The 252571-nt window shown below is 41.9% G+C and overlaps 2 protein-coding genes across 6 annotated transcripts; both read left to right on the top strand.

Moving 5' to 3' along the window:
• Positions 1-754: 754 nt before the first annotated feature.
• On the top strand, positions 755-140657 carry KIF5A (kinesin family member 5A). 5 transcript variants are annotated; one of them, XM_063427494.1, is made up of 30 exons: positions 755-1375; positions 63578-63665; positions 66508-66581; positions 67092-67196; positions 77899-77947; positions 78457-78512; positions 82775-82862; positions 83708-83832; positions 89844-89948; positions 90534-90682; positions 90980-91149; positions 91357-91532; positions 91621-91689; positions 93193-93399; positions 94590-94736; positions 95669-95857; positions 98609-98726; positions 99855-99919; positions 100365-100474; positions 103266-103367; positions 104847-104907; positions 104989-105060; positions 106590-106694; positions 111114-111134; positions 117714-117930; positions 118010-118160; positions 118356-118438; positions 121358-121385; positions 125219-125336; positions 140085-140657. In XM_063427494.1, the coding sequence occupies exons 1-29, from the start codon at positions 1250-1252 to the stop codon at positions 125295-125297; spliced, it is 3135 nt and encodes a 1044-aa protein (XP_063283564.1). In that variant the 5' UTR covers positions 755-1249; the 3' UTR covers positions 125298-125336; positions 140085-140657. The 5 variants fall into 5 exon arrangements, with proteins under 5 accessions (XP_063283564.1, XP_063283572.1, XP_063283580.1 ...); XM_063427502.1 differs by having other exon boundaries at positions 100368-100474; XM_063427510.1 differs by having other exon boundaries at positions 90980-91128.
• Positions 140658-165950: 25293 nt separating this feature from the next.
• Positions 165951-225051, top strand: PIP4K2C (phosphatidylinositol-5-phosphate 4-kinase type 2 gamma). The gene is made up of 10 exons (XM_063427555.1): positions 165951-166304; positions 173391-173488; positions 175930-176026; positions 194393-194539; positions 195394-195540; positions 196502-196540; positions 201135-201248; positions 220697-220949; positions 223222-223325; positions 224880-225051. The coding sequence occupies exons 1-10, from the start codon at positions 165951-165953 to the stop codon at positions 224958-224960; spliced, it is 1434 nt and encodes a 477-aa protein (XP_063283625.1). The 3' UTR covers positions 224961-225051.
• Positions 225052-252571: the final 27520 nt, after the last annotated feature.

Below are 252571 nucleotides of genomic sequence, written 5' to 3' on the forward strand. Positions count from 1 at the left end.
ATGTTACTTAGATAGGCCCTTTAAAGGGATTTTATAGTGTTACGAATACAAATTTTTATTCCCAACACAATAGAGTCCTCTGCAACTCCCCCCCAACCTTCGCATCCCCAGCCAATAAATGGTTAATAAAAACATTATTTACTCACCCAGCTTGGGGGTTACAGTCATTTGTGTAATAGTTATGTGTATCACCCTTGTTATTAATTATATTATTACATTATTTTCTGTTCTAAAAACAATATAAATGCTGACAACTTTCTTGCAAGTAGTAAACATAGTCAGGCAAAGAAACAAACCTCTTACAAACATACTTCATCCTTGTGATATAATCTAAATAATTTAATGTTCCTGCATATTAGCCATAAGGTCATTTTTCACTAGGGATGATTATGAGAAATGTGTACTGCAGGGCAGAATCTTTTTAAACACAATCATAATTAAAGGGACAGGACGGTCACTATTGTTGAATGTAGAAAATAGTCTGTTCAGATGTATATATACAAAAATAGACTTTTTCAATTGTGCTTTGATTTTAGCATAGCTAAACGAAAATGCCATATTCCTTCATCTTTATTATTTACATGACATCTATCGACATACGTTTATAGTGTTATTTATTACCATGACTCCAATGCACTATGCATTTGAGTGGTCTAAGGGTGTACAAAGGCTATGAAGGCTTTAATAGTTGCCATGAGCCTCAAAAGATCCCTCCCCCTCAAAAGAACAGTTCCACCTTAAGAGTCTGCGCGACCTTAAAGAGATACCCAGACGTGCTGTAGCACTAGTGGAGGAGCAGAGCCTGCAGGACACACTGCAAGAGAAGCTGCTGCCCCCATCTCTGCAGCACCGAGCATTTCACAAGACACCCTGACAGCAGCACCCAATACGTGGTTATTGCACAGCACCAGGGACAGAGGCATCGCCCATAGACACATCCTCCTCCTCCCTAAGGCTGACAGCATCCAGATGAATCCATCTACCCGGCAGGACCAGGCAGCCAGCCCCTTCACACCTGCATCGTATCTCATCTTATCTCCTCATCTCTAAGGAGACCGTCATCCCATCTGCCAACGTTCCATGCTAGAATCCTGTGATTAAACAAACCCACTAAGCCCTCTCCCAGGAGCCCTCAGCTGCCTACACCCCATCTGATTAGGGGATCACTTGTATTTACAGGGCACTAACAGAAAAAAAGCCTCTCTAAAGCTCATTGCTTCTTGTGGCATCCATCACCAATTCCCCCATCATGGCTGAAAACAATGAATGCAGCATCAAGGTCCTGTGTCGCTTTCGCCCATTGAATTCAGCAGAGGTGACCAGAGGGGACAAATTCATCCCTGTGTTCCAAGGAGATGACTCTGTGATTGTTGGGGTAAGTGCATTGAACTGGAATTTATGGAATATATTTTTCTACAGAAGGGAAAAATGTGTAAACTGGGTATTGGAGTTAGGAATAGGGGGCAATCATTGGCATGTGCCCATCTCCCCTTGAAGTGGAATTCCATTTTGTATCATCACTATGAAGAATTGAATATTTCCTTCAGAGATAACACAATACTACCCCTGGCCCCTCCCTGTACAGGATAATAGATGTCCATTCTGGATAGGGTGTGGCAGTGTTTCTCCACACATCACCATTGCTATCCAGCTGTACACACACTGGGTTTGTGGCTATTAGTGCCAGTGTTGGCCTTCCATATCGTTTCACCCACTCCCTTTAGGGGGGCTGCAATGCGCTATCCAGAAGTTGCTTTCATTGGTGCGTTTAAATACAACCCCTGGATTGGCATTAGACGGCAGTCCCATTATTTGTTGTTATAATAGTGTGCTACTTAGTGTTGATGCTGATTTTTTTCATACATTGTAGCTGTACGGAAATTGATACGTGATGAAGTTTTTTTTTTTTAATATGCTTTATTTACATTGCTCTTATAAGAAGATGCTGCCTCTCCTGTTATGTGTGCTGCAGTGCTGTGTTTTTGCCTGTCTCTGGATTATTATGGAAATGATGAAACATCTATTTATTGTTTACAATGAAGAGACTATCTGTCTGTCTGTCTGTCTTTCTATCTATCTCCTATCTCTCTCATCAAAATAAATATCTATCTATCTATCTGTCTGCCTTTCTGTCTGCCTGTCTGTCTGTCTGTCTATCTATCTATCCGTCTTTCTATCTAGCATCAGTTTGCTCTTTAAAGTATTATTTTAATGTGTTTACTAACATTCCATTCTTCTATCTATAACATAATATCTGACAATTAGCTAATTTATGGAATATATTTTCCTGTTGTTTGATTTATACCTGCTCTCTATAGGTTGTGTCCTTCATGGACCAATTGAGAACAGTTAAAAGCACATCAAATTCTACCAATAAGAGACCATCATCCATATTCTATTTACACAGGAGTAAAACACCCACTCACACACCCTTATTAGTGAAAAGAATGCCTTGCTTCCAAAAACCATCATACTAAATGTATTCTGTAATTTACCAGAAATGTATAGGCATCCTTTATATACTGACATCCCCTAATGATACTTGCTGTGATGTCATAATGACTAAGCAAAGTACCACAACATACTACCATGGGAAATAACTATAACTATATATATATATATATATATATATATATATATATATATAAAGATATATACACACAGTTATTTCCTAATAATGGATGCCTTTGTAAATTGTAAAATAATACAAAGAATTAGTGACGAATTATGACTATTATATTATAGTCATGTAAAGTATTAGTGATGAGTAATGACTAATATATAATAAACTCTCCCTCCATAAATCGTTATCTCAATGTCTCTGCTGTATAAATGATTTTCACACATTATGATATGTGAACATTTGAAGGCCCCACCCATTACCTAGAACATGATGGAGTATACAAAGATGACATGAGTTGCTTGAGGTTATAGGGTTTGACAATACATAAAATACAATATATATACAATATTAGATCAATCTCTTATAAAGATCGCTACTAGTATATTATAAAATTACACAGTTCCTCCAATAATCAGTTTCTGAAAGAAAGGCATGGAAATCACACATTTTACACATAGAAATCATGTCAAATTTGTCAAGGTTGCTTTTCAAATCTTGGCTCTTAACACTTTTTTTCTGAACAAGCACGGTGCATGGCATTTGAATGGCTTGAGAAATACTTTACAGTTAATGTAAATTTAATCTGGAATATTGGATATTGCTGCCAGGCTTGCATAATCCAGTGTAAGATCTCTTATAATTTTATATGAAGTTGAAACTGGTTCTTTTTCTGTAATATAGTTGTGAAGTAGTCACAACTCTGGACATATTCGATGAACTCAGCAGATTTGAATTGCTTCATTCGTTTAAGCAAAAGTGCTTAATATAATTTTTCAGTTGTAGGCCTTTTCAGAGTTTGCTGTAAACCCGTTGTCTTCTTAATATAGAGTGAAATGTGACGAGTTGACATCTGACTTGTAAAATCAAGGCCAATGTAGATACTTGGAAAAAAAATTCTACCCTGCACTATAGGTGATGTCACCACAATTTGGTTCTAAAATGACTACATGATCTTTAAAAATCACCTTGGTGCGATGGCATGGACTGTGATTGGTTGTTATTAGGTTAAAGCAGGGTTGGCCTAGTGTTCCACAACAACCAGTAGGCCAGGTTGCCTAGCCCTGCTTTAATTCCCAGTTGTCAGAATCCATTCTAATGACCTTGATCTAGATTTCCTTTACTGTTCAATCAGTTAGCAGAATGTATACATCATACGTTTATCTTTAATTTAAAGCGCTGAATACAGTTTATTTTTTAAATGAAATGTTTAAAAATACTATTTGCATTATTTTTTGCCTCAGTATAGCTTGAGACGCTTATGTATGCGTCTTATTATATTTAATCTTATAGTATTATTGATTTGTAATTAATCCCTAGTTAGAAACACTGTACCTTGTGAAACTTTAATGAACCCATTTTCATTAGCATTATTATTTTATCATTTTGACTGCAATGCTAATTGCTATCCAGTTCAATAAAGTAATTCATAAAGTGTCCTTTTCAAGGTTAAATGAATAAACTCAGTGGCTTCCATACAGTCCATTAGTACAACATTTGTGAAAATGTTTGAAATCCCTTCAAAAACAGATCCAGTTAAGCTTGTTTTATAGATAATAATGGACAGACTTTTTAAATTCCAGAAGTGGCACGAAATATTTCAGCAATTTAAATGTCACAAAATGTATCTCTATTGAAAATGTTGTTCATACATATAACGACGTCATGATGCAATTTTGAAGATTAAACCTTGTTGATCTTACTTGCATTAAAGAATGTGCAGGACAAGCTGAAATAGATATTGGTATAGTTTTATACCTGAGAGTATATGGGGATACCTGGGCTTAGGTAATTTGGCCAACCATTCAAAGGTTTAAGTTTTGGTTACATAGTTACATAGCTGAAAAGAGACTTGCGTCCATCAAGTTCAGCCTTCCTCGCATATGTTTTTGCTGTTGATCCAAAAGAAGGCAAAAACCCAGTCTGAAGCGCTTCCAGTTTTGCAACAAACCAGGAAAAAAAATCCTTTTTGACCCCAAAATAGCAGTCAGATATCTCCTTGGATCAAGCAGCTATTACCCCACTAATTAGATATTATATCCCTGTATGTTATGTTTTTGCAAGTATTTATCCAATTGCTGTTTAAACATCTGTATAGACTGTATTAGGCTAAATCTCCTTTCTTCCAGCCTAAATGTGTGACCTCGTGTCCTATTTATAGCCCTGTTTATGAATAGATTTTCAGATAATGGTTTGTACTGGCCCTGAATATATTTGTATAATGTTATCATATCCCTTGTGAGGCTCCGTTTTTTTTCTCCAAACTAAACAGATTTACATTTTTTAACCTTTCTTCATAACTAAAATGCTCCATTCCTTTACACGCATGTCTCCTAGAGTTGTTGGCTCACCTCAGGACATGAGGATCTTTTTGTTGCCTCTGGAAATTGTGTGAGCATTTTGCACTTGATGGCAGGAGCTTTGAATGAACAAAAAGTTCTATTTATAATCAAGCATCATTGCAATGCCTCAGGCAGCAGGTGACAATAGCAGAAGTGGTGCTGATGTTAGATATTGGTGATGTGGTAAAGCATAGTGTAATCTCGTAAAGCATAGTGTAATCCAGGGCTTGACTAATTTGCTTGGAATCTAGGAGCTAGCTAATAAAGTTAGAGGCCAGTTTCTTTTAACCCCTTAAGGACACATGACATGTCTGACACGTCATAATTCCCTTTTATTCCAGAAGTTTGGTCCTTAAGGGGTTAAACTAACAAAGTTTCATTTTCAGTGATAAAAATAAAATTCTTAAAGGGACACTATAGTCACCAGAACCGCTACAGCTTAATTTAGTGGTTCTGTTGTCTGTAGACTGTCCCTGCATGCTTTTTAAGGGGTTAATGTAAACACTGCCTTTTCAGATGACCATGATCACTCAGACCACCACTAGATGTGCTTTCTAGTCCAATACTGCACAATGTGCAGCACCCATGTTCAGCATGTACACACTCTGCGTGGAGGTGCTGAATGTTCCCCATAGAGATGCACTGATTCAATGCATCTCTATGAGGAAATACTAATTGTGCAATAGCTTCACGAGAAAGCATTGGCTTGGCTGAGATCATCAAGAGTGATTATCTCAGCCATGGAGGTGGGGACAGCCGCAGCGAGACCGGCAGAGCATGGGAAAGAGGTGAGTAAAAACACTTTTCCTATGCGATCGGAGGTGGGGATCACCTAAACAGACACACACACTCTGTGACTAACAGACACATACACACACTACCTGATTTGACGCACACAGACACACATACACTGATAGAAACACACTCACCGACAGACACACACAATCACTGATACTGACACACACAAATGCACATTATCACTCACAGATTTCTTTTAAAACATTTTTTATTTAAAGGGACACTGTAGTCACCAGAACAACTACAGCTTAATGTAGTTGTACTGGTGAGTATAAGCATTGCCTTCAGGCATTTCCATGTAAACACTGCCTTTTCAGAGTTTCAATGCATCTCTATGAGGAGGTGCTGATTGGCTAAAATTGCTTATGGCCCCGCCCCTATCCGGCCTCCTTGCGATTTTCAAAATCGACAAAAATGGACAATTCTGATGATGTCACCAAGGATGTCATCGGGGCGGGGCCAACATCAGCGGACCCATGCGGTGCTGGAAATAAGGCGAAATAAGGTGATTTTTCATCCTTTCTAAGGGGGCTGGGAGGTGGATTAGACACTATTGGGTCAGGAATACATGATTGTGTTCCTGACCCTATAGTGTTTCATTAAGTCCACCCGCTGCTTCCTCGCGTGCTGTTTAGTGATCCCAAGGCTGGAGTGATGTCCCGGCTCCCGGCTTCATAGCAAGGTGCGCGAGGGAGCAGAGCAAGAAGAGCTCAAAGATTACAGTCCCCTCCCTCACCACCTGGCTCAATTTTCTCTGAGCCCGCCATCCGCCTTCATAGACCCTCAACCAGCCGGCTAGCCGCCTGCATTCTCCTTTGGCTGGCCGATCGCCTTGGCTGAATGGGCTGACAAACACCCAAACACTAGGACAAAATTCCTAGTCTCCATGGCAACCTTGCACCTAGGATTTGTAGAGCCCTGGTGTAATGTATCATACACTTTTGTATGTGGCAGATGAAATTGCAATTTCTAATATATCTTTAAACTACAACAAATTCATTTTTTAAAATCAGTCTGTGTAAATAGCCTTGTTCTAAATTACAGTTTAGTTGTATAAATTATTAGTAACCCACCTAAAATGTCTCAGAGTAGTCCCATCCTTGGCCACACCCACCACATGCCCCTAAAAGGAAAGTGTCCCTCTATGTCCATTTGACATGTTGGGGTGTATCAGGGAGGCAAAAAAGCTAAATATATTAATCCAGGAATAGTGATGGTGGGGAACCAAACGATACACTGCCACGAATAGGCAAGCTGGTTCAAGGATTATAGTGGTCAAGAACAATGAATAACAAGCCTGGCTAGGGTTACAATGTACCAGGAGCAGCATAGAATTGACCCAGATTGAAACCAAATTGCAGAATAAGTTCAAGGAATGCACTTACTGGCTTTCCAGTGGAGTACACTGACAATGCACCATGGGAAATGTAGTCCACAACATCTGGAGTGCCAGAGATTGCCTACAATATGGCCTCAGAAAACACTGTTGGGCAATTGGCAAAAATGTGAGGTTAAAATAGGCTTGTATAACTATCAAAGGCATTCTGAAGTAAAGCAAGGAATTATGGGAGCAGGCAACATCTGGATTACTGCCAGAGGTAAGTAAACCAGAATTCTTGACATAATGGCTCTGCTGTGGTTTTCTGCATTTGTTGATGAAGCGTTGGAAGAGATAAGCCATGTCTATAAAAGATGTCCAGATAATGGGGATCACTGACTAAGATAAACCCTAGGTTTCAACTGGAGCAACTGACAACTAACGTGATTAAAAATGTCAGAGCTTCACAAATGCCAGAGTAGAAGCTCTGCTGGATAGAAAAATAGAAGTATCCCAAATAAAAAAATGAAAAAGATGAAGCTTGGATATATTCCAAGTTCCAATTGTACAAACGAGAAGAGACAATGCGGCAGGCTGGCTGGAAAGAAGATATTCCAAACTCAAAATTAAATTTCCTCCTTTTAGAAAGAATTTAGCGAAAGACAATACCATTTCATCGTTTATTCATGCTAGATTTATTTCTACAGAATCAGTTACTTTTAGGTAATCTGATTATGGTCTACCTATTAGTCACACAAACACACACAACAATCCATGATTAATCAAATATGAATCAATTGAATCCCTGTAGCAATCATGTATGTCATTTGTTTCCAGTATATAAATTAAACTGATGAAGAATCCAGGGGGAAAAAAAACAGACTTGTGTGATTATTTCAGTCACTGTGTTGTCTGAATTCCGAAATAATGTTATGTATGGTTTGAATTTCTGCCAATCATCCTAACGCCGAGTCCCTTCCTACATCTTAAAACCTGACAGCAGATTTTGAAATGTGGGACAGATTTACAGGACCTATTTTTGCTGGGGCATTTCTCCACAACGTGGGACTGTCCTGGCAAATTCAGGCCTTTTGGCACCTATGGATATTATTGGAAATGTATTTAAAAAAGGCTGCCTTTAAATAAAAAAAAAACACTGTATGCACCATAATTATAAAGAACAAACATAGACACATATCTGTCTGTCTATATATCTATCTTTTTAGGTACACCACATCCTACAATATGACAAGGAAGGAAAGAATGTGCCATCTGTACAACCAATGGTTGCTTGTATATGTAGGTGCCATTATCAATCACATGACAATGTTGTGCAGTGTGTACAAACAGCAAAAATTGCATTAGTTATGCAACTTAAAGAGACAAACCAGCACAGCCTGGATATAAATTTGATCTCTTTTTAATTATTTTTTAAAAATGTATGCGTTGTTGGTTTTAGAGTGTTCCTTTAATACCTGCAGGCCATCTGTCAACCTTACATTAATGTTTAAATTTACACAGAGATTGCATTTAAAGGACCACTAAAGTCACCCAGACCACTTCATCTCAAAGAAATGGCCTAGGTGCAGTGGTCCTGTCCTTCTAGCCCAGGAATGTCAAACTTTGCCGTTTCTTAGAAATAGCAGTATTTACATTGCAGGGTTAAATCCACCTTTAGCAGCTGTCTTCCTGACAGCCACTAGAGGTGCTTCCATGACACAAACAGAGTAAAACTTAGTAGTGTGATCCCGAAGACTCCATAGGAATGCATCAGCTGGAAGCCTCCGCGCTGGAAAAAGGTAAATAAGAACCCTTTTTTAATAATTATTAACAGCACACACTGGGGTAGGGGGAGCAGTTCTAAAACCAGGGATAGGTACACTACAGCGTTAGGGATACTGGTTTGTATTCATAACACTTTAGTGTTCCTTTAAATATATAATTTCAAAAGATGCACTGGTACTGGCTCTTAGAATGTCTTTTTAGTTTATTAAAGGTGGAGGTCTAAGTGTCAATCCTGACAGTAATGGTTGCATGGAATTTGCTCTTCCTATGAAATCCTCCTATGGAACCACGAGAGTACAGCATTGATGTCTGAGCAGACCAAATAAGATGGCTGTGCCCAGTGGTGTGTTTTGGGTTTGTGCTGCACTAGGCATGATGGAACTCGGGCACCCCTAATTTAAATTAGCCCCACCCCTTCCTGTCAAGGCAACACCTCTTCCTGTTAAAGACTAACACATACTTTGACTGACAGACACACACTCTCAGATACACTGGCATACACACACTCACTGATTTGACACAATCTGAAAGACACACACAATCACTGACTCACTCACACACACACACACAATCACTGACAGATATTCACACTGACATACACACCCGATGACGCAGACACACACACACACACACTGACAGACATAAACAATCACTCACACACACACACACTGACAGACATAAACAATCACCCACACACAGACACTCACTCACTCAGACACAAACTGACAGACATACACACACACACACACACACACTCACAGACACACACTGACAGACATACACAGACAGATATACACACAGACTCATTAACAGACAGATACACACACTCACACACACACACTGACAGACATAAACAATCACTCACACACACACTGAGAGACATAAACAATCACTCAGACACTCACTCACAGACACACACTGACCGACACACACAATCACTCAGCCGGCCAGCTCTTGGGTGCCGTTAAAGCGAAGTTAACAAGACATTAGCCTGGGAATTTGGGGGCAGTGTTTTTTGCCACCCCCTGGAAAGTGCTGCACACAAATGCCTTGTTTGCCTCGCAGTATGTACATCACTGGCTGCGCCGTTGTGGAATAGGTTCTAGTAAATTTCACCCTTACCTGCCCCCCACAGGACCCACAGCGACAGTGTCACAGTTGGAGGCCTTTGCGAATTCTACAAAGTCTACAGACGGTGACAGTACTGCTTTAACTTAGAAGTTCCCTTTTTCTTTTTTTTTTGCCCAGACCAGCAATATTCATCTGATGTCTGTTTAGTATTCAGCTGGATCTATTTTCAGATGAATCTCACTGTTTTCTTTCTGGCAGAGATGCTGATCTGCTGATTATCCCACCATCATTCTGTACTCCATTTCCTACTACAGCATCAGTTGTTATCCCAACCTATACAACGGGTAGGAAACCTTTGGCACTCCAGATGTTGTGGACTACATCTCTAATAATGCTCTTACAGCTATAATACTGACAAAGTGTCATCGGAGGTCTATTCTAAAACATCTGAAGTGCCTACGTTTGCCTGCCCCTGCTATAGAACTTTAAGCTGTCCAGTAATTTAGAAGATCTTGAATTAAATCATCCAGGAAGCACCTCTAGCAGCCATCTGAGGAGTGGCCAGTGAAGTTATCACTAGGCTGTAATGTAAACACTGCATTTTCTCTGAAAGGACTGTGTTTACAGCAAAAAGCCTGAAGGTAATGATTCTACTCACCAGAACAAATTCAATAAGCTGTAGTTGTTCTGGTGACTCTAGTGTCCCTTTAAATTATTTCTGTTAAAAATAATTACAATTTTATCTCCTTTCGGGGCATAGGATAAACAGGTTGGTCTACTGATAAATGCATTTATCCATACATGGGAGCAGAAGTAAAGTCCAAAATTTTACACACATGCAAAAAAATGATTTTGAGCATTTTAGCATCACATTAAATGGAACTACTTTTGTGTTAGAAATGTTTTATACATTTTTTTTTATCAGAAATTAACAAAATAAACCTATAGCAATTCTACATTTATTTTCTTGTTTCTGTTACCCTACTCATTCTTCAAGCTATGAGTCACTATTGATTTGTTTATATTCCCACATCTATACCTTCCTTTACAGTTAAGTCAGTACCGGATACTGGTATTTTGATTCTAGACCATCGATGCTGGTTGGAGCATCTAATGTGGTAATCATTATGTGCTCCAAAGGATACCTGTCTGTTGTAGATACCGGCATAGTGCTTTGAAAGGATTAAGCTTGCAATCTCAGCAAGAATACAGACAGTTTAAACTGTGTACCTGGAACTGGTTATGGAACCAGGGGGGAGAGAGAGAGTGTATGCGCTTGTGCATGTGCGCATTGGGGCAGGGCGGGTGGTGGAAGGGAATGTGATTTTGGAACAAAAGAATATTGTGGGGTTTTTTTTCTTATTGTTTTAAGTCAATACTGTCAGACATAGAATAAAACACATTATGCAGTGGAAACAAACACCCATAATGCTGCTTAGAAAAGCACCACTCAACTAGTGTTGTTTGCCTTATACACAGCTTGGTTGAATAGGATCGCAGGAGGCAATGTCACAAATATGAAATCATCAGTGAATCTTCTTTATTGTGTTGTATAACGTCTACAGGGATTAGAATCTCCAGAAATGCCAGAAAACATTTCTCATCCGGAATAAAAATGTAGTTAAAATTTGTAATATTGATTACGTGTGAATGTGCTGTGCTAATGTGTTTCTTTTACGCAGTCCTTCAATTTTCTATAAATCTGCTCCACATATTGAAGTTTACATTTGTACACGCAGAAGATAGATCACAGTATGGGAATTGAAATGAATATGTTCTTTATTATAAATGAGGTGCTGGTGAAGAAATCATTAAATCACTGAGAACAGCTTCCATATACTTTTACAAGTGAATATCATATCTTTATTTATTTTTCCAAGTGATTGATATGCTTTTTGGGGCTCTGGCGCACTTGTACAATCTCCATTTAATTTGTCCCTGTATGAAATGACACATGGAAGCGTGTTAAGTCATACACACAAGGGCCTGTTCGCTAATTCTCTCAGAGAAAGATATGGGAGATTACAGAGTATTTCCACATAATCCTTGATTTCTGCGGTTCAGTAGATGTCTTATTATTTAACAGGAACAAGTGGAATAAGGCATTCAGGGATTTAAATATATATATATATTTAATTCATATGTTTTTAAATAAAATCTCAGTTTTAGAAAATACAGAATACCTTGTTTGTCATCTTTTTCCCTAAACCCGACTTTGAGATAAAAAGAGCGGATTTTGAAAATATTTGGAGACAAAAAAGTTGCTTGATAGTCAGACATATTTTGGGACTTTCTTCCCAATGAAAGATTTGTTAACTTGTCAAACATCTCTTACAAACACATTAGAATGATATGTTGGGAAGACTGCAGTCTGATTTCTCATAATAAAGGTTACTCCAAGCAGTGATTTGAAGTGGTCATGGTACCTGGTGTCTGTATGTGCAGTGTTTTGTTTTAAAAGGCTGCACATACAGAGATTAACCCCTTTTCTGCCAGACGTGCAACTCCAGCTCCGGTAACATCGCTGGGGTGTCACTAGCCACACCCTGAGTGTTTTTGCCCAGAATGTTTTTAATTTGGCTGAGAGTGGCCAGCTGGCATTCTCAGCCAATGAATGGCAGAGAGAAGACAAGGAGCCTGGCAGGTTACACTGTTATGGGGGCAAATCTTGCTAAACGGTTTGCCCCAATACCTAGGGTACTCCTGGCATCATGTAGTGGTTATGAGCTCGGAGTAACCTTTTAACTTTAGACAGAAATGGGATATAAATCTTCGTTCTTAGTCTGTAAAAATAACATTGAAGGGTAATTTCCATAGAAAAATTAATCATTTAGAGAGCTAATTAATAGAAACTTCAATTAATTAGTTATTTGCCTGTATTTTATTTTGCTTTGCTATCCACTCACTGAATGTCCTAGAAAAGAGTGTAGTAGCAAATAGTGCATCGTGTTTCAGTTTCCAATGTTAACACGATGAATGCAAGTGAAAGATGTGCCAATTATTATTATAAAATTTTCCCTACTTCCAACCTATTGCAGATAATTGAGCAATTCCTCATTCATTCCTTAGGCCTGACAGGTTCAAAGGCCAGTGGAGCGCATGGAACTGTGGCTGAACGCATTGAATGTGTACATTTCGTTATTGTATTTCATGACAAAAACATAAAATCTAAGGAGAGTTATATTTAAAGGGACATTCACTACTTATTGTAGTGTTTACAGGTGTAGACACTACTATTTTATAATATGATTTCCAAGTGATCAATAAAAATAAATGATAATTCACCAAAACTCCACCCCTCGGTTTTACATCCTCATTAGGGAGGTTGTAAGCATGGGGTACGAGGTTAATTCACCACAGCCCTTTTGGTACAGCCACATTTCTATTGACCCTTTTGTGATTTGTTGGCTTGCTGATATCTATTTAAAAGGCAAATATATTTGTGTTACTGTGCCAGCATTTTTTTATGCAGAAAAATCTAATTGTATGAGGAGGACAGTAGCATTAGGTGGGGGGATTGGACATTTATTAATATAAACAGAGCTTAATCTTCTAATTTAACACAATGAGATTGTAAAACTTAAAGGGAGACTCCACTGAAACATTTTTTTTCAAAAATCCCTGTTTAGTAAATATACCCCCAATAAAAACATGTATTTAATTATGATTGTTTTCATTGAGAGTCTATTTAAACACAGCTTGCAAATGCTACAGATCTTATGTCTGCAGCCTTTACAAGCCCTCCCCTTCTAATCCAGAGCAGTCTATCTGTGGCTGTCCAATCAGAGACTTCCCAATGCAGCTCAATAAGAAGTATTTGCAAGGCAGCTGCTCTGAGCAATTGCTGCCTCTTTAGCTCCACTGAGATTAGATTAGCTCCACTGAGCTAAACAAACCAGGAAGTAACATGACCTGTTGTCTGATTGATAGCAAGATGGATGCAACAAGGTTTCTATATAAAAGAGCAAATTTCGAATGAAATTTGAAATTTTGTAAAAGGGAAAAAAAAGAGGACACACTCTTCACACATAAGCAACTTCATCAAGCTAATATACATTAGATTGTAGGAGTATTTGGTTTACCTAGAGTAGTGATTGTTTTTAAAGCTATGTTACAGACAGACAGTTAAAGCTATGTACCCCCGTTCCAGTGATGTAAAACAAAACAAACTCTAAATCCTGCCACTGTTTATTTACTGCTACCCTAAGTTTAGGCCTAACCTCCCTAGACCCAAATATGTTCCTTACCAAAAGTACTAGCTATTGTTATTGTGTGAAATTGCTTGCCTTAAGTTTGGTATTTTTTTGTTGAGTCTGGCGTATGTGTGACACTGCTGTGGTGGACCAGCAAGAAAGATACATAAGAGAGATCTGGGTAACTAGAAGCACATATATATATATATTTATATATATATATATATATATATATATATATATATATATATATATATATATATATATATATAAAAAGACATTGAGCAGAGTGACCCAATGTGCATACACTATCAGACTTTTAGATCTGTTTTTGCACACATATAGTGAATCAGAGTTGAGAACTTTGTACTAGTATTATGTATCAGATAAATAACAAATTCAAGTTTCCATAATACCAATTGCAATACAAATAAAAAATAAACAAACATAAAAATTTCATTGCATAATATGTCAATATAAAAAGACAATTAAGCACATTAATTATTTTAAATGAGAATGAAACAAGTATTCACAACATAGTGCCCCATCATCAGTTGCACCAAGGATGTCAAAACCACCACATCGGGTATCATCAGATGTCAGCAGATACGGGAGAGCCACATGAATGGTGCCAGGCAAAAGCAGAGCCACCATATGTAATGTCCTCTCAAGTGAAAGCAAAATGGTAAAAAAACGAGATCATGATTATTGTATGTGTAATGCACACACTGTTACAGGCAGACAGATACACATACACAGTTGCAGGCAGTCACACACACAGTTAGAGGCAGACAGTCACACACACAGACAGTCGCATACAGAACGTTACAGGCAGACAGTCACACACACACATACACACCGTTAGTCACACACACACCATTACAAGCAAACAGTCACACATACATACACACAGTTAGACAGTCATGCACACAGTTACAGGCAGACCGACACACAGTTACAGGCACAAAGATACACATACACACAGCTGCATTCACACACACGCACACACTGTTACAGGTAGACAGATACACATGCACAGTTGCAGGCAGTCCCACACACATTCACACAGACAGTCACACACACATACACACACACAATTAGACAGTCACACACACCATAACAGGCAGACAGTCACACCCACATACATACATACAGTTAGACAGTCACACACAGACCGTTACAGGAAGACAGTCACACACACACATACACACAGTTAGACATTCACCCCCCCCACCATTACAGGCAGTCACACACACATACACACAGATAAACAGTCACACACAAATTGTTACAGGCAGACAAACACACGGTTACAGGCACACAGATACAAACACACAGCTGCAGGCAGTGACACACACAGTTACATGCAGACAGTGACACACTATTACAGGTAGTCACCCACAATGTTACATCCAGTCACATACACTTACAGGCAGTTACACACACAGTTACATGCACTTACACACACACACACACACACACACACCCACACAGTTACAGACAGTCTTACAGACAGTATAACACTGTTACAGACATTCACATACACACACACACATACTCACTTTCCTCTTGCCATTATGGGCTGTAGTGAGGAGGGAAGGCACTACAGTTCCTGGTACCTGGTAGTTGGGGAACCTTCCTGCTTTCCACTTAGTATGCAGAGATTAAGGGCAGCGGGTACTTTTAGCTGCACCCCTCTGCCCTTTTAGTTCCACCTCTGTACCGCATTAAGCTCCACCCCCGCGGCCTCCTTAGGTTTTTATTTTTTTAATAGTCCCAGGTGGAGAATAATGAAGTTCTCCACCCAGGTGGGCCTGCAGCATAGGGGTCCTCTATGCACCCCCTCACTCCTGTCACCTGGGGCACGTACGAGCTATGTCGGCAGCATGGCACCCCGTGCAGGCATGGCGCCCTGTGAAACCTGGGTGTATAGATCAAGCCCCTGCAGTCTTACTATTCAATTCTCTGCCGTTTAGGAGTTATATCAATTTTGTTTCTGTCCATGGAGCCCTAGCCACATCTCCCCTGGCTTTGAATGACACCGCCTACATTAAAGAAAATGATTTATTTTTCAATCAGATGTTAACTTGCTTTATAAGTTTTTATCTCCTGCTCTGTAAATTTAACTTTAATCACACACAGGGGGTTCCTGCATGGTAGAGACTCTATTAACAGAGCACTAGATGAAAAATTCTTAAAATAAACATAATTTGCAATAAAGGAAGTTTAAACATGGGATCTCTCTTTACAGGAAGTGTTTAAGAAGGCTGTGCCAGTCACATGCAGGGAGGTGTAGCTAGGGCTGTATAAGCAAAGTAATTGAACTGATTTAACTCCTAAAGAATTGATCAGTGAGACATGATCTATACACCAAAATGATTGATTAGTGTAAAGCTGTTTTGCCTAATATGTAATGAACCTTTGAACCTGTCAGGCCTAAGGAATGAATGTGGAATTGCTCAATTATCTGCAATAGGTTGGAAGTAGGGAAAATTTTATAATAATAATAATTGGCACATCTTTCACTTGCATTCATCGTGTTAACATTGGAAACTGAAACACGATGCACTATTTGCTACAACACTCTTTCCTAGGACATTCAGTGAGTGGATAGCAAGGCAAAAGCTTTCATTACCACACACACATACATACATACCCATGCCCATACACACAACATTCCCACACCCACAACTCTCATCACACAATCCCACCACACATGCTAGTGGTAATTAACAAGACTTGTGGCGATACAAAGGAAAATGTTACTGGATGGAAATAAAAAATGGTGAAGATGGGGAAGTGGGGTGGGATTAGATTAACATTTTGCAGGGGGGAGGGAAAGAGTGAGAGGCTGTGTGAGAATAGCCTGAAAGACAAACTGAGTAGAATGGGCAACATAGACATGTACAGGATGGAATTGATAAAACATCTACTGGGAGAAAGAGGAACAGAAAAATAGAAAAAAGGAAAAAACTATGAGTTAAATAAGAGTTGAGAAAAAAGAGAGACAGAAATGAGCTGTGAGATACACAAGGGAACGGAACACTGAATTTTCTGAAGGCAGTGAAAATCCTTGCACTGACCTCAAAACGAAAACAGTGTGTTACTGGAGAATTGCAAGTTCTTGGTACTCAACCATCCCTAAAAAGGTCAGCTAAAGCTCATGGAAAATGTAGTTTACAAACTTCTGCCGTGCCAAGGTTATCCATCGATGGACTCCATTAATATTTATTTGACAAAAATGTTATAGATGAAAATATATATTCCTGCCAGGTCTTTGAGTTTATAAATGAGTTACAGGAAGCACTCAGACGGGCACTTAGGGCTTGTAAACAAGGTAGATGCTACAATTTCCATGCGCACATCTTAAAGTCAAATGCACTCCTTTGATGGACTTTTTTTGGAGTACACTTTGATATTACTTGCCAGGAATAAATCCATCTAATGTATTTGTGAGCTAGAGAACAGGGTGGATGAGAATAATCCATTTCATTTGACACATTGATTTTCCTTCACTAGAGATAGAAAGAGTCTTGGGATCCGTATAAAGTAGGTGTTTACGTGGGTTGTAACAATACTAATTTTATGTCTCCTTGATTCTGCATACTCTATAAATCAGATAAGAAACAAATGAAGCTGGCACAGTGAAACAATATCAATCGAAATAATGGTCTATTAAATCATAAATAAAAATCAGTGTTTTAACTCTCTTTATTAGACAAATATAATGAAATAGATCTTTCAAGGAAACATGCACCACATCTTCCTGTATTCTCAATCCTTTTTTCGGTGTTCAGGATTTAATTAGTCAGGTGGTGAGCCCTCCCACCCTTTCCAAAGTTTTAAAATGCTTCTTTTGCAGCTAAGCCCATTCCATACGATTGGAAGTAGAGAGACAATGACCCTAGTGGTCTAGAAGGGATAATGAGACTGAGGCTAGGTGTTCCAACTCCCACCTTTCTCAAATGGAACATATGCTGGAAATATTCAGGTGCATAACATCATGAGGTGCCACGGGGGTGCTGCATCCCAACCACACTGCGAGACATTGGACATAATCCACACACAAGGAAAAGTTTGCAGTGCATTTGTTTGCAGTGTTAATAAAGGAGCCTAATATAGTACTGACTATGGACTTAATCATAGACAAGGTATTGTCATGGGGCCCGCTGTGTGTTCTCCTATGGGCACTGTTTAGTGTGACATTCCCAGAATAGGCTGTGTCATATTGTGGATCCAAGGCACAATCTGGAAACATTATTAGCGCTCATTTTGGTGTTACATTCCAAATGCTGGCCTATAACATCTCGCTTGGGGTTCAATATATTTCAGACTTCAATCAGTTCTATTAGTAAAGTAATAGAGGTCCAGGCTCTCCTTGGTTCAAGACAGACACTTTATTAGGAACCACAACAGCAAAGTTTCGAGCCCAAAAGGTCTTTGTCAAGCTGATACATACATGATACATACATCTATGTATGTATCAGCTTGACAAAGACCTTTTGGAGTCGAAACGTTGCTGTTGTGGTTCCTAATAAAGTGTCTGTCTTGAACCAAGGAGTACCTGGACCTCTATTACTTTACTAAAGTTTGGAAATCTGGTGTTTGATTCTGGCTCAGCAAGCACCCTGGCTCAGATTTGTGGGAGTGAGTGCAGTTCCACATATACTATTCAATCAGTTCTATGGCCGGTTGTGGCTTTTACATAGCTAAGTGAACAAGGACTAGGCTCTGTGTCTTGAGTACTCTTATCTCTGCAATCCTCAACCTCAGCTTGACTCTAATTTTGTGCTCTTTTGTCATTTGTGAGCCTTAGCTATTTCTCCTTTACTCTTTGTCTGTTTGCAGATTGTCCCACCTTTCTGTTTTGATAAGCTCAGCTACTCTCAAGGACAGATATAAACAACTGTCCTTTGTCTCGTTGCTTGGCCTCCCCCATAGGTTTGCATGCTTATACTAGGCTTTACTAGGGCTGTATATACCATGAGGCTGTATATATCTATCAGGCAGGAATCAGGGCATCAGTATCAGTGGGACAGCAGAGCTGCATGCCTAAATGAGTGTAGGTATTGTTCACCAGTTGCATATTTGTAAAGTTTTGAAAAATTAGATGATCCATACAACCAATATAATACTAACCACTTAAGAGTCCACCATGAAGATGACATATAGCCTACTGCCAGTTCTGTTATTTAAATGATGGCACTTGGCAGGCCTTACACATTTGCCTTGGGCGGCACTTTCCAGGGGGCGGCAAAAAAAGCCACCCCAAATGCCCAGGCCAATGCACTTTCCCCTGAGCTCTTCCTGCTCAGCTCCCTCGCGCAACCCGCAGTGATGCCAGGAGCTGGAATATGACGTCAGTCCTGCTCTCGGCATCACTTAGCGGCACACAAGGGAGCTCGCCAATAACTTTGGCCGTCTGCCTGCCTGCTTACCCACAAGCATGCCAGCTCCCATGCTCCACTGGACCCCAGGTAAATAAGCCACCCAGTTCTCCCAAAAGTAGGGAGCCTGGGTGGATTTAAATATAAAAAAAATAATAATTGTGAGTGTTGGGGAAAATGTGTGTGTGTGTTTGTCAGTGAGTGTGTGTGTGTGTTTGTCAGTGAATGTATGTGTGTGTGTGTGTGTGTGTGTCAGTGAATGTGAGTGAGTGAGTGAGTGTGTGTCTGTCAGTAAATATGTGTGTGTTTGTTTGTCAATGAGTGAGTGTGTGTGTCTGTCAGTGAATGTGTGTGTGTGTTTTTATCTGTCAGTGTGTCTGTCAGTGAATGTGTGTGTGTCCGTCATTGTGTGAGTGTGTGTGTCTGTCAGTAAATGTGTATATATTTGTCAGTGTGTCTGTGAGTTAATGTGTGTGTATGTCTGTCAGTGAGTGTCTGTGAGTGTGTGTCGTTCAGTGATTGTGCGTGTCTGTCAGTGAGTGTGCGCATCTGTCAGTGCGTGTGAGCGTCTGTCAGTGCTTGTGTGTGTCTGTCAGTGCGTGTATGCGTCTGTCAGTGTGTGTCTGAATGATTGGATGTGTCTGTCAGATTGTGTCAAATCGGTGAGTGTGTGTGTGTGTAAGTCAGTGTATCTGAGAGTGTGTGCTGATCCGTGAGTGTGTGTGTGTCAGTGTGTGTCTGTCAGTGAAAATATGTGTTAGTTAACAGGAAGAAGTGTGGCCTTGGTAGGAAGGGGCGGTGCCCGAGTTCCGTCATGCCTAGGGCAGCACCAATCCAAAATACACCACTGGTCTTGACAGGAACTTACAGAAACAATCTTTATTTAACCATCTGTCCCAATAAGCAACCGAGCAGATTATGGAATCTTTATTGGTAGAGTACCCTATTACAAGCAAGGCTCAGATTATGAGAGCTGATATAAAAGCCTCTTGGACATTTACTTTTTGGGCAAATTCTCCCCACTGAGAAGGACACGTTATGTCAGACTGGCAGCAGGGGCCCAACTAACTGAAGAGTCAGCTACACACTGTCCCAAAATGCCTGCATCCAAGAGGGCATGTAATTGATCTATCAGGCAGGAATCAGGGCATCAGTACCAGTGGGACAGCAGAGCTGCATGCCTAAATGAGTGTAGGTATTGTTCACCAGTTGCATAATTGTAAAGTTTTGAAAAATGAGATGATCCATACAACCAATATAATACTAACCACTTAAGAGTCCACCATGAAGATGACATATAGCCTACTGCCAGTTCTGTTATTTAAATGATGGCACTTGGCAGGCCTTACACATACTTTTAATTGAGTTACTATATTTCTATCAATGACTTCAGCTGTTTATGCTAGCAATTCAACGGCCGGTTTAAAGCCTCAAATGAATTTAAATCACTTTAGAATACATAAGAGTACTAATTCTGTCTCGGGGCGACCTATGAAGCCACAATCTATTTATAGTTTTATTTATAAAGCTTTCTCCAAGTTACTATTACTGTTTAGTACATGACACCGCCATACGGTTTGTAGACTCATAAAAAAAAATCAATAACAGATTTAATTTAAAGCAGGATTTAAATGTAAATAGTGTTACATTTTTAGCAATTGATTTTCTTTGAGTAGTGAGTGTATGTTGATTTTTGCTTTGGGGTACATTGGTATTGATCTCTGGCCTACTTATTTGAATTCATGGAACTTTAAAAAGCTTTATTACATTTCCACACTGTGTTAGCCTTAATGGTTTGCAATGTACATATATAAAGCATACACAAGGGCAAGCAGTGTACCTTGGAAAAAGTGCATCAAGGAAATCTGGAGATTTCACAAGGTCAAGTAGTCAATAAATGTCCCAAGAACATTATGTAGCATTGCAGCTATATTAAAATACCCATTAATCGTAATGGCACACTATAGGCACCAAAACAACTTAAGCTTAACGAAGCAGATCATACCTCTGAAGTTCACTGCTCAATTATCTGCCATTTAGAAGTCAAATTACTGTTGTTTCTGTCTCTGCGGCCCTAGCCACACCTCCCTTGGCTGTGAGTCACACAGCCTGCAGGAAAACAAAATGGTTTTACTTTCAATCAGATGTAGCTTACTTTAAAAGTTTTTATCTCCTGCTTTGTAAATTTAACTTTAATCACATACAGTAGGCTCCTGTAAGGTCTGGCAAGCTATTTACAGAGCAGGAGATAAGACATTTTAAATTAAACAGAATTTGTAATAAAGGAAGTGTAAACATTAGCTGACTCTTTACAGGAAGTGTTTAGGAAGGCTGTGTAAGTCACATGAAGGGAGGTGTGACTAGGGTTGCATAAACAAAGCAATTTAACTCAATATGGCAGAGAATTGAGCAGTGAGACGGCAGGGGCATGATCTATATACAAAACTGCTTTATTAAGATAATTTTTTTTGGTGACTATAGTGTTTACTTAAATTTGGTCTGCAGAAAGGTGAATTGTACATTATTCACCACTTATTATAGGAGCAGTTGCACAGTTGATGTTACCATCCATGCTGTACAGGACTATAAAACAACTACATTTTTCCAATATGGTTCATACCATATAGTTTATAGGCATTCAATTAAAATTTATTGGCTTTTTGTAAATACAATTTTTCTTATTTTTATATTGCACTCTTATCTATCTATCTTCGCTAGAAGCAAAACTGCTCTAGCCAAGACACTTGTTCACTAGTGAGGGTGGAAGTGCCATAGTGTTTATGGTGCAAGGAGTACCCTGCCGTCGCACTGTGTTAAGATGTCTGTAACGGATCACCTGGCACCCCGACTTGGTACCTCCGTTAATGGATGCTCCTAGCGCTTCCTGAGGACTCCAAGCACTCTGGCAGACACCACAATCACCGAATCCGAGAAACCTTTAAATTCTCTCAAGCATATGAATGCTGTAGACCATTGAATAGGAACCATACGAATAGGCTTGTACTCCTAGCAGTCAACTGGAACAGCATGCAATAAATCCTTCCCCCAATAATGAGACGACACATCACTTTGAGGGTAAAACAGGAACTCTGGACTGGCTCATCCAGCCCGGCTTTTATTCACAAACAGGTACATACAGGACACTCCCAGGGGGAGGATGAAATTGACCAATCACATGGATGTACCTCCCACACCTTTCCTCCCCTTAGATTAACACTTAACCCAATTATACAGTACACACTTTTCCCCAATTCCTGGATGTACCCCAAATACATATGATACATCCCTAAAACAGATATCCCCTGATAGCCCTGATCTGGGTGAGCAACATACTCAAAAATCACCCAGATCGGACCAGGGGTTCGGGAGTTATGAGCAGGCAAAGTTTTGACCGACCGCATGGGTAAAGTATCCGAAAACAGTTCCATGCATTTTGGCCCTGCGGTCGGTCACAAACAAGGGAATGAAAACAGGCTAATTGCCTGTGTTATAGAGCCTGGAGAGGGTTTGAATGAATTCCCTTGTTTGAGGGGTTCTTTCTACCGAACGGCGGGCCATTCGGTAGTTTCTATACGAAATCCTGGAAGTCTGGAGGTCTCAGCGGTGTTTGCCTAGTCGAGTGTCCGATTTTAGTTCCAGACGCTCGACGGCAAAACACCGCTGTTCGGTAGTTTAAGATGGCCGCCGCCACGTGTTCGGCTCCCGAATGGCGGCCACCCAGAGGACACAGACCACACTGCACTGATTGCCAATTACCCGTTTGCAACATTGTTGCAAACGGTAATTGGAGGCACACTCATTCCTGGGTGGTCTGGTTGTTCTGTAGTTTCACTCAATATACTGAATGGAGTGATTCTACCGAACAATCAGATGAATGCTGCATACAAATCACCCAGGATAAACTTAACACACAAATACACATATAATATTACAGGCAGTACACTCGAATATGCTTCACAGTCTTAAAGGGACAGTAGTCCCAAAAGTCCCAATGTGTCCATAGATGCTGTTAAAAGGGCCAGTAGCAGCAATATACAGTATAACAAGCCCAAATATAAATCTTTAAATGTACCAGTTTTCCAGGGGCCATAGTCAGCGGGTAAGAGGCAGGCAGCCAGGCCCCTCCAATGTCCAGTGGCGAGGTGGGTTCCGCCACATTTCTCCCCTTTCCCATTTAGACTATCCAGACTCCAGACCTCCAGTCGGTCTGGGGCTCTGATAGTCCGCTGGCTGTCCTCACATGGGGTAGTTGTCCAGATGGCCCCCTGCCACTTGTGTCCAGTTATAGGTCCAAGGCTTGAGGAAAAAGTAACCAGGGTGTCCTCTCCCCTGGTTGAACACAGCTGTTGTTGGGGAAAAACGACTTTCTCCCCTTCCGATATTGTGTCTGGCTGTTGTGGACTAGGACCGACTGTCCCTATCCCCAGGGGTGTAGGTGCAGAGACTACGGTCCCATCTGCACGGTTGTGGGGTTTATTGTCTCCCCTTGGTGTGCTAAGCTGCCGCTGGGGAGAGGGAATGACAAACTCCTCTCCCTGAACCATAGACTGCCGCTGGGGAGCAAGGACGGCTCCTTCAGCTCCCTGTAACTTGGGCACAGAGACCACGGTCCCATCTGTGCTGTTGTGGGGCTTACTGTCTCCCCTTGGTGAGCTGTGCTGCCGCTGGGGAGAGGGAATGACCAATTTCTCTCCCTGAACCGTAGACTGCCGCTGGGGAGCAAGGACGGCTCCTTCAGCTCCCTGTAACTTGGGCACAGAGACCACGGTCCCATCTGTGCTGTTGTGGGGCTTACTGTCTTCCCTTGGTGAGCTGTGCTGCCGCTGGGGAGAGTGTCACGGTAATATACCCCAACACGCAGGAATAGTACAGATAGTCAGGAGACAAGAAACCAGGGGTCGTCTTACCGGACCTTAGAATGGCCGGACTTGACGAGAATAAGCAAGACAGAGTCTAGAACAAGCCGAGGTCAAGGAAACAGAGAGACAGCGTAACGTAGAACAAGCCGAGGACTGGTACACAGAGGACAAAACAGCGGATAAGCAAGCAAGGATAAAGAGAGAGCGGAGTCAGGAACAAAGCCAAGGTCAAGCACCAAAAAACCAACTGAACGATACAAGCACTAAAGGGAAACTGGACAGAAACCACGATAGGGCAAGGAGCAAGGGAAACAGGTGAGTATAAATACCCTAAGGTTCACTTTGATTGGCCCCTGTCATATCCACGCCCCCAAAACGTGAGTGTATGGGGAATGTGGCCTGACAGGGGCCAATGGGAGACTGATTCTAATTTAGTCTCCCACTGTCCCTTTAAGAGCGCGCCCGAGACGCGCGGCGCGCTCTTAGTGTCGGGCGGGACACGTGACCGCTTCTCGCGGTCACTGCCCGCCTGACTGGTCATATCGTAGGCTGAGCCGCGCGCGGCTCGTGCAGGAGCAGGACCGCGCGCGGCGAGAAGAGAGGACCCCGGCCGGCCCCTGGAGAGGGTAAGTACCGCTACAGAGAGGGAATGACCAACTCCTCTCCCTGAACCGTAGACTGCCGCTGGGGAGCAAGGACGGCTCCTTCAGCTCCCTGTAACTTGGGCACAGAGACCACGGTCTCCTCTGTGCTGTTGTGGGGCTCACTGTCTCCCCTTGGTGTGTTAGGCTGCCGCTGGGGGGCAAGGACGGCACCTTCAGCCCCCTGTAACACGCCCTGCCGCTGGGGATCTGGGCCAACTGCCCAGCCTCCCTGTAGGGCCGGCAGAGAGACCACGGTCCCATCTCCACCTGCCATCTGTGGGTCTTCCCAGGACCAGTCGATAAGGTCCCCCATTTCTGGGGCTGGTTGGGCAGTAGGAGGTACTAAATGCAGGTCTCCTACTGGCGGGCTTAGTTGTTGGGGAGGGGGAACAAAACTCACCGCTCCCAATGGTGTACAGTCCAGAAGCCCCATCAGGTTAGAGACAGGCGGTGTCACTGGATCATATGAGTCCGCATAATTCTGTTCGATCTCCCACTGCTCTGGTGGTACTTGTGGGGTATATGGTAACTGACTGGCGCTGAACAGGTGTTGGTAATCCTGCTCCAGCTCCCATTCCTGGACAGCCAGTTCAGTCAAGTCTGGCCTTAGGTCCTCGGCCATAGGGAGATCCAGCACGGCTTCTCTGTAGTCAAATATGTCCCAAAGCCGTGACTCTGCCGCACTCCCAAATTCTGGTTCTGCAAATGTCCCCCATAATAAGCCAGGGCCATTATAATCCTCGCCCTCGGGTTTGCCAAATTTGGCCATTCCAGGCACCCGCTGAACCGCGTACCAACGTAGCGCTTGGTATGCGTCCTCGAGACCCAGTTCTCTCCATGCCAGTGAATCAAGTTGCATCACCCATTCCTCCTGAGCCTGTTCTCCCAGCATAAGTATCCGTAGGGCCACTCTGGCTTGTAATCGCTGCTCCTTGCTGGGGAGACGCTCACCTCACCAACGCTGGACACCCTCTAGGGTTTCTTCCCACATCTCTTGTCGGGCGCTCTCACTGCAGTCCAACCTGGTTGCCTCTACTATTGGCTTTACCAGTGGCGCCAAGAGGTTCTGTAACCTCCGGTTAAACTCCTCTTCCACCTGGAGCACTGTCCAGGGACTCGCTGGTTCTATGCCACTCCATAATAATTCCTGTGTCTCCAGGGTGTTGTTCCTCTCACACCAGGACGCCATCCCACCGCTGCCACCAATGTAACGGATCACCTGGCACCCCGACTTGGTACCTCTGTTAATGGATGCTCCTAGCGCTTCCTGAGGACTCCAAGCACTCTGGCAGACACCACAATCACCGAATCCGAGAAACCTTTAAATTCTCTCAAGCATATGAATGCTGTAGACCATTGAATAGGAACCATACGAATAGGCTTGTACTCCTAGCAGTCAACTGGAACAGCATGCAATAAATCCTTCCCCCAATAATGAGACGACACATCACTTTGAGGGTAAAACAGGAACTCTGGACTGGCTCATCCAGCCCGGCTTTTATTCACAAACAGGTACATACAGGACACTCCCAGGGGGAGGATGAAATTGACCAATCACATGGATGTACCTCCCACACCTTTCCTCCCCTTAGATTAACACTTAACCCAATTATACAGTACACACTTTTCCCCAATTCCTGGATGTACCCCAAATACATATGATACATCCCTAAAACAGATATCCCCTGATAGCCCTGATCTGGGTGAGCAACATACTCAAAAATCACCCAGATCGGACCAGGGGTTCGGGAGTTATGAGCAGGCAAAGTTTTGACCGACCGCATGGGTAAAGTATCCGAAAACAGTTCCATGCATTTTGGCCCTGCGGTCGGTCACAAACAAGGGAATGAAAACAGGCTAATTGCCTGTGTTATAGAGCCTGGAGAGGGTTTGAATGAATTCCCTAGTTTGAGGGGTTCTTTCTACCGAACGGCGGGCCATTCGGTAGTTTCTATACGAAATCCTGGAAGTCTGGAGGTCTCAGCGGTGTTTGCCTAGTCGGGTGTCCGATTTTAGTTCCAGACGCTCGACGGCAAAACACCGCTGTTCGGTAGTTTAAGATGGCCGCCGCCACGTGTTCGGCTCCCGAATGGCGGCCACCCAGAGGACACAGACCACACTGCACTGATTGCCAATTACCCGTTTGCAACATTGTTGCAAACGGTAATTGGAGGCACACTCATTCCTGGGTGGTCTGGTTGTTCTGTAGTTTCACTCAATATACTGAATGGAGTGATTCTACCGAACAATCAGATGAATGCTGCATACAAATCACCCAGGATAAACTTAACACACAAATACACATATAATATTACAGGCAGTACACTCGAATATGCTTCACAGTCTTAAAGGGACAGTAGTCCCAAAAGTCCCAATGTGTCCATAGATGCTGTTAAAAGGGCCAGTAGCAGCAATATACAGTATAACAAGCCCAAATATAAATCTTTAAATGTACCAGTTTTCCAGGGGCCATAGTCAGCGGGTAAGAGGCAGGCAGCCAGGCCCCTCCAATGTCCAGTGGCGAGGTGGGTTCCGCCACAATGTCAAATTGTTTTAGTGCAATTTAACCACTTTTAACCACCTGTATTTAGTCTTCGCCAGCAGGACAATCTGTAGAGCAAAGTATGGCTATGCAGGACTGTACTCATTGGCTGAGATCATCAGCTGAGGACTCTCAAGACTGTGCTTTATTCCATAGAGAAGACTGGATGCTGAGTATGTGTTGGGGACCCAGCAGGACTAACATAATTAATTCAACTATACTAAAATGGTTTGACATCTTACCGTGGGAGCACAGCAGCACAGACAGCACAGACAAGCATTTAGTGCTTTAGCTGCAATTCATCAGAGCCAACTGTCATAATTGTACTTCTGCATGTATTGGGCAACATAATTAGAGTTAATTAGAACTGTTTCAGTATTATTTATTATTATTAATGTACCAATACTGATTGGGCCGAAATGCTTAAGTGTATTAAAATATTTTAGTCTGATGTTTCATCTGGCATTTGCCCTCAGCCAAGATGGAGAACAAACATTTGCTATGATATACCTGTTATCTTTTAACATGTCTAGTTGTTTCTTAAATTAGGTAATTACTCAATATATGCGGAAGTACTATTAGGCCACACACACACACACTGACAGGCTCACACACACACACACAGGCTCGCACACACACTCTGACAGGCTCAAACACACACACACTCACAGGCTCACACACACTCTCTTGACAGGCTCACATACACTCTTACGCTGACAGCAGGCTTGCACGCACACACTCTGACAGACTCGCACACACAAACTCAGACAGGCACTCACACAGACACTCTGACAGGCTCACACACACACACACACTGACAGGCTCTCTCACAAACACACACACACACTCTGACAGGCTCACACACACATACACATACACTGACAGACTTTCTAACAAACACACACACTCTGACAGGCTCTCTCACAAACAGACACACACACTCTGACAGGCTCTCACTCACACTCCTGTGTGTGAAGGAGCAGTACTCTCCATGTACCCGCGGGCGGGTGGCCGCCTCCAATATTCCCCATGACATTTGCACAGACGTTATTCGGCATGTGCTAAAACTTTATATAAACCTTTGCACGGACGTTATTCGTCATGCACTATAACCTTATACTAAATAAGACACGGACACAGTTAATTCTGTTGGAGTACAAAGTCCACAGCTTTTATTAATTAAATTATTAATTAAATTATCATAAATTAGCATAATTAACATAATTTAGGGTCATTGTCCAACTATACATTAAATTACTATACCCCCCACACAGTACCCCTGACAATGACCCTACCAATTGAACAATATATAACCAAATAACAATTAACTTGAAACACGGCCTACCAAAGAGGCCCCACATCATATTGATAACTGTATGGGTGTACCTCAGACACCCCTACACCCCCAGGTTCGTCGCCACCGAAGAGCTAGAACCAACCAGTCCTTAATTCCATCAGGCCTACACCTCGGCCTGTCCAGTTCAAACTCCACGCCAAATTCCAATTTTTACTATGCCCTGTTCCGCCGCTGTGACTTAAACGGAACTGCTAAACCTAGGGAGGGTGGGTGGGACAATTTACAGGTAAGAGAGGCTCTGGTTAAAATGGCCCCTATTCTAAAATGGCTGCTCTTTATACTCCCTGTCTCCGCCCCCAAGCACCATTAAACTAATCCAACCCCCAAACACTAGCACCTGCCCACTCCCTGGCTCTGTCAAGGCCCACTCCTCCTACTGCGTTGTTCCATGGGCTTCATGACATTTGCACAGACGTTATTCGGCATGTGCTAAAACTTTATATAAACCTTTGCACGGACGTTATTCGTCATGCACTATAACCTTATACTAAATAAGACACGGACACAGTTAATTCTGTTGGAGTACAAAGTCCACAGCTTTTATTAATTAAATTATTAATTAAATTATCATAAATTAGCATAATTAACATAATTTAGGGTCATTGTCCAACTATACATTAAATTACTATACCCCCCACACAGTACCCCTGACAATGACCCTACCAATGGAACAATATATAACCAAATAACAATTAACTTGAAACACGGCCTACCAAAGAGGCCCCACATCATATTGATAACTGTAGGGGTGTACCTCAGACACCCCTACACCCCCAGGTTCGTCGCCACCGAAGAGCTAGAACCAACCAGTCCTTAATTCCATCAGGCCTACACCTCGGCCTGTCCAGTTCAAACTCCACGCCAAATTCCAATTTTTACTATGCCCTGTTCCGCCACAGCACATGGCTTGACCTCCTTAAGCGCATGTGCGACCCCCACCACACCTAAACAGGGCCTGCTCAATACCTTCGTGGAAGCCAAGGTTCAACAAATCATTCCCCACGTCTGACAGGTGTACCCCGTCCCTCCTAAAATACCCAGGCAACATGCCCTCCAACTCCCTGTGCCGCACCACTATGCCCCCAGAACGTCTGATAAAAACTGCCATCATCTTATTAATTTTACCCCGTGATCGAGCTATTGCAGCCGGATCCCTGGCGTGTCTCCACGCAAAGCGCGGAACCATCTCGGACCACACCACCACCACGCCAGGAACCAGCTCCCTCAGCCGATCCACATCCCTTTTCATCCTCCTCACCAACTCCCTTTGGGGAATCCCACCTAAGTCGTTCCCCCCTCCGTGAACCAACACTACATCCGGGACCGACCCACCAACCACTTTTCGAAACAAGAAACTACATAAACTCTGCCAACTAGCGCCCCGAAAACCAAACCAATATAGAGTCACTCGTTCCAATGGAAAGCCCAGCTGTGATCCGCTTCTGCGAACTGCGGCTCTCTTCTCCGCCCAGTACACATACGAGTGGCCCAGCAACCAAACTTCCAAACCTGAAAAGAGACAAAATTAGTGGCAGAAAAAAGGCAACGTCCCCATCCCAAATTCTTGCACCCAAGCAATTACACCAGCTTATCCGGCCTTACATACGAGCGGAATCGCACGGATTCCCACCTCCCTATTTGTTTGATCCTCTCGTCCCCCAAACCTAAACGCGCAGCCTCCGTCGCTGCCCCAATGCGAAAAGAGTGCGTCCCAAATTGACTCGGATCCAGGCCCATCTTCTGCAATCCCATCCTAAAGACCCGCAGAAACTGAAATCGTGACAACGCCGAGCCATCGGCGTGTAAAAAGAAACAACCCTTCCCTTCCGGCCGAACCTCACAGTACCTTGTGCCGCAAGCCACCGGGCAAGCCCCTGATCCTGGCAACTCATATAGCACCACCGCACAACCCTTGCCGTAAACGTCCGTTTTAGACCGGCGCAGCCATTTCTGCACCCGATCACTACCTATGACCACGTCCTCGAACATCAAACCGCCGTTCCCCAACTTGTTGGCACTCACCAGCTCACTAATGCGAAAAGCACCAAAAAAAGCCCAGACAAACGCCCCAGAAAATAGTGCTACTTCGGAAGGGGAATTACACAGATCGATCAACACCCCTAACAGGTTTTGCAAGACCGAAAACGACACTGGCCGCCTCGGGTCCGCGAGCTTCTTACCCCTTTTAAAGCCCTTCAAAGCCTGGCGTATTAGAAAATTCTTAGTAATGTCCTCCCACCCGTTGAACTTGAACAAAAACGCCATGGCAGACATGCACCTATCTATCACGGCCGGTGACGCCTGTTTAGCAAACAAGCGACACAGTACCCACAACAGCACGTCCACCCTCTGCCCCTGCGAACTGTCACCCCCTACCTGCTGTACCGCCACGTCCCATTCTTTCCAAACCTTGACGTAGCCCGACCAAGTGCTCGGCGCCAGAGAATTCTTTATACACTCCCCAAGCATGCGGTCCCGAGCTGCCACATCTCGCCAGGGCAAGCCTGCCCCTGCGCCATAGCTTCCGGCGCTGCTTCCCGAAATCGTTCCCACTGAAAACGAGAAAGCGCATCAGCTACCACATTCAATATACCAGGGATGTGCCTAGCCCTAAACACCAAATTGAAAGACATACAGAGAAGGACAAAACGCCGCAGCAAACACAAAACAGGGGGAGACGACGCCGACAAACTATTGATCACCTGTACTACCGCCATGTTATCTGAGTGAAATACAATATGCTTGTTGGACAACACCTGTCCCCACAAACTCACCGCTACCACCACCGGGAATAGCTCCAGAAACGCCAGGTTTTTAATCAGCGAGCTCTGCCTCCAGGCCTCAGGCCATGGCTCGGCGCACCAGTGACCCCCCAGGTAAGCCCCAAAGCCTATGCTACCAGAAGCGTCGGTGTATAGACCAACAACCTCCCCAGATGCCGCCGGCTCTCGAAAAATCACCGTCCCATTAAAAGCCTGCAAGAACCGGTCCCACACTATTAAATCCGCCTTCATATCCGCCGAAACCCTGATGTAATGCGACGGCAGTCGCACCTTGCTCGTAGCTTGCGCAAGGCGCCTACAGAAAACCCTCCCCATGGGTATGACCCAGCACGCGAAATTAAGGCTCCCCACCAGCGATTGGAGCCCACGCAGTGTCACCTTCTTGGCCCTCCATACCGTTGCCACCAGCTCGCGTAGCCGTGATAATTTGTCCCCCGGTAACCTGCATTCCCATTTACCGGAGTCAATTTCTAAACCCAAAAAACTAAGGCACGTCGTAGGCCCTACCGTCTTGTCCTCCGCCAGGGGAACCCCTACTTTGTGCGCCACCCATTGAAACACGTCCAATATCTGTTTACAACGGTCCGAGTCCCGCGGGCCCACGCAAAGAAAGTCGTTGAGGTAATGCACCACCGCGCCCCCTGCCGACTCCGTCCGCACAACCCACTCCAAGAAGGTACTAAACCTCTCGAAATAGGCGCATGAGATCGAACACCCCATAGGCAGGCACAGGTCAACGAAAAATTCCCCCTCAAAACAGCAACCGAGCAGATGATGGCAGTCCGGGTGTATCGGGAGCAGTCGAAATGCTGCTTCCACATCTACCTTTGCCATCAGCGCACCATGCCCCAGCCTCCGAACCAACTCGACTGCCTTGTCATATGACGTATAAGAGACGGAGCTAAGGGCCGTGTCAATGTCATCATTCACCGAAGCTCCTTTCGGGTACGATAAATGATGAATCAACCTGAATTTGCCTGCCTCTTTCTTGGGGACCACGCCCAGAGGGGATATTCGCAAATCGGGCAATGGCGGTGACGAGAACGGTCCCGCCATCCTCCCCAGTTGTACTTCCTTACCTAGCTTTTCCCGCACTACCTCCGGGTGCTCCCGAACTGACTTGAGATTCCCACATAACGTACCAGGTCCCCTAACTACGTAGGGAATAAAGAACCCCTACCGAAAACCCCGCCACAAGAAAACAGCATCTTCCCTGTTAACGTATCGCCTTAGCCAAGGCAACATCACGTCTATTTTCAACGGAGACACTCCCAACGGAAGCTGCGGTAGCCGCCGCCCCTGCGGGCCCACCTCCCCCGCCAGACTTACCCTTTTTAAAGCAACGGTTGACACCGTGGGTTCCCCCGCAGCCTGAACATTCGTGCCGGAACCTGCAAGTATTACCCCATTTGCAATGTCCCTCGTTGAACATCCAACAGAAACCTTTCTTTTGCCCAGCCGACCCGGCCCCTGAGGCCGCGCCGGCTGCCCCGGGAAAGGGCGCCGTCTTCTGGGCCATCATAAGGCGCATCCATAACGGTAGGTCCATTTGGTCCCACCGCATGCTCGCATTCGCTGCCAGCCGTTGACGAAATTGTTCGTCGTACCTCCACCAAGCCAAACCTCCGTAGGTTCGGTACGCATCTCCTATCCTATCCAAATAACAAAATAGTTCTGAGCAACGCCCTGGAGCCTTCTCCCCGATTACACTAGCTAGAATGCAGAAGGCCCTCAACCAATTCCCAAAGGTCTTAGGTATCTTGCGATACCTCCGCCTTTTTTCTTCCTCCTCCTGTTTGGCATCCTTCTTATCCTCCTCCTTCAAGTCTAAGAACTCCTCTAGGGGAAGGAGGGAAAATATCTCCACAAACTCACCTTTCCATATCTTCTCTTTCACTTCCACTTTTAAATGACATCCGAGGGGGCCCGCGAAGGACACGTGCACATTCTGCCGCGCCGCATCCGGGACATCACCCACCTCACGCTCCTCGCCCCCTCCTTCCAACCCAGACAACTCAGCCCCCGCTCCTGACTCACCTCCGCCGGGCGCGGACAACCGTGTCCCCCCGAGCCCCGCCGCCGTGTCCCGACTACTCTCTCGCGCCCACACCTTCCCGAATTGCGCAGGCGACCCCTCCGTCCCAGACCAAGAATCTAAAATTGTTCTTAAATCATTTAACAACTGTCCCGGGTGTCGTGTGTGTGGGAACTCACCACTCGAACCTCTGGCCGCAGCTGGCTGCAGAGGCGCCGTCCTTCCGTCCACCTTTTCAGGCACCGGAGAATCCCGTTGTCGCCGACTCCAATCCGCCTGGACTCGCCTCGAGACCGTAGGGGTATTGCTCCGAGACCTGTAGGGAGAAGGAAATCTGGGTAGTCTGTCCTGAACCGTCCTCACCCGCCTTTCCTCCCTACTTCCTCCCAATCCTCCTTAGCAACGCTTCGTCTCGCAGGGCGACTGCCCTCACGAGGTGGTCCCCTCCACCGATCACTGAGCCTCCCTCCAGGTGAACCTGATCTTCTCCGCTGACTCCTCCTCCCGCTATCCCTGGAATCATGCCTCCTGCAACAGGAGCCTGCTACGCTGCACCTGCTCCGCGCAGGTGATCTTTCCCTGCTCCCTGAACTCCTTGTTCTGCTCCTCGAGACGCTGCGCCTGACGCCAGAGAAGCGTCGTTCTGCTCTCCACCCGCTCCCTGCGGCCTCCATGTCATGAAGCTGACCCTGAGAGCGGCCAGATGGGCCCTCTCGCCTACCGCTGACATCCTGAACTAACATAACAGGAGGAGCACCCTGCCCCCCAACTGTCAGTGCCGAGCCTGGCCTCTCCTCGGCCGTCTGCCCCAAGCCAGATTCAGCATCACTATCCTGGCAGACTGCCGTGCGCCCAGACCCACTCGCTTCCTGTGAGGTCCCCTTGTCCCTGCATCTGTCTCCCTGCCCTGCCTCAGCCTGAGACGTCCCTGCCATGACTCCGCTGTCCTGGCTTCCCCCCAAGGCCTGAGGGGCCGTCATATATCCGCCATCACCATCACTCCCCTGCCCTCCAGCACTCGCACTAGTGGCTGACTCACCGGGACGTGTCTGCTTCGTGCCGCCGCTCACATGACCCCCAGCCAGCCTGGCCTCCGTCCCGGCCGTCTTCAGAGATCCGCCCGGACCGTTCCTCCTGCCAGCCGCGGAACCGCGTGGCTTGGATCCTTCCGCCACCGTGCGCTGTACAGCCGTCCTCGCCAGGCCGCTGCCGCGCCCACCGGAGCGAGCCGTGCGCCTGCCTGGCTCTGTTGACCGGGCCTCACCCGGACCGTCGGTCACACCACATCCTGCCGAAGGGCTCCTCCTCCGCCGCGCTGCGGGCCCAGCGCCCGGGCTCAAACGCTGAGGTGGTCTCGTCCTCCTCGCCGGTCGACGGGCCGGTACCGCAGGAGCAGGCCCGGCAGTCCCCAACTGCTGATGAAGCCAATCCAGTCCTCTGTCCTTCACAGCTGCCCGAACACCGTCCAGGATCTCATCGAGCGACGCCATAATCCTGCAGAAACGACAAAGAAAAAGAACCTCGCCGACCTGACACAATTTACAGGTAAGAGAGGCTCTGGTTAAAATGGCCCCTATTCTAAAATGGCTGCTCTTTATACTCCCTGTCTCCGCCCCCAAGCACCATTAAACTAATCCAACCCCCAAACACTAGCACCTGCCCAATCCCTGGCTCTGTCAAGGCCCACTCCTCCTACTGCGTTGTTCCATGGGCTTCATGATGGCCGCCGTCAAAGCTCCTTTCCACACTAACTAGAGACCTGGCAAATCCCAGACGCCAGAGCAAAATTTCTAGTCGCTGTGAGATTTGTCGAGCCCTGGTTTAAGGTAAGTTTAACACAGACTAAGAATATTCAGGGATACAAATGTTAAAATTCTCTCGGTCTTGCTTATTTCGTGCATCTAGAGAGTGTGTAAGGATTCTGCTTACACCAAGAATATGAAACCATCTATTTTAGTCTGTATGGAGAGAGACTTTTGGTGTTGCGTGTCATTAGCGATTTATTCAGCACTGGGAGTTCAGCTATATTACTTACAACTGCACATTTGCTGTATTAAGTGTAATGCATCTTTTAATTTAATTAAATTGATCAAATTTTTTTCTACTCTGCTTGAATTCACTTTACGTGCTTCCTGCTGGATACTTGGATATTGTGACAGTATATCATGGAGTAGGTTTTAGATTGAAGCAGAATGAGCAGAAACGTTTTCCTAATATTATTCACTTTCTACCGAGCTACAAAAGGAACTATAATCACTTTAAAATGTAACATCGGAACAGCATAAATCCAGCATCCTGTCTCTTCTTTTCTGTATACGCTTAAAAAGGCTGGGAGATGAAATCTCAATCTGGGGATTTTTCTATCTGTAAACTACATATATAGCCAGTTACTGACATTATTTTTTTAATGCACACTTCCTTATCCATGCTTTATGTTCCTTTTTTATTTAAAGGTCCCACTCACCCTCCACCCCTTCACCCCCCAAAGGTAGCTTCAAAGTGAGATCTACTTGTCAAATGTGACTTGCAAGTCATTTTACAAACTTGGTGCTTGCTTCATGACCAAAATACCTTGCATTTCTTCATCATTGTTGTTTTTTTTTTTTATAATAAGCACACAGGTTGCATTGCCGTTTTATTAAAAGGACACTATAGTCACCAAAACAAGTTTAGCTTAATAAAGTGTTTTTTGTGTATAGGTCATACCTCTGAAGTCTCACTGCTCAATTCTATGACTTTTAGGAGTTAAATCACTGCTGTTTCTCTTTATGCAACCCTAGCCACACCTCCAATGAATGTGACTGACACAGCCTGCATGAAAAGATTGTTTCATTTTCAATCAGATGTAATGTCATTTAAAAGTTTTAATTTCCTGCTCTGTAAATTGAACTTTAATTACATACACGCTATAGCAAGCTATTAACAGAGTAGGTGATAAGAAATTCTGAATTAAACAGTGTGGCGGAACCCGCCTCACCACTGGACATTGGAGGGGCCTGGCTGCCTGCCTCCTACCTGCTGACTATGGCCCCTGGAAAATTGGTACGTTTAAAGAACTATATTTCTGCATATTGTATTTTATATTGCTGCTGCTGGCCCTTTTAAAATCATCCGTGGACATATTGGGACTTTTGGGAATAATGTCCCTTTGAGACTTTGTAGCATATTGCAGGAAGACTGTCTTAAATATTATGTATGTATTTATGTGTTCGGTTAAACTGGGTTATATGTATGCAGCATTCTACTGATTGTTCGGTAGAATCACTCCATTCATTATATTGAGTGAAACTACCGAACAGCCAGACCACCCAGGAATAAGTGTGCCTCCAATTACCGTTTGCAACAATGTTGCAAACGGGTAATTGGCAATCAGTGCAGTGTGGTCTTTGTCCTCTGGGTGGCCGCCATTCGGGAAACAAACACGTGGCGGCGGCCATCTTAAACTCCCGAACAGCGGTGCTTTGCCGTCGAGTGTCTGGAACTAAAATCGGACACTCGACTAGGCAAACACCGCTGAGACCTCCAGACTTCCAGTAATTAGTGTAGAAACTACCGAACGGCCCGCCGTTCGGTAGAAAGAACCCCACGAACTAGGGGATTCATTCAAATCCTCCCCAGGCTCCATAACCCAGGCAATTTGTATGTTTTTATTCCCTTTTCTGTGACCGACCGCAGGGCCAAAATGCATGGAACTATTTTCGGATACTTTACCCATGCGGTCGGTCAAATCTTTGCCTACTCATAACTCCCGAACCCCTGGTTCGATCTGGGTCATTTTTGAGTATGTTGCTCACCCAGATCAGGGCTATCAGGGGATTTTTAGAGGTGTATCACATATATTTGGGGTACATCCAAGAATTGGGGAAAAGTGTGTACTGTATAATTATGTTAAGTGTTAATCTAAGGAGAGGAGATGTGTGGGAGGTAACCTCTATGGGATTGGCTATTATAATAATTATTGTAAATCCCTCCCTTGCATGGGAGAATGTCTTAAAAGGAGGTGATGTGAATAAATCTTGAGTTCCTGTTTTAACCCTCAAAGTGAAGTGTCGTCTCATTCTTGGGGGAGGATTTATTGCATGCTGTTTCAGTTTGACTGCTAGGAGTGCAAACCTATTCGTATGGTTCCTATTCAACTGTCTACAGCATTCAGAGGCTTGAGCGGATTTATCTGCTTCTCAGATTCGGTGATTGTGGTGTCTGCCAGAGTGCTTGGAGTCCTCAGGAAACGCTAGGAGCATCCTTTAACGGAGGTACCCAGTCAGGGTGCCAGGCGATCCGTTACATTGGTGGCAAGTGGTGGGATGGCGTCCTAGTCCGAGGTAAAGCAGCTCGGAGACACAGTTCATTTGGATTTACAAATTGAGGGCGACGCTAGGGTTCATACAGCGTCCCTATCTACAGAAAGATATGGGAAAATGGGGTTTGCGGACCCCTGGGCAGCACACACACCTGAGAAAGAGAGCGAATTGGAATGGAGAGATTATGCCCGGAAAGAATTGTGGTACAATGCCCTGGAGGAAGTCCAGTTTCAACGGCAGCAGCGCCTTCCTGGTGTCGCATACTGGTTGGAGGAACAAATGGCCTGGCGGATGTCGCTTCTGGGAGACCAACCTGGAGGGCAGCGGGTAAGACAACTCGAGTACCTCGTGGAAAGGGAATTGAGCCTGGACGCCTCATACCGGGCACTGTGGTGGTGCACTGTTCAGCCAGAGACAAAGAGGGCATCCAGCCAGAGGGGGAGAACTACACGAGCCCTGGCCTGTTGTGGAAAGCCTTAGCGGAGGACGTCGACTTTGGCAGTCCAGCAGAGTCACGCTACTGGGCTATCTTTCATTACCGAGGTGAGATGTTACAAGGCCCGGGATCTATTGGACTGGGAGAAGACCTCCGCCGTTTCGCTGCCATGGAACGAGAGCTGGAGATGGACTATGTAGAATTATTAAATTCCTGCCAGCCGCAGAGCAGGGACGCAGACCAGGAAAACTGGGTGGCAGACCCAGACCTGCTAGCCTACAGCTGGGAAAACGTGGCCGAGGTATCCCCTGCTTCACTACCAGCTGCAGAAGTGGGGGACTCATAGACTGGTCCTGGAGAGACCCACAAATGGCAGGTGGAGATGGGACCAAGATCTCTCTACCGGCCCTACAGGGATGCTGGGCAGTCGGCCCAGATCCCCAGCGGCAGTGTGTGTTACAGGGGGCTGAAGGTGCCATCCTTGCTCCCCAGCGGCAGCCTAGCACACCAAGGGGAGACAGTAAGCCCCACAACAGTGCAGATGGGACCGTGGTCTCTGCACCTACACCACTGGGGATAGGGACAGTCTGTCCTGGTCCCCAACAGCAAGGCAAAGTATTGGAAGGGGAGACAGTCGTTTTCCCCCTACAACAAGAGAGGGTGTCGCAGGGAGAGGAGCCTGCTACCCCCTCTCCCCAGCGGGCCGTTCGGTAGAAAGAACCCCACGAACTAGGGGATTCATTCGAATCCTCCCCAGGCTCCATAACCCAGGCAATTTGTATGTTTTTATTCCCTTTTCTGTGACCGACCGCAAGGCCAAAATGCATGGAACTATTTTCGGATACTTTACCCATGCGGTCGGTCAAATCTTTGCCTACTCATAACTCCCAAACCCCTGGTTCGATCTGGGTCATTTTTGAGTATGTTGCTCACCCAGATCAGGGCTATCAGGGGATTTTTAGAGGTGTATCACATATATTTGGGGTACATCCAAGAATTGGGGAAAAGTGTGTACTGTATAATTATGTTAAGTGTTAATCTAAGGGGAGGAGATGTGTGGGAGGTAACCTCTATGGGATTGGCTATTATAATAATTATTGTAAATCCCTCCCTTGCATGGGAGAATGTCTTAAAAGGAGGTGATGTGAATAAATCTTGAGTTCCTGTTTTAACCCTCAAAGTGAAGTGTCGTCTCATTCTTGGGGGAGGATTTATTGCATGCTGTTTCAGTTTGACTGCTAGGAGTGCAAACCTATTCGTATGGTTCCTATTCAACTGTCTACAGCATTCAGAGGCTAGAGAGGATTTATCTGCTTCTCAGATTCGGTGATTGTGGTGTCTGCCAGAGTGCTTGGAGTCCTCAGGAAACGCTAGGAGCATCCTTTAACGGAGGTACCCAGTCGGGGTGCCAGGCGATCCGTTACAAACATAATTTGTAATAAAGGAAGTTTAAACATTAAATGATTCTTTACAGGAAGTGTTTAGGAAGGCTGTGTAAGTCACATGCAGGGAGGTGTGACTAGGGCTGCATAAACAAAGTGACTTAACTCCTAAATGGTAGAGAATTGAACAGTGAGACTGCAGGGGCATAATCTATACACCAAAACTGCTTCATTGAGCTTAGTTTTTTTTGTGTGACTATAATCCCTTTGAGGCAGGGGTTCTCAACCCAGTCCTCAGGACCCCCTACCAGTCCAGGATTTGGGGATTACCTGGGTGTGTCTAAGGTGTTTAGAAAAATGGGAAAAAACACCTTAGACTCTAGGAGGTCCTTGAGGACAAGGTTGAGAACCCCTGCTTTGATCATTATACATTACGAGTGTCTTTTTTTTGTGGGAGAGAATTTTGAATAAGACTGACAGAGACAAATTGATGGGATAATTAGGCCACACTAAAGAACTACCATGCCGAATGGAAACAGCTTCTCGCAGTATTCCCATTGGTTAATTCTAAACGTTCAGCCCTCTCCATATTGAGACAGATATATGTAAATTGCCCCATGAATCTCTCCTGCATGGTATAATTTATCAAGTGGCACGGTTACTTACTGTTCTCTGCATTTCATTATATCTGCACTGGATATCTGTTCATTTATCATTTATTTCAAATTTGCTCTTCTGTGAAAATTCGTTCTTGCTATTTAATTGCACTCACATCACATCAATATCAATACAAACCATCTAATTTATCACTTGAGTAACTTCGGTGGATAGAAATACAATGGAAAGGGAAAAACCGCAAGGGATTTTTTTCCTTTGCTGACATGCTGTATAGGATGTTGGCAGTTCTTTAACAATAATTGAACTGAAATAGCTGGAAACAAAGCTAAATGTAATATCGCATTGAAACAGCAAACCTTGACCTCAGAGCATGCTTAAAAGGAACCTAGATACTAATAATCTTTATAGACACAGCATACTTGGCACGTGCCACACACGGATTCAGTGTGATCGCTGGTAGCTGTGTTTACAACCCAAAACAATAATGTATTTGTTGGGGGTGGGACCTGACTGCCATTGTCAGATATTTTCACTGGCAAATACGATTGAAATGAAACATGTATATGGTAAAGTCACCACTTAGCAGATTGGTTTTAATGTCACTTTGTGCGATATAAATAATTGCACAAACGTTTCCTTCAAACTGTGTTTTATTATATATTGCACCTTTTGGCAGCTTTTTCAGTGTCCTAGGTGTTGGTTCCAGTGCAGTCAAAGAAAATTGTTTCTCTTTTAAAAAACTCAAAATGCGAGATGACTTTCTGCTGGTTGGATTACATGAGCAAGGCTTGTTTATTCACATTCCTGGTGACTTTTCATAAACCAATTTGCAGGATGGTCACTTGTTTTCACTGTCCTCTGTCCTAGATATTGCACAATTATTATCATAAGCTACCTTCCTAGTTCACACCAGTGTGATTAAACACGTTTTACATACACATTGTCAAAAGGGACTATGTAAGTTGGACTTGCAGGGACTGGAGCCCCAAGTGGGGTCCTGGAAAGCAAGTGGGGTCCCCGTTTAGGTATTAGACCCATATAATACTGAGAGAGAAATAAAAACGCCAATTATATAATTTGTGACAGATCCTTAATGCATCATATTTGAAGTTAATTATGCAGCACAGGGTAGGGGTAATGCTAAAGGTGCAGTTTGTTTTAATGCAGTGGAGTGCAGGGTTAGTTAACACAGCATGGCTTGGGCTTAATACAGTATTTGTAGGGTTTATGAAAATATGGATTTAAATAATACTCTGAATGCATTCAAAGATTTGGTGTCGCAATGTGATTTATAGAACATTACATAATGAAGCCACTGTAGTCTTAATTCTCAATACCTATGTGGAGATCATCATAAAGCAATCTATAGCATTTACTAAATAGAATAGTCTTACCACCTAGCAGTCTGCACTAATTTGAGACCAAATCCTTCAATGCTGACTCAGCAAGGCAGGTTTTAACCTTATGCATGTGCAAACTAGGCTTGCATGTTAATATTGTAATATTCATTGCTCACCGTCAAATTAAACATTTGTTGAAATGAGATGCATGCTATTAAATGGAATGGGGATTCATCATTCACCTGATTATGTAGTCTAATAGCCCTACATAATGGCTATGCCACTCCTAATGTAATCTGCACAGCAGATACTAAACCTCTTTGGCACTAGAATATGTGCTAATTGGCAGTTCAGCAATGCTTAAATATATTATTTATTATGCTTCAGGATTAGGGTTTCTGCCCATGGCACCCCCCCCAAAAAAGAGATGATTGACGGGGAAAAAAGGTGATTGATATTAATTTTATTCACAGATGAAGTGAGAAATTACTAATAGAGGGAAAAAACAGGGGAGCACTAAAACAAAAGCTATATTTATATATTATCATAGTTTTATTTTTACTATTCCCCTTTTTCCATTTATTAGTTTAGTTTATTGATCTGTGAACCAGAAGACGGCAAAGTGCACCTATCAGTGTACTGCAAAAAATATTATGTATATATTTAGCAGTGTACCGATTGGCCCATTTTCATGCCCTTTTTGGTTTGTCCGAATGTTTTCCCAAATAGTTTTTAATGAATGACATTCGCCCAAAACGAATGGTCACATGAACGAATGTCAGATACCTCAAGCAAAAAAATCCCACTAGGCACAAGTCTACTTGGCACTAATAATGTCAATACCTTTACAGTGTCCATGCCCCCAATGTCATATCATAAAGAATATTGAAGTTCAATATTTTACTGATGTATATATTTTATGTTAACATTCACACATAACCTTCTTTCTGTTAAAGACATGAAAGTTAAATGTTATTTTTATCCTGTCTGTGGATTATTATTATTTTATTATTAATATTGCGCCAGAAAATTCCATAGCTCAGTACAATGGGTGGACTAACAGACACTTCTTAATAAGATTGAACATGACGCTACCCCTGGGGTGAATGGTTAGTGGTTTTCTCTACTAGAGTGCTATTGTTTCACAGCAGGACATAGTGTTTGAAGGTAATCACAAAGTACTTGGGAGGAAAACATTTTGTGTGTTATTTTGCCCTTGAACATTCCGTTACCTACATAGCAAACAGTTTGCCATCATGCACTGCACATCTTGATCCTAAATGTGTATATTCTCACAGTTCCAGGTTGGCATACACCAATATCTATTGATTATTTCTGATTATCTGAAAAGCAAAGTTTGCAACTTGTTCTCAGTTTATACCTCTGTGAAAACAGGGCCAGATTGACATCATGAGCGCCTGCCTGTACGCACAGAAGTCTCAATTGCCACTCACCCTACTCCTTCCAAACTAATGAAAAATAGATCATATCTGGCAGCCTCACAGCTTAATTGCCAACAGTATCCCTTTCATAGTCTGACAAAAAATAAACAAAAAGGAAAATAAAGAGAATGGGATCACCACTTAGACAGTATACTCTATTTATATTGAGTCTTTAATCTATTAATTAGGACAAGTCATTGAATGTACTGAAATATATTGTATCTGCCATAGGGATAAATCCCAATAACGTTTTCCTAGTTATCTGCTCTATTCTTGTCTTTATAAACTGTTTACATATGTCAGTAGAAGATGTAATTAATAGACTAAGCAGTTAATATCTGTGTAATGGGGGATATTATCTCATGATATTAAGTGGTGATCCTATTCCCCTCCTCATTCTCCTTTTTGTTTAATTTTTGGTTGGCTAGTTGCAGTATGTGTGACAGTGTGTATGGGCAGCTGGGTAGATAATATTGTGTGTGGACAGTTCTATGTGTAACAGTGTGTGTGGGCAGCAGTGTGGGTCAGTATGTGCAGCACTGTGGGTCACAGTGTGTGAACTTTCGATTTCTGAATTGTCCCAGTTCTCTCCCTTCTTCTGGCCAGTCATCTCCCTTGTCTGTCCTGCGGATCGCCGTGGTTAGTCTGAGGGGCCGAGCCATGCACCGATCAGGCTCTTCAGCCTGAATGCAGTGATCCCAGAATGCTACAGGACAGGTGGCAGGGAGGGGGATTTTAACAGGCAGAGCACGTACCCCCTAAAGGACATGCGCCTGTAGGCAGGTGCCTACTCTGCCTAATGGGAAAACCATCCCTCTGTGGAGCAACATATGTGTAATTAATGACTAAATTCTGACTGTTGTTCTGAATTGCAACATTTTGAGGTAAATCTAAAAATGTGGCCCTAAATTGCCATTCACGTGTTTCTTAAAATGGCGTTCAGAAAAAAATTCTGAGATTTATTCCAAATTCACAGATTCAACATAGTGTCTGCTAGAAATAGTCTGCCTGAAAATAACTAGGTTCCTGATTGCTTAAAATGTCCCTTTCATTTATAACAAATAAAGGAATGTTAGCCAAGTGCATTGATTGTTTATAGTAGCTGTGTACATTAGTCTAATGCCACTAAAACTAGCCATAGACAGCCACTTCCAGCCTTTTAACCCATCAATGCAAATTTATCCTACTGACAGGAGAGATGAAAGACGACGTTTGCGCTGCCTGATAGATCAGCGATATTAGAGACGTCCGTGAATCCTCCATTATTTACTCCATATAATTTCTGATTGGGACCTGTTAATATTGCCTTTCAAATGAAAATATTAAAGACAATATTGATCAGGAATTATAAACACTTTACGAAAAATTATTTTTCCACTTATATAAATAAGCTGTACAAGGCCAACATGTTCTGTTTAGATTGATTTATCAAGGACACAGAGTGGATGCTTTTTATAGCCAGTAAACGGTCCCTCTTGTAAAATCTGGCTTTCATGATATTTTTACTGCTGGTAAATACAGCTGCTTGATGAAATGGTTCACATGATATAATCTAATGTGCAAATTAAATCAACATTGCCGCAAGTGGCTTTTTTGTAATGATTATATATATATATTATACATAGTAATAGGTCTAATGCAGAGTCTGTAACTTTTTATTTAACATTTAATAGATATGTTTTACAATTTAGGCACAGCAGCATGAAATTGAATCTAAAAATAACATTTCACTTAAAAGGTTTCATTCACTGAAGTGGACATTGTGGAGAATTGAAAATGACAAAAAGACCAAAGTGGAATTAGAGCTTTGATTGAGTTTGATTGTTTTTTTTTTGCCTGTTTTTGTTTTTCTATTTTGCCCTAAAATTTCTAGTTTCATTGTCAGTGCTCTGTGGTTTAGTGAATAAGCCAATAACTGTTCAATGTCATGGGAGATCGTTTTGATAATTTACAGTAAAAGCTATTTGATGACTCTACTATGCTGTGCGGTTAGTAACTCATCTAAAATTTCTCAGAGGTAGGAAATGGTTTTCCAGATCCCCTATTCACAAACCTAAAATTAAAGTGTCCCTTTTTGTCTATTTACAAATGGAGGGACATGTAAAACCACATACAATGATAAGCCACAACATTAAAACCAGCGGTTTTAATGTGCTGCCAAAACAGCACTGATCTGTCGAGGCATGGACTCCAAAAGACCTCTGAATGTGTCCTGTGGTATCTGGCACCAGGACATTAGCAGCAGATCCTATAAGTCCTGCAAGTTGCAAGGTGGGGCAATCATGGATAAGATTGTTTTCAGCAATTTGAGCTACAGTTGCGTTTATGATTAGACCAGACGGGGTAGCATTCTCTCCACATGTGCATCAATGAGCCTTTGGCGCCCATGACCATGAAGCCAATTCACTGGTTGTCTTTCCTTGCACCACTTTTGGTAGGTATTAACCACTGCATACTAGGAACACCCCTGAAGACTTGCTGTTTTGGAGATGTTCTGACAGATTCGTCTAGCGATCACTAGTTGGCCCTTATCAAAGTCAGTCAGATCTTTTCTCTCTGTTTGTTAAAGCAAATATGTGTCCTTTTAGCTTGTCTTTAGAAAGTTATGGAAGAAATATGATTGGTTGGTTGAGTGATCTTAGACATTTCTTATATGAACAGGATTAACAATGCAGATTTACAAGGCCACAGAATATATTCTGGAAAGGAAAGACATTCAAATGCAAAAATCATTATTAAAATGAAAATTAAAATTTGTATTGCATTTTTGATGTGTTAAATACATACAATTACAATGCACAAAAGTTGGGGTAAATCCCTTTAATTATAATTAAGCTTAATACATATACTTAGTGTTTTAACTGTAGAGATACATTATTAATTACAATTGCTCAAAGGTAACATGTAGTTAGAGGAAAATTTGTCAGTGTATTTTACCTTACTATATTTAATGAACTGTGTAGGTAATAGAAATTGAAAGTTAAAAAGTGCAAAATAATATAAAAAATTAAAAGAAACAACCAATCTGTATGTATAAAACCAAGTTACGTAGAAAAGCAATTACATTTGAAAAAATATAAACACTTCTCAGTAATAGTTGATTTTAAATAGTATGGCAAGAATAGACACACATTGAACAATACTCATTATTCTGTTCAGTGATACGTATTCTAATGCGGGGAACCAATTTTGCAGAATATGAATCCAAATATCACCAGATGAAAACCTAAACAAATGCTAAGCTCTGTTAATGTTCACTAAAAGGAAACCCAATGGCAAGATAAGAGCTCAGAGACAATTTCTCAATTTCAACACCACAGAGAAAGATTTGCTTTATCTTAGTCAAATTATTTATTTTGTTTATCTCAATGTACATAACGAACAGTACCCACCCTGGATGAAGCAGGTACAGGAGCTGTGTGACTCTAAATATTTGGAGGTAACAAGAGCACCCACAGAAGTGATGTAAGAACCTCTTGTCATTGTGTATGCATATGTAGTGTTCATAATTGTTCTGCCCTGGCAGTAAGAGGGCATACAAATATTAGTGGGGAAATACTTCCAAAAAAATCATGATTTTTAAATGAACAGTCAATTAGTATTTTCAAAACAGTTCTACTTTCAGGCTGTTTCACTGGATTAACAGATGTCTACACATTCACAAAAATAGAACTGAATACAAACTGACACCAACAGATATCCTTCTTAAAGGGCCAATGTTGGGGCGTGGCCTGACCAGGGATCGAGCTGGACGTGGCTGTGTAGAGCTCCTGCCCCAACGCACAATTTACAGCATACTTTAGCGGTATTCTAGACCCAAATTGACACCTTTTGCCAAGCATGGACAAAAAGAACTCTAAAAAACAGCCCAGGAGGGGGACCGAGGGAGGTACGACGGTCCTGGACCTGATGACGGCTCATAAGACCGGGCCTCCTGATCCCCAAGATGGCGCCGGACGGAGCCCTTCGCCCCGACCATCCTCACCACACGAGGCGCTGGGAGATAGCAGGAAAAAGAGCGAAACATCACAAATCCTGGAGCGCCTCGACGGAGTCCAGACTTACCTGGCTGGTGAAATAGTGAACGCCACAGAGGTGCTCCGTGGCGAGATCGCGGCCCTGGGCACACGCACTGCCCGACTCGAGGAGCGGATGGAGGCCACAACCAAGGCCCATAATGCGGCGGTAACCCATCTTAATGACCTGGCGGCCCGAGTGACTGACACAGAGCTGGCTATCGAAGATATGTCCAATAGGTCAAGGAGAAATAATCTCCGTGTACGTGGCCTGCCGGAGGGCGAAAAGGAGGGCATGCTACCAGTGATACTCATGGCGCTATTTAGGCCTCTTTTGCCGGATCTCCCTGAAGATAGGTGGCATATGGAGAGGGCCCATCTAGCCCTCTGAACGAGAAGGGTTGACACCAACTCCCCTCGGGATGTCATCGTCCGGTTCCTTTTCTTCCAGACGAAGGAAGCATTGATGCGCAAAAGCAGAGAGGCCAAGATTATGCACGACGGAAAGGAAATCCAGGTGTACCAAGATCTAGCCCCCAGCACGCTGCAGAGGAGACGGGAGTGGAGGCCCGTTACGGAAGCCCTGCGGGGAGCAAACGTACAGTATGCATGGGGGTTCCCATTTCGCCTTATGGCCTTTAGAGGGGGGAAGACCCTTACCCTGACCCCTACCGGAGACCCGAGAGCTTTCCTGGATGCCCTGGGTGTAGCTGCACGAGGAGACCTGCCTGATATGAGGCCTGCGCACCGGGATCTGGACTTTCTTCCGATCGAATGGCAGGAGGTGGGAGCATGTCGGCGCTGACTTCGGAGGCCGGTATAGTATGTTGGCCCAGAGTTGACTTTCTTTCTGCGAGGCAGAGGCTCAGTGGGGGGGGACCGGGACTGTGTTTGGGTGGGTTTTTTAGGGCCTGTTGAGCCCGAGCATCCCTGACCCCTGGTCTCTGGGGCCTAGAGTTGAGAGCGCGGGGCTCCAAGTGATTTTGGGGAGGGGGCTCTGGGCATGATGCCACGGCCTTCCAGGCAAATGGCGCTGGGACTGGGGTCTGTTTCCCATATTTGTCCGGCTGCTCTGCTAAGGTGTGTGAGAGGAGGCTTGGAACATCGCAGCAAGGAGCCACGGCCTATAACTTACAGGCCAAGGGGGGGCTTGAAAGTTGCAGGACTGCTACGAACACTATGGGCTGGTGGAGGCTATGGTCGCCCATGCGGCCCTCGGGCCTGATTCACCTTGTTTAGAATTTTATAGTTTTCTATCTCTGTGGTTTGTCTTATGCACAGGGGCTGGGGCACGGGAGTCTCCTACTGCCTTATGGGGACCGACATACTTCTACTCAATGAAAAGACACACAGGAATGCTCGGATGTTCTCCCATAAAAAGGAGGGAAGAACTACCAAGCCGGCTGGTACAGATATGTGTGCACATAGATGTTATGCCAAAAGAACCTTGGAATCTGGAGTCCCGTGGATAGGTAGAAAAAATGGGGATGGGTAGCAGAGAGATACTGAATATGATAGGTACCTGACGAAGGAGTTGCTTACTCCGAAACGCGCGTCGGATCTCATCTGGGGGGATTCCTGAGTCACAGCACTTGGTCACTGCACTATGCACCACTCACGACGCACTGAGGGAATCCTCCCCTCTTCTGTTCACCTTTGGTTATGATTTATCATTTTTTCTAATTTTCGTTTTCTCATTATTACTCCCTCTGGAGTCTAATCTTGCAGGATAGGTACTACAGCATTTAGTGTAACGACCTAGTTCAGAACACCCACGAAGGTGTTTATTAGCAGAAGCAAGGGAATAGAAACAGCATAGGAGACCTATTAATGTCATTTCTGTGATATTCGGACCTTATGTCAGTTTTCTACTTTGACTCTGTTATCTCCCTCTGTCTATCCGGACACTTGCTACCTCTGTCTATCCCTCTGCTATATTTAAACTTGTGGTCCAACACCCTTCATAACTCTATACCGTGTATATATCGAGTTAATTATCTCGTAATTGATTTAATACACTAAAGAGAATTGTTTGAAGGTATTACGCTGTTTAGGGGCTTATTTCCCATAACCCCCTTGGTAATAGCACTCCGATAAATGGATTTGCTTTTCGCATCAAGGGTAAACTTTATGGGCAATTAGAGGAATCAGAGAGCTTCTCTTGATACACAGTTGCTATAGTATCTCTTTCTCTTTAATAGATTATTAAAGTCTGTACATATATTTTTTTGTGGATTTAGAGATACTTTTCACGCACTGTACCTATCATATTCAGTATCTCTCTGCTACCCATCCCCATTTTTTCTACCTATCCACGGGACTCCAGATTCCAAGGTTCTTTTGGCATAACATCTATGTGCACACATATCTGTACCAGCCGGCTTGGTAGTTCTTCCCTCCTTTTTATGGGAGAACATCCGAGCATTCCTGTGTGTCTTTTCATTGATATAACTAAAGGGTTCATGCCCATTTGGGTGTAGCTGGTATCACCCACCCTGACCAATTTTCTCCTAGTCGGAGATTTGACCTTGTGTGAATCTTTAGACTAAGGAGAAAATACCTCCTCCTTTCATATTCTATACTTCTACTCAACCCTGTGCAGATTAATCTTTCTCCGATCTCGGATTACAATCCGGGGTATATGCTATGTTGCGATAGGGGTGCATGTGGAGCAATCATACTGCCGGTAATAATGAGATAAAGGGACGGGTAATGGAACACAACCATAGTCACCTCCTGATGACGTTCATAAGCACATGCAGGAGTTTTTCACATTACTACAAACATGTAATTTACAAAGCGCACATCACAACATAGGGGACACAGGTAAAATCACCTGTAATGGGGGGAACAAAAACAGATAAACATTTTTCCATTGTTTTTTTAGAATTAATTACACATAAAGTTTTGCCTCACGTAACATAAAATAAAAAAGACGGGGAACAACAAAATGTAAACCTTCTTCCATTGTGTGTTTAGACCTAGCGACAAATAAAGTTTTGTCTCACGTTAAAAAAACCGCGGAACCCGAGTTGACAAACGGCTGCTGGCATCACCAACCAGTTCTTGGGAGATCACTACAACGGCCTCAGATACGAGAGTGGGTTGTCATTGACCACCTTTATAGCTCATGTTTACAGATCTAGTTATGTTAATGCTACCTGTGTATGCTAGGGGAGTCGCCCTTGGTCTGCCGATACGAAACACTAACTGCATAAATAAATAAAGGGGCAGGTCGGCCAGGAAGACTCAATTACAGAAGGTCATACTTACCCGTTGTCTATGCTTTTTCCTTTCACCAAAATATAAAATTGTGCAATATGTTTTCTATGCCATGTATACATTGTTTTGACTGTTGCCGCCTACGTCAGCTGTCATGGCTGCGTAGGCTCGTTGTTATGTCATGCACAACTAAAAAGAAAGAATTAAAAAAAAAAAAAAAAGGGCCAATGTTAGTTTATGTCATCTCGACAATGTGGCTTTTAAGGATCCTGCTCCTAAATGGAGCATTTCACTCATGTAGCAATGGCATGATTTTATAAATCTGTGCATGCTGAATAAGCTGAACATTCCATGCTGTCATACGATATTTAGGAACCAGTGTGTGATGACAGTAGTGAATGTAATTGGTCCTTAAGGGGCCAAACCTGTATTACACTAAGTTCTCAATATTGTATATGAAATAAAGTACAACCATTAAAATAAAAAAAGGGGAACAAACAATGGCTTAGCTTTAATACAATGATATGGAAAATGTGAGCTATTCAATAGTTCTGTTGTATCTGTAGTGTAATGTATGTTTTGGCAGAAAAATCCTGGGAGAATATAAAAGTTATTATAATTTTACAATCAAGAAGGCTGCAGTATCAAAGGTGTAGAAACAAATCGGCCTAACAGCCACAGCATGCCTCGTGCTTTTCTCAACAAAGCACTTAAAGGGATTCTCCAATGCCAGGAAAACAAACCCGTTTTCCTGGTACTGCAGAATCCTGGAGTGCTCCCCTCCCTCCCCCCATCCCATGTGGGTTAAAACCCCTTTAGACACTTACCTGAGTCCAGCGCCGATGTCCCTTGGCGCTGGGTCAGGCTTCGCCCGCGCTCCTCCCCAGCTGACGTCTGCAGGCGGGGGAAAACCTAATGCGCATTTGTGGTAATGGCTGTGCGCCCGCATTAGACCTCACCATAGGAAAGCATTATTCAGTGCTTTCCTGTGGGTATTCCAGCGACGTTGGAGGTCCTCATGTGTAGCCTGAAAACGTTGAGCGTCGTTTAGACCAGTGTTCCCCAACCCCCGGGCCGCGGACCGGTACCGGTCCGTGGATCAAACGGTACCGGGCCGCCCTGGGGTGTGCGAGCCTGCCGGCTAATGCAGGGCTGGCATTGCCCAAGTGCCAGCCCTGCAATGTGCCTGCGGACCGGAGGGGAGATCAGAGATCTCCCTCCCCGGTCCGCAGGCACGGTGCTGGCAGCCGGCAGGGGAGGGAGAGAGGACCCAGGAGCTCTTACCTGCAGCTCCTCCGGGTCCTCCTCTCGCGAGATTTGGAGCGTTGCCGCGGTAACCACGGCAACGCTCCAAATCTCGCGAGAGTGAACTCTAGCCCTGTAACTGGGCTAGAGTTCATCTCACCACCACCGGACCACCAGGGAATCCCCACCGGACCACCAGGGACTAAGAAATGTCCCCCCTCCTCCCAGTAAAGGTAAGAAGGGAGGGGGGACATCAATATATTATTTTTAATTAAATAAATAAAAAAAAGCCTCCCTACCCTCCTTACTCCCCATACACACACTGCCCCCATACACACACTGACCCATACACACACTACACACACAGCCCTACACACACTGCCCCACAAACACTGCCCCATACACACAATACACACACTGCCCCATACACACACTACACACACTGCCCCATACACACACTACACACACAGCCCTACACACACTGCCCCACAAACACTGCCCCCATACACACACCGCCCCAAACACACACACACTGCAACTCTCACACACACTGCCACCCTCACATACACACTGCACCGCTCACACACACATACACACAATTTTGAGTCTATGTCTTTATGTGACTGTGTTTGTGATTTTCTGACTATGTATGTGTCTGCGTGTTTTTTTAATATATGTGACTGTTTTTTTTTTTTTTGTCTTATTAAATCAAAACAAGCGGGCCACGGAAAAATTATCAAATGTTTACCGGTCCGCGGCGATAAAAAGGTTGGGGAGCACTGGTTTAGACTACCAAAAGTCCCTCGAGACTTTCTAGCCACGAGAGGAGGACTTAACCCTGCAAGGTAATTATTGCAGTTTATAGAAAAGCTGCAATAATTACCTTGCAGGGTTAAGAGTGATCGGTGCTTTGGTGGTAACACTTTTACAGTGTGATACGTGGGGTAGTTGCTTGTAAAATCATCAGTTTGTGTTTCTTACATAAGAGATTAGTTGCTAAACATAATCCCAAAATCATATAACTGCCAAACATGTTTTACAGAAGGATTTCTGAAGCTTGCAATATAGGGCAGAGGAGAGAAAAATAGTTTTTTGTGTATTGTTAAGAACCTGTCAAATTATATTTGAAAAATTAAGTAATTTTTTTTCTACACCAATTGGAGGCAGGAATCTTGAAGCAGCTAACATCCATTCTCATTTAAGTAGCTCAGAGAATCAGCTTATTGAAACTGATCTAAAAATAATTTAATGTCCTCAGAAAATATTAGAGGGTTTATTCACTAAACAGTGAATTGGCGTGAATTGACAATGGAGTTTCACAGTGTGAGGCCAAATAGCTAGGTTTGAAAATATTCTCGAAAATGGCTTCCTATAACTTCATTATATGAAACTGTGTGAACACCAGAACACATAGCAAATAAACCTCGACATGTTTAGAAGATTATTTCATTTTTCTAAACAGTTGCTGTTCATAAGCAATGTTAATATTATTTGACAGCTAACAAAAGTTTACATATTTTTATTTATATTATTTGTAGAAAGGTTTCACACTCTCCACTCATGGCCCTTAAAATAGAGAATGCTGAGGCCTATAACCTTTCAAAGTATTTTACACAAAGAGCTAAAAATTTTCCACTGCCTTGGTTTTAAAATCACATTGGATCCTTAATACATCCATGTTTGTGTGGCTCATACCTTCCTCAAAGATGTCAAACATGCATAGAAGATTGATATATGGAGGAGCAGATAAGATGAATCGACAGATTGACAGACAGATAAATACTGCTACATTGGTATTCACAGGTTTTCCTAGATTTTCTCTGACATAATTGAAGAGGAATTTCAAATGAATTGGTTGAATTTTGTCATGTTTTAGAGATACATTTTGTTGTGGTAACTAAAAAGCAGCTATCTGAAAAAAGCATAGACCTTGGAAGTCCATTTTTTATTTCCCACAAAATTGAAACTGAATGTTGGTATGTATAGCATATATTTGCAAATTATATGTTCCTGTGCTTACTTTTTCTCCCTATTCATTGCCGAGAGGCTGTGCTGACTCAAAATGAAGATCTTGACTAATCAAATCAAGCATCCTGCAGAGTTCTCTGGAGGTTATAGATTAAAATAAATTATAATATAAATTAACTTGTATATATCTCATAGTTCATCTGAATTCACTAGGCAAACGGAGATCTGTTTTTGCATAGATAAAATTATAGATAACATGTATCAAACCAGTCTTGAAATGTAGGGTTATTCTCTAAAATAAGAGTTCATGATGAATTACAAATGAATTTCAAATTCAAAGTAAAAATATTCGAACTTGAAATATTCTCTAAGTCAGCTTTGCTCCCAGTTCGCTCCTTTGGCACTCAATTTTAAAATCACTCTGAATTTATACTTCAGTAACCCTGATAGATTTTAATGGTAGATAGGAGTAGATTATGCTTGATGGTTTAGGATGAACATAATGGACAACAGTCTTTTTCCAACTTATATTTCTATGTAACTAGATTCTATGTATTTCTAAATTCCTATCTTTTGTATGTATGTGATACTCGGTGAAGTAAGTATTATTATTATGTTTTTCTACTAAGGATATCAATATATAAAGGTTCCTAGAATTAATGCAATAAAAAAACAGAAAAAAATATATATGTGTTTTAAAATGAATAAATTATATACACCTTTAAGAGATAATTGTGCTGTATCTGCAACTTTTCCTTCCGTTGATTAATGGTTCTCCAGAGACATTGTAGAGAACTACTGGGCATGTCTGTTTGAATATAGACTTCAGTCTGCTCCTACAAAGGATTTGTTATGCCAGCTATTTAATCTCCATTGAGACTCTCATAAAGTGAGGCCCGCATATTTGCCTTCATTTCCGCAACTCTCATTGGTGCACACATTGCCATGGGATGGAGTCAGCCATGTTGGAGACTAGTAGCATAATGTTGGCTCAGCCTGCAATTCATCAAGCAACACCTGCTCCTACAGTCCTAACACTGGTTATGGTAATTAAAAGAAGCATTACTCAGTTTATTCAACTAAATGAAATTCCATATTAGAACTTGACCATCCTTCACTGCTATCAGTATTACAGTATTGTATGAACATGTATACAAGAACATACCAATAAAATCTTAAAGCAGCCCTGTTACTGTCTGTGGTCTTTACATAATTTGCAAAGACCCATTGGTGGGTCTGCTGTAAGTGCAGTGGCCGAGTGGTGAAAGGAAAGGAGAGTTATGCTTACCCTAACCTGTCCATCGTGGCCGCTGCCATTTTCTTCATACTAGTTCTCTTTAGCTCCTGGCACCTCAGTTGCCTAGATCCAATGTCAGCTTTGTACTCTCAGGCATGCGCAAGTGTACAAAACTGATGTCTGTGGAGGATCTCAAAGAGTTCCTCCATAGACAGAGCCTTTTTTCCTCTCAGCTGTCACTGGTGATGGTTGAGGGTCTGACAAAATGTAGCTCCGCCTTTTGTCAAGCTTTGTCAAGTGTAGGAAACATACTAAGACAATGTATTTCTTACTTTATCTTAGTATATCTTTTGACTGGGTTAGAATTTCAGAGAAACATAGTAATTGTGAGCAATTTACATGTTTTTTTTATCTTTATTACATAGTAATTTTGAATGGGGGTGCGGGGGAGGGATGACAGAGCCCCTTTATAGCATGTTTTGATTTATACCTTAAAGGATATGACATTGATCCTGGTGCTACAATTTGTACAAGCCGGGTTTTGTACAAATTGAGAAAATTATAAAGAAATGAAAATATGTTACTAACATTTATTATACACAGATTTTGTTGCCGTTAGTGCCATAAATACAATTACCATATAAGTGTAAATTGCCATCTCACATATTTTTTCAGTGCTATTCAGTCCTGGACTACCTAATAGACTGCAAAGTGAAGTAATATATAACCACAGATTTCCTAGTAGGAGATAATTGGTATTATGTGCAGGAGATAATTGGTATGGGGATAGAAGGTTTGTAAAAGTGTACATTTGAATGAAGACAGTTCTTTTGACAGACCAAACCCTTGATGCATGGCTGGATGTTCCTAAAGGGTGATTTAGGAACCATTGTTATAGTTCCTAATTATTTTGTTTTTTATTTTTGGCCATGATTTCCAAATATATGGTACTTTGTTCTCGCAACTCTTGCAAATTGTACCTAGAATTTTTTATCTACTTTTTTCATTGTTAATATTGTTCTCTAGTAAATAAGATCGCTCAGTGGACGGAGCTCCACTTAAGCTGTATTTTCTCAGAGTGACAAGCTGATTCATGACAAAGTAAACTCTGGCTTTTATTCTTCCCAAATCAATAAAATAAATAGAATTAAGTTGCAAGCTCCAGGACATTTTTAGAAACCAGTGTCAACTTAAATGCGCAATTCGTGGTTAAATACTTAGATTTTATTGTCAATTGTGCAAGACAAGAACATTATCTCAATAAACCAAGCTGAGGACAGCTGAGTGTGAGGCTAAATCTGCTTGAAATATTCAGATTATTAATATGGTCTTGGACCTCAGACATGAAAGAACAAACTTTTTTTTAAAAAACTCCACTTTGAATTTCATAATTCCACAATTTTGCCAGTTTCATTTAAAAGTAAAAAAAAAAAAAAAAAAAAAGCAAGTTGAACCTCCCTGATGAAATCAATTCACATGCATCCAACTAAAATGTATTTTTATTGTATTTTGGTGAAGTTTTGACTTAATCCTTGCACTGGAAATAACAAAGAGACAGGAGCACAAAATACAATGGCAGTTAAGACCAGGAGTCTCTTGTCCCTTCAGTTAACCAGATAAATGGAGGTGAGCTAGGATTCATAGATGGATCCTGGCAACATTAGTCTAATAGGTTTCTCCTGTGGGATGGTGTTACCATGACAACAGACCGCAGTGATGAAGGCCCAGGTTTCTGGTAGCTGATACTAGCTGTATAATTCCCTTACAAACAAGGGGAGGAGAGCCCAATATTTGCATTTAACCACTTCCACACCTCACCATGCCTCATGGAAAAAACATGTCTTTCTACCTACACGGTTAAGGACATCCTATGCCCTTAACTGATGGACAATTTAACGTTTCTGTTCCTAAATGAAGAATGTCATTGAAAATGTGTCTAGTTATAACAGAAAACTTAGTGAACAAAGGACAAGTTTTTTGTTTTCTTTGTTTTCTGTCTGTGGTAGATCCTTTTACTGGCACACTGGTTGTATGATTAAGCTGCAGTCCATGAGGAGGGGCATCATCTGTGATGGCCTATCTCATGGAAATCCATTTAAGATGGAAGCAGCTTGTGCACGGTGTCCTGTAATTTATTTTATTATTGATCGGCAGTGCTTTTAGCAGTTGTTTTGCATAGCATGCTGAATTTGAGCCTGCTATTTCCGTATCGATTCCATCGCCAGCTGTTGTACAGCGTTTTCTTTTTTCTTTTTTTTTTATCACGGTACAGGTTTAGGACTGCAGTGTGTGCTGCAGAAGTGAATTGCAGCTGTAACATAAGAACTGGCATGTGCACAGACTTCTAGCACGTAAAAGGTCATTGTTAACATCCTATATACAGAGCGAAAACGGTTCTTCTCTGAAAAGCTATTTGCCAATTTAGTTAAAGAATTTTCAGCATTTTTAAGAAAGCAGCTACGGAGCATTTTATAGTTGCTTCTAATTTGCTCCAACATACAAGTATAGATTTTGACAGCGGATGATAGCTAATTAATCAGTGTAGCCTGTTCAGTATCCATCTAAAGATCATTATGTTTCTCCTAGATTTGATTCCTTGTACAGATCAAGCACGCGTCTCTTTGGTGTCATTTTGATCTCTAGCTCTCTGTTAACCCTTTCCTTTCTTACCCAACTTACTCATCACCCCTTCTAATATATAGCTATTCCACGCACCCACAACCAAGTTCTTTAAAAAAAATATCAATAAAATAATAATGGCATTTAGATAAAGCTGCTGTGTCCAAGGGCTGCCCAATAACAAATTGAGAAACACCGATCTTGAGAAAATTAAACATATTAATATATTTAATTTCATCATTTTATTATCATTTATTAATTTAACCATGGTAGAGTGTAGGATTTACCCACTTCAGTGCTGACGCATTCCCGACTACAAAGCTTAAGGAGAATGCTGGCCCCCAAATGGTATGTTTTGACATTTGTGTAACTGAATAAAGAGTGTTACTCTTAATTAATGTATACATAGTGACTTTCTTTACTGACTTATAGGTCGACTACGTAACACTGGTAGATGACTTTTTCACAAGGTTTGACTGTATGCATTGTTTGAGAAGAACCCCCATCTATGCTACATTATACAAGTTGCATACAATGTAACTGATATGTGCAGTATACCAGGGCTTAACAAATTCCAGGCGCCAGGTCGCCATGTGGGCTAGAAATTTCACCCTAGCGCCTGGAATTTTTCCCTTTATCTAAGCCGCGCAGGAAACACTGAAGCCTGCCGCCACATGGAGCATGGAGGCAGCAGGCCGCTGTGGGGACCAGTAATCTTCCTGCAGTTCCTCTCTGCTCCCTCGCGTGCTGTTTAGTGATGCTGGGAGCCAGAATGTGACGTTATTCTGGCCCCGGCATTACTACAGAGAGCGCGCAGGATAGCAGAGAGGAACTGCAGAAAGATTAGAGAGCAACCCAACTGGACCCCAGGGAAAGATCCTCTCCCAAAGGCTGTGTGGATTTTAATTCAAATAAAAATAGTAAGTTGTGAGTGTATGAGAATATTTGTGTGTCTGTATGTATGTGTCTGTCAGAGTGTGTGTCTGTATGTATGTGTCTGTCAGTGTGTGTGTGTCTCCAAATGTGTGTGTGTGTCTTAGAATGTGTGTGTCTCAAAGTGTGTGTGTGTATGTGTCTCAGAGTGTGTGTGTGTGTGTCTCAGAGTGTGTGTGTGTGTGTGTCTCAGAGTGTGTGTGTGTGTGTGTCTAAGTGTATGTGTGTGTGTGTGTCTCAGAGTGTCTGTGTATGTGCCTCAAAGTGTGTGTGTGTGTGTGTGTCTCAGAGTGTTTGTGTATGTGCCTCAAAGTGTGTGTGTGTGTGTGTGTCTCAGAGTGTGTGTGCGTGTGTCTCAGTAAGAGAGTGTGTGCCTGACAGTGTATGTCTGTCAGGGTGTGTTTCTTTTTAGGTACCTGCCCCCTCTGATCGCATCAGAAAGGTGCCAGTTTCGCTGAGGCTGCTCCTGCCTCCATGGGTGAGATTATCAATTATAGTAAAGCACTGGGAGCATATTGCGCATGCGCAGTAAAACACTCTGTGTAAATCAGCATCTCCTCTTAGAGATGCATTGAACTAATGATGAACATTCAGCATCTCCATGCGGAACTTGGAGATGCTGAACGTGGGTGTTGCACACTGTGCAGCTTTGACCTAGGACTTTAGTGGCCATCTAAGTGACTGTCACTAGAGATGTTACTAAGCAGCAATATAAACAATGTTACAAGGCTATAGACACCAGAACAGCTAGATTAAACTGGAGTGATGCGGGTGACTTCAGTGTTCCTTTAAGAATTGAAAATAAACTTTGTTAGTTTAAAAAAAGAAAAAAAACGTTCTTAGCTTACTCCTAGATTCCAAACAAATTTGTTAAGCAGTGCAGTATACAAATCAAGTTAAGAGTCAGGAACCTCAAAAACACGGTAAGACGTGTAATGTTTGATAATAATGGCATTACTTATTCACTAAACACTTAATTGCATCTAGGTAAATGGTGTCGAAAATATGCAAGCAGTAACATTTTCATGTTGTCACTGCTTGGATATTTTAAACTAAATTTTAAATTTTTATTTTGTTCATTCAAAATTGTTGCTTAAAAAAATAAAAACATCTTATGGTTTTAATTGTAGTTTCTAACTTTTGACCTTGTAAATGAAGGGAGATGGACGGCTCTGCCTGTGATTTACATTCGATCTGTCTATATGTCTCTTTCTATTTCTTCTGTATCTCTATTCTTATTTGTGGTTAGTTAGTGGGTAAGATGTAGGTCACTGGAAGTAATTGAAATGTTTGTGACAAATTTATCCTCTGCTTGTGTATATTTCTTTTTTTGCCATCTGTGTTGTATAAGGCATTGGCAGTAAAGAGTTTTCCATCATTTCATCTAATACTGTCAGGATAAAGGAGTCCCAAAAGAGAGTGGAAATTGGTTTCAGCAATTGGACAGCTCCCAGTGCTGCTTTCTCGTCCCTGGCAAAGTCTGCCTCAAGGATACAGTTTCTAATCAGCTCTCCTGATGTAAGCAAGGCTGAGAAATGTAGAGACCTCACTCAGGGGAATGTGTAATCAGCAATATGCAAATGATTCTTCCCAGCAGTACACACTGCACATAGTATTAGCCCAAACAAATCTCACCCCGTATGCAGTCAGCAGTCATCCTCACACTGCATCTGTGTTTATTTTAATGTATATAGAGCAGACAGATTTGGTTTTAGGCACTGAGATCGTATAGGTTACTTAACACGATAACAAAGAGATTTCTATTTTGCATAAAATATCACTGTGTTATTAATTGTGATTATACAAATACCAGAAAACACATATAAGTGGAACTCACTTCCCTCCACCGTTGATGCTCACCCAGTCTCCACTACTTCAAAAACTCATTAAAAACCCACTTCTTCAAAAAAGCGTATTAATTAAACTGTTAATAGCTCCCGACTGATTCCTCTCTTTCAACTGTCATTAGTCTAATACTTTCCTTACCTTTTGTGTCATTTTACCCCACTCCCTCTAGCATGTAAGCTCATTGAGCAGGGCCCCTAACCCCTCTGTTCCTGTGTGTCCAACGTGTCTGGTTACAACTACATGTCTGTTCGTCCACCCATTGTAAAGCGCTGCGGAATTTGTTGGCGCTATATGAATAATAACATTGTAATAATAATAATAATAATAATAATAAATATAGCTTCAATAAAATAATACTCGGTTCTTAGGGTTGTTCATTAAAAAAAAATCTTAGTAAAATAAAATTGCAACATTTAGGCCAAAATAGGTAATTTAATATTCCAAGTATGCTTTCCGACAGGGATTATTTTGGACTTAACTTCATTAATTCTGTTTTCTGTTCTTTATCAACCACATTCTAGTGATTAACTATCTTAAGGTTAGATTTGTGATTTTTTTTATTTTTACATTTTCTTTGATAATTGAAGAGGGAGCTAGGCAACAACGAATGCAGGAGAAATGTTTCTCCTAATTAACACATTAGGTAATTTCTGCGTTAATTACATTAATGTGCAATCTCGTTGTTTGGGATCCTAGGATTTTGGGCCAATCAACATCGCTTCTGCTAATGGAAAGAGTTTGAAAAGGAAGGCTTCCTAGGGTTTATTTTAGGAGCTAAACCAACAAAGCATGAAGGTTGATCATAGTCATTAATGGACAGATTGCTCGTGGTTGCTGGTCTGTGCTGATGGTACCAGCAGAGGGGAGAACTTTGAAATGGGCTTTAATGCATATTTAATAGAATCCATCCTTTAGTTTTAAAAATAAAAACACCGCTATCTGGCTAAGCATCCTGGGAAATGTGTTTCACAAACATCTGTAGTCATAAGAAAAGCCGACATTGGCATTGGCTTATGCTATAAATAGCAGCGATGCTTGTGCTGTGTTACAGAGAACTGAAGCAACACCATTAGATACATTGGTCTCCTGTATAACTAGTAAAACAATCAACCAAACAGAAGAATAAAAGGCGCAGGTCTTTTAGAGTTGACAGTCTCCCTTATACTAGTCTAGATAGCTGCTCTAGTTAACTCAACCACAGGGATTCTTAACAACGATGAGTACTAATCCAGATCAATTTCTGGAGCATAAAAACACAATTATTCTTTAATCAAAGATTATAAATAATGACAGTAATTAATTATATGATAGATAGCTGGTGATTACCCTTCTGGAATTTCTTTAATTCTGTTTATTTACAGCACTTGCTTAGAGAACCGTGAAGCGGTAATATCTGGATGTAATAGATGGATAGGTCAGGGTTATAGTGGCAATGCCATTTTATACCCTCTAGGTGCACTTTGTTTGTGACAGCCCTGTGTGAGATTTCTGTTAATTGCTTCAGCAGGTAATTAAACCCCTTTCTATGTCAGTGTCATAAATCATCGAATATCTTGTCACCAGGATGCTGTATACAGCTGGAGATAATGGAATAGAATCCTCTGCAGAGAATTTCTAAGATACCTTCGGAAGAGTAAAATTTGATCAAACTATTTCTATTTAATTCTGCTGATTTTATATAGTAATGCAACCAAACTATTCCCATCACATTCCTCTGTGAAGTTTCCTAACAGGTTCCCAATTTGTTCATCTATCCATATTATTCACATTTGAGATGTCACCACTGTGAGTGAAGTGTCTGATGTAGTTAGAGGAGCGGTTGCCAAGTTGTTGTATTTTTATTATTTTTATTAAGCCCCTGGCAGTTCAAACTGCCTAGGCATATAGGCCATGTGAAGTCTCTGCTGCTTAGAGTTAGCTTTAATATTCCATATAAACTCTTGATTGTGTCGTATTTATCTGACTCTAGTCTGTGTATCCCTCACTAACTGATGAGAATGCTGTAGCACATGATTATATTTTTTAGAACTTAATACTATTTAAAATAAAGGCACGTTGACAGCCCATCTCAGTACTTAAACGGTAACAATGCAAACAACACAGGAGATTTAATTGCTTGAAAATAACAAGATTAAAATTAACCCACATGTTCTAGACATGTCTGTGTTTCAGAATGATGGGAATTAATTTAATACAAGTAATTTATCTATTTTATTTTAACATTTAATTACACTTTACATGAGTGCCTTCATTTGAATGAGTGAGCTGAATCAAACTATATATATTATTTAAATTTAAGTTTCCATTACCCTTTTTAGACTGAGATTTCCAAATTGGCCTTCAATTCAATAATTTACTGTTTATTGAATAATTTCATTATTTGTTTATTATAATAAATTCATAGCATTCATTTTATGATTAAGGGATACATCCTATGAACAGAGATTTGTGAGTTGACATATGATTTGCTAAATTTAGGATTGATAATTTTGGAGACGTTTTCAAGCTTTCTTTTTTAGTATTTATTATTCAAGTTCAGTTTCATTAACAGACTCTGACGTGTAGTCATTTTATCTGTTTTTTAACCACCACAAAACCACCACTTTTCAGGGTTATTTATTAAAATTTTAATACTCCCCCACTGCCCATCCCCACCCTCAAGTTTTATTATATACCATTCTCATGTATAACATGACTGGGGGAAAAACAGAGGGACATCAGCACCAAGTTTACCCCCTTTTCATTGTAATATATATATATATATATATATATATATATATATATATATATATATACACACACACTATAAAGTTATAAATGTGCAGCCAGGAAAATCTTATCATCAGTAAATTTCCTCTGTCTATATTATATGTGTTGTATTTTATGATGGTCCAGCAATGTGCTGTATACATTTGCATAATATAAACTGACTTTACTGAGAATAATTATTAGCAGCTGGATTGTTCATCATTTGGGAAAACTGTAATCAGCATGACTGTGTCCTAGATAATTGTTCTTACCGGTAATTAAAAGCCACACAGCTTTGATGTACTGTAGGAATATTTAACATTAAACCGAAATATTTTGCAATCAAGTACTTCATCCAAATTAAGTAAAACTTCAATAATTTGTTTTATATGTTTTGCCCTTGTTTTACTCATCAAATCAGATGTTAGCTTTTGTTTAGTGTAATGATATTTCAAGTAATGACTTTATTTCCATTATTTTCATTCTAGGGGAAACCTTATGTATTTGACCGGGTATTTCCTCCAAATACAACACAGGAGCAAGTTTATCATGCGTGCGCCATGCAAATTGTTAAAGGTAAGATGTTAATTCACCATATGAATATGCTTCTAAGACAATTTGTTTGTAAGTTAATTTTTCACCTTTTCTGTCTGTCATTAACTTTTACTCTTTTTGATTAGTTGCGTTTTCATAAAAACAGTGTGACTCTTTTGTTCAGTTTTAATTCACAATGTACCAATAAATGGTTCCCAAGAAACAAAGTCTATAGAAAACAAATAACATGTGTGAGAGATCACTTAATATAACAGTTAATCATGTGGTGCAAAAAAGCAACAATTCAGATAATAATCAATATGTGCTAAAGTATACCTAAAATGCTGTACGTATATATGCTATTTTTTAAATTTAGAATTCTGTTAAGGCTTTAAACAGCCATGCATGGCAAAACAGTCATGGTACAGGCAGGACTCGACTCTTTTATCTTAGCAATATGGTGACTTGTCTGACACGCTTACCTTAATAAGACTTTTGCACACAATTTGTTACCATGGACAGTCTTTTTATTGAAATAGAAATGCAAGTTTAGGTGCTCACTATATACTATAACAAAAAAAAGCAGCAGTCAAACCTACAAGGAGTCCCAAAAAGTTGTGAAAAAAACAACAATTAGAACAAAATCAAGGTGGACGGCCGCGCTTAAATAGTACTGTAACCCTTTAAGTGAAAAATCCCACATAAAGTATATATACACACATATATTGTCAGGGTCTTTTTTGTTCGTAGCAAAGTGCCAATTATCTCAAAAAATAGAAAAAGTACAATAATTGTGAAGTATGCTTTTAAATAAATTAAGTACAATATTGTGACGATTGTACACGATTGCACACAGTTTTCTGAGCTACAAAGAGCTCTGCTCTATTTGGCATTATAATTCAGCAGTATTGATGGTATATTTTCCAAGATATCAAGATATGTGAAGATAAAAATGGAACAGTCCAATAGTGCAATATGTATAGTACAGTGACTGTTTACAAGAACAAAAGTATGTATACTACTCACATGGAATAGAGCATGGACCTGCTCTGGTACTGAAGAGTATTAGTGGAACAATCCCAATCTAGGAGATATGTAATCAGGAAGTCAAAGTGGTAAAAAGTGCAATCCAAAATAAATTCAAAATAAATAAAATCTACAAAGGATTAACATTATTTCAATAAAAAAGTATTGAAAACAATCCAAATAAATGGTAGAACCACACGTAACGCATTTTCACCTTGGGGTTTAATGCTACAGACACATAGCAATTTCACTAAAACTCACATTTCTGTCCTGATAAAGACAAGTAGAAAGTGCCCTCAAACCCATTTTGATTGTTTTATTATACTCCGGAACAGTCTGGCTCACAACCAGGTAGAGTTTCATAATTTCATAGAACATTATATAATCAAAGCTACATGTCAGTAGAACTACCGAAGTCTGATGTCCAAACCACAAACATTTTTCAAATCTGAATTCAAGGTTTAATGTTGTCTTTAAGGGTAGACCACAACAACCAAGTGTTTTTATAATTGAAATTTTGGTTAAACATCTTGTACAATTGTAAAGTAGGAACAATGATGTGTTGTATTTTGTTAAATATTGGTCTTAAGAGTACACTACTATAAAATCATGTTTACAAAGATGTATAAAATATGTCATGATTCTCAGTGCAATCTTATTTATTATTACTATGTAACGTTTGTTCTATAATCTATACAATCTTTCTGCAGGTTATGTTAGTGACTAGGCAGTAAATCAGGGGTTAGCAACTTAGCAAGATACATTATAATAAGGTGAAATCTAGATAGAGTAGTACTGGCCTCTGGGACAAGGTCAAGCATATCCCATGTGATCCATTAACAAGATGTATGGTGTAGTAGAAACTAATAGAGAAAATGGAATAAGTAAAATAATTGTGTGAGCTGGAGAGAGATAGATGGTTTAAAATGAAAAAGCAAGGTAAGTTCTGTAAGACACTTGAGGTATAAGAATGTTGAGAAACATATTTTATAAATGGGTACAGTTTTAGGAATTCAGAAAAAGAGATGAGAGAATAGGCTGAAGAAGAGAATGTGCTCCAGCTGTAAGGAAATAAGAGTGAGACTTAACAGAAACAGAATGAAGATGGGAATATGAAGTTGGTGCTCTGATAGTGAAGAAATTATGGGTATAGGTAGGAGTGCAGTGGTAAGTGAGTGAGAAGGTGTATCGAAGATGATCGCAAGCCAGTGAAGTTTGTGATGAAAAGAGGTGAATATGAAGCAAAATATATATATATATATATATATATATATATATATATATATATATATATATAAGAAGCAATATTTGTAGTTTATTAAATTATGTTTTTTTTTATTGGGAAAGGCCAGATTGGAAGATAAATACTTTTACAGTGGAGTGAGTAATAAGTAAAAAGTTGTTTTTGAATACAAAGGCCGTGGAAATGGCTATTCTAAGTGATGGAGAGCCTTAAAAGGTACAAGTGAGGGAAAGACGGTGAGGGTAGTGAGGGAAGTAAATACAAAATAGGGTGAAATGAAGGACAATTGAGATGGTGAAAAGCACCTTGGCTTGGTTTGTTTTTATTTAAACAAAAAGAGAAGACATCCATGGATAGATATAAGATATCTAGTTCTATTTCTTGAAACAAAAGCAGTACTCTTCTCCACCGTTCTTAAGATTTAAATGTACATATTTTTGTTTAATCAGTGTCCTTCTAAAATTATGGAGTTAGTAGTCAGTTTGTCTTTGTCTCTTGTAGTTGTTTCTTTAAATCCTTTTGTTTCTCTTGTAAATTGTTCATTTATTATTCCAATTACTTAAATAAGACCAGTACATTGAATGTGACAAATGCAAAGCTCTGTGTTATCTGCAGATGTCCTGGCTGGGTATAACGGAACAATCTTTGCCTATGGACAAACTGCCTCCGGGAAGACACACACTATGGAGGTAAGTGTATGCATCAAGAACAAAAATATTCCTAACGGGATTATTTAATAACCTGTGAAATGTCACACATTGACCAAGGATTTATAAATGTATGGGCTGCCACATTGGAGACATTCTCCAACACAGCTCAGTTATTAGGGACTTAAAAGAACACGTATTTGCCTACATACAACCCCCTCCACAACGCTATTTTGCAGATATATATGCATCCATTTAATTTTTTATTAATTTGGGTATATGTAAAAACAGCTTACAGAAGCTGCAGATCTCTTGCAAAATCTATTTAAAATGGGGAAAAAAATTGAAACATTTCTATTTCAGTTGCATTTTATTTTTTTTCATTGTCAGCTAATATATTTTTAGCCCAGGTTTAAAAAATCTCATGACTTATTTATTGATTTATTTGGCTTTTGCTTGACTTATATTTTCCAGAAACCTTTCTTAGTTTCTGTACAAATCATGTGTTCTTTAAACAGATTTCTCAAGGGCTACTTTACTGCTTTTTTTCAGGGGAAGCTTCATGATCCACACTTGATGGGAATAATTCCGAGGATAGCCAGAGACATCTTCAATCACATCTACTCCATGGATGAGAACCTGGAATTTCACATCAAGGTAACCTCTAGACTAGAAGAGGTCCACTGAAGATGGCCTCATAGAGTTCTGAGACTCTGACATGCATGCTACAGTATTCTACCAGTTTTACAGCACTTGTGTTAATTGGTCATTAAGTTAAATGATTGATCTCAGGAATGATAAAACACTTTGATAAGGAACGGCTATTAGATGGCATTAATTAGAATGATCCCATTATCACTATGTGCAGTATTACCAAAGCCAGATAAATGAAGAAGATGATTTGAAGTCAATTTGCTGCAGGCTTCTTATGAGCTGGGCGATCCTCTATCCTTGTTTTTATATCTTCAGTCTTTCAGCACAATTATCTGAGATAGACATAATATAACATACATATGTAACAGCAAGTTGTGATTATTTGAGAACCAACATTTTCAAATGTTGGCTAAACAGGCCTGGTTGGAATATGTCCACAAATATTGCAGTTGAGATTTTTTTCCAAACTTGCTAATTTTGTCCTACGTTTTGCAAATTGATTGGAAAAGCTCATCATTTTGTTAATAGATCATCAACTGCTTCATGAAAAATTAATAAATTGAAAATTAAAAAGAACTACCGTACAGATTCACTTTACTGAATAAATTACAGAAACTGAAAAATGGGGGCAGATGTGAATAAATGTTTTTTGTTTTTTTTTTAATTCTTTATTTTTGAAGTGCAGATAATTACATACAACTTGTCACGCCCCAACAGCTTGTGACAGGAGACAAAATACACAGCTTGTAAGCAGTAGGGCAGTGAGAAAGCATGCACAATTTTTAAGGAGTATAATTGTTTGAATTCTTACTTTAGCACAGAAACAAGCAAGGTAGAAAGCAACGTTTAACAGGCTTATGGCCTAGATAGTTACTGCACATATTGTTAAGGTAAGTTGTAGGGTTAACATAATGCACTTGTCAGGAAAGAATATGCAGAGGAGTGACAAAGGGTGCAGACAGGACACGTGCAATCGTAATTTTAGCTATTCAATTAGGTTCATGTTATGCTTGGCAACGTTGCATGTTATGTTAGGTTACATTTATGCTAGTGTGTAAATTACACAAAAACATGTGAGAGACATACAGGCAGTATCAACAGATAATAAGCTCTAAAGGTTAGAGTTTAAAGTGTCCACCCCAAGGAGATCCCATGCCAGCCAGGTGAGGATCAGCGTTTATATGCCAGGTCTTCCTTTTTCATATACAGGGTAACTGTTCCATGAACAACGAGTAGGTGACTGTTTTAATGCTTGTAGACTTGTAGTACTTTGGGTACTGCTGGAGGAGGGAGCTGGTCTCGTTGTGGGTAGTCCAGTCGGGTGCTTGCTTTGGGATGTCCCAGCAGTTTGCTAGGAGCAGCATGGCGGCTATGTGTGGTCAGTCCTTGTTGCGGCCCCCTTGTGGTGAGCTGTGCGGTGTGGCAGGTTAGGCCGGTGTGCGGTAGGGTTGTCGCACTCTGTTATTGTTAGTCCCCGGCTTGCCAGGCGTTCGTGCTGCTGCTCGTTGGTTAAGTATGTGAGGTCTCGGCACTTACGCGCTGCTCCCGCTGGGATCAAGTCTGCAATCCGCTTGTGTGGCGTCAGGGTAGATGGGTGCATGCAGCGTTTGCCATGAGGTCTCCGCCATTTTGGAAGCGGCCTCCATGTACTGGGTCTGTTCCATCAGAGCACCGATGTTGTGGCACTCCGATGGGCCTAAGGTTGCGGACCGGGATCACCCCCGCCGGTCCAGAGGGGGGGGGAACAGGGCCAGGCCCGCCTAGCCTCGCGTTTCTGCCTTACCACCGGTGGGCAGGATAGCTGGGCGGCGGCCGTCCACCCAGCTCACCGCCCGAGCGGCCCCCACCCTGTGCGACAGGGATCGCCCTTCCGAGGGACTGGAACTTCGCAGCGAGCCTCTCCCCGGGACCAGGGTGGCTTCTCACGCCGGGTGACAGCTGCCGGTCTCCAGGTAAGCGTTTGGGTGATATTTAGGGGCTTAAAATTGGAGACTTTTGCAGGAGCCACGCCAGTGTGCTACCATTCAGCCTGGCGGTCTGGCCCCGCCCCCCAAATGTTTTTTTTTTTAAACAATTAATGTTTGGAAAAGACCCAGTGTGACAACTCTATTGAATGAAGCCAGGGATTAAATAAAGCAGGATCTTTCAGATCTATCAGATCTATCACCGAGTTCTTGTCAGGATTGACAGATAACCAACACACAACACACTTAATACGGTAAACAGAAATTCCATAAACATATTACTGGACCTTAGAATGGCTGGATTTAATGTAAAAAAACAGAATAAACAGGAAAGCCAAGGTCAGGAATACAGAGAGAAGGTAAACAGTGAAACAGGGCAAGGTCAAGGACAATAGAAATCAAAATCGTCAAAATACAAGCCAAAAGTCAAATACACAGGCGTGGCCTAACCACAGGAGCGGATAGTCGCATGGCCTCTGAGCTCCGACCAAACGATCAGCAAAAAACCCTAAAAATCGAGGCAAAGGGCACCCAAATAGCCCCTACTACAGACTTAATGGGCAAGAAAACGAAAAGGCTCAAACCCGACCGGCCCCAACAGGGGCGAAGCATCGGGGACCTCTGGCAGCAGGCACGCGGCGCCCAGGAGGCCGCAATGGCGTCCCTTCATGGAGGCTGCTCCGACTTCTCCGACGGAGTGTCGGAGGAGGAAGACGGAGACCACATACTGGCAACAGTAAGGCAGCCAACAGCGACAACGGAGCCCCCGCACAAGGCACCCGATGCCGCCCCAGTGACACTGGCAGCCATCAGGGAGATCATGGCGGATTTCCAAACGAAAATCTCGGCGGATGTGGCCTTGCTTCGTAAAGACATGCGGGGACTGACAGGCCGTCTCGGTGAGATGGAACATACAGCTCAGACGCACACAAAACAAATCACCGAACTACAACAGAAAGTAGAAGAGCTCACACAACAGAGCCGCAAGTATGAAGACAAATTTGACACACTCGAAGCTAAGCGGAGGCAGACAAACCTAAAACTCAGGGGAGTAGGGATGTTGGTACCACCGGAGGAACTCCCGCATTTTGCTAGGCGCCTCCTGACAGCCATACTTACGCCAAAGCAAGCCAAAGCAATGCAACTAGAGGGAATATTCCGACTCCCACTACCTGCCAAGGCACCAGCAGCAGCCCCGGGAGACCTAGTGCTACAGTTCCACAACCTTAAGGACAAGGCAGCCGTGCTGGCCGCCATCAGGGGACAAACCCCATATAACTTCGAGGGGATGGCCCTGACCTTCTTCGCTGATTTATCCGGGGGAACCCTTGCATGGAGACGGTCTTTTCGACCCCTTACCACTCAACTACGCGCGAAGAACATCAGCTACCACTGGAGCCAAGCCCGGTCACTTCTAATACCTCACGGAGAAACAGTCATCACCATTGGAAACCTGCCAGACGCAACAAATCACCTGCAGGCGCTGGGGTTGCCACTGGACTTTCTACGACCAACGAACCCTCACGGCTGGAATCCTGAGGCCACACGGGACTTTGTACCCAGGGTCAAGGCCCACACCTCCCGAGCTGAGGCCACAACCTGATCATGCTGAGGGCCAACCCGGCGAAACCAGGATGACCCCTAACAACACCTGGCCCCAAGCACCCCTGGACTTCATCCCTTCAGTTGGGCACGGACTTATAGAGAACTCACAAACCGGAGAACACAGTGGTATAGTCCTAAAGCCTATATTCTCAGAGACAAGAAAACGCTCTGGCCTACAGCGCTAGAAATTAAGGACAATCTGATAACAGCACGTAAGACTAAAGGACTAACAGGTTATCTTTGCTTATGTGGTTCCTCAATTTTACTGAGACGCTTGTTTTTGATGTTCAGCACAAATGTTATATATAATCTCGATTTATCGGGGTCTCTTTACTGTTACCACGGCTGCGTACAGTCGTTATTTCATCCCTCCCTCTTTTTATTTCTTTTTCTCTCCCCGGTTTCTCCCTTAAGTTATCTGTTCCACCACTGCCTCGGCTATGCAATTTAGCAACACGTACTCGGCCACTCTGTAATTGCCACAGTGATTTCAAGTCCCTGCAAGCTGATGGCCACAATAATGCTACGCCAACACTGAGCGACCCCACTTTCATACCCCATGCCATCAATCACTCGCTTCAAGCTTGCACACACGACCAGCTGGAGGCCGTCACCTTCCTGTGGCCGCAAGGGCCCCCCTGGCACGTACACCTGTATGCCTACAGCAGGATACCACTCAATCAAACAAGCAATCACTAAGGTCTCACCTGAGACCCACACATAAGATATCCCACACTGACACGCGCCCACGAAACCAACTGGCTCCATACACTCCCTTAGTTAACCTCACCAGACGCTTTTGACATGGCTGCTCGGTAGGCCCACAAGGGCATGGACCCCAACTGTGCCCCTCTATTATACAGACCACTAGAGCAGTACACAGGAACTGGCCATTCGATGTGACCCTTACAGCGCTCTAATACATAGGCACGCCATCCCGCATATCTTTTGGCAATTATTCTAATAGACAGAGATATCCCAATACTAGGTACCCTCACCATACATGGAAGAACTCAAAACCATCTCAAAAAGCAGTTCCAGAGACATCGCAAAATTCCTATACTTTTCCACCTCCTTCACCTTTTTTAGGAAAAGGGCCAAAACCAACCAAACCCAATTTAATCCCTACCAGAAACAGATTCCAACACTTCAGTTCCCCTCAAAAAAAGAGATCACATATAGAAATGGAAGAATCAGACCACCTAGTATCCCCAACACCCACTCACAGATTCAACCGAAATTAGTGGAGGGTATCTTTAATATCTCCGGGGTAGATTTAACCATCCAAGAATTATCACTTTTGGAAAAAGGCCTGAAGTTCGCCCCTACGGCAGGCGCAAAACCCTTTGAATTGTTTATTGACAATCAGAAGTTTCTTAAGAAACTAACTGTAAAACGTTTTTTTGAAAAGAGGAAAAACATGGCATCTTGTGATACCACCATCCCCACTTCAAATAGGGTGGCAGATCCGATGGATATGCCCCCTATTTCAACAGACACCACATTTGTTCATTCCAACCTTAAAAACAAGTCTAACTTCTATCCTACATTTGAGAGAGGGAAGTTTTTGGAAGTTTTCAACGAATTGGTTCAAACAGACTTGGACAAAATCCAAAAGAAAGAAGAAGCGAGACACAAATTTAAATATAATTTAACAAATAAAGAAAGACAAGCTCTAAATAAATTAAAAAAAGATTCTCAATTGGTAATTAAAGAAGCCGACAAGGGAGGGAGCACAGTTGTTATGAGTAGACAGTACTACATGGAAGAAGCCTTTCGCATTTTGGAAGATAATACAACATATAAAATTTTAGAACAAGATCCTACCAAGCCCTTTTTGGATGACCTCCGGTCTTTACTCCAAAAAGGACTTGATAATAACATCATTTCTACAGAAGAATTTAAATATATTTTCAACCCTACATGTAAGATAGCAATCTTTTATTTTCTCCCAAAAATCCACAAAAGTTTGTCCTCCCCCCTGGCCGCCCCATTATCAGTGGGATAAATTCGTTATCATGTAACCTCTCAGAGTATGTGGACTTCTTTTTAAAACCTTTTGTACCATTATCCCCTTCCTTTATTAAGGATACAAAACACCTCTTACAAACTTTAGAATTTTTTGTCTGGAAACCGTCTTATATTTTGGCTACAGTTGATGTAACTGCTTTATATTCCAACATTCCTCATCTTAAGGGTTTAGAGGTAATTAATGACATACTTGTCCAACAAAATACCTTCTGTCCCATTCAGATTGAATTCCTTTTGGCATGTATTAATTTCGTACTAACTAAGAATTTCTTCTGGTTCGATTCTAGGTTCTTTTTACAGCTATGTGGTGTCGCCATGGGGACGAGGTTCGCCCCCAGTTTTGCCAACCTGTATGTTTCCCATTGGGAGTCCTTATGCATATGGTTGGGCCCACAGCTGGGGGGGAACCTTGTCCTATGGCGACGCTACATAGACGATGTACTTATTATTTGGGAGGGTGATGTAAATAGTTTGGAATTGTTCATTAAGAACATCAATTCCAATCAATACAATCTAAAATTCACCTCAAATATACATAAAGAGACCATCGATTTTCTGGATCTCACTTTGTATGTAGAAGCAGGATCATTAAATACAAAAACCTTTTTCAAAAAAACCGACTGTAACACAGCCATTAAAAAGACTAGTCTACATCATCCTACGTGGCTAAACAATGTCCCCAAGGGACAACTAACTAGGATACGAAGGAACTGCTCCAATATACAAACTTGTGAAGAACAGTCAAAAATAATAAAACACAGGTATTCGGAAAAAGGGTATAACACACAACACATAGAAAAGGAAATCATACATATAAAAGGAAAGGATCGTTCAGAATTTTTGGCTGATAACAAATCAAAAATTAAAAAAGATAACACCCATATAGAGTATGCATTCATCACTAAATACAACATACATGCTAATAAAATAGAAAAAATCTTGAAAAAACATTGGGCAATTTTAAAAAAAGATGAGGTCCTGGGCAAGGTCATACCTGATCGACCAACAGTTATTTACAAAAAGCCGATAATTTGAAAAACCAATTAGCTCCAAGTCTCCTACCTATACATAATCCCAAGCCTAGTAAAAACTTCCTGCTTTCCCAAAAGACGGCGGGATTTCACAAATGTGGTGCCTGTTCTACATGTACGTACCAAAAGAAGAAAACCACGACCTTTATAGGTACTTATACAAATAGGACATATTCCATTAAAAAGTTCATTCACTGCACATCCACATATGTAATATACTTATTGCAATGTGGGTGTGGAGCACAATATATAGGTAGAACCACCAGACCAGTACATGTCAGACTCCGAGAACACTTCAATAACATCAGAACTAATAAAATAGAACATAGTGTCCCAAGGCATTGCAACACCTGCACATCCTTCAATTGGTCCAATATGATTGCCATTGGCATAGACTCTATTGAGAAACACTGGAGAGGAGGTAATAAAATGCAGGAGTTAGCCAAAAAAGAGGCGCAATGGATATATAATTTAAAAACATTGAAGAACGGGTTAAATCAAGATATTGACCTCATGGGATTATTATAATATTCCCAGTTAGGCATTCCCTTCTTCCTCTCTTTTTCTTTAAGTTAAATTTCTGAATTTGGAATAACACATTAAATATGTATCTAACTGCTATTTCCTCTTCTTTATAGAATATCTAAGGAGGGTACGCCTCTAATATTGCTATTTTTATATGTGTGCAAGTTGGAAATCCCATCGTATTAACATACACCTGAACACACATGTTTGGGTTTTATCCTGATTTCATTTGTCTCTTTTGGAATGTACATATATGCGGATCTACATGATACCTAACTTCATTATTCCATACTTGGTATTTTTTTATATATTATATATATTTTTATATATATATATATATTTTAGAATTTTTGTAAATAATTTTTCTCGGGATATATATAATAATAATATTTTTTTTCCCTTTATATATATATTGTTTCTTTATTTATTTTTATTTTTATTTTTATTTTTATTTTATTTTTATTTTTATTTTTCTTCCCCTCCTTCTCTTTTTTTATATATATATATATTTTTTTTTAATAACATTTTTTCCATTATATATATATATTTTTTATTTTTATTTATATTCTTTTGGAGAGCACCCAGTGGTTAATATCCTAATAGATGCCAATGGTCTCTTTTAGATCCGCATAGATACCTTTTTATTAGTCTGGATTCTTATCATTGTACCTTATTTTATATAATTTTTATCGTATATGTTCTGTTTAATTTTGGATTGGTTATATATTTCTCATGGGGGTTCCGGCTGTCAGTGAGCGTTTTTTACGCCCACTGCCACCCGGGTTTTGGAGCTCGTTTCACTACATGCGTTCCACGGTTGGAACGCAAGAATCATTATGATGATATGCGTTCCACTGCTGAAACGCGGAAGTACGCACACGCCAGTAAGGACGTACGACGTCAATCTAAGATTGCCCAATGAGAAAGCGGATGACGGAAACCCGGAAGTGCCCGATCCCGCTGTTTTTCGGAATACCAAATAGAAGTCACCTGGAGCCATGGATATAAAACAAGAACTTTTCGGAACAGCACTCACATCCCTGAAAAAGTCTTCCAAGACGAAACGCGTTGGATTGAGTATATTATACATATTTTTATTGTATTTGTTTTTATTTATATTTGTTCCTGTATTTACACGGTACTTCAGCTGATATACCATCTGCATATCTATCCATTTACCATCTTGGTCCACTTGCTAGTGGAGACATGCTCGCTGATTGTTACCTTGATGTAAGTACAATCAGTGAAATAAACTTTTGATATTTTTGTACAGTACTACTCTATGTATATTCCTTTTGTATCCCTTTGAGGATCTAATATCTGGAGGATTTTTACCGTACAAGCCAGACATTGAATTGCTACACATACCCTGTAAGGGAGACAAGCGCAGAACAACTATACTTTTTGTAAGTTTTCTACCTCCTGGATATCTAACTCTTTGTCCTTTCATACTTCACCATATTGTTCCATTTTGTTCTAGATCTGTTGCAAGATCCCGCCCTATTTTAAGGTTGTATCTTCTATTTGATGTGCTATCCCTCTTTTTAGTGGATATTGCTTGTTTAGCCATATTTGCTATTTCTGTTTTGGTATTATTGTTTTGAGTGAGTGAGGTACACTCTTGGTGATAGCACATTCTTTATTCTTAACTTGGATTAAGGTTATAGTACACACCGTTTGCAATTTTTGGCAATTATGTCACACTAGCGCAGCGTCCTCTTAAAGGAAAGGCCAACCGACACTGCACTAGAATCGTACTATCCACGTTACACACAATGCCTGTTCCACATACTAGATTTGGGTTTTTCCACTGTCTAGTCCCCATGCATTTATAGCCAAAAATGTTGTACCATATACTCATCACTCACCTGTGCAATACTGTATGACCGCTGAATAACTATTTACCTACAAATGTACCATTACTCGATTGCCATATTGTGCAAATGCTTAATATGTAACATCTTTCTAGCTAATCAAGTGTGACTGAGTAATTGCATGCCTACCAGCTTAGCCAGCACGCACTCGGACTGCCGGGGATGGGACTTTGTGTCTGGTCTAGTGTGCGTCGGCCATGGTGCCCTCTCCCGGTTTTCTTGGAAATCTCAATACTTACTCTCAGCACATATCCCAAATAGAGAGCAGGGTGAGGGCTACCATCCTGATGCTCCATAACCTCATGTTGCCTGAACCCATATTGTTCATAGTATAATTTAATCTGCTCCTACCTTGCTATCTGTTTAGAGGATGCTAAGTTAATCTTCTTTACTTACTCTTACTATCTATACATGTTACCCCATAGATATAAAGACCAGTGATGTGCTGGCACTAATATTTCTGCAGCGACCTATCAAACTAAGCGGGAAAAAGTTAATCTGCCCATACCGGGTTATTCTGTAGGAGGCTGCTGGGATTATAGTTTAGACCTACTCTTATTGTGTCAATCCATGTTACCCCATACTAGACATGCTAACCAGTGGTATGCTAGTGCGGATATTTTTGCAGCAATTGCTAAAACTAAGTTGAAAGCCGGAAATTAATCACCAACTCAGTTTATATTTAGCGGTGTAACTTTACAATGTCACTATGTTCAACGTAAAAACGTGCCTGTCTAACGAATGTCACAACCTATGTTATGTACTGTACTTATGCATACCTTGATATCGCTGTTGTGGCGAACCAATGCTGTTTGTTAAACTTGTGCACGACAAAAAATAAAGAATTAAAAAAAAAAAAAAAAAAGTCAAATACACAGAGGAATCAATAAATATACACGCTCTCAGATTAACCAGAACAGGAAACCACGACAGGGCATAGAATAACTGCTAAAACAAGTTTAAATGTCGAAAAGAGGACTGCAATGCGCAATCGTGAACATATGACCTCAAAACGTGCGTGACATAATATGCACGGTTACACATCATTATCGTAGGCGGAGCTTCTATATGGCTCCGCTGCGCAGCAACTAGCATCAGTAATTATGCCGGACGCAAGTGCTACCTGCAGCATTGATGTTTGCTGCGGCACCCCCCGAAACCCGACCAGCTGGAATGAACCAGAGGTAAGCGTAGCCCACGGCTGGTTTGACAATTCTTATTTGAGGCAGGTGGACAGTCACAGAACTAGCATTAAACATTTACTCACTAACATGCAAGTACATGTTATAATAGAAGAAAAAGGAAAACAGGAAACACTGCAAATTTATGCCTGTAACTAGGGAGTGAATATACAATGAGTTTGAAGATTTTTTACAAACAATATTTTTTTTTAAATAACTCTAGTGGACCTGGGGGGAAGGAGCCCACAGTGTACGTTCTCAAGTTCATCCAAAATAAATTAGTTTAATAGGGATGGAAAGTTAAAGGAGCGAAATATAAATTATAGCGAATGGTAGGGGTTGCATGGCAGCGGAAAAATGGTAAATCTATGAACACTGAGAGTTTTTTTTCTACAGTTTTGACAGATAAGTATTTTGTATACATTTCAGGCTCATTATGTAAGTTTTATTTTAAAAAAAAGAAACAACTGACTTTTTCTTTTATTTTTTAACAGGTTTCCTATTTTGAGATTTACTTGGATAAAATCAGAGATCTTCTTGATGGTGAGTAGTTGATTGGCAGTTAACTAATCTGAATCCCTCCCAAGTGTCCCAAATCTCTTTATCCCTCTTTCCTTACTTGGAGATAAAAATAATTGGTGCTTATGTGTGTATTAAAGAGCTAAACAGCAGCAAAAAAAGATATAGTCATGTATCTTTGTGTTTTTAGACATTAACTTGCATTATAATGTATAGGTCTATTGAATTGCTTTAAATTACTTTAAAAAGGACCATACATTACTGTACATATCACACTTTGTGAAGCTGTAGTTGTAGTTGTAATACTGATTGTAAAGGACCGGTATTCATGCTCTGTTTTGTTTTACTTGAGCTTTCAAATAATATAAATATAAACTAAGCAATTATTAAGACCACCAGAACAATTATGCATATTATTTTCCATCTTCAATATCAATATAAAGTATTTGACTTCCTATTGTGAACATGTTTGTATCCTACATATTCTAGTCCATTTTTTCTATCTCTAACACATTTGTTTATTTTCCGTTCAGTGTCTAAAACAAACCTCTCGGTGCATGAAGATAAAAACCGTGTTCCATTTGTCAAGGTGAGATCAGACGCTTGTGTTCTCTGAGATTTTGTTTTACTGATGCAGTTCTAAACAACACCCAGACCATACGGTGCTGATCTACAACAGGCATCTGCAAAGTATATACCACCCTCCCTTGCTAAAATACCTAACGATTACATATTTCTTACTGATAAATTATTCATGAGCAGGATTGTTTTTCTTAGCATAGTGTTGCATATTACAGTCTTTTCTACTGCTTGTACATTTTCAAATATAATACCCATTTATGAACAAAGGACTGTAGGCAGAATTTAGAAATACTTTTAATTAGTACAATTTGGTGAAATAAACTCCATCATGATGAAGGCAAACTGGGTAGCCAGGAGAAGGTACTGAGATACAGTTCGACCTGCATGAGCAGATAGAGGAACATTTCATTATTGACATCGCTCATACCCCCAAATGTGTGCGTTTAGGTAATTTTAATTTTGTAGATATCCCTGAACCGTAATCCATGCACACAATTGTTGTTTTGTCGTACATTTCTATGTTCTATGCCTCCCATTTCACACTTGTTGATAAAACACACTTAGTAGTGGATGGCTGAAGTTATCAATTCCATTTATGGAAAGTTAAAGTCATTTCTAAAATTTACTGCTGCTCTGGGAAAACAGTATCTTCCAGCCACTGGAAAACAATATCTTGCAGCCACAGACAATTCCCAAGATGGGTTGCAAAGCCATAATCTGTGCAATAACCACCAGTCTTAAGTACCATTTAAGCCAAAGAAAGGCAGTTTCTGGGGACAGGGGCACCTGCCTCATCTTGCCCTGTGCTGTGGACTTCCAGGCTTGAAACCTGTTGAAATATAATAATTATTCTAGATATAGCAAATTTTACTATGATGCTAAAACATTTACCAGTATGTGCGTCTAAGCTGGAAAACATATAATTACTACATATAATTAAATCATATTTTAAATGCCCCTTTCTTTTACACCTCAATGCTTCGCTTATTCTTGTAATTCTTTATAGTGCACTTTATATGCTTAATAGGTTCAATTTCTACGTGAATAACTGCCTCTATAGTAGAGAGTAGATAGGTTGCTTCTTGTGGGTGAATTCGTTTTTTGAAGCATAAGGCTTGACAAATACCTTGAACTACAACAAACAAGTCTATATTGCAAGCATTGTTCCTTAGATTTGCAGGTGAACAGATTAGGGGGGCTTTAGCTTGAAGCCACAATCACTATGTATTGATTGCCTGCTGTTTTGCTCACACTGAATATCAATACAGAGCACTTAGTGTCATGTCATGGAGTTCAGGTAAATGCTGTAATTGGATGGAAAATGTACTTCTTCCATGACTGAATGCATGTTTTTCACAGAGAGAAGTGAAATATGGCTTTCATTTTCTTTGGTCTCCAGATCTAAAAAGGATGGTTTTCTGATGCGAACAAATATGACATCAAATTATTAAAATGTTAATAGGCTTTTCAATAAACTATTCTCAGCTCTTCTTTTCGAAGTGAGTACGTTATTAGTCAATGTATAAAGGAGAATCAGTCTTCGTGTCCAAATTTACCTTTTACTGTCCATCACTGTCCTTTTAGTAATGTATCAAGTGAAAAAATGTTTAAATGTTGGCTTTAGCAATAACCACAAAAATGTGTGATATATGTGTGCATAACATTATTGTATTGTACACTTATACTGACAAAGGCCCTGAATGCTGTAGCGGATGGGGGAAGGTTGGAGCTGAATCATTGGCGGCTGCGATTGCGGTCCTGCTTAAGCCGGGAAAGGACCCTGAACAAAGCGGCAGCTATCGCCCAATCTCGCTGCTCAATGTGGATGCCAAACTCTTCACAAAGGTCCTGACGACTAAATTGCAGTTGGTTCTGCTGCATCTGATCCACACGGACCAGACTGGTTTTATTCCTGCGCGTGAGGCATGGGATAGCACTTTGCGACTCTTTGCTACACAACATCATGCGAGAAAGATGAACCGACGCCTGGTCTTGCTGTCCACTGATGCAGAGAAGGCCTTTGAACGTGTTCACTGATCATATATTATGGCTACGCTGAAGTGCATGGGTTTGGGTGCGAGATTACTCAATTGGGTAGCTGCACTATATAGTAAACCCCGTGCTTCGGTATGAGTTAGTAGAGCTTTTATGGAGGGCTTTAACATTGCAACGGGACGCGCCAGGGATGCCCGCTCTCTCCAATGCTTTTTACTATGTCCTTAGAACCCCTGCTACCAACGCTTTGCCAAAATCCTGATATTCAGGGATATGCACTGCTTATGCAGATGACCTCCTCTTTTTGTGACAAACCAGAGGATCATGTTGCCCTGTCTTTTGTCGGAATTCGAGAGGTTTGGCGTGTTATCTGTATTTAAACTTAATTTTTTTAAATTCGAAGTGCGAACGACTATGTGACATTGGATACGGTATTTTACCACCGGTGCTATGGTAAAATGAAATGTTAGAGTTTGGGTAACCACGGACTCGGGAGATTTATATCAATGCAATTTTCTTCCTCTATTAAAGAGATATCAGTGGATTTGCGGAAATGTTCGTACCCACATGTGTCCTGGCACGATAGAGGGGCGCTGGTTAACCCCGCAACGACAGCGCAGGAATCATGTCCCCCTCAAGGAGGGATCCTCTCTAAATCGGGACATAACCCCCAAGAAAAGGCCCTGTCAGTCTCGGTTTGAGCCCACTAAACTGTTGTCCCATGGTTCCCAAATTTTTTTAAACGTCGCTATTGTCCCTCTTACCCTCGCTGTCAAGTTGTCCATGATTCTACATTCTCTGATCCTAGATATTACCCCTGAGAATTCTGGGCCCTCTGGTGAGAGCCATACGGTTGCTATAGCGCGGCGTGCGCTCAGAGTTATCTTATGTACTAATTTCATTTCTCTCCTAGTCCATCCGTCCAGAGATCTATTTAACAGGTATATCCATGGGTCCATGCCCAGGGGCCTGTTGAACGTCTTTCTCAAAAGATCCTCCACGGACCTCCAGAAGCTACTTATCTTCGGGCAGTCCCACCACATGTGCATATGTGCCTCGGGATCCGCAACCCCGCCAACAGTCGTCAGTGTCCAATTTGTGCATTCGATATAATTTTACTGGCGTGGTATACCACCTAAGCATAGTTTTCCATGCTTGCTCCAGAAGAATGACACATATTGAAACAGTGGCATTTGACTCCCATATCTCCTGCCACTCAACTCCCTCCAAGACTTCCCCGAGGTCCGTCTCCCATTGATCTGTATAAGTCAGTCTTCCCCATTCTCCATTTTCCGCCCTAAGATGAGCATATAAAAGCGTGATCATACCCTTGGGGGCTGTCCCATCCATGCAAAGCCTCTCAAAGAATGTCAGCTTTCCCAAGACTGCTGTTTTAATGTGAGGTCTTCTAGAAAAATCGCGAATCTGAACATATCAAAAAAAGTCCGCAGGAGTTAAGTGGGAGCCTTGTTGGAGCTCTGCAAATTAAATGACCTCTCCATTTTGATATAGCTGATGGAGACGTTGGAGTCCAGTCCTTTCTATATTACGAAATTCTCTGGGGGCCATGCCAGGCAGAAACTCTCTGTTTCTAAGGATTGGAGTCAAAGGGGAGGGGGACGCTGCTAGCCCATATTTTGTATTACATGTGTCCCAAATTCGGATTTGTTTATGTGGTTTGTTTATGTAGCGCATGATTTAGAATGCTTGAACAGGCCAGAGGGGCGCTCGACCGCCCGGACACGGGAATCCTTCTTGTTTATTTTCTCTTCACCTACTCATACACTATCTCTTTCTACGCTATCTTCTCTAGTAGACCTTATTCTCATGATCAGTGCAGGGAAGGACTGATCATGCCTCATAATAATGGCTTCATTAAAATGATAAAGGAAAACTCATACTACCACAATGATGTTTATTATATTGCGGTTCTGAACTATAGTTTAGCTATTGTTAATGGTTTGACACAGAAATTGAACTTATGTACAATGTGTATATCTGTTTAATTGATTTCCTTGTGCAATTTGTGGCCTGCGAGCCGATAAGTTTTTGTTCTTGTGACTGAAATTTCCTCAAAAATTGCTTTTCTTTGCTAAAAGTCTAGTTCAACTCCTGTTCACTATATTAATGCTTGGATTGCTCCATAATTTGAAAAAGGGGTTTTGATAGCTTGTCTAGTAGTAAGAAAATGGATACTTTAGCATTGTTCAGTCTTACTGCTGCCATTTCCATGTGGTCTGAATGTATACCTTTTTCACATTTTCTTCCCTTTAGGGCTGCACCGAGCGCTTTGTGTCCAGTCCTGAGGAGATCCTGGATGTCATTGATGAAGGGAAGTCCAATCGTCATGTGGCCGTGACAAGTGAGACCCACAGATCTTGATTTATTTAATCTCCATCCACTATTATTTTTTTGTGTCACAAGTCTCATTAAATGATAATTTTAATTAAATATAATTAAATTAAAACAATCTGAATTGTTGTTCTTACAGCTCAGTAAGATTGATAGCTCTGTGGATACTACTGCAGTATCTTTGTACCTGCTCAAGTTTCAAGGTCACAAGTTTAATTCTTAAGTTAAATCCTTTCAACCTTTCATTTTGAGGTCAGTTAAAAGTGTAATTTATTTGGGTGATAATAACATCCAAACCTCATGAATTACTTGAAAACAAACAAAAGTTTAATATATCCTTCACAAAACATTTGTTATAATTATTATTATGGCCAAGACGTCTAATGTGTAGTTCTTTCTAAAGAAACAGCTAAACGAGGACATGACCTTCAACCTTACATCAAAGATGATCTTCCTTGACTTCTCATTAAATAGTCATATTTTTGCAGGAACATAATCAATGTTTTTAAGCTTAGCTCTGTATACTGTTTGTTTCCAAAATTATTTTTCTTCTCCCCTGGTTTGTTTTATTAATAGCTCCCTTTTTTGTGTTCTTCATGCCGTTTCCTTCACATTTTAATACGGTTATTCACTTAAGTGAGAATTAAAATATCAAATTTAAGGTTAGAGTAGCCGAACTGAAAGCAAAACTGACTAAGAGAATTTAAATATTTGGCTATTTTGACCTTAAATTTGAAATTCACTTTTATTCCACTTTTAATTTTCATTTTAGTAAATAACCCTGTAAGATACTGACTGATGCTGTTATCAGATATGTGCATCATTGGCATGTCCCATGCTTTTCCTTTCTTCCAGACATGAATGAGCACAGTTCTCGTAGCCACAGCATCTTCCTCATCAACATCAAACAGGAGAATGTGGAGACAGAGCTGAAATTGAGTGGCAAGTTGTACCTGGTGGATCTGGCTGGCAGTGAAAAGGTCAGTTCTGGAACCATTCTAAGTCTAAAATGCATGCAGGACATGTTTATTTTCTGTCAAAGTTCAATACCAGCCTCAAAAATAATAAGAATTTCATTTATTTGTGCTGTTGAATCACCTTCTACATACATATCAACAACCTGTGTGTTACAAGGGGATAGTGTCAGCAAAACCGAAAAAGGGTTTCATGTGGAATCCATAGATATTTCTACTTGGCGGACGGTCTAACAGATTGATCTATCTAGACAGTAAGATTAATGTGGCCTGAGCACTCAAGGAAGAACTGCAATGAGAAGGATGTTGGATGAGATGAACATAGATTGAGACGGTCTGTTTAAGAATAGGTAACATTCCAAAGGAAAGGGACAGTTTATGAGAAGGGGTCAGGGACGACTATGCTTAATTTATATTAGGCCAGTAAGGACTGATAAGTAATGAAACACTAGAGCAGTGGTTCCAAACCCAGTCCTCAACAACCCCATAACATCCCAGGATTACTTAGTTATGTCTAAGATGTTTAAAAAAAAATAAAAAAACACTTTAGGCACAACATGGCAATCCCTAAATCCTGGACTGGTAGGGGGGTACATGAGGACTGGGTTGGGAACCCCTGCACTAAAGCAATGCATTCATTGATGCTACTCTCTGAATTATTGGTAAAAATGTGAAATTGTAACAGTAATTGGAACGCAAGTAACAGCTGTTATATAGAAATCATTGTTTCCTTTCCATATATACCTGTTGAGTTTTTTTACCCAAAGTATGTTGACTGCGTCTAAACAGTTTGTTCTGCTGTATTTCTAGCCAGGGCTTGACACCAAAGAGGTCTGGGGCATTTGTTCCATTTGCCAGGTCACTATTATACCCTGTGCAAGAATTTCAAGTAAACCTCATGTTTCAGCTCATCGATATTTTATGACAACATCACAAAACCATTCATTTCTCCATTACTATTGAAATTCCACTGAATAAATAGAACGTATTTAAATTGCAACAGCGTAAACCATAGCATGGCTAGTCATGTACACTGGCCCAGTGCTTCTACATGATTAAAATTCCAATAGATAGACCGGGGAACATAAAAAGATTAATTAGATGTCGTCTGAACAAGACCTATTGATTCCTGCAATAAACACATTTTTAGACACTGTCTGAATTAGTTTGGAATGCAAACTACTGCAATTTAGAAAGGCTATTGACACATATAATTAACAAAACAGTACTATTGATTGCTACATTCTTCATGAGTTTAGGTTTAATTGTTGACTTGCATTGAAGTGGAGAGATACATGTTTGTCTATGTTGGTGACAGTGATCATTAATGGGGCACTATAGGCACCAAAACAACTTTAGCTTAATGAAGCAGTTTTGGTGTACATATCATGCCACTGCAGTCCCACTGCTCAATTCTCTGACATTTAGGAGTTAAATCACTTTGTTTATGCAACACTAGCCACACCTCAATGCATGTGATTTACTCAGCCTTTCTTAACACTCCCTGTAAAGAGAGATCTAATGTTTAGCCTTCTAGACCCTGCAAGAGCCTCCTGTGTGTGATTAAAGTTTAGTTTACAGAGCAGGAGGGAGATGAAACTTCTACAGCAAGTTAACATTTGCTTGAAAATTAAACCTTTTTTTTCCATGCAGGCTGAGTGAGTCACAGCTAGGGAAGATGTGTCTATGGCAACATAATTAGAAACAAAAGTGATCTAACTACTAAATGGCAAAGGATTGTGCCTTGAAACTGCAGGGGTATGATCTATACACCAAAACTGCTTCATTAAGCTGTAGTGGTCCTGGTGACTATAGTGTCCCTATAAGCTTTATGGTGCAAAGAAACATAGCTCTTCCCCTGAACCAATATAATTATTTTGAGGATCAAGGCTGCGCAGTTCCACCTAGCGTGGAAATAAATTGGTCCTTTGCAGCAGTGAGGATATTGTATAGTCGAAATGTGTTGCTTATCATGCTTTGAGCACTATATTTCTCTTTGTGAGTTACAGACATAACCTTGCAGTAAACCTAGCTCATAGCGACCACATCTAGGTGTAAAATGTTTTTAAAAAATGATCAGTAAATTTTAAGGTTTTTATTTTCCTAAATAACAAAATTATACCATTTGAAGACTGAAATAAATATTACTCTTTTTGATTACTGATTACTTGTCTTTCTAGCTTATGGTTGCAGTAAGAGTGCATTAGATTGGAGTTTTCAAATAACATCTAGAGAGAAATGAAAATAAATCTTGCTCTGCATATTGACTCAGATGCTCCCACACACAAACACTAGGCTTCAGATTGATAAAGTAACGTGTTTGCTTCCTTAAAGCTGTGGATAAACTAGGGATTAATCTCTCAAACTGCTGATATTTCAGGATGCCAAACACTCAGACAGACCAACTGCTCTTTCAAATCTGTTTATTTATTTTCACGTGTAAGCTACACAGACATCCATGTGGATTGTGTTGTAGAGTGATATTCTGAAAGATGTATCTTTTGTTGTTTGTTAGTAAAGGAGTTAACTTAATAACAAATTGGATTTAGTGCTTACACTGATCAGCCACAACATTAAAATGGTGTAGGTCATGCTCGTGCTGCCAAAACAGCTCTGATGCGTCAAGGCATGGACTCCACAAGACCTCTGAACGTGTTCTGTGGTTTCTGGCTCCAAGGCATTAGCAGCAGTAGGTTCTGTAGGTAGTCCTGTAGGTTGCGCAATGGAGCTCCATGAATCGGATTGTTGTTCCAGCACATCCCACAGGCACTCCATCTGATTGAGATCTGGGGAATTTGGAGGCTACAGAAACACCTCGAACATAATGTTCCTCAAACCATTCCTGAACAAATGTTGCAGTGTGGTGCATTATCCTGCTAAAAGAGGCCACTGACATCAGGAAACACCATTGCCATGAAGGGATTACATGGTCTGAAACAATCTTGAGGTAGGTGTTACGTGTCAAAGTACCATCCACATGAATGCCAAGGTTCCCAGCAGAACATTACCCATTGCATAACACTGCCTTTGCTGGCCGGCCTTCTTCCCATAGTGCATCCTGCTGCCATCACTTCTCCAGGTAAACAACACACATGCACCCGGCTATGTGCCTGATCTAAAAGAAAACGTGATTCATCAGAGCAGGCAACTCTGACCATTAGTCCATGGCCCAGTACTGATGCTCATGTCCCCACCGAAGGTGATTTTGGATAGGGGTCATCATGGGTATTCTGACCAGTCTGCAACTTTTCAGCCCCAAACTGCAACACGCTGTGTGTTCTGACAACTTTCTATCATGGCCAGCATGACATTTTTCAGCAGTTTGAGCTACAGTAGCTATACTGTGATTGGACCACACCTGATACCCTTCGCTCCCCATGTGCATCAATGAGCCTTGGCGTCCATGACCCTGACACCGGTTCACCAGTTGTCCTTCCTTGCATCATTTTAAGTAGGTACTAACCACTGCATACTGGGAACACCCCACAAGATTTGCCATTTTGGAGATGCTCTGACCCAGTCATGTAGCCATTACTATTGGGGCCCTGTGAAAGTCACTCAGATCTTGCCCATTTTTCCTGCTTCCAACACATGAACTTCAAGAACTGACTGTTCATTTGCTGCCTAATATAGCCCATCCCTTGACAGGTGTCTTTATAATGATATAATCAATGTTATTCACTTCATCTGTGAGTGCTTTAAATGTTGTGGCTGATTAGTGTATGTTGGTATTAATATCACATTTAAAACCATGCTCTACGAAATACTGCTCCTGGTGCAGTAAGGTCTCCTGTCATTGTGTTCCTGCACACTTGTAACTGCAGTGGTTTGCAAACATCAGCTTAGATATTAGTCCACACTCAGGGAGATACATCACAAGAGGACGGTTATGTGCCTCCCTGCACATCCAAGCGCTTATGTGATTGGCCCTTTGGTTAATCCCTACTCAGGTCTCAAAGTTTTTTTACCACCTGTGCCATTACAAAGAGAACCTGTACCATGTGCAAATCAGAATGATTCCATCCATTAAGGCAGTTCAGATCCAAAATGCCTGCATGAGGGATATAGCAACCCCAGATAATCATTTTGGCTTTCCTCTAGGTACTATGAGCATTAGGTCCATGTCTGGCTTACACTTGTAGATCAGGGAGACCCCAAGTTAATGCATTAAAGCAAAAACAAAGAATATTAGAACACTGAGAATGGGTAAAATCTCAGTAGTTTGCCCTTTGCCTAGTTACCACTTAAAAAAGTGCTCACTTCTGCCAAGATTTTGCAACAAATGCATAAACTGCAGAAGAAATTATATTTTCATTATTTTGTTTGCGTGTTTTTAATTAATTCTCTGTAATACTGCAGCCTAGAGTCTTCCTTTAAATTCGATCTTGCCTGTCATGAGGTTTACTTATCTCTCTAATGTCACATTAAAATGCTGATATCTGATGAAAGTCTGTGCATATTGCTTTGCAATACCGATATTGTATACAGAAAACAATAACAGTGTGAACTCATCTTGACAGTCTGCTTAACGTATCAAAGCTGTGTCTTTTTTTATCATCTAGTCAGGCCTTCCATCACAGGGTACAGCTGTACTGTCACTGTATTATTTATATAGCGCAAGCAAATTCCGTACGCTGTACAATAGGTTGACACACTGGATCCACTATTGATACAAGCATACTGCATCCACACCGCGCACGCACACACGCTACATCCACTACACATACACACACTGTCATGATCTTGCTCAGTTCAGATAGGAGGCTTTGGCCAGAGTTAAATAAAGAGGCTTTATTGGTAGGTTTTGACATATCAGCAGGTTAACTTATAGAATGAAATAGGGAGAAGGGAAGTGAGAGAAATACACGTAAGTCCAATATGCCCTATAAAGATAATAAAATAGGTGTGCAAATAATAATAAAGCTAGAGATAACAATATAGGAAGAATAATAAGACAGGTATAAAGAACAATGAGGTTTCAAGGAAGGAAAATAACACCTTGTAAATAAAAGTAAGCAGCAATGTCCAGATATGGGTTATGCAGGTTTGTATAAACCAGGTTGGCAGGATAAAGCTGAGTTGTAAGCAATCCAGGTTGGTATGAAGCAGGGTTGGAAGTAATCCAGGCTGGTATGAAGCAGGGTTGGAAGTAATCCAGGCTGGTATGAAGCAGGGTTGGAAGTAATCCAGGTTGGCAGGATAAAGCAGCGTTGCAGGCAATCCAGGTTGGTATGGAGCAGGGTTAGAAGTAATCCAGGTTGGCAGGATAAAGCAAAGTTGCAGGCAATCCAGGTTGGTATGAAGCAGGGTTGGAAGGATAAAGCAGAGTTGCAGGCAATCCAGGTTGGTATGAAGCAGGGTTGGTAGTGAATCAGGTTGGAAGCAATGAAGGCAAATCACAGGTTGCTTCTCAGGAGCCAGGATTTGAAGTCTTTCAGTAAGAACATCAACTTCAATGTAAAGGCCACTTGGTTTGTCGGGTGTGGCCTTTTATAGCAGAACTTTATTCATTCTATACAGGTGAGAGACTGAGGTGACTAGTGGCTAGGGAGGCCACTAGTAGTGGAGAACTGGAACTTGATTTTAAAGGAACAGAAATAAATGAACAGTTGTCAGGCACATACTCTACATCCACTCTACACACTCTCTACATACACTCTACACACATTGCAACCACTATACACACAAACACTGCATCTGTCTAGACAGACTCAGGGTTGTGTAAGGGGGGTAAATTTATGATGACAGCCCTGATTTCAGTTACAGTTCTGTAATATCTATCACTTCCTATTCACATATTGCAGAGGTAAATCAAGCATTTTAACTTCATTTGATTTTTTTCAAAACACGCACATCAGTCTTTCTAAACGTCCAATTAATTTATGTAATCTCTAAGCATTTTTTTTCTTATGTCAAAGGTATGTTTAAGGAATCAATAGCTCTAGGGCAAGGCAAAGGGGATGCATAACGAAATAGTAAATTAATATATGCTTTTTGATTATTGACTGTCTTCTCAGGTCAGTAAGACTGGAGCTGAAGGAGCTGTTTTGGATGAAGCCAAGAACATTAACAAGTCTCTGTCTGCCCTGGGGAATGTCATCTCTTCACTGGCTGATGGATCGGTGAGAAGACATACTTATATTACACACTTTTATAGAAAATAATGTGTTGTCTGTTAAACCTGGGTTGAACTAGAGTCATAGTCACCTATTTTTTTTAGATATTGTTATCTATCTATAAATCCAAGTTGCACAATGCACTATTTGTGCATTATATCCATCAGGTAGTTTCTGCCTTAATTAGTCCGAAACAGGCATGTTTTACTAGCAGAAGGGTCAAGTAAAAAACGTCAATGTCTTGTGTGCAGAATGTTCTCCCGGTTGTGTTAGCAGGCAGAAATAGCCCCTTCTTGGAAAAATGATAGGCTCCCGGGTAGGGTAACTCTTCAAGGAAATTAAACCACATGTTAGAAGAAACAGAAAGACAGACAATTGAATTTTTGTTGTGTGATTGAAGAACTTCGGTTGAAGCTCAAAATATTGAATGCTAGAGTGTCACGGCACTGGAATTGATGATAGTGAGTGCAAATAATGATTTCCTTGTCTATGTAATCTCCTTACCTGGCTTGAAAGTTTGAAATGTACATATTTAGGTATGAAAGATTGTGAAAACCCATGATAATTGATGTATTTTGTTTTGTATTGTAGAAAGGATATGTGCCCTACAGAGATAGTAAGATGACCCGTATCCTTCAGGATTCCCTGGGTGGGAATTGTAGGACAACTATGTTCATTTGCTGTTCTCCATCTAGCTACAATGATGCAGAGACCAAGTCAACACTGATGTTTGGCCAGAGGTAATAAATTCAATAAAGTCATACATATAGGGCAACATGTGTTTGTGACAGCATCATACAGCATGTAACTTACTTTCAAAAGTATGTTTATGATAACTATAATAGCTGACTATAATTGAAGGTAGATTCTTATCCTACTGCCTCAGTATGTAGTTGTTTAACCCCTTAAGGACCAAACTTCTGGAATAAAAGGGAATCATGACATGTCACACATGTCATGTGTCCTTAAGGGGTTAAAGTCATGCTTGTGGTGGTGTATGAAGTGCAAAAAAGGGCTTATTTCAAAATATCTTGCAGGGCAAAGACCATCAAGAACACAGCATCTGTCAACCTGGAGTTGACAGCAGAACAATGGAAGAAGAAGTATGAAAAGGAAAAAGAGAAGAACAAGACAATGAAGGAGACCATTCAAAAGCTGGAGGCAGAGCTCAGCCGCTGGAGGAGCGGTAAGGAGGAACCCATGACTGGTACGTTATATGTGAGAAGGCATCAGGTAGAGGTAGGGCATTATAATACCCTAAGTCCAAGCAGAATATACTTATACTCCTGCAACATGATTATTGTCCTAGACATTGGCCAGTGTCACTATGTCAATGGTCTACATACAATCTTTTAATATTCATGTATCATATCATTATGAAATTCATTGTGGCACATTACCATTCCATGTTTAGGTGAAAATGTTCCTGAAATCGAGCAACTGAGTGATGGAGAGCAGCTCACCCAGGATACCTGTGATGAAACTCCTGTTAATGATAACAACTCTTCTATTGTCATTCGGATCTCAGAAGAAGAAAGAAGGAAATATGAGGAGGAGATACGAAAAATGTACAAGCAACTTGATGACAAGGTTCGTACTTGCATGGAAGCCCTCACTCAGTACAGACAGTTGTTCTTCCTGCATGACTGAATGCCTTTCTTCTCCTTCATTTCTGCAGGACGATGAGATCAACCAGCAGAGCCAGCTTGTTGAGAAGCTCAAACAACAGATGCTGGATCAAGAGGAGGTAATTTTTATGGTTCTGGCATAATCATATTAAAATATTAAAATCTATATTGTTATAAGAAAAATAGGTCTTTAAACTCAACTTCTCAAATATATTTTGTTGCAAGTAATCTGCATGTGCTAAATATCAACAGTCTCATATTTTCATATTTTCTTTGTATCAGAAATTAGATCATTTATTGATTATAAACCTCATTACAAGTTTTCATTACAAGGGTTCAGCTTTTACTTTGATAAATCCAATCAGGGCCACTGATGATGGCAATCACTATCCCCAGCTTTCGTTCCTATTCCCTGTTCTATTTTCGTCCACAGGCCCCACAGTTTTGCCTTTTCCTCTCCACATTCCACATATGTTCCTACTACAAATCCTTCCACAATATCTCATTATGTAAAATGTTTCATTGGTAAGCTCTTTCAAGCAGGGTTCTCATCAACCTATTATTCCTCTAACAATTTGTAATTGTCTCATTTATTGTTAAAAGTCCCCCTTTATAATATTGTAAAGCGCTGCGGAATAAGCCGGCGCTATATAAATGCCAATAATTATAATATTTGTGCTAGGAGGGTCTGTATGATTTTTGTCTGAGACTGCAGAATATGCACCCTTTTATGTTCTCTCGTTGGTCCTACTGTATCTTATCCTTTGACTGCCTGTATCTTCCTTTTAATACTACCACTCCTCTCATGCACACAGATAACCATTTCCACTTCTTTTATTGAGATAGACTCCACCACTATCCTCATTGGTCCAGATAACTTAAGACATAGCCCGAAGCATAGTCCTATCATTATTCTTACGATTTCTTAATCATACTTTCTCTCTTCTTGGCTCCCTCCTGTTAAATTCATCCTGTTTATTATGTTCCTTGGATTGCAATCACAACACAACAAAATAGGTAGATCAATACCATGCATTAGAAGTTATAACAAGAGGAAACCATGAAGATGAATTTCATTTTCTGATGAAAAAGCTCTCCAGTAGAATTTCATATCTGCTCATTTATCATCGCTCTTGAACTGCCAGCCACCATTTGCAGGGGTATTAATGGAATTACATTTCTGCCTGTTATAGTTTAACTCACATTTCTCAACATTAATCTCCACGTTTCTCACCTTCTTTTTCCCTTTCTATTATATATAATGTGAAATGGTACACTGCTATGCTAAAATATTACTAACATGTTACAGAGATTAAAAATATATTTTTAAAAATACAAGTAGACGATAACTAAGAGGACATGAGGTGCATGCTGGGAATGGATATATGCAGCTGCTTATTCTGTAGTAATTGGCATCTATGGCTAACCGGTTATTTAAAAAAAATTCTGAGGTTTGTTTTGTGACACAATAGCCTCATATTTTTCTCCTCTTAACATTAGGATTGTTTGAAAGCTCTTATTGCGCTTTGTTACATTTCTCATGCATTTTAAGATGTTTTCATTAACTGCACACAATATACTTAAAAAGTCATGTTTTAGACATCATTTTACTCTACTTTCAGCTTCTAATATCCACTCGGGGTGACAATGACAAGGTTCAGTTAGAACTGAGCCGCCTTCAGTCAGAGAATGACTGTGCCAAAGAAGAAGTGAAGGAAGTCCTGCAGGCTCTCGAAGAGCTGGCTGTCAACTATGATCAGAAGTCCCAGGAAGTCGAAGATAAGACCGTGCAGAATAAAATTCTGTCTGATGAGCTCTCTCAGAAAGTGGTAAGTCAGCAACGGGGGGCTGGGGTAGTATTTTTTTAGACTTGTGCAATTCGTTTCGTTCTGAATGTACATTCGGACAAATTTCGTGCAATTCAGACATTCGGATGCTTCCGAATGTCCAAAGTTCAAATTGCCGAATTTCCGAAGTGCCGAATTACCGAAGTGCTGAACCGAATTGCCGAAGTCCCGAATTGCTGAAGTTCCGAATTTTCAAAGTTCCGAAGTGGGTTAGGGTAAGGGGTTAGGGGTTAGGGGTAGGGTCCGAAGTTCCAAATTGCTGAAGTGCCGAAGTGTCAAATTGTCGAATTGCCGAAGTCCTGAATTTCGGAAGTGCCAAACTGAACTGAATGCTATTGGTCTGAATTGCTGAAGCAGTCAATTTTTTTTTCTTACCCGAATTTTCCGAACCAAACCAAATTTTTTGCCAATGCACATCCTTAGTATTTATCAAAGTGGCGTCTTCCAAAATATGGTAATATGAGTAAAAATGGGGCAATCACCATGGAAACTAGTGGAACCAGCAGGCACATTCCATTGGTGACTCCTCCCATTTTATATCTTTGTGGTCCATTTAATAGATCAGTTTTACCAATGATATACGTGGCACCCATCAGGCTACATAATGTAATTTACAGGTATTTACAGTCCTACAAGTATTTGTGTGGTCCCTGACTTTTGTTACCATTTAATATTTAATCTTTTTCTTTGCTTACTGATTTAATAAGCCCAATACATAGATTACATTTTAATATCTCTATGAAGTAGACTTTGCATAAATACATTTTGAGCTGGCAAGACCACTTTAAAGATCAGTTTTTAAAGACATTGTTACAGAATTTTTTTAAAAATGTTTGTACAGTTCCTATGTATTGTTTAAGTAGGATGTAGGCAGCCTTCAGCACTCCAGATGTTGTGGACTTCATCTCCCATAATGCTCTTACTGCCATAATGCTGGCAAAGCATGAGGGGAGATGTAGTCCACAAAATCTGGAGTGCAGAAGATTGCCTGCCCTGGTTGAGGGAACATTGACTTGCAAATATTGATTAACAGCTAGATGTTATATCCGAAATCAAGATTCAGAATACAGATAGCTGATGTAGCTGATCATATCTCAAAGTGATTTTATTGAACCTTGAGTGTTATCCTGAGTGATGATTGCACAAACTAACACCTTCTCCAACTTCATCAGGCTACTCTGCTGTCCCTGGAAAATGATCTGCATCGACTACAGGAGTTCAGTGCTCATCAACGCAAGAGAATTGCCGATGTGCTTAATGGACTCATGAAAGACCTTAGTGAGTTCAGTGTTATTGTCGGCAATGGAGAGTTTAAACTGGTGAGTATAATATTTTTGAAACAAAGACATACAACAAGCTTAAGACCCACAACACATATAACTGCAACATTGAAAATATGCTGTAAAAAGTAGGAATTACATAAGACATCCTGAAAACAGGTAACCTCTAACTCTTCATTCCCTGTAACCGATTGCCCCACAATCCTACCTTTAATTCCCCAAACGTAAACAGTGTTCATGTCTCACTGACTCGGAAACCCCCTTATCCTCAAAACCACAACTTCTAACCAGGCTAAGATTACTATTACTAAGATTAGCTAACCAGGCTAAGATTACTATTCTTAATAATTATGCTATACATTTAGATATATTTGACATATTACATTTTTGGTAAGAGAAAACTGCTGAAATGTTTTAAAAGTGGAGCGGTATGCAAGGACACCAATACCATCATCAGGCAGTGTCAATTGGTTTCCCTGGCGCTCCATTTTTAGAATCTTGAACCACTTTTGTCTTGTGCACATTTGTATAAATGTCTGCTATAGTGACACTGTTTTTGTTTAATGGAGAATTTAGAAAATATTATAGAAGTCCCCATTAATGTAATTACAGTATAATAATGTAACCTAATAGTGTATTTTAATTAACAAAATAGTAGTACCTATTTGGATCCTATTTGGAATACCTAATAGTAATACCTGATTGGATTGTAGTGCAATGAAAATCCATAAATCTCAGAGTGCATGTACAATGTGAACATCAAAGGTCTTTCAAGGCCAGATCTCAATGTTGTGCTTGATTTACGCAGAGATATTCTGACAATTTAACAATCCTCAGAAAACCCTGCATAATCAATAAGTCTGTTCTTACAAGAGACAATTTGTGTTGCTCCTTTTATGATAAATCCCTTTTAAGTTATCTATGTGGTTTTTCTGTCTTGTTTTGATGTATGACCTTGTTTGTCTCTGCAGCCTGTGGAGATCAGTGGTGCCATAGAAGAAGAATTTACGGTAGCGCGCTTGTACATCAGTAAGATCAAATCTGAGGTGAAGTCAGTCGTGAAGCGGTGTCGGCAGCTGGAGAACCTGCAGGTGGAGTGTCACCGCAAAATGGAGGTCACTGGACGGGAGTTGTCCTCCTGCCAGCTGCTTATATCCCAGGTATATACATTTAATACATCCTAGGTGGTTCCATTAAGAGTAACAGAAGACATTATGTGTGTACCTCTTTCTACAGTGGGATATGTCCAAGTAAAACGTAGCTTATTGTTTCTCATTACAATAATAGAGAAACCCACCTTAGATTATTTGAATGCTTTAATGCTGTGGGTCTTGCATTTTGTAGGGGTTGTTTATGCTTGAGGATGAGGAAATGTATACTCTCTATCACAGATAATTTGTCATGTAGTGGGAGATGCAGTAGAAGATGTACCAGTATCCACATAATCAAGTTGTCAGTGCATTATGTGTGCTTCCTGGCTTCACCAACAGAGAGTAGTAGATGATTAGATGATTGGAATCAAGAAATCAATAAAAACACATTCCATATGAATTACGAGGGAAAAGAGTATTTTGTATTTTGCAGCGATAAGGTCATTGGTGACTTTTTATGACTGTTTCAATAGAGACTCATCCATAGGGGCAGCTGGGGCAATGACCCACCAGTTTTATTGCACTTAAATAAATTAAAAAATAAACTATATAATAAAACTTTTCTGTTGGGTTTTTAACTTTTTTTAAACCTTTAATAAGTGTCTGTGATAAAATGTGTTCCATCCCTTTTAATATTAATACTACAGTTCACCTCTGCTGTTGCTAGGGTTGAAAAAAAAGCCTAATCATATGTGGGAGAAATCCCAAAAATCTGATTAAACTCTTTGGGAAGTCGCCTACTTCACCATCATTAGCTGCTTGGAACTAATTATGGCGCCAAATAGGTGGGACAAAAATCGCCCTTAGTAGACAGGCCAAAATACTAGCCTCTTTGCCCTGCTGGGCTCTGATTGGTGGATTGCATGAGGGGGTTTGGTTGTGAGAACTCCACTTCCCCAGGTGCAGTTAGTGAGGTAAGTGTCTTTCAACCTCTCTCCCTCCTTCCCCTCCAGAAGCAGCTAGGACAACAATACTGGCGGCAGGCACCGCTTTACCATCAGGTGCTTACCTCAGAGGTATCTTTCTCCACTGCTCCCTCCCTCCTTGCACCCTGATCAGTAACACTGGCGGAAGTCACCGCTTTACCACCGGGGCTCCCTCCCTCCTTGCAGCATTAGGCTGCACTCTGGGCACTGAGACTGGAGGCCGGCACCGCTTTACCACCAGGGGCTTCCTTACTCCTTGCAGCATTAGGCTGCACTCTGGGCACTGAGACTGGAGGCAGGCACCGCTTTACCTACGGGGGCCTGCTGCTGTGCTCATATAGCCCCCGTTCCCTCCCCCTCCTAATAGCAACAGCAAATGCCTTGTTTTACTCAGAACCGTGGCAGGCACCGTTTTACCATGAGGTGCCTGTCACCATGCTTTCTCTGTTCGCTGTCTGGTCCCTGCCCGGGTTTCTGACTATCTTGGTATAGCAGGCATTGCTCCAACTCTCGGTGTGTGCCTTAATTAGATGAAATTAAAGCCCCAGACACTACATGTAGAGTGGCTGTCAACAGCACATGGTGACACATACCGTTCGAGCAGCGGCTGCCTGCTTCATTCACTCCTGTGCTGGCTGCCCCGATGCAGGCAGTCACCTCTCCAGCTGTGGTGCTTGCCACTTCTGTCCCCAGCTCTCTACTGAACAGTAAAGTAAGGCAGGCAGACAGTGTTTGAAGTAGTGACTGCCGTGCTTTAGTGTTAATAAAATGTAAAGTTCCCTCCTTAGACCCTGGCTGCCATGACACCCACAAAATCCACAGTGACAGATACCACTCCAACAGTAGTGGCCAGGCTGCTTGTCTATTTTATTTATTCTTAAGTTATTTTTATTTTATTTTAGTCATAAACTTTTCTCCTGAGTAGAATCTCTTGATGAGAATATTTTAAAGTAAAAATCTCAATGTGGGGGCCATCTGTTTCAATATTCGTTTTTTTTTTTTTTTTCCTATCAAATCAACTTTTCATTTTACTGTTAATTTTTTATTCTTTTTAAAGTAATCCTTTGGCAGCATCTTGTGACTAAACCTTGTATTTTACTTGTGATTCGACACAAGCCGATTTATTTTACACATTAATAGGAATATATCTATGTGGTTTATTCCCTATATATGGTATCGTCCACGTATTTGGAGGTAGAAGATCCATTTAGACATATCCCTATTCGTGATAACAATATTTGGGGACAAATTAAAATACATGTTTATTTGACTGTGTCAAGTCTGGCACCCAACCAACCTAAAAGTCACCAGTCGCCACTGGGCTGTTTGACAAACATTATGATCAAGAAAATCCCCAGAGCAGAAGTTAATCAAGCTTTATTCACTTATTTATTTATTTGTAGACATTTACAGACAATAAGGGTATCAGAAATAGAAAAAGCTGAAAAAGAGAAAACAACAAATGATATCTCTGTATGTAGTGCCTGTTATGCTACTATTCAATTATTAATCCTATTTCACTTTACTTTAAAGGGTCACTCTAAGCACCATAACCACTACAGCTCATTGTAGCTGATTTTAGCAAAATAGATAAAAATTTATATAATGCAGCACCCACATTCCGCTCAGCAGCCACATTGGTTGTATGGAAATGACACATCGTCAACTGCAAATTTGTCCATCCTTGAATGACAATGATAGGCCGTGACCACTGGAAATGTATCTACTTGTATATACATATACCCAATGATCTGCTATCTTTCTGCCTGTCTTTGGTTTTGTTTCTATCTGTCCATGCCTGTTGATTTTATTAACGTCCATGAATTGCTCCCAGCATGAAGCTAAGATCCGCTCACTGACAGAGTACATGCATAGCGTGGAGATGAAGAAACGGCAGCTAGAGGATTCTTACGATACACTGAGCGAGGAGCTGGCCAAGATGCAGGCTCAAGGTGAGACATCTCTCACACTCACAAATTGACATCACATGACATGACATGATCTACTCACTTATTACAAAATATTTACTTAGTTTACCTTGAACTAGCCATGAACTAGGTGATTTCCTTAACCAGTTCCAACATGTACGCTTGGCGACATTGATAATATTAACGCTGTCAAAACATTTTATATTGATTTGTTATGAACTATGTCCATGTTTTATCTCAAGGTTTGTAAATAACCTAAGATAATAATTGTTAGAAATTCACAATAAAAGAGCAGTCTCTTTATTTACCAATAAACACACAACAAAAACAGAGCTGCGTGATGTCAGCAATGAGACAGGAGTTAATATAACTTTCCCATCTGAACATTAAAATATATAGTGTGACCTGCGATCCATACACTGTAATGTTTAATTTACTACATACTTGAAAAGGTTCCTTTTATGTTGCTTTTTGTACTTATGCACTTTTTGCACTTTTGCATTTTTGCGTAATAATTGTAAAATGAGTGTTCAATGCGATATTGTATTATACATGGTAAAATGAATGGTGTTTGAGGTAGCTACATAATATACAACATTAAATAGAATTTAGGTAAGTAAGCAGCTAGCAAGAGATATATATGGCATGATATGTCTGTTATTTCAAAAGGCAGTTTGTGTTTAAGCATCCCATGCTGCACAGATGGTGATGTCAGTCATGCAATTATTCTCCATAATAAACTGGTAGTTTTACCCAAAATTGGGGCCTCCAGACTGAACAGATCATCTCTGTTCATTCTGGAGGCCCTAATTTTGGCAGAACTGGGACATACCTGGCTAATAAACATTAGCTACTAAACTGCACATTAACGCCTACATTAACACTAGACATTAACTTCCACAGCACTATAATCGTTAATATACATTGCAGTGGCCGGTGAATTCAGCAACTGAGACTTTTTGTGTTATATGTTGTAACATTTTGGCTTAAATAGACATGATGGCTTTAAGTAATGAGCTACAACCATTCCATCTTAGTATCAAGACTAAGTGTTTATTTCATGGATACATAGGGTACGTTTTCTGCACTTCCTTCAATCATGTGTTCTCTGTGTAATCATCAATGCTTGTATTGTATTCTATAATTTGCCAGACAATGTGACTGAAGTAACAACAAAGGATAAAGAACAAGATGCAATGGATGCTCACGAGGTCAAGGTCAGAAAATATCTGAGACACATTATTCTTCATGCTTCTTAAAGTCTTAATGAAATTTTATAGAAAAATAATTTAAAGAGTTTTTCTACGGATTGGAATAATTTGTAATGCTGACTAAAACAAATTAAATCAAGGCTAAAATTCGCTGATGTGCATAGAATTACAATTTATTGAAAAGGAAATGTTAAATTTGAAGTAGAATTTATATCTCGAAAGCATTCTTCATAGAGAACAAACAAATTCGACCATTAAGTCCTATTCAAATGCTGTGTTCCTTGTAATCAACTCAAGTTGACAATTATATTAGCATTGTTCTTTGATTGTAATCTTCATGAGATACGTTGAAGATTTTAATTTAAAAATAAAAATATTGTTTCTACCATTTATGAAATCAGTTATAAAAATGTAATAATTGTCATCCGTCACCTGTGCACCTTTGTGTTAGAAGGTTCTGGAGATGCAGATGGAAAGCCACCGTGAAGCCCATCATAAACAGCTGGCCCGTCTCCGAGATGAGATTAATGAGAAGCAGAAGATCATTGATGAGCTAAAAGAGTAAGACAGGAAAATGTAGAATGTTTAGTTAAATTACTGTGCTTCAAAATATTGGCAAACCAGTTCCTACACCAAAAAACATAACCAACCTATCCCACTTTCTCTTAAAGACGTCCACAGTGCAAGTGATCACCATCTCCTCAGCCAGTCTATTGTAAACCATTACTGCTCTCACTGTAAAAAATTATAATTTTTTTTTTTTTTTTTTTAATTCTTTATTTTTTTGTGCATAAGATAACATACAAGCTTGCAGAGCCACGACAGCAGATGCAAGCAATTCAATAGCAATCAATGACATGGCAGATAAAATAGCACATTTTATATTGTTAGAAATAACAGGCTAGGAATGCTGGAGTAAATGATAGTAGAGTAGCTAGGCTATATATGCAGGCTTCAATAGTAGTTATGCTGAGAACTTAAGGCATGTTGCATAGCATTTTTAGGAAAGTAAACACTTTTATGTTATTAAGCATGCAGAAACACGATTTGGTAGAGTACATGTAAAAGGTAACATTGGCTGATTAGGTAAGTTGTTTGGACTCACTTAGATTGCGAGTGGTAAACATAAAAAGGTAGAAGGATAAGAAAAATAATAAACCCCCTGAGGCCCCCCAGGCAGGAGTCCCTCACCAAACAAGCCGGGAGATAAAATAACGGTTCCCCAAGTTCGTGCTGTGGCTTAAGGTGTTTTGGCAGGACACCCGGCTAGAGAACTAGAGTCCCGATTTCCCCAGTATGGTTCACCCTATGCCTCGTTGGGGCTGTACAGGGCCCTGCCGTGGTCGTCCATGACGCCGCGCTGTGGTGCAGTGGTCGAGCGGGTTTGTTTGTAGTCGGTAGGCTGGACCATGCGGCTGGAGTAGGGTGCCCCACAATGTGATGGGCGTTTGAGGGGATCCAGCGCTTGGTCTCGATGGCTCCCTCCGTGCTGGTCCCTGCTGTGGATGTCTGAGCTCCTTGCTCCGCGGTCTGGATGTGCAGAGGAAAGGAGCGGCCGTGGAGGTTACAGGCTCGCCTGGTAAACTTCCTGGGGTCCTGGCTGTAAGTTGCGCTGAGCGATGCTGTGGCCGTGTGGCGGTGTTCGTCAGTTCAGGCTTGACGGTCTGCCATCCCCTTAGTCTGCCTGGGTGGGTTTTGCCCCTTTTGGATCTTTTGGATCTTCGTTGGGTCATCGCTTTGCAGCGAGGCTGGCTGTGGTGTTGTGCAGTGGGAGTCCTCTTAGTTTGGTGGGGTTTGAGTTTAGTTGCGGCGTTGCTTCGTTTGGGCAGTGGTGGGCCGGGCCCTTTCTCGTGAGTGTCCGTTTTAAGAGTGGGGTTAGTTCCCTTTGTCGCTGTGCCCATTCGCTTCAGTCCCTGCAGCGTCCCGCCAGAGGAGGATTCCGCTTGCTGGGGCCACAGTAGAGCCTGCAGCTTCTCCCAGGTCGCCCTGAATATGCGGTCGTACCGTAGCTCCGTTTCCCTCTTGATCGTGTGCACGGCAGTGGAGCATGTGCCGACCGCCATTTTGTAGGCTCCATCTGCGTTCCCCGGACTTTGTGGTCCTGACGCTTGGGTCTTGTGTGGCTGGATGGGCATGTGGGGTAGGACCGGGATATCCCCCGCCGGTCCAGAGGGGGGGGAACGAGGGCCCTGAGTTGGCTGTCCCTTAGTTTTCGGCTGCAGGAGGGCGGCCGCTTCTCCCGCCAAGCTAGTAGGCCTCACCGGTGCGAGTGGCGTGGGTCGGGTCGATCGTCGCTTGTAAGGCATCATTTGGTTTGTCCCGATTTCCCCCATCGCTTGGTGGTCCCGGTCTGGCTTCTAGGTGCCGTTTTGGTAGGGTTATCTCGCTTTTTTAGTAGTGTGATGCAGGAGCTGTTAATGGCTGCTGCTGCTCAGCTCTGCGGTTCGGCCCCGCCCCCCAAAAAAAAAATTATAATTTTTTAACATGGGAAAGCTGTTCCTGTAAACTTTGCCATCTTGACATTTAATATGTTTATACATTCCAATTCAATTTTTTTGTGGGATCTTTTCCCAGGACAAATAAACCTACTTCGGCTACGTGCCGTTACGTTTTTTCTTACTCTTTAAAAATGCTAAAATCCTAATGAATCAAATTGTAAATGATTTATAAACAAAATTGATTTAAAGCCTCAGCAATACTTACTTAAAAGCAAAACAACCCTTGGAATATATGCACGAATAAACAGACATAACAAAACCAAAACTTACTACGATTCATGGATATAGCTTTGATGGAAGATGAGCTGACTTATTTGCAGTTGCCATCTGAAGTCTATCTTCCACGAATAAACCTAACCCTGAAACTCACGTAATCTGAAAAGTTACTGCGCATAAGAACGAAGCCCATGTTAGAGGTTATTAATGCCATCTTGGGGGTTTGGAGACATTCATAAACCACTTAGCCTTTAGTTTTGTGGTTTATTATGAAATCTGCCCAACCTTCACATGGCATTATTTACCCACTATTCATGTTTCCCCGGTATATATTTTTCATGTTATGCGATTCTGCTTTGGTTAAGATTATTGTCAATATTAGGGCTCAGGCTAGGGTTAGGGCTTATGCTTTGGTTTCTTTAATCTTACAGCAGACCCATGACATGCATGTTCGGGGCTGCCCAACATTGGAGAGAGTTACACTCTGGACAGCAGTTTCCATTTGCAACTGCCCCACTGATTTAGCATATATTAAATTAATGCTATTACCATGTGTCAATTTGAAGTACTAACTTGGCTATTTAAATATATCTCCTTACTAAGCTTCTAACATGTAGACTATCTGTGTCTTCCCTCAGTCTAAACCAGAAGCTGCAGTTGGAGCTTGAGAAGTTGCGTGCTGATTATGAGAAGCTGAAGAGTGAGGAGCACGAGAAGAACATTAAGCTGCAGGAGCTGACGTGAGTCTCTTATAATGCTCAATATAAGATATATAATGCAATATGATATATATTGCAATATGTATGGGTTAATCTACGCATGTGCTCATATTTGAGCTTAGACATGTGCAAATATAGTCAACATAACTGAAGTCATTGAACGTTTCCATTGGGTGAAGTAGTGCCTTGTTTGTGCTCAATGCTCTTAAAGTGATACTATAGGCATGCAAACAACTTTAGCTTATTGATGCAGTTTTGCTGTATGGATCATGCCCTTGCAGTCTCACTGCTGAATTCTCTGCCATTTAAACCCGTCAAACACTCACCTCTTCCGAGCACTGAGACCCCTTGAAGGGGAACCTAATACGCAGGCAGGGAGAGTACAGCGCGTGCGTTAGGTCTTCCTGATAGAAAACCACTGAATCAATGCTTTCTTGTGGGGATTTTAAAGACACTGGCAGTCCTCATGCAGAGCGTAAAGACGTCCAGCGTAGTTTCACAGAGTTAAACTCTGTGTAAATGCAGAAAACACTTCTAATGGCTGACTGGTAAATAGCTACTAGCTGCTGTCTTAAATGAATACTATAAGTTCCAGGAATACAAAGCTGTATCCCTGGCACTATAACCCCTCGTCCTTCCCCCTCAATCGTGCCCCCCTCCCCCCTTCAACCCCTGAGATAAATAAAGGTTTAAAAACCCTTTATTTACTTACCTTTTCCCAGCGCCAAGGGTGTAGGCTCCGCCCCCTCCGACAGCCCACGACGAGTGAGTGCTAATGTGTATGCGAGGCAAATGCCGCTCGCGCATTAGACCTCCCCATAGGAAAGCATTGAATCAATACTTTTCTATAGGGATATATCTGACGCTGGATGTCCTCATGCAGAGCGTGAGGATGTCCAGTGTCAGATACTGGACCAAAGGTCCATTTCGATTCAGGAAGCCCTCTAGTGGCTGTCTGATAGACAGGCACTGTGGGCAGACTTAGAGCTGCAATTCTCTGGAACTACAATGTTTAACATTGCAGCACTAGGTGCAAAAGGGACACTACACCCAAACCACTTCAATGAGCTAGCACATCAGCCCATTGAACGTAGTGATGTCAGATATTACCCCATTCCTTATTATTAGTAAAGCACCAGCGTTGACTGTGGGAGTTGTGGACAATATCATTTGCCGTATATTGCTAGCAACCCATTCAGGAAAACATGCTCATGTGTACTGAATGAAACAGGGCTTGAAAACAGCCAGTAGAGTCTGTGGCAGTAGTCTGTCTGCAAGGAGGGAGGTGGGATGCTCTTTTTCAAGAAAATCTATATACTTGCTAGCAATTTTGTTCGTACAATTACAATAGATTAAATCTGACGAGGATTTTTTTTTCAGGAAAGTGAAAAGTGGCATAACAGGTCCCCTTTAAATATTCATTTCCACCATACCAAGGAGTGGTAAGACCCTAAAAAGACATTGAGGTACATTGCTGACATTTGTTTTTATTTCTAATAGATTTCTGTACGAGAAGCACGAACAGTCCAAGCAGGATCTCAAAGGGCTGGAGGAGACCGTTGTAAGTAAATTTACTACTTCATCTGGATCTCTTTAAATATAGCTATTGATCCAAATTCACTGTATGTTACATTAATTTTAGGCTCGTGAACTCCAGACCCTCCACAATCTTCGGAAGCTTTTTGTTCAAGACGTCACATCTCGAGTCAAGAAAGTAAGTGACTGGGGTCCCCTAGTGGTTGACTTGTGAGGTAACAGTTAGCAGTAAGTAGTGCATCACACAGTTGACAAAGTAGAGTTATGCACTGCTTCACAAATCTTTAGTGTTTACTTATGTAAAACTAGATCATATTTTACTTTATTCAGTGATAATGCAAAGGAATGATATATAGCCAAACAGTTAATAGAATTGATGTCAGTCCTCAAAGTTTACTCAATCTAATAGTTTCTTTAAGATTTTTTTCAAATGACTATATTTAATGTATCTCTTAAGATCAAGGATGGGTATAGATTTTCAGTAAATGTCTCCTTTCTTTGAAGTAATTATTTTAGGAAATATAGTCTCGATTTTATGTTTTTGGATAAAGTTTTCAAATTATTTAATATTTTGAAATTATTTTTTTTTTAATATATCAATATATTGCTAAATATAAAAAATATATGTAAAAACATATATATTTAGAATTTTTTTTTTTTTAAGTTTATCCGAAAATATGAAATCATTTGACAAAAGCTTAAAATATTAAATCGAGGCTGTGATGTTCCCCTAATGTCTTCACTACAAGTATAAGAGCGCCAAATAGTAATAATTATTATTATTTTAAGGATATCTATTTCCTTACTATAGATGAGGACTAGCACCAGTATTAAAGTATAAACCAAACCAATTGAGAGACTTTTCTTTAAGGAAAGGTTATGGAAGACATCCTTTCATGCAATGCCTCTCTTCACCTTCTCCTTGTTCTTCCACATTCTCGCTCACTCATTCAGAATTACTCATTTAACCAGGAACTGTTTGAAAAACACCCAGAGAATTGTATGCCTTAGGCTGAAATATCCGAATTGGAAATTAAGGAATTTGTGTCCCATAGTTAGCAGATTGCTCCCGGTTTGGTGAATAACCATATTTGTTTCTATGTCAAATTTTTTTTCAAGGGCCCCAAAATCTTGGAAAGAGTTGTCTGATTAATGCTATATATAAATTGCATAGCCCATTGAGCTGCCCCTGTCACTGTTTTGGGGTGGGTAAGCCACTACTGCTGTCAGGAATGTATGGCACTGGATATTGCCCTGGAATGTTAGTACTTGATAGGGCAGAAGAATGGTTGGTCCTTTGTTCTATCCCTTAACTTAAAACATCACTATTTTTCATGGGAATATCCATGGAAAGACAAAACACCATACCTAGTTCTTGGATTTCCACAAGAATTATATTTTAGTTTTTGGCCAGCCTTTTTCCTTGGGCATTAATACCATAAATGTACAGTGGCACTGAGAATTTCATATATTATTTGCTAATAGCTCAGGCAAACCTTGACCAATGAGCCTAGACTAGACATGTGCACCGATATTTGCTATATTACATAGATATGCTGATAAATTCTGCCATGTTGAATCAACACATCTTTCTAAGAATTTAGATTCATAATATTCTCAGTGTTTGAGGTTCAGTCATCTCAAATAGTTTTTGGAACAGAAAGTAATGATTATTGGGGCTAAATACATTTTCTTGTGAATTTTCAGAGTGCTGAGATGGAACCCGAGGATAGTGGGGGGATTCATTCCCAGAAACAGAAGATTTCCTTTCTTGAGAACAACCTGGAGCAACTTACAAAGGTTCACAAACAGGTAGGTGTTCACATTCTAGGTGGAAGGGAGTGAAAGGCACAACAGTCCAATATAGACCCACAAATGGTGAAAGTTATCTGTGTTGCAAGACGTTGACACAAAGCCACACTGTCTTGTTGCTGTGCACTGCTTTGATCATTGCAGTGAAAAGTAATGTTATTGTGTTTGTTAAACGTTGCTAATCCTTAAAGGAAAAAACATTTTGGTATTAGTTTTCCTTTTTATTGTATGGCGCAAATAGCTGACATTCATTCTAGTGCCTGGTTTGCCATCACCTGTGCATACTGCTGGTCCATCTTACTGCTAGTTGCTTGCGGTGCATGAGTGGGAACTTGGGGATAGGGAGCCAAGGTGAGTTGCAGAGTTGTGGACAAATCAGACAATTTCCATTTTATACCAAGCACTGTGAATATGATCAATTTTACAGTAACAACTGGACAACTAGTCCATGGATCTTCAACCATTAACTTTAAATTGTTATTTTCTGGACCGTATTGTGCTAAAGTTCTAGACGTATGTATACCAAACTTGCTATTCAGAGTTCTATCGTGACTAGCATTATTAATTTTAACTCATTTCATAGCAGATGATGCTATCACCCAATAATGGGATCTGCCGAACCTTGTGTCATTAATGGATTAAATTGTGTTTTGCCATGTTTATGTGAGCATATGGTCTATCAAGAGCACAAATCTAAAATTCTGTCTCTCAGATGTTAATGGCCTACAACTCACATAATTCCTTGAATGCAATAGATGGCCAGGGAATCATGTGAGTTGTGGTTCAGCAGCATCTGGTGGTGGGATAGAGATTGAGATGGCTGATATAGAGACACACATTATACATTTCCATATCAAGTTTGATTATATTAATTTTCTGTAAGCCGGATGTGTGTTTCATCAAGGCCCATAGGGTTTTTAGATCACTAATAATCTCATTAATTTCATCTGCTAACAAATCATATTTTAATTCGTAATACATTGGGGAAAAAAATATCAATAAAACTAAAATGTTCACATTTTAATTAACAACATGGCCCCAATTCAAAAGTGTTGGATAAGGTTTTCAAATGATGTAATATTTGTGGATACTTTTCAAATGGCTTATCTACAAAACAATCCCATAGACTTTAATGGTGAATTCAAAATATTAAATCACTTGAAAAGTTTATCCAAAAATTTAAAATTGAGACTAATGTAAGGAAACGTAAAAAACTAATATTTTCTGCTCCTGGTCATTATCTGTCTTACTGTACTTTCCTCAGGTATGCTTGCAAATAATGTGAAAGCAAATAATTTAAAAGTTCACTCTGAATATTATAACCACTACAGTATATTGTAGGGGCTGTGGCGCAAGGAGTTTTTTTAAAACCGTTTAGAGCTCCCCTCCTTCCACACTTTGGATGTAATAATGAGGAAATTAACTTCCTGAATACATACCTTTTAATTTCCATGCATTTTCTTGTTCTTGTTCTGAATTTATGGTCCCCAAGCTCCACCCCCTATTCCCACTGATGTCATGTGGTTAAATTAAGCTTCCTTGTTAAGTTGTTCAAATCTATGTACAAAACGAAAACAGGTAGCAAGTGCAGACTAGGTCACCGTACCCCGACGGGAGAGCGTAAGTCTGGACTCACTATCCTGTGTACCGCAAGGAGACTCCAGGGGTCTCCGGGGGCTTAACCCCTAAATAGGTCAAAACAAACAAAAGAAAGAGATGCTAGGGGGTCTCAATATAGAACAAAACCTGAGACCCCGTGCATCACCTGGATATAACCCTTTTTTGGGGGGTTATTGAGCCATCCACAATAGTTCTATATATGGCTATTTCTATATCCAGGTGATGCACGGGGTCTCAGGTTTTGTTCTATATTGAGACCCCCTAGCATCTCTTTCAAATCTATGTACAGTGTGATCATACATTAGTCACCTTTACTTGCAAGAGCTGTGCTGTGAGAATGCACTAAGCCAAGCCAGGGAACAGTGCTGTGAATGAATAAGCTAATTGCACAGCTCATGCAAGTGAAAGATGCAGGTTACAAATCTGTGCAGTGGGTAAACTATACTTCATCATACGACATCAGCTGGAAGTGGAGTGAAAGTGGGGTATCTCAGAAAAACATAAAAATGTAAGAAACGCGTGAAATTAAATGTTACTTTTCCCCTTTTTCCTCCCTGTACTATAATCATTACAATTAACAAAAATTCATATGGTTCTTATTTGTGTTATTTATATACTTATTTTATTTATATATATATATAAATTGATTCCAAACTTTAGTAGCAGTCCCCTCTGGTAAACAAACTGTGCATACGATTATTGTGGATGAATTATGAATGTATTAAAACTATCATGCCATGCCTTGGGTGTCATTTGGCAGCCATGTTGAAAGAGACACACTTGTTTTCCATTATAAATTTTTAATCTGCACATTTTCTTTTGCTAATATAATATACATTTGCATGCCTAACTAAAGCGTGACAAGTAAAGAAGAAATGTTATTAAAGCTGAGCTATTTCGTGGAAAATTAGGATTCAGACCCATTCTACGTGTTAATATAATATATGACTATATCGTTTAATGTCTGCTTTAAAAGTTGTGTCTTTAAAAATAAAAAAAAGCAAATATAAGGTTATTAAGTACATAATAAGCTTACAGCATCTGTTTTCTGCACAGATCCATCTCGAATTGGAAAATGTTATGTGATTTCCTTGTGATAATCTTGTCAGGCTTACGTATTTTAGTAGTTTTTTTTTTACTTTTGTGTGATATATATTAAACTGGTAGAATTTTCCTTAGATTTTTATGTTAGAACCTCCCCATGCTGGAGAACTGTGCACTCTGTTGGTGTCAGGATTTACTATAAGAAGTTATTTTAATAAATGACGGGTTGCTGACACATGACCTGAGACCCCCATATGTGATTCATAACCCTTAACAACTGCACGTGGTTGAAGGGAAGGTGAGAAACCTGATGTCGATCCACCCACAGGAAATTTAATTATTTAAAGCCCCATCGTACTGCACAGGTCATGGGGGAAGGAGCAGGCAAGCAGCAGCTGTACTATTATCTCAGTAACTACCATGTATGGCTAAGGGGTAGGTATGTTGGGCAGGTTGTTTTCTCGATATAGGTGTCTTTTGGACCCTCAGATGAATTAAGTTTTAAGGGACCCTTGACTGCTGAAATAAAAAGTAATAAATCACTGTTTAGTAAATATACCCCCAGTGGAAACATGAATGGATTTAATTATGCATTTTTCATTGGAGGAATATATAAAACAGCTTGCAAAAGCTTTAGCTCTTTTATCTGAAGCCCAGACTTCCTGTGGATGTCCAATGACGAACTTTCCAGTACAGCTGATTGAGAAGTTTTTGCAAGGCTGCCTCTTGAGTTTAGCTCCAATGAGCTAACCAAAACAGGAACTAACAGGACCAGTTGTCTGATTGACAGCCAGTGGGGTGTAACTCGTTAATTCATAAAAGTGCCAATTTCTATTGAAATCTACACTTTTTGTAAAATGAAAACACTCTTTACGCATGAAGTATTTCAGCAAGCTAAAGTGCTTTAACCCCTTCAGGACACATGACATGTGTGACATGTCATGATGCCCTTTTATTCCAGAAGTTTGGTCCTTAAGGGGTTAAAGGTCTGGAGTATCCCTTTACAGCTATCCATCCCATCACACAGAGTATGGTGAAACCTTTAAATCATTGTGTATATTGTAACGGAATAACAGGGACCATTTCACTGGTTACAAGGACGTCTGCATAGGATACACTAATTTATTTTATGTTTATAATACACTAATTTTGTTTTGTTCTGCTAATTCTGTGGATTGAGACAGGTTTTATACGCAATAAAAAAATAAAACAGCAAAGGATCTCTCAGAACTTGGTGAACAAAGCATGTAAAATCTTTTATTTGAGCTTTCATCACTCATAATACAATGGAATCTTTAATGTGCAAAAACATGTTCTCATCTTGGTATAAGTTGCATTGAAATTCAGATTGGTATGGCTATTATTATAGCACACAGTCGTTTATTTTGACGAATAAAGGTGTTTAGCATATTCCTGTATTAGAGAAAATGTTATTTTCCTTTGGAATACTAATTGTGAATTTAAAGTAGTTCCTTTGCTCTGTATGGGTGAGAACCCCCACTCGCTCAAAAACAAAAAGAACAAAAAATAAATAAAGAAAAGTTTGGCATATCTCCAGAACTCTCTGCAGCAATCTCTGGCTTCATGTTTGCTTTTATCTCAATTTCATTTTTAGGTTTCTGCACACATTTTCTATTTATTTTACATGCTGCTTTTTTCTTTTGGTTTGCACGCACAGTTTTACAGAACAAAGCAATCTCTTTTCAATGACTGCCATTTGTATCCCCCATTACCTTCCTGCTGCCTTCCATTTAGCTGGATGACTGGGTATCGAAGGTACTGAAAGACTCTAATGTAGAGATGTTTGCCTCACTCCAGGTCTGCCGAGCGCTGCTCACCCATCCCTTTTTAGCTCAGCTGCACAAATGAAGCATTCCGTAAAGTACATTATGGCTGAGCACTTCCCTGAGAGCGCAGTACTGGCACATGGCTGGGATGGTATTAAATATCAGAATTCCGGGCCGCTAGCCGCAGGATAGAATGTATGGTAGCAATAATATCTTTGCAACTAGCATTGAGTAGAGGTGGATTCTCCCCCAAAAAACATACATAGGTTTAACACAAATAGGGCAAGTCCTTAGTGAGTGAATATGTGTGTAGAGCACGGCATGGTATTTTGCCCTTGATGCTCAACAATAAAATCTCAGAGGAGGCGAGATAGTAAGATGCTTATAAATGAAATCCTATAGTATTAACCAGTCATCAAACAAGATTATTCAAATTTGAGGCCAAAATATTCAAACTGGAAAAATTCTCCTAGTTTGCTACGCTTCAAGTTTGGATACTTTGGCCTTAAATTTTAAACTCACTTTGATTCTCACATTATACCTCTTTTGGCAATATACTCACGACACAATTTTTTAATGATCACAATATGCAGTCAAGTTTTACTTAGCTCTGTTTAGCACAAAGCAGACTTTAGAAATAAAAGATTATAACTACAAGAAATACAATCCTGTGGGATATTGTCAGTAGTCATCCAACAAAACATTCACGCACGTGAACTAAACCTGTAACGCTACGTAGAAATATATCTCGTTTAACCGATTTATTGCTTAACACCATGAGATGCTGGTGTACATTATCACATAGACATGGACACACTAATGTAGTTTAAAAAGTGTACCAATAGGGAGACTTGGCTAACTCTTTCATGGCCATTCCATCACAGAATGTACCCTACATATGTTAATGTAATACAGTATTTAAAGCTACAGAACTTGGCAGTCAGCATCTGGATTATATAATTAATAATCCATTTTACTTTGGAGTCGTTTATACTACAATGGTTTACGTTTACTAATGTACCCTTTGCCCGTGAAACTCCATTGGACATGATATAAATAATGTCTCTATGGACAATAAGTAAGGCCATTGACACTTCAATTGTGTTTAACTAATGGAATCAAATATGAATTGCCAATGAAAAATAATAAGAGTAAAAATATAAGTAGTAATAGAAAATTTAGTTGATTATTGTGAATCGGTGGGTAACATATTTTGATGTCTTATAAAATGTATTTTTTTTCTGTCCTCACTCATAAATACTAATTCTAACCTTTAATATCTCTTATATAGATTATTTCTATTAATCAGCCATTGTGAAAGCTATATGACAAACTTGCAGGGGCGAGTATACTTCAGCCATTATTCAGCTTTTTCACAATCAGAAATACTTAATATAGACAAACAACTCTTATGTATCATTATATCCCAATCTCGGGGTTCAATTACTGCATTTTCTGTATAAGACTGAAATACATGCGTGTATTTACTGTCCATGAATATTTTTTAGAAAGGGCTTTGGTTATATTTTATTATACAAGCAAGTCAAGCTGGAAAAAAACATTTGGCTAGTTTTGACTGAAACTGTAAATCTCCTTATGAGATTTATCAATTTCCAGCAAGTGTATCAATCCTGTAGGCTTCACTCTTTTGTTTGTAATAGATGGTCTTTTTAATTCTCCCCATAGCCTGTCATAATCTATATCCATCCATTGCTCTTTTATCATTCAGTCCTTCCTTTTCAAAACATATATCTTGCCAATAGACACATGTAATTATTCATAACATTTATCCTTCTGTGTATTATCTGTAGTCTTTGTACAACATGCCTTGCTATCAGTATGCTCACTAGTGATTCCCTCTGAAATTAGTTTACTCTGCGCTTTGCATTAAATTAGACAAATCAGTTCTGTCAGGTAGAATTGCCGTACGCTGGGAATGTAACCTTTCTCCTGGTCTCAGTTCAGCGTTTTAGTTCAGTTTAGTGCAAGCAGTAGGAAAGAAGACACATTGTTAGCCACAGGTGATTAAGGCGAGGTCAACTCCAACATTATTTGCATGGCACAAGCTTGACAACACATTCTTCAATTATAAAATGACATAAGGGACCCTTTGTTCAATGTTTATGTAATATATAATCAGGTTCATTCTATAAAACACCTTCATCAGACTTTGCGAATCAGAGGGATCTCTAAATAATGCACCGGAGAATATAGTATTGGGACAGTTAAAGGGACACTATAGTCACCAAAACAACTTTAGCTTAATGAAGCAGTTTTGGTGTATAGATCATGCCCCTGCAGCCTCACTGCTCAATCCTCTGCCATTTAGGAGTTAAATCGCTTTGTTTATGAACTCTAGTCACACCTTCCTGCATGTGACTTGCACAGCCTTCCTAAACCCTTCCTGTAAAGAGTCATCTACAGTTTTTCCTTCCTTTATTGCAAGTTCTGTTTAATTTTGATTTTCTAATCCCCTGCTATGTGAATAGCTTGCTAGACCCTGCAAGAGCCTCTTGTATGTGATTAAAGTTTAATTTACAGAAAAAGAGATACAGTTGTTTAACCCCTTAAGGACCAAACTTCTGGAATAAAAGGGAATCATGACATGTCACACATGTCATGTATCCTTAAGGGGTTAAGGTAAATTACATCTGATTGAAAGTGAAACCAGTTTTTTTTTTTGTTCATGCTTGCTGTGTCAATCAGAGCCAGGGGAGGTGTGACAAGGGCTGCATAAACAGAAACAAAGTGATTTAACCCCTAAATGGCAGAGAATTGAGTAGTGAAACCTGAGAAGCATGATCTACACACAAAAACTGCTTCATTAAGCTAAAATTGTTTAGGTGACTATAGTGTTCCTTTAAGTTACCAGCTTGTTAGGGGCCAGATGAAAATTATGTCCCTGTTCCAACCATTAGCATGGGGACACAGTTTTGAGTCCTGATCCAAATGTTAAGAGCTAAAGTCTTAGGCTGTCCAAGTGAAGGTGTTGAACCTGGATTCCTTGTTGGTAGGATGCTACAGAATTAAGAAATCGTATCAACATCTGGACTTACACCTTGTATATTGCTACTGGAAAAAAATAACATGAGATGCATTCAGCCATTTACATTTCAGACAAAGCACTCAATGCAAAATGTGTATCTTTCTTGCTGTTGGACACCCATCATCTTTAGTCAGAAAGTGTCTAGGGCCAATGGAAGTTGTTACCATTAAACATTGTTACCTCAGTGATAGTAAAGCAAAATTATACACACAGTATCTGCTTCATCACAAGTAGGAATTTTCCTGCTACTACATTTAGCTCCATAAGCCCACCCTTTATGCCCCTTCACCAAAAAACTTTAGTGTTTTCCTTTCTTGTTTAAAAACTAACACTATTCAAGATGTAATGAATTTGTTCTATTTATTTATATGTTTCCACAGTAGAAAGCTGACAATTGAATTATTCCCAAAAATATTTGCTGTGCACATAAAGCACTGCTAATTGGATAAGCTTAGCAGCAGGGCTGACCTTTGGGCAGGGCAAACGGGGCACACACCAAAGTCCTCATTTTTTGGCACATATTCAAGCCCTGTAACTCAAACATCCTGAGGTAGCATGCTTAAAATATTTGCTTGCCTCTCAAATGTGGCTCCCATACCTGTTGGTCTCCCTCCGCAATGCAAACATTTCAATGGGAGAGTTGTACCAGCTGCCTCATAGTCACTTTTAGATAATAAGCAGATGCTGGCATGTGATGTCATATTCCAGCACCTGCAGTCTGAGGAAGAACAGGTGGGTATGCTTTGCTGGTTAGTGCACAGCTTTTCTGCTTCCTCAATACTGGATACCGACAGCATGATGGAACCCAAGCACTCCATCATCAGGCGACCGTTAAGTAAGAGAAGAGGGAGGGATTTGGCAATTGTCTGTTTGTAAATATGAGTGTTTAGTGTATGTGTGTTAGTTTATGTGTTGCTATGTATTCATGGGTATCTGTTAATTTCTGTATGTGTGTTAGTGTCAGTCTGTGTATAAGTGTCAGTGTATGTCTTTTTATGACTCCCTGTGTCTGTATATACGTGATCGGGTTTATTTTGTATATGGTGTGTGTCTGTTTCTTTGTTTTCATATCAGTTTGTGTCTATGTATGTATGTCAGTGTGTCTTTACTACGCTAAGAAAATATATCAGGGAGGTAAATTGATCACAAATGCTGTTTAACTGCAGCAAGTTACCTTAACAGTATGTGTAGTGTTCCGGGGAGTGGAGGGGGGTGTAACGGATTGCCTGGCACCCCGACTGGGTACCTCCATTGGCGGATTCTCCTAGTGCTTCCCAAAGGGCTCCAAGCACTCCACTAGACACCATAACCACCGCAGACCCCACAAACCGCCGCAGCTTGGTTGGGGTCTCGCCATCTTCCACCCACTCTGGACCCAAGACCAGGGTCCAGCTTCCAGTAGGCAGACCTCTCTTAATTCAGAGAGCAGGAACAGGAACAAGCTCTTACAAGAGCTCAGTGATTATACTCTGGGGAGTATAGTGATTATAGCAATCCCGAGAGTGCAGGTAGTTCTCCAATCCCCCAAACATGAGCCAAAACTTCATGAAGGGATGCTTCATGAAGCTTTATTGGTACAGGTTGGCTTATATACAATTCCTCCGGCCAGAGGCACATCCCCTGGACCTGATGGAACACAGCATTACAAACTGTACAGACCAATAAGAACAGTATAACAATGTCTGACACTCCCACATACATTAAACAATCCCTCCCCTCTGCCTGTGATATAATTAAGGTAGTTAATGCATAAACCTAATTATCCATAGGCAGAAAAAACAAAGTCTAGAGAACACCCCAAAACATAACATATCCCCATAAATCTGATAGATCTGATCTGGGTGAACAACATATCCAAAAATCACCCAGATCAGATCAGGGGTTCAGAAATTTTATGGAAGTCATATTTTTGCCCAGGCGAACCCAGGATTTCATGCCCAAAACAGTTCCATAGATTCGAGGCTAAGTGCCGCTGGAGGACCGACCGGGAACCGCAAGGTTTTCATGCCGAAAATTGTTTCAGGGCATTCGCCCCCCCTCCCCCTGAAGTCTATTTGCGGTTTTAGTCCATGCGAACAAGATGGCCGCCACCACGTGTTCGAATGTCGAATGTCGGCCACTTAGACTGTTCGGGAGTTCGAAGAACCAATGTTTAAAGTGCCAATAGGCACAATTAGGGTCTCTCAGCCAAAATAAATTAAAGGTGCCATTGTCACAGGGTAAAAGGCTGGCCAGTAGTCCCCTCCAAGACCCAGTGGCGAAGTTGCTTTTGTCACAGGGGGTATTGTCCCAACATATTCCCTGTCTCGTTGGGACACTAGGATGCCAAAGGGTACAAGTCTGCCTTGTACACAACTATTATTTTTGCAAGATGCCAACCACTAGATAAACTTACAAAAGAATGTATTGCAGGGCTCCGTCTAAATCAGTGCTATCCTGAAGGATGCATGTTTTAATAAAATGCCTGATTAAAAATTAAGTATGGTACATTTATGTATGATATACATGGAACATTATCTCAGACCTTTGTCAACAACCAGCAAAAAGGGAGAGCCTTAGCAGAGTTCTCCTCACTATAAACGCAACAGGGAAACTTTACCATTATGACAGGTAAGGACATGTGATGGAACACACAGTGATGGAACAGATAAGAGTGGCTCTTTGTTGTTGAAAAACTGGGGATGTGAAACTTGGGAGGAAAGAGAATAAAGCCAAAGATATATTTCTGGGACTCTACTTGTCTGTCTTGTTCTGTCTCTTTGCCAGTATTGTTAATGTTGCTTTTAGTCTATGGCTGTCTGTTAAGCAACATTCATCCATTGGGTTTCCTTAACATTTGCCGACGCTGGCTTCTTTGCATACTATCTCTGCTATGTTTGCATGCTGCTTGGGTAAACTTGATAATATGACCTAGTATATTATATGTTAGTCAATATAATGCATGCAATCCAATCCAGACATTTCACCTGAAGGACTAAAAAACACTCAGGTCCATCAAACTCGCCCTTCCACACACCTGTTTCTACAGTTGATCCAAAGGAAGCAGAAAATCCAAATTAAAAAGATTAGAGTTTTATTTATTTATAGCATGTCTTTAATTACCTGAGTTATATTTGCGACCCAAGTTATTAAAGATTTGTAGAGAGCTGACATAGCATTTGGGTGGTCCTGTAGCTATGCTAAAAGAGTCGCCCTGACATACGTTCTCCTATGTGATATAATCATGAACCTTTATGGATGAAAACCATTAAAAAGGGAAAATTCCACCGAGTTTCAACCCCATCCTAAGGGGTTATTTCAAGAAGCAGGTGGTGAAAATAATGTAATCTTAAAGTAGCTAAATGGAATAGAAGATGAATACCAAAATCCTTCCATAACTCTTTTTAATAAAGCTTGTACACATGTAGATCTTGATTGTATCTCTTGACTGATACGTAAATATCACAAAATATATATATATTATTGCAAAGGGTCAAGCATTTATCTTGTTTATTTTTGACCTTTCTGCATGGTGTCTCCAAGCTGGTTCGTGACAATGCAGATCTTCGTTGTGAGCTTCCTAAACTGGAAAAACGTCTTCGGGCTACAGCTGAGAGAGTTAAGGCCCTGGAGGGTGCACTGAAGGAGGCCAAAGAAGGTGCTATGAAAGACAAGAGAAGATATCAGCAGGAAGTGGATCGGATTAAGGAGGCTGTGCGCTACAAGAACACAGTGAGACGCACGCACACTGCACAGATTGGTAAGCACGAGTCACTTGGTCATATATTATCTATTCTATGTATGGTATATTGTCTGAAGATCTTTTGTATAATTTACAGCAAAGCCCATCCGACCTGGACATTACCCTGCATCCTCTCCTACCAATCACTATGGCGTCCGTAATTCTGATTCAGTTAGCTACACAAACAACCTCTTTCAGAACTACCAAAATATTTACATGAGGCCATCCAGTCCTACCAATGAAACATTGTAAGTACTTCTAAACTTATACATTTATCAGTCAATTATCACTCAAATTGCACTTAGCACACTGCAGTACAGTCTGAGAAATCTGTCTGAGCCCTATGTTGTAAAGACCAGTATGTATAAAAGGCTCCAAGACTCCAACTTGGAATCATTAAATACTTGACAAGGTATTATCTGACCATGCTTTTATCTGTTTAGCTTTGCCAACCCATGTACCACCTCACAGAGCAGTTCTTCCAGCAGCAGCTTGCTTCCATACCAGAAGATGAATGTGGATAATGGTAAGACACATTAAATAAGTTAACAGTATATTTGGCAATGGACACATTTTACAACAGTGTTATGATGCAGTTTAGGTCATTGAATTATATTAAACTCGTTTTCATAACCTTATCAGTAAACAGTAAATTGTCATATAGAAATAAATATATATTCATGAAGATGAAAAAGAACAGATTTCTAAATCCCTTTCACCAGCAGATGACTAAGTTTAACCCCTTAAGGACCAAACTTCTGGAATAAAAGGGAATCATGACATGTCACACATGTCATGTGTCCTTAAGGGGTTAATAACCCATGCATTTCACGTCTAGTTACAAGCAAGTCACAATGAAACATAATATATTTGTTTATCTTATAAATTATACATTACAATTTTATTAAAGATCTAGGCCTATATATACATTTTTTTGAATAAGATTTCCAAATATTCACAATCTGTTAGAAAAATTCTCATAGATTTTTTTTTTAAATTCTTTATTTTATTCATGCAGAGATTAAACAAGCAGATTTGCACTGCAACAACAGCTGGTGCAAACAAATCTTTAGACATAATATGACATTATGGCATCAGGAACATTGCACTTTTTTTTGTTATAAGGCAACAAGCACAAGCTTATGCAAGCAAAATCTACTATTGCATGGCCATGAGAAGGAGAAAACTGCACTTAATGTGATACGAGACATGCAAAACAAAATAAATCAGGATTAGGGACGTGCATGGGGAAAGATTTTGGTTCGGCACTTCGATACTTCGGAACTTCGGCAACTTCTGCACTTCTGAATTTCGGACCTTCAGAATTTCGGCACTTCGGGACTTCTCTTGCAGCCGCTTAGTAGATAACTCCCTAATTCCCACGGTATTAGGGAGTTATTTACCAAAAGGCTGAAAGACCTAAATTGGTCTTTCAGCCAAATTTACTAATACTAAGTAAAAATTACTTAGTATTAGTAAATTTTGACCCTACTTGCTATACCGCGAGTAGGGGCATGTCTATGAAACAGTGACAGCACAAGAGGGCCAGCGCAGGTGGAGGAATAGTGTGAGTGGATGGGAACCTCCTTCCAGCCCCAGGCCTTGACTGAGGCCAGCATCTTCAAGCCGCGGACTAGGTGGCTCCAACAGTCCCAGTCCTTCTCCCTCAGGGAGACACAGATGACTGTGATGGTCTTGCGCCACCTGTAGCGAACAGCCCTCCGCCGAAGCAGTCGATGCCTTGGGGCCATGCCCCTGGTGGCCTTTGGCCCACGTGGGCTAGCATGGGTAGAAGCAGGAGTCACAGGTCACCCCCTCCTCCAAACCTCCCTCTGTGACTGATGTGATGCTTTTGCTGTACGTCTCTCCAGCTCTGTTATGAACTGTGCAAATATGGCATACAAATGCTGTAGGGATCGTTCAAAGTAGTAGTGGTTGGCCCCCGGATGCTGCGGAGTGGTGCTGGTCTGAAAATTGAGCGCATCGCCATCTTGGACATACTTAAAGCTTGTGGGTGCGGGAGCGTCGTGCAGGAGTCGGTTCAGGTAAATAGCATCGGGATAACAATTGGTGTGGTAGCGAGTAACAGGATGACCCCCACCGGTCCAGGGAGGGTGGAGATACGGGACTCAACCACCAATCATCCTGCTGGTTCTCACCTGGGAGGTTGGCCGCAGCTCCTGGCTCATCCCACAGCAGGCCGCCAGTCAAACAGGCAGGGTATCAGTCGCGGTAAGTAAAGCCTGGTACTTCTGTAGAGCCCAGCAGCTGCACGGATCTACCTCGTAATTGAAAAACTTTTTGTGGCAGGAGAGGTAACACAATAATCGGTATTTACTGAAATACGGAAATACGATATAACTAGCCAAATCAGGATTACAGAAGTTAGAAGAGTCGGTATAACAAGCCAAAATCGAAAAACAAGAAATCAGGAAAAATATAACACACAATACGAGGAACCAAGAGGAAATCGCAACAGGACAATAACATATTGGGCAACATTTTCATTTAAACCCTATGGTGGACACTGATTGGACCATGTCTACCCTGCAACCCCAAAAGGTGCAGGAACGGGGTTGCAGTTATAACATGGCATTGCTAGTATCGGAACTTACGATAGGCGTCACTTTATTAGAAATAGTTCCTCTTTATATCAAAATGCTGAATAGCATTCATATCCCGATCGGCACATTCAGCACGTTCGGAAAATCCGAATGCAAGTACCATTTGGGAGGGCTGAAGGAATTCAGGACGCTTGGAACATGCTCATTCAGTCCGGAGCAGCAGGTCAATCAGGTAAGTACCACGATAAACAGATTGTGATCATTTGAAAAGTTTACCCAAAATAATTAAATGAAGACCCTCTTCAGGTGAAATGTTGTTAAGATTCATAATCCTGTGCTTCAGTACTAACATGGCCATGATTTAATATTTTTGTGTACACTTTTGAAATGATTATAATCTGGCCTCAATTTAGGCCCCGATTTGACATATTTTGATAAACTGTTCGAATGATATCATATTTTTGTATACACTTTTAAAATGATTTCACATTTTGTAATTTTTTGATATAGTGATATATTTTTATAGTTGATATTTTTTTATATTTTAATACAGAAATAGATAAAAGTAAGATTGTAATAATTTGAAAAGCTCATCTAAAAATATTAAAATTGAGATGGCTGAAAGAAGTGAAAAGAAAAATATTAAATTGTGGCGTGAGATGGCTGAATGAAGTGAAAGAAGCACGTAAATATGTCTTTCCCTCATATGATTCTCCTAAAATACCACTTCACATTTGTTTGATGTATTAATTTAGTTTAAAAAGAGTTTGATAAGATATTGCTAAAGTCTGTGAATCAACTGATTTAAAATTCTTTTTGGCGTTACCATTACCTTGATGTAGTTAAAGTATATTTCTTATATTTTTTATTTGTTTTCATAGGCAATGCTACAGACATCAATGACAACAGGTGAGTCCCATTTATAATGGTATCCATTTTTTGTTATCTTCCTTCTGTGGGATTATTTCGACTGATGGATTGTGGGCAAATTAATTTAGCAACTGAAATGGAATTTAGCTTAAAGTCCACTAATTGCCAAAGATCACACTCCGCATTAGAAAAAACAGTCCCTACATTTACAAGTTTATAACTAGGCTAGACTTTTCTTATTTATTAGATAGAGTGACTATTATATGTGTTCCGTTTACATAACAGTTACCAGGGCAAGATGTCATGCTGAAGCGAAAGTGATGATGTAATCAAATGATAAAAATAGTTCGTATTAATTATTTATTGTGTTTTATATATTTGAAAATGTATTTAGAAAGGTATATTTGCCATATGTTAGCACAGGATAGGAGGAGGGCCAAATATTTGTAGTCATGTTAGAAAAGAAGAAAACTTTATAAAATCTTTGAAGCTTTAATTTTTTTGTTTGTCACAGTATCCATTTGTTATTTAATAATAAAAGGCCAATATGGGAACCAGCACACAAAACTTCATCCGGAGTGAAGGAACGGATACAGCAATAAGAGACCCTGCTCTAGGAACATAAGCTCAGAAAGCCATAAAAAGAAGACATAACACCTTCTTTTGTAGATATTTGTAGCAGGGGCGTACCTAGAGCATTTGGCACCTGGGGCGGATTCTGCGTTTGGCACACTCCCCCCCTCTTCAAATGTAAAAAAACACCCACTCATTTTCTTTAATTTTTTTTTATAATTCTTTATTTTTGCAGTGCACATTATAACAAACGGGCCCATGGTGCCACAACAGCAGTCCAGGGCTAAACATAAATATACATGTACAACGTGGCTAATAGAGGGTCTGCACATTTTTATTATTATATGAGTATGAGTTGTATGACTAGTGTTCTAAAAGGGTATGGGTGCCATAACAAAGCATGTGTTGTGTCTGCCTGTGGTGTCTAGCATACTGATTGTAGGCCAAGTTCTGGCCGTGGTCGCAGATAGTGTGCCTTAAGTTAAGCCTATGTACCTAAGCTCGTGTTGCATATCTGCGGACAAGGTTACCTGCTTGTGTACATGTTTGAGACTCGTTGCATGTTGGTTAGGTCTGAGTTACAGTGTTAAACCGGTGTGTTGGGTCTATTGTTGGAGCTAGGGGCACAGCGCCTGGTTTAGGAGCTGCTTGCGGGGGGTCAGATGGTCTGACTACAGGAGTGAGTGTGCGCTGCTGTGTTGTACAAACTAGGAGGTACCATAACGAGGAGAACGTGGTCTGACAACTAGGTGTAATTTAGGATTATTGCATGTCTTTAGACATAACATGACACTAATGAGAGTTCAGGTAGTACCCTCCGCAGGCCGGACCATAGGGAGCTTTCGTGGGACGAATGCGGTCCCTTTCGCCGGGTCCCAGCATTGCGTTGCAGTTTCTCCCCTTTAAGATCCATCTACAGGCAGTGAGTCCGTCGGTAGTCCTAGCGTGTACATTATGGCCATTGCTTCGGCGGTGTCGCGGACTGTGTGCCGTGTTTCTCCTTGGAGGATCAATAGGGTTCTTGTGTGCCGCCAGCGGTATTGTATGCCGTTCTGCCGGAGGATAGTGGTGAATGGTCTGAGGGCTCTCCGCCACGCCAAGGTACCTCTGGATAAATCTGGATAGAAGGTGAGCTGCATTCCTTCGAAGTTTTAAGGGTCTTGGTTCTTGAGGGCTGCGAGCATTGCTGCTTTGTCCCGCCCGTTGTGGAAGTGGACTATTAAGTCCCGTGGGACTGCTGCTGGAGCCTTGGGTGCTTTTGGGATGCGGAAGCAGTCTTCTAGGGACAGGGATTTAGCCTGTCTTGGGGATAACAACGCCACTGCAAGGCATCTCAGCATGTGAGATAGTTCCTCCGTAGGTACGGTTTCCGGGACCCCCTAATTTTCTAGTTATTCTTATGCCTCCTGTCTTCTAGCATCGCAAATCTGGTGTCATAGGTTTCATTTTGCTTTTTGAGCCCCAGTATTGTTTGTAGCATTGAGGCTATTTGCTGTGCATGTTCCCCTGCATTAGCTTCCACTGTACCCAACCGCCCTGTCAGGCCCCGGAGGTCTGCACGCAGGTTCGCCATATCTGCCAGTATAGTTTGTTGTAAGTCCGCCAGCAGGTCCTTAAGAACCGCCGTTGTCACCGGTTCCTTGTCTGGGCTGAACGGTTTTATGGCTGGTGTCGGTCTCGCAAGCATTGCGTCTACCTCGTCGTCCAGGGACTGGTCGTCGGACAGGCCGCAGTGTAGTCGGCCATAGTGCGCTAATGTCCTGGCCAAGGTGAGGTTTGTCGGGTTTTATTTTTTTGTTTTTCCGACCCATTGTGTAGTTAGGGTCTCACTCCTGCCTCGTCGGTTATCTCGGTCGGGCTGTGCTGCGGTTAGGATGGCAAAATTTCTAGCCATGTCCCGGAGCTCTGAGACCATGCGGCCATTCAGTTCAGTCGCTTGGCCATGCCCCCCACTCATTTATTTTTAATGTTTTCTAATGTTGTTTCTTTTTTTTATTATTGTCTTCTACAAAACCCTTCCCGGTCCACCTTCTACAAACCCCACCTTCTACAAAACACCTGCCCAGTCCCACTTCTACAAAACCATTGCCTCCTTCTACCTAAACCCTGCATCCCCTCTCTATAAAAACCCCTGCCCAGTCCCCCTTCTACAAAACCACCGCCCCTTCTTCCAAAACCCTGCATCCCCTCTCTACAAAAACCCTGCCCAGCCCCCTTTCTACAAATCCCCTGCCCAGTCCACCTTCTACAAATCCCCTGCCCAGTCCCCTTTCAACAAACCACTCTCCTTCTACAAAACCACTGCCAAGTCCCTTTACTATAAATTCCCTGCCCAGTCCCCCTTCTACAAACCCCCCTTCTACAAAACTCCTGCCCAGTCCCCTCGCTACAAAAACCCTTGCCCCCTTTACAAAAACCCCTACCCTCTCTACAAAACCCCTGTCCCCTCTACAAAATCCCCTGCACCACGCTTTACAAAAACACCTTGCCCTCCTCTACAAGACCTCTGCCCACCCCTCTACAAGACCTCTGCCCACCCCTCTACAAGACCCCTGCACACCCCTTACAAAAACTCCTCCCTCCTACAAACTCCCTGCACCTCCCATTCACAAAACCCCCTGGCCCAATTCACAAAAACTCCTGCCCCTATTAACAAAAACCCCGGCCCCACTCTACAAGACCACTGAGCACCCCCTACAAAAAACCCTGCCCCCCTACAAACCACCTGCATTCCATTAACAAAAACCTCTGCCCCCCATTCACAAAACACCCTGCCCCCATTCACAATAACCCCTGCCCCCACTCACAAAAAACACTGCCTCCATTCACAAAAAACCCATTCCCCCACTACAAGACCCCTACAAAAAAAAAAAACACTTTTAAGCAACAACAACAACAACACAATATTAGCAAGCACTAACCCTGCTGCTTTGCCTGCTCGTTGCTCCATGCTTATCCGGACTCCAGGGTCTCCCGCCGCAGTGCCGCCCACACAGAGTGTCAGAGCGCTTCTGCTTAGAACACCGTGAGGGCGGAGCACTTTGACAGCACGGCATTGCATACTTCCACATTCCTTCTACTACTGCCAGGCCACTACTCTCGCTATGAGGGTGGCGGCACCCCAATAATGAGTTGCACCAGGGGCGGACCACCACCTCCTTATTAGTACGCCACTAAATTATAGGTCTTTTTTTCTGGCAATCTCCCTAAATACTGAAGAATGTACTATCACACGGGCTGGGTTTTGTCAGCATGATAATAAATCTGGCAGTGCTTTTTACTTTTCTTTTCTCTTACAGAAGTGATTTGCCATGTGGCTGTGAAGCTGATGATCAGTCTAAGTTGTTCCCGCTCCATCAGGAGACAGCAGCAAGCTAATAACAGCTTGCTAATATTGCCTCTCACCTGCACTTTCAGGTAATGAACTCATACGTATGGCACATAGATTAGATAGCTGTGGAATTTGGGAAGCATCCAAAGGGCTGGTAAGGGGTGGTGCCAGGCAACCAAACGTGTTATAATCATAGAACAAGCCAAGTCAGGATAATAACAAAACAATATTTTCATCCCATATACCGCCTGGGTAATAACATAGTATATGAGTTGTGTATCTGTGCACTGAATAATGGGAGTTGTACCACAATCTAGTCTCTAAAGATCTAATACAGCATGGAATGTTCTGTTTGTTTCGCTTTAGCAGCATCATTGAGCCTTGAAATTATAACAAGTAGACAACACAATTAAAAATAAATAATAAATATAGAAATGTAATTAAATTCTAAATAAAATCAACTGAAAAAGTATAACTCCAAATAGCAGGTTAAGATATATCATAATCATCTCTTTAACCCCTTAAGGACTGAGAGAAATGTACACGTTGTGAACAAAACAAAACGTAAACCAAACCTGGCATTTGCGCTACATGTCTGTCCAACCGGAATTCACCTCTTTCATATTAAATGCACCCCCCTTATTATATATCATTTTATTCAGGGGAAACAGGGCTTTCATTTAATATCACATATTTAGCTATGAAACATAATTTAATATGAAAAGAATGAAAAATAAGAAATGTTGTTATTTTTTTAGTTCTACATGACATTTTAACTGTCAATGTTATAATAGTGTTTGCTTTTACTGCAATAAAATACACATATTTGTATTCAGCAAAGTCTCACGTGTAAAACAGTACCCCCTATGTACAGGTTTTATGGTGTTTTGGGAAGTTACAGGGTCAAATATAGCACATTACATTTGAAATTGAAATTCGCCAGATTGGTTACGTTGCCTTTGAGACTGTATAGTAGCCCAGGAATTAAATTTACACCCATAATGGCATACCATTTGCAATAGTAGACAACCCAAGGTATTGCAAATGGGGTATGTCCAGTCTTTTTTAGTAGCCATTTGGTCACAAACACTGGCCAAAGTTAGCGTTAGTATTTGTTTGTGTGTGAAAAATGCAAAAACTGCCAATTTTGGCCAGTGTTTGTGACTAAGTGGCTACTAAAAAAGACTGGACATACCCCATTTGCAATACATTGGGTTGTCTACTATTGCAAATGGTATGCCATCATAGGGGTAAATTTCATTCTTGGGCTACCATAGGGTCGCAAAGGCAACGTAAGCAATCTGGCAAATTTTAATGTGAAAAAAATGAAACACAAGCCTTATATTTGAAAACACCATAAAACCTGTACATGAGGGGTACTGTTGTACTCGGGAGACTTCGCTGAACACAAATATTTGTGTTTCAAAACAGTAAAAAGTATCACAGCAATAATATCGTCCGTGTAAGTGCTGTTTGTGCGTGAAAAAAAACTTAACTTTTACTGGCGATATCATGGTTGTAATAAATTTTACTGTTTTGAACCACTAATATTTGTGTTCAGCGAAGTCTCCCGAGTAAAACAGTACCCCCCATGTACAGGTTTTATGGTGTCTTGGAAAGTTATAGGGTTAAATATAGTGGTAGCAAATTAAATTCCCTATACTTTCGGCATGGGTTGTCAGGCAGGTCCCGCTAATTGTAACTAATTAAGATACCTAATTATGTAAAAATATTACATAAATATATGTGTAGAATTAATATATGTATATATATATATATATATATATACGTATGTGTATATATATATATATATATATATATATATAAGTATCCAAAAAATACCGGCACTCCAGGAATTCTCAGCGATACAAATTTTCTTTATTCAGTTAAGGACGTCAACGTTTCAGCTCCTCATGGAGCTTTCATCAGGACAACTTAAACAATAAAACAAGCAAGCTTATATAGGGAGAATCTCAATTAGTGTACTTACATACTCAGGTGTTTCACCTCCATTCCCGCCAACAAACGGACCGCAGCTGCCAACCGTATCAGCACACTCCACTTCCGGGTTCCTGGCCCACATGACCAGGTTCGAGGTGTCTGATTCGCCGACTGACGTTACCGGGCAACCAGGGACGCCAACGTCACTTTGGTCAAACCCTTTACTTACGGACTGCGGCATGAGTCAAACCTCACGAGCCCTTCAGTGTAAAAAAGTGTTGCCGTGGCAACCGGACCGTAGGCAGACAGGAGGGAGGGGGAAACAGGAGGATGCGAGCAGTAACAGGGAATCAATAGAATCTAGAGAATGTTGGGACAAATACATATATGGCATATATCCAAACCAATAAAGTGTTGTATCATATCGTGTCTTAAGTGAACGATCTGGTCATAATTCCATTTATTACGTAAATACAGTGTTGTATAGGTATAAGGTATAGGCATGTGATCCATGATCTCGTAAGATCTGTGTATTCTTTATAATGGAAGGCGAAATATCTGCCCATATGTGAGGTTAAATATAATGAACTATCTCTAAAATAGTTACACTTGCCTACTAGTGAGACAAAGATCTGTACCTGAGTGTGAGATGCTTTGTCTATGTAAAAAATAATAGTGAAATAGTGAAAAAAATGTTAAACATATATCAAAGATGCAACAAGTGGAAAAATATAATAAAGTGCTACTGTATGCAATATATCTATATCAAGTGAGAAATGAGAGGCATGAGCAAATAACCTATATGCAACAGGCCCAATATTAGTATATAACTGTAGAACAATTGACATAATCTCAGATTCCCGCTCAATCCCCATGGATATGTAAGTATCAACAAAATTGTTTTTATAACCAAGAAATCCTCTTTGTATTAAATAGAGGCTAAAATTTCTAGTAAAAAACAGTACTACATAATTATTTAAACTAATGAAGATAGACAGACCAATCCTGTACCTCAGGAAATCATAAGAGGCTCTGTACTCTAATCAACCTAATACTGAGATATCATAGAAACATAGTGAAAGAACATTTTTCGTTCAGACCCCTGGGCGAGATAGTGTCCAACCGTGTTATCCAGTACGTTTCTCTCTGTAACAGGAGTTTGCCCCGATCTCCCCCCCGAAGAGGGGTCGGTACATGGTCAATGGCCACACATCTAAGTGAAGCCAGGGGATGTGATAGTTCCAGAAAATGTCGGGCCACAGGTTTGTCCGACTTGCCATCTCGATAGGCAAGTCGGATACTCGATCTGTGGCCCCTAATTCTTTCACAGAGTGCCGTCTCTGTTTTGCCAACATAGTTCAAGCCACAAGGGCAAGACAGTTTATAAATTACAAATTCACTCCGACAGTGAATCCGATGTTGGATTCGGAACGTCTGTCCCGTGTGTGGATGACTAAAGGTTTTGGCAGGGATAATGTGTCCACAGGTGACACACCCCAAACACCTTACACATCCCGTGTTTTTGGAGTCTTGAGATGTCGGCTTGTAGCAATGTATAGGGTCTGTATTCACCAACATGTCCCTTAAATTCCTGTTTCTACGATAACAAAACAGTGGTTTCTGGCGTAGACTCTTGGGGAGGGATGGATCCAGTGTAATGATATTCCAGTTGTTTCGGACCGAAGTAGTTAGTTCCGTGCTGGCGGTGTTCAAAAGCATGGGAAAGATTGGTCTAGTATTAGTTAATTTGTCAACACGTATTGCAGGAACAGTGTGGGTACTTCTGGCTCTCTTAAGAGCTTCTTCAAGTATTGGACGCGGGTATCCTCTTGTTTGAAATCTTTTATACATAATCTCAAGTTGGAGATCACATTGACTCGTTTGAGAGTTGTTACGTAACACTCTCAAAAACTGGGAGAACGGTAGTGACATTTTTAAATGCCTGGGATGGAAGCTCCCGTAATGTAGGATAGTATTACGGTCGGTTGGTTTAGTAAAGAGTTTATACTCCAACTTATGGTCGATGACCATGATCTCAACGTCAAGGAACTGGACACTAAGTTCATCTATATGACTGGTCATTTTGACCGGAGTGGGTAACTCATTGAGGCCTTTCGTGAATTGGCCCGCCTCCTCCACTGTACCGTTCCATAAAATGAGAATGTCATCGATAAATCTGAAATATCTGATGACCTTATCTTCATATTGTTGCAAAATGTATTTCAACTCATATTGATACATGTATGCGTTCGCATACATGGGGGCCATGGCCGCCCCCATAGAGGTCCCTGCTATCTGCAAGTACCATGAGGTCTCGAAGCGAAAGTAATTATTCTGCAACGCTATGTCCAACAGCTCCAAAACGTATTCAATAGTGGGACCATGATAATTTGGTGACTGTGTAAGAAGATCCCGCATTGCCTGTACACCATCATCGTGTGGGATGATGGTGTACAGGCTGCCGACGTCCATGGTGATTAGAACCCCTTGAAAGGTTCCCACCTGCTGCAATCGTTGTAGAAGATCCGGGGTGTCCTTAATACATGTTGCTAGAGCTGTCACGGGGCCCTTGAATAAAAAATCCAGGTATTTGGCTATTGGTTCTAACAGCCCCTGTACTGCAGAAACAATGGGTCGTCCCGGAGGGTGAGTCAGACTTTTATGGACTTTAGGAAGCGTGTATATAATGGGGGATTTAGGATGTTTCTTGAGTAAAAAATGATATAGATCCAAATCTATATGTCCCGCTTGGAGTCCAAAGGAAAGACATTCTTCAATTTTTCTGGCTATTGAACCAGTGGGGTCCTGGTCCAATTTCTTGTAGGTTTTCGTATCATTCAATTGTGTTCTGATTTCCTCAGCATATTCATCGTAGTTTAAAACGACAATACCTCCCCCCTTGTCTGCCGGGCGTATCACTATGGTCGGATCTGTAGCCAGATTCTTAATCAAGGCCAGATTTTCTTTGGATAAGTTGTGGTGTTTAGGCTGGTGGCTCTGTAAGATAGAGTTCGTTTCTTGCCTCACTGTTCTTAAAAAAGATTTGATAGCCACCTGAGTTGTAGGTGGATCAAACGTACTAGTGGATTTGAATCTGTAAGGTGTTGTGCTGTTGGAAGAAATTTGCGGTTTTGTGTTATTAAAGAAATCTTTAAGTCTGAGACTCCGACCAAACTTGAAAAGTTCGACCTCCCATTGAAAGTGATTGGGGGGGGTAGTGGGTATGAAAGAAAGGCCTTTAGTCAGAATATCAATTTCAGTCGGGGTGAATACCCGTTGTGATAAATTGAAGATGGGGATCAATTGCGCCTCGGAGGTTTGCCCTTTGGACCAGTGGACTCGTCCTTTCTGTCCTCGCCTGGTGAGGGTTCTTTTCCTAACCTGTGCATGCTCCTTGTCATCGTACTCGGTAACCTGGTTGAATCTTGATGCGTTATCTCGTCTAAAAAATGGGCCGATGGTCCCGCCTGGTTCCCTTCACCCTCTGAGGCGGACTCCCCAGACGTTACATCAATAGTCGGAACATTCGGTTTAGTAATCCTCTTACGGTACCTCCTCGGTCTCCCCCTGTACTCGCCGGACAACCATCTGTACACTGCAGACTCTTGGTAGTCCTGGTGGACCCTTTCCATTTTCTGCCTTTTGAACTTAATCAACTGGTTTTTGTATTTAAGGAGTTCCTCACTCAATTTCAGTGTGATGTTGTTCCCTTCTTGTGTATCAAGCAGTAGTGCGTATTCATTTTCCACTGTCTGGATCTTCCTTCTAATATCTACCAGATCATCCTTAACATCTTGGATTGTTATCAACATTAAATCTAGAGAGCACTTATTCAGAACTGCAGTCCAGTCCTTGCAGACCCTTGCCTTTGTCCTCCCTATGGTGGGTATATTCCTCACTCGGAAACCCCTTGGGATCTGTTTTGCTCTGTGGTAATCAGAGAGAAAGATTCCGTGGAGATCCAAGTCAATTTCTTTCTTCTTCAACTTAAGAAGTTTGAAATATACGTCCCTGAGTGTTGTGGTAGTTGGTAATTCCAGACTAGTCGTACTCCAAAGGATCTCTGCTGCTTGTGCATCACTGAATTGTAATGTGGTGGCCTGAGAGTCACATCCACCTGCTTGAGTAAGGAAGTTCTCCATAGCCACACGCTGGGCAGTTGTTATAATGCTTGTCACCAGGAGGTATTGGGGTGGTTGTACCACTTCAAATTCCAAATAAAACTTAACTTTTATTGACTTCAGTTAAAAAATCAAATGGGTACTGTTGCTTTAAAAAATAAAAACAAAATATTTCCAGCAAATTCCAGCTGAAAAAAATACAGAAAGTCCCATAGGAAGCTGCTATCCCTTTAAAGCTAGGGAAATTGTGCGCACAATGCACAAAGACTCTGTGGGTGCATAGAAAGGGTATATGCCAAACACCCTATATGTACAAAGACGAGAAAATATTCTTGCACTCCAACAAAACTATAAAGTGGTACCTGGTGCTCTGGTAGCAAAAATCATAAATATCCAAAAAATACCGGCACTCCAGGAATTCTCAGCGATACAAATTTTCTTTATTCAGTTAAGGACGTCAACGTTTCAGCTCCTCATGGAGCTTTCATCAGGACAACTTAAACAATAAAACAAGCAAGCTTATATAGGGAGAATCTCAATTAGTGTACTTACATACTCAGGTGTTTCACCTCCATTCCCGCCAACAAACGGACCGCAGCTGCCAACCGTATCAGCACACTCCACTTCCGGGTTCCTGGCCCACATGACCAGGTTCGAGGTGTCTGATTCGCCGACTGACGTTACCGGGCAACCAGGGACGCCAACGTCACTTTGGTCAAACCCTTTACTTACGGACTGCGGCATGAGTCAAACCTCACGAGCCCTTCAGTGTAAAAAAGTGTTGCCGTGGCAACCGGACCGTAGGCAGACAGGAGGGAGGGGGAAACAGGAGGATGCGAGCAGTAACAGGGAATCAATAGAATCTAGAGAATGTTGGGACAAATACATATATGGCATATATCCAAACCAATAAAGTGTTGTATCATATCGTGTCTTAAGTGAACGATCTGGTCATAATTCCATTTATTACGTAAATACAGTGTTGTATAGGTATAAGGTATAGGCATGTGATCCATGATCTCGTAAGATCTGTGTATTCTTTATAATGGAAGGCGAAATATCTGCCCATATGTGAGGTTAAATATAATGAACTATCTCTAAAATAGTTACACTTGCCTACTAGTGAGACAAAGATCTGTACCTGAGTGTGAGATGCTTTGTCTATGTAAAAAATAATAGTGAAATAGTGAAAAAAATGTTAAACATATATCAAAGATGCAACAAGTGGAAAAATATAATAAAGTGCTACTGTATGCAATATATCTATATCAAGTGAGAAATGAGAGGCATGAGCAAATAACCTATATGCAACAGGCCCAATATTAGTATATAACTGTAGAACAATTGACATAATCTCAGATTCCCGCTCAATCCCCATGGATATGTAAGTATCAACAAAATTGTTTTTATAACCAAGAAATCCTCTTTACACTGGATCCATCCCTCCCCAAGAGTCTACGCCAGAAACCACTGTTTTGTTATCGTAGAAACAGGAATTTAAGGGACATGTTGGTGAATACAGACCCTATACATTGCTACAAGCCGACATCTCAAGACTCCAAAAACACGGGATGTGTAAGGTGTTTGGGGTGTGTCAACTGTGGACACATTATCCCTGCCAAAACCTTTAGTCATCCACACACGGGACAGACGTTCCGAATCCAACATCGGATTCACTGTCGGAGTGAATTTGTCATTTATAAACTGTCTTGCCCTTGTGGCTTGAACTATGTTGGCAAAACAGAGACGGCACTCTGTGAAAGAATTAGGGGCCACAGATCGAGTATCCGACTTGCCTATCGAGATGGCAAGTCGGACAAACCTGTGGCCCGACATTTTCTGGAACTATCACATCCCCTGGCTTCACTTAGATGTGTGGCCATTGACCATGTACCGACCCCTCTTCGGGGGGGAGATCGGGGCAAACTCCTGTTACAGAGAGAAACGTACTGGATAACACGGTTGGACACTATCTCGCCCAGGGGTCTGAACGAAAAATGTTCTTTCACTATGTTTCTATGATATCTCAGTATTAGGTTGATTAGAGTACAGAGCCTCTTATGATTTCCTGAGGTACAGGATTGGTCTGTCTATCTTCATTAGTTTAAATAATTATGTAGTACTGTTTTTTACTAGAAATTTTAGCCTCTATTTAATACAAAGAGGATTTCTTGGTTATAAAAACAATTTTGTTGATACTTACATATCCATGGGGATTGAGCGGGAATCTGAGATTATGTCAATTGTTCTACAGTTATATACTAATATTGGGCCTGTTGCATATAGGTTATTTGCTCATGCCTCTCATTTCTCACTTGATATAGATATATTGCATACAGTAGCACTTTATTATATTTTTCCACTTGTTGCATCTTTGATATATGTTTAACATTTGTTTCACTATTTCACTATTATTTTTTACATAGACAAAGCATCTCACACTCAGGTACAGATCTTTGTCTCACTAGTAGGCAAGTGTAACTATTTTAGAGATAGTTCATTATATTTAACCTCACATATGGGCAGATATTTCGCCTTCCATTATAAAGAATACACAGATCTTACGAGATCATGGATCACATGCCTATACCTTATACCTATACAACACTGTATTTACGTAATAAATGGAATTATGACCAGATCGTTCACTTAAGACACGATATGATACAACACTTTATTGGTTTGGATATATGCCATATATGTATTTGTCCCAACATTCTCTAGATTCTATTGATTCCCTGTTACTGCTCGCATCCTCCTGTTTCCCCCTCCCTCCTGTCTGCCTACGGTCCGGTTGCCACGGCAACACTTTTTTACACTGAAGGGCTCGTGAGGTTTGACTCATGCCGCAGTCCGTAAGTAAAGGGTTTGACCAAAGTGACGTTGGCGTCCCTGGTTGCCCGGTAACGTCAGTCGGCGAATCAGACACCTCGAACCTGGTCATGTGGGCCAGGAACCCGGAAGTGGAGTGTGCTGATACGGTTGGCAGCTGCGGTCCGTTTGTTGGCGGGAATGGAGGTGAAACACCTGAGTATGTAAGTACACTAATTGAGATTCTCCCTATATAAGCTTGCTTGTTTTATTGTTTAAGTTGTCCTGATGAAAGCTCCATGAGGAGCTGAAACGTTGACGTCCTTAACTGAATAAAGAAAATTTGTATCGCTGAGAATTCCTGGAGTGCCGGTATTTTTTGGATATTTATGATTTTTGCTACCAGAGCACCAGGTACCACTTTATAGTTTTGTTGGAGTGCAAGAATATTTTCTCGTCTTTATATATATATATATATATATAATTTTTTTTAAATATCTTTATTTATATATAGGTATATATATAGTGATATATACGTATATATTTATGTATATAGATATATATATTATTTCGTTCTACGTGTATTTTGATATAAATATATATATACTAATATCATAATACAGTTAGAACGAAATAACACACATCTATATAATTTTTGAATTATTTATTTTGAATTATTTTTTTAATTTTATTTTTTAACGTATTAAATTTTTTTTTATATTATATATAAATATATATATATATAACAATAATTATATATATATTTAGTCAGTATCAGTCTACGTGTAATTTGATATTAATATATATATATAATTATATATATATTAATAGTAAAATACACCTAGACAGTGTATGTGTGTGTATGTATATGTGTATATATACTTAGATCATATATATATAATATATATATATATATGATCTAAGTATATAATTATTTTTTTTACACTGATTAATTTATTTTATTTTATTTCCAGCCAGCAGGGGGACTAACTGTCATTACAGTTAGTCCCCCTGCTGGCAATGCCTGAGCCAGCTAACCCGGCCATGTGATTGTGAGGTCCTCGCAAGGAGGGGGGGCTTCAGGATGTCGGATGTGCCGCAGGGGGCTCCCTGGGAGTCCCCCCAACCGCGATCGCCGGCGTGGGATCCCCGGCGACCGGGTAAGTAAGAAAAGACCGGAGGGCGTACAATTACGCCCGGCGGCGTTTAGAGCCGCTTAAATTAGGGCGTAATTCTACGCCCTCCGGTCTTAAAGGGTTAAAGGGTCACTACAGGGAGTGCAGAATTATTAGGCAAATGAGTATTTTGACCACATCATCCTCTTTATGCATGTTGTCTTACTCCAAGCTCTATAGGCTCGAAAGCCTACTACCAATTAAGCATATTAGGTGATGTGCATCTCTGTAATGAGAAGGGGTGTGGTCTAATGACAGCAACACCCTATATCAGGTGTGCATAATTATTAGGCAACTTCCTTTCCTTTGGCAAAATGGGTCAAAAGAAGGACTTGACAGGCTCAGAAAAGTCAAAAATAGTGAGATATCTTGCAGAGGGATGCAGCACTCTTAAAATTGCAAAGCTTCTGAAGCGTGATCATCGAACAATCAAGCGTTTCATTCAAAATAGTCAACAGGGTCGCAAGAAGCGTGTGGAGAAACCAAGGCGCAAAATAACTGCCCATGAACTGAGAAAAGTCAAGCGTGCAGCTGCCAAGATGCCACTTGCCACCAGTTTGGCCATATTTCAGAGCTGCAACATCACTGGAGTGCCCAAAAGCACAAGGTGTGCAATACTCAGAGACATGGCCAAGGTAAGAAAGGCTAAAAGACGACCACCACTGAACAAGACACACAAGCTGAAACGTCAAGACTGGGCCAAGAAATATCTCAAGACTGATTTTTCTAAGGTTTTATGGACTGATGAAATGAGAGTGAGTCTTGATGGGCCAGATGGATGGATTGGTAAAGGGCAGAGAGCTCCAGTCCGACTCAGACGCCAGCAAGGTGGAGGTGGAGTACTGGTTTGGGCTGGTATCATCAAAGATGAGCTTGTGGGGCCTTTTCGGGTTGAGGATGGAGTCAAGCTCAACTCTGGAAGACACCTTCTTCAAGCAGTGGTACAGGAAGAAGTCTGCATCCTTCAGTAAAACATGATTTTCATGCAGGACAATGCTCCATCACACGCGTCCAAGTACTCCACAGCGTGGCTGGCAAGAAAGGGTATAAAAGAAGAAAATCTAATGACATGGCCTCCTTGTTCACCTGATCTGAACCCCATTGAGAACCTGTGGTCCATCATCAAATGTGAGATTTACAAGGAGGGAAAACAGTACACCTCTGTGAACAGTGTCAGGGAGGCTGTGGTTGCTGCTGCACGCAATGTTGATGGTGAACAGATCAAAACACTGACAGAATCCATGGATGGCAGGCTTTTGAGTGTCCTTGCAAAGAAAGGTGGCTATATTGGTCACTGATTTGTTTTTGTTATGTTTTTGAATGTCAGAAATGTATATTTGTGAATGTTGAGATGTTATATTGGTTTCACTGGTAAAAATAAATAATTGAAATGGGTATATTTTTGTTTTTTGTTAAGTTTGTGGCGAAACCAACCTCGCCACTGGGCCCTGGAGAAGCCTGTTTGCTAGCCTCCTACCTACTGACTATGGCCCCTGGGTTATTTGGGGCATATTGTACTTTATATGGCGGCTACTGGCCCTTTAAGCACAGTGAATGATATTTTATTGTACTGCTGCTGGCCCTTTAAGAACTGTCTGGGGACATATTGAGACTTTGGGTAACAATACCCTTTAAGACTATGGCCCCTGAAAACGTATGGACTTTTATTTGGTGTGTATGGCCCTTTAAGAACCGGCTGGGGACATCTTGTAACTTTGATGAACAATGTCCCTTTAAGACTATGTCCCCAGACCTGTAAAATAACTTGTTCCTGGCTTTCCCCCACTTGGTTCAGTAAATAGGGCTTACTGAACCAAGTACCACACAGGCGGACCACCCAGAAGTTAAAGTGTGCAGGCAATTTACCTCCCAGGCTGTGAGGTTACTGCAGGTTAATTGCCGAGCGCTGGGTGGCCGCCATTCGGCAGCCGAACACGTGGCGGCGGCCATTTTGGTCATTCGAATGCGGTCAGCGGTGTATGTTAAAGATTCTGTGGAACTAAAATCGGCTACACATTCTGCCGAACACCGCTGACCCTTACCTTCTCCCATACGGAACTTGCAGCTCCAGAGACTAAGTCCCGTTCGAAATGGGACTTAGTCGTTTTTTCGCATGAAATTGACCGACCGCACAGCCCAAATCTATGGAACTGTTTTGGGCAGGAAATTGTGCTTGCGGTCGGTCATAAAGGGACTTCCAGCTAACTTTTGATCCACTGGAGGGATTTGGCTGATTTTTGGAAGTGTTTATGTTTGATGTATGCTGAGTCTGAATATGCAACTTTTATTGAAATTGGATGTATGGTTTTAAAGTTACAGTGTGTGTGTAAAAACTGTATTTTTATTGTATGTAATAATTGGTTTAACTGTTTATCTGAGGGGAGGGAATGTGTGGGTTGCACCAGATGTGTGATTGGTGATTTTATGCCTCCCCCTGGGTGTGGCCTGTAAGTGTACAAGTGTAATAAAAGCCAGGCTGGATGAGCCAGTCCAGAGTTCCTGTTTTACCCTCAAAGTGATGTGTCGTCTCATTATTGGGGGAAGGATTTATTGCATGCTGTTCCATTTGACTGCTAGGAGTACAAGCCTATTCGTATGGTTCCTATTCAATGGTCTACAGCATTCATACGCTTGGGAGAATTTAAAGGTTTCTCGGATTCGGTGATTGTGGTGTCTGCCAGAGTGCTTGGAGTCCTCAGGAAGCACTAGGAGCATCCATTAACGGAGGTACCAAGTCGGGGTGCCAGGTGATCCGTTACAAAGTTGCCTAATAATTATGCACAGTAATAGTCACCTGCACACACAGATATCCCCCTAAAATAGCTATAACTAAAAACAAACTAAAAACTACTTCCAAAAATATTCAGCTTTGATATTAATGAGTTTTTTGGGTTCATTGAGAACATGGTTGTTGTTCAATAATAAAATTAATCCTCAAAAATACAACTTGCCTAATAATTCTGCACTCCCTGTATAGGGTCAGGAACATAACATGTATTCCTGACCCTATAGGGTTAAAACCACCATCTAGCCCCCCTGGGCCTCTCATGCCTCCATAAATATAGCAAAACCTTACTGTATTCAAGCCAGAAGCTGCAGATCTGAAGTGGTAGCCTGATCCAATCACAGTGCTTCCCCAAAGGATTGGCTGAGACTGACAGAGGCAGATCAGGGGCAGTGCCAGCATGATTCAAACACAGCCCTGGCCAATCAGCATCTCCTCATAGAGATGAATTGAATCAATGAATCTCTATAAGGAAAGTTCAGTGTCTGCATGCAGAGGGAGTAGATACTGAATGTTTGGATGCATTTTAGGCAGCCTTGACCCGGGAAGGATCTCTAACAGCCATCTGAGGAGTGGCCAGTGAAGTTATCCCTAGGCTGTAATGTAAACACTGCATTTTCTCTGAAAAGACAGTGTTTACAGCAAAAAGCCTGAAGGTCATGATTCTACTCACCAGAACAAATTCAATAAGCTGTAGTTGTTCTGGTGACTATAGTGTTGCTTTAAATATGGAAAAAGTTCAAGTGAATAAAATGCATTAACACTATTAAATTGCATTACAATGTCTTAAAGTAATTGCTTCACTTTAAAAAGTAGTGTTCCAGTTTATCAGCATACAGCTCATTTAAAAACATGTTGTTTTATTTTGATAAATGATATAAAAATAAACCAGAATATTCTTCTTTTGGAAATCAGTCTGCACCCAAAAAGGTGAGCACAAATGTATTTTGCTCTTTACAATAGTGAGAGCTAACAAAAAGTCTCACAAATACAGCATCAAATATGAAATACACCAGCCAAGAGGTAGTTATCATGTGGGAAACTGTCCTTACAGTTGTCCAAGCTTGTTAGCAACATTTGAGACACTAAGGCCTCAATTTAATATTCTTGGATGCTTTTTTCACATGATTTAGTATTATATTTTATATATATATATCATAACCTGATGAAAGTCCTCTATGCAGGACTGAAACGTTGATCGTTTTAAACCTTATAACAATACATTTTGGACTTTTAAATACATGAGAGTGCTGATACCTGCTTACATGGATATATATATATATATATATATATATAATCTAAATATTAACATATTTGAAATATTTTGGATATTTTAGTATTTTCATGAAATAATAATGAAAACAATCATAAAATAAAAATCATAAAAGTGTATGACAAAATATTATATAATTTGAGAAATATTAAATTGAGGTCCAAGTATGAAAACTCTCTCCATCTCTACATGTAGCAGTGAAAACAGCCCTCTAACTACACTGCATGGATGTGTTTTACCTGTCACAGCAAGATCATTGGTCCTTTAAGGATTAAACAACGTTGTCATAGCTGCTATTAAAAAATACGCTAAAGTCAGTGAGTTTGTATCTAGATAGCATCTGAAGGAGTATAAAATCACCAGATAATGCTGGGAAACAGCTCACATGCCTGTAACATGCATTCTCATGGCAGCCACTAAATGGCACCACTGGAGAGTGGCTATCATCACCTATACTTGCCTTATATACAGTAAGACAGCAAGATCACTGGAAACCGGTGCTAAGGATGATGACACATGCAGGTAATGTTACAAGTTCCTATAAAGACGTCCATAGAACTTTGCCAAACATTAGCTAACATCATTCTATTACTGAGTAGCGTAGCAGAGGTCTGGGCATAGTTTAGCAAACCATCTGCTGTCATTCAAAGCCATACAGGAGTAATCTTTAATCTTCTTTCCGATTCTCACTAACACCTTTCTGTTTTGTCTTCTTTCTTCATTTCCAGTTTCCAGTGGGACTGAAGCTTACTCCCAGCATGCTGCAATCTAGCTTTTTGTGGCCTCTGCTGCCAAACATTATCCTTCCTGTATGACTCTTGCTCAATGTCTTTCTACCGTGCTCTGTTACTGTACTGTATATTACCAGCTGCTAATGTTTATTCTATACCTTTGCAATGCACTCGATTATGTATCCACTTGTGTTTCAACTCTATCCTCTAGAAGTTCCTAATCGTATATCTGTCTAATCACACACTGTTATTTCCATGGGGTTAGTTATGTATCACCAGACAAGTGGAATAAAAGGTGATGAAATAAAGGAATGTTGTTACTTCCACTCAATGTTCTTGATGGTCTATTGAAGCTTCTTAGATTTGACATGATTCGTTTATTTAACCCTTCGAATGCCAGGAGGCCTGTCCTGATAGGATTAACTAAGTTGATTGCACTGGCCAGGTTTATTATTTTTTTGTGTTTGCTCCATCTGATCATATCTACAATAGAATAAAATGTTTGATTTTTTTTTTTATATTGAAAGAATAATCAGGGCAATTATTTACAATAAAATTACTTGAACTGTATTTGGGTATATCCTACTTATTTAAAAAGTTATTGTAAAAAAGTGGTTGTTCACATTATGTACACATCCGAGACAGGAATAAGGATACAACTCCTATTCTTAATGACATGTACAATGCTAGAACAAAAATAAAAAGTACACACTTTTTATTACAGTGCTGGTCAGTGCAGACAGAACTCAGTTAAAGGGAAAGGTTGAAATGTACTTTCAGCATAATGATTCTTCAGGTGATAACGGTGCTATTCAAAGCTCTATCGTTCAAAGTTCTAGGTAACGATTATTTACTCCCTACACCAGAATGTGTTCGGGGAGGTGCTAAGTTGGGATCGGCTTCTACATTGTATCTTGCGAGGCTTTAGACCATGACTGCTCCCTTCATGTACTATCATGCCAGGCACTAATTAGTCTTACACTATAAGATGTGATGCTAACGTAAGAGCAACACTTTAGGGAAAGGGTGACCTCATTGAGCCATGCAACTGTCTAGCATGGCTCCATGAGGTCAGCCCAGCAATATGGTAGTAAATACCTCGACAGAGCCGTCAAGACATGGCAGGGCTAAACAAAGGGGATTATAGGTAAGGAGACATATAAAATGGAATAAGGAAAGTAAAACCCCTGAAATTAAGATTAACAAGTGTTGTAGCTGGAACACTTAGACTGGAGGCACATATACGGGAACACTTAGGCTGGATGCACATATACTGGAACACTTGGGCTGCATATAACTGGACTGGGACACTAGGCCACAATCTTTCTGCAGGCCACAACCACGCTGAAGACCTCAAGTGGCCGTACTTGGGTTGGATACAAAGTGTTTCGTTCACTGGCAAGTTGAGCTGTTAGAGCATGAACACTAAACACTTTACACGGTGAAACAATTAGCTAGAACTCTTGTGCAGTACAGTATACAGCACTATAGGATAATACTGTAACATTGAAGATACTGGAGCAGTGTACTGGAGGCGGGACTGAATTAGACAAAACGGGAACTGTTACAAAACATAGATTAAGGAAAAGTTCACACACAAAACCACAAAGTTACATTTTATGAGGCTAAATAAAAACACCTATCTCAGCAAACAAATCTGGAGACTCAGTTCCACCATACGACCACCACTACATCACAGAACCGCAATAATGATGGATCCTTCACTCATATTAAATGCATGTTCCGGGTGCGCATCCAAACCCCTTTTTTCTAAGACTGGAACTTTTGGCATACCTTTTCTAGCGCAGATGTCACGTTATTACTGGAGATGTTTTAGGACAGACAGGACTGATCAAAACCACATACTGGTTTATAATAAAATAAACTAGACAAGGGTGTGCTAGGACAGGGCAATATGACTACTAGTTAGACAATCATTGACAAGGAAAGATAATACAAGATACTTAGCCTTTAACAAAGCAATGTTTCTACAATGGACAGGAAGCCACGACCATTAGCTAGATTCTATTAGATGATATAGGCTTATCTCTAGTGAATGAGTAGTGCTTTTCCCATTGATATCTGATAATGCCATTCAATTACAAAGAATTATCATCTAATAGAATCCAGCCCTACATGTGAACTGAATACTAAACAAGATTGAAAAGTCAACACAATATGTGTGCAATAGTCTATTTTAGACAAGAAACCAATAAACAATATATATGTATACTAAATACGATCGGATATTAAAATAAGTCTGGAGACAACATAAATAGGTGTGTTGAGCAAGCTAATAGACCTTGCAACAACAAAGATATCCCATTCAATGATCTGACATTAAACTGACAGGAAGATCTGATTCTGTCCTTATTATATAATAAGCTATCTAACAAACTAACAGCTAGCATCTAACCCTGAGTAAGGCAATGAATAGCACTACAACTACCTCGGCCAGCAATGCATAGACAGAAACCTGGACACAGCTGATTGAAAGTCATCTGGGTGTAAGTGGATACATCTCTATGTACAAAGCAGAACAGTAGGTGGCGTTGCAGGTAACACATACATAGCGCCACCTGGGTATTGTCAAGGTAGATATACATACATGGAATCCTGTCAGTGGTGTATCTTACGAATGCATATGAACAGAAAACAGTTGTCAATGGAACATCCCGGAAGACCACTAGATTCTCTATAGAAGCCATGTATATGGAAGTTAATTTATATCCAATAACAAATCTGACAAATTCATCATTAAATAAAGTGTGATGTCTCATTGAGAGCGGGCACGTAACAAAAGAGGAGCACTGCTCTCAATGGGACAGTGTCAGTGTGGGTAGTACCAGTCTACCCAGGGCATGAACTCAAATATAACATTTTAAAAAAAATATATACTGTATAAAGTGCTATCCAAAGACAGAAACTCCTAGCTGTTTCACAGATACTGCTCTATTTACAGGATTAGCTGAGGAAACTGGTATCCATCTACTTTTTGTAGCGGTACTTACCCTTTCCAGGGGCCGTCCGGGGTCCTCTGTTCAAGCCGCGTGCGGTCCTGCTGCTGCACGACAGACAGTCTGCTGAGTACACAGACAGACAGTCTGCTGAGTACACAGACAGACAGTCTGCTGAGTACACAGACAGAAAGTCTGCTGCGTACACAGACAGTCTGCTGCGTACACAGACAGACAGTCTGCTGCGTACACAGACAGACAGTCTGCTGCGTACACAGACAGACAGTCTGCTGCGTACACGGACAGACAGTCTGCTGCGTACACAGACAGACAGTCTGCTGCGTACACAGACAGACAGTCTGCTGAGTACACAGACAGACAGTCTGCTGAGTACACAGACAGACAGTCTGCTGAGTACACAGACAGACAGTCTGCTGAGTGCACAGACAGACAGTCTGCTGAGTACACAGACAGACAGTCTGCTGCGTGCACAGACAGACAGTCTGCTGAGTACACAGACAGACAGTCTGCTGAGTACACAGACAGACAGTCTGCTGAGTACACAGACAGTCTGCTGAGTACACAGACAGTCTGCTGAGTACACAGACAGACAGTCTGCTGAGTACACAGACAGACAGTCTGCTGAGTACACAGACAGACAGTCTGCTGCGTACACAGACAGACAGTCTGCTGAGTACACAGACAGACAGTCTGCTGAGTACACAGACAGACAGTCTGCTGAGTACACAGACAGACAGTCTGCTGAGTACACAGACAGACAGTCTGCTGAGTACACAGACAGACAGACAGTCTGCTGAGTACACAAACAGACAGACTGCTGAGTACACAGACAGACAGACTGCTGAGTACACAGACAGACAGACTGCTGAGTACACAGACACGCAGACTGCTGAATACACGCACACACACTGCATTGAGGGGTGTGTGTGTGAGGGTTGCTGTGTGTGAGGGGTGCTGTGTGTGTGTATGAGGGGTGCTGTGTGTGTGAGGGGTGCTGTGTGTGAGTGTGAGGGGTGCTGTGTGTGTGGGGTGGGGTGGTGGGTGTGGGGTGCTGTGTGTGTGTGTGAGGGGTGCTGTGTGTGAGAGGGGAGCTGTGCTGTGTGGGGGTGCTGTGCTGTGTGAGGAGGTAGGGGTGCTGTGTGTGGGGGTATAGGTGCTGTATGTAGGGGGGAGGGGTGCCGGGTGTGGGGGAGGGGAGGGGTGCTGGAAGTGGGCGAGGGGAGCCTGGTGTGGGGGAGGGTAGTTGTGTGTGGGGGGTAGGTGTACTGTGGGGGGGTAGGGGTGCTGTGTGGGGGGGGTAGGGGTACTGCTGGGGGTAGGAGTGCTGTGGGGGTAGGGGTACTGCTGGGGGTTAGGGGTGCTGTGTGTGGGGGGGGTAGGGGTACTGCTGGAGGGTAGGGGTGCTGTGTGTGTGGGGGGGTAGGGGTACTGCTGGGGGTGTAGGGGTGCTGTGTGTGCTGGGGGTAGGGGTGCTGTGTGTGGGGGGGGGTAGGGGTACTGCTGGGTGGTAGGGGTGCTGTGTGTGTGGGGGGTAGGGGTACTGCTGGGGGGTAGGGGTGATGTGTGCGTGTGGGGTAGGGGTACTGCTGGGGGGTAGGGGTGCTGTGTGTGTGGGGTAGGGGTACTGCTGGGGGGTAGGGGTGCTGTGTGTGTGGGGTAGGGGTTCTGCTGGGGGGTAGGGGTGCTGTGTGTGGGGGGGGTAAATGTTTAAAAAAAAAAAAAAAAAGTACATTAAATTATTATCTTCTCCCCCCCCCCTTCTTACCTTTAATGAAGGAGGGGGGGGACACAGTCATCCCTGGTGGTCCGGTGGTGGCAAGTGCTGCTTCCGGTTCGGGAGGCAGGGGGAGGGATCTTTGAAGCAGCTCCCCTGCCCTCCCGCGCGATGCTGTGTGGAGCGTTGCCATGGTAACGCGCGGCAACGCTCCACACAGCTTGCTCACGGGAGGACAGGGGAGCTGCTTCAAAGATCCCTCCCCTGCCTCCCCCTGCCTCCCGAACCGGAAGCAGAGTATTTAGGGCAGGCAGGTGCCTACTCTGCATTATTGGCGAACCTATGGCCGCGTGCCCACAGAAAGGGCCCGGCGTGCCACCTGTGGCACGCGTGCCATAGGTTCGCCATCACTGCCCTATACCTTTAATCACGGAATTATTTGAAAGGCTCAAACAGGCTCAAACATCACTAAATTGGATCTTAGAGGTGCGTACAATTTAATACGTATTAAGAAAGACCACGAATGGAAGACGGCATTCAACACTAGATCTGGCCATTACGAGTATACTGTTATGCCATTTGGTCTATGTAATGCCCTAGCAGTATTTCAAGAATTTATTCATGACGTCTTAAGAGACTTTATTGGGGGCCGGAGCCTGACGACCAACCTGTAAAGACGCCATCTTCCCTAGCTCCTCGAGTGCCGATTGCAATCCGGCAGATATCTCCCTCCATTGGGGCCATCCACTCAAACAGAGCACAGGTCTGGCACCACAACATCGAGACGAGCAGTTCGATGCCTTTTTTTCAAGCCGCCAAGCAACCCAGGCAGCGGCGCAAAACCGCGGCCTACCACACCTCGCCACTCCTCGGCCTCGAGTCACTCCTCGGCGGACAGAGAGCAGGCAGTGAGTACCCAGCCTACCCCCTACAGGCAGCACCAAACATGGGCAGACGCACCCCTAAACCCACGGCCAGTGATAACCCCCAAAACAGGGACATTGGGCAAATGCTGCTGCGGCCAGCGCAGACCACGCCAGTACATGCGGATCCCCCGCGAAATATGACCCCAACCCAGGAGGGAGAGGGAGAGGGGACCCCACACAGACTAAACTCTCAGGGGGAACCCACAAAACCCCCAGCCTCACCAGAGGACTCAGCCCCCACCACTAAAGGGGACCTAAAAGCCCTCCTAGCGGACATCCAGAAACTGCTGGCTGCAGATGTAGCCCTGATTAAAAGGGATATCCAACAAGTCACGGACCCGGTCACAAATACAGAAAGGGACATAGAGGGAGTCCAAAACACCATGACCATCCTGAAAGACTCAGTCCAACAACTACACGTGGAGCAACACGTACTAGCAACCCAAATAATGTCCCTTGAAGACAGGCAACGCCGAACACAAATAAAGATCCGCGGCATACCCAACACCATCACCACTGAAGAACTGCCGCACTACATACGACGTCTCCTAACCAGGGGTGTATCCTGGTTTTGTGCTGCCCTAGGCAGGACAAAACTCAGGCGCCCCCCTCACCCCCACCCCCCCCCCCCGCCACCCCCACCCAACCCTTCCCCCGCCTTCTAAATACACACACACTGACAGATACGCATCCATTAGCTAACTGTTAGCTAATGGATGCGTATCTGTCAGTGTGTGTGTGTGAGTGTATGAGTGTGTCTGTTAGTGAGTGTGAGTGTGTCTGTTAGTGAGTGTGTCTGTTAGTGAGTGTGTGAGTGTGTCTGTTAGCTGCTAACAGACACACTCACACACTCACTAACAGACACACTCACACACACTGACATACACACACTAACAGACACACACAGTCAGACACACACACACTCTAACAGACACACTCTCACACACACACACTCTAACAGACAAACAGACACACTCACACTCACTAACAGACACACACTAACAGACACACTCACACACACTAACAGACACACACACACACACACACACACACTAACAGACACACTCACACACTAACAGACACACACAGTCAGACACACACACACACACACACACACACACACACACACACACTAACAGACACACTCACACACTAACAGACACACACAGTCAGACACACACACACACACACTAACAGACACACTCACTCACATTAACTCATTTTTTTTTTTTTTAATTTACCCCCCCAGCCTCCTTACCTTTGGGAATGCTGGGGGGGGTTCTCCCTCTCCCTGGGGTCTAGTGGGGCTGCCGGTCGGGCTGCTGGGCTGGTTGCTGGCGAGGGAGCACTTCCTCTGAGCTGTCTGCTCAGCTCCCTCGCGCGCCGCAGAGTGAGGCTGGGAGGCGGAGCCGGAATGTGACGTCATATTCCGGCTCCCAGCCTCACTGTGCGGCGCGCGAGGGAGCTGAGCAGACAGCTCAGAGGAAGTGCTCCCTCGCCAGCCGCCCGCCCGCCCGCCCAGCAGCCACCAGCCCAGGGTGTCTGTTAGCCGCAAGGCTAACAAGGCATTTGCCCTGGGCGTTTGGGGGCGGCTTTTTTTGCCGCCCCCTGGAAAATGCCGCCCAAGGCAAATGCCTTGTTTGCCTCGCGGCAAATACACCCCTGCTCCTAACTACGATTCTGTCACAGCCAGCAGCTAAGAAGATCATACTGGACGGGATATACCATGTGACAGGCACAGCCCGCACCGCACCAGACACCCCCAGGCATGTCATCCTACAGTGCGTCACCATACATGACAAGATCCAAATAATGGTAGCCCTGAAAGGCAAAACGCCACTAGCATTCGAAGGAGCTCAGCTATTATTTTTTCAAGACCTCACCAGAGCCACTTTGCTTAGACGCAAATCCTTCGGCCCAGTAACCGCTGCCCTACGTAACGCAAACAGGCCATACAGATGGGGTAACACCGGCTCCTTACTTGTCCTTACGCTGGGACCACTCACAGCCTTACCTCCCCGGCAGGAGCTCCTGCCTTCCTATCTGCAGTGGGACTACAACCGAATCGACCTACTACGGACAACAACGTAACCTGGGACCCTACGGCCGGCACCTCAACTGAACAAGCGACGGAATACCCACAGCGCCCGCATACCGGACCTTAACCTGGGACTGTATCGGCCTGACCTCTGAGCCGCCAGCCTGAACCAAGGCTTAGAAACCAAGACGGACTAACGACCAGCTTGAACGTTTACCCAAACCGATTCAGAATCTAGAACGATAGAGCTCCATGCTTAACCATTATTTTTTGTTCTTTTCCTTTTCTTACCATTTACTCTTATTACTCTTATTACCATTTACTCTTACCTTCCTGCACGTACATGCAGACATCTCACCACAACGCCAGAGACAGGCACTACAACACCCAAACATAATGGGAGCTGTACACCGGCCTCCAAGACGCAGGCAACATAGCAAAGAGAGGCGTATTACATACCCCCCCCCCCGCCACCCCCTTAGGTCAGGGGCCACACTGAGAGTGCCAGACTGCCAGAAGATATCCAACGGACCAATGTCCACACTAGCATGCATAACACAACACACATAGTACCCAGAAGGTACACATAGCCTGGCACTTGATACACACATGAAATCATCCTGAGATCACGCACATGCGTAAGCTTCTGCACAGCATAACACTTTCATGTAAAACAAAGGAGCTTACCTCACACCCTACGCCTGTAGTACACCGGGAGCGCAACACAACCAACCACTAGCCTGTAGAAATCTAACCAGCTCCAGGTTTGTCTTCAACCATGATCATAATAAAAAGTGCTAGCCAAACGCATTTCACAGTATAGCTAGACACTAACCCCAAACACTGAGAGTATACTCACTACTGTTGACTAAATGTAAACTGACGATCTCAAGAAATGCTGAATGTAACTTGATTGTACAACTGAGCACAGAAAAATAAAGAATTAAAAAAGAGAGACTTTATTCACACATTTGTAATTGTGTATTTGGACGACATATTAATATACTCTACAGATTTACACACTCATCACAGACATGTTACAACAGTTCTGAAGACCCTTCTTGCTAATGGTCTTTATTGTAAACTGGAAAAATGTCTATTTGACCAATCCGAAGTCCAGTTTTTGGGGTATTTGATTTCCGCTAAAGGTTTTTCGTATGGATCCCCAGAAGCTTTCTGCTGTCATAGAATGGCCTCTACCACAAGGTTTGAAAGCCATTCAGCGTTTTCTTGGTTTCTCTAACTATTATTAGAGGTTTTTCCTCTATTGTAGCGCCTATCACCCGTATGACAAAAAAGGATGGCAATACTCGTGTCTGGTCTACCGAGGCACTTCAGGCTTTTGAATTTCTTAAAACGACCCCTCACTGCCCTATATTCTTGAAGTTGATGCTTCCGATATCGGGGTAGGTGCTGTCTTATCCCAAAGAGAGTCGCCTGAAAAGCCATTGCATCCTTGTGGCTTCTTTTTCAAACAAATGTCCAAAGCAGAAAAGAATTATGATGTGGGTAATCGCGAACTCCTTGCTATTATTTTAGCACTTAAAGAATGGAGACATTTGTTAGAAGGAACTAAGGATCCCATCCTCATATTTACGGATCACAAGAACCTATCCTACCTTAGTGAGGCTAAAAGATTGTCTTCTAGGCAGGCTAGGTGGTCACTGTTTTTGTCTCATTTCAATTATATTATCACCTATAGGCCAGGTAATCGCAACACTAAAGCAGATGCTCTGTCCAGACAGTTCGAAACTGCTGACAAACAGGAGATTGATGTTACTCCTGTCATTCCCCCAGACAGGATAATAGCTACTACTATTTTATCTATTTCCTCGTCCCTCTTGCAGGCCATACAAGCGAAACAAAGCATGGCATCTAGCGAGAGGCCTACTGATAAACTATTCATTGATGTTCCCGAGATAGACGGGATATTCTGTCGTTGTATCATGACACTAAGACTGCTGGACATCCTGGTATTTCCAAAACGGTGTCAGCTGTTTTTCTGTATTTTTGGTGGGATTCCTTACGCAAGGATGTCACCGACTATATAGGTGCTTGTACTACTTGTGCCTGTATGAAATCTTCTCATAGAGTTCCTTGTGGGCTGCTACATCCGTTACCCGTTCCCGAGAGACCTTGGTCTAACCTGTCCATGGATTTTATTGTTGAATTACCCCCTTCGAATGGTAACACAGTTATCCTAATGATAGTAGATCGGTTTTCCAAGATGGCTCACTTTGTGTCTCTTCGCAAGCTGCCCACGTCTAGGGAACTGGCACTTATCTTCGCTAGAGAGGTGTTTCGGTTGCATGGCATTCCCATATCTATTGTGTCCGATAGGGGTAGCCAATTTATTTCCAGGTTCTGGAAAGCCTTTTGTTCGGAAATGGGTATTACTCTCTCGTTTTCTTCCGCTTACCACCCCCAGTCTAATGGAGCTGCTGAACGTGCCAATCAATCTCTGGAGCAGTACCTTCGTTGTTTCGTATCCCACCATCAGAACAATTGGGCTGACCTTCTTCCTTGGGCTGAGTTTGCTCGGAATAACGCTACTCTTGATTCTTCCGGCAAAAGTCCTTTTTACGTTGTCTATGGCCAGCATCCCGTTGTTCTTCTGGCTGCTTTCTCCTCACAGGGCATGCCAGTTCTGGATGAGCATTTGGCTGGTTTGCATAATACATGGGAGCAGGTTCAGCGTTCTTTGGTGGATTCCGCTGCTCGCCATAAGATGCAGGCTGACAAGCATCGCAGGGCGGCTCCTTCTTATGTCGTGGGGGACAGGGTTTTGCTTTCCACGCAAAATATTTGCCTCCGGGTGCCTTCTATGAAATTGGCTCCCCGCTTTATTGGTCCTTATCGTATTTTGCATAAAGTTAATCCTGTTTTGTATGCCTTGGGTCTTCCTAAGAATCTGCGTATTCCTAATGTCTTTCACACTTCGTTGTTGAAGCCTTACGTACACAACCACTATACCCGGCATGCTCCTCCTCCCCTTCCTGTCTCTGTGGAGGGTCATGAGGAGTTTGAAGTTTCTGCCGTTCTTGATTCTCGTTTCCTTAGAGGTCGACTTCAGTACCTGGTGCATTGGAAGGGCTACGGGCCTGAGGAGCACATTTCCGCTGACGCTGTTCACGCTCCTCACCTTGTGCGTTCTTTCCATTCTCGTTTTCCTGCCAGGCCTGGCCCTCCCCGCCCGGAGGGCGTGTCCTCAGGGGGGGGTACTGTAGCGGTACTTACCCTTTCCAGGGGCCGGCCGGGGTCCTCTGTTCAAGCCGCGAGCGGTCCTGCTGCTGCACGAGCTGCGCGCGGCTCATCCGACGGCTGCAACAGGATGGCGGGCAGTGACCGCAAGAAGCGGTCTCGTGTCCCGCCTGACTCTAAGAGCGCACCGCGGGTCTCGGGCACGCTCTTAAAGGGACAGTGGGAGCTTGAATTGGCAAAGGCCACCCATTGGTCCCTGTCATGCCACACTCCCCATACACTTACCTTTTGGGGGCGTGGATGTGACAGGGGCCAATAAAAATAGATGTTAAGGTATATATACTCACCCTTTTCCCTTAGTTCCTTGCCCTATCGTGGTTTCTGTTTCAGTTCCCTTTAGCGCTTGTTGTGTTCAGTTGTGTTCCTTTGTACTTGACCTTGGCTTTGTTTCTGACTACGTTATCTCTTTATCCTTATCTGTTCTGTTTGCCGGCTTGCTGTTTACTGTGTACCAGACCCCGGCTAGTCCTAGTTTACGCTGTCTCTTTGTGCCCTTGACCTCGGATCGCTCCTGACTCTGTACTCCTCTCATATACGTCGAGTCCGGCCATTCTAAGGTCCGGTAGACGTATCTCCCCTCTGTGTTGTCTTCTGTTGAGTTGAATCCTGCGTGTTGGGGTATATTTTCGTTACACTTTTATTCCTAAGCTCCTGTGTACTACTTACTTATTTTAATATAGGTCTTTACCACTATACAACGTCTTTCGCCGTTGTTGCATTGTACATTTGACGGCACTTAAAAAAACTCTGTACTGTACATTGTAGCCATCTCTGGGAATCTCCTCTATAGCTTTATCCATTATTGTCTCTAATTTCTTATCTATCAGCGAGGGGGCTCTGTCTTTGGATAGAGCTTTCTCCAGTATATATTTTTTTCAAATTTATCATTGGTAAAGCTCTGCATTTTAAACGTATGCTCTGATAAATGGAAATCCATCCTCACAGTGTCATTTGTAATGCCTAAAAATTGCAGCACTGTGCAAAAGCTGATTGTTTTGTTTCCTAAAAACAGAGGAGACCAAGCAAACCAATAAACAATAAAATGTCTAAATAACGAGTAAATGACTGTCATGGGCTCTCTTCTTCCTGTGCATCATTCTGACACACATTTCAGGGATCCGTACATTTTGGACACTTCACACTGTGAACCAGCAGATCTGCATCTTTTTGGAGACATCTGGTGTTGCAGAAATTATGCAAGCCAATCACTGACTTCCTATAACTATTAATCCCTCCCTGCTTTTTCCCTTGTGGTGATCCGAGAGTGCTTTTATATTTTCGTTAATTTTACTGGTATTCTGACTTACACTTGTATTTGACCATTCTTGACATTGGCTTATTTATTCTCATTTGCTACCTTCAGCTGTCCTAGACCAGTGATTCCCAAGCCAGTCCTCGCGCCCCCTACCAGTCCAGTATTTAGGGATTACCCAGTTGTGTCTAATGTGTTTTTTTTTCTTTTATTTATTATTTTATTATTTTATCCATAAATATTAAACCATTTGGAAAGCTTATTTAACAATAATAAATTGAGGCCTTAGTTAAAGGGACACACCAGGCACCCAGACCACTTCTGCCCATTGGAGTGGTCTGGGTGCCAACTCCCACTACTCCTTACCCTGCAAGTGTAATTATTGCAGTTTTTTATAAACTGCAATAATTACATTGCAGGGTTAACTCCTCCTCTAGTGGCTGTCTACTAGACAGCCACTAGAGGTCACTTCCTGATTTCTAGCAAAGATTTTCTTTGCTAGAGCGTCGCTGGACGTCCTCACGCTGTGTGAGGACCACCAGCGTCGCTCATTTCCCCATAGGAAAGCAGTGAAAATCTTTTTCAATGCTTTCCTATGGGGAGCGCTAATGCGCATGCACGCCATTGCCGCGCATGTGCATTAGGTCTCCCCGGCCGGTGGGCAGGATCAGTCTCTCCCACTGGCCGACAGAATCAGAGGGAGGAGCGGCGCGGAGGAGGAGACAGCGACGAGGGACATCGTCGCTGCCTCAGGTAAGTCCCCTTCAGTAACCGGGGATTGGGGGGTGGGAGGGAGAGGGTACCTCCAGTGCCAGGAAAACGGATTGTTTTCCTGGCACTGGAGTTTCCCTTTAACATGCAACCTAAATTTTGTGTGTTGGATCTGGTAGTGTTGTAGCCAATTACAAAACTCCAGGCTCCTTCTTAACAACCCACTCAGAAATTGGAACAACCAATTGGCAAGCATGTATCCAAAATGTAAACGCCATTGAAATAAAAACCTAATCTATTACAGACGTCTGGATGTACAGGTAAGGGATAAAAGGATGTATCAGTATCCACTTTAACTGAAAGTGCTCCCTTGCCAGGCAAACACACAGAATCGAAAAGAATCAACATATAATCACAGGACACAGAGAAATCATTGTTGTCAGATTTATTTTTTAAAGAACCACTGTGAGGGAATTCTGCCTAACTCGATTTCTTTATGCAATTTAGTTTGAACTGCCTAAACATCTTTAAAAAAAAAAAAACAATTGGTAAACTCATTTTAAGTATTGTGGCCATCTGTTGATCTGAATACTCCCTTAGATAAATCAGAAATTTTGCAGTGTTCACCGCAGTCCAAGCTCTTTTGAACTAACTCCTTATCTTGGGCAACAAGTCAAACATCTTTTTGAAACAGCGAAATGCTGGGTGTATACCAATAAATAGTGTGCATTGATGCTTAAACTTGCATGTATTGGGCTATTTGCATTGTGCCTCATTATATGTCTGGCATCTTTTTCTTATTATGTCCAAAATCTTAAGCGGTAGAAATCAACTGGCCGTGATTCCCCACTAAGTGTCACCAGCATTAGTCCAATCTACTGCAGATTGAATGTAGTCTTATACTGTCCATATTGTTAAACAGTTTATCAGTGTTTTTCCAACTACGCTGCAATTTCAAGTATATTTTGTTACTATTAAAATTACCAACTGATCTTAAATGATACTATTAAATATAGTCACCTAAATTACTTTAGCTAAATAAAGCAGTTTTAGTGTATAGATCATTCCCCTGCAATTTCACTGCTCAATTCACTGCCATTTAGGAGTTAAATCACTTTGTTTCTGTTGATGCAGCCCTAGCCACACCTCCCCTGGCTATGATTGACACAGCCTGCATGAAAAAAAAAACTGGATTCACTTTCAAACAGATGTAATTTACCTTAAATAATTGTATCTCAATCTCTAAATTGAACTTTAATCACATACAGGAGGCTCGTGCAGGGTCTAGCAAGCTATTAACATAGCAGGGGATAAGAACATCTTAATTAAACAGAACTTGCAATAAAGAAAGCCTAAATAGGGCTCTCTTTACAGGAAGTGTTTATGGAAGGCTGTGCAAGTCACATGCAGTGAGGTGTGACTAGGGTTCATAAACAAAGGGATTTAACTCCTAAATGGCAGAGGGTTGAGCAGTGAGGCTGCAGGGGCATGTTCTATACACCAAAACTGCTTCATTAAGCTAAAGTTGTTCAGGTGACTAAAGTGTCCCTTTAAATAGCACATTCACATTTACCGCTTTTTAAGGGATCTTATTATGAGGATGGAGCCAGAAGCTTTTTTCTTTTAACCCCTTAAGGACACATGACGTGTGTGACATGTCATGATTCCATTTTATTCCAGAAGTTTGGTCCTTAAGGGGTTAAGCAAATGAACAAATAACAAACAAATTGCATTGACACATTTTTGGCCAAAAAGCAAATAGTTTTTTTTGTTATTTTCATTAAAAATGCAATTCATTCATTTGTGATTCATACAAATGAACAAAATGCCCAACTTATGTACAAGTTTAATGTATGTATCTTCCCTAATTTCCTTATTCTGACAGTCCCAAACAGCACCTAGCAAGGAAGAGCACCTTCTTGTCATGGGCAAAAGCCAAAAAAGCTATTGTGAATATGGGACGTTTGATAATTTTCCCTGCTGATCATGATGTATTTGATAATTATCCATGCTAATAAAATCTTTATAATGGCCCTTACTATCCTACACCTTCATAATTACCAAAAAGAAAAGAGACAACCAAAATGATGAACTGCTGCTTTAATACCAAACTCCGAGGCAAGTTGCTTACAATGTAAGACCTGGAGATATTTGCAAATCATATGACTTCCCAGTTATTTTAACTATAACAAATCATGTGCTGGCCTTAGGCAGGGCCAGTTAGAACAGAATGCTGCTTAATGGAGGAATGGCTTGGTTGACAGTTAAGTTTTAGTTTGTTTGTTTGTTAGTTTTGCAATGTAAAAAAGTAAGTAGAACTCTTTGAGGATTTTCTATATGTTAGTTAAAACTGATCATGTTGACATTGGGGCTAAATAATTTCAGAATCTCCCAAAATAGGGTTACCGTCTGGCTGGTATTTTAGTGGCAAAGCCAATATTTGCCAAAATACAGGCAATGCAAAGGTCTGTATGTTTCTCTAAATAGACTTGGGAGAGTGGAGAGAAAACAGAGCCAGAATATCTTTTTCTAATACATGGCTGGTTACTATATACACAATCATAGTATGCACGCAATACAAAAGACAAAGTATGCGCATAATAACACAGACTGCCACACATGCTCACATATCCTTCGTATCCATGTGGCAAAAACTGAGATAATTACCTTCCAAAGATCGAGGGAAATGCCACTTTGCGGTGTTCTGCCATGAGGCCTGGTTTGTGCGGTATGTTGGTGCACACCGCCCGCTGCGGACCCACTCAATTATATAGCCCCACGTCTGTCCACGGTAAAGACGACGTCGACGTGAGGGTGATGTCACGCAAAAGACGCACACGCACGTTTTGTGGTCAAGGGCTAGGTACAGCCAATCGGATCTGCAAGAGGGTTATTTAAACTTGCTTATTCCTTAGCTCATTGCCCTGTCATGATTTCCCTGAGATGGTTCTTCCAGGCTCTTTCTGTAATGTACATGGATTTTCCTTGAAGCAGACTTTTTTTCAAATTATAAAAAAATCTGTTTTTGTGCTTTGAAAGTTTGTAATGTGATCTGGTGTTTTAAAAAGTAGCCCTCCACACACAGTCTGCATTCTAGCAGGCAGGACTAAGGGGATGATGGAGAGAAGATTCTGAGCCCACTAAGTGCACTAAATACATTCTTTTTACAGGCTGCATCGAATTGCTCTATATAGTACAAATAATTGGTGTACGTGTACATTATATATGATGTGGCATTATGCCTACAAATATTCATTATTTTGATATTCTGATGGTGTTTTAGAAAGCTGCATTCACAAAATACTAGGGGGGTCCTTAAAAAATATAACATTAGGGAGAGCAAAAAAAACAAAACAGTGCGCTCTCCCTTAGTTGAACGAGTAATACTTTTTGCTCTCATTTACAAAAAGCGTACATAATTCAAGTACTGGACAATTTGAATTCACTAATTCCATCACTGCTGTATGAGACAGTATTGAATTTCATGTCCATCACACTAAAGATAACCTACATGCCTGTTACTGGTGTTGATTGAAAAAAAACCCAAACAAGCAAAAACAAGTGAACTGACATGACAAAATTATACGGGCAGAGATCACATGGCTTTTCAAGTGTTGATTGATGTGTCAGGAATGGGGTTGCCAGTTCTACTACGTTCTAATACTATACTAGTCACAGTAAGAAGGTAAATTAATGTTTTCTTCAGTGAGGCGATTGAAAAGTTATCAACTCTAATACCTGGTATCCGTAGTTAAATCATTCTACTTTGCGCTGTGTTCTATGGGTCAAATAAGTGAGTCCTCGATTTAATAAGTTTTACAAATGATTCAATACTGTAACAAAACTACAATTTTTTCTACAAACGTCACCTTTAAAGTATATCGGAATTTGTGTAGACAAATCATTTGAAAGGTTTTTCTCATAGTATTAAATTATTTGGAAAGTTTATTAAATTGAGGCCTTAGTTTTATAGACATTGATTGTTTTTCCTTTTGTAATCTTGCAATCTTATCAGACGGGGAGTTATTTTAAGTTGAAAAAAGTGATTGGGCTATAGATCTGTGTACAAATTATTTTTCCGTAAATAAAAATTTTGTTCGGCACTTCCAATGCTTGTTCATGTCACAGCTTGTCGGATTTATGGATAACAATTGGAAAACACAATAAGGGCATGAAAATGGGAGAATCCATGTATTGCTAAATATATACATATTATAAATAAATATTATGTTTATATTGTGCATACACTGACAGGCGTATTTCCACATAATTTGCACCACATCAATCATCTTTTTTCTATTCACGCATCGCCTTCTTATTTGCTTGGTTTAACATCCGCATGGTGCTTCATAGATATGGAATATGGCTCTCTTTTGCAAAAAGAACACAAGAACTAACCATGCAGGAGATAAGCCCTCATGGATAGAGAGTAACCTTAATAAAACATAACTTGTAATATAATTATATAAATATTTTAAAAATCCTCGATCTCAGATAGAGAGAATCAAATAGGTATCTATAATAGCGAAACAAATCCTACAAAAATAGGATTTTCTATTATTATTTTTGTAGTATTTTTTTCCTATTATAGATACCTATTTGATTCTCTCTATCTGAGATTAAGTTTAAAAAATATATATATTTATATAATTATATTACAAGTTATGTTTTATTAAGGTTACTCTCTATCCATGAGGGCTTATCTCCTGCATGGTTAGTTCTTGTGCTCTTTTTGTAAATAGTTTATTCATCTTAGGGGTTACCCCCCCCTTATCATTAGAGTAACTTGACACCCTCTCCCTAGAAGGTTTATTTTGTATGGCTCTCTTTTGAGAGCGTCATAGTGGCACCAATTACAGGTGAAGATGGAAAAACAGCAGTTGTGTGGACAGCACCCCCACTAATCAATGGGATGAAATGTAAGGGAAGAAAAATAACCAATAAACAATTATCAAACACTGGAGGATGAATCAGAAGGGAAACACTAGTGAAGTGATATGAAAAAAATATAAGGATTATAGATGAGAGGGAAAAAAAGTTTAAAAGATACATCAATGTTCTACACCCTAGGATCCCCGTCATCTATTTCCTACCCAAGACTCACAAAAACCTAAATAACCACCCAGGACGACCCATCATCTCTGGTATTGGATCTCTTCTTTCCAACTTATCAGAATACATTGATATTCTGCTGCAACCCTATGTCATCAAAACAAAACTCATACCTCAAAGACACCATGGATCTACTAAAAAAAAATTAGAAAATATTGTTTGGGAAGAAAATGTTGTATTAATTACCTGCGATCTACAGTCTCTGTATACCATAATTCAACATGATAAAGGCTGCCAATGTGTTAAATCTATATTAGAAAGTGATACAGGACCAAATCAATTTTATAATTGAAGGCATAGATATGATTTTAAAAAATAATTATTTTTGGTTCAAAGATGTTTTTTTTTTAAATTCTTTATTTTTGTTGTGCACGTATCAATAACAATTACACAGAGCCACACTAGCGTCTGTGTGCATTTTATAGCATTTGACAATGTCTCAGGTTAATACAGCACGGTTTTTAAGTTTAAGAGTAAAAACATAAAATACAATTCTGTTGGTTAACAGTGAGTTGGAATACACGCATCTCTTCATACATAGTCAAAATCAAATTCTGTGTTGAAAAGTAATGACAGTCTTGCTATCTACGTTGCTTATTAATATAGAAAGAAGCACATTGACTGTGAGAGAAGCCCAGAAAATAGCAAGGAAATAACAAGGTAGCCCTTGCGCATGGCCATAATGCATAGAGGTATATTGAAATCACATGCCCATCCTTGACATAGGCCCAAGGTGCCCACTGTCTAAAGTTAGGTATTGTAGAATACGACTTGCATGACAGCAAGACCATGATTCAAAGATGGTTTTTATTTGCAAAAAAAGAGTACAGCTATGGGCACCAGGTTTGCACCCAGCTATGCCAACCTCTACATGGCAGAATGGGAAGAAAGATATGTTTAGAGGGGGCACGGCTGGGTGTAAAACCTGGTGTCCCATTCAAGATATATAGATGATCTTCTCTTCATTTGAAGAGAATCTATCACATCAGCACAAGATTTTATATCTTTTTTAAAATTCTAATGAAGAAGGTATAGTTTTAACCGAGATTTTAGCAACACTGAGGTCACCTATTTAGATCTCAATAGTTACATAAAAGACAATAAAATAAATACAAAGACACACTTCAAAGATGAACATGTCAATAACTACATAGACACCTAAAGTTGCCACAACAAAGTATGGCTAGACAGTATACCCAAAAGCCAAATAACTAGATTAAGGAGAAACTGTTCAGAGACTACTATTTTTAAAAAACAAGCGGATTATATAAAGAAGAGATTTACACAAAAATGAAGAAAAACTACCACAACAAGATGAAATAGTCTTAAATTTGAGGGGCAAAAGGTTTAAAAATAATATCAGGAAGTATTATTTTACTGAGAGGGTAGTGGATGCATGGAATAGCCTTCCAGCTTAAGTGGTAGAGGTTAACACAGTAAAGGAGTTTAAGCATGTGTGGGATAGACATAAGGCTATCCTAACTATAAGATAAGGCCAGGGACTAATGAAAGTATTTAAAAAAAATTGGGCAGACTAGAGGGGCCGAATGGTTCTTATGTTTCTATGTTTCTATGAAAATAAAGCAATAGAGTCCATAATAGAGTTATTTTTTTCATGTGTACCCTAAGATCTATACCACCTCGAGGGTTATTTTTAGTGACAACTCATTTTTACTGTTATTGTCATTTTAAAACATTTTTATTATATGGTGTTTTAGAAAAAATTATTTTATACTTCATGTCAAAATACTTGTATTAATTATATAGTTATAGAATATAAATCATGTTATTTGCTGTATTATAGATATTATATTCAGTCACACAACTATGTGCTTTTCTTCTGACACACTCTCTTTTCCCATATACTGCTGCAGGGCACAAATACATTTTCGCGATTCAGAAACACACGATAGATGGGGCGTCACGTCACTTCCTCCGTGACGCCACGCCCATTCCAGAACATCACTATCTATTCAGATGATAAACAGACTATACTCAATGTCCGAGGAGACCCTATATTGCCGAACTTACCTTACCCCTATATAACAAGGGATACATATTACATTAATTGGAATGCAACAGCGCCATATTAGTTCCGTATGTGTTCCAAGCTGGAACACATGAAACACCATACTGGTAAAACGCTGCGTCACTTCCGGTATGACGCGTGTGTTCCAGAATGGTCACAGGAAATTGTCAATCAACACATCAGGAAGCAATTTTTATTCACAGACTGCCTATATAATCGGAATTTTATGAGGACTAAACCACACTTCTGAAAAAGCCTTGGAGAGTCGAAACGCGTAAAGTGGGACTCCTTAGAGTTATTTTATATTGTTTTTGTATGGTAAATAAATAGTATATTTTATATTTATACCTTTATTTTTCCATCCATTGCCTCCTGGCATCATCATATTCCTAGGTGGGGATTATACCAACCATGCTGTATATACTAGAGCAAGTTCTGCTCTGGTAAATGTAAGTACATTACTATGTTCTTTTCATTTTATAGTCACCAGTAATTATTTCACCATTGGAGTATTTCTTTTTTGTACTTGCTCCTATAAATGTCCTGCATAATGCACTTTATCTGAGACATCTGAGACGCCCACATCATCATATATGCTTAGACGGGGATTGTTCCGTCCATGCGTAAATACAGCTGAGATCTGAGTTAGCCCAATCAAATGTCAACTGTGTGTATACAACCTTAAAAGACCTGTGTACGTATAAATTTCTGTACATAATTTTTGGGCGCAGTTTCTTCCACCTTTTCCATATTTAACTATTCACAAGGTTTGGGAATCCTTGTACTAGTTACTGCAGCCCATACTCATCCTGTGTTATACTACAGCGAGCGCCTATTTCTTCCCTTTTTCTACAAATAGAAAAAATTAACCAGACATTTTACATTCCACCGCCATATATAATAGAAAGCATACCTCGTCACATTGTGAAATATGAGATGGGGCAGGTAGACCGTGGGGGGGAGGGATGGGGGAGTGTTGTCAGTGATGCGATTTGCGTTAGTAGCTACGCTTATAATAGGCAAGCTTGTCTAAGTATAGTACGGCTCAACCCTCTGTCATGTCAGCCTGGCGTCAAGTCTATCTGGCTCCCAACTTATAGGACCAGAGAGTTCTGCTGAAGCACTTTCTGCATTGTCCTAGTGTATGTTCGCAGCCAGCGCTTTTAATGATGCACTCATGCTTTGGTGCCTGAGGACAGTTCCTTGGTGTCCCTGGATGTGAAACACCGGGGAGATCAAAATCGGGATGGCAAAACTGACCTGCTGCAATAGGGACTGTTGGGATGTGGTGGAAGCTCAGTAGAAATTACATTTAGTAGGCCGAGATTTCCACGTGGCATATGAGTATGTTGGTGTATCAGTTAGTCAGTTACACGTAGCTAAGATACAATCAACACTGTACTGAGCAAGTGCAGGAATGCAAGAACTGAAAACACTTCCCCTCCTCCATTGTTCTGGGTGAGCCATGTGGTCTAACAGGTAAGGGAAGTTAGGCTTTGTTCAGCTGATTGGGTAAAGAGTATATGTGGGTAGAGTTAACTATAGGAGGAGCTATATGTCTATATCATGCATTTACACAGTCAGTTCTGGGCTCAGATCTTGTTGTATTTTGGTGACATTAGTCCCTCTGAGTCCCGGTCAGTGAATCGAATAAAGAATCTCTTCCTTCCTGAAGAAACCTGTGTCCACTTCTCTGTGCTTGGCTTCCATCAGTTTCTCCGGTATCATTTGGTGCGATTTACCGGGAAGCTCATCGTTCAACGGTAGCTGAGAAGCAGAGGCGTGAGACGGTCTATCTTTGCCCACGCTCTCTACGGCTGCACCCCTGAACTTCTGCGTGGACCTCCCTTCGTCTCGGCGCCACTGGTCTGTTGTCCAGGAGATCATCGGCCTCTACGTAGTAAGTGCTGGGGTGCCCCCGTCGATGAGTGTGAACCCAGGTTCAGGAACCAGGAGGTAAGACGACTACTGTTTTAGACGGTGGACCCAGTAGGGGTATTGGATACCGATTGTGCGGTAGGCCCATTAGGGGTTATTTGTGTATGGAATCTGCCCCCTCCAGTGGAGGAAAGGAGCGAAGGCGCACCGCTCAATTAAACGCCCTGTAGTCAGCCCGTTTAATTTTGGTTTGGAGTCAGGCTGGGTTCTGTGTAAATAGCCCAAGCCGGACACCGGTGTCTTGTCTAGACTAGCGTTCTAGGGTGTATATTACGTTCGCTAGGTCGGAGGGACCGGGAGACTAAGCGGCGTCTGTGTAAATTCGGTCCGCTAGATCTCAACCTATCTTGGCTAAGTGGGAAGGCGTGTAAATTTGGAACCCACTAGATTTTTGATAGAGTATATAGACTAAGAGGGTTCTGTGTAAATTCCGCCCTCTAGTTCGCTATATGTGGTGCTTGGGCAGCGTGGCTAACCAAAACGGATGTAAATAGTTTTAGGTAGTCCATCGAGGTACTGGCCAATAGATTAGTTGGGAATTGTAAATGTGTTAAAGATTGTTGTAGTAGCGTGTATATCTTGCTAGATAGCGTGAGCTCTGCCGTCTAGCGAGAGTGTGAATAGTGTGTAACTGTATTATAGCGCACGGTACCATAACCATGTATAATAACTACTGATATTGTAAATAACTACTAATAACTGTCGTCTATGTTGTATGTTTAACACCATAACCACTACTAATTGAACTGTGACTTTAAATTGTACTCTAATCAATGCTAACCGTACTATAACTACTGTTTGTAAAGACGATGTTACTGGGGTATGTTATAGACGGGTAATTCAGATATAGGGAATTATAGCGTGGGTGACTGTATAGTGTCGCCAAGAGGCGCAGTAATAGTTATTTAGTGACTGGTGTAACAGCTGTGTGTGTACGGGAATTCCCTGTATGATTTGTTGTGTGCGTTTCACCTAGTAACTGTACCACATGGTGCTGTTGCCAAGGAAACGAGTGTGACTGTTGGAGGTGTGTTTGTTGTGTTTCTTTGAATTAGACGCTCCGTTGCGCCGGATTCAAAGATTGTTGATCCCTTAGAATGTATGCTAAATAACTTTAAAAAGGGATATAATGTGTGTGATTTTGGGGTTAAATTGGCTCCAAATCACCTGACTGTAGTAGAGAATGGCCTCTGTGGTAATCTGTCTTGATTTAAATCTAGTGCAGCGTGTACATGTGGCTGTATCTATTATGCTTGAATTCTATGACCAGTTTCCATATTTTGACTGTTAAAACAGTTTGTGTTACTAGATGGTTACCAAAACTGGTTTGTCCATCCCCAATGGAATCTGACCCATCTGACCATCCCTCAACTAAATTCTTTAGCAAGAACTGGTGCAGCTGGTATGTCCACCTGTGCTCTAATTGTCTCTGGCTCTCAGATGCCTGTCCCCTCCTATTTCTCTGCCTACCTACCCCCCCAACTGGTTCTTTGTATTCAGTTTTATTATTAGCAGTCAAAATTGTGAGGAGAATTCTTAATAACAGTAACTGAATCCACTGAATCAGATAATTCTCAGCAATTACACAATACCATAACCACTGATAATACCATAATCACTGAAAACACCATAACCACTGATAATACCATAACCGCTGAAAACACCATAACCACTGACATAACACTATAATTACTGAGCCTTGTGTGCCTTTAGTAAACAGTAAATTAGTTTTGAAATACAACTGGATGAAATGGTCAATGGTATAGGACGCTGGAATACACTTTTACCATTTTTGGTTACTGGTCAGGCTCCTCCTAGCCCTGTCCGAAACATTTTGTTAACCGAGTTACTGACCAGTAAAATTAATTTATCCATTTCCACCTACCTCACCACTCCCCGACCGGAACCTATGACTAAACAACCCTATCTAAGTCCCACCCTAACCTGACAAATGACCGGTGCCCTCCAACTTTGACATTTACAAATGCCACTGCAGCTTACCCCTGGTCAACCACACATTGATATTAATGGTCAATTACAGTTGGCAGACCCTGTATTTGTTTATGTCCCTTTTACCATGACTGATCTGTTTAATTGGAAGACCCATAATTCCTTTACGAAAGCCGACCAGTCACCTAGTGCTTTCTATAAGAGATTGCTGGAGTCATATAGAATATATACTCCTTTTAATCCAGAGGCCCCTGAGAACTCTCGAATGAACAACTCAGCATTTGTCAGCCAGACCCAAGGTGATATCAAAAGAAAATTGCTAAAGTTAAAGGACCACTCTAGGCACCCAGACCACTTCAGCTTAATGAAGTGGTCTGGGTGCCAGGTCCTTCTAGGGTTAACCCATTTTTTCATAAACATAGCAGTTTCAGAGAAACTGCTATGTTTTTGAATGGGTTAAGCCTTCCCCTATTTCCTCTAGTGGTTGTCTCATTGACAGCCGCTAGAGGCGCTTGCGTGATTCTCACTGTGAAAATCACAGTGAGAGCACGCAAGCGTCCATAGGAAAGCATTATGAATGCTTTCCTATGTGACCGGCTGAATGCGCGCGCAGCTCTTGCCGCGCGTGCGCATTCAGCCGACGGGGAGGAGAATCGGAGGAGGAGAGCTCTCCGCCCACCGCTGGAAAAAGGTAAGTTTTAACCCCTTTCCCCTTTCCAGAGCCGGGCGGGAGGGGGTCCCTGAGGGTGGGGGCACCCTCAGGGCACTCTAGTGCCAGGAAAACGAGTATGTTTTCCTGGCACTAGAGTGGTCCTTTAAAGGGATTTGTAGGAATGTCCATATCACAGTTAATGGAAATTGCAAGTCAGGTGTATATGAACAGGGAGATTGAAACAAAGCAGGAGGAAGAACGTAAAATGAGGATGAAGGCAGATATGCTAGCTGTAGCTATCATAAGTGTAGAGAGACAGGGAAGGGAGGTGAATAGAGGAGTTTTCAAATTTCAAATTCAAATTCAGCTTTCAAATTCCGAATAGGGCACTGCAGGGTTTGCGACAGATCCAAACAGTGTATTTTACTAAAGTGAAAATTTAAAGTGAATTTCAAATATAAGGCCAGAGTGAGCGAAGTGAAAGCATAGCTGCTTTCGAAGCTTCCAGTTTGGCTATTGGTACCTTAGAGGGACATGCCAGACCCCTCAAGCACTTTAACTTTTATCAATTAACCTTGTTACACTGCCCTGGCTGTGAACAACCTTTTAACTTTATTTTACAGACAGGTCACACTTTAAGGCGGCTCTGTGATCCCATCCTCCAAAATGAGTATTTCATAAAGATAGAATCTTTAATTCCCCCCCCCCCCCCCCCCCCCCCCCCATGACCACCGCACCCTCAGCATCCATGTCAAATTATGCAAAATCCATAGACGGGGGCCGAGCCACTTTAACTCTGAACAACTCGCCATTAGAAAAACAGTTGATATTTCTGCCACGGTTAATGATTATCGTAACAAATTAAATCGATGAAGTTCAAATTTTGGTCCAAAATAAAACACTCGAAAAAATTAATAAAAAAATTCTCCAATCCAGCCGCGTTTCCTTCACTGCTATTTCGGCCCCAAAATGGTCAAATCCAACCTAAAAGTATTTTTAATGTTGAACAAAAATACTACAAATAGAGTTATTGATTTTATATGTAGATACAGGTTTGATTTAGTCAATATATAATAAATGTCACACTGTTTCCCTATAATAGTTGCCAGTCTGATTCAGTCCTAGCGCTGGCTCTATTATTTTCCAATAATGGCTCATATTTTTTTTTTTCCCCATGTGCCCGAATCCAAAATGGCGGCCCGCCCTCCTGTCCGCCGCGATAAATGTATAAAAACAAAATATCTCCATGGTGATCTCGTCGCATCGCGCTGATGACGTAGTGAGGGGATGTCACGTGCACCAATGAGGCGTTTGGGTGCAGGAGGAGGTACGTTCCTGCGCAAGCGCTCCAGGCGCCCAGGTGAGCTGCCGGGGGCGGAGCCAGGCCGCACCACCAGCAGCATCTTTGGAGGGGGAGGCCAGCTGGTGCGGAGACGGCTGCAAGTGAAGAGGAGGAGGCTAGGGGGAGGCTGTCATCCCCGCACGGTCATGTCCTCCACCGCTCAGCCCGTCGTCTCCTCGGCGGCCGTGGGGATCCTGGCAGCCACCTCGTCCAAGACTAAGACCAAGAAGAAGCACTTCGTGCAGCAGAAAGTCAAAGTGTTCCGGGCCAGTGACCCGCTCATCAGTGTCTTCATGTGGGGAGTCAACCACTCGGTGAGCACTCTGGGAAGAGACAGTCGTCCCCCCCCCCCTTATTAACCTGCTACATGGTTCAGCCCTGTCCCCCCATTAACCTGCTACATGGGTCAGCCCTGCCCCACCATTAACCTGCTACATGGGTCAGCCCAGCCCCCATTAAGCTGATCCCTGGTGGCAGAGAAACAGGAAGTCCCTAGAGGTGGGGGGTGACCAAAAAGTAGCTCTGTGGGAGATGTAGTTCTATAACAAATGGAGTTATCTTATTTTGTCCATTCTTTCTCTTGGCTTTGTGATATTATTTAACCCATTTCCACACTCCCTATACTGGGTTTTGGTGAGCAGATGGTAGACACCCCACCCCACCAAATGGCTGGGGAAGGATCATGGGAGTTGTAGTTCTGCAACAGGTGGTGGATCACCCTAGTTGTGTACTGCATCTCCCTCAATGCTGGCAATGTTGTAGTTTACAACTTGTGGAGTGCCAATGGTTGCTTACATCTAGCCTAGATCCTCCGACCTAGAGAGTTTGTTTCTGAGTTTTTCTGGAATATTTCTATTCACTCAGATCACACACACACACACACTTCTAATGGCATGGCAGCTTAACTTAATAAGAGGATTAGCCATGTGTCCAAGGTCACATAAGACTTAAATATTTGCATTCCTGTATGTATAATTTCAGTGGAACAAGTAGGTGCTTGTTGACTGGACTTTTCCAGTATGTAAAAACGCCCACTTAGGGTTAGTCAGTCTATGGCTGTCAGGGTACGTATCACTGATATGTGTTTTTTTTATCCCCAGTTCGTGATTGCACTGAATGAGTTAACAAACAAGCTCCAACGCTTTACAGTGTGTACAAAAATACAGCTAGGATGTGTTTGTGTGTTTTATATGTAATTTGTACTTGTGCATTCGGTTTCGGAAATGAATTGCATTTCGTCTGAATTTTTTTTCAGTCGACAATTGGTCCTTTTTCCTTAACTCTACACAAACGAAACAGAAAATGGACAAACTGTTTTGTTTGACAGTTCCATTTGTGGTGCCAAATAAAGATATGATTGAAGAAGGTTGAAAAAGATGACGGCTAGGGAATAGCCACTAAATGTAGATTTTATACACAGATCAAATAAGAAGTGACAACTAGGGTGCAGTAATAATAATTTATGTAATAAAAAAAGTGTGTGTGTGTATTCGTCATGTCATTTTACCCCACTCCCTTTAGAATGTAAGCTCGCTTGAGCAGGGCCTTCAGCACCTTCTGTTCCTGTATGACCAGTGCCTTTTTGCAACTACTGGTTTGTTATTCCACCTGTTGTACAGCTCAGCAGAATCTGTTGGCGCTTTATTAATAATTATATTATTTATATATATATATATATATATATATATATATATATATATATTTATATATATATATATACCAATAACATTGATAGCAAATTGTAAAACCTCAGATACCAAGGCATTGTAGCTGTGCATGTGTTTTTTATTTTTATTTATTCTTTTGTTGAATTGAAAACATATATTTTGCAAAGCACCCAGGTGGTGACTGCTGTGCTCGAAATCCGTTGGCTCCGGGGTGCAGGGAAGGTAGTTTTTAGTTGCCTGAACCTATCCCTCAAAGATACCATCTTCTTCCACAAGGTCCTCCTGAGCTTCCTGCGCTATATCTGCCAGGAGCAGATGTCCGTGCTCTACTTTTGCCCAAGAGTACAACACAGATGTCTATGGAGGATCTTGTGAGACCGCAGGCTCCTTATTAGGAAGAGCCTTTTTCCTATCAGTTGTCACTAGTGATTACTGAGAGTTTGACAGTGGTAACGCCTTTTTGTCAAGCATAGGAAAAATACACAAGACAAAGTAGTCCCTACTTTGTCTTTTATATCCTTTTGACTGTATTGGAATTTTGTTGTAATTCCCACAGTCTTTATGAGCATTTCATAAAGATTTATTTATTTTTTTGCAGGGGGTGGGGTGGTTGACAGCTGCTTTAAAACCGAAAGTGGTGAATTCTATGGCTGTAATATAACAAGGATTCCATAGAACTTGGTGGAAAGGTATTCATTATTTTAATGGACTATTGACACTCCATTAAATAAAATTTTAATTGGGTTAGATCAGTGGTTCCCAAACTTTTTAGGTTCAAGGCACTCTTAATATTTTAATATTTTTCCAACATGCACCAAGTTAAAACAATTTCCTAGGTTGTATATATGTACAGTGCAGCGGCATATATTGGGCAGTTGTTTGGCAGAAATGCTTGATGTTTAAATGCTGATCCTGAACCTAATCTTGGGAGGGGCACTGGTAGATTATTTTTAAAGGAACAATCCAGGCATAAAAAAACACTACATCACTTTGTAGTGGTGATGGTGCCCTCCCAGAGTAGGTAGTCAAACTGAGAACTGTTTGACAATTTACCTGGGATCTGCTGGGTGTGTGGGTGGGTGTGTGTGTGTGTGTGTTATTGTGGGGGTAGGAGGGCAGATAAATACTTTTATTTATTTTGTTTTACTTTTTTTTTAATATAATTTGGATATTCCCCCCTCCCTGCTATATTTTGCCTGGGAGGGGAGACAGTACTAATCCCTGGTGGTCCAAGTGGTGAGAGTAAACTGTAGCAGCCTCAGGAGTTGCTAGAGTTTACTCTCACAGATTCTGAGCCGTGCCATGGTGGCTGCGCTCGTGAGATGAGAACCTGGCGGAGCTGCAGGTTAGAGCGGCTCCTGGTTCTCCCTTACTCCCACCCCTGCTGGCTGTCAGCATTACAGTGCTAGTGGGCCAGTGAGGAAGATCTCTGATCTCTCCTCTGGTCCTGCAGAGCTGGCAGGGGAGAGCGTTGCACGGTTCCCGGTGCTATGGTCATAGCACCAGGAAAATATCTTGCAAATACCCACCCAGAATCCTTTGCGGTAGTAACATCACTGCAAATTTGTGATTGCTGTGGAAAAAGCAAGTCTTATGGCTTGACTGGTGTGCAGATTTTTGTTTTATCTTGAAGTTGTGGGAGGGGCTTATGGACCTTTAAAAGGTGACTCCCCCCTTCCCTACCGGCATTGGTCTGATGAGCTGCTACCCCATCCTCCACTCCCTTTATTCACCATACACTTCTAGTGTAAGAGACGAACAACGCTGGAAGGAAATGGGACAAGTCCATCCACCAGGGTTGTGAGGGTTATAGGATACAGTGGGGCATAACCCCTAAAGGTATAAAGAAGAAATAGGACCAGTGGGTGGCAGCGTGACAACGAACTGTCTCCCAGAGAGACCTTATATCCTTATATGTGAAAGGCTACTATGCAATTGCACTGTAGGTGAAGATTGCAGATAGATATAGATATATATGTGGCCAAGATATGCCAATAATAGTAACAAATTACTTGTACAGGGAGAAAAGAGATACAGTATATGTAGCAAAACTTCAAGCTTTCGGTTGTAAGGGAAATGGTTCCTGTAAACGCCATTAATTGCATCCAGTGCATAAAATATATGTTGGATTTATGGCAAAACAGGAGAAAAATACTTAAATACCAGATGAAATTATTATGCTCGTATGAAACAAGATGCCTAAACAGCTATATGAGATTTGGGGATAGGAGTCCCTAGCATCTTGTTCATAGTAGAGTTAGTATTTCATTTCACCCAATGTAGTAGAGTATAAATATTGGTTAGTCAAACCCCCCAGAATGGTCTCAAGTAGATTTAAAAATCATCCGCTCTGAATGAAAAACTCGACGCGCGTTTCGGCGAAACAAGTCGCCTTTGTCACTTATAGTGTAAGCCCACTTTATTTACTGGCCTAAAGAATGTCGGCTCAACCAACTTTTCCCTATACAAATATCTATCTATATTTTTATGTTATAGTATATTATATTCTATTTATATTTAAAAGCTAACTGGGGCACACACAAACTGCATTATAACTTGTTTCCCATAATGGATAATCTGTTTATTTTTCTATGTGAAAAATATTGAAGGGACATATGAGTGTTGGGGAGGAGTGGTGGGTGGATTATTACTGCAGAACTCTGAGCTGGTGATGCATAGCTAGGTGGTCATTTCCTGCCATTGCATCCTCCAGGGCAACATTATTCTATAACCAACATTTATGGATTTTCAGATGAGTAAAATAGTGGTTCTAATTCTTAGAGTGAAGGACATCTGCTTACTGGAATCTAACTCCGGATGTGTCAGATGGACCGTCCTTGATGCTGTTTTTATTTAATCAGTTTAGAGTTTGCTTTACATTTAAAAGACAAACTTTTCCTGTTTAGGAAGTACACTATAAATGATGACATTAAACATGAGAGGCAATACAACGTTGGAGGAAAAGAAAACACATCTGGAACAGTGGGTCAGCCGCATGGTGTATATACTTGGTGTTCTGAAATAAACATTATTTTTTTCAATTCACAGTAATAATCTAACCAGTGTTTGTCTTTAACAATGCTATGAAAATATGCTCTCCTGACTTTGAAAGATACAGTGTTAAAAATCCATTAAAGTTTGTACATCAGTTTAGAGATTATATTTTGCTGAGCCTATTTCAAGTGTTTTATCAGCAAACACCCAGAATAATCAGTTTTGACCGCAACCGAGGGTGTGATATTTAGTCACATTGCTGCTGGGTTTTGTCCTGTGTTGTTCGATATGTAGACAAAGCTATCAGCCAGGCCCTATAGTTACTGATATGTACTGCTCCCAGTTTCTTAGTGAAAGCTGACAGATGCATTGGTTACTGATGCTGCTATATTAAGTTTCTGATTCACAGAGTTAAATGCAATCCATCCAAATTTAATGGACTGGAACTAGATTTTGTGTACTCGGTGCAGAAATGACGGTATAGTAAATCTAGTTGAATGGCTGTCATTTTGTGGTTAGTTTACAAATATTTGCTATTGTTGATCAGAAGTTAATGCGTTTTTATAGAGCAGCATGAACGTATTATTGGTAAATAATGTCTCTTTTGAAGGGTGCTTGTATGCCTTAAAAACTCGAGATATACAGCATCTACAGTGATGTTCCAACAGACCGGAAGTAGTTGAGAGCACTGTGGAACTATTTGGCATTTTATAAATAATAACAATGAGATGCCCATCCTAGATTTCCCACAAATTTGTAAGGGAGGACTGTGACATGCAATAAACCTCTGCACAGTTAGGAGATTGCGAGATGTGTATAGCAGCCATATTGACTTGCTTTTTACAAAAAAATGAATGAAAATCACACGTGAATAAAAGCCAGCAAGTGTATTGTGCGCGATTTCTGTACTATTTATAGCTGTAAATAAAGAGTATTCTAAAAGCAATGCCTGCTGACATTGATGTTCTCTAAAGATACATCACAATGTTTAATTTGAATTAAAAATGTATGCACATATCTTACTGTGAGATGGCGAGGTCAAACATTTGCAGTGGTTTCTCAGTTCATTTATTAGAGTTGTATTACTGTGCTGCACACCTTTCACAGATGTTGAGATGGAACTCTTCCACAGGGAAATTTAAGCTGGGTGGGTATTGAAAATACCCTCAAAACTCTCCCGTGGCCAGTTTTCCCTTCAAAAATCCACACCTATAATGCGTTTGGAAAAGACTGTTTGTAACAGAGGGCCTCACTCTCCCCCACTCGGTAATGACTGAAATTGTGGTTAACTTGAAAGTTCACCGTAGCTCTGGACATGTCCTCTGAGAATTTGGTCATGGGTCAAGGCTGCCTAAAATGCATCCAAACACTCAGTGTCTCCACCCTCTGCATGCAGACACTTAAACTTTCCACGTAGAGATTCATTGATTCAATTCTTCTCTATGAGGAGATGCTGATTGGCCAGGGCTGTGTTTAAATCATGCTGGCTCTGCCCCTGATCTGCCTCCTTTTCAGTCTCAGCCAATCCTATGGGGAAGCACTGTGATTGGATCAGGCTACCACTTCTGATGATGTCAGCAGACTGCTTGTTTTTTTTTTTTTTTTTTTTTTTTTTAGGCAAACCACATGCAGAGCTACAGCTTCTGGCTTGAATACAGTAAGATCTTGCTATATTTATGGAGGCATGAGGGGCCCAGGGGGGCTAGATGGTGGTTTTAACACTATAGGGTCAGGAATACATGTTTGTGTTCCTGACCCAATAGTGATCCTTTAATTTATTTCCATCCTTTCTTTCAATTGTCGTGTCTGTCTGTGCTGCATCAATTACTGTCGATTCTTTCCACCACCAGTTGAAATACATTGTTTGAAAAACTGTTTAAAAATGTTATTAGAGACGTGTCCTTTCTTTTGGCTTGCAATATCAGTTTGTGCCTGCAGAGGAAGACAAGCTAGTTATGAGGTTAAGACAACTCTCTGTAGGAGTCATGCTATAGAGAGGCACAGCCCCTGGCAGCTATTGTTCAATATATTTAATTCGAGCTGGGACTCTTCAGTTACTGTATGAATTCGTACAAACAGCAAGTGGGCTGCCAAGCTGCCATGATCTTCACTGCTGGGCAGTGATATTAGTACCAACGACTGTACACAGAAAACTATTCTTTTCAGTATTTTGTTATGTTTGTCTTTTCAAACACTGTTATTACTTTTATTTTGTTACCATAGTAAACTATTTTATCGCATAGTTACAAGTTCTACATCTTATGCCATCGTGATTTTTGTTTATAATGCTGTTACAATTTTGTAAAAGTGTATTTTTTTTATTGTGCAAAATAAATTTGCTTTTATTTGTGTTTTATGTGCAACTGTCTTTATCTATTTGTTAGTTATCCCCTGTTACACCCCCCCCCCCCCCTTGTCCTTAATTTAACACAAACTGCCAAAATGCGGCTCACATGAAGTCATTGATAACTTGCATCAAATAAAGCCTAATAGTGGTAATTTTAACGTTAAAGAGATACTACAGGCATCGTAGCCATTACATATTATTGTAGTGTTTATGATGCAGGGAGGCTCAGGCTGCAGTTCCTCCTCTTTTTGTCAAAACTGTTTTTATACGGTTTAATAAAATAATAGTAATTTTGTTAAACAATCCCATTGCACAGTTGATTTGTCTGGTGTTTTTTGTTTGTTTTTTAATTTAAATTGTGTATCTTACGTTTGTGTGTATTTTTACTTTAGGTGAATGAACTCAATCAAGTTCCTCTTCCAGTGATGCTGCTGCCAGATGATTTCAAGGCTAATTCAAAAATTAAAGTCACCAATCACCTTTTCAACAGGTATGGGGGGGGAAGGGAACGGCCAATAATGCCAATTTAAAAAATTATCCCAGGTCTACTCATTTCTTATTTGCTGTGCCAGGATAGCCTAGAATACAACGCGAATAAACAATTTGTTGTACTTTAAAACAAAATGAAATAAACAACTTTTACGGTGTTGTGCAAGTGACTAATCTACATAATTGGAATTTTATTTTGTTTATTATGATTTATGAGAAGTGATAGAAGAAAAGGAATTCTATCAGTAGCTATAATGGTTTATATTCTATTTTATATTACATTTGTGCAAGCACATCTCATTCACATTTATCTATTATTTAACGTAATAGAAAGCTACAGGCAGTTAGGTTGCATGTAGATTTCATGCTCTGTAATTTACATTTACTGAATGCACAGACAGGCAGATGCAGAGACTCCGAAATAATGTTCTAAACTAAATAAATCTACCAGCCCCCTTCTCCAACGAATATTTGCAAAACAATTCTGTGAAACATGGGGTTAATAGCTAGCATGCAAACTTCTTAAATAACCGCTTTTACACTAAACCTTACGTAAAAACTTTGCAAATTTAGATATATTTTTTTTTTTATTTTTGTTCATCGCTTTGAAAGGATGAACAGAAAGAGAATAACCCCTTGGGTACTGGAGGTGTAACTGTCTTTCGTTGCATAGACTGCCATTCTTTGCCTGAGAGCCCTCAGCTGATGCTTTGTCAATGAATGGCGACCCTTGTGGCTTCTGCAGAACACGTCACTGGACCACCAAAGAGCATTTGAGACCAGTAAGGACTCTGGTAAGGGGTCTAACTGTTGCTCAAGTGGCAGTAGTTGTTATGATGCTTGGAGAAACCCTTTCAGCTGTAGTGCACATTAGGAACCCAGATGCCAACTATTCAGCCTTGCCATGATGGAACAAGCACCCAACTTTTATTCGGATTTTTTTTTTTTTTAAATAACTAAGAATATCAAATCATCCATTTAGTAACATAATCTTTAAAGTTCTACTAAGTCATCTTCTCCTGTTGTTATTTTTAAGTACCTCCAATTTTATCAGATATGCCATCAGTAAAATGTGTAAGGTAGTTAAGAGTAGGACTATAAAAAGTACAGTAGAATCATGGTAGGCTGATTTGGAGTTTAAGAAAAGCTCAATGTGAATTTTTCTTTTCCTTCCTAGCGGGGATGCAGGTCAGGCAATCCCACTAGAGCCAATGTCTGAGCATCAAGTAGTGTGTTTATTTTATTTTTTAATTTTTTGCTCACTGACCCCATTTTTTACATGAGTTCATTGTCCTTAGAGATTGAGTGCTTGTGTCACACTCTGTCTCCCCTATTTATTTCTTCCACTCTGTCTATCACGATGCACTTTAAAGTAGGTGCACACTGATGTTGCAGAGTGCACACTTCCTAAACTTTTCATCATAAGGAGAAAGTCACCCAGATTAAAGGAGCACTATAGGGTGAGGAACACAATCATGTATTCCTGACCCTATAGCGTTAAAACCACCATTCATCCCCCTCCTGCCTCCCTAAATATAGTAAAATCTTGCTTGTATCCACGCCTGAAGCTGCAGGCCTTGTCCCCGTTTCCTTTTGACCTACCTGCTGACATCATCAGAAGTGGTAGCCTGAGCCAATCACAATGCTTCCCCATAGAATTGGCTAAGAATGACAAAGAGGCAGAGCCAGCAAGATTCAAACACAGCCCTGGCCAATCAGCATCTCCTCGTAGAAATGAACTGAATCAATTCATCTCTATGAAGAATGTTCAGTGTCTGCATGCAGAGGGAGGAGATACTGAATGTTTGGATGCATTTTAGGCAGCCATGACCCAGGAAGGATCTCTAATCGCCATCTGAGGAGTGGCCAGTGAAGTTATCACTAGGCTGTAATGTAAACCCGGCATTTTTGCGGAAAAGACAGTGTTTACAGCAAAAAGCCTGAAGGTAATGATTCTACACACCAGGACAAATTCAATAAGCTGTAGTTGTTCTGGTGACTATAGTGTCCCTTTAATATAGCACTAATTAAGACAAGAGTATGATTTAAGGTTAGTTACATAGGTTGAAAAGATCTATTTTTTTTTGCTGTTGATCCAAAAGAAGGCAAAATAACCCAGTTTGAAGCACTTCCAATTTTGCAACAAACTAGGAACAAAAAAATCATTCTTAAACCCAGAATGGCAGTCAGATTTATCCTTGGATCCAGAAGCCATTACCCTACAGATGCAAAAAACATAATATTCAATTATATAGACTAAATATTATTTATTCCAGTTGAATTGCATGACCTTGTGTCCTATGCATAGTCCTGTTTGTGAATAGATTTCCACACAATGGTTTGTATTGGCACTGGATCCATATGTATAATGTTATCATATCCTCTCTGAGGTGCCATCTGTGGAAGTAATTTTATTAAATTTTTTTTTTTTTTTCCTTCTAGGGAGAACTTACCCAGTCACTTCAAATTCAAAGAGTACTGTCCACAGGTTTTCAGAAATCTCCGTGAGCGTTTTGGTATAGATGATCTGGATTACCAGGTAAGGCTCCATTTGTTACAAACTGGGTATGAGGGATTGTTTAAGATTCGTCACTGTTGAAAGCAGGACACTCTAGGCATAGTAAACAGGCCAGTGTAGATTTGGACAACGTTAAAATTTAGCTTGTTGTGTGCTCCCAGCACGTGTAGTAAGCTCTGCTAGGAGGAGCTGCCTGCAGGAGGAAATGCTGTGGACAGGATTGCTGCAGAGGCTTGCTGCTCAGGGGCAGATAGAGAGAAGAGACTCAAGAAAGCGAATGAATGCATACGTTAAATGAATTTGGGGAACAGAGCCTGCCCAGCGAGCTGACAAGATTTGTCTCGCATGAGCTCCTGCTGCACGGGCGTTCTACCCGACGATTTCTCTGGCTAAAGTGCTGGAACACACTCTCAATACTGAGCCATAGAGATTGGGGAAGCCTGCACGCACTGCTGGTTACCAGACCCGACACTCAGACACTGGGAACCGTGGCAGCAGGTTGAGGCCTACTGAAAACAGTGGAGTGGAAAGACTGCCGCTTTCCTCCCGCTGCACCAAGCCACACGTGAGCATGACCCATTCTGGGCTATGCTGCTGGCTCGCATAAGGCCGGCTAAGGCTACACGTATACCACCCAAAAGGAACTTGGTTCGCAGTAAGTGGAGGCATGGGAAACCTCTCAAGGGCGCAACGTTGTCCCCACTTCAGAAACCCACACAAGATACCATCCTGGGCTAAGAGCGACAAGGGTTATGACCCACTTGTACCGGCCACAAGGCGCAAACAACGAAACACAACTGTAACACGCTTGGTCCACCACACTATCCTGACTGGTAAGACCCTGAACCTGAATGGATCGCAGTCTCGTGGCAAGAGAGTACCAGCTCTCCCACAGAACCAGGACTGGAGGGGCATTTCACCTTCGCGATGTTGCACTGCTCCCCAAAGCGGTCTGAAACCGAACAAGAGACTGTGGACTCCTTCTCAAACCATGCGGAAGATGGCGCCAGTTCGGGCAGTTCACTTACTCCGACCGCACTTTATTCGGTGTTTTATAAATTTCTATCTCTCCTGAAACCACTTGCATGCCTTCCGTACTAAAGTTTCTAGTCACCTATAGTTAAACAGCTAATCTGCTCATGTGATACTTAATAGTTTGTAGTATATTTTTGATGGGTCAATATCTGCATGCAGGGCATCTTTAACCATCACATGGAGGGAGAGAAGGAGTTAATGACATGCTGGATGTATGGGGATTAATTGATGAATAGAGAATAGCCCCCACATGACACTCTCCCATCCTCTATCCATAAGTGTGGTATACCGTCATATCCTATTCGCATCTACCTACAGCTCCACGATTGACCTAGTGTGGCCTAAGAGTCCTTCTCTTCAGGAACATGTAAATAGCTCTTACTGTATGTAAATAGCCTACAGTAAGCTTGTTTATAACATAAAATTGTGCATGTATTCTCGGTTACCCCAAATTTAAAGAGTATTGCTATGCCTGAGGATTGCTGTTGGGGCACCTCAAGCTTGTTTGTACTATTCTTATGCAATGCAAAAATACAAAATAAAAAAAAATGTTTAACTTGTCAGCCTTGTTTAAACCAACAAAAAATGTTTTTAATGAATTCAAAACAATATTCCTAACAGACAATACAATTACCTAGTACATTTATCGTCTGAAGATCAGCCCGTTTTTTTTTTTTTAGTGCTGAAGTGGCCATCATTGAATTGCATCACTAACACTGAAAATGGGACTATCCAATGTATCCTTCCTGATAAAACACTGTATACATACATTTTAAAAACAAATCTCCATGGATATATAAAGTAACATTATCTAGGTATTTAAGTGATGAATTATAGAACATATAAATACATGTTCTCTGCTGCTTGGAACATGTTGCTTTGCTTGTGAAAAAAAAACACACCCTGAGCCTGCATGCTGCTATAGTTTATATTCCTGTTGCTCCTGAAAAATCCCTGCAAATTGACTCCATGTCTGGATAATGTCCAGAGCTGGAAACTTTAATTCAATAACACGGAAAACTCCACTTTCCAAAAAGTGAGAAGCGGACCTTGACAAGGCACAGCTGGTATTTGTGCACCAAACTGGTTACATAAGTGATGGGGCTAATGGTTGGTTTATTCCTCCTCTTTAGCCAGACAGCTAAATACATTTGTATTGGACCTGTAGGCTCCAGAGTAAAATGGGAAGCTAAAAAAAAAAAAAAAGCAAGATAAAGCTGAGCAAATGTTTGGCACTGTTATTTTAGAAAACTGAAGTAATGTCCTTCCCCACATCATATGAGGCTCACCATGAAAAAGGTGGGTAATCCTGAACTAAAAGAAGGCAAAAACACTAGCTTTAATTTTCTCTGAAACGGGGGGGGGAGGGGGCCTATTGCAACCTTTTACAACAACCTTAATAAAATCCTCTTCCTGTCGTGTGTGTTTTTTTTTTGGGTTTTTTTTGTCAGTTTACTTGCTGTATACATCCATTGATAGATCTGCTATGTTTGTGTTATAAATGCTGTATTATAGTTCAAACAGAAGAAAACAAACCCATCTTTTTTATTTTCATTTTCATTTTTTATATCCCCTTTTTCTTCCTGATATATAATCTGTTTGGGGTTTTGTTATTTTTTGGTGGAAATATTTGAAGCCAGTAATCTAACCATGTTAGAGTGGCAAAGCTTAATTTCTGTGTGCAGGATAGAGGAAGATTGATTTTCCTACGTATTATAAATTACAGAGCGTGCAAATCTTTGTTCCATGCCACTGCCCTTCATGTGCTGCTTCAGCTACCTATGTGTGTTTTTATAAAATGTGCCCGGTATCTTGTTAACATATTTCGTGCTAGAAATTTGTGAGACCCATCAGTTCAGCAGAATATTCAAGCAAGAGGCCAGTGTTAACAGCTCATTTAGCACTGTTACAGGAAATCACTGCCAAGCCCCTATTACATAGTCCTTCAAGCCTTTCGTAATACTTTTGGATATTTTGAAAACAAGGTTATTTTTATTTTATTTTTTTCATAGGGGTACTGCTTATTTTAGTTATTTATTTTGTGGGGTAGGGGGTGAGTATGCCGAGCATGTCTGATGTTTAATTATTGAAAGGGGAAGAGGGACCACCCTTTCATTAAAAAGCAGAGGCAGGAAAAATATACACACAGGCTTATTCACTAAAGTAAGAAATGCAAAGTTAATGTTAGAAAATTATGTTGGCTATGCTTTCAGTTGTCTACTCAGGCCTTAAATGTGGAATTATCTCTTTAGTAAATACCCCTGATCTATCCTAACTGATCCCTGTAAAGAAATGCATCTGGAAAAGTAAATGTCAAACGCAAATACAGAGAATGAAAATGTCCTGTTACAAGGTTTGCTTACTATATTAAAGGGACACTGTAGGCACCCAGACCACTTTAGCCCATTGAAGTGGTCTGGGTGCCAACTACTATCACCCTACCATGTGATTTATGGCAGTTTTTATAAACTGCAATAATTACCTGCTAGAGCTAACCACACTGCCACTAGAGGGACTTCTGGGTGCTTAGACGACTTTTGGTCGTCTAAATGACGCTGGACTACTCGCGCTATTCATGAGGACTGCCAGCGTCACCAGAATTCACAGAGAGACCCAGGTAAGTGACATAACGGGTTATTAACCCCTTGACAGAAGGGGAAACTATAGTGCTAGGAAAATGGGTTTGTTTTCTTGGCACTATAGTTTCTCTTTAAAACCACACAAGTGCATGTCATACTGCAAATAGAGAGCAATGAACATTGAATGGTTACCCCCTTCCCAACGCTAGACGGAAATTTTCCGTCTTGCTTGTCCTTGCATTAAGGACGCATGATGTAAAATTCCCGTCATTTACTAAAGTTAAACCCAGATCGGTATCCGAGGCAGACCGGGAGCACCCGGTCACGCCTCCCTGCGCGCCTGCATTTATTTAAAAAAAAAATAAAATTAAATTCCCCCCCCCCCCCTCTTTTACCTTGCTTTAAAAAACTAACCCCATTCGCTGCCATTTGATCACTTACTACAGTGATCAAAATACAGATCAGGGTATTTAACTCTGATCTGATATTTTTTTTTTTTTTTTTAATCTCTCAATTAAAATATTTTAAAATGATATAATTTGCTGGGGTGGGTGGGATTTATAGGAAATAGGGGATTTTACTGTTGCTGCTGCTTACTGCTAGTTGGGGATAAACGGTAAAAAAAAGTTTATAAAAATTTAAAACGTTTTAAGAAAGTTTAAAAAAAGTAAAAACAGACACACAAATAAAAAAAAAAGCTCATTACCACCTGAAACAAACTAGCGAAATACTTGTCCCATGCTAAGGTTCAAAATATGCCTTTTGAACTACCCCTGGGTGTAGTCTTTAATAAATAGTATGTGTTTGTGGGGAAGTTTGAATAACCAACTAGCTAAAGTACTCCGAAATGGAACATGGACACAGCATAAAACTTCAGTCAGAAAAAAAACTGTCTGTCTAAAATGTGCCCCTACAACATCCACATATACCTGGCAAAGGTACATACAGGGATATTGCTGTACTCAGACTACATGGCTGAGCAACATATGAAGTATTATACAGTCGTAGCACACATAAGGCTTGCAAAATATGCTATGCAAACTCACTGTGTGTCCAAAAGACAGAAAAAATGCTTATTACCACTACACTTGGTACAATCAAGCGGAAAAATGATTCCACGCTAAGGTTCAAAATATGCCTTTTGAAATACCCTGGGATGTCTTCTTTAAGAAATGGTATGCCTTTATGGTGTAGTTGGAATATGTAGCCTGCTCAAGTGCTCCAAAGTGGGACACGGACGCATCAAAACCCTCCATGAAAATTCACACTTAAAAACCTTGTCACGTCTTTTACAGCACTGTAACTTCACAGAATAGTGTCTAGGCCATACATTGGGCACATTATTTTACTCAGAAGATGTAAATGAGCATAATTTGGGGGATTTTATGACCGTGGCACATATAAAGTGTAAGAAATACTCCGCAAAAATGCAACATGTGGGGGGCGGAGCTTGACTGTAAACGAGCACAGAAGCACGTTCACGAGTCTTCTGCTAATCTGGCACAAATCCAGCCAAAAAACAATTTACCCACACAAATTGGGACAAGATACGTAGCTAACACACCACTGCCCTCCCCCTCCCCAATCGGACAGATGCTCTTCTTTCAAACCCTGAGGTGGAAAAAGCTCAAACGTAAGCGTGCGGCTTACCTCTCCGACCCTTGCCGAGATTGAATCGCTGTTCAGCGGCTCCCCAATAGTGGGTTCTGCCCCATCCAAACAGCCTGAAAACTTCCTGGCAATGGGACGTTGCTCCCAACGGTAGCCCACAGGGATATCTGAGGGATATCTGAATTCTACTGCAGCGACCACCGCCGCACAAGATGGCGGCTATGTAAAGCTCAGGGGCTCCAACACCGCCTTGCATAATGGCACCGCCTGAACCAGCCTCACAGCCAATACTGCCAGGGTAAGGGCCTCTGAGGAAGATATCATAGATTTACAAGACTAACTATCCACCATGCGGGACACCATAAAGAGTTAATTCCTCACACCAAGCGCTTGCCACGGAAATGTCAGCTATGGAGGACAGATATGGGCGACACCACATCAAAATTAGGGCTATACCCAACATGGTCCCACCAGAAGAACAGCCGCACTACCTGAGATGCCTAATGGTCACTATTCTACCATCACACCTCACCAGACAACTATCTCTGGAAGGAGCATACCGCTTGCCCAAGTCCCCATCGGCACCTACCAACACCACAGAGGATGTCATAGCGCGATAGCGCGCTGTTCCTCTCTCCAAGACCAGGGCTGCATCCTGGCCTCAGTACGGGACAAGACACCATACAGGTTCGAGAACTCTGACCTCACATTTTACCATGACTTAACCAGAGCCACGCTCCAGTGGCGAAGATCCCTCAAATCTGTCACAAGCCAGCTTCAAGGCTCAGGGATAGCCTATAGATGGGGAGGCCCGTGAGTTCTGTACGTTACTCGCAAAGGGGCTACCTGTAAAATTACCTCACCGGCAGACGCACCACAGTTACTGTGCACCTTGGGACTGACCACCTCGGTAGAGGTACAAGTCACAGCCTTTGCAGAGCGAACCTGATACTGTTTGTCCCATGGAATACAACATCGACTCACACCGGAACCTGACTACCAAGCAGATCGAAGTCAACAGGGAGAGGGTTCACAGCTGTGGCCCATGTTATCTTACTTTTTAATGCCTATGCTGTTACACCTTGTTGCCTAGTTATTTTCCTTAGCTTCTCTTATGTTTTACATTTGATATGCAATGTGCCCGCCTGAAAGGTCCTAGGCCGTTGCTATGCTAACTTCAGGAGAGTAGGTCTCTCCCCACCCATCGCCCCCTAGGTTAGGGGTCCCGAGATCGTTTCTTAACGAACTGTAAAGCATGATCTCTACTTACACCCGTTCTAAACCATATCTCGCTTGTTGTCTATTAATAACCCGGGTGCACTCACTCAAGTTGACCTAGCTTGTCGCATTACGTATTCTCTTACACTTAAACACTGACCGAGAAAGTAATACACACACTGAGGCTCAGCCTCTAGCTATGTTCCCACCTGAGCTTGGCTAGCTGGCTCTTCACGCATGTATTCATGCAATAACCTCTCATAGAAGGTACACAAGCGCATATAGCCTGCCTGCAGCTAACCAGTACCCTCTTAATGGGCCCAGATTTTCTTGCATACCTCGGATTGGTAATATCGTAGAACATGCTTGTTTCCAATTCAAAATTGCTTGTATTACATACTCAAACTCTCTACTAGTTTGCTACGCTCTGAGTATTATGTTGCTAGACTTGTGTTACGATCAGTTGTTCTGAATTCTTGTACTTAAAGGAACACTATAGTCACCTAAATTACTTTAGCTCAATAAAGCAGTTTTAGTGTATAGATCATTCCCCTGCAATTTCTTTTTTTTTTTAATTCTTTATTTTTCGTTTGTGGTGCAGGATATTTGAGTTTCACAGACAGATGTGCACGTGAGTGCTCCAATAACATTTTGAAAGAATATAGTTTAAATTTTGCACCAAAATTTTGGGTCAAGCAATAACGTAATCAGAAATAACATCAACATATGGAACTGTGTATGCGTATGTTTTGTATACCCTCGTGAGTAGGGTGAAGCTGGATGTTTGGTGGCAGTACTTGCGGATTGCGGGTCTGTTGGTGTTGGCGCTCCGTGTGGACAATGGTGAGTTGGTGTAGTTATGATGTGCCTGTGTTGCGCCTAGGCCGTGTTCGTGAGTCTAGCTCTTTGTGTGGAGCTTAGTGAGGGAGTCAGTCGCAGGTGGTGCTTTCGCATCGATTGAGTACCCCTAACCAAGGGGGCAGCGGGGGGAGGGGAGGTTTGAGTGTGTGGACGCCAAGTGTGCGGGCACAGGTTGTGTTGATTCTTGTGGTGCTAACCATTTTGTGGCCCTCTAGTGTGGGGTTAGTGAGCCTTGGACCCATGGTGGTGAAGCTTGAGTGTAGCGTAAAACGTTTGTAGGAAGTGTATTATAAAAACAAAAGAAAAGAAAAAGAGAGAGGGAAAAAAAAAGGGAAAATATAAAAAATAAAAAAAATTAAAAAAAGGGCAAATAGCAATATCAAACGCAATAAACATTAATGTCCAAACAGGAAGGGTTTGCCACTGTTGGGTTGGGAAGACTGGTGGTGTCAGTCCACACCGGTCACGGGACAGGGTGTTGTAATCCGTTGAGTTCTGGCTCGGACAGGGCGATGTTCGCTGGGTCCCCGGCCGTCGTCTGAGGTCTGTGCCGTGTAGCGTTCGCAGGTCTAGACAGTCCCAGGGTATCCAGGAGGGGTGTTGCTCCTTCTACTGAGGTCAGTACATGAGTGGTTTTATTGTGTGTTATCTCCAAAGTTCCGTTAGCGCCCCACCTGTAGGCTATATTCGCAGAGCGTAGCTGCGTGGTGATCGGTCCGTAGGATTTGCGCCACAGGAGGGTAGCTTTTGACAGGTCCTGGAAGAATGTTAATGAGGAGTTTTCAAATAGCAGTGGTGTCTTGCCTTTCAGCCCCGCCATTATTTGTATTTTATCTTGTACAGAGACACATTTGAAGATGACATCTCTGGCCGGTGGAGTTTTTATGTGTGGGGCGCTAGGTAAGCGGTATACCCCGTCGGTCACGATTTTCCTTGCGAGTGAGTGTGGTAACACTGTATTCAAGAGGCGCCTGACATAGTGTGGTAGCTCGTCGGCAGAAATCGCCATGGGTATGCCCCTGATTTTAATATGGGAACGGCGTTGCCGGTCTTCTATTGTTGACATTTTAATTGTCAGGTAGGTTTGTTGTTGCTGAATTTGTCTGATGGTGTCTTCCATTTGGTTCATGTGAGTGTGCACTATCACCACTTCTTCTTCCGTGGTTTTAACCCGTTCTGCGACTGTGCGTAATTCAGTCTTGAGGGTGGCTGAGTCAGCTGCCAGGAGTTTATGGATCTCTGCCAGGAGAACTTTGAGGTCTCGTTTGGTGGTTGGAGCTGAATCATCTGTGGGCTCCAGTGGATGTGTTTGTGGCACTTGTGAAGGCCCTGGGGAGTCTGGTCTGTGCAATATTATACTGTTTGTACTTAGCTGCTGCAGGGGCTGGGAGTGTACCTGGGAGTCAGAGTCCAGGCTGTCTGGGATTTGGGGCCTTGCAGGTGGTGGTGTCTGGATGAGCTCAGGGGAGGCAGGATCAGGCTGTCTCATGCTGGGTGCCTTGTCCGGCTGTCTTTTCTGGGACAGGCCAGTGAGATCAGGGCTCTGATGGGCTGTGTCGGGCGCCCGGGCGAGGTCTGACCTGTCTGGCATGGTGGGTGGCTTAGAGGTAGTGGGCCGTTGTAGCATGGTCCCAATATCCCTGTCCCCAGGCGTACCTTGCGGTTTTTGGGATCGGCGTCCCATGGCTGGTGTGTGCGCAGGTATGGAGGGTAGTTCCCACGAATAGTCGGAGTCCCCGAGTTCCACCGGGTGTCCGCGTAGGATTTCCGCGAGGCCGGGGCTCGATGGCGTGAGGTAGGCCCCGATTTTGCGTCTCCTCTTCTGTAGCCGTTGCGGCTGAAAAAAAGGCATCGGGTGGTACAGCTGACTATGCTTGTGCCCGTGCGGTAAGTGGCAAGGCTGGATGGGCGCTGGAAAAGGTGATTTTGTCTGGATTGAGTTAGGGAATTTGGGAGCTAAACGAAATGGCGTCCGTTCAGGTCTGGTAGCAGGCTCCGCCCCCTCCCCTGCAATTTCACTGCTCAATTCACTGTCATTTAGGAGTTAAATCACTTTGTTTCTGTTGATGCAGCCCTAGCCACACCTCCCCTGGCTATGATTGACACAGCCTGCATGAAAAAAAAAATGGTTTCACTTTCAAACAGATGTAATTTACCTTAAATAATTGTATCTCAATCTCTAAATTGAACTTTAATCACATACAGGAGGCTCGTGCAGGGTCTAGCAAGCTATTAACATAGCAGGGGATAAGAAAATCTTAATTAAACAGAACTTGCAATAAAGAAAGCCTAAATAGGGCTCTCTTTCCAGGAAGTGTTTATGGAAGGCTGTGCAAGTCACATGCAAGGAGGTGTGACTAGGGTTCATAAACAAAGGCATTTAACTCCAAAATGGCAGTGAATTGAGCAGTGAGGCTGCAGGGGCATGTTCTATACACCAAAACTGCTTCATTAAGCTAAAGTTGTTCAGGTGACTATAGTGTCCCTTTAACCTGTTTTTGTAAAAAAAAAAAAAAAAGAAGAAAAAAAGTGAAGTTCACACCTGACACTTTACATTGTTATAGCAGTCTTGCATTGTAATGTCACTCTGTGGAATGTTTGCGCATAATTTGTATGTCATCTCTCCAAAATAAAGATAAAAAAAAAAAAAAAATGCAACATGTATGTAAAAATGCTCTCCCTCTTCCTTCCCCCCACCCCCCACCTCACCACAAACATTGGCATAAATTAAAATGATGACCAGTTAAGGCACAATATATGTCATATTAGATACCTTGAGGTATCTGCTTTATCAAATGGATGCCCTTTGTGGGGTTATTTGAACAGTCAAACTGCTATAATACCCCAAAATGAGAAATAGGCCCGTCAAATCCGTCTTTGAAAATTCTAACTATAGAAACTGAAATAGCCTTGTCTCTTATATGGCATTGTAGCTTCACAGAATAGTGCCAAAGGCATACAATGGGGGTATCGTTATACTCAGCAGATGTAGCTGAACACAATATGGGGTGCAGGAATAGCATACACCAGCTTTACGAAATACACATTACAAAAACCGTGTTATATGTGTATATGCCAAATTAGTTAAATAACACAATTTTACTCCAATATTTAGGTAAATAGTCTGATATGTACTTAAAATAAATATATACCTTTTTGTGTGGCAATTTAGTTTTTTTTGTGATGGCTACTTAAACCTACAAGACAAACATACCAACTTCGAAAATTGTTTCACATTGAAATTTTATTTTAGTCCTTGTATTTTGTGACCTGTAACTTTCAAAATGAGCTGAAATCTTATACGTATTATGTACTCTATAAATCAAGACACATACATTTATTTTCAATTACTTTTTCTAAGCTGGACATATTATGCACACGCTATTATTGCCAAAACTGTTGGCATGTATATGTGACCACAAATTAAAGCCCTTTTTGCCCTCTAAAAAACAGTATATAATGTGTTGATGCAAATTGCGTTTGAACACAAACCGCAAAAAGGGCTTGTGTCCTTAAGGGTAAGACAAGCTTTTGAAGCGGTGTCCTTAAGGGGTTAAAGGGTTTCTCCATCCCTTGTTTAACAGTAGAATAATGTCCTATGTGTTCCTCCACACACAAAACAAAGCTCAAATAGTGTTTGTAAATATGTTTTAAGTACCTTAAGACAACCAAATCTTATTTATTTTTAGTTTTTATTAGAATCCTTGCAGCATGTAATGAAAAGATAGGAGGGGGTTGCGCTTTTGTAAAAATGTATTTATTTTTTAATGAAGTATTTGTAAAAGTACACTAGATTTCTCTGCCATATTCATACACTTTTGGTCGGACTGAAGTAGAAGCCGACTGTTGGGCTCCTGCTACACGAACTGTCATCAGCCATCGCCCAGTTCTAGGTAGTACTGAAACTGGGCTATTCACTAAACACGGGATTTTGTCCAAATTTCCCTTGTTGGCAATTCAGATTTACTAAAGCCAAATGTGATCAGGATTCAGTCAGTGCAACCGATTCTGTAACATTGGTTTGAAATTTATAAAAAAAAACAATTATTTCTGCATTCGAATCGATTTGCAACACCGGAATTGCCACCTCAGTTCTCACCTCCCTCTTCCTCCCCCCTAGCATGCCGGTGAGTGGGGCCATAATATTTGTAACTAGAAAAGCTACAATTTCTGGGGAAATTGTGTGAAGTGTTCTTGCCTCCACCAGTAGTCTACAACTGGAGTGGGCGGAATAACTGTTATTTATTTATATAGCACATTTAATTGCAACGTTGTTGCCCAAAGTGCTTCACAGTTACATTAAACCATACATTTATAAAAACAATAGCAGGTGTACAAAAGGCCCTGTCTATGACATCACTTGCTTCTCCAGCCTGGCACAGGTCAGAGTATTTTGGTGGTTGCCATCTTCAAACGGTCGTATTTTAAAAACTATACATCCTACAGCGAAGAGCTTTATATTGTGAGAATCACAAGACCCAGACCTACATTTTAATGCATTGTATGTATCTGAAGTATTAAAAATGAAGGCACAGTCGCAGTTTAGATATTGCCCTTCAAGTTTGAGCTGGCTAGAGTGAGGTTTCAATGAATGTCAATGGACGGCATGAGTTGCAAACAAATGGTCATATTGTGAAAACTATCAGGACTATGGCTTATTAGTTATTGCATGAATTCTAGTGGCAGCAGGGATAGCTGAACGTTTTGATATAAGATTTGTGTAGGTGGGCTTGCAAATGAGGGAGTGGTGGCAGTTTAGAAATCATGTCCTGATTTTTCAGCTTTTGCCAGCTCCCACTCTAGTTTTGAACATTTTGCCATTCATTCCTATGGGACCAATTTCGCCACAAGAACGACGATATTCCGTGAACCGTTCGGCGAAACGTTCCACAAAGTAATAGCAATCTAATCGGGAACAATCCGCACGTTTTGGTATATTTCTGTCTATGTAGTGTAAAAACTGTGGGAGGAGTTTGGGTGGCAAATTTGGCTATAATGATAACATTAAGTGGGGCAGTAATTATTATGAGGGAGGTGGGTTTGGACATGCCATAGTTTCCCTCTCCACAACCCAAAACTCAATTAAGTCCCCCTCTTTTCCTCTTCGTGGACAAGGGTTCTCCAATACCTTAGCCAACCCCTAAAATAAATGACTTGTCTACCACCCCTCACTCTACTACTAATACAAAAAAAGCCAATATGTAATAAAAAAATAGATACTTGCCATCAGAAGTCATATATTTTATTTTTGTTCTTCTAGTTTATAAAAAAAATCCAGAATTCCTAACTTAATTAAAAAAACCTGCCGCAAAAATAAAACCCGTGCCCCAACTAAAAATAATCCATCTTCACCCTTGGAGGGCTCGCCGCAGATTGAGTGCAGGAAAGCCCTTTTATTGGTTTTCCACACTAACATGTAGTGCAAAGCGTGGGTTTGCCATATTTTACTACGTACACACTACCTTAGTCAGGGTCTCTTGGGATGTTTGACTTTCTATCGCCATTTTGAACAACAATAAACCTCAGTGTACATGCTTTCTGTATTTATGTTAATGTACAATTCTCACTAGAAGTTTATTTTTTTTATTTTATTTTTTTGTGTCTTTTTGCGAGGCATGACTATTGGCTTACAGTTAATAATTGTATTTCACAGGTTGAATACTCTGCCTATCCTATTTGCATAGCATGCTCACATTGTTACATTCTTTACCCTGCCTGATGAGCTTTGTGAAAGTGCTCAAGCCTTGTGTACTAATGAGTAAGGTTGATCATAATGTTAATCATTTATTTTACTTTTTTAATACTTTTTTTTTGGAATACAGAGTAAGATAAAAGCTGAAGCAATTACACATTAAATCACAATAACCAAATACAGGTATGAGAAGTCAAGAGCTGCTGCACTTTTTTTTTTTGTAAAAGAAATACGAGTAAAACAATACCAGATATAACAAGAGGATTCCCACAGGGGGCCCCAAATGAGACATTCTAAGGATTTCAGAAAAGAGTGCCATACCATAACTATAGGTATTGGCTAAACAATTGGGAGCTGTGGACTAAAAAGCATCTATGTAGGCATCCAGAGATGTTGGGGGCTCAGAGGCTCGGCTCAATCCACAACCCCATTCAACCAATACTCTGCAAAGGTAGAGAACAGTTCTGCTTCAAGGAGGCCTATCTGAGGGCACTGCACTAGGATGTAGGTAGATTGGGTCTTCTGTCTTCTTTGTGGTCCCCCACAGCGCCTCAGACGTGTTTCAGTCCTGCTTTGGGCCCAGCAGGGATATCCCGTCGTGTTGCCTCTCGCCCAGATGAAGTGCGCTGCTTGTTCTGCAGCCATGATGGGGCTTTCACAAATGAACAGCTCGGCTTTCTCTCTTTTCCCTTGGGAGCAAGGCCCCGCCGCCCACCAGGGCCAATCATCGCACTTTTTAGGTGACGCTTACGTCTTCAACATGAGGCCGGTCTGGGAAAGGAACCAATGCTTTGCGCTTGATTTCCTGTGACAGACTGAGGTGAGTGGGCTCGCCGCTGGACTTGTGATTTCAGGCATTGGTGTAGCTGCTGCCAGAATGCTGCAAAGTGTCTGTCAAGTCAGGAAATGTCTGCTTGCTCCACAGTTGGATCGATAGCTTTCGTGGCATCTGCCATTTTAGAAAGGGCCCGCAGGTTGTGTTGAGTCCGCAGGGCCTCAGTGGGGTGGACTGGGATGAACCCCGCTGGCCCCAATGGGGGGGGGGGGGGGGGTAACTGGGCACTTATGGGACACCACAGGGGCTTCGGAAAGTCCAGATCGGGAAAGCGGCCGCCTCTCCCGCTCCAAATGTACACCAGTCCGCACTGTGAGACAAGTATGGCGGTAAACAGGAAGCTGGACAGAATTTAGCTGAGTCCCAGTTCTCCGCTCTGGTAAGGGAGCACAAGAGGCACTGTTAGTTGAGCAGAGTGCAAGATTGGGCAAATATATAGATATACATACTCTACTAGTGAGGAGCGAGTTTCTGTCTCCTTGCTTAGTCCTGTGATTCTCACTTTTAGTAAAGACTGCAAAGGGAATCTCATTACTATACTATTTTGGCATAACATTGACCTAGATTAGTATCCTCTTTCGAGTAGCATTGTTGGACTATAAACTGGAGCAAATTGCTTGTATCTCTAATAAATCCCTAGCACTTAATAATAATAATAATAATAATAATATTTTTATATATTTTTTGAGACTTATATTGGTATTTATTTTGTAGTAGCAAAAGTTTTAAAATTGTGTGTGTGTGTGTATGTGTGTGTATGTATATATATATATATAATTTTTTATTTTTTTTTTACACATCTGTAGGCATCCTTCACTATAGTGACAGACAACATACACAGTTCTGTGGTATTATTTGGGGGTGACGGATTACATACATAAACGGAACCTGACCATTTCTCACTGCAATTTTTTTTTTTTTTTTTATTCCTCTCTACCGTATCCTTGTGGGAGAGCTTGGCAAACCACAGAGTTCATTGCTTGTAAATGATGATGAGGTTCTTAAAAGGGATTTATTTGCTAAGTGTTAGTGAAGCAAGTCACTAAGTAGTTTATATTCATTCGACTTTCTTCAGTTGGGGATATAATACATAAAATCCTCTTATTAACACAAATCTTCTTATCGCAATGAATTAGATGTCAAGGTCCTGGTGTGAAAGTGCTTATTGGTTAATTCTGACTTTCTCATGCTGCACAGTACATTGTACCATTACTAAAGGTCAGGTTTTTAAAAAGACAATATATGTCCGTTCATGAGTAGCACTGCATTAAAGTTCTACAAGTTTGTCTGTATATAATTTAAATACCAATATAACATTTTTCTTTACATTTTCGTTGTCCTTTTAAAGTGCCACTGTGTCCTCTTGTGCAACAACGATAAATATATCTACATTAATTTATATGCAGTTGCATTAAAACAGAAATGTTCATTTAGTTATCAGTAAAGCAAATCATGGATAGTTTTACTGTCACTTATCACTGGACACAGTCTAGCTGCCAGAGTCCACTATGGCCCTGCTTAGCTATATCGAGGTAACCAAATTATTTCGCTGGAGAAGACTGGAAGTATGGGCTGCGGCCATGAGGCATATAAGAAGTCAAACCATACTAATGTCACTTCTGGCACCATTACTGCTGGCTGTAATCTTTATAGACTTTGTAGTGTTCCGTTAGGTGGCCAGCGCAAATCCTCATAGCGATGGATTGAAGCAGTGCATCTCTATAAGAAACATTTAGTGCCTACATGCAAAGATGCTGAATGTCGATAATGCACATTGTGCAGCACTGACCCAAGAAGCACATCTAATGCTAGTCTAAGTGACTGCCACTAGAGATGTTCCTAGGCAATAATGAAAACACTGCCTTTTTTCTGAAAGGCAGTGTTTACTCTGAAGAGCCTACAGGAACAGGCAGTAGACACCAGAACTACATTAAGCTGTAATTGGTCTGGTGGCTAGTGTCCTTTTAACATGAGCAACTTGGGAATCTTAAACTACTGTTCCTTCTTCCATTCCATAGAGGGAACATTCCCATTTCTTCTTGTGTTATACAGTTAAAATGTCCTTCCTAAATCTAGATCTACATCTTTCCTCTATCCATGGCCTTACAAAAGGTCATCGTGGCGTAACCAACCTCGCCACGGGGCATTGGAGAAGCCTGTTTGCCTGCCTGCTGACTATGGCCCCTGGGAGATTTGACCCTTAAAATACAGGATTACTGCTACTGGCCCTTTAAGAACCATCTGGAGACATACTGTGGAGTTACTGGGTGGCTACCATTTCATGTATCAGAGGCACATGGTGAGAACAATGGATGAAGCACATGGTGAGAACAATGGATGGCGGCCATTTTAACACACACACTGTTGTGACTTTTCTACACGGTGCCATCTCGCCGGTATTTGGTGCACAAACACATCGTGCAGTAGTTTTAAACTATATAACAGGGGACACATTATACAGTATTTATTTTTTATATAATCTGTATATGGTCTGCGGAATCTGCATTAAACTGTATCTTCCAAACTACTGAACGGATCTGGGTGAATTTTGGGTATGTGGTTCACCCAGATCCCCCGGTTCTGAGGATATACTTTATCTGGGGTTATTGCATGTTTTGGGGTCCCTGTGATATGTTTTATAAAACTGTATTTCTCTGTCTGTGACAATTATATTACCCATTGTGTTCAGTAATCATATCACAGGCAGAGGGGATGATTTTGTGTGGGAGTGTCTGTGTGTATTGTACATATTGATTGGTTGTTCTGTAAAACCCTGTGGGCAGTACTATGTTTGTGGATTGGGAATAAAAGAGGCTGTATGTGCCAGTACAGTCAGATTCTGCTTGACCCTCAAAACGAAGTGTTGTCTCGTTAAACCTTTCATATGGTTTTTCCTGTTCAGCGGTTTACAGCATTCATATGCTTGAGAGCATTTGTATGCTTCTCCGGTTCGGTGGTTGTGGTGTCTGCTGCAGTACCTTGAGTTCTCAGGAAGCGCTAGGAGCATCCTTCAACGGAGGTACCCAGTCTGGGTGCCCGTCAATCCGTTACAGTAATCAACAAAAAAGAAATTAAGGCTTCAAAAACCCAAACAGCCCCCACCAGGGTACAAAAATCTCTGGGCCGTTGGCCTTTTTATTTAAGAAGGCTTTAGGGAAATTGTCGTATTTGTTCATTTGGCATGCATTAATTACAGGAGCATTCTAGATGCATACCTAGATCTATTCTTGTCGATGGGCCAAAATAGAGGGGCGTGAAAATTTTAAGGTCACTGTAGACTCTAAGAAAAATTACCAATAGATTTATTCCAGCTTCTGACAGTTTTCAGCTGAAGACTACACCTGAAGTGCCCAGTTTATTTAGAGACATTTTAACATTTTGTCATCCCTGCTTACTTGTTACATGCAGTATAGTATTCTGTCCATCTCCCTTTTTTTTTTTTTTTTTTTTTTTTTATATATATGGATGGCAAATATATATAAAAAAAAAATACTTGCATATTCTGGTATTGTGTGAAAGCTTATGAAAGTTTAAATATATATTTTTTTTTTTATGGACCATCTGATTTTTTACTTCCATACAATTTTGTATTTATTTATTTTAAATAACCTTGAAATGGAAAATGTGTAAATTCACTGCATAAGAAGATGTCTGTGCATGCCTGAGATGCAATACCGGTTGTATTTCAAACTGTTAAGCAATGCGTTCAGGCTATGCTGGTTAAATAACAACCGCCACCTCCATTCCTTTATTTTTTTTATTTTTTTTTTTTATATAATTCTTTCAAGTATAATAGCAGAATGTTGCAGTGATGGTTGTCCTTCCACAAGTATCTTCCTATCTCCACACATGATCTTTGGAGTTCACCAAAAGTGATAAATGGGTTCTTGGTCACCTCTCTTACCAAGGACCTTCTCCCTTGATTGCTCTGTTTGTGTGGCCAGCTCTTGAAAGAGCCCTGGTTGTCCCAAACTTCTTCTCTTTAAGAATAATGAAAGCCACTGTACTCTTGGGAATCTTCAATGAAACCAAACGTTTTGTAGACTTCCCCAGATGTCTGCCTCAACACAATATTGTCTCTGATTCCACTGATGGTATGTACGTTGGCAGCCAGATCGTAAGATAACTTGCAGACCAGATCGAGCGCCATGCATCATACCCATGCGTGTTTTTTTTTTATATATATATATATATATATATACACAAAACCATTTAAAGATTAAAAAGAGCGGGGAAAAAAGGTGTCCATTGTTAAGGTCACCTGCAGAAATGCAGCGTGAAGTCTGAAACACAATGCCTGTCTGTGCTAATTTGCATGTCAAGGTAGGAACTCTGGGATAGCTGTGGAAACATCATTTCTTGAGTTTCTGTGGTCAGTGGGGACTTCCCAATGTCCTTGAGATATGCAGTTGATGCAGTACAGTAATTTGTGTTTATGTATGTATAAATGTGTGTTTGAATAGATACACTATTATTACATAGCAAATATTTTAAAAATTGAAAAGTTTACAAAGGAATTATTTTATATAATTTTTATGTACATTATTTATTTCCAGGTCTCTCTGACACGCAGTTCTCCGTATGGTGAAAGTGAAGCTCACAGTGGACTCTTTCTCCTGTCCTATGATAAAACCTTGGCAGTTAAAGAGATATCCAGTGAAGATGTTGCAAACATGCATAGTATTCTATCTGATTATCACCAAGTAAGTAACCATTAGTCCACATACTGCATCCACTCCTTTCTAATATATCAGTATATGCTCAGTGTTAAAGTTGAAACACTATGAGTACATAAACTATCTAAAATAAAAAAATAAAAAAACTCATGGCTTCTGCAGAACGTAGGAATTGGCAATATATGATGGATAGTCAGAAGTGAGTGTGTTAGTGAGTATATGCATGACAGGTACTCTAAAAACATGGTGCCAGTAGAATTTGTATTTATTTGGATTTACCTTGTAAAATGAGTGGAACAAATTGCCACGGCATACAATTTCCATCAAAAAACAATGGAATAAATTATGCAGCCACAGTCTCTTATGCAACCATGGAGTATGTACCTCGCTTTTTTTTAGCAATAGCTGGCATTGCAATCTGCCCATCATACATAACTTGAATGCGGAGAAGGAGTCTTTGGTTCCTGCACCCCTATATTGCAAGTTGGCATATAAATTTCCCATGTTAAAATTAGTGTAGAACCCATCGATATTGGGGTACTGTGACGTAGTGGTGGGCTTAACACAATATGGCCACATGGTGTAACTGAAGCCCCCAATTCCCATTTAAAAAAAAAAAAAAAAAATTCCCCCTCTCCGCCCATCATTGTTATTTAAAGTTAGGTAGATTTCTACTGAAATGCCGATGAATCATTTTTATATTATTGTGTTGGTGGCGTAGATGCAGAGCTTTAATATTGGGAGATCAGTGGTTTTAAATCAAACTGCCCCATTACTTTTACAGAAAATAGTGCTCATTGTCTCTTTATAGATATTTACACTTTTTTTTTTTTGCTATTCCGCTAAGGCAGATTAAAAAGCTTTTTCTTGTTTTGTCACAGCACATAGTGAAATGTCACGGGAGCACACTGCTGCCACAGTTTCTTGGGATGTACCGTCTGAGTGTGGAGAATGAAGACTCCTATATGCTAGTAATGAGGAATATGTTCAGCCACAGGCTTACAGTCCACAAGAAGTATGATCTCAAGGTGAAAAATTGTGTCTGGGCACTTGTGTTTTGTCTTTGTTTATCTTTTATTTATATATATATATATATATATATATATATAATTATTATTATTTTTATTTTATTTATTTATTTATTTTTTCTTCTTTTGACTAAATCATTGTGGTGACTTTGCTAATAAATTGTAAATTCTTTAGAAAACCGGTCGGTGTGCAGTAGTTGTTCATGTTGTCCTAATGGGAGTTTGGAAAATAAGTCTACAGATTAAGCCTGGTCTTCTTTATTTTCACCTCACACTTGATGCCTATATGGCCTGCATGGCTCATGACATCTAATATAGTTCTGAAATATTCATAGAGGTTACCTAAGTAGCGACTTTACCCAATGGAGTTGTTTATGTCAGTGGACAAATTAGCATGTTAAAAGACAGTCATTCAATCCTCTGGAGAAGTAATTATTTTCTGTGTTTACGCAGACCGGGGATAGGGGGTGGTGCCTTCAGACACTAAATTAAAGATTGTAGCCTGATTATCCTCCAGGAAGCAGGTGATTTGATCCATCACATATTGTCCAATTAAACTTGGGAAATTGCATTCTGGTCCAACTTGATTGCAAAATCTGCTTGCCAGGTGAGGGACCATTTTTCATCAGAAAAGGGTGAATGTCTCAAGGATCAAACATTGATTTAAAAACCTTCCTATATACACACAGACATTCAAAGTAACACATTAGTTTTATTTTTTTCTTGGGTAGCATTATATTTACGTATATAATTATCTAATAGAAATATAACCTTTTACTTGGTTATGTAATGGGTCTTTTCTATAAATGTTAGGGTTGTGTTTTTTTATTATATGTATTTATGAAACCCTATGTGTGAATCATCTAAAGAGCCCCAGGGTGCATATACTGTATGTATTTATTTTACTTACGTTTGTTGTATTTTTGGTTCCGGTCTGTATCTCTCTCTTTTTGTTTTCCAGGGATCATTGGTGTCTCGTGAAGCTAGTGATAAAGAAAAGGTATTCTCTCTCTAATCATTGTGTTTGAAGGCTTTTCTGATGGGTGTATGCCCATATTAGAGGAGTTATGATCAGTGAAGTGGTGCTAAATTCTAAAATATGGGAACTAGTAGAACCAGCAGGTACATTTAATTGGTTACTTTACGTTTACAACTTTACACCACTTTCAGATTATAAGGCTTTGCAGCCATTTCTACAGTTTTACAGTTTGTTCTCCAAGAAATTAAACTTTTACTCTTAATTATGAAGCCTTTTTCCATTTTTAAAAAAAAATATTTTTTAAAAGCAGTGCTGATTCTTCTCTCACACTGTTTAGTTATTTCAGTGCATAGCGATGGTGTAATGAACAAAAGGAGTGAAAAAGGTTATGTAAATATTTTTGGAACTCTGCATAAAAAAAAGCTAAGATTTTTGTTAGGAAAACTACTATAAAACTTTATTTTATGTAACAAACAAAGTCCACTACCGATCGATTTCACAAATTTTTCATACAGTTGACATGATAGACCATTACAAACCTTCAAAATAGCTTAAAATGAAAAAGCCTGCTCAAGTCCCCAGGTAGAAGCAGCACTGTCCTTTCCCAGAAGTACTTGCTTTTTTTCCATATAAATTGTGTCTCTACAGAAGAGACAACCAGTGTCCATGTGATATTCCCATTTGCTTAGAATTCAAAGTGAGTTTTCAAGTTTAGGACAAGAAAATGTAACTGAAAACATTTCTTATGTGAATAATTACCCCAGTTAGCCTAAAATTTTAAATGCTTCAATTGTTCACCTTGCACACACATGCAAGTAAAGTAAAGGGTCTGACTTGCTTAAATGTACTCTCTAACAAACTGGAAAAGGCTTACTTGGCCTTCCACAGGCTTAGAAAACATTATGCAATCTGAAGAGTAGAGGTGGCATTTTAGCATTCTGTTCTGGTATTTAAAAAAATTGGCAGTATTGTTCATCAAAGTGTAGATTTTCGTAACAAGCTATAGAAAGATATGGGTTCTTGAAGGCTAGATTAAGAATGGAGTGTCCTGCTCTTTTCCTTCACAGCAACTACAGTATGAATGGTGTTTCTTGTTCTTCTCCTTCACAGCAACTGCAGTACATATAATATACTTGGCATGCTGATGTCTCTCTAGCTAGTGTTTAACTCCAGAAATTGAGTTGGACAAGCTGGTTACGTAGTCAGCATGATGGTGGGATGGGGAGGTATACCTTGATTGGGAAAGTGTTCCCAAGATGGGCCAATCAGGTAAATAGAAGCAGAGGGTGGGTGTTACGTTGGCAATGATGGCAATGCTGACTTATTTTGAAACAAGGGAATTGCTTTAAGACATGCTAATAAAACACTATAAATGTATAGTTCTGAGATATTATACAGTCATCACTTAAGGACTCATTCTAAGTTAAAGTGAACCTGCTGTGACAGCTTCCCTTTAAAAGCATAGCTGAAGTTAGAGAAAATAAATCATTTTGTTCCCTTGCTGTCTTTATGCAGTATTTTCTGTTACATCAAGTACATTCCAGCGATGAGTAAACAGACCATATATGGTGGCCACAGCCTTCATTAAAAGTACATCTTCTAAAAAGGGCAGTTGTGCGTTGTCTCACAAGCTCTATAAATAATCTGGCCCTTACATAATTTCCAGATCAGCCTTTTCCCTAGGAAAAAAAAGCATCAGGACCACAGCCCATTATGCAGACGGTTATGTATATTGTGATGACTCTTATGTTACACATTATTCTTCATTCATCATTTAGCCCCACCTGCATTCTTGGATCTAAACTCACAGTATTCATGACCTATGCATTTACAACCAAGCAGTCCTCATCTGTTTTCATTATCTTCCCCATCTACGTATCTTGTCCCAATTGGCTTTGTTTTTTTCAGAGTTTTTATTTATTTAATTGTTTGCATTTAGATAATGGGTCACTGAACGGTTTTAGAATGGAAGCATTGTTATCGAAGCTATTGCTGTTAATGTAACATGGGCATTTCTAAACATTTAAGAACAAGTCCACTTATCTAAAGGGAGTAGGGGGAAAACTGATTAACAGGGAACATTTTTTTCAGATTTATGAGCAATTCTGGGACATTGCTTTTAAAAGTTTTGCAGTCAGCTTCGAAACCAAAAGAATGTTCCTTCTCATTAATCCATATTTAGAAATTGTGGCACACGTGCTCTGTATACAAACATCTCATAATATCTAGAAATAGGTGGCATAGAAAGGCATATTTATTAATGACGGTGAACTGTCAGAGGATGATGAGAGCAGTTAAAAGGACACTTTAGTCACCAAAACAACTTTAGCTTAATGAAACGGTCTGATGTTAACTTGCTTTAGAAGTTTTGTCTCCTGCTCTATAAATTGAACTTTGCATACAGGAGATTCCTGCAGGGTCTAGCATGCTATTAACAGAACAGGAGATAAGAAATTTTAAATTAAACCGAATGTGCAATAAAGGAAGTTTAAACATTACAGGAAGTGTTTAGGATGCAGGCAGGTGTGAGTAAGGCTACGTAAACAAAGTGATTTAGCTCAGTGCGAATTGAACAGTGAAACTGCAGTGGCATGCTATATACACCAAAACTGCTTCATTAAGCAAAATATGTTTTAGTGACTATGCACTGAAAAGTTTTAGTTTTTTGTATACTTAGTTTTACACTTTTTTTTTTTTTTTAAGTTTGTTCTTTGTAATATGGAAATATGGGTAGTACATTGATGGGCATGAGTATTGATATGGACAAAGGATCCAATACGTATATTCAGGGGAACCCAAATTATATCAGGTGCCTGGAGAAGCAATTAACACACGACACAAATGGTTGTGAGTCCAGAATTACTTCCTGTTCGTTTATTCAAAGTAGGGTGTATTTATACTCAATATTGTTGCAGCTTAGCTTGAAGGTTTAAAAATAAATTATGTAGTTAGAGATCGGAAAGTCAAAAGATACAATTAGTTAAAGGACCACTATAGTCACCCAGACCACTTCAGCTCAATGAAGTGGTCTGGGTGCCAGGTCCCCCAGGTTTTAGCCCTTCAGATGTAAACATAGCAGTTTCAGAGAAACTGCTATGTTTGCATTACAGGGTCAATTCAGCCTCTAGTGGCTGTCTTCCTGACAGCCGCTAGATGCGCTTTCCCGACGCTCAATGCGAAAATCGCATTGAGCACACAGAAAGTCCATAGAAAAGCAATGAGAAATGCTTTCCTATGGGCGTTTTCATGCATGCGCGGCTCTGGCCGCACATGGCATTCGGCTCCACTCCGGAGATCACCAACGCCGAGGGAGCCCAGCGCTGGATAACCCCTTTAGCACAGCGGGAGGGGGTCCCTGAGGGTGTGGGGGACCTAAGGATTATATAGTGCCAGGAAAACGAGTTTGTTTTCCTGACACTATAGTGATCCTTTAATGTACCTACATATTGCATAAGATATAAAGTTAGTTTACAAAACAATATGTGGTTACATATTTCATAAGATAGGAAGGTCGCAGATAAAATTAGCTAACAGTTACACAATGTACAGTTTCTCAAAATAAGTGCTCCGGTGGGGACTAGAATACACGGAGAACGCAACTTATGCTGACACGTATACAGCATTTTACAAAGTTCATTACATATAAAAAGCATCAGATGTAGGCCTTAATTTAATTACACTGAACATTGGAATCAAGATATATTCCCTCACAGTATGAGATGGACAAAAGTCATTTTAGATTGGTGGACTACAAGTGGCAGTGGAGGTACTGGGGGGGCTATAATGAAATATTTAAGCAATTACGCAATTATTTTAGTAAACCAGAAAATGTGGTGAATGTAAAGACAAATTTATGGAGATTTTCCATTTCAGCAGTTTTATTGGACTTTGCTGTTTACTAATCTATATTTAGCAATGCTATATATTTATTTGCAGCCATATTTATAAAAAAAACAAACAAACAAAAAAAAAACATTAGCATTGAAGACTTAATTTAAACCTAATTCCACGATGAGAAAGGCAATGCCTTATTTGTGTTAACTCTGGAAGTAGGTTGTTCCAATGCACAGTTTAGAGTACATTTATTTTTCATATGGATAACCCACATTCCAGACTGATGTACCGTAAGTCTGGACAAAGGCATGATGGTGTGTTTGGTTTTCAGATGCACAACATGCAACATGTCAAATGGTAAAACAGGGGCCATCTAATTTTACAGCTGAGGCCAGGGGTGGGCTTTTCTGAGAAGTTTTAGGTGACTAATTTATGCAACTAAAATGTAAATTAGAACAAGTACAACGTATGTACAAAAACTGATTTCTAAACACATTTATTGGAGATTAAATACCCATTACTGTGAGTATTATTCCTGTGGAGCTCTGGTATACACGCAGACACACCAAGAATATGGAGCTTCTAGAAAAGAGGGGCATTGGTATAGAATAAAGGACCAGAATAGGGACTGTCCCTTCTTAATACGAACACTTGGGATGTATGCAGATATTTATCAACTTGTATTCTGGCATATGACCTAATTTACAATACTGAATATTATAATCCTATGGCAAAAATATGTATTGCATATGTTCTAAATGGAATTGTTTATTTCTTGAAGGTAAAAGAATTGCCAACCTTGAAAGACATGGATTTTTTAAACATGAGCCAGAAAGTGTATGTTGATGAGGAGCAGAAAAAAGTCTTCATGGACAAGTTGAAACGAGATGTGGAGGTATAGAAAGATTACCATTTGACTTTAGTTGTGGTGTGACTAGAGGAGTAATGTTCAGAGTGTTCACATTAATTATTTTTTTTTTTTTTAAATATGTGGGTTATTTCTTACAATTGCTATTTTAATTTGTTTTCCTTTCCTATTATGTACCACTTATTTCACCTTTACATTTGGGTAACCAATGGATTCGATACTGTGGCTGTTTAAAATGTAAATTTCTAAACACCAAAAACAATAATCTATAAAGAACCCAGTTTTGCTACATTGTGACGTATTATGATAAGACCCAAATTTGCTTCAGTATAAAATAGCCCTTTTTTTTTTTTTTAATTTTTTTTAATCTTCTACGATATAGATAGGGGTGTGTTTGCCGTTTTTTTGTTTTTTGGGGGGTTGGTTCTGTGCTGTCTCTGTACTACGCCAATTTAGTAAAGGGTGTAGGGTTAAAAAACAATCCCAGGGTCATTCGAGCCATTATTCTTAAAGTAATGCTGGATGTCTAACTTTTGTGTTTGTACAGGTACTAACCCTGGCTCCTTTAAAAGAATTTTAGCAACTCTTCATTTTATCCAATCCAATGTTTAGAGCAATATTGTGACTTCTGATCCAGTGATGTTTGGGCTACAAAATGCTTATGTGACTGTGTATTATGACCTGACTACATCCAAATCAGCAGTTGGTAAATAGAAAGCGTTTTGTTGCTAAGTTTAAAACCCATTCAACCGAACCACACACCTGTTCTTTTGAGGCATCCAGGCTGGTAGACTATAAAAGCATACAGGCTCTGATTTGTGCCCAACAAATCCGAAACATTCACCCCTATTTTCTTTAGTGCACTCAGCCATTGTTAGATGATGTCAAATCTACGGTGCTGCAGAATGTTCTAAAGGTGACAATTGTGCAAGTTATTTACTAAACCCCAGATTGTAGAAAAATGAAATCCAAATGGCAGAATTTAGGAGAAATTTATGGAAATATTTTCCTACAATGCTATTGTCTAAATTATTTTATTCTAAATGCTGCCTGCATTTTTTAATGCGTTGCAATTCAGGGTTTAGTGAATAAACCTCTAGTGTTTAGAAAATAATTATCATGCCTGTATACTATGATCTAAATTCTAAGAAAGGAACACATTTTTCAAAAGTGTTTATTTAGATGGTAAAGGAACAGTTTTTACTCTTTTCCCATACATGTTTGTTTAGTGGTTGTGGGAGGTCAGTCTGTTCTTTTTTCCATAGTCCCTAGCTTATTTTACATTTTTCAGATCCTGAAATGACATTTTGTACTCTGAACAAGATGTTCTAGGAACATTGGTGACATTGTGACAGCTTTGCCTGGCTTTTCTAATCTGAGATGTCAGAAATAAGTGCTCTTCATAAATCAGTCATGTTTTGCATTCAGATGCTTTGTCATTGGTGCCAAAATTACTATTCTAAGATCCAGTTATGTTTCTCTAAAGTAGCCAGTTAATAAATGATTATCCATCTTGGAACCGTGGACATGGCATAATGTGCCTGTTGCCTGGTAGTGATGTGACTGGTAGTGCATGGGTGATTAGATTAAGGCAATGGCTAATTGATAGGAACTGTGAAATGAAGGATGGACAAACATGACTGATTTACGAAGAGCACTTGTTTCTGACATCTAAGGGGATATGGGTGATGTCATTAGTAGCATCAAGCAGGAGATGATAAAGGGATTGTACGTTATTAGATATATGGGGCAGCGTTTAATTTTTTTGGGTCTCATATTTCCACTTTACCTTAACAATAGAGCCTCCTCTGTCTTAAAGCGGCACTGTCATGCCAAACTTACCTTTCTTTAATCGATTCCTCTTCTCTCCCTCTGTCAGGATCTGTTCTTCAATTATTAGCAATTTTCCCACAATTCTTAGCTTTCCTCCCTGTTCCCGCGATGCATCCTGTCAGTATTCCCGAACGTCCTGTCACTTAGACAGGACACCGGCAAAACAACTGAATTGCATCCTAACAGAATGAGAACAGTTTCTACATTTGTGTTAGAACGCAATGTGGGATTTTGTTCGGATCGGAATTTCATTCGAATGAATGAAACTCCAATCTGATTCGTGCCACGGCTGCCATCCATTCAGAGTGCTCTCTGTCATTTCAAGCCATCCAATCAGTGCTCTGTGTCATTTTACACAGCGTGGGAAAATTCAAAAGAACTTTCCAAAGCTGTGTAAAATGACTAGCACTCTGGTTGAATTCCAAGTCAACCAATCAGAGTGTTCTGAGCCTACTTGAAGGGCGGGGCAAGGCTTTATAAGCTGTTCCCTGCCCTGCGCAGCTCAGTCTGCGCCGTGCTGTCACCGGGTGAAGATGGATTCATTTTTTTTTTGTAAATCTCTTTTTTTTTTTATTGAGGCATAAAGTTATGTGAGTACAGAATGTAGAAAGGGAGACAATAAGGTTTCAAACAATACGGGGGTAATACCATGCAATACGTATCATCTCTGTACGGTGATAGCCTCATTTTTGTAGATATTATATTCATTGTTTCTTTTTTATCAATCAAGACGTTTGAAGCTGTGAGACTCGCAGGTCTCCATAATGAATTATATGCAATTTAAATCAACAATAACAGTTCGGGCACGCAGGCCCACATTGCTGTCGGGTTCGCAGGTCACTTTTGTCAGTTCGGTTGCGTTTCTGGTTGGATAAATAGTCAAGTGTGTGTTGGCTGGTGTCTCCCCCAGTGTCTGTGTGGTTTAGGTGTGTTTGGGAGTCAGGTGGAGTGAGCGCCAACATAGCTGTTGGAGCGTAGTTTGTGGGTTCCCTTCTTCATTAGGGGTGCGAGTTAGCTCCTTCCCCTCCTTGTTTTCCTTATTCCCTTACTGTGGTTGGACCCTCCTTTTCTATGTCTGTCCCCTCGAGGGGTTGAGTGAGTTGGTAAGTCAGAAACTTTCCTTAGATTTCAGGGTTGTGTGTAGTGTTGGCTGGGGGTCTACGGTGGCTAGGTAAGCTCTTGTTTAGAGTCTGTCGTTCTCCCTAGTGTTGGTGTGTTCCTGGGGGCTGAGGCAGGCGTGTAGCTAGGTCATCGGGGGGGGGGAGGTGGGAGGGGGGTGGGGTGAAGGTATGTCTGGTAGAAGAGGGGGATCGGGTGCGTCCGTTGTCAGTCGTCCTCAGTCGTGCTTGTTGAGGGTTGGTCTTGTCTGGCTGTGTCTCAGTGGGCGTTAGTTCTGATGGTCTGTTGGAATCCTTCTTTTGCTGTCTCAAGGATCCAGTGTGTCCAAATGTCTAGGTAGGTCCTATGGGTCTGGTTGGCCGTCATCGTCAGTTCCTCAATTTTCCTAAGGTCTTCCATTTGGTTAAACCATGTCAGTAGCGGGGGTGTTGTAGTTTGCTTCCAGAATTGGGGGAGCACCTGTTTGGCTGTGTTAAGTATTCTAATGGTTATAGTTTTTTTGTATTTGGAGTGTGGGACAGTTGTATGGTGTAGGAGCATTGCCGCTGGTTCCAGGGGGGGGGGGGGGGGCGCATCCGAGAACTTCTCTAGGACCGTGTGGATCCCCTCCCAGTATGTTTTGATTTTCTCACAATCCCACCAAATGTGTTTTATGGTTCCCACCTCTATCTCCAGCATTGGTCAGAGTGAGTTGGGTCAATTTGGTGTAGGAGGTGTGGTGTTTTGTACCATTGTGTTAATAGTTTGTATGCTGTCTCTTGAGTTTTGCTGTGTGTTGAGCAGTGGTGTGTTAGGTAACAGATGGACTCCCATTCCTTATCCGTGAGTGTGGAGCGTAGGGCCGTCTCCCATTTACCCATGTAAAGGAGTGTTTCGGATGGGGTTTCTAGTTGCAGCATGGAGTATAGATAGGATATTCCATGCGGGAGTGGATCTGGGCTTGCGCTGACCGCTTCTATTGTGGTCAGGCCCCTAGTGAGCGCCGGGCCTTGCGGTAGCGTTCGGATGAAGTTAGTTAGCTGGTTGTGTCTGAACCGGTGCATGAATGTCGTAGGTGTCTCCACTAGTAGGGCTGTTAGTGGTTTACATTCTCCTGCTTGGAGGATGTGGTGTAGGCGAGGAGTCTCGCCCGGGAGAATGTTGCGAAGTGCTCTCGGGTCTAGTCCCGGGGGGAAGTCGGGATTATATGTTAGGGGCAGAAGGGGGGAGGGGAATGGCGACATGCTACCGGTCTTGGAGGCTCTCCTCCATACTTTCAAGGTGTGCCATGTGTATATGGACATATCCTTCCCATCCGCTGCCACCCGGCCCCAGGGCAGTCCGGAGAGCGGTCTGCCCACTTCTGCTTCCTCTACTGTTTTCCAAAGCTTCCCGACGGTATCTTTTGACCACTCCACGATCCGCAATAGATGCGCCGCGACGTAGTATCGGTAGAAGTCTGGGAGGGCTATTCCCCCCCTGTCTTTGGGGCGAGTTAGTGTGGAGAATTTCAATCTAGGTCTACCCCCGTTCCATACGTACTTAGTCATCTCCGATCTAAGGGACCCGAAGAATGTCTTTTGGATCGCTATGGGGATGGCCTGGAGGAGGTAGAGGAGACGTGGGAGGAAATTCATTTTCAGGACCTGGACCCTTCCCAGCCAGGAGATATGTGGGAAGGACCACTCTCGCATGTCCCTTTGGAATGATTGTAGTGTGGTCGTGAAATTTTCCTTGTACAAGTCCTCACTATGTCTTGTCAGCCATATCCCTAAGTACCTAATTTTGTGTTCAGCCCATTGGTATGGGAAGCTGTGCCGTAGGGGCTCTGCTTGTGCAGCATTTACACTGACGTTGAGAATGTATGATTTCCCGTGGTTGATTTTTAGGTTTGATATGGTCCCGAATTCCCTTAGTTCTTTCTGCAGGTTTGGAAGGGAGATCTCGGGTTTGGTCACCACAAAGAGCAGGTCGTCCGCGTACGCGGCGACCTTGTGGTGCACTTGCCCTGTTTCCACTCCGGTGATGTCTGTGTTGTCTAATGTGTGAGAGGAACGGTGCTAGTGCGAGAACAAATAAGAGTGGGGAGAGGGGGCAGCCCTGTCTCGTGCCGTTGTGTATGGTGAAGGTCTCGGTGGGCGCTCGATTAACTATTACCTGGGCTGTCGGTTCCCGATAAAGTTCCTCTATCCACCTTCTCAGGTGGGGTCCCAGTCCTGCGTGGGCCAGCACTTCGAAGAGGTACACCCAGCAGACCCTGTCGAAGGCCTTCTCTGCGTCAGTTGACAGGAGAAGAAGGCCTTCCTTCTTACCTTTACTACCGTGCATGAGGGTAAGCGCTCTGATGGTATTGTCGCGGGCCTCACGTCCCGCCACGAACCCCACCTGGTCCGGGTGGACCAGCGATGGGACATGTTTTGTGAGCCGTGTGGCCAGGATCTTGGCCATTAGCTTGATGTCGCAGTTGATGAGCGATATGGGCCTATAGTTACTACATTGTTCCTTGTCTTTACCGTCTTTGGGGATTATGGAGATATGCGCCGCTAGGGCTTGTTTAGGAATATTGTGTCCCTCCCTGACTGCGTTAAAGGCTTCCACCATAGGTTGGTATAAGTCTTCAGCATAGGTCTTGTAGTATTTGGTCGGTAGGCCATCCGGCCCTGGGCTTTTACCTGTCTTAGTTTGCTTAATTGCCATCGCTAATTTCTCTATCGTGATAGGCACATCTATCATGTCTGCTATGTCTGGGTCTAAGGTCGGTAGTGGGTGTTCAGCTAGGTATTTCCTGATCGCTTCGCGTAGGTGGGATTTCGCCTTTTGAGTTTGTGGTTGTGGCAGTGTGTACAGGTCCGAGTAATATGTGCGGATGGTGTTTTGTATGTCTTTCGGGAGATGGTGTAATTTCCCTTGTTTGTCTCGAATCTTGTCAATGTATGTGTGTTGTCTCTGTTTTTTCAGCATCGCGGCTAGGAGCTTGCCGCTTTTGTTTCCCTGCTGTGCAAAGAGGGCCTTGTGTCTTATCGCTTCTCTGTGGTGTTTGGTGTGTAGTAGGGTGGCGAGCTCTCTCCTTAGTTGGAGAAGTCTTGATTGGTGTGTGCTGTCAGGTGTTTGTTTGTTTTGTTCATCTACCTTGTGGATGTCGGACAGTAGGTTGTTTAACCGTGCCTCGGTCAGTTTCTTCAATAGTGCCCCCTGTTGTATGTAGTGTCCCCTTATCACGCTCTTGTGCGCTTCCCAACGGATTGTCGGGGAGGTCTGTTCGGCCGTGTTGAGTGTGAGGTATTCTTTTATTTTCTCGCCTATGAAGCCCGAGATCTCTTGATTGGCTAGGAGGTACTCATTGAGTCTCCATTTCGGGTTCGTGGGGCGGTAAAGTGGTGATGTCAGGGTCAGTAATACTGGGGCGTGGTCCGACCAGGTGGCCCCACCGATTGTGACCGCAGTCACCAGGGGGAGGTCGTGGTGCGTGGTATAGACATGATCTATCCGAGAGTAGGAGTTGTGTGGTTGGGAGTAGAAAGTGAAGTTCCTTTCATCTGGATGGTGGGCTCTCCAGCAGTCAACTAGGCGCTGGCTACGGAGAAGGGATTTGATGTGTTGTAGGTGTTGTGTGGGGACATGGGAGACGCCCGATGAAGTGTCCCATGCCGGGTCTAGCGCAATATTAAAGTCCCCCCCTAGAATGAGAGTCCCTGCCATGAAGTGTTGGAGCTTGTGTAGTGTCTGTTTGAGAAAGCGCGCTTGTTGTTTGTTTGGTGCATAGATGTTTGCGAACGTGTATTGGTGTCCCGCAATTGTCCCTTTGAGGAATAGGTATCGACCTTCGTCGTCGGTCATGCATCCCCCCTCCTGGAACGGCAGCCTTTTGTGAAGGAGTATCGCTATCCCCCTGGCCTTACCACCATGGTAGTCGCTGTAATACCCTTGGCTATAGTGATGGTTTGTTAGTTTGGGTCTTGCCCCTTTTTTGAAGTGGGTTTCCTGTACCATGACTATTGAGGCCCTGTGTCTGTGGAAGTCTCGTAGGGCCCCCGTCCTCTTCTCCGGCTTGTTCAGTCCTTTAGCATTTATTGTGAGGACACGTAATTGGTCGGGAGTCAACGTCATGTCGTGTGGTCGGATCGTTTATGGACGGGTTTAAGGGGTGTCTCCGTCTGGGGTCTCTGCGTGTCGGGTAGGCACGTCGAGTCCCAAGTGTGTCAGGGAGGGTACGGTCAGAGGAGTAGGCGTTAGGGTGGAGATGGAGGTGGTATGGGGGTCTGGGTGGAAGGGTAAGTGGTGGAGGTGTGGAAATGCCTCCGGGTGTCTCGTCACTATCTAATGACGATGAGGTACAGGCGTCGGTGAGCCTCACTCCACCGCACCTCCAGAGGTGTCGGTGAGTGGCTCGTTACCTGGTTGGCGCCTTCCTGTAGGGTGTCGGTTGGGCGTCCGGTGTGGCGAGTCGGTGTCCCTGTGGCGCTTCGGGTCACGTGGCTTCCCCATGTGGCTCGTCTTTGTTCATTTGATATGTGCGTTTCTGTCGTCCCCGCCTCGGGGTGTACTGGCCCTAAGGCCTGTATGGGTGTGTGTCGATGAGTGCCTTAATTCAGCGTGTGGCTGTTCTGTCATTTGTAATAAGGTCGCATTAATAAAGCAGCGGTATAACTGGTTACATATCACAACAGGTGAAAACAAGTCTGAACAGTTTGACAACTTCACTAGATCGTGTACATTTCGCCCCCCCCCCCCCCCCCCCCAAAAGTTAGTTAGCTGGTTGTGTCTGAACCGGTGCATGAATGTCGTAGGTGTCTCCACTAGTAGGGCTGTTAGTGGTTTACATTCTCCTGCTTGGAGGATGTGGTGTAGGCGAGGAGTCTCGCCCGGGAGAATGTTGCGAAGTGCTCTCGGGTCTAGTCCCGGGGGGAAGTCGGGATTATATGTTAGGGGCAGAAGGGGGGAGGGGAATGGCGACATGCTACCGGTCTTGGAGGCTCTCCTCCATACTTTCAAGGTGTGCCATGTGTATATGGACATATCCTTCCCATCCGCTGCCACCCGGCCCCAGGGCAGTCCGGAGAGCGGTCTGCCCACTTCTGCTTCCTCTACTGTTTTCCAAAGCTTCCCGACGGTATCTTTTGACCACTCCACGATCCGCAATAGATGCGCCGCGACGTAGTATCGGTAGAAGTCTGGGAGGGCTATTCCCCCCCTGTCTTTGGGGCGAGTTAGTGTGGAGAATTTCAATCTAGGTCTACCCCCGTTCCATACGTACTTAGTCATCTCCGATCTAAGGGACCCGAAGAATGTCTTTTGGATCGCTATGGGGATGGCCTGGAGGAGGTAGAGGAGACGTGGGAGGAAATTCATTTTCAGGACCTGGACCCTTCCCAGCCAGGAGATATGTGGGAAGGACCACTCTCGCATGTCCCTTTGGAATGATTGTAGTGTGGTCGTGAAATTTTCCTTGTACAAGTCCTCACTATGTCTTGTCAGCCATATCCCTAAGTACCTAATTTTGTGTTCAGCCCATTGGTATGGGAAGCTGTGCCGTAGGGGCTCTGCTTGTGCAGCATTTACACTGACGTTAAGAATGTATGATTTCCCGTGGTTGATTTTTAGGTTTGATATGGTCCCGAATTCCCTTAGTTCTTTCTGCAGGTTTGGAAGGGAGATCTCGGGTTTGGTCACCACAAAGAGCAGGTCGTCCGCGTACGCGGCGACCTTGTGGTGCACTTGCCCTGTTTCCACTCCGGTGATGTCTGTGTTGTCTAATGTGTGAGAGGAACGGTGCTAGTGCGAGAACAAATAAGAGTGGGGAGAGGGGGCAGCCCTGTCTCGTGCCGTTGTGTATGGTGAAGGTCTCGGTGGGCGCTCGATTAACTATTACCTGGGCTGTCGGTTCCCGATAAAGTTCCTCTATCCACCTTCTCAGGTGGGGTCCCAGTCCTGCGTGGGCCAGCACTTCGAAGAGGTACACCCAGCAGACCCTGTCGAAGGCCTTCTCTGCGTCAGTTGACAGGAGAAGAAGGCCTTCCTTCTTACCTTTACTACCGTGCATGAGGGTAAGCGCTCTGATGGTATTGTCGCGGGCCTCACGTCCCGCCACGAACCCCACCTGGTCCGGGTGGACCAGCGATGGGACATGTTTTGTGAGCCGTGTGGCCAGGATCTTGGCCATTAGCTTGATGTCGCAGTTGATGAGCGATATGGGCCTATAGTTACTACATTGTTCCTTGTCTTTACCGTCTTTGGGGATTATGGAGATATGCGCCGCTAGGGCTTGTTTAGGAATATTGTGTCCCTCCCTGACTGCGTTAAAGGCTTCCACCATAGGTTGGTATAAGTCTTCAGCATAGGTCTTGTAGTATTTGGTCGGTAGGCCATCCGGCCCTGGGCTTTTACCTGTCTTAGTTTGCTTAATTGCCATCGCTAATTTCTCTATCGTGATAGGCACATCTATCATGTCTGCTATGTCTGGGTCTAAGGTCGGTAGTGGGTGTTCAGCTAGGTATTTCCTGATCGCTTCGCGTAGGTGGGATTTCGCCTTTTGAGTTTGTGGTTGTGGCAGTGTGTACAGGTCCGAGTAATATGTGCGGATGGTGTTTTGTATGTCTTTCGGGAGATGGTGTAATTTCCCTTGTTTGTCTCGAATCTTGTCAATGTATGTGTGTTGTCTCTGTTTTTTCAGCATCGCGGCTAGGAGCTTGCCGCTTTTGTTTCCCTGCTGTGCAAAGAGGGCCTTGTGTCTTATCGCTTCTCTGTGGTGTTTGGTGTGTAGTAGGGTGGCGAGCTCTCTCCTTAGTTGGAGAAGTCTTGATTGGTGTGTGCTGTCAGGTGTTTGTTTGTTTTGTTCATCTACCTTGTGGATGTCGGACAGTAGGTTGTTTAACCGTGCCTCGGTCAGTTTCTTCAATAGTGCCCCCTGTTGTATGTAGTGTCCCCTTATCACGCTCTTGTGCGCTTCCCAACGGATTGTCGGGGAGGTCTGTTCGGCCGTGTTGAGTGTGAGGTATTCTTTTATTTTCTCGCCTATGAAGCCCGAGATCTCTTGATTGGCTAGGAGGTACTCATTGAGTCTCCATTTCGGGTTCGTGGGGCGGTAAAGTGGTGATGTCAGGGTCAGTAATACTGGGGCGTGGTCCGACCAGGTGGCCCCACCGATTGTGACCGCAGTCACCAGGGGGAGGTCGTGGTGCGTGGTATAGACATGATCTATCCGAGAGTAGGAGTTGTGTGGTTGGGAGTAGAAAGTGAAGTTCCTTTCATCTGGATGGTGGGCTCTCCAGCAGTCAACTAGGCGCTGGCTACGGAGAAGGGATTTGATGTGTTGTAGGTGTTGTGTGGGGACATGGGAGACGCCCGATGAAGTGTCCCATGCCGGGTCTAGCGCAATATTAAAGTCCCCCCCTAGAATGAGAGTCCCTGCCATGAAGTGTTGGAGCTTGTGTAGTGTCTGTTTGAGAAAGCGCGCTTGTTGTTTGTTTGGTGCATAGATGTTTGCGAACGTGTATTGGTGTCCCGCAATTGTCCCTTTGAGGAATAGGTATCGACCTTCGTCGTCGGTCATGCATCCCCCCTCCTGGAACGGCAGCCTTTTGTGAAGGAGTATCGCTATCCCCCTGGCCTTACCACCATGGTAGTCGCTGTAATACCCTTGGCTATAGTGATGGTTTGTTAGTTTGGGTCTTGCCCCTTTTTTGAAGTGGGTTTCCTGTACCATGACTATTGAGGCCCTGTGTCTGTGGAAGTCTCGTAGGGCCCCCGTCCTCTTCTCCGGCTTGTTCAGTCCTTTAGCATTTATTGTGAGGACACGTAATTGGTCGGGAGTCAACGTCATGTCGTGTGGTCGGATCGTTTATGGACGGGTTTAAGGGGTGTCTCCGTCTGGGGTCTCTGCGTGTCGGGTAGGCACGTCGAGTCCCAAGTGTGTCAGGGAGGGTACGGTCAGAGGAGTAGGCGTTAGGGTGGAGATGGAGGTGGTATGGGGGTCTGGGTGGAAGGGTAAGTGGTGGAGGTGTGGAAATGCCTCCGGGTGTCTCGTCACTATCTAATGACGATGAGGTACAGGCGTCGGTGAGCCTCACTCCACCGCACCTCCAGAGGTGTCGGTGAGTGGCTCGTTACCTGGTTGGCGCCTTCCTGTAGGGTGTCGGTTGGGCGTCCGGTGTGGCGAGTCGGTGTCCCTGTGGCGCTTCGGGTCACGTGGCTTCCCCATGTGGCTCGTCTTTGTTCATTTGATATGTGCGTTTCTGTCGTCCCCGCCTCGGGGTGTACTGGCCCTAAGGCCTGTATGGGTGTGTGTCGATGAGTGCCTTAATTCAGCGTGTGGCTGTTCTGTCATTTGTAATAAGGTCGCATTAATAAAGCAGCGGTATAACTGGTTACATATCACAACAGGTGAAAACAAGTCTGAACAGTTTGACAACTTCACTAGATCGTGTACATTTCGCCCCCCCCCCCCCCCCCCCCCCAAAACCCACAGAATTCCCACATATGGTGATTGAACATGACTGGGACGTCTGGGTCAGGTAGTGCTCGAGTTTCTGGGCCTCTCTATCCCGTATCATGAGTGGCACCCCCTACTGGGCCTATGCGTGTGGAAGGTTGGGTCCGAATTGTGGGTATACGGTGCCTGAGACCCGGGCGGGTTTAGCAGTAAATCAGTTCGGGCGGTCTGACCATGTTAAGAGGATAATTACCAGGGTGTATGCCCTTTGTTGACCCCGTCCCCCTCCCACTTTCATGAAGCAGATGTTCGTGCAATCCCCCCTACTGGGTCTTCCGTACCACCTGTCTACTCATCATCTGTTCTACAGTGTTTGGTCGTTTGTTCCTCCCCTCCCAGGTGTGCCCCACCAGCGGAGCTCCCCGAGGTTCGTCACAGGTCGGGCGGGCTCCTGCGGCAGGGCCCAGCCGGAACACGGGCCTTCCCTATGCTATTCCAGCTAAGGTTGGATAGGTTTGTGATTGTGCTCTCTTCCCTATAGTAACCCTTCCCCAGCTGGTCCCTGTGGCCCCTGACTGTTTAGCTAGGTGGTGGAATCTGGAGTCCGGAGCAATGTCTTGGTATCGCATTGTCCTTCATACTCTGCGGGCAGAACATGTCCGCCTGTGTCTCTAGTTCTCTGTGGCCATGTGAGTTCTGAGTGTCTATCGCCCATTGGGCTGTATACTTGCGTTTCAGACGTGCGGGGTATCTTTAGTCTCTCGAAGTGGGGGTAGGCGACTGTAAACTTGGTTGCGGTCGGTCTCCCGTGGGTTCCAGGGGTGGAGGGTTGTGTTTGTCTTCTTATGCGTTGGCTCCCGAGGGACGAGTAGCCTGTTGTCTCGTCCTCCGGGTTCTGGGAGGTGGCTGTGCCTGGCGGTGTGTCTCAGGAGCAAAGTTATAGAAGGCCATTGGGTCCGGCCAAGTCATGTGTAGTGGGGGTAGTTGTAGGTCCTTCATGAGGTCCCCTAAATCTTCTTCTCTCCTCGCCGTGAGAGGGCCAGTCGGCGTGGTGATTTGAAGTCCTGTTGGGAAGTTCCAACGGTATCTGATCCGATTGGCCTGTAGCACGTGTGTGAGTGGGCGCATGGCCCGCCTGTACGCCAATGTTGCCGGCGATAGATCAGGGTATAGCTGTATGTCATGGCCATTATGTGAGACTTGTTTCTTGTCCCTAGCGCTTCTCAGGATGTCTTCTTTTTCTTGAAAGTGTTGTAGGCAGCAGATAACATCCCTGGGGGGGGAATCTGGAGGTCCCCTAGGTCGGAGGGCTCTGTGGGCCCTGACAAAGATGATGGGCGTCTCGGTTGGCCTCTGCAGGAGGGAGTTAAATATCTCAGTCAGGGTGTCGCGTATTGGGGTAGTTTGGTCTAGATCTTCTGGTAGGCCCCTGATTCTTATGTTTTGCCGCCTCCCTCTGTTATCCAGATCTTCAACATGGAGCGCCATTTGGCGGATTTGGGCCGCTTGCTTCTGTATGATGTCCGCGGCCGTGTTTTGCGCCGACACCACTTGGTCACATTCTGCCTCCAGTTTGTTTTAGCTTGTGATGGATTCCCTGTATGTCCTCTTAGGGCCTGAAGTTCTCCCTTTAAGGAATTATGCAGTGCCGTGTTGGCCTCTTTTAAGTCGGCTTTAGTGGGTAAGCTGCTAATTAGTGCTACCCAGTCCGGCTGTATCTGGGCCTGGGGTGGGTTAAGTCCGGGCTGTACCTGTTGTTGGTGCTCGCCATGCGGTGAGGACGGGCGTGGTAGGCCCGAGGCTTCTGTGCCGTTGGAGGCCTGTGCGGTGTGGTCGACCGGGGCTGTAAGGTATTGGCGCATGCCTGCCGGTTGAGAGCTCCTCGGGGTGCCGGTGGTTGAGGCAGCCTGCTGTTGCTTGGTATTTTTTCCCATTATTCCTTCGATTAGTGCGTGTTTAGCGGGTTTTAGCTGTGAGCCGGAAGGGAGCCCTCGTTTCACGCCGCCATCTCGTCCGGCGTCCAGGCCACGCCCCTGGATTAATTTTTTAGCATAGTTTTTTTCTTTCTTTTCTTTTTTCTTTTCTTTTTTTTTTATCTATCCGCAGGCCACAGGCTGCTCACTGTTTGGTAGACATGCCCCTACTCGCGGTATAGCGATTTCAATCTCCCTTATGCTATTATGAGGGTCATATTGACCCCATAGAGTGAGGGGGTATGGGGGGCTTAGGAAGTGGGTGGGGAGCACTGCTCCCTGCCGCTTCTATCTTTACATTTTACAAGGAGGGAGCTGTGCGCCGGTAGCTCACTCCTTGTAATAAACTGAACAAACGAACACTTATATTCTGTGTTTGTTCGTCTGGCATTTCTATTCATTCAAGGGACACTATAGTCACCAGAACAAGTACAGCTTATTGAATTTGTTCTGGTGAGTAGAATCATTACCTTCAGGCTTTTTGCTGTAAACACTGTATTTTCAGAGAAAATGCAGTGTTTACATTACAGCCTAGTGATAACTGGCCACTCCTCAGATAGCTGCTAGAGATCCTTCCTGAGTCATGGCTGCCTAAAATGCATCCAAACATTCAGTGTCTCCTCCCTCTGCATGCAGACACTGAACTTTCCTCATAGAGATTCATTGATTCAATTCATCTCTATGAGGAGATGCTGATTGGCCAGGGCTGTGTTTGAATCATGCTGGCTCTGCCCCTGATCTGCCTCTTTGTCAGTCTCCGTCAATCCTATGGGGAAGCACTGTGATTGGATCAGGCTACCACTTCTGATGATGTCAGCAGACTGCTTGTTTTTTTTTTTAGGCAAACCGCATGCAGAGTTACAGATTCTGGCTTGAATACAGTAAGATTTTGCTATATTTATGGAGGCATGAGGGGCCCAGGGGGGCTAGATGGTGGTGTTAACACTATAGGGTCAGTAATACATGTTTGTGTTCCTGACCCTATAGTGATCCTCTCATTCGTCTTTCTCACGAATGAATGGATGAAATTCCTGTTTGCATGCCCAAGTGTTTAACTGGGCGTGTGCGGGAATATTACAGCGCTATCTAGTTTGGGAAGATGACGTGTCCCACAGGGACTTCATCTACCGACACAAAGATGGCGGCACCCAGGACATAGATCCGGACACAAAATAAAGTTAAATAAAATAGGTAATATGGGGAGCTTAGGGGCATTTGGGGGTGACTAGGGGGTCAGTTAGATGTAGTGGAGTCGGGAGAGGGGTTAAAAAAAATAACGGGATTCGGCCATGACAGTGCCGCTTTAACATAATTGCATCTAATTTTGTAGATGGTTAAAGCATTAAAGGCCATGAGACCGAAATATCTCAGCTGAAGTCCTCTGGAGCTGGAACAAAGTGCTGCTTAGTGAATATAACCCATTCCCCCAGTAACTAGACAAAACCTAGTTCTGGGAGTCAAGTGAGGTCTATTGAGCTGCACTCTGGTTTTTATGCACAGACCCCAGCATGGGGTGCCCATACAAACCCCTCCCAGGTGTCCATGTGTCTGGGAGATAATTGAGTCAAAAACTAGTAACTCCATTATATCTCCGTTACAGGGAACCAGACAAAAAAATACAGAAAACACACCAAAATTATGTCTAACCTCGCCTTCAAATTCCCTATAATGCATTTTACTATTTTATAGTTATATTCTAACTCTGCCATATCATTTCTCATTATACCAAGTCCTATAGTACTGGATAATCATGGCTGCTCAATCAGATTTTGTCCATTAATGTGGTTTTATGCATGGTGGGTAATGTAGTGCTTACAAAGACATGCAAGGGGCTAATTAAACATTAATTTTGCAGAATTTTACCTTTACCTTTCTATTTAGATCACAGCTGACCAGTTGAGCACTGTTGGTGTGCTGGCTTCTCTTTACACAGATTAGATACTCTTGTTTTCCGAATTCAGAGTTCTCATATTCTTTATTGAATTAAAATATCTCTACAAACACCCAAATACTTAGAGAAACTTTTGCCCATTGGTAAATCTCTGCTCAGGCCTCAAAATAGTTTTTGCTCACTTGTGCCATTACCTACTCCATAGCTTGTCAGACTAATCCCACCCATAAGGGCTGTCCAGAAACGAAATGCTGGCCAGTTCTTTCTGCACAAGAATAGCCTTCCAGCTAAAGTGGTAGAGGTTAACACAGGCAGGGAGTTTAAGCATGCATGGAATAGGCATAAACACGGGTGTAGGAACTGGGGGCATGGAATAGGCATAAACATGGGCGCAAAAATAACTTTTTAGACTAACCAGTGATGTTTGCCGCACCCTTGACCGGCGCCCCCAGGCTGCGTGTGGCTCCATATGGGAACCGCACGCACTGTACACTGGGAGGGGGAGCACCCTGACTAGGTACCACAGTCAATCGCTGCTTCCTTGTAATCCTTGAGTACCATAAGCACAGCACCAGGCACCATAACCACCGTAAACCCTACAAACCGCCACAGCAAATCCTTCACGCCACCCGGAACCAAGACTGGATCCAGCTTCCAGTGGGTAGACCTCTCCTAGTCCAGAGAGCAAACCAGGCTGTTCCTACAAGAGCTAGTGTTGTAATCCAAGGGAGTATAGTGATTAAAACAATCCCCAGAGTGAATATAGCTCTCCAATCCCCCAAACTTGAGCCTAGACTTCATGAAGGGGTAAGTGTTCTTTTTAATGGGAGCCACAGGGCTTTTTATGTCCTTCCCCATGCAAGGAGTTTCCTCAAACATATTCCAGGGGCATTCCCCACTGGAGCAAAAACATACACATTATTACATTGGCTCTCAGGTCCTGGACACTCCAAGATAATTCCTCCTCTGTGCTTGGGAGATAATGGAGTCCGGAACTGTACTAAACTCCATTATCTCCAGGCACAGAAAACACACATTTTACAATACCCCAAAAGTACACCCAAAACACATGGTTACCCCACAAATGTCATATCCCCAGATAGCCCCGATCTGGGGGACCAACATATCAAAGAATCACCCAGATCGGTTCAAGGGTTTGGGATTTCCATGGAAGTCCTAATTTGACCGACCGCACATGAGGCTCCTGCCCAAAACTGTTCCAGAGAATCGGGACTTGCGGTCGGTCTAGTTCGGTAGTTTAAAAACCGAACAAACTTCCGAACATAGTTAAGAGTCTTACCCTGGAGCTTGTTCACCTTGTTCATGGGAACGTTTCCACCGAAAAGTGCCCTTCTAAGTTGTGTAGAACCGAACGCAGGTGATCCTGAAAGTCCAGCGGTGTTCGTGAGATTCAGTGACTGAACAAAGTTCCATGAACTGGATGACCAAACACCGCTGCCTGCATTCGCGGGAACAACTTGGCTGCCACCTCGCGGTCGTTCATGCGAACAGCGGCCACCCAGACGAACACTTAGAACACTGCGGTGGAATATGTTACAAACTGTCAATTAGTCTTAACAAGCTCCCGGGTGGTCTATGGTTTGTGAGCCTGTTCGGTTCTCTTACTAATATGAATGGAAGGGGTAGGTGTTGCTAATATGAATGGAAGGGGTGGGGGGATAGTAATATGAATGGAATGCACTCGTTAAAGTAAGTGTCCCTGAATGCCAGTTATGAAATGTGGTCACCCTAAGTCAGGACCCTCTTTAACGCGGGGCAAAAGAGGCAGCTGCCCCGCCCAGGCCCAGTTGCTCCTGGGGGGGTCCAAGGCATCTGACGACAATAATATGCCAAATATTTTGCCTCCCTAGTCTGATCCGATCCTTCACTATGCGAGTGGCATCGCCGCATAGTGAAGGACTTTCTTGCTCCTTCTCCCAACCTCTACTGCCCTCTGCGTACGCGCGTTCCATGACGTCACATGGAGGCAGAGTCACAGCAACGCCAGGGTGAGCCCCAGCCAGCATATCCTATTGAGGGATATCATACTGAGCACATGGAATGCTCCCATCCAGCCAGGGACATTATACTGAGCACATGGAATGCTCCCATCCAGCCAGGGACATTATACTGAGCACATGGAATGCTCCCATCCAGCCAGGGACATTATACTGAGCACATGGAATGCTCCAATTCAGCCAGGGATATTATACTGAGCACATGGAATGCTCCCATCCAGCCAGGGATATCCTACTGAGCGCATGGAATGCTCCCATCCAGCCAGGGATATCCTACTGAGCGCATGGAATGCTCCCATCCAGCCAGGGATATCCTACTAAGCGCATGGAATGCTCCCATCCAGCCAGGGAAATCATACTGAGCGCATGTAATGCTCCCATCTGGCCAGGGATATCATACTGAGCGCATGGAATGCTCCCATCCGGCCAGGGATATCATACTGAGCGCATGGAATGCTCCCATCCAGCCAGGGATATCATGCTGAGCACATGGAATGCTCCCATCCAGCCGGGTATATCATTAGTACAGTACTATCTGCACTTTGTTTAAAAAAAAAAAAAAAAAAAAAGTAACCTGTAAATACAAAATATGTGTCAGCAGTTGTTCTTTTTAATTTTTAGTATAATGATACAGGCATTTTATTTCATACATTTGTGCTCATTTCTGTGCTGGTAGTAGTAGTAGTTCTGGTGTCTATAGCACACCTCTGCAGTCTTTTAAATGTAAGCACTGCCTTTTTTAGAAAAAAGGGCAGTATATACATTACTGCTGAAGAATACCTCTAGTGGCCACTCATCAGATGGCGACTAGAGGTGCTTCCTAGTCCAGTGTTGCACAACGTGCAGCACTGCCATTCACGCTGAAAACTCATAGAAATGCATTGATTTAACGCATCTCTATAAGGAGATGCTGATTGGTGCTGCGCTGTTTTGCCACGCATGCGCAATAGCCTCCCAATGCTTTCCTATGGGAAAGCAGTGGGTTGGCTGATATGTACTCAAACACTGTACATTCCTGTGCATTGTATTGATGAGGTGATCTGTAATACACTCACAAGCTGCATGTTCCTGAGAGTTATATTGCTGTAGAGCTTGTGCACTTTCCTATGAATTTTATGGCTGAGATACTCTGATATCCTTCAAATTACATTATTTCACACACACACTTAAAATGTAACGTTAGAAACAACTCCCAGTTTACTGAATAAGAGCTTATCTGGTGAGTAAAAATACTATCCCCCAAGATTTGAGGGGGTTTCTACGCCCATGGGCAATAGGCTATCCTAGACTTAAAATAAGGCCAGGGACTAATGAAAGTATTTAGAAAATTGGGCAGACTAGATGGGCCGAATGCTTCTTATCTGCCGTCACATTCTGTTTCTATGGCCACAAATATGACCTATTCAGAGGTTATTGTAGTTTCTAAATGCTTCCCTATGTAAGTGGCAAATTAGTAAATCACAGACTAAGGACTCATAGGAGCACATATTATGGTATAGAGGTTTCTGTAGGATTTGGCTGCCATGACTGTAACGAAGGTTCCCACACCTGAAGTAAGCCAGATCATTTTTGCTACCAAGTTACATAAAATTGTATTGGTCTTTGGATTTATTTTTTTTGCCTCTGCTGTTTTCCGTTGACCTCTTCTAAGAGCAATGTTCTCTTCTATAATTCTGTTGCTATGTAACTTTTTCTTTTTTTTCTTTTTTTTTTTTCCCAAGTAGCTATGCTGTTTTGATGTGTTCTATAGTTCTGAAATATTGTATATAATCTGTTCAATTTACCACATTTCGTGAATAATGGCTTTAGGCTCGATTTAAACAGATATACATTATCCAGCCATGTAATAATTTGAGTGACAATCTTCTGTTACCTCTGAAGCTATGCCTTTTTTTCACAGTATTCTTTATGAAGGGGATGATAAAAGTAGACAACTCTGTAACAGGAAAGAATTGATCAAAGCCATGTATTTATGATAAAACAAAGGAGACTTTGAGTGGTAAAGTCATGTGAGGCTCCGAGAACAGCTGAATGAGTGAAGGCTGGCATTATTTATAGAAACAAATGCCTGCATGAATCTGGTTCAGAGATGCATTAGCACTTTTGTAAGTTGTATGAGATAATTCTAGAAATGTGTCTTTTAAACCTTACCCCAATTTAAATGCACTAGAAACTTATTTATTATTATTATTATTTTTAATCTAATATAATGAAGTAAAACCTTAAAATTTCAGTTTCTGGTTCAACTGAAAATAATGGATTATAGTCTGCTGCTGGGAATCCATGATGTTTTCCGCGGAGAGCAAGAGGAAGATGAAGAATTGGAAGAGGAGGATGCTGAAAATGACGGGCCAGTGCTTAGCAATGTCGGATCATATGGGACATCCCCAGAAGGAATTGCAGGGTACCTGAACTCCCATAAACCACCACTGGGCGCTGGTGAATTTGAACCACTCATTGATGTGTATGCCATCAAAAGCTCTGATAGTAAGTCAATAGTGCATTTTTAAAGCTGTAACTTAATCCCAAATGTTTAAATGTGTGTTTTGTTTTTCTCTGTGCAAAGTATTAAACAAAAAAATATATGGATCTCAATCAAAATTCATGGCTTACACAAGAACACTTATAATGCTAAATTGAATAGATAATTGCCTGTACCTGACGTTTTTACTTTACAGTCCTCCCTAATTACCCACAATTTATTGTTACCAATTCCCAGTGAAATACTATTGAATGAATTGGTTGTCATTACTCCTTACATATAAAGAATATATTTAGGATTGCGTTAAACTTTCTGCAGCTCAAACTGTAAACGTTCTGAAACTTCCATTGTAGGGCCAGTGAAATGATGTTAAGTAAAATCTTCAGCTACATCTTGAGATCATTGTTTGACCATTGTGTCTGAACTGTGTTGCATTTTGTATCTTTGGAGTAAAATAACTGTACATATTGAGTTTATGTATTTTTAAACACCACAGTGTAACAGTCCAAACATGCATGGTGTAGAATAAATACAAAATTCTATAGCGAGTATTTTTCGCGAGGGAACTTAATTTAGAAGATTATGGGTTCAGGAAATGTAATTTTAGCACACAGACCTAATCCGACAATTAAACTAATTGGGTACTACAGAACTACTGCAAAAATATATATTTTGAAGAACACGGCATTTTAATGGACTTCTGGATAAAGAGGGTGGCAAATCTAGAGTTTGCCTACAGATTTCAATATGTAGCACAAACTGTGATTAACATACAACATGGGAATGTGGGTAGTGAGGCCGTAGAACTGTATTAATTGAACACACCTGCCTCATCTGGCATGTGATTAAAAAAGGAAATTAAGACAGAACATGTTGTGTTGTCATTAATTGCTTTTTGCATTACGTAGTTCTCTAACCTATGTCTTTTGTTTTATAAAGCTCTCAAGTGAATTCAGATTAATTTATTTGTGATTGCTTTAATTACAGCTCACACAGTCAAACGTAAATGTTATTGTTATACAATCTGAAATGCTTGTAAAGACTGGGTTGGAATTGAACTGAAATTCCAATTCAGGGAAAACAATAAGACAACGTAGGTACTGCTTTGTCTTTGTGGTAAAGCCTTGTGATAACAAAACATTACAAAAGGTGGAGCTAACGCCATCAGGTTCTGTCAGTTTCCCCAGCCATTGCTAGCAACGACTGTGGACATAGGTAATTGTTTCAAGTGCTTCCCAAGACCATAAATATCAGAGTAGCACTCTTGGCCATGTGCGAGAGTACAGCGCTGACATGGGGAACCACGCAGGGGACAACATCAGGCAAGCATGTCGTACTAACCATGAGTGACGATGCAACAATCAGTGGTTGTGTATGTGCTTTTAAATAGTTTTAACATTTATTAAACCGGGTACAAAATGCATATATGGACATGTGGCTTTCTGCTTTATATGAGAAACCGTAATAGAGAATTTATGGCTTATGATGCTTCCTTATTACCCTATTAAACCATTTAGATGAAGCATGATAAAAATTAGTCTTGCATCATACCTACATAAGTGCTGTAAATATTCTTGTATATAATGGTTTTATATATCCTTTCTTGTACAGCTTTTTCGGCCTACTTTCAAGAGGAGTTCTTGAGGTTTTTGCTGACAAAATATGGATATTAAATTGTCTATTTTCAAATGACTTGCTCACGCTTTTATATTCAATAAATGTTTATTGAGATTTATAAAGAATAGACACATAGACAAACCACAATAGATTTAAGTGAAGAGATGCATATGCCCATTAAACAAAAAAGAAAAAAATATAGCGGTCAGGGTACAGTACTTGTGCGTGCCTCATACATAAGGGATCATCCCGGTTAATGATGCACTGTGTCTCCACCTTAACCGCTATTCCCTGATCTATTACAAATTTGTTCAGGGCAAAAAGAAAAGGATAGTAATAATATAGTCACCAGAGGGAATGAGAGATCTGAGAATAAAAAAGGAAGGGAGAGCAAGTGAGAGGGTATAAAAGAAGCAAGAAGGGGGTGAAGATATGGAAAGATTAAGAGTGATCGGAGTCTCTTAGTAGTATCTGCATCATCTACCTCGCCTCCTCTGCCTTGGTCCCCCATAAATATAGGGGCATGATATCTTGCTCACACTTTTGTGCTACCCTGCACTCGTTCTCATTGTGTGTATACAATAGATGCACATCCTTGTAATGAAGTACCTTGTTTCCATGTGTAATATCCCAGCAGTGATCTTGTTTTCTTTTATACAGGTGCTCCTCAGAAAGAGGTATATTTCATGGGGCTGATTGACATTCTAACACAATACGATGCAAAGAAAAAAGCAGCACATGCAGCCAAGACCGTGAAACATGGGGTAATGCTATATTACTTACAATTTTATTATAGGCGCATTGAACCTAAAGGTTCCTGTCAAAATGTTGTAATAGTTTGTCACATTTGTTGTTTAATCCCCTTTTATAAAGAAGTTTGTGCCATATACATGCCCATAATACCAGTAATTACTAAATGTACAATCTTAAGAATACTTAATTCCAGTTTGGTAACATGTTAGTAATTGGAAAGATGTGTTATGCTCATATAGCAGTCTCATGGGCCGAATTTGCTAATTTGTTAGAACATAAGTCACCGAATTTACTAATTTGTTAGAACATAAGTCACCCTTAAAGTCTATGTAAAATATATATATTTTTATTTTTTTAACTGTGCTTTTAAAAGGGTTGGTTGAGCAGGTAGTATAACATGCAGGATAGAGCTTATTTTTTTTGCAATCCTATCTCTCAATGTACATTATTATTATTGCCATTTATATAGTGCCAACAGATTCCGTAGCGCTTTACAATATTATGAGAGGGGTGTTGTATTACAAGAAAACTTACAGGAACGATAGGTTGAAGAGGACCCTGCTCAAACGAGCTTACAGTCTATAGGAGGTGGGGTATAAAATACATTGGGACAGAAAATAGCAATCAAATAAGGTGGGTGTGAAGCAGAGCTGGAGGAGAGCGTAGAGTGCTGCCCTTTAAGAGAGAGTAAGAGACAGGTATGTGAGATAGAGGTTACTCTGGGAGGCCATAAGCTTTCCTAAAGAGATTGGTTTTGAGGCACTTCTTAAATGATTGAAGACTAGAGGAGAGTCTGATGGCAGTAGGTAGGCTATTCATAGGAATGGAGCCACCTGCGAGAAGTCCTGCAATCGTGAGTTGACCGTACGGGTGCGACCAACGGACAGGTGAAGGTCATGGGCAGAGCAGAGAGAAGGGGCATACCTATGGATCTGTGAAGAGATATGAGGGAATAGAATTGTTCAGTGCCTTCTATTGTAACCTGCTTTTGTTTATTTGTCAAATTATTTTCATAAAGGCCAATTTCTGTCACCATAGCAATCAATTTGTCAAGCCCTGATCTAGTAAGCATACATGATCTATATTTGGTGATCAATACGCATATTCCAGAATCTCATTAGATACCCTAGGCCAGGCATAGGCAATCTTTGGCACTGCAGTTGTTTTTGAGTACACCTCCCATCATGCTTTGCCAGCATTATGTGTGTAAGCACATTATGGGGGATGTAGTCCACAACATCTGGAGTGCCGAAGATTGCCTATCCCGGTACTAGGCATTGTACCTCGAACATAGGCCATATTGAACAGTGTAGAAATACTTTGAGATCCATGTATAAAGTGAATACCACAGTTAATAGTAACTATTTGTAAATTTTGTCATGTCACAATCCAGAATCCATAAATCTGTCTAAACACTGTAAAAGTGGGAAAAGTGCAGGACTCCTGACATGTCTGTGCTTTGGAGCTATTCTTCACTAATACATTATTTATCAGTGAAACCAAAAGGGTTCACCTTCTGTATGAATACTAATACCTTACAGAGTGTATTTTTTTTTTCCTTACAGGCTGGAGCTGAGATCTCTACAGTTCATCCTGACCAGTACGGGAAGAGATTCCTGGAGTTCGTCACCAATATCTTTGCTTAAAACATCAATACAAAGGACATTTTTGTAATGGAGAACACTTTGTAACTATAATTTTGTAATCTAAATAGAAAAATACCCTTTTCAAAGTAAACTGCAGACAAAACATGGATTATTTTTCAGTACTACCAAAAAGTTAACTAGAGAGGGAAAGGGGCACAGTCCTGGGTCTGGTCTAGCAAACCCTTTCTATGGATAATAGCAGAATCATTTGCACATCTCTGAGTAGTTTCATTGTGAAGAAAAAAACAAACCAAAAACACCCAACAACAAAAAAAACAACTTCGTTGGCGAGGACTTTCTTAGAGTAGTGTAAATCCTGTGAGCTTTAAAACGATCTCCAGACTGGATGTTTATGTGCTACAGACAGATGTCAAACACAATAGGCAAGTATCACATTTTGCCATCGTGTGGTCTCACTGTGTGCTGGTTTGCTTGTTGGTTTGTGTGTGAGTATATTTATTTCACTCAGTGGTACGTGCCTCTAAAAACTCCAGCTAGAACTCTTGGCTAGTGTATATTTGCACTATAAATCTAAAGCTTTTAAAGGAAGAGGCAGTATTCTCTTTTAAAGGTTTTATTATGGCATTTACTACATGGCCTACATATCTAGAACACTGTTCACATTGCAGATGGCTTATATATTTAGCATTTATCTTGTTTTAAAAATAAACTTTGGTCATGCTTACAACAAAACCTGGCATGTTACCAGAAAGAGAAAAAAAATGTACACTTTACATTTAAGTGATCTTTGTAATGTGTTTTATAGCACAGACCTAATTTGGATTTAGTTACAATGTACTTACACATTATTAAAGTGAAATGGGGTTCTTGAATAGAATTAATGGGTTATTGGAGCACATTATTTAAACTTGTCCACCCTGAGCTTGAACAAAGCTAAAAGTGTGCTCATTATCAAGGACTTGCTGCCTTGTGTACATTAAGCAATAGAGCTTTACATACTTGAGAACATTCAGTACTTACATTTCCCATGCTGTGAAAACCTATTTCCCAGCATTCTCTTGGATGATTCCAGTTTATTTGATCACAAAACCGGAATATGTGATTAGAAATATGGAGTTATAGAACACTACAGCAAGTTATTTCAAAAATCCTGAAGATCACTGGACCACTTAACAAAAAACCTTGAGCCGTTTTTGTTTTAATCCAATCTTTAAGGTTGCACAGATAAATTCAGAGTAACACATGAAGAAAAGTCTGTTTTCTCTGAATACTGTACATGGTAGAGAGGGTATATATTGGGAGGGTGTGTGGAGTTAGAGGAAAAATATGAAATTTTATGAAGGGAACAACATTTGAGGTTTTCACTCTACCATACAAATAGTAAGAGTGAGGACTGACCTTTTTATACATCTATATAGCTTCTCACTTGCATAGAACTAAAATTATTATATTTAAGATATGTTAGGGGACAATGTAGACCTCAAAATATTTCGATTCTTCTGTATGAAACCTTGGCACTGGTTGGAGCTTATATAATTTTATGGGAGCAGTTTTCTACTCAGCCAAAGTGGCTATGATAACATTCAGTTGTCCTCACTGGCAAAAAAATATATTTTAAACTAAATGTCGTCTTATTATTATTATTAGATTTTTTAAAAAAAAGAGAGAATTTTTTAAGCTGTCAGTATGTGGTTCCGAATTGCTTCTACAGATCGATATAGACAAGTTTATGGAAGATTGCCATGTAATCCTTTGACACTTTAGGGACAGTAACAGGATGATTTAGTAAAGTATTGTGATCACAAAAGTGATACAAAATTCTCAAAATGCAGCTCACCATGCAAGCAATTGGAACAGACATGAACATCTTGCCGATTTATGTCACTTTTCACATTTGTTCCACCTTTTATGATCAATTTTTAATTTTTTATATATATATATATATATATATATATATATATATATATATATATATAAATCTCCCCAATGCATTTTCTGATACACAGCCCAACCTAAACATTTTTCCAGTTGGTCATAGTTCCCTTACTGCCACCAGTTATGGAATCATTGAGAGTTAATTTAAACCATTCCTTTTTTGACTCTTTTTAAAACTAGGAGTGTGACCTCTACTAAATTCCCCCAATATACGACGTGAACCGTATTTGTAGTATATTGTCCTAACTCACAATATTGGCATTTGGTTAGATTTCTGTTACTTGTGTATGCTGATTATTGTTAAGCAGTTGTTGGTCCCTAAGAGGTTTCATAATAATACATGTATATGCTGTCATAACAGATTGGTCTGTTAATATCCTATTCCAGAAAGAATGCCCTTTTCGTTTCATGGTAGCCAAGTGGTACAAAAACTACCACGGCTATATAATATAAGCAGGACATTCAATGCTGCCATAAACTCTTAAGGGACCATGCGTTAAACATAGTACTGTCATTTATTGTATAAAAATTGACTCCACTGGACTTGTACAGTATCTCAGGAGTTTAAGGTACAGTAATAATTTGCCAACACTACCTTTTAGACTCAATGAAACTAGATTATGAGTAATTTATCACTAAACATTCGAAAAGTGCCTTAGGGTTTTGGTTCTTTTGTTTTTGTTTTTTGTAAATAAGAGATTTTGTATGGTGTTTGGGAATTTATTTTTATTTTTTTTTAATTGAGAAATGTACACTTACAATATCTGTAAAATTCTGCAGAGGTTTTTAGGTGCTGGGAAAAAGACGAATGTGCAATTAAACTATGGCTTTGTATTCTGTTCCAATTTAGAGGACCTTTTATAGCTAGGAGTTAAGATATATATGGCAGAAAATCATTGCTGTGGCATACAGTAGTGTAGAGTTCAAGAAACGTTTGTATTTTTCTGTTGAATTAAAGATTATTCGCTGATGTAAAATATTCGATGTATCTTGCTCTGTTTACTCCTCACTGTTGTGCTTGCATTTGATCTAGGCATAAGGTAGACTGCCAGCAAATGTACACAGAGGAAATGTACAGATTGAAACACAAAACCTCCGTCATCCGCAGACAAGTGATTTAGCTACCACTTTAGTCCCATGGACAAGTGGATGTATTAAACCCTGCAATATGTAAAAATGATGAGTCCAGTTAAGTTACTCCTTGTGTTTGCTGGAGACTGCGGAGAAAAACAAACAAGCCCCCACTGATAGGATATAGTAGATACCTCTGTTCAGGAGACCTGCATTTTGCCTCCCACTTCGTAAATACTGGTGGTTTATGTATACTTGTTACCTTGTCTGCCATGTATTCCGACCGTAATGTAAGGAGGCACTGATACATTGTAGAGATAGGTGGCAGGAGATCATTACAGCTGGGTGTTCACTGTATACAACTCTCCCCATCATCACTGTGTTTTTGTTGTAATTGTGGTCAGCTGGAAACACACTGGTGATACCGCTGAACGTAGGAACCTAAAATAATGGGGAACAGAATCCTGGCCTGGTACACAGGAAACCACAGTCAAGTGAATTAACAGTGTGGTGGTGCACATCAAGGCAAACCAGGCCCATGGAAAGATTCAGTACACTGCAAGTAGAGGATGGCCAAAGGAGAGAGGCTGACATGAACTGCCAAGATGGAATGCCAATGAGATGGCCTTAAAGACTTTTGTCGCTTGCAGATGATGTACATGGATATGAACTAAAACTAAATAACCCATTCACCACTAGATCATTATATGAAACCGATAACCATATGGGATGTTTAAATGTCACTTTTTTACAAGTGTACTTTTTTTTTTTCCCCCACAAACTGTTTATTGAGAGTGATTGTAAAAAGTTGTATAAAAATACATTGTGAGGTCATCAAGTAGATGAATTAAAATATTAAAGATGTTTGTATATAGTAATGATAGCCAAACATTGTCCTTTTCAATTTCTGATTCTAAAAAACAAGTTTTCTTGTAATTGTGCTATTTATCGTTAAATCCCTCCCCCCCCCCCCCCCTTTCTTGTAATATTGTAAAGTGCTACGGAATCTGTTGGCGCTATATAAATGGAGATAATAATACATGCATATTTTAAAACAAGCAAGTCTCTCCACTCGAGAGTTGTGATATGTTAAACCGTACAGCTAGCCATGAGGAAGAATTCAATTGAGATGTTAGAATAAGTAAGCTACAACATCAATCGAGGCAGTGGAGATGAAAAAGGTGCATATTCACTTTTGCTTTTTGAATAGAGCTATTTAACGATACAAAAGGACACTCAAACGTCCAGTCCCACTAAGCTGCTGATAATGGTTAGTCTGTATGATTCACCTGGTGTCCCTAAGGACTTTTATGTGTACAAGTGTACTTTTAATTTTATTTAGAAGTATAATAGCTGTATAGCAAATCCGCAATATTTTTTGCCAAAAGAGGGTTTGGCTTTGCTTCTTGTATGCTATATTATTAGTGGTGTTTATATAGCGCCAGCATATTCCTTAGCACTTTACAATAATATCAAAGGGGGAGACTTGACTTAATAAATGAGACCATTACAAAAACTTACAGGAACGATAGGTTGAAGAGGGCCCGGCTCAAGCGAGCTTACAGTCTATATAGTAGGTGGGGTATAAAACACATTAGGACAGGAAATGGCAATCAAATAAGGTGGGAGTGAAGCAGAGCTGGAGGAGAGAGTAGAGTGCTGCCCTTTAGGAGAGAGCAAGGCATGTGTGGTAGAGGTTACTCTGGGAGCCATAAGCTTTACTAAAGAGATGGGTTTGAGGCACTTTTTAACCCCTTAAGGACACATGACATGTGTGACGTCATAATTCCCTTTTATTCCAGAAGTTTGGTCCTTAAGGGGTTATACGATTGAAGACTAGGGGAGAGTCTGATGGCTGTAGGCAGGCTATTCCAAAGGAAAGGAGCCACCCACGAGAAGCCCTGCAAGCGTGAATTGGCCGTACAGGTGCGAGCAGCGGACAGGAGTACGTCATGGGCAGAGCAGAGACCGAAAAGGGGCATACCTGTGGCTAGAATTGTTCTAGCCACATAAACTGTATATATATATATGTATATATAGAACCTTTTTATGCTGAGTAGGTCATGATAAATGTTTAATTTGAAGTATGAATAATGGAAATATACCATTAAACTGCAAAACATCAGGGTAAGGTAGAAATCCTTTTAAATTGTGCTTTACAGGTTTTCATTTTATAATGTAAGCATTCTCACTAATAACTGGAAATGTATATATAAGCTTACACGATTGTGTGTGACAGGGATAGCCTTAATAGCTGCATTAGCATTCTAAAAGAGCAGTCTAAGCACCATAACTACTGCAACATACGGTCCCCTGGTGTCATCTCACTCGTAAGAGTCAAATAAATATTGAATGGTTAAACACTTACCTCGGTCAAATGGGTGCCAGTGGTCTGACCCTCTGGTTCTCTTCTGCTTTAGCAATATCAATTTCCTTAAATTTTGGATGGATTTAATTGGCTGTGGAGTGTTCGCTGATATTCTTAACCAATGATTTCCATCCAAAGACAGGCAGAATTGTTTACTAATCTGGACATAGGAACTTCTGTTTTCCAGTATCTCTAAAACTGGTTCCCAAACAGTTTCACTCTTAATAATGGGACAGTGTTAGGGAATTATTGTGATTATTGCACAGGTGTGCCTTAGGCTGGGCACAATAAAAGGCCACTCTAAAATGTGCAGTTTTATCACACAGCACAATGCCACAGATGTCGCAAGTTTTAAGGGAGCGTGCAATTCACATGCTGACTGCCGGAATGTCCACCACAGCTGTTGCCCGTGAATTGAATGTTCATTTCTCTACCATAAGCTATCTCCAAAGGCGTTTCAGAGAATTTGGCAGTACATCCAACCGGCCTCACAACTGCAGACCATGTGTAACCTCACCAAGATCGTCTGAGACCACCCCCCCGACAACTGCTGCAACAATCGGTTTCCATAACCAAAAGAATTTCTGCACAAACTGTCAGAAACCATCTCGGGGAAGTTCATCTGCATGCTCGTCATCCTCATTGAGGTCACGACCTGACTACAGTTCGTCTTCGTACATGACTTGAGTGCGCAAATGCTCACATTCAATGGCGTCTGGCACTTTGGAGAGGTGTTCTCTTCACGGATGAATCACGGTTTTCACTGTACAGGGCATATGGAAGATAGCATGTATGGCGTCATGTGGGTGAGTGGTTTGCTGATGTCAACGTTGTGGATCGAGTAGCCCATGGTGGCACATTGTTGTGCCATTCATCCACGACCATCACCTCATGCTGCAGCATGATAATGCACAACCCCATGTTGCAAGGATGTGTACACAATTCTTGGAAGCTGAAAACATCCCAGTTCTTGCATGGCCAGCATACTCACCGGACATGTCACCCATTGAGCATGTTTGAGTTGCTCTGGATCGGTGTATAAGAAGCGTGTTCCAGGTCCTGCCAATATGCAGCAACTTTGCACAGCCATTGAAGAGGAGTGGACAAACATTACACGGGCCACAATCAGTAACCTGATCAACTCTATGCGAAGGAGATGTGTTGCACTGCAAATGGTGTGAGGCAAATTGGCGTGAGGAAAAGTGGTCAAACCAGATACTGACTGGTTTTCGAACCCCACCCCGCCATATCCTCCCAATATAGTAAACTGCAGATTTTAGAGAGGTCTTTTTTTGTGGCCAGCCTAAGGCACACCTGTGCAATAATAATTTTGTCTAATCAGCATCTTGATATGCCAGACCTGTGAGGTCGATGGATTATCTCGGCAAAGGAGAAGTGATCACTAACACAGATTTAGACAGATTTGTGAACAATATTTGAGAGAAATAGGCCTTTTGTGTACGTAGAAAAAGTCTTAGATCTTTGAGTTCAGCTCATGAAAAATGGGGGCAAAAACAAAAGTGTTGTGTTAATAATTTTGTTCAGTGTTTGATCTTCAGCTCTAGACCAATCTTTTACACCAATCCTTTAAATAGTTAAAATGTGCAGATTGAAACATAAGTCATGCATTCTGGCTCATTGAATATCTTTACCAAGAATAAGATTAATGTTTCGTTTAAAATGTGCGCAAAGCATATTTAACGATAGTGAATTGTTACCATAACTATTCCTCTGAGGAAGTGTTTAGCATTATAGGTGTGGATTAGTACCTTGAATTGACTCCTAAAGGATACAGGAAGCGAATGTAAGGACTGGGAGAGGTGTGAGAGGAGCAACAGGAGAGAAAAATCCTATTATACCTTTTGCTGCATTTTGCTTTATTTTGGTGCTTTGCGTGGCTTTCCTTTATGTGTAAATTAATAAATTGGTTTCATATTGGTATATGTTGGTGTGCTGATTGGTAATTTATGCAGTGCATAAAAAAAAAACCACACACACTAAGTCTTCAGTAAATACTATTCTACCAATCTATTTCTCTAATGCTAACCTTACCTTTTTGTGTCACTTTACCCCACTCCCTCTAGCATGTAAGCTCATTGAGCAGGGCCCTCAACCCCTCTGTTCCTGTGTCCAACTTGTCTGGTTACAACCAGGGGCGGACTGACCAGTCGGGCACTTCGGTCATAGTCCGAGGGCCCAGCCACTTTGTATGTGTCTTTGGCAGAGACACAACAAAATTTGCGCCGACCGCTTAGTTCAGCGCCTCCCGAGGGCCCTGCAGTGCTTACCAGAAGAGAATTTCATCCCTGTGCGCGTGGTCGCGCAATGTCATCGACGTGCGCCACCTGCACGGGCCACCCGCAATGCTTCACTGATCAGGAGCCCTGTGTAATGCCGCGGTGCAGGGAGTTTTCCCCTCCCTCGTTACCAACATGCCGAGAGAGGAGGGAGCCAGACACCCATCACACTCAGCCAGATGCCACCCTCCTAAACCAAAAAGGTATGTAAGCAGGGGGTGGTTAAAATATGTAATGTGATCTGTGTGTGCATGTTATCTGTATGTGTTATAGTGTGTCTGTGTATCTGCATCTGTATGTGTGTTAGTGTGTATATCTGTGTATGTGTTAGTGTGTCTGTGTATCTGTATGTATGATAGTGTGTCTGTATCTGTATGTGTGTTAGTGTGTCTGTATCTGCATGTGTGTTAGTGTGTCTGTGTATCCGTATCAGTGTGTTTGTGTATCTGTATGTGTGTGCATGTGTGTATATCTTTATGCATGTTACTGTGTGTCTGTATATCTGTGTGTTAGTATGTCTGTGTATCTCTGTGTGTATGTCTGTGTATGTGTTAGTGTGTTAGTGTATCTGTATGTGTCTGTGTATCTGCATGTATGTTAGTGTGTCTGTGTATCAGTGTGTTTGTGTATCTGTATGTGTGTGCGTGTGTGTATCTTTATGCATATTTCTGTGTGTCTGTATATCTGTATGTGTGTTGGTGTTTGTAACAAAAAAACGGTACAATACAGCCTAGAAATGTTATAAAATGGGCCACCAGCAGACGGGCAAAGCTACGCTGAACGTTCTGATACCAGACATGAAGCTAACACAGCCGGATTACCGTGATTCGCTTTCAAGGCCTAGCATGGCAAGCAACCTGAATGCCGGGGGAGGCGGCCGATCCCCCGACACAGGGACAGCTACGCATGACGGCTCTCCTGTTCCCCTGCTACCCCCCCCCCCCCATGGACCGGTGGGAGATATCCCAGTCCCCGCTGGAGACTCATACTCACCAGCCACGGGGAAAGACACCGTCTGACGGCAAGCTACACGAGGCACCCAAGATGGCCGCCATGCACCATCTCGAGCAGCACACAAAGGATCTGAGGCTCCAGCAATGGAGATCGCACTTTGAGATCCGGTTTGATCAGATCTGCGAAGCATTTTGGAGCAGCCTACATCATAGGCCTCCATCCCAGACCACTCAGGCGAAACGAGAGAACGCACCAGCGGCAGTCCGCCTGTCCCACTCCGGGCAGAGGACCCAAGCGGGTGAACACCCACTCCGCCACGCTTACAACCGGAAGGCTCCCTGCAAGACGCAGAACTCCGGGAGTCAGGTACACATGGGACGAAGACCTGCAGTATCTAAACCAAACAAAGCAGCGAACAACTGGGAAGAGACGGAGAAGGACCGGACACAGCCAGCATAGGAGCCGACCCAACTCTGACCCTCCATGCCAAGCGGAGACCAACCGGAGAGACCCGAGCGACCACTCTCGTGAGTGGGCCACCCACCAAGCGAAGAGACCCCCCATGAAGGGTACCAGAAAGGCTAACCTGCCACCTGACGGAATCGGCTGAGCTAGTTTATGGGACTGACAACGGGCTGGACTTTCCCCTTGACGACCGGAGTAGCTAATTTTGCCTTTAAATGCCATACACCGAGTAATATGTTATTTTATACTTTGATTTTTCATTTCTGCTGTCTCTCCTTATGCTGTCTAACTACACTGCGGGGCAACTTGCTACTAATACTACGACCAGGGAGGCACTAACCCGATAGCGTGTCTACTCAGTTACACTGGTTTTGACCTTAAGAAAATCTGTGTCTTAGCTACACTATCTGTCGACTACCTATATACTGTACATTGCTTAGGCACGCTAGACTTAATTGCTTAACTAATCAAAATTTAGGGCTGACTGACTCTGATTTAACCTTAAGCATGATACTGAATCGTATGCATATCTAGCCTACCATGTACATAATTTGCTACAATCCACTGATGTCTCAGCTTGTTAATAACATGTTAGTTGTTATGGTACGTATACTACTTACTATAATCTATCAATGTCACATAGTCTGTTAGCCCCATGTCCTAGCATGTTAACTACCTATGATTGATGTCTTATAGCTTGTTAACTTCTTATAGCCTGTTAATCTAATGTTTTAGCATGTACACTCCTAACTATGGAAATCTCATAGCCTGTTAATTCCACATTATATTTACAAAAATGTGCTGTCTAATCCGCTGCAACCTGAAATGCTTTGACTACACCTGCAGTAGCTGGTGTAGCACTGCATGTTTGATGTTACACTGAGCACAAATAAAATAAAGAATTAAAAAAACAAACAAACATGTAATGGAATGAAATAAAATGTATTTTCCTTACTTTTTCTCAAAAATGCCAAAAACAGATACACATTTAAAAACTGAAGGAATTAAGACTTTAACGATAAAAAACATCATAGCCACTTCAATAAAATGAAGTGTAGCACTTTACAACAAAATAATACGGTATAGCTATACTTTTACCAATTCAACAGATATCATGTGATACATCCAAGTTTCCTAAAAACATGAATAATATATCATAGTGTAGTGTATTTAAAATACGTGAGTATATATAGAAACACTCACAAGCAGAGAGCTAAGAAACCTAGCTCAGGTGGGAATGGCACTCGGGTCTGTTAAGGCGACTCATTTCACCACCGTAAGTGGCTTCATCAGCCGGGTACAAAATCGATTTTGTTTTTTGTTTTTTTAACCCATTTCCTATGCTAAATAAGTAATTGCACTTTATGGCGCTAGTACCTGTTCACGCGTTCTATTTGTATCATAGCCACTTCAGTCCACTGTAGTAGTTTGTGATGCAAGGAGTACTCTGATTTTGTTTCCTGGTAATGGGGCAAACTATTTTGCAACAGTTGCGGTCGTAGCTGGGCCCCCCTACCAGGCGCCAACGGTCTTTACCACCATTCAATTGCTGAGGACATCAACTGAGTGCCCTCAGCCAATAAATGTGCATAGAAATAGCTGCAGAATTGGCTTTACTCAGTCTAGAACTGATGTTCTGGGCTGGCGAATAATGCCCCAGTGACACTATCGGATGTGGGGTTACATCTCTGCCTGCAAAATGATTAAACTATGTATGTTGAGCATTTAGTGATTTTTAGTGAAACACTGCACGTGTAGACCCCAGTCTGTACTTCTGGACGTCAAATAAAGTCTGTCTTCATAGGAAACCTCCAGGTGTGTTCCGATATTGATGTTACTCCAGGCACCATGACCACGTCGTTGCACTAAATGACAATTCATTGACAGAGAGGGTCAGTTGGCCATTCTCAGACAATGACTGTCACTGCAGCTGCTTCTGGACCACTGTGGAGAATCAAAGCTCAGCGATTTGTCCCATTACTGCGGAAACCATGCCAGGGTACTCTTGGCATTATAACCGCTACACCAGGCTGCAGAGCTTATGGTGCGTGGAGTAACCCTTTAAGTCAAAAGCAAAATTTAGATAACAAAAAGTTTAAAGCTGCAATCAACTGTGCTAAACAGAAGAATATATAAAATATATACAATTTCTGTGGCAAAGCTTAGTAATGGGAACTGCCTTTGTGTAAAAGCTTGTTTTGGCTAGTTTGTCCAAATCAAATTCCTTTTAATCCCCACTTTTTTTTTAATCGATTCACCTGAGATTTGCCTGTGGAGTTGTATTCATTAAACATCTAATGGGAACTATTAGCTGCAGAAGGTTAAACCAGGCACTTGCTAACAAGCAAAGATAATTGTTATAAAAGGTATATAGATAACCAAAGATAAGCCTGATGCTAACTCAGCAGAAAGTTCTAAATTAAAGGAAAGCAATTCTGTACCTGCTAGTAGAAGAAGATTAACCAATTCACGAATACTCATTACAGAAACTGCATCAGTGTTTAACGTTAAGCAGTAAAGTACAACTTTTAAAACTATGTATAATCTAGGAAATGCATGGATGTGTGAATGCTTTGCTAGAAACGGAGGAAAAGTTGTATGCTGACAAAAACAGTTAGAAGCACTTCCAATTTTGCAACAAACTAAAAAAAAAAAACTTTCTTGTTGACCCCATGATGGCAGTCACATCTATCCTTGGATCACGAAGTAATTACTCTACTAATTAAAAACTATATGGAGGTGGTGTTGGGTTTCTCCTCTCACCTCACTGCTCCTTCAAATCTCTACCAACCCCTCCTTCCATCTCTTTCACATAATTTGAATTCATTTGGTTCGCATCTTCAAACCCTTCTCTACTAACATTGCTGTTATTTATCACCCCCCCCCCCCCAGTTCCCCTCTCCTCTTCCTTGACCACTTTGCTGCTTGACTACCCTACTTTCTCTCTTCTAATATTCTATCCCTAATTCTCGGGGACTTCGATATTCCCATTAACCACCTTTGACCTTTATAGACTGTAAGCTTGTTTGAGCAGGGTCTTCTTCAACCTATCATTCCTGTAAGTTTTCTTGTAATTGTCCTATTTATAGTTAAAACTCCCCCCTCTCCCCCTCTAATAATATTGTAAAGCGCTATGGAATCTGATGGTGGTAATAATATCCCTGAAAAGTTGTGTGTTGTCCTTAAGCATGAAACAGTTATTGAACACAATGGAGTGGCAGAAGGAAAATTAGTGTCTACTGGAGGTGAATAGATGTATGCTGTCATACCAACCTACCCAGCAGAAACTGTGGAGAAACTCTGAAAATCGTTGCTTACCCACAAAGCAAATTAAGGAAAAGTTAAGGAGATATAAGCACTTTGCAAAAATAAGACTTTGTCACTCTCAAAGAGCTGGCACCTACTAAGCTATCAGTAACAAACAGTTTCTAAGTCAATACAATTATCTGGTACCGAAGAAGATTGGCAAAATATATTGATAGAGATACTGTTTAGAAGGGGATATTGAGTAACTGCATTATCTGCCATACATATTTAATGAGGTTGTTTGGTAGACTGGACAGTAGATGGAGCTATGTAAGTGTATATATAGTTATATAATGAAGTACGTTTTGTACTTGTATTTTCAATGACTCATTGTTTCTATCTCTGACAGTTAACTGTTTAGCTTCTGATCTCATTCATGCATTTTTTTTTAAGCCAGTTCAATATTTGCGTTCATTTGAATATTGCAAAAGTACTTTCAGCAAGCATTAATAACAGGGGAGTTAGGAGGAATAAGAGGGGAGTATAATTATTTGAATTAAATATTTGGTTAAGGGATGAGAATGCTGGAATAGGCTAGCCCAGTACTCTCAGAGTATCAATTCTGTCAATATTGGATAATGCCGTAGTATTAATGCTGCTGAGGAGGTGATGGTTTTTGCATGTATTGAAGAAAAAAAGAGTATTTGCGTTCTGGAAGTTGTAGTTCACTTATTAGATTTTTACTTAGAAAAGCTGTTATCTGACGTACAAGCACATGTGGTGGGACTGCCACAAAGCAAAGACCTTCTGAGTGGGAGTGCAGGGCTTGCTGGAGAGAGTATTCCAACGACAAATAAACTTGGACCCATGGGTGTTCCTCCTGTCTAGAACAATAGACAACTGGCCCAGGAAGGAACAAAAATTGTTAAACAAAATCACCCTAGCAGCCAGCCGAACAATGGCACAGAGCTGGCTCAAGCCAGATACCCCCCGGATAGATACAGTTATCGATAAGATAAAAGACGCCCACGTAATGGACCGTCTAACAGCTCAAATCAGAGGCACACTAAAGGCACACAAAAGGAAATGGGAGCTATGGCTGGCGGGGGACTGGGGAGACTAGGAGAGGGGAAGGAAATAGGGATTACATACGCCCACTTACACGACCAACGCACACCCTAAGGCCCACACAACGGCCATGGGATCCAGGAACCCGGAATGGCGATGGGGCACCCGCCGGGCCAACAAACCTCCAGGAGGCTACGTAGCGGCTAAGACAAAAGGAGCACGTGAACCAGAAAAATATGCTTCACTCCGACCTAACCACGAGAAGAACCCACTTTTTTTTTCCCTCTCTCTCTTTCTCTTTCTCTCTTTACTATCTATTAGTTCATAGACTTTCCAGAGAGTAAGCCTAAATATAAGGCACAAGTCTACGAAGCGGAGGTAGACCGATAGAAAACAAATGCAACCATAATAACTCTCTTGGAAACAGTTAAATTGTTAATTGTTTGTATTAACGGTTAAAAAGTATATAGAACGAATGGAACCGAAGTCGTCAGTACGCAAGCTACCTCTCCCAGGGTCAAAGCAACACAACACAGTGAATGTTTATGATGACCTTCTTATTGTATGTATTGCGTATGTGATCATAACAAATGTATAATGTACCACACCGACTTACCAAAAAAAAAGAATAAAAAAAAAAAAAGAAAAGCTGTTATCTGAACTGCAACTCCCAGAAACCTACTGCCGTAGTAAACATTGCAGGTTGGAAAAGGGAGCTGTGTCATTGCACACTGGCTGAAGTGATCGTCAGGAAGGAAGTATTTCACCATAGAAGAGCTGGGGAATACCAGATTATTTTATTTTTAATTCCTTGTTTTGGGTCCAAATCTTCTTCCTGTTATTTTACTAATCCTTCTGCTCACGCTCCCTTCCATGCATACCCACAGAAGATGAGTTGTCCGGGGTCCTAAGGACAGCCCATGACCATATTTCCTGTGCGTCAAACTTGTCTGGTTACAATTACATGTGTGTTAGGTCACCCATTGTAAAGCGCTACCGAATTTGTTGGTGATATATAATAATAATAATATTAGGTTATTGTCCGGGAGCTCCTGTACTTAGGCTGAATACTTCCACCAAGTTTGCCTCCTAGCTGCTTTCAGGGACCCTGGAGCTCTTCATACCTAGTCGCCGAAGCTTGACCCATGTCTCTGTGCACTGCTTCCACTTTGGACCAGGATGCTGTGGTTATAGCTCCTTACAGCGGTTATAGCTCTGGAGACTCTTTCCCCTGTAAAACAGTGATTATAGATTGCTTTTCCCCACGCATTAGCCGAGACTGAATGTAGGGTAGTAGAACACAGCTTTATTGAACACACTGCTATTTAATATTTATACACAGAAATGTGGATTCACACATCAGGGGATCCTACATACAATGTAATGTCCTTACAATAGTCCCAGCCTGCCGCCACTCTGTCTGCGATCATGACTGCAACATCCCCAGCTAACAAGATCGACTCCCTGCTGTGCCTTCCCAAACATAGAGCCAAAATGTCCCTCAGAACTGCCTTTATTCTGAACAGCACCCCAACACATTATTTATCCCTGGATATCTCCTCAGAGCGGCCATGCTGTCCAAAAAGTGTCCTGATCTGAGAATCCATGCCTGAGTTATAGCATGTTAAAGTTTGACCGAGTAGTGGCTATTTTCCATTCCAACGCAGAGTTCTAGGTGTGCGGTTGTTTTTACAGGTATTAAAAAACGGGGAGACCGGTACCCCCACATGTTATATGTCCATGGAAAGCACTCCTCCGAGCTCCCATGCCGACCAAATAACGCTCTCATTGTAGAATCTACAATAATGTTATAGTATAATGTTAAGTTTTGCCGGGTCATGGCTATTCTTCGATCCGGCTCAGAGTTCCAGATGTATGGCTGCTTTGTCCCAGTCACATAAAATGGGGATCCTGGGGCTTCGGGGAGACCTGTACCCCCACCTGTGATATGTGCCTGGATAGATTTACTGGATCATAGCACAGTCCCAATCTGGCAAACTGGTCGTTTCAGGGTATCTCCCTGTCAGGCGCTCAATGTGCAGGATGGGTCCAGGCAATCCCCAGAGCTCCCCAATTCCAGTCGGAAGGCAGTGTAGGCGTCCAGGGGGGTCTCCATGCCCCCTTCCCATAGTGAAAATAGTCCTTTTAGGAAAAGAAAGTGGTGAAGTGGTAATCATTTGTGTTGGCCTACTAGTGGGTCATATGAGCTCTGATATGGAACTACGGTGTTTATATGCTAATTCCCATAAAACTTTATCAGCCACTTTGTGTGTTCATAACTACCTTTATTAGTTTGTGGGTACTACAGTCAAATATTGTTTGATTGCCTCTTTGCTAAATATACTAAACATCCTTGCATTTACTCAAAAAAAAAATAGTCCTTTTAGTGAATCTTGGGAACGGGATCATAGTACGTGGGCAGGAGCCTGGCTTTCACACGTCTCCAAAAGGCCATGACACAGGAGCTTCCGTCACAGTTATCTTGTGCTGTTCAGTGCTGGGCATTTCAACCTGATTAACCAGTCATGTGACTGTTTAGATGGTGCTATAACCATTTATGGCAATGTCCAACATTCTGAACAGTGTTGGATGTCACCCTGTGTAATATTTTAGTATGTTTGTAATATTTACTAGTTTTTTTGTTTCCTGTTTACATTTTGACTTCCACTTCCACTGCACACAGCCATCCTTGTATCTCAAGCAGCTTGGTTAGCTATACACTGATCATCCACCACATTAACTCGTTAACGCCGTTACGACGTTCTATGCCGTCGCGCTTTAAGTGGGCTTTAAAGCCGTTGCGACGGCATAGAACGTCGTAACGGCTTTGAGCCCTGGAGCACCCGGGATACTTACCTTCCCGGCGCTCCGCTTCGGGAGGACTGCCTCACAGCCCAGGCAGCCCCCCCACGGCAAAAGAAGCCCCCGGGGGCCATGTGATAGCTCTCAAAGAGCGATCACATGGCCCCCTATAGCTGGCTATGGATCTGCCAGCAGGGGGACTGTCTGAAATGTCACAGTCCCCCTGCTGGTAGGTAGTGTAAAAAAAAAAAAAAATATTAGACATGTGTAAAATTAAAATAAATATATTTATTTATATATAATATATGTATATATATTATATATATAATATATATACATATATATATTTAACGTCATACATAGTGTGTTTTAATACTAATATAAATCGGTGGCGGCTACCATCACCGTACTTCTTAAACCGGGGAAGGACCCTCTGCAATGCGGCAGCTACCGCCCGATCTCACTACTAAACGTAGATTCCAAATTGTTTACAAAGGTGTTAGCAACCCGCCTGAAACATCTTCTGCCCGACTTGATACACGAGGACCAGACGAGATTTATTCCGGGTAGAGAAGCCAGAGACCGCACGCTGAGGCTATTCACTATCCAACACCATGCTAGGAAACGGGGGACCCGATTAATGCTTCTATCAACAGATGCGGAAAAGGCGTTTGATTGGGTCAACTGGACGTACATGATGGAGACGCTGAAATAGCAAGGTTTTGGAGAGAGGCTCCTAACGTGGATCTCTGCCCTATACACAGATCCCAGAGCAACAGTACGGATTAATGGTGCCACAACCGCCGAGCTCGCGATTCGCAACGGCACAAGACAAGGATGCCCACTCTCGCCTCTGCTGTTCGCGCTCCAATTGGAACCTCTCCTCCAAGCGATCAGGCAAAACCCAGACATCATGGGCTACGAGTGGCAGGGTGTACAACACAAGGTGGCTGCCTACGCAGACGATCTCCTCTTTTTCGTTCACAACACCCGAGTCACTCTACCTTGCCTCCTCTCGGAATTCAATAGATTCGGACAGATGTCCGGCCTCAAGCTTAATATTTCAAAATGTGAGACGCTGAACATCTCGCTCCCTACAGAGGACTACCATTCCCTGGAGTCACAATTCGCGTTCCATTGGTGCTATGGCAAGATGAAGTACTTAGGCGTCTGGGTGACCACGGATCCAAGGGATATATATGATCATAACTTTACACCCCTCCTGAAGAAGATCCTGATGGACCTGGCTAGCTGGTCCTACCCGCATATCTCGTGGCATGGCAGGGTGGCCGTGATTAAAATGAACATCCTCCCGAGGGTTTTATACCTCATGCAAACCATACCCCTTGCCATGCCGGCGACTTTCTTCTCGGCCCTAAAAACGGGTGGGATTAAATATGTCTGGAACGGGGGCCGATCTCGTCATGAATACGTCATGATATCCTATGCTGACCTAGGACACAAGGCGGGCTCGCATTACCGGATTTTCGGAGGTATCACCAGGCAGCGGTACTTCAACGCATAATGGACTGGCATATAACACCACTGACCAAGCAATGGGTGGTCCTGGACAGGGGCCTCACGGGTCGGGCGATGGAAGCAAAGGTTTGGGGGAAGCCCAGGAGACAGACCACCCCGGCGATGGAGGAGGGGTTGACCCTACAAACCCTACTTAGTTGGCAAGCACTGAGGGGACAGGAACACATATCCCCGCTACCCAGCCCTATGCTACCGATCACGCATAATGAAGAGTTAGGTGGAGGTCTCCCAGCGGGAGTGTGGACCAATGAGAGTACGCGCGAATATATACCTATATATACGGTTCTTGCTGATGGGAAAGTGCGGGATCTCCCCTCACTGCTAGCGGACAGGCCACGGACACCTCTTTTACAACTCCGGTACCTACAACTGAAACACTTCCACGCCTCAATACCGCACAATGAACGTTTAGGTAGAGACCTCACTTGGTTCGAAAAACTATGTGACCGAGGAGCCACCCTCGATCACGCAATCTCAACGCTGTATCAACACCTGCTGACCGGAGGCGCACCTGCCCAGATGGCATTTAAACGGCAATGGGAGGGACAGCTGGGGAAAACATTCACCACCCAACAGTGGGATTTAGCGTTACTCTGGTAACATAAGAGCTCTATGAGCACCTATTATCAAGAGATGAACTACAAACTCATATCCCTATGGTATAGGACGCCGGTATTTTTACACCGCATTTGTTCATATCACCCCCCGGTGTGTTGGAGATGCCAAGACGAACGTGGCACGGTATCCCATATCTGGTGGGAGTGCAGAGTAATCGCCCCCTACTGGGACCTGGTCAAAACCACGTTGGAGCTTATCTTGTGGGATATACCCGAATGGACCGTGGAATTGGCCTTGCTACACATCTCCACTCAGCCCATCTCAGTATACAAGAAGTCAATCTTACGACACTTGCTTAATGCCGCCACAGCAAACATCCCAGCCCACTGGAAGACAAATGCGGTACCGACTAAACAGGAATGGATACGCAGGGTGGAAGAGATTCAGGGGGCAGAGGAAGCCCACGCCACCATCACTGGCCAGGGGATCAAGCACACACCGAAATGTGGACCCCGTGGTTCTTATATATCGCTAGATATCGACAGGAGGCGGTTGCTCAAGGAAGCACTGCTCAGAGTACAATGCCCCCCCCCTAACTCCCTTCCTTCTCCCCTATGCTCTGGGTCTGTAGGGGTCAGGCCTGCCTGGGATCGGGACTGGTAGGATCAAATACAGAACGGATAGCTGGCGACGTACGACTTATAGCAGACAACGACACCAACAGATAGTGACTCTCGGACTAGAATCTGAGAAAGGACTCTGGACCCTGATTGCTAGCTCCGTCACCAGGGATACATACTGCCCTGGCTGACCTATGAACAGGACAAACCCTGCACCGTGACGCCTTGACTGATAAGTGCTCACTAACGTATGAGTGACAGAGCCAGTCGCCCCTGACATGACACACTTAATGACGTGATCCTAATATATGGACATGACCTAACGCCATGGGGTTGGCACAGCCTAATGTCTAACTCTCGAGCTCTGCTACAGGTGGCGGTCACGGGGGACGGGTTGGCCTCCGCTTCTGACGCGAGCCCTAGGATGTGGGTACTCACGGGAGAAGGCTGTGGCTTGAGTCTTTGAGGTCGGGGAGGGATGAGGAATAGGCTGATAATATCAACAGAGAAAGATACTTAAGCACCACTGCACACATAGAAGCACATCTGATACACGCCCAAGACGCGGAAGAGGTCCCAACTCTGATGCTCTGTCATATACGCCCGACGCGACTCAGCGGACCCCTAGACCATAACCCATCTCAACTCTATTCCACTCTATTCCCCCTGACCCGAATTGGCAGACCCTTCCTACCTGACCACCTGGCCCTCCTTCCTATGACATGACACGGTACGACTTAATCTATACTGCCGAAGGTGGTGACTGTACATAAGTTGAGTTAGCCTAGCCCACAACGAGTGGGTTGCGAACGCAAGCAGTATCCGACATAAGAGTGGCAGTATGTTGGGAATACGCATACATACATATGTTCTCTGAATTTGTCTGTAGCTTGCTAAACATTCTCTTCTCTTTTTGCTCACAATATGTGTAACTTTATCGCCTGATGTGAATGCAACAAGTATCGTAGCTTGTCACGATTACAAGCATAGTTGTGTCCATATGTGCGAATACACCATCCTAGGACGAGATATATCCGCTGCACCTCCTCTCTGGGGGTAGGTGCCACAACATATGTAACTAGCCACGCACCCAGAACCTCGGATCACGACAAGACATGTTATGACTGCTTGTACTTTACTGAACCATATACTTTATTGTTTATCTTGTTACCCTTTGGAAATAATGCATCTTTTTCCGGCCTGCGAGCCGACCTGATACTTCTGCTATATTTCAATAAACAGATTTACGAAAAAAATAATACTAATATAAGTACATATATTAGTAATAAAATACACTTAGAATGACGTTACATATATATAATATACATATATTATATATATATAATAGATATATACACATATATTATATATAAAAATACGTATAATTACAATAATAAATAAAATAATAAAATTAATAAATAAAATATTGAAACAAAATTTAATATAAATTATATATACATATGTAATTTCATTCTAACTGTATTTTGTTATTAATATATATATATTGGTAACAAAATACACTTAGAATGACATTCTATATATATCTATCTATATATATATATAAAATGCAAATAACCGCAAATATATATATATATAGATAAATACATATAATTACATAAAAGATTACATTAGTATACATGTAGAATTTAAATACCTATAAATGCATATATATTAAAATTCTACGTGTATATTTAAGTAATCTTTTAACATAATTAGGTGATTTGATTAATTAAAATTTGATTGACATACCTGATAACACCGGGAGAAAGTGCAGAGAATTTAATTTGCAAGCACTATATTTGACCCTGTAACTCTCCAAGACACCATAAAACCTGTACATGGGGGGTACTGTTTTACTCGGGAGACTTCGCTGAACTCAAATATTAGTGCTTCATACTGGTAAATTGTATTACAATGATGATATTTTAAGTAAAAGTGAAGTTTTTTGCATTTTTTACAAACGAACGGCTATGGACTATATTATTGTTGTAATATGTTTTACTGTTTTAAAACACTAATATTTGTGTTTAGTGAAGTCTCCCGAGAATAACAGTACCCCCCATGTACAGATTTCATGGTGTTTTGGAAATTTAGAGAGTCACATATAAGGCTTGCATTTCATTTTTTTGACATTGAAATTTGCCAGATTGGTTATGTTGCCTTTAAAAGCGTATGGTAGCCCAGGAATGAGAATTACCCCCATGATGGCATACCATTTGCAAAAGTAGACAACCCAAGGTATTGCAAGTGGGGTATGTCCAGTCTTTCTTAGTAGCCACTTAGTCACAAACACTGGCAAATATTCGTTTTTTGCTTTTTTTTAACACAAAAACAAATATGAACGCTAACTTTGGCCAGTGTTTGTGACTAAGTGGCTACTAAAAAAGACTAAACATACCCCACTTTCAATACCTTTGGTTGTCTACTTTTTCAAATGGTATGCCATTATGGGGGTAATTCTCATTCCTGGGCTACCACACCGTCTCAAAGGTAACATTACCAATCTGGCAAATTTCTATTTGAAAATGGAACGTTCTATATTTGACCCTGTAACTTTTCAAAACACCATAAAACCTGTTAATGGGGGGTACTGTTGTACTCGTGAGACATCGCTGATTACAAATATGTGCATTTTTGTGCAGTAAAACCTAGCAGTATTATGACATTCACAGCTAAAATGTCAGACGGAAATACAAATTAAAAAAAAAATCTTATTTTCTCACATATTTTTTTTACATTTTATTCATAATAAATTATGTTCCATATATGAATAGTTAATGATAAATTAAAGCCCTGTTTCTCCTGAACAAAATGATAAATAATAAGTGTGGGTGCATATGATATGAAAGAGGTGAATTATGGTTGAACAGACATATAGCGCAAATTCCAGTTTTTGTTTACGTTTTGTTTTGATCAGAACGTGCACTATTGACTCCGTCCTGAAGGGGTTAAAACAATTCACAGGTGAAATGAATAACTGATTATAATGTTACAATGGCACCTGTCAAGGGGTGGGATATATTGGTCAACAAATGAACAGTTCGTTCTTGCATTTCATGTGTTGGAAGCAGAAGAAATGGGCAAGCAAAAACATCTGAGTTACATTGACTAGAACTGAATAGTGATCAATAGTCAACTTAGTCAGTGTATCTCCAAAACTGCATGTCTTGTGGGGTGCTACCGGTATGCACTGGTTAGTAGCTACCAAGAGTGATGCAAGAAGGACAACTGGTGAAATCATCAGGATCCGGATCATGGACATCCAAGGCTCATTGATGCACGTGTGGAGTGAAGGATAGCCCGTCTGACAATGATCTTCTGTGTGATCCGGAATTTTGCTAAAAAACACTGGCAATGATAGAAAGGTGTCACAACAGTGTCACAACATACGGAGCATCCCAGTTTGCTGTGTATGGGGCTATGCAGCCATAAACATGTCAGAGTGCCCATGATGACACCTATCCATTCATAGCATATGCACCCTGCCACACTGCAAAAAGTGTTCAGAAATGGTTTGATGAACATGACAAAGAGTTTAAGGTGTTACCTTGGCCTCCAAATTCCACAGATCTGAATCCAAATGAGCTTCTGTGGGATGTGCTGGAACAACAAATTTGTTCCAGATACCACAGGACAAGTTCAGAGATCACAAAGGAGACCTCCATGAAATTAGGCAGATGGTTTTAATGTGGCTGATATTATATTATTTATCGATCTTTTAATTATTTTACTCCTATCACTCTAATCCATCCTCTCTGTCTCATCCTTTTTTTTTTTTTTTTTTTATTGGGTATGCAATACAATATGTATAAGTCACCTGAGTGGAGGCGGGCCCAGATCACTTCTGTGCTGGCGGCAACGGCGGATCTATATGGCAGCGGCCGGAGCCTTCCGGAGAGGGCCTGGAGGACTCCGTCGTCTGAGTCCGGGAGCGGGGAACGGCGGATCCAGCGCCTACAAGGTGGCCGGGACAGGCTGTGACGCCTGCAGCGTGGCCCCTGTGCTGGATGGGGCCAGTGCTAGGTGGTGGGGCCGCCGCAGTCAGTGGTATTGCCCCAGGTCTGGAACAGGTGAAGGGGCCGTCGGCCAGGAGGGCGCCCCTGGTGGGAACCTGGCGGAGGGCAGTCGGCCCCTTCAGGACAGCGAGACAAGTGTGGAGGCAGCGGACTTTTCGACGGGTTGGGGGGCTGGGGCTCTCTGGGTCCCTGGATCAGGGGGGCGGGACCTTAAGGTTGCCACCTGTCACAGTGGGCCCCCAGGGATCGGGTGGTTCTGCTGGGTCCATGGGGGGTACCACTTCCCGGTGGGTCCTGAGGTACGGCAGCCTCCTGCACGGGGGATGATGCCAGGGGACGGAGGAGAGCAACTGTGAGGGTTCAGCTAGGCCGGGCGCAGGGGGCTGGAGGCCCCTTTGGTGCAGTGGGTGAGGGTATTGGTCAACGTTCTGCGGCCCATGGCGCGGGGCATGTGGAAGCTGGCGTGCAGGTGGGTCAGTCGGACCGCGCCTTTGGGGGGGTCCAGAGGTACCAGGGGAGATGCAGGCATACACCAGGGGTCGTTCCTTGTCACAGGAGGGGTGGCAGGGGAGGCGCAGGTTTCGGCCCAGGGTGGGCGGGTCCCGGAGTGTTCAGTCACCTACAGGCTTGCGGAGTGGGAGTTCATCAGGCACGGAGGGAGGGGTGGGCAGCACCCTCATGACAAGGCACAGCAGTACCGGCCAGCCGCTGGTAGCTCAGCAGGAATGGGGGTCGGTGAGCCCCGCGCAGACACGGCGAGGCAGGTCGCCAGGGGGGCAGGGGCAATGGGGCGTTCCAGGCTCCTGTGGGGCTTTGGTATCAGGCAAGTGCTCCTGGGAAGCAGGACGGGTGGGTAGCCAGGGAACGGTGCACCCTGCCCAGGATTTCTCTTTCTCGTTACAGGTCTCAAAGACGTTCTTCTTCTAGGCGTTCTCAGCATCGGATGGGCTCCACGGTTGTCATGCAGTCAGCAGATGTAGCGCATCCTGGACCCATCAAATTTTATGGAGCAGACCATTGATCGACCTCAGCGTGGCGTGGAAGATTGGCCGGTGAGTCTGACGTTACACTACACTCTCACACATTGCAGTCCGTGGTTAATTCATTAGGGGCAAGAGGTAAGCAAGGGAGGTCATGGGGCATGCGTGTGTTTAGTTCGCCGGGCAGTTGGGGGGTGCACCTCAAACGGGACGTGACGGCGTAATTGTGAAAGGGTGAGTTTTCCAACAGTTTCTCGCTTCTTCCTTGGAGGACTTTATTGACCTCAAAAGGGGAGGTTGAGAAGGAGGAAGTGGGGGAAATATCGGAAGGGGTATCGGAGGATACCTAATTTGTGCGGAAATTGGTTGAGGGCATTTGCGTCCTGGCCGATGTTCTTGGTGAGAACTTGCGGGGCTGTGTTCATCATTGTTTTGCTGATAGGAGGGCTCGCGTGGGGGTGGCAGGATGAGCAGTTTCGGCAGCGGCTTAGGGCTCTTCCGGGTATGACGTGGGTCCAGATGGGCCTACCTCTTGGGATGAAGCTGATGGTGGCACAGGAGGCGCACCACATTTTTCGCGAACGGACGGGGGCTTCTGGGCAGTCGGTCGCCTTAAAGGCCATAAAGGCTTGTGTTGGCTCTTCAATGAGGGCCAGCGCACGCGGGGATCGGCATGTCGTTTTTGGTGTGAGTGCTCGGGTTATGGGGGTGCTTCCGGACTAATCAGTATTTCACGCGAGGTCAGGCATGTGGTGCCGGGGGGTCTGCCTCGGTAGGGGGCGCACCCGCTGCCGCGGGGCCTACCCCAGTGAGGATGGATGCGATGGTGCCATGGCTCAGCCTCTAAGATATCAGGGTGGATACAGAGTTGTTGCGTGAAGGTTTTCGAATCGGATTTCTTCATACCCTTCCCGGGATAGGGGTGGGTCGCGGGGGCTTCGCAACCTGCGGTCAGTGGCGGAACTCCCGGAGGTGGTGGGGGTGAAGCTAGCCAAGGAGGTGCAGTTCGGCAGGTTTGCGGGCCCTTTCTGGACGCCTCCTCTGGTTGCGTTGCGGGTGTCTCCTACGGGGATGGTCCACATACGGGTACCGCGTAAGTCTCGGATCATTCACCATGTATCCTACCCTAAAGGGGCGTCGGAGTAGGACGGCGTCGATGGGGAGCTGTGCTCGGTCTCTTACGCATCACTTGACAAAGCGGTCGAGTTGGTTAAGTAGGCCGGGCCTCGGGTTTTGATGGCCAAGGGGATGTGGAGGCTGCGTATCTCCTGCTACCCGTTCACCCAGTTTGTCATCACTTGCTGGATTGTTTCTTTGAAAGGGGGTACCTGGTTGACTTGCGTCTGCAGAGGGGCTGTTTGACTTCTTCCCTTACTTTGCGAAACTTGGTTCCTTTTGGAATGGGTAATTCAGATGGTGGCAGGGAATAAGTCGGTTTGCACTAGCTGGTTGGATTTTTGTGTGGAGCCAGCAGATTCCTCATCCTGTCCCCACATGTTGCGCACCAGCGAGTTGGTGGCGGGGCAGTACGGAGTGCAGCTTGCAGCAGGGAAGACAGGGGCCTGACAGGGTGTCTCAGTTTGTGGCCTGGAAATTGATTCTGACTCGGGGGGGGGGGGGGTTTCGACACGGGAGGTGACACGTCAGCAGCCACGATCTCCCCTCGGAACACACGGGACGTGTCGTGCTGGGGGATATGTGAGAGCTTTGTGGCACCGGGCACATGGGCCGCATACCGTAAGGTCTGGAAAGCGTGGGAGATCTCGTGGGGCTGGAATGGATCTGTCTCTAGTGGGTGGTTTGATGCGCGATGCCGTGCAGTGGTTTACGTTCAAGCAGTAAGCTGGCGGTGGTGGATAGGTAGTTGTGGGGGCTCTTGCCCTTTGGTTCCTGTGACTCGGGTGGGATAACTTTACCTAGACCTTCTTAATGTACCTGGCGCTCCAGAGGTTTCAGATAGGGCGCAGGGTTCAGGACGCTAAGAGGCCAGTGTCCATGGGGTGTCAAGGGATCAAGAGGATTGGGAGAGGGGACTCGGTGGGGTTTCGCTCGTATGTGTGGCTGGGGGCTGTTGGAGTGACACGGGTGGGACTGGGGGTCCTGGGAGTCAATGTCAATGTCTTGTTTGTCTCCCTAGGATGATTCGCATGGATCGTAAGACATTGTTCATTTTCTGGGCCGAGAGGAGGCTGCAGCTCAAGTTACAGGTCAGCAGCTGGGCTTTCTGGGGGACCAGTTAGCGATTCCATGGTTTGGTTATGGGGGTTTTTGTTGGGGGACGTGTGTAATGCTGTGTTTCGGATGATCTTGTGTGGGGATAGGCCTGATTTTCTTGATCTACACGCAGGGGGGATGATCTGGGCCTGGTACCGCAGCATCGGTTTGCGAGATGGATGAAGAAGGATATTTATGGATATTTATGGCCTACTTCCTGGGGTGATGTTGGTGTGGTCGGAGACGGTTCTCCGAATGGCTTGGTGGCTAAATTTGTCCAGAAAGGGGGGAGGGAATGGTAGTGAGGCGTAGGGAGCTGGATTGGGGGTTGCCCTGTTATTATCACTCGGATGAAGTTCACCTCTCTGACGTAGGGTGGGACCTTCGGAACCTGGGTTGACAGGAAGGGCTGCAGACAGCACTGTTTCTTTGGGGTGGCGGAGCTCAGACAGCTTAAGGGATCAAGGATGTGATGGCGGATGTGATGGCGGAGTGTGGGGCAATTACCTTTTTCTATATTAATGTATTATTACTATTTAAAAAAAGCTGTGGACAATTTGACCCATATACCCATGTGTCCGTGTTTTATTGGGAGAGGTATGTGGGGGGGTGTTGTCCTGATTCTGCCTACCCATATGGCGACTATGCACCTGTCAAGCATTGTTTGATGTGTCATACTCTGGAATTTTGATCGTTTCAACTAATCCATGTGTATAGTGGTCGGCATGTGTTCAGCGCTGAGGACTATGTTGGCGCTTTATAAATGCCAGTAATAAAAATAAAATAAAAATGAATTGTGTCCTTCTTTTTCTAGTATGTTTGTGTGATAAAAAAAATATTAGGGTTTTGGCTTACAGAATTGCTGGCCAAAAAGTTCTCATAGAGTTAAATGGTATTATTTATAGAAGATTACATATAGCTGACTAATAAATCCATCCAAGGAAATGACTTAAGGGCAGATACTGGAAACTTCACCTGTCATTTACGAAATGAAAAAAATCAATATCCACCTCATTCGCAATCAACATCAAGAACTTAGCTTTTAAAGGACTAGCTATAGTTTCATAGAAATTATTAATGCATTGATACTAGAGCCAGTGCTTTATGGGCAAAGCTGTAAGTTTGAAAAACCACAGCCTATCTGGAGTTTTAGCACATGTATATTCATCCACTGCTTCAATCTTGATTGCCATCTTTGTATATATTTCATAGTAAAATAGGGAGAATTCACTAAATTGAGTTCTGTGCAAACTCATGTTGATCCAAATACAAACAATAAGTAGATAACTTTAACGCATCACTATAGTGTCAGGAAAACAAAGCGGTTTTCCTGACAGTATAGTGGCACCCTCAGGGCCCCCTCCCGTGGTGCTGAAGGGGTTAAAAACCCTTCAGAAGCTTACCTTATTCCAGCGACTGGCTCCCTCTGCGCTGGTGACCTCTCCACCCCCGCTGACGTCAGCGGAGTCGAAAAGTGCAAAACAACAAATATTAATAAAATATTGACATAACACTCT

Source organism: Pelobates fuscus, chromosome 1, assembly GCF_036172605.1.
Source record: "Pelobates fuscus isolate aPelFus1 chromosome 1, aPelFus1.pri, whole genome shotgun sequence".
Lineage (NCBI taxonomy): Eukaryota > Metazoa > Chordata > Amphibia > Anura > Pelobatidae > Pelobates > Pelobates fuscus.

Bases quoted from the DNA above. Each gene is read 5' to 3' on its own strand.
- PIP4K2C (XM_063427555.1), top strand. From the start codon at position 165,951: ATGAGGCGTTTGGGTGCAGGAGGAGGTACGTTCCTGCGCAAGCGCTCC. The intron at 194,540-195,393 runs GTAAGTAACCAT...GTTTTGTCACAG, and splicing joins TTCTATCTGATTATCACCAA to CACATAGTGAAATGTCACGG. The intron at 201,249-220,696 runs GTATAGAAAGAT...TTAAAATTTCAG, and splicing joins AGTTGAAACGAGATGTGGAG to TTTCTGGTTCAACTGAAAAT.
- KIF5A (XM_063427494.1), top strand. From the start codon at position 1,250: ATGGCTGAAAACAATGAATGCAGCATCAAGGTCCTGTGTCGCTTTCGC. The intron at 104,908-104,988 runs GTAAGTAAATTT...CATTAATTTTAG, and splicing joins AAGGGCTGGAGGAGACCGTT to GCTCGTGAACTCCAGACCCT. The intron at 105,061-106,589 runs GTAAGTGACTGG...GTGAATTTTCAG, and splicing joins TCACATCTCGAGTCAAGAAA to AGTGCTGAGATGGAACCCGA.